This window comes from Schistocerca gregaria, chromosome 6 (genome assembly GCF_023897955.1).
Source record: "Schistocerca gregaria isolate iqSchGreg1 chromosome 6, iqSchGreg1.2, whole genome shotgun sequence".
NCBI lineage: Eukaryota > Metazoa > Arthropoda > Insecta > Orthoptera > Acrididae > Schistocerca > Schistocerca gregaria.
In genome coordinates this window covers 172,346,483-172,634,840 of record NC_064925.1, presented here as the reverse complement: position 1 = coordinate 172,634,840, position 288,358 = coordinate 172,346,483, and the positions used below count along the sequence as shown (strand labels likewise).

Genomic DNA, 288,358 nt, shown 5'->3' with positions numbered 1-288,358 from the left:
CGATATCTTCACCCTCAGTGCCGCCCAGGGTGCTGGGGGAACTCGCACAAGTGATGGATCTCTATGGCACGGGCACCAGCTTGCATCTTTGCACCTGTGGTGCTTTTGCCCTGGCTGTGTCTTGTTCAGACGATACAGCAGTGTGTTTCATTACTGTCTTGTACTATGATTACTGACATTTACATTTTTGCCTAATTTACAAATGCTACTTTTAAAAAACACACACTGAAAGAGATATCCAAAGGTGTCAGTCTGCTTTGCATTGTTTGTTACACTCATAGCTGTTTTCTGAGTGAGTAGAACATCCGAGCTAGGCAGACAATCTCCCCGGAATACAATGTAATAATGCATTTTAGTACTGAACTGTGCACAGTACACAGCATCTACAGACTCTTAGCTAATGCAGAATGTAAAGTGCAGTATACTTTGTTGAGCTTACTAATGGTTTTGCTTATGTGTGTTTGCCATTTTATATTGTCCTGCATCTGCTTGCCTAAATATCTTGTTTCTAATGTGGGAAATATATAAAAATCACAACTCCTCATATCACACTCAGTTTTCCTGGTTCTTAAAGGTGCATTTTTGTGTTGATTATCAGGTTATTTGTCAAATCAATAACCTAGCTCACTTATACCGTCTTTCATTGCCTCTGTAAATAATGTACTGACAGTAGCAATGATGTTCAATGGTAAGTTGTTTACGCCTGGAAGGAACAGGACTGATTCAGATATTGAACACTGGATTGCAACTTATGCAATATCACCATAATCGGAGTAGAAAGTTCTGATATACCCTGGATCACTGTTTCATAATGACCACATAGTGACAGAACATTGGGAGCAACACAAAAATCCGATGAGAATTGACCAACTGGTCTGGGTCACTCAGAACAGTTCATCGAAAGTTCTGAGACAAGACAAAACAAGGTCACAGACAAGTGTAGATGGCACGATCGATATTTAAAGACCAATTAGTAACCCCAAGATAGAAAACTAGAAACATAGAGAAACAACGTAAGAACATTGAGAGACAACAGCGAAACAAATGCACATCTGATATCCATGTATGAGTGGTGGTAGGTACTTTTAAGCAGCCATATCAAGTGCTGGTTGCTGGCATTGTCAACTGTGGTGCCATAGCAAGCTAGACTAGTGTTTGATGGCTACTACTACTCTGTCTAGTAGCCCAGTTCCAGAACCATGCCTTCTGGCATGCTTGCAAACTCATATCATACATTTATTGCTACTCTGGTTTCTGTTTGTAAGAAAAGAGCTGAACTAGTTCAAACAGATGTCTTAATGCCATAGCACTGCAGTTTCTGAAATAAAATTTTGTAGTCCATGGCATCAAATGTTTTCGACAAGTCTGGGAAGGTCCCAACTGCTTATAGTATTTTGTGGAGAGCATGTCACCAACATTTTTGCCCCTTTCAATTCAGGAGATGTTCCCATCATCAGAGGAATTTTACATAAAATGGGACAGCTATTCCGTTTATGCAGTTCTTCATGATAAAATCAGGATACTGTAAGTTCTGGATGATAGTTTATTTTTTACTCTCTTTCATTGGCATTGTTTTCCCAAAGAATTTATATGCTATGGGAGACTATTACACTCAATGTGTTATGTAACAGTTTGCTGATGCTTTATAACAACTTCTTTAGAATACTTGCATACTGATTACTGAATACATCTGCAACTCACCTTGTGGCTTTGTGACTCAGTAATTGGGGATCTGAGTAATCTTCTCATTCTCATGTAGTAACGAGTTTTTTTTTCATTTCTTATATCATTCCTTTGTTTTGTTTGCAGATTTTGGCACATAATTGTTATTGGCTATTCACTTGGCTTGTGCTATAACTTTTTAGTGAATTCTGACATATTGCTGAATTTACCTCTCTTGGTAGGAGGTGTCATTGTTATTTTTAAGCGCTTCATCCGAAACCTTTTCCTTTTACAGGAAATCTTTTTGTCATTTTTGCTCTGATACGAAATACTGTTGTATGAATGATGAGAACAATATGTTGCTGATGTAGGAAGTGACTGGGGTTGCCAAGGCAGTTTGGCACATACAAAAATGTATTTACTTTTAAAAAGTGAAATGGTATCTTACATACTTTTCTTGTTTCTTAGACAAAAATATGATTTTGGTGTGGGACGGCAAGGCCTTTAGTACCCATTTTACGATACGATAAGACAAGTGTGGTTAAAATTGTTTAAAAGTTAGTAAAAATTGTAAGACCCAATTAAAAAGGGGTTGGGAGATTATGGCAGAGATTTTTGGTTCGGTGAACACTAGATAAAAATAAAGGTGCACTGCCACGCCATCCACAGTTGCAAGGCCTTTTGAATCGGCAAGATGACAGCCTATATGGGAATGTTATGTAGAATCACAGATATCCCTAGAGACCACCTTGGCAGCTCCATCTGCTAGCTCATTTCCTCAAATACCTACTTGCCCTAGTACCCAGGAAAATAATAACTGCTACCCCTGATGTTGTACTGTATTAATTCTATCATTCTCTCTGCTGGGTACATTTGCTGTAATGCTTGTAGCGTATTAAGGGTATAGTAGTAGATGAGAAACTTTCTGCTGTGATGATGACTCATCTGCTCCAGTGCCTTCAGGATATCTCACACAGGTCAGCAGTAACAACTGAACTGATCATGGTGTTGATATCTGAAGACAATGTCTGAGCAGGGAAATGTATCCCCTTGTTTCCAGCTATCAGAAAAATAGTGATGCCTAACAAAAATGTTATAAAAAATAGACTTAAAAGTTACATCTGAAGTTTCTTCTCTCTAGAACAAAGTCAATTCTAAAACAACTCTGGGATTTAAGCAAAAGTTTCTTGTTCCTTCAACCTTGGAGCAAAAGACATCAATATCTGTCACACCCATGTCTAAGAGAAACTCCTTTGCATGTAAGAAAGAGGCCTCATTGCTTGCTGATGGTGTTTAAAGTGTTGTTAGAAATGCGTACTAGCAACGGAGTAGTATGCTGTTGTATGTGGATATGAATCCAAGTCGTATGCCAGTTGCAACATAGGGATTTCTGTCTGATGTCAAATGGCAGCACACTGGCCTGGACATGGAGGCTGGGAATAGTGTTAGCCCTGAATGCCCCAAAGGCTTTTCTAACTAGTCTTATTCCTTTGTGTTGGACAGTATATCTTATTTTTTCACTTATAATACTTTAGCCATGTCATATCAGGGTCAGCCAGAGCATGCCAAACTACACCTAAACAAGATGTGCAGCACCTGTGTGGGCCGAGGCTTGACCTGTCTCAGCTTTGCTTGGTCTTTCTCAGAAGTACTTTGTGAAGCATGATATTTCATTTAACAGTACAGTGTGGCATTTTTCAGTTGGCACGACATTCTTTAGTTTGGCAGAATTGCAAATGTTCCTAAGCAGCAGCTATGCACATTCACACAGCATTTATTCCTGTCATTGTTTTGTCTTTATTTCACAGTAAATTTATATTTTTTTTAGTTTGATATGGCTTATTGTTTTATTCCCTGATTCCTTTCTATCTACTCCTACAAATGTTCGCAGATATTTCCTTGAAATGGTGTCATCTGTCTAGCCAACTTATGACTGCAACAATGTTCCAGACGTACCTCAAAAAGCTATCCACCGTCTCCTAAACCACCTCGCAGTGGTACTTCCCTCCCTACCCCTCTGCAGCTCCTCTAACAGCCACACCATCAACCACCACTCCTCTCCTACAAACCAAGCTTGGCCAGTATCCTTCAACATCCCACAGCCTTAACCACTGCCTCCCAGACCAATAACTCATAATTACAAAAACCAGTCACAACAATGCAGTGTTCAAAACCTCTCATTTAAAGCACTCTTCCCTTGTGCATTATCTGTATTATCCAACAGTTTCATTTTCAGCCCTTTTAATCATGCTGTTTTTGTGAAGGACCTTCTTCTCTTTAAATGTAATTTGAACTGGAAACCTGACATTGAACCCTGCCTTGAGCAGCTCCGACCACAATTCTAACTTGATCCAGCACCACTACCTCAAAATTATCCCTTCCAATAATTCCTCACATCCAACATTGATTTACAACCCTTCCTCAAGTCCCTACAACATGACCCTAACCTGTCCTGTGGAGAACTCCAGGCTCTATGTTCCCTAAAAGCTGATGACTCCATCATTATCCTCCCAGCAGACAAAGACAAAGGATCTACTAGTGTGGTACTTGACCCACAGGAGTACGTTAGTGAAGGTCTATGCCAGCTGTCTGACACCTCTACATACATCATCTGCCATGCAGATCCCCTCCGGTTTTCAAACTGACCTGCAGTCCCTTCTAAAAACCTCAGGCCTCTTACAAGGACTTACACCTCAATCCACAGAGCTACTTAACCCAGTCAAATCTTGCACTCCCACCCCACCTTTTACCTTCTTCCTAAGATCTACAGACCCAATCATACCAGCCTTCTTTTAGTTGGTGGCTTCAAAGCACCCACTGAACATTTACCTGCCTTAGTTGATCACCACCTTCAATCCCCAATACAGAGACTTCCCTCCTGTTTCAAAGATACCAACCGTTTCCAACATTGCATGAAATCTGTGCCCATCCCACTCCCATAATACACCTTGCTTGTCACCATTGATGCCATCTCCCTCTATATCAACATTCCCCACATACATGGTCATTCTGCTGTTGAACATTTCCTCAATCAGTGCCCACCTGATTCCAAACCTATGACAGCCTTCCTGATTACCTTTATCAACTTTATACTTACCAACAATTACTTTAGCTTTGAGAGAGACATACAAAGAGGTCAGGGGTACGGTCGTGGGAACCATGATGGCTCCTTTTCTTGGGTCACTTTGAGGGGGCTTTCCTGGGGCCCACAGCTTCAGCCCCTGGTTTAGTTTACATTGATGACATCTTTACCATATTGACTTAAGGTGAGGTCGACCTGCTAAAATTTCTGGAATCTCTTAATACCTTCTTCCAATTAAAATTCACATGGTCCTACTCCAAATCCTGTGCCACTCTTCTTTCCTCACCAAAGGCCAGCTACACACTTCTCTCCACATTAAACCTACTAACAAACAACAGTACACATTTTGATTAGAAGACACTTGTGAGAAACAGTGTCGAAAGCGTCCTGGAAATCTAAAAATACAGAGTCAATTTGACAACCCCTGTTGACAGCACTCATTACTTGTGAGAAGAGAGAGCTAGTTGTTTTTCACAAGAATGATTTTTCCTGAATCATGCGGACTATGAGGTTTTTTTTTTTTTAGATAATTCATTACGTTTGAACACAGAATATGTTCCAAAAACCTACTGCAAACTGACGTTAGGGATATGGGTATGTAATTCAGTGGATTACTCCAGTTTCCTGTGACTTGCACAACTTTCCAATCTTTTGGTACAAATATTTCAATAAACGAGCAGTTGTACGTCATTGTTAGATATGAAGCTACTGTATCAACACACTCTGAAATGAATCTGACTGGTAAACTATCTGGTCCAGAAGTCTTGCCTTTTTAAGTGATTTAAGCTGCTTCACTACACAGAGGATACTACTACTAAGTTTACTCATGTTGGCAGTTGTTCTACACTCAAATTCTGGAATATTTACTTCATCCTCTTTGGTGAACAAGTTTCAGAAAACTGTGTTTAATACCTCTGCTTTAGTAGCACTGTCATAAGTGACATAACCATTGTTATCGCACAGTGAAGGTGTTGATTGCATCCCGCCGCTGGTGTACTTTATATATGACCAAAATCTCTCTGGGTTTTCTACCAAGTTTTCTACCGTTAAAATAACATGTTGAGTTGCGGACAAGCACAACGAAAAGGCACTTATACATTAGCCTTAGCCTCTTTTAGAAAAGGAAACACCCACTTATTTTCATTCACTCAGGCAAGCACACCTCACACACACGACTGCCAACTCTGGCAGCTCGGACCTGAATGCAATTGTCATGTAGAATGGAAGCAGCAATCTGGAGGGGTGGGGAAGGAGATAGCAAGATATGGGCAGCGTGGGGGAGAAAGAGAGACAGACAGAGAGAGAGAGAGAGAGAGAGAGAGAGAGAGAGAGAGAGAGAGAGAGAAGAGCAATGTCTGGCGGAGCGTGCAGGGGATAGACTGTCAACAGGAAGGAAGCTGTGGAACAGGGAGGAGAGGAGGGGGAGGGAAACAGGGAACAAGATAGGAGAGGAGCAGGGAAGGGGAAAGACAGGTGGGTATGTTGGCTGAGGGCAGCAAACAGAGTGTGAAAGATGAGAAGATGATAGGACAGAGGGTGGTGGAAACTGTCTGGTGGAGGGTGGGGGGGACAGTATGTTACCATAGGTTGATGCCAGAACAATAACAGGAGTGGAGAATGTGTTGAAACAGTAACTCCCATCAGCACAGTTCAGAAAAGCTGGTGGTGAAGGACAGGAGCCAGATAGCTTGGTAGTGAAGCAGCCGTTGAAACCAACTATGTTATGTTCAACTGCATGTTGTGCCACAGGGTGGTCTACTTTGCTTTTCTCCACAGTTTGGCAGTCGCTATAAGTCGTGGTGGATAGCTGGTTGGCAGACATATCAATACAAAAAGTTGTGCAATGACTGCAACAGAGCTGGTATTAACATGCTTTCACAGGTGGCTCTGTCTCTGATGGGGTAGGATAACCTTGTGACAGGACTGGAATAGGAATTGCTGAGTGTGTGGAATGGGCAGGTCTTTCACCTGGGCCTTCCACACAGACAAGATCCCTGTGGCTAGGGGTTGGGATTGGTAGCAGCACAGGGATTCACTAGGATGTTATGGAGGTTGGGTGGGTGATAGAACACCACTTTAGGAGGGATGGGCATGATCCTGGATACGGTGTCCCTCATTTCAGGGCATGAAGATAGGTAATCAAGGCTCTGACAAAGAATGTGGTTCAGTTGTTCCAGTCCAGAAGTCGTATTGGGTGACAGAGGGGACACTCCCTCGTAGCTGGTTTTTGGGGATGGTGGGAGGTTTGGCGATGTGAGGGGAAACAGCATGGGAGATCTTTTTGCGAACTAGGTCTGTTGTCTTCAATCCTGAGACTGGTTTGATGCAGCTCTCCATGCTACCCTATCCTGTGCAAGCTTCTTCATCTCCCAGTACTTACTGCAACCTAAATCCTTCTGAATCTGCTTAGTGTATTCATCTCTTGGTCTCCCTCTACGATTTTTACCCTCCACGCTGCCCTCAACACTAAACTGGTGATCCCTTGATGCCTCAGAAAATGTCCTACCAACCGATCCCTTCTTCTAGTCAAGTTGTGCCACAAACTTCTCTTCTCCCCAATCCTATTCAATACTCCCTCATTAGTTATATGATCTACCTCTCTAATCTTCAGCATTCTTCTGTAGCAGCACATTTCGAAAGCTTCTATTCTTTTCTTGGCCAAACTATTTGTCGTCCATGTTTCACTTCCATACATGGCTACACTCCATACAAATATTTTCAGAAACAACTTCCTGACACTTAAATCTATACTCAGTGTTAACATATTTCTGTTCTTCAGAAACGCTTCCCTTGCCATTGCCAATTTACATTTTATATCCTCTCTACTTCGACCATCATCAGTTATTTTGCTCCCCAAATAGCAAAACTCCTTTACTACTTCAAGTGTCTTATTTCCTAATCTAATTCCCTCAGCATCACCCGACTTAATTCAACTACATTCCATTATCCTTGTTTTGCTTTTGTTGATGTTCATCTTATAGCTTCCTTTCAAGACACTGTCCATTCCGTTCAACTGCTCTTCCAAGTCCTTTGCTATCACAATGCATCGGCGAACCTCAAAGTTTTTATTTCTTCTCCATGGATTTCATACCTACTCCGAATTTTTCTTTTGTTTCCTTTACTGCTTGCTCAATATACAGATTGAATAGCATCAGGGAGAGGCTACAACCCTGTCTCAGTCCCTTCCCAACCACTGCTTCCCTTTCATGTCCCTCGACTCTTATAACTGCCACCTGGTTTCTGTACAAATTGTAAATAGCCTTTCGTTCCCTGTATTTTACCCCTGCCACCTTCAGAATTTGAAAGGAGTATTCCAGTCAACATTGTCAAAAGCTTTCTATAAGTCTACAAATGCTAGAAACGTAGGTTTGCCTTTCCTTAATCTTTCTTCTAAGATAAGTCGTAAGGTCAGTATTGCCTCACGTGTTCCAATATTTCTACAGAATCCAAACTGATCTTCCCTGAGGCAAGCTTCTACCAGTCCTCCCATTTGTCTGTAAAGAATTCGTGTTAGTGTTTTGCAGTTGTAACTTATTAAACTGATATTTCGGTTATTTTCACATCTGTCAACACCTGCTTTCTTTGGGATTGGAATTGTTATATTCTTCTTGAAGTCTGAGGGAATTTTGCCTGTCTTATACATCTTGCTCACCAGATGTAGAGTTTTGCCAGGACTTGCTCTCCCAAGGCTGTCAGTAGTTCTAATGGAATGCTATCTACTCCCAGGGCCTTGTTTGAACTCAGGTCTTTCAGTGCTCTGTCTAACTCATCACGCAGTATTGTATCCCCCATTTCATCTTCATCTACATCCTCTTCCATTTCCATAATATGGTCCTCAAGTACATCGCCTTTGTATAGCCCCTCTATGTACTCCTTCCACCTTTCTGCTTTCCCTTCTTCGCTCAGAACTGGGTTTCCATCTGAGCGCTTGATATTCATACAAGCGGTTCTCTTCTCTCCAAAGGTCTCTCTAATTTTCCTGCAGGAAGTATCTATCTTACCCCTAGCGAGATAAGCCTCTACAGCCTTACATTTGTCCTCTAGCCATCTCTGCTTAGCCATTTTGCACTTACTGTCGATCTCATTTATGAGACGTTTGTATTTCTTTTTGCCTGCTTCATTTACTGCATTTTTATATTTTCTTCTTTCATCAATTAAATTCAATATTTCCTCTGTTACCCAAGGATTTCCACTAGCCCTTGTCTTTTTACCTACTTGATCCTCTGCTGCCTTCACTACTTCATCCCTCAGAGCTACCCATTCTTCTTCTACTTTAGTTCTTTCCCCCATACCTGTCAATTGTTCCCTTATGCTCTCCCTGAAACTATGTACAACCTCTGGTTCTTTCCGTTTATCCAGGTCCCATCTCCTTAAATTCCCACCTTTTTGCAGTTTCTTCAGTTTTAATCTACAGTTCATAACCAGATTGTGGTCAGAGTCCACATCTGCCCCTGGAAATGTCTTACAATTTAAAACCTGATTCCTAAATCTCTATCTTACCATTATATAAATTATCTGATACCTTCTAGTATCCCCAGGATTCTTCCATGTATACAACCTTCTTTTAAAATTCTTGAACCAAGTGTGTTAGCTATGATTAAGTTATGCTCTGTGCAAAACTCTACCAGGCGGCTTCCTCTTTCATTTCTTAGCCCCAATCCATATTCACCTACTATGTTTCCTTCTCTCCCTTTTCCTACTAGCGAATTCCAGTCACCCGTGACTATTAAATTTTGGTCTCCCTTCCCTACGTGAATAATTTCTTTTATCTCATCATATATTTCATCAATTTCTTCATCATCTGCAGAGCTATTCGGCATATAAACTTTTACTACTGTAGTAGACGTGGGCTTCGTGTCTATCTTGGCCCAATAATGCATTCACTATGCTGTTTTTAGTAGCTTACCTGCACTCCTATTTTTTTATTCTCATTATTAAACCTACACCTGCATTACCCCTATTTGATTTTGTATTTATAACCCTCTATTCACCTGACCAAAAGTCTTGTTCCTCCTGCCACCGAACTTCACTAATTCCCACTATATTTAATTTTAACCTATCCATTTCCGTTTTTAAATTTTCTAACCTACCTGCCCGATTAAGGGATCTGACATTCCACGTTCCGATCCGTAGAATGCCAGTTTTCTTTTTCCTGATAACGTCGTCGTCTTGAGTAGTCCCCACCCGGAGATCCGAATGGGGGACTATTTCACCTCCGGAATATTTTACCCAGACTGTTACCCCTGCAACTGCTGAAAAGGCTGCTGCCCCTCTTCAGGGACCACATGTTTGTCTCGCCTCTCAACTGATACCCCTCCGTTGCAATTGCACCAATGGTACGGCCATCTGTATCGCTGAGGCACACAAGCCTCCCCACCAACGGCAAGGTCCATGGCTCATGGGGTGAGAATTGAAAAATGATGCCCTCACTTTTCTACTAACGTCAATCTTCCAATATCCATCCCCCTTCCACCACCACCACCACCACCACCACCACCACCACCAATGCAAATGTCCTAATATATTTTTAATCATTAAATTAAGGTGACCAGATGTCATTTTCTGGTGACTGACAGTTTTCATGCTCTGCCCTTAATTTGTTTAAAACTGATTGTCAACAACAAATGTCTTTAATTTATTATTTTTTTCCTTTCAATTTATGAAATCATGAATGTTGTTAATAATATCAATTTCAATGTTCAAAATTATGAATGCTTCTAAGAGTTCTTGTCATAAAAGTGCACAAAGCCTAGTCTCTATATGCTTTAAAGCACAAAATGTTCTTTAGCACGTTACTGATGAAAATGTAACTGCCAGCAAAGTTCAATATGCAACACACAGAATGCAATACACACTAATGTGTATAAATTATACTGAGACAATAGCTTGCAAGCACAAGGCACACTATTTCTACAGTTATGTCCTACCGATACACAAGCCATGACACTCTCTTCCCGGTTGGTATTTGTATATACATCAAATTTTAAGAACACAACAGCTAATTTGTTTGCTAAAAGACAATGTAGTTCTTTTCTCATGCTGCAAGTTTGAGACTCAGGCAAACTTACAGACAGATACCTATTCATTTCTCCTATGGATCTGATGAAATGCATTTATGTTTTACTCATTTAGGATATTCTGAAAGACAACTACAAAACCCAGCTTGTGAAAACGTGATCGGATTATCCACAGGAAATAATAGAGGAACTAAAAACATCAACAGAACCTCTCATTAACAACTTACGTTTGAGAAATGATCTCCAGAGAGAAAAACTAAAATAGGGAGTGAGGGAGGTACGGTGTTAAGTCAAAATATGCATCACAAAACAGGACACATGCCCCGACCCAGCGCTTGACAAACTTGAATCAAGTTCATGTTTGTTTCAGTTTCGTACTCAGTAGTTGCTTTAGTTTTAAGATTGCCTGTCTGTGAAGCCCTTGGTGAGGTGCCCAGTGTTCTGGGCAAGGGAGTTCTTATCATTGCATACACGCCATCACTGTGTGGCCAGCATGTATGGGAGGGATATTTTGGTGCCGAAGGAGATGAGGAGGCCAACATCCAGGTAGGTGGCATGCTGGTTTGTGTAGGACCAGGTAAAGCGGATGGGATCCAAGTGCTGATGTTGTGAAAAAATGAAGATAGGCTGTCTTGGCTCTGAGTCCAGATCATGAAGATATCATCAATTAACCTGAACCATCCTGGGGGTTTGGCATTTTGGGAGGCTAGGTAGGTCTATTGTAGGTTGCCCATGAACAGGATGGCACAGGAGGATGCCATGTGAATGCTCATGGCTGTGTTGCATATTTGTTTGCGTATCTTCCCTTCAGAGGTGAAGTAGTTGTGAGATGCGCGTCTTTTTGTTGTGCCTGTCCGCAACTTAATGTGTTACGTTTACGGTGAGTAGTAATCTATCTATTCCTTATGTTGTTAGAATTAATATCAATATTTTAACAGGTTTGCCACCTGGGACCCCTCTCACATCAAAAGGAAAATTTTCTTTAGAAGTTTTTACGCTATAAGGAGACAGTATGGCTGGCTCTAGGAGGCAAATTTTCAAGTATTGCTGATACACACATTTAAAAGTAGGAAAAAAATCATTCCTACTAGATTTCATAACTGTCAATCTCATCCTGAAGGAGGAAGGGAGAGCGATAGGCTGCTGTATGTTAGAAAGGAGTAGCAGATCACTTGTACCTCAAGCTGAGAGGAACCTATCTGAAGACTTTGTTATAACTACTGTAATCTGAAATTACATTTCCATTTTCCTTAATTTAATAACATAATAACGGTTTTTTTTTTTTTAATTTTCAAACTTGCCTTTTGGTCACTGCTAGTCCTCTTGGTATATGAAGCCTCTCCATAGCACACCATGCAAACTGCTGTTAGCTTGATAACACTTTCTGCCAGAGGTACGAGACTGAGTACTTCACCAAATGGAAGGCGTTGGTATGTTCCGTCAAGAGCAGCCACAATCACTATCTTCCCTTTATTGGCCATATCTTCACTGAATCGCACTATGTCTGGGAACTAGTAAAGTTTTTACATTTCAGTTGGTGTAATAAGAACCATTTAACTCAAGAACAGTACAAAACATCAATGAGAAAACAGTACTTACAAATTGCCCTTCATCAATTCCAATGATATCATATCCACATGGATCAACTTCACACAGTCGGACAGCAGCAACAGCAGAACAAGTCTGACGATCATGAGTGAAAATCCCTTCACTGCCAAAACGATCATCAAATTTGTACTTAATAACAAGACATTTGTAATTTGCAATTTGATATCGTTTAAGTCTTCGCATCAGTTCAGTGGTTTTCCCAGAAAACATAGGTCCAAGTATCACCTAATTCATGAAAATAAATACCGATTTAAAATCTCTTTTTTCAAGACGAGGTAAAATAAAGTAAGTCGGTAATTAATATGAACATTACAGAAAACATTATAGGGCATCAAACTGGTTGTGATGAAATGGTTACAGTTTGATGTGATACAACTGTCAACAATGAATATAAAATATATTTTGACATAAAATATTTAACACACCTAAACCAAAACAAAGTAAACTACACTGAGATGACAAAGTTCATGGGATAGTGATAAGTACATACAGATGACAGTAGTATCGCTTACACAAGGTATAGACAGCAGTGCTTTGCCGGAACTGTCATTTGTACTCAGGCGATTCATGTCAAAAGGTTTCCAACATGATTGTGGCCACATTGAGAATTAACAGACTTTGAATACAGAGTGGTAGCTGGAGCTAGATACGCAGGTCGTTCCATTTTGTAAATCATTAGGGAATCCAATATTCCAAGATCCACAGTGTGGAGAGAGTGTCAAGAATACCACATTTCAAGCATTACCTCTTACTGCAAACAACTTAGTGATTGACGGCTTTCACTTAATGATCGAGAGCAGCAATGTTTGCTTCGGGTTGTGCTAACATGCAAACAACACTTGTTCTAATAACATCAGAAATCAATGTGGGACAAACAACAAACTTATCTGTTGTGACAGAAATTGGCATTAATGGGCTACCTCAGCAGATGATCAATGCAAGCACCTTCGCTAACAGCACCACATCGCCTGCAGTCTCTTTCCTGGGTTCGTCACCTTATTGGTTGGACCCTAGATGACTAGAAAACCATTGCCTGCACAACTGATCATTGACTGGAAGTGGTTATGTTTGGCTAACTGGAAATCATTTGCAGCCAGTCATGAACGTCACGCTCCCAAACACAGGTGGAATTTTTATGGATGTAAATGTGCCATGTCAGAACATGCTGGCCAATTCGAATGAATGATTTGACCACCAAGATCACCCACCATGAATCCCATCAAACACTTATGAGATGTAATGGAGATGCCCGTTGGTGCACAGACTCCTGCACTGGTAACACTTTCGAAATTATGGATGGCTATAGAGGCAGCATGGCTCAATATTTCACCAGGGGGCATCCAACAACCTTTTGAATGCATGTTATGGCAAGCTCCTGCACTATGCCAGACAACAGGTCCAACAAGATATAACGAGGTGTCCAATGACTTGTCACCTCAGTGTTTGTTAGTGGAAGACTTTATTTACCTTTTCGCACACTCTTCTTTTACAACATTCATTCATATCAAAATTCAAGCTAGTTAATACAAGCTCCACACTAAACAACGCATTTAAAACTGCAGAACCAGTAAAAGTGCTCGAAATAAAAAATATAATCATCAGTATAAGAATTTGATTGCTTATCATGATAAAACTGCACAATAACCATCCTGTAGTGTGTGCAGACTAGGTTAACGTTTTAGAATACCATTTATTGTTCATTATCCCTGTGGTAAAATGAGTGACAGTGGATTTCATGCACTACACAGAACTGTTCTTTAACATAGGAATCTCATCATTTACAGTAGAAACTACTGTCATTGATACTCAGCTTGAAGCATAGAGAGAGTGTGTGTGTGTTTGTTTTTGTTTTTTGGTTTGATAGATGAGGAAGCCAACATCGTGTGGTAATTTTAGTAAAATTAATCGGTTGTTGTTTTTGTTCAGGAATGGATATGACGGATAAAATTAACAGTGCGCAGGTCAAGGGAAGTGTTCGATCCCATGTGTGGCTGTGTATGTTGATATTGGTATCGGGAGATGTTTTTGAGCTATATAGGCCAAGGGAAGTGTTGGACCCTAATTTATGGGATTGGGAGGTGCTGTTGAGCTATATAGGCATAGGAAGTGTCAGATTCCATATGATATTGTGTTTAGTGGTATTTGGGGAGTTTTGTGATGTCAGTTTTTTTTTGTCATTTTGTCTGGTTTTTTTTGGGGGAGGTGGGTGTCTGCATTTGTTTATATTTAGTTTGCCCCTACCCATAACACCCCATTTCCCGGGCTTGTCCAGTTAGTGTCATTAGGCTTTTTGTGGAAAGTGTGTGTGTTTCTCAATGTATTTTGGTCCTCATAATGTGTACATACCGACTCTGTATGTGCCATATTGGAATCGTGGTTTATGGTCGTTTCAGCCATATTTGTGACGTCATGAGTCAAAGCAGACGGGCGGGATCGGACGCATCCGTATTCCCGAAGGCAGTAATAGTGTCTGTGCTGAGAAGTCTTATTCATCTGCCCACCATTAAGTACTTTACAACAACTATGTGAACTTGCACTTTTTTAAAGTTGTTGTGCAATAAATGCAGATCCTACATATTATGCTCAAATACACTAGGCAAGTCATTTGTCTATAATGTAATACAGCTTTTTGAATTTACCTTCCAGTGTAAGTTATTTACAAGAAAAAAATGTGGAAAACATGGAGTGGACATGACCTCAAGTTACACTACAGGTCTATTATTATTGCATTCTTTATTATGTAGTTACGTTCCCTGGCTTTGCCAACGCACAAGCAAATCATCTTCCAACCTAGGCCTTCGTGTGTGTGCCAACCCGACCAAGATTTCAAGGGAAGTGGCCCTACCACACGCAAGTAAATTTGCATTTTAATTTTTTCTATTGGAGATTAAGATGCACTCACAGATATGGATGCACTCACAGATATCCTAAGCTTGACCTGAGTCTCCTTAATTCCACCAAATACGTATGTCTCACTTTGTTCCAGATATATGATCACAAGAAGAAAATTCAGTCATTGTCCTGTGTGTGTTGTTTAATTCTACTAAGTCTTGCTGTCAGCAATCTTTGTTACATGGCATGTGTCACTCTTCCTAAGGCGAGTGCTATAAAGAAGCAGCTTTGTGATTTGTGAAGTGAAGGCAATCATCTTGATTTTTTTTTTTTTAATTGACGTGTGACTTAATCCATAAAGAGAACTTGCTTTTTGTGGTTCCCCGTAGGTTGGATGTCACAAATGCTTAGAATCCCATGGCCCCACTAGGTGTTTTATTTTTAGGTTCCACTTAGGGATTTGTGTCAGGTGGTGCATCCGTGATCCACATCACTCTCTCTCATGAGCAGAATGTTCTATCATACCGAATTATGTTGCTTCCTGAGCTATGCTCTGCTGTTACTGTAATAAAGTATTGGCAGTGCATACTATCCTAAACCTATCAGCTGTCTGGCAAACTACAGTTCTCAAACCTAAACACAGCTATAAACAGGATTTACATAGGCTATAAGACATTAAAGAACTGGAAAGTTCCAATGTTTGTAGACTCTTTGTGAAGATGTACGAGGTATTTATCCTGCAGCCTCTGTATCTTAGATTGCTTGTTACTTGACAAAAAAGGACCAGTTTCTGCTCCACAATAAATGGCCGCTAAATCATTTTAATCGAACTTTAAAAGATAAACAATACCTGCCTTAACAACTCAAATACAAGACATGATGACAAGGAGAATACTTTAAGCATCTCAATGAGTTTGGCACATTGGGTATTATTGTAACACACAATTTCCACAATAACAGTGTATTACGCATTACTCAAACAGATGGGTCCTAACATATCAAAGTCTGTTCATATTATTCATGACTACTGTATCCCCCTAGCAGCTCTGTAGTAGCCACGTTCCTTAGGTCTCAGCAGGTTACAATACCTCTGGTATTTGGGCTAGTCTGACTTTGGATCTACCTTCCTCCACGCTCCCTGAAATCTTGGTTGTGGAGACAGACTGATCTAGATTACATTGGAAGATCTTAATGTGGTTGTGAAGTGGGAAAGCCAACAAATGTCAACACCAAATAATGTTTATGGCAAGAAATTGATGTGTAGTGTTCATGCCGTATTTAATGCACCTTTCGCCATTAAAACAAATCTGCATAGTAAATTTGGAAAACCTGTATTAGATAATGGCCACACCTCAAGAGTATTTTGATGCATGTTATGTACATACGTAACACTGAAAACTGCAAGGCAAGTCCACTATGTAATTTTTAGCACTATTTGTACTGGCACTGTGTAGCTAGTACCAAAGAAACTGAGAAGGGAGGGGGGGGAGGGGAGTTCTAGAGCTCTTACTTAGATGGTAGAAACTTTCCAGCATATCTACAAGCTACCGAGATCTATTTTTTCCAATAGGTGTTAGTTCATTTCAATTCCGCAAATAGTCAGTGGAGAAACTATCTTGCCAGAACTCTGTACAGCACAGCTTGTGGGTGAATTGATACATCTATGTGGCAGTGTAGGGTGCAAATTCAGTTATGAATACTCTCTTTGGTACACACATCCTTACTACAGCACTCAACACTGCACACCACAAAGCATGAGTAGGATTCGTGTGTTGCTGCAACGGCAGCACTTCCGTATTAATTCAGAATTGGGAGGTCCAGCATTAAGACTGGAAGATAATAGTCCCATATCAAAATATACACCTTTACTTGTAGCATAAATGTTACAATGCTCAAAGATCACAACACACACACAGAGAGAGAGAGAGAGAGAGAGAGAGAGAGAGAGAGAGAGAGAGAGAGAGAGAGAGAGAGAGAGAGAGGGGGGGGGGGGGGGGGGGGAGGAAGGGCGGCACAGACAAACACTTCTGTAACAAACGTCATATCTAAGATATTGAAAAACTGTACATCAATCTTCAATTTTCCTGATACGGGCACTTACCGATAGAATGTACCAACTACAATGTTTTAAACTGGCAATTTATAATACGCATGAGATTTGTACATATATTTCCCTGCCAGGTATTTGCTTTAAGTTTCATGTGAAAAACTCAGCGAATTTAAGGCATACAACTGGAAGCTTTTAGAACCGTGTCACTAAGATAGACGTGAATTGCCCCGACAAGTCTATTAACAAAAGTTCTAGTAACCGGCTTTAAATGATGACCCTAATATATACTACAATCCCCTACGTATCCCTCACACAGGGATCGTGAGGATGAGTTTAGAATAATTACTGCACGCACAGCGGCAATCGAACAATCAATTTACCTACGCTCCGTATGTGAATGGAACGGGAAGAAACCCCAATAATGAGAACAATGGAACGTACGATGTGCCCTCTGCCATACATCTCATGGTGGTTTGCAGAGTATAAATGTTGATGAAGAACCGCTTAAAAATTTCTCAAGGAGAATAGCATACATCTCGGTAGCCTAGCATCATCCCGCTTTAACTATTATGTGACACACAAATTGCAACAGGTGTATCAGTATAATCGTTCTGCCACAACTCAGTATGTAACTACTTTACTTCACTCATATAAAAGTTTGTGCTCGCATTTCAGCGTCATTATACCGCAGCCAAAACAGTCTAATTTCTACCCTTTACGCTTATAACGACTACGGATATTAAAAGTAAATAACCTGAATATGGCCCTTCATTTCTTCTTTTCAACTCTATGGGCGAGCAAACTATTGACACTCACAGCTACATATATCAAAACGCATACACACGCCACACACACCAAGTGTAAACAGATTTCCCGCTTAAATTCTCCAATTGTACATCTTTGGCTACATTGCATGAAACCTACCGACAGAAAATCTGACATGTAAGATAAAGTAAATAGGTTCCCCAATCTTATAAGTCGAACACATCTTTCAGTTTTCTCTGTAGAGGACGTATTCAAATGATTTATCAAAAACTTCAATCAAGATAGCTTCAAATTACAATATGAAACTGTTTTGTATTGATAAATAGTGACTTAAGAACTCTGGACACATTCGATTATACTTGAATTGAATTGAATTTTATTTGATCCTGTACGATTACATTGTGTACAGTAAATGTACGCGTAATATAGGACATGTCAAAGTGTTAACATTTCTTATCACTTATTTTTCTACACCTTTAGCTTACATTTTTACATTACTGGTAAGGAGTAACAATATATACAAATTTAATGGCATAAGTATTCTGCAACACTGTAAAACTCTTTTTCACTGAGATAGTCTTTAAGTATCTTTGGAAAGTCATTGTGAAGTACACTATCTTTCAGGGTTTTGGGCAGACTTCTTAGTAGTCTGATACCAAAGTATTGGGGTCCCTTCTCTAGCATTGCCAGTCGGTGGGGTATGCTCAGTACTTCATTCTTCTTTCTTGTATTGTGGGTGTGTACACTAGCATTTGTAATCCAGTCCTCACTACCTTTTGTGATGTACATTATTGTTTTGTATATATACAACGATGAAAAAGTTAAGATACTTAAATTCTTGAAACAGTTTCTGCATGTTTCAGAGGTCTTTCTTCTTAAAATGGTCTTAATTGCTTTTTTTGTAATGTGAACACTCGTTTTGTCTCTTGTTTGTTTGAATTTCCCCACACAGTCACTCCATACTGTAAGTATGGTTGGAAAAGTCCATGATACACTGTACACAGAAGGTTCTTGTCTGAATACTGTGATAGCTGCATCATTAAGAATCTGACAGAGCTCATTTTCTTACAGACATTATTAGTATGTTTTTTTCCATTTCAGTTCATTATCCACAAGAATTGCCTAAGAATCTAGCAAATTCTACTTCTTCCAGTCTTGTTCCATCAACATCTAAATCCATGTCTACAGCCTTTTCCTTGTTTTTAAACACTGCATACATAGTCTTTTTTTAGATTTATAACCAGTTCATTTTCCAACAGCCATTGAGCTGTGACATTTGCAGATATGTATGCTCTTCTCTCAAGCTTTTCCATATTTTGGTCACTATATAGTATTGTCATGTCATCAGCATACAATATTTTCTTTTCTTCCTCCTCAACACCTATATCATTAACAAATACATTAAATAACAATGGCCCCATTACCGAACCCTGCAGCACTCCATATTTGATACATTTGATTTCTGATTGGTACGAGTTTCCTAATGATACATACTGCTTGCGGTTGCACAAGTATGATTTTATCCATTCACCTGGTTGCCCCTGAATGCCATAGTTGCTTAATTTTTGTATCAGCATTTCATGGTCAATGGTGTCAAATGCCTTTGAAAGATCCAGAAACATTGCAGAGACAACCTTTTTCTCATCCAAGGACTGTAAAATGTATTCTGTTAGACTGACAATTGCTGATTCTGTAGATTTACCCTTTCTGAAACCATGTTGTGTAGGCATGAGAATGTTATGTTTGTCCAAATAGTTAACTAATCTGGTATACATAAGCATTTCTAGGATTTTTGAGAAACCTGATATCAGTGAAACTGGTCTGTAGTTGTTGAGATCATCCCTACACCCTTTCTTGTACACTGGCACTACCTTCATTATCTTCAGTTTTTCAGGAAAAATTGCATATCTGAAAGAACAGTTTGCTATGTTCTTCAGTGTTGTTATTATCTCCTCGCATACCACCTTTATTACATGATTTGATATTTCATCATCACCAGCTGATTTCTTGGACTTCAGTTTCTGTATAGTTTTCCGTAATTCATCTTCTGTGACTGGTCTTAAGAACATAGTACTGCATGATCTTTTTGGTACCTTAATATCCTTCTGTTTTCGACTATTTCTTTCCAATTTTAGGTTTTCTACTACACTGATATAGTTATTATTTAGTATGTTTGCTATTTCCATACCATCTGTGACCACTGTGTTGTCTATTTTAATTGACCTAATACCTTCTTCTTTGTTTGACCCATCTTTTTTCTTTCTTTCGGCATTGATTGCATTCCAAGTTGCCTTTGCCTTGTTTTTTGAGTTCGCTATAGTGGTGTCAGTTGCTCTTGCTTTCGCTTCTCTTATTGTTTTTCTATACTTCTTTTTTAACATTTTATAGTTTTCAGCTTCGCCCATCCGTCTCACGTCCTGAAGCTTCCTTCGCTGTTCTAGTATTTCACTGGTAATCCACTGTGTTTGATCTTGCTGCCTTTCTTGTCTCTTTACTTTGGGAAATGCTACATTAAATGGTACTTAATTGTTGAAATAAATGCATCATATTTTTCATTTACACTCTGGGCCTGTAGGGTTTCACTCCAGGTTTCCTTACTTAACATTGTTCTAAAGATGTTGCTATTTTGTTCACTGATGATCCTAATTTCTTTGGTTTTTTTGTTTTGGTTCTGATACTGAGTCATTACTTCTGCAAAAGCTGATTAGTTGTCCATGATGATCAGATATTTCTGTCTGAACTACATGTGACTCATAGTTACACATATTAGTAATTATGTTGTCAATAATTGTCTCACTTTGTGAAGTCACTCTTGTTGGTGCAGTTATTGTCACTTTCATGTTATGCTGTATTAACAATTCTTCAAAGTCCTGTCTTATTTTTGTGTCTTTTCCCATGTCAATGTTGAAGTCTCCACATATAATAAGATTTCTCTTCGTGTTCATTCTCAATAAGCTAGCAATTTTTTTTAGAAATATGCTAATACTGCCACATGGTGACCTGTACACACAAAACACACTAAAATCCTCTGCCACTATACCAGTAACTTCAAAGTCTTTTTCTCTAGCTATGGGAAATGAAGCAGCTTCACTGTTTACATTCTTTGATAGAGTACCTGTTTTAATATGACTCTAGCCAGAGTCATTGTTATTATCATCATGATAATAGTTGTTGTAATTAGTTCTATTTATATCCTCCAGCTGTTCGCCAATAACGTAATCACATGATTATATAAATTTATTTACAATTTTTCAGCATGTTCCCACCAACACAAGAGGCGTTCAGTTTTCAAAGTAGAGAAACCGTCTCGTAATGACTAGATTTAGCACAGACAACGTCTTGTAAGAAGGCCGAGTGCAGTTCTAAGCACTAGAACACGATTCCGAAGACGAATGCGTTGTCCCTCTTCACAGCAGATTCTTCTCACGACCTTTCTTCATTATGCTTGATATGGATGCATTCTTGAGAAGTCTTCTCATCTTATACCTCTATATCTACATCTGCATCCATATTTTGTAAACCGCTGTTAATTGCATGGTAGGGGGCAAATCCCATGGTACCATGTATCCCGTTCCGTTCACGTCTGACTCGCAGGAAGAATGATCGTTTCAATGCCTCTATTCATGCTGGAATTAATCTAATTTTATCCTCACAGTCCCCATGGGTGGGATGCGTATGGGGTTGTAGTACTTTTCTAGAATCATCACTTAAATCTGGTTCTTGAACCTTTACAAAAAGTTTACGTTTCTCTCAGAGAGTTTGACAGTACAGTTTCTTCAGTATTTCTGTGACACTCTTCCACGGGTCAAACAAACCCATGACCATTCGTGCACCCCCTCTTTGCATACGTTCAATATCCCTTATTGTATCTGGTATGGGTCCTGCAGATTCGAACAACATTCTAGGGTGGACCGCACAAACGATTTGTAAGCAATTTCCTTTGTAGATTGCGTTTCCTATTACTCTCCCAATGAACTGAAGTCTGCTACCCGTTTTACGCACGACTGAGCGTGTGTAATCGTTCCATTCCATGCCACTAGAAAGTGTTACACTCAGGTATTTGACTGATTCCAATTATTACTCACTAATACTATAGTCACAGGATACTACCGTTTTTTCGTTTTGTAAAGTATACAATTTTACATTTCTGAACATTTAAAGAAAATTGCCAATCTTTACACCAATTTGAAATCTTATTAAGCTCTGATTGAATATCTCTGGCTTCTTTCAGAGTGAACTTAATTATGAATAACCACACCAACTGCGAAAAGTATGAGGTAACTATTCATATCAGATCAGTAATATATACAGCATTAACAGCAAGGGATCCAACGCACTTCCCTGGCCGACAGTTGAAGTTACTTCCACATTTGTCGACGATTCTCCATCGAAGATAACTTTCTGCATCGTCCCTACAATAAAAAAAAATCAATTTGACCCTCTTAAGCTATGACTTTCGGTATGTCGTGTGCGAAAAGTGTGAGTCGGGACTCTGTGGGATTTCAGAATCTATGCCTCCCTGGTGTGTGAATATCTTTTGTATTGCTACGACAACTAAGGACTCTATGATTTGTTTTATTCCGTGTATTGAGCTCATTATGTGTGTAATTCATGTAGCTTCTTTAATGCATTAATAAATTATTCCAATCAGAAATTACTCTACTAACAGGTTGTGCCCAGGATTATAAATCGGCATAATGTTCTAAAAAAATTACGAGATCACCGGCTCGGAAAAATTAGCAGCAGTGCTTGGTAATTTGGCACGATGTAATCGCTAGCAAATACCAGTTCATTGCCTAAGATCGAAAAACTGATGGGAAGAGAAAACTACAGTACCTGGCAGTTCCCTAAGTGAACATATTTAGAATAGGAACAATTGTGGGGATGCGTCAGTGGCGAAGTACGGGATGCAACTAAAGTTCACACAGCAAGAGCCAAAATTATACTCTCAGTCCATTGTTCGTCAGTAGTGGAATATGTATCAAAGATAATTTCTACGTAAAAAAAAATTAAATGGATTGAATATTGAATTCAAAGAAGAATGGACTGGGTGTATTCTGCTTCCAGGATTACCAGACGAATATGAGCCTATGGTTATGAGCTTAGAAAATTCAAACGTGCCGATCACAGGAGACTCCATAAAAAATAAATTACTGTAAGAAATAAACGCTGAAGCTTGTAATAAACAATCGATTAGTGATGCTGCTCTGTGAGTCAACAAAAAAAAGAGCGATGTAATATTAAAAAAGGGACTCAAGTGCTAAAACTGCAACAAGTACGGGCATCTGGCTAAAAACAGAATAAAAGAAGATTGGTTGTCGTTTTTGGGGAAGGAGACCAGACAGCGTGGTCATCGGTCTCATCGGACTAGGGAAGGATGGGGAAGGAAGTCGGCCGTGCCCCTTCAGAGGCACCATCCGGGCATTTGCCTGGAGTGATTTAGGGAAATCACGGAAAACCTAAATCAGGATGGTCGGACGCGGGATTGAGCCGTTGGCCTACCGAAAGCGAGTCCAGTGTCTAACCACTGCGCCACCTCGCTCGGTAGAAAAGAAGAAAAACGAGGAAAAACTTCGGCAAAGACAGCCAGCTACCAGACGTTTCTCACAACAGCAGCTGCAGGTAAAGATACATGGACAGATTGGTACGTAGACTCCGGCGCATCAGGCTATAACGATATGTTTGCGTAATGTGTATACATAAACATACGTTATAAACGTCCCCGTTCGAAGTCGCTAATTATAACAATGTTTCTTTTGTGCTGCAACATATAGCTATAATCAGCGGTGGAAATATATTTGAGAACGCCGACCGTGTGCGCCTGCCTCTTGTTGGATCGTCTGATCAGTCGGAAGTTGCATTGCAGAGGAGAGTAAATGCCTATTCAAAATATAATTACTTTTGGATAGCTCAACCTGAATTTCCTAAGGGACCGTAGTTTATCATGCATTTACTAGTAGAATGAGGCGCGGAGAAAATATTTCGCCGCATACAACTTCCGTCCGATTTCGACGAAAGAATTCGTGACAGTGAACTCTCTATTTGGCAGAAACATAAAGAAAATTTAATAACTTCATGAAGGAGTGAGACACAGATTCTACACTAAATAAATAGTCCATACACCAATTCCATTAAAATCTGAATTTATGGCAATTAATAGATGAACTTACACTACAATGAAGAATTTTAACATGGATGCCGTTTTGACTGGCACTTCTCTTCTCGTAATGACAATAATTCCTTTGACATTTTCACATACACGTCGCACAATAAATTTACTGCTATGCAGTATTGCACTTTTACTTTACACTAAAATAATATTATTTTTAACAATAATAAAACGGCGGCAAGACATGCGCGTCCGACACAAGTTACAAGAGACAAGTGAAGAATGAGTAACTGTTCATCGAGAATATCTCGTAAATAAAAAAAAGAAAATGTGTAAAAGTGTTCTTCTTCTGTCCGTTTTTCGCGCCGCGGTTTTCAAAGTCAATAACTCACTGCATCTCTGACGGCGCTTCGACAATAAACAAGTTACGTCACAGGTCGTTCACCTTTTACATTCTCGCAACATTATTTGCTAACTGTAGCTGTTGCCGAGCGACTGCTCGATTTGTGAATGATTTAAAATGATAAGGCAATCACATATTGTTACAAGACACATGTCTAAATGTCCTTGTAATGAAAGTAGTGTTGAATCATTGACAGGCTCGCAAGTTTTAATAGTAAATAATGACAACTTACCCATAAAAGGTATAGGATCTTCATTTGTAGATGTTCTAACTGGCAACAAGAAAGCTAGAATCAAAGTAGAGGATATTCTGTATGTGCCTTAGCTAAGCACAAATCTACTGTCTGTTAGTAAAATAGTAGAAAAAGGTCATTCGGTTTTATTTGACAAACAAGGTTGTCGTATTTACAACATATGAAAAATATGTTTGCTAGTGCGTCATTAGCAAACGGAATGTACCGACCAGACCAACCATATATTCGAAATTTTGAAGCAAAATCCGTATTGCAGGCAAATAGTGCAGACTAGTGGCATAAAAGACTAGGTCATCTGCATTCTGAAGCTATGGATGCACTTTGTAATGGACTGGCTAGTGGAATATCATATAAGGGAACAATAAATACTCCCTGTGCAATTTGCTTAGAGGGAAAACAAACAAGGCTTCCTTTTCTACGATCTAGCTCAACGGCAACAGAAATTCTCAAGCTAGTTCACTCAGATTTGTGTGGGCCAATGGAAACTAGACGTACTGGAGGAGCCAAATACTTCCTGACTCTAACTAATGACTATTCCAGGAAAGTATTTGTATATTTCCTCAGAAATAAACATCAAGTAGCACAACTTACATGAGACTTTAAAAATCTAGTAGAAAGGCAAACTGGAAAAAGGATCTGCAGTCTACACACCAATAATGGCACAGATTATATTAATGATAATCTGATAACAATTTTCAGAAAGGAAGGAATCCGACATCAGACTACAGCGCCATTATACACCAGAACAAAATGGAATGGCTGAGCGTCACAACTGTACAATAGTAGAAAAAGCAAGATGCCTGTTCTTTGAAGCATATTTGCCAAATAAATTCTGGTCAGAAGCAGTCTCCACTGCAGGTCCCTGACTAATGCACTAAAGAACAAGACCCGAGAGGAAGCTTGGACAAACAAGAACAAATTCTCAACAGATTTAATATGTAACCCAATATGTACACCAATGGACAGCAATCAGATGCTTACTCATGATATGTGTCTGAAAATAGAACAAGAGCAAGAAGCTATTAAGAACATACCCTATCATAAAGCAATAGGTAGTTTAATTTATGTTCAATTAGGAAGAAGGCCAGACCTAGCCTTTCCAATAGGAATTGTTAGCCCTTTTTGTAATAATCCAGGCATACCGCACTGGCAAGCAGTCAAAAGAATGTTCAGATATCTAAAAGGTACTAAGGATATGAAACTTTTGTGTTGTAAATCAGAGGACTGCCCCATATTAGGTTACTGTGATGCAGATTGGGCCGGAGATTCTGAAGACAGAAAGTCAACAACTGGATATCTCTTTAAATCTCAAGGCGCATTGATATCTTGGCAGAGTAAGAAACAGCCAACAATGGACTGAGGCAGAATATATGGTTCTGACCTCGGCATGTCAGGAGGCTCTATGACTTCAAAGGCTAACCAATGGAATATCACCAAACCCCAAAAAAGACCCTATCAAACTATTATGTGACAACAAGGCAGCAATTGACCTGTCTAAGACTAGCCGTTGTAAGAGTCAAACCAAACATATAGATACAAGACACCACTTCATAAGGGAAAAAATAGAGACAGTTCAAATTACTGTGGAGCACATACCTTCAGACCAAATACTGGCAGATATGATGACAAAATCTCTGATGAAGGGCGCCATCATCTGCTGCTGCAAGATTTTGGACTGAGAAAGTAGTTTTTTATTGTGTGTGTGTATCTTTTTTGCTGGCATAAACATAATGGGGGTGCGGGATATTAGAATCTATGTCTCCCTTGTGTGTGACTATCTTTTGTGTTGCTACGGGCAACTGCAGATGCTATGATTTGTTTTATTCTGTGTGTTGAGCTCTTTATGTATGTAATTCATGTAGTTTGTTTAATGTATTAATAAATTGTTCCAGTCAGAAACTGCCCGTAAATTACTCTGAAAACAGTTTCAAATGATAGACCTTTTCGAAATCCACTCTGGTTGGCATGTAAAAGGTCGTTCTGTTCGAGATACCTCATTATTTTTGAACTCGGAAAATGTTCGAAGAATCTACAACAAATATATGCTAAGGATGTCAGATGATATCCCTTTACGCCCCTAACCCCACGATTGTGATGGTCTGGTACGACTTCATAATTTTTGTCCCCTGGAGCTAGAATGTAATTGCAGCAAGAAACGAACAATCGTGAGGGTACTTTGGTTCATATAGTACCGCCGAACGCCACCAGATCGATGCGGTTTTGGCGTGTCGTTGCGTAACGTGTAGGTGCTTTGTCTTGTCTGTAGCAGTTGTGTTTGCGTGTGATTCTGAGGAATTGTTTGGATTCAGTCTGTTTCTAGACATCTCAAACAATTTGTATATTATCGAAATATCCATTTTGCGTAATTATTGTGGTGCTCGAAAGTGTTTCCACCATCACAATCGTGAGGGTTAGACGTTGCTGCAGTTATTGAGGTTAGTTTTACTCAACTACTTTTTTTCCATTCTTGCATGCTGATTAATGCAATGTGTATGGTGTAATGTATTGGAACATTTTTAGATAATAAAGGGACTCACTGAGGAAGATATTTTGAAGTTGCTTGCTGCATCAGACTTAGAAGTCAGTGATGAAGACGATTCTGAAGATTTGTTTGTGCCAGAAAATATTGGTGCATCGAGTTCTGATTCTGATACAGATGAAATAACAGTTCAAACTGCATCAGAATCGTCAAGGAATAATAATCAAGTGAAAGCACACACTCTCAGTTCTCCACAAGTTATAAAGAAGAAAAACCTTTCAGGCGGAAAATATCTGTGGAAGAAGAAATTATTTAAAGCTAAGCATCACCCAGGACCATTGGACTTTTCTAGAATGCATGTGAAATATACGTCTTCTCTCTGGGTTACTGTAATATATTTTGTCTTGTAAATGAAAATTTGGTCCATTGTAAGGTGTTTGTTCTGTTTTCAAATCAATTTCCTTTTCAGTTTCCAGATCCATTGTGTACTCCTCTCCAGTATTTTACCACATATTTTATAGATGAATTCTTTAACATTGCTGAAGAACATATGAATACTGTGTGGAAACATGGAAAAATTAAAACAGATGCAACAGAACTTAAGAAAGTTATAGCTGTCAACCTGATTATGGGCTGTATCAAACTTCCTTGAAGGAGATTATTCTGGAGCACTGAGTATGGCTATACGCAAGTTTCGAGCATCATGTCAAGAGACAGGGTTCTGGCACTCAGAGATGCTTTTCACGTGGTTGATGCTTCCTCTGCCCCAGATAATAATATTAAAGTGTGGAAAGTACATCCAGTTCTTAATGCAGTAAGAAATGTGTGCCTCAGTCTTCCACAGGATCATGTTACTTATTCAGTTGACGAACAAATGATACAATTTACGGGTCACTGCCCACTGAGGCAGTTTGTAAAAAACATACCTCGACCAGTTGGGTTAAAGAACTTTGTGCTTACTACATCAGCTGGTCTTGTATTACACTTTGAAGTATATCAAGGTGATTCAACTCCTCTACAGACTAAGGAGTTTGGATTAGGCCCTTCTGTGATATTAAGATTGGCTCAAACTTTACCTCAAGAAAGCTTCATCTACCTTGATAAATATTTTACATCATTGCCTTTACTGGAGAAATTGACTGAAATGGAGCTCTATGGAAGTGGAACAATAATGGCCAACAGACTAAAGGGCTTGCCTCTCACTGACACAAGCAAGATGGTTCATGGACAGAGTATAGAACATGTTGCTGAAAACTGTGATTTAGTAGTTGTAGAGTGGAAAGACAGCAACAAAGTAATCATGGCTTCAAACTGCTGTGGCTCCACACCGACTGAGGCTGTGCAACATTGGTCCAAAATTGATAACAAACACATTGAAGTCGATTGTCCTTCTGTGGTGCGCAAAATATAATCAAAACATGGGTGGAGTTGACGTTTGTGAAGCCGAGCAGGATTAGCCAAGTGGTCTTAGGCGCTGCAATCATGGAGTGCATGGGTGTGTGTGTTTCTCCTTAGGATAATTCAGGTTAAGTAGTGTGTAAGCTTAGGAACTGATGACCTTAGCTGTTAAGTCCCATAAGATTTCACACACATTTGAACATTTTTGACGCAGATGCAGATGGAATGCTACAGAGCCTGGTTCAGAAGTATGAAATGGACATGGAAAGTAATTTTGCACTTTGTGGACCTTGCTGTGGTAAATGCATGGAACCAATACATGAGAAGCATCAAAGGGAATAATATTCCAAGAAAAGAACAGAAAGATTTGCTACACTTCAAATTAGAAGTAATGGATAATTTGCAATACCACATTATTTTATGTTTACATTAATGTTATTTGATATTGTGTTATTAGATATAGATATTTGAAATTATGTTATTTGATATTATTATATGTTTCTAGGTGCAGAAGGACTGCTTGCAGTTCCAACTGAGGATAGAAGGGTATCAAGTGACAGTGAGAGTGAACAAGAAGGAGATGCACTTCCTGCAGCCAAAAGGTCTAAATTCTTAAATAAACCTGCAAAGCTTCCATGCAGTGACAACTGCAATGATGGATATGAAGATTTTCCAATTTCTGATGATATTCCAGCACCACACACTTGCAGATATGAGCCATGCAAAAGTCGCAGCAAAATGTGGTGCAAAAGGCGTAATGTATACTTGTGCCTGTCGAAGGGCAAGACATGTTTTAAGGACTTTCAAGTTCCTCACAAATAGAAACAAAGAAGACAAACATTCATTTAAAACAGCTACAACAAGAGTTTTGTACATTTTTGTATAGTTTTACAAGCACATTAAATGTTGCGTTCTCTGAAGTATTTTGTATTAGTATTTACCTGACCCTCACGATCGTGACAGTACCACCCCCCCTCAAATTTTGAACTCCAGAATTCTTTCCTTATTTTTCTAGTAACATTTAAAGCTAAACAAATATGGAGAAGCAGTGGGAAATGAAATCACTTTTTAACAAATCTTCAGGTCGTAAAGAGATATAATCCATTCGTCATAAGAATAAACCTGATGTAAACATTGCACTATGTATTCATATGCATTTGCTGGAACCTCATTGGATTTCTGTATCATGTGGGACTGCAGCCAACCTGTCTTGAGTAGTGTCAAGTACGATAATAATGGTACGTTTAGTGCTGTGCGTTAAGCGTACATCGACTTAACAATAGCATGGGGCAACAGCTTTACTGGCATATTTAACTTGGGCATCATTGGCTGAACAGCTGTTACAGCTACCCTGCAGTGACGTGGCCAGCTGCAGTCACATGTAAAAAGAGAAGCAATGCTGCTTCAAATGCCATTTAATTTTTAAGTAAAATGAAATAATTCGCTGTAAATCTCCCATAATACGCTCCTTAGACGAAAACCGGAACACATTGTCGTTTTTACCTAATGTACTATTGTAACTAACAACAAGCATGATGAAAATTCCTTACTTAACCACAGAGTATTTTTCTGCATAAGCTGTGTGTAATGTAAGAGCGTATTGAAGGATTTCACTGTATAGTTAAATATTGAAGCCACTGATGGTATTAATTACAGTCACGCGTCTGGTAATTCTTAGCACCTTCCTTAACCGAATCCGATAAATACATTTCAGTTCTCGAAGTGTCACCTGCTACATTGATAACGAGCCTATCAACAACAAAATCCACGAAGCCTACCAGGGACAGCATTTTCTCATCTTCTTTTATGATGAGCCATTCTATATCACATCAGCATTTGGCAGTGGCATATGAAAAAACAGAGTGCATTAGTTCCAGTTTGTCTTGTTATTTCTTGGCCCAAATCCTGCAGCTTGGTTCTAGATCAGTTCTGCTGGGTTCATATTGTAATGGTGCAGTAGCAAATGTGAAAATGCAAGATTTGTATGATGTGCTCGATGCTATGAAAATTGTGTTTGTACGATACTTATCTACCTCTGTGCTATAAAATGATGGACATAGTCCAAATAAAGCGGATTTTTTTATTTTTTCCTTAAAAAAATAAATTGTTACGTTTTCTTAATTTAATCAACCTTTATGAACAGTCTTTCATAAAAATCGATAGTTAAGAATTACTATTTGAAATGGAAACAGGAATTTCGCGTCCATTGTGTAATTAGAAACAAAGCACGCATTATTCATAAAAAAGATGATGAGTTTTATAATTACGACATGTAGGTATTTAAAATAGAACAAGGAAAAATTGATTATGTGGAGACTTGAATCGGCGTATGAATAAACAAACTGTGTTCACATTCCATTACACTGCAGACTACACTCCACATTCAACATGATGTAGTTAACTGACTACATTGTATGCAACGTAGAAAACTTTAAAGCCGATTACCTCCATAAATTAATGAAAAAGAAAATTAAGAAAAACCTATTTCTTGCCACTTTATAACGGTGTGTCACGTGTGTATTCCACTATGGAACTGAAAACAGCCGCAGCCATTTTCATACTACGCATTAACAGTGCAGCAATCAGAGTACAGCGTTACAGAGGCTGTGACTGTTCACGATTTTTGAAATAAAAAAATACTTAGCTAAAGTGTGATTAAGAAAAACGTTGATGACTCTTAATACAATTGAACATTCATTTCATTTAACATAACTTAGTAATACGATATCTAAAACATAAGTAGGACCTACTTCCAAGAGTGTAACAACACCAGTGTATGTGTACTGCAGCTTTTGACCAATCATCACGTTTGTGTTTGTTTACATCTGGTTTATTCTTATGATGAACGGTTTATAGATCACTTCTGCTACTTGCTGTAGATTAGCGTGACCTGTGCTTTCTTCCAATTACTTTTTTGTTCTACTGATGTTTTATTGCAGTAGCAAGTTCTGGTCTAAAACCCATGCGTTAGTAACATACCCACTTTTAGACCATTCATCGAATGCTCAGTTTGAAGCTATGACTTTGAAATCTCTGTCTCATACAGACTGGCTGACGACTCCATTCTTTGATGATGACTTTCGCTAATCGATCCACTGTGTAGTTGTGGATGAGAGCACACGGTCTGTCTGCACCAGGATGGTTCCTTCGATAAGGTCATGGTCGGCTACATATCCTGTTCTCTCCCCATTGAGCTCCTGCATATATTCATATGCCTTTAAAGATGACTTGTTTTTCTTGTATTAAGCTGACTGATCCTATATCACTGTGAAATTGCTCTTGGACAAATGTACACTCCTGGAAATGGAAAAAAGAACACATTGACACCGGTGTGTCAGACCCACCATACTTGCTCCGGACACTGCGAGAGGGCTGTACAAGCAATGATCACACGCACGGCACAGCGGACACACCAGGAACCGCGGTGTTGGTCGTCGAATGGCGCTAGCTGCGCAGCATTTGTGCACCACCGCCGTCAGTGTCAGCCAGTTTGCCGTGGCATACAGAGCTCCATCGCAGTCTTTAACACTGGTAGCATGCCGCGACAGCGTGGACATGAACCGTATGTGCAGTTGACGGACCATGAGCGAGGGCATATAGTGGGCATGCGGGAGGCCGGCTGGACGTACCGCCGAATTGCTCAACACGTGGGGCGTGAGGTCTCCACAGTACATCCATGTTGTCGCCAGTGGTCGGCGGAAGGTGCACGTGCCCGTCGACCTGGGACCGGACCGCAGCGACGCACGGATGCACGCCAAGACCGGAGGATCCTACGCAGTGCCCTAGGGGACCGCACCGCCACTTCCCAGCAAATTAGGGACACTGTTGCTCCTGGGGTATCGGCGAGGACCATTCGCAACCGTCTCCATGAAGCTGGGCTACGGTCCCGCACACCTTTAGGCCGTCTTCCGCTCACGCCCCAACATCGTGCAGCCCGCCTCCAGTGGTGTTGCGACAGGTGTGAATGGAGGGACGAATGGAGACGTGTCGTCTTCAGCGATGAGAGTCGCTTCTGCCTTGGTCCCAATGATGGTCGTATGCGTGTTTGGCGCCGTGCAGGTGAGCGCCACAATCAGGACTGCATACGACCGAGGCACACAGGGCCAACACCCGGCATCATGGTGTGGGGAGCAATCTCCTACACTGGCCGTACACCTGTGGTGATCGTCGAGGGGACACTGAATAGTGCACGGTACATCCAAACCGTCATCGAACCCATCGTTCTACCATTCCTAGACCGGCAAGGGAACTTGCTGTTCCAACAGAACAATGCACTTCCGCATGTATCCCGTGCCACCCAACGTGCTCTAGAAGGTGTAAGTCAACTACCCTGGCCAGCAAGATCTCCGGATCTGTCCCCCATTGAGCATGTTTGGGACTGGATGAAGCTTCGTCTCACGCGGTCTGCACGTCCAGCACGAACGCTGGTCCAACTGAGGCGCCAGGTGGAAATGGCATGGCAAGCCGTTCCACAGGACTACATCCAGCATCTCTACGATCGTCTCCATGGGAGAATAGCAGCCTGCATTGCTGCGTAAGGTGGATATACACTGTACTAGTGCCGACATTGTGCATGCTCTGTTGCCTGTGTCTATGTGCCTGTGGTTCTGTCAGTGTGATCATGTGATGTATCTGACCCCAGGAATGTGTCAATAAAGTTCCCCTTCCTGGGACAATGGATTCACGGTGTTCTTATTTCAATTTCCAGGAGTGTATTAATAAATACTAAATTACTAAACAGTATTGACATTACTGCGACACACCAAGGTAGAGAATATGTGTTTACTACGTTGAAGAGTGCAGTGTAATCTTCTTAATATTAGCGCAGGCTATGACAAACAGTTGCAACACTCTCGCCGTTTTTTTGAAACCGCTACTACAGCGCTGCCGAGCAGCTGGTATTACACATGCAAACAAAGTTGATACTCGGCGCGGTGGCTGTTGGGAGCGACCGTAAAGGTATTTCCCATTTACAGTTACTCCCATCAGCCACTGCTCTGAGTATAAACTTAGTTTGTGCGTGGAATAAGTACACTGTGAAACGATTGCATATTCTACATACGGAGTGTAGAAGTGCATTCAAAATACAAATGAGGTTGTACTTAGGAGTTAATTGTTCTGCTATAAATTGGAGCAGCAAAAAAAAGTCTTCAAGATTGATTAAATCTTCTCGAGTTGACAGCCCAGTCAATGTGTCCTTATCTGGCAAAGTTTCAGCAAGTTTTGTACTTGCCATCTTCAAGCAAGATTCTCCGAGAAAGCCTGCATCCTCATCTGCAAGATTGTAAAAAAAAGTGCCTAGCTTTGAATGTCTTAAAATGGGCATGAAATCCGCAAAAAAAACTTGTGAAACGAAGTAAATCGACGCAAAGCATCAGAATTCAGGAAATATGTGTCAGGAATGCAGATATATTTGTAATCAGTTCCTGTTGAACTTAAACACATCATGTCACAATTATTCATTTCCCACCTTAAGCAATTTTCGATGAAAAAATTACTCTGTTACTGTCAACTGTTCATATTACATTGCACTGAGAGTTTATTTCTTAATCGATGTGTTGATAATCTTTATTGTATAGTTGTGGTCACATTATACACAATTTCCATATATACACATTAGCACACACACACACACACACACACACACACATTTCCATGTCACTAATTATGTATGTCATCTTGTACATATGTATAGACACACATACATCACATGATGTACATAATTAGCAAAATAAAAATAATTATTCTGTGTTAAATTCCCAATCACTAAAAACAGAAAATGTTGACACTAACAGGAGATGGGATACTGCTTTAATTACATTTTCCTTTTTATACTGGAAAACTCACAACTATGTTTGGTGACTGGGAAACATGGAAGCAACACTATTAAAAAAGTAAGTTCTCCGTTTATATGATCCCATTCTTCTATTGCTACATAATAGCTGCTTGGAGCAGTAGTGACACTTCAACTGTTAATACTTTTGTCACCTGAAGCAATGCTAGTGCGCCAAGTGGCTTGTGTGTTGCAACATGACTCAGAAGGTTGCAATTTTTAACCCAATAGATTTTCACGAGTTTTTGTTTCCTGAAATAGAAACAAATGATAGATATAGACAGTCCTTGCAGTCTTATGACTATGCATTGTAACTGACTGCTTATGTTGTGTTGAACACAACTCGAGAGGGTGTCTGCCGTAGCATCCCTAATGAGATAGTGGCGTTTCGCGCAGTCGTTATTGTTAGTCATATCAGAAAAAGCAATCACTTTCTTAGCAGGAGGCAGTGCGAGCCCAGCGGCCAGCCACAGCCACATGCGTTCGAAAACGTACTGAGGACTTCTGGAATCCGTGCTGTGCGAGATCATTCTGTATTGCATTCCAAAGGTATATCATCACAATACTAACCAAATGGTCATGATTTGGCTCATAATTTATGGTAGAGAGTGGTTTGTGCAGATTAGAGAAATGCTGTCTACAATACATTCTCAAATTCTGTATCCAAAAGCCTGGAATGTAAATCAACAGAGATCAAAGTTTTGTCAAGTACTTCAACCCCTGTGTACATAGAATTTACAAAAAAATATTATTTTAGAAATTTCTTATAACTGACTTTTATTATCATACTAAGTAATAAATAATCAGAAGTTGGCAGAAAGTAAACCCTCAATTGTTTTAAGGGGGTTGTTTCACTTTGGAATATAATTTTACAGTTTTTCACAGAATTAACCTTTATTATCATATAAAGCAACTAATATAAGAAGAAATTGGCAAAAAGTAAACCATCAATTATTTTAAGGTGGTAGTTTCACTTTGGAACCATTGGAGTAAATTTTCAACCCCCATCAACCCATCACTTCACGTGATATATTTGAAAGCAAATTCACATTTTCCTAGACACAATCCCACATCACGAATCTTCCATGGACTCATAATGCTTAAAAAATGATAGTCCTAAATAACAAGCAAAAATAGGCATAAAACGTAATAAATTTGTGTCAGAAATACGTATTGCCCTAGTGGTTTCATTTCCAAACCAGTCCCAAAGGCAGTAATACAGACTCAAATTTACTTTTAATTATCTCTTCATAAAGACCACTATAAAAAGTCGCGTGTCACGGTGTCCTTCAATCATGCAGCACAATCTGCAGGCTGACTGTTGCTTTGAATGCCGTAAGTGACTCCTACAGTACACTTTGTTTGCAGAAGTACCTCAGCGTATCACCAAATGTATCGGTATCGCCACAAAATCGGTGGTTTCGTGCTAAAGGCACTGGTATTTAAAAACAAAATTAATAGAATGGTGGTTTCAGGCAGAAACCACTGATACTGACCTCCACATGACCCCACAGCTTGTGCTTGGCCTGAATTTTCTACTGCTGGAACCTATAATCAACTTTGAAGATTTGTTGTGGATGAGTGGCTGGACATATTTCAGTGTAATTTCTATCAGATGTTAGTTCATTTTCTTCTGCATCTACGAGTGACACAAAACATCTTTTTCCATAATTTACGTTCAAGGCCTTTTTCTGAAAGTAAATTACGCACCTACTTTTTACCATTTTGTAGGATAGTAAACTAGAGGCTGGTCATTATCACATTTTAATACAACATAACCTGCTATATTCTCGCTACATTCTGCAAATCATAACTTTCTGTCATAATTAATGAAACAGATTTCATGAAGTTTTCTCCAGAAAATTTCCTTGACAACTGGAAGTAAAAGGAAGTCTTGATACATATTGTCATATTTGGCATGTTGTTAAACTTTCTTACATAGTTTCACCATATTGTTAAATCATGCAACGTAGTATATTTCTTGCAGTAAGGAGCGTTGCTTCATGCAATCACATTCATTGAACACAAGTAACACAATATGTGGAAAATCATAAATATCGACACACTCCTTTAACTTTTAACCAAAAAGTAACTATTACCTTGGATATCCACATCCATGCAGACCTTTAATGGTAAATGTGCTTTGGGAGACTTCCTTCGCATACTCTTTGTAGAATCATACAGATATCCCATCATGTTTAGTCGTCTTTTCTCTGATGATCGATTATAGTTGGTATTCTATTGCATGGTCACTTATCTCGAAATGTCCTTTTGTTGTCCATGCTGTGGCAGAGATTTTATCATTATAAGTTGGCCAGGGAAAATACCAAAAGCCAGAACCAAAGTAGAATTAGGAATTTTACACATAGTTTTTCATCTTCTGAAATAGTCCAGTCGAAAATTACTCATTGTTTTAAGAAAAATCGCAGGAATACTGATTGCCCTTATATTACAACTTATTCATCAGCTTTGTCATTTAAGGTAGGTTGTGTCAATGTTGAAGGTATGTGGAATATATGTGGTTGTGAATGATTTTTCAAATGAGAGTATCCTCAATCCATTATGGCCGAGCATTCACTGGTGAAGGTAAATGAAATTTACTTTTCATGTATTATGTGTTTTTCAGCTAATAGTTTCATCAGAGAGCATTATATTCATAGTGGTGTATCAGTTTATTTCAAGAAAACTTTAATAAATGATAGTTGTGGATTAGATCTATGTTTTTTGTGCACTGAGCTGCACTATGAAGCTATAAGTATAATATTTTGGGCATTTCAAAATTCTTATTGTATCCCAACATAGATCACACAATGGTGGACCACTAATCATTTTAGAAAATCTTGAAATTTACTAAATTTTTTTCCTAGTTCTCATTGGAGGAAGTATAGTGTAATGATTGGTGGTGATATAAATACTGCATTTTTTGATGTAACAGAAGACACACACAATATGAACGAATTGAAAAATCTGTTAAGACAATTTAATTTCACTAACTGTAAACCTAGCAGAGAGACTGCTTGTCTTGACAATACACTTACAAATATTAGCAGCGATTTAATAACTAAGTAAGTAAGCCTAATATGAAGTCCAAAGAGCTCAAAGAGCCAAGACTAATGATGCAGGACAAAATTACTAATTTTATGGTTTCCCTGGAGAATTATAATAGGAAAAATTTTCTACAACAATAATAGTAATTGTTCTGTTAATATAATCTTTGATAGTTTTTTGTCATGCTTTCTTAAATATATATAAAGTCAATCCCAACACAAATAAGCATAGGCATAAGTATGCAAGGTACACATCTCAATTAGCCAGTATGAAAAACAGACTGTAAATGTACTTCAATTTTTGTAGACTCTACAAAACAGATATGGCTGCGCTACGATACTTGAATGCTTGAAAGAATTATAAACAAGCAGTTAATGAGGGTAATAAGCAATGTGACTTGTTTAGTACTGAGTCATCCAAAAATGAATGTAAGAAAGCAGGGAGTGTAATAAACTCAGTGGCCAAAAGTAAACAAAATGAGGCTGTAGCTGTATCACCAGTTGAATTTAATATTTTTGTGTACATTCTGTTAATGAAATGTTTTGAAAGCATTGCTAGGCCTCATGAAGCAGTATCTGATACCATAAAATGCCATAATGTAATCTGTGCTTTGAAAGACAATTTTTTCTCAGTTGTAGCTCCAGATGTTGTTGTAAGTGCTATGAAAAGTTTTATGCCTTCTCGTGGTGTAGATATACAGGGTGTAAGAAATTGTCCCTCTAGTTATCGCCCAGTATCCCTGACACTAGTTTTATCTAAAGTTTTAGAGTCCATCATTTGTTACCAGTTATGTGATTATTGGGAATATAACAACATTCTTTCTGCTGCACAATTTGGTTTTAGTAGGGCAAATCTGTTGTTTGTGTTACTGACACTTTGATTGGCACTTAGTACTTATGAGAAGGAAAAGCTTTGATGAGACTTCTTTTGCAACCTTAACAAGGCTTTTGACTGTGTAGAGCTTTTTTGCTTCTCAACAAATTAATTTATTATGGAATCGTTAACAACAAAGTAGGTAATGTCTTTGAATCATTTCTGAATATTTGTAAACAAATTGTATATATAGAGAAGGAAAGATCAAAGGGACCTGAAATTAAGTGTAGTGCGCCATAAGCTTCAGTTTTAGGACCTTTATCATGTTTAAATCAACACTTGAATAGGTACAGAACACTACCAGTCACTATCTTGGAGCCGTATTATTGCTCTAGAAATAAAACTCTGTTTTGAACTCTAGAGAGGGATTTTTTCCTTTCAGTATTTTAGTAGTGATTTATGCAGTTTAGAGTTAATTAGTTATTATTAACCAAGTATTCAATTAGGGAGTAAATGTATTGACACACAAGCATAAGAATCCGTATGTCCCTGAATCTGCTGATACTATGAGATGTCCCTTCAAACATATCACAGCATTCTGATTGTATTCTTCTGTAGAATAAATACTTTTTATTTTATCTACACTGACGCAAAAAATGATGACGTAGTACATTACCAAGCTATGTGGCGCAATGTTTAGCACACTGGACTCCCACTCTGGAGGACTATGGTTCAAACCCGTCTCCAGCCATCCTGATCTAGGTTTTCGGTGATTTCCCTAAATCGTTTCAGGCAATTGCCAGGATTGTTCATTTGAAAGGGTATGGCTGATTTCCTTCCCAAACTTCCCTAATCTGAGCTTGCACTCCATCTCTAATGGCATTGTTGTTGACAGGATGTTAATCACTAATCTCCTCCTCCTCCATAGTACAGTACTGAGTTAAAGTGTGTTAGCAGCCTCTTATCCAGGACAACATAATGAGAGATTTCTAAACACAAACCAGGCTGTACTAATAATGTTGATTAAGTCTGCAACGACTTTTTTAAATTACAGTGTTCTCTTTGCTATAATGTGAACTGCCCTCATTTTCTATGTTGTAGAACTAGAGAACTCAGAGGCGCTTTGCAGTTTCTAAATATTAATGGGAATTGCATACACGTCCTAATCTCCTTCTTCCCCTTGTGTGTCCTCATCTCCACATCATTAGGAAATATAATTCCAAGCTACTGACTGTTAAATATGATGTGCCACAAGGATTGATAATGGGTCCTATTCTGTTCTTACTGTATGCAAATGATGTAAACATAGGCAATGTGGGCAGCAAAATATTCCAATTCCTTGATGATACAGGCATTCTAAACATAAGAGAAGCCACTGACAGGCTAACAAGTTACTTTGATAAAAATGATTTAATAACAACCACTGGGAAAACTGTAGCTATGGATATACCCACAGCAAAAACAAAAAATCTGATATCACGAAATCTAGAGCTATATGGACAGACAACTGCCAAAACAGCCTGTACATAATTTCTTGGACTTCATCTACCAGACAACTTGAAATGGAAAGCACATATTGAGTAAATGAACAAAAAATTGAGTACTTTGTGTTTTGTGTTGCATACATTAAAAAAATTGTACCAGCTGCAACACTCTTCAGTCTGTATACATATTACGCCATCATACAATCCCATATCTGCTATGGGTTGTGGGAAAATTCTAGAGATGCCATCAAAAAATTGAAAATTCAAAAGAAAAGGGGTAGATAATTGCAAATCATGTAGACCATTGATTCAAAAAAGAATGATTCTGCCTCTTTCTTGTGTGGATATTTATAACAAACTTACACACAAAAAAACCGTTCAACACTCAAAATCACACAATACACAGCTATAATACAAGCCAAAAATTTTTTTAAAGTGCCAACACAAAGTTATTTCAAACCAGTCTTATCCATCCTAGTATCAAACTATACAGTGCATTGCCACATACGTTGAAAATATACATAACATTGGTCACTTCAAATCTAAACTGAAGTCGTGCTTGGTTGATCACTGCTTTTACACAGTAGCCCAATATAGTCTCATACAGATGACCATTTGTATATTATCTCTCTGTATATAGTGTAAAAACATTTATTAAGTATTCATTATTAATTGGTATATTAATGACTGTTATTATGTTCAAAGCTACAATTATATATAAACTGTTAATATTAACATAAAAATCCAGATTTCTCTTGCACATTGTGCAGGTGTAGATGAAAATGGATCAATAAATCAAATCAATAAAGCATCCTCCTCCCTCTCTCAATCTATCACCTCCTCCACATCACTCATTCTTCCTATCTCCTCCTCCTCCCCCCCCTCTCTGTCCATTCCCCCTGTCTATCAACTCTTCACCCTATTTCTGGCCTCCAGCATTGCTTATTGTTATTAGAAACAAAATCTTAACTGGCAACTGAAGTCGCTTAAACGAATAGGTAAACTGGATCAGTGGTATATGTTGTATGACAGAGACATCTCCGGCTGCTCGATCTGTAAGGATAGTGCTTTCAATGACAGTATTTCACACAGTCAAAATCTGCAAAACCATAGGCCTACAAAGTTTGAGACGATTCAGATTCTGTGGTACTGGTAATTCTATAATCATAAACCGATCAGCCATAAATACAGCTTTCCTGTACTCTGTTAAAACTGAATGCGGGGAAGAAAACAAAACAGCACATTGTTGTGTGTACAATTAATGTTTAAAATTTTATGTAAGGAACAAGAACGTATATGGAACAAAAAAATTGTCTAACAGTTTAAATGACCTCCTGTCCTCGCTGAAACTGAATACAAGAAAGAAAACGAAAACGCATATTTTTACAACACAGTGCAGCAGTTTCTTTCATACAATCGGTTTTAGCGGAAAACCTGTACATCGTTGCTTACAAAAATACATACATAGCCTATGTCCATCTGGATGTATATTAGAGTATCGTGTAAAAATTTGCACTCAATTTGTCAAAAACCTTTCGAGGTTTTTGCTGACGATTACTCCATAGTAATTTATGTGTGTTTTTGTATAGGTCCATGCACGACAGTGCAGGGTACCATGTTCCAAAAAGCCTCGTGCGAAAATAATATTTTTCAGACGGTCGTATCTCGGGTTCAATTGATCACAGAGATAGTTTACGAAATATGACAATATATAAGTAATGTTTTACGACAGTGAAAGAAACCTGTGACTATTACAGTCAGTGCCACAAGTTCCTCCAAAAATAGTAACACAACACACACATTTGTCATACTAAACAACAGTAAATTCACCTGATGATAAAGGTTTAAACCTTCTAAACGAGTCGTGGATATAAAAAAAACAGTAGCTGATAACAGTAAACTTGTTGTTTCAATGACGTTAGTAACAGTCACAGTAAAGCATAACCTAAAATGTTCGTATTCAACGTGGGTAAGTGTTTTGCACAGCCTTTGATCTAGCGACCATTTGTATACTTATCGGAAGAAAGGTCATATTGTAGCTATCCTACAGCACAGGGTCAAAATATAAACATTACACACTTTATCCACTGCAGGCAAAGTGACCAAATCGGTTGGTTCTTTTGCATAAGGTGGGATCTAGGGTGGACCTCAGATTGTCTATAAAATATTTGTTCAAGGCGGTTCTTTATTTTTGGGTACCAAAGGCAGCAATTGCAATTGCAATAACCGCATCTATAATTATTATTCATGGCAGATTGTCGAAATTTTTACCATATATTCTGAAAAACGTGTTCTCGGAGAACTTCGAAAATATTTTCGATATCACCATCCATTACCACGATTCAGAAGTTCAAAATTACCGTACTTATAAGGGAAAACAATAAAAACCAGATTGCAACTGATTTTGAACTGTCAGCCACAATTATCTAAATAACTAACCACAGGAAAAGCTTCAAATTTTAACTGTTCTCTCTTTGGACATTTATCTAGAAACCACATCTTACAGCTTTCGAAAATCTTAACGCGTCATCAAGAAACATGCGAAAAACGATGATTTTTTTTGGTACAAAAAGTGCCACTTGTGGGGATGGCTACTTCTACGATTTGTGTTGATACCAAATCGTCGAAATGTCTACCATATGTTCTTAAGATGGTGTTCTTGGGGAACCATGGGACTTTTTTTCTGTACCATTGTCTCTTACCGATATCCAGAGGCAGTGGCGGCTTGTGAGTATACGTTCTGGGTGTTTACAAATTTTTAGATTCAGATAAACTTGAGAGTGTGGAATTGATAGCATGTGCCGTATAACAGTTACGCTTATCACCAAATTTATACAACTATATACACTGCCATTAATAATAACAATAATAACAACAATAATAATAATAATAATAATAATAATAATAATAATAATAATAATAATAATATGCCTAACTTATTTGACAAAAGAACTGTTTTTTGTGGAATTTTATTTTTTTGTTTAGGACAATAACGAAGTAATCTATAAGCTTTTGCAACACTCCATTCCGCATTTTTGTGTAAGTGGGAATTTTGTGCTTTACCAATGTGTCAGACAATTTTATAGGATCTGCAAGAGATACATTAGTTCACGAATTTACTTCTGGGCTGAAAATCAGATATCCTATGCACCCACACAATAGCTTGTGCGTACTATACACTTCCTTGTTAGACGTTCGCTTGTAGACACACTTATTTTATTTCGACTCTCTTTCAATCAAAGAATCTGTTCTAGTAGGCCCTAGTTCCTTTGCGGCTAACTTTTCCTGTTAATTTACTTTTCTGTTCCCAGAATGTGACTTCCACATTGTAGCGGAGTGTGCACTGATATGAAACTTCCTGGCAGATTAAAGCTGTGTGCCAGACTAAGATTCGAAGTCGGGACCTTTGCCTTTCGCTGGCAAGTGCTCTACTAACTGAGCTACCCAAGCACAATTCACGACCCGTCCACACAGCTTTACATTTCTGTTAGCATTTATAACAGATTCAACATAGTTCATGCTTACACTGCACATGGCACCCAATTCCCGATTAGTAATCAACCTGCGCCAAATACAAAAAGCCGTTTGCCGATATGATTAAACTCAAGCAGTAATGTCTACCAACGTCACTTGATTAGAATACAAATGTGGCGATAAGATCCATAAGGGCCTAAAGCATACCATCGTCTATCCCACATTATTAGAGAAATATTTGAGATACCAGTGAAACAGGTTTTCGTGAATTTTCATATATGCAGTGTGGGCCTAACAGCATAGATAATCCTGACCCACAATAAGATCGACAGTTCCAGGAGCATGAATAAATCCCACAACCTCACAATACAATCGACGGTGATGTACTTAGGCTCTTATGGTTCTCTCAAGGGAAACTCACCATCTACTCCCCCCCCCCCCCCCCCCACCTTATCCTCAGATTTAGTGGTAAGACGGCCCAGTGGATAGCCTGTCAAAAACTGAACACAGTTAAATCAAGAAAACAGGAAGCAGGTATACTGGACTGTAAAACAGAAAAAAAAATAGGAACAGTGAAGGGTCCAAGCTTAACAAGTGCAGTATTAAGCACACATCAAGAGGCGCGGCATCATGGTCACGGAGTTGTAGTGCGAAGCGGACGAACGGTGTTCAAAACTATCTCATGCCATTTGATTTTTTTTTTTTCACGACATTATAAACTGTCCATCCGCTCATTGAAATGTTTGTTCTCTTTTTGTAGTCTTGGCAGTTGTCATATTATACATTGGTTGATATGAGTTATATGGTAAGAATGCATTACTGTCACAAGTGAACGTGATTCATCGTGAGAGCAGGCGAGATACCAAATTGACCTCTCACAGAAATGAAAACGACAAATAGCGGGTGTGAACTATGTTACAAAAAAATGGTTCAAATGGCTCTGAGCACTATGGGACTCAACTTCTGAGGTCATCAGTCCCCTAGAGCCTAGAACTACTTAAATCTAACTAACCTAAGGGCATCACATACGTCCATGTCCGAGGCAGGATTAGAACCTGTGACCGTATCGGACGCGCGGTTCCAGACTGTAGCTCGGCCACACCGGCCGGCGAACTGTTACAACGAAGGAATTCAAGAGTCAAAACTTTTAAAACAGAGCGCAACTTCAAAAGCGTTAAAAACGCGTTTTGACAGACCACAGAGATATTGTGTGATTCTGGAACTGTTGTGTTCACTTTTTGCAGCTTATGTGACAGAGTATTATGTTTTCATCATTTCCTTGGGAGTGGGTTCATACGAACACTAATATTGGGCAAGGAACATCTCTCACTCACTTACCAGTGGTAGAAATTAGGTGCATCGATAAGAGTTTCCTGTCATACGGCACACGTACTGTCGCTAATCCCGTGTACGACACATCAGACGTATCTACCGGTCGGTTGATTTGTCGCCTTGTCACCAAATATTTGCCTTTCCCATTCAAAGACCACTCCCTTTCGATTGCTAAGAGAGTACTTGTGCAGAATAAACTATCATTATAGGTCCCTTCCTTACACCTTGCTTTGGAAACGGACGTTACACCACGACACAGGCACAAATTTGAGTACAGTGGAAGAAAAGTTGGCACACGGGAGGCTCGAACAAACATGCCGCCGCCCCGGCTTTATGCCATGTCTTCTTGTGATGTGTAGGCGAGATGTTCATCTCCTTTACTGAATGTATCAAATTTATCTCCTACTACTGGGCGGATCATGGAAGATACTTTGCAATAAGTTCGAAAAGTGCTGGCTGTACTTAGGGTTCTTCACAACAGCACAATGACGTTCGTTTAAATAATTCCAAAAATCGATGAGTTCTATGACACCTCCAAATACATAACGAACCGCGTGACCTCTGATCCTCGTGACAGCGTTCTGTTTCGTCCTCAGGTAATAAACAGCGTCCGAGTAGAGGAGAGCGCGAGAATCGACGTAAGAGGATGACATTTGTGGAAAGAGAGCCAAAATTTGACGCACAAAATACCTGATCTCTTCCGCCGGCCCACAGTGGAGCCAGTGTTCGTCTATATTTTGGACGTTGCAGTTCACGCATAAAGGAGAATCTGCAAGATGCATCCTATGGAGTCTCTCTCGAGTAATTTGTTTACTGTTCACCAGCAAGTAACCAGGTCGATCATACACCTGAATCGAGCGTTATCGTGTTGACATTGCGCCATACCACATTCCGACGCATGGTAGGACTTCTCAGTTCGACATCATTAGGCAACCAGCGGCGAAATATTCTGCGGTAGATGTCACTGGCAGTTGGAAAGCGTGAGACGGGAAGAACGTCCTGCAGGTAGCTATACTCCAGATAAAACTTTCCAAAGTAGGAAAGGGGCATCGGCATCTTAGTAGGCACCACCGGAAGGTCAAAGGAATAGGGTATAGAGAGCCTCCATCAGTAGGCCTGTGACGCTGGCCGGGCATAGTCGCCAAAGCTTGAAGTGCATACTAACGTATAGAGATACTGCTCGATCATGAACACTGACAAGACCATTTCGGCCCCATTCTTTAGGAAGACTGAGGGAGTCGTATCGAACCTTAAATATCATTCCAGCGCTGACAAAGGAATCGAATGCCACCATGACGCTCTGAGCTATATGTTTAGGCATTGGTAGTGTGTTTGCACTACATGCGGAATTCGTGATGCCTTAAAGACTTTAAAACAAATTCGGTCCAGTATTAAATATCCAATGCATGAAGACGATGATCCGCAAGTCCACCACGGATGTGTTGCAAGAGGTTCAGATAATTAAGGGTCGTCATGTGTGAGATATCGTCTGTGAAGTCGAAACCGAGACAGCGGATTTTATCGCACAGTCTGAATGGTGCAACACATGCAGGTGGCATCCCAGTGCCAATATTCAAAGCCATCGATTTATGTACATTTATATGGCTCCCTGAAGCTTCGCCATAAGTGGCCAACCAGTCCAATACTCTGTGCTGTGCACATGATGTTCATCATGAAGAGCTAATATCAGATCATCTGCATATGCAGTGTACCTAAAAACGAAGTCACCAAGAGACAAACCCATGAGGCAGTGTTGCAGCCTGCACAAGAGAGGTTCTAATGCTGAAGCGTACAGTATTGTCGATAATGGGCATCCCTGTCTAACAGAGCAGCGAATTTTCAAGGTGTTCGGCAATCTACCGTTGACAAGCACTTTCGATGGTGCATCAGGTAGGAGATGGTGTACCACCTCAACGAAAGTGCCTGGGTAATGCATATTCTGAAGAACTACAATTAAGTACATATGACTGACACGATCAAATGCTTCACTGAAGTCTATCACAGCCAGAGCTCCTGGTACACGACACGCTTTACCAAGAGCAGTCAGGTGCCTGTAGTGGCATAGGGCAGAGCGGATTTTATTTGTCTCAACCATCAATCCCTGATCCACTCATAGGACACAAGATGTCATATGCCGAATTCGAGCTGCCTGCGGACATGCATGTGAAGATTCTCATATCACAGTTCAACAAAGTTAATGGTCGGCAGTCGATAATATGTGAACCTCTCTGAGGTTTACAGATTGGGATAATGATACCTTCCACAAATGCAGCCAGAAGTTGCACCTCTGGTGTCATGAGCTTTTGATGTATAGTAGTCCAATAGGGCACTAACAGTGTCTGGAACTTCCTATAAAACTCCAGGGGTAATCTATCCAGTCCTGGTACTTATTGGATGTATTTTCCTGTGGCATCCAACACTTCTTCTTCAGTCACCGGTTCTAGCAGTTCCTGTTGGAGTCGCGGAGTAACCGTTGCATGCATCAAACCAGCAGCAGCAGTAATGATTTCTTGGTCAGATCTCTTCTCCATGTACAGGTGAGAATAATAGGTATATTATGCATTGCTTATGTCTCTTTGTGTGACGTGACGGACGCCATCCTCTGTCGTCACCTCATGGATCAATGTCCTGTGTCTGAGCTTTCTTTTTGTGGCTATATGGTACATGGAGGGCCATGTGTTGGTGATTCCAACCATTTGTTGTGTACGAATGTGGTCCCTTCCAAGAGTTGATGCATCAAACTCAAAATCTTCGGGTTTTTTCCAGTTGACAGTCATCTGGCAGTCCAGTGATGTGGGCATAACGGTACACTCCCTGAGGATGATGTAGTAGAACTCTGTAGTGCTGTGCCTCCATGAAGCAGCTTCCCTACTATATGTCTTCAAGGTACATCGAAGGCTCGGCTTGCACAGTCCAACTACCACTGTAAAGCAGATGTATACGCTCCACTTCATTGTAGGCACAGCATCCATGTGTCTCTCACTGCCAGTTGACATTCTGGTGAAGCCAGGTGAACAGTGTTAAAGTTCCAAGGGCAGAGACTGAACCACACTTGCTGGACTCAAAGCACGATGGTACAGATGTAAGCAGTGTGGTCTATAAATGCTGCTGGCCACAGCTCAGCTGCCGTGACTGCATCCCTGAGAGAGCGGGAGGTATAGAACCCATCGATTCTGCTAGATGAATGTTCCATAAAATGCGTGAAGCCCTATCAGCATAAATGATGTTCCAAGTGTCTACCAAACCGAGCAAGAATGACAATGCCAAGTGCTGGGCTTGGTGAATGCAGAGGAATTTGGTCCTTGGGAGATTGTGTACAATTAAAATCGCCCTTATTACCATATCATCTAGCCTACCTTGGCATAATTGTGTTAATTCCTCAGTAAAGAACAGCAAACGTTCACGCCTCTTGCTGGTACTGGACGGAGTGTAAACATTGGAGAGGTGTATCCCTTGGATCATAAGCGCAATGCCCCTGGCATTTGGTAGGTAATGTATATTGGTGGCTATTAACCCTGCTTTGAGAAGTATTGCGCTGCTGCTGCCCATATCCAACACATGTGATATGCATGTTGTGTATCCGGTGATGATGTGGAAGCTAAGAACATATACCTCCTGCAATAAGATCACTTCAATATCGGCCACATACAGTGTGTTGCGTAGCAATGACAGCTTTTCTCGTGACCGGATGGTATTGACGTTAGTCATCGCGAATCAGTATGACTGCCATTCACCCTCCAAGACAGTGGCAGTCAAAAGTGTATGTAGTGGCGATGGATTTGGTCACTCCCACTCTGCCCTGTCATCTCTATTATTATGCTGTCCGCAGGAGATGGGGTGGATTGTGTCATCTTCCACATTGTCTGCTCACGAGTTGCAGGAAAGAGGCTGTCAGTGTGGTTCATTGGCTGCCAAAGAGGGCCTTGTTGTGATTCCTTGCAGTTGTGATGGTGTTCCATCACTCTCTCCATATCTGCACGGGTGTCCAGGAGAAGAAAAGTCCATCATCTCTGTTTTCCTAAAGAGTGAGCAGTGCTGGTCGACACCTTCGGAGCACAGGCATCCACAACAGTGTCAAAATCAGTACGATCATTTGTATCTGTCCCTAAGAGACAGCTTTCAGATGGTGTCCATTGGTGTTTCTTGTGCTTGGGGGGCGAACACTTCTTCTGGACATGCATCTCCATGTCAGAATGTGAATGTAGATCTGACTCCTCTGCACTTTCAGAGAGGAAAGCTTGGGTCGGAATGACTTGTGTGTCAACATCCATTCGTTTGTTGTGCGGTGGCTGCTGCTGTTCAGGCTTATCTGGTGACTCTGTCTGCATAGAGCGGATGGTATGTGCCTCATCAATAATTTGTCTGTTTATCTGCAGTAGTAAACTATTCTGACCCCACAGCCCAACATGGCAGATGCCACCACTTGTGTGCCAGACATCATAGGTGCTGTCACTTGTGCATAAGTAATTGGTAGAATCGATGGAGGAACATATTGTCCCACTTCTCCTGATGGAATTTGGGTGATCCACTGCTGCAAACAATCAGAGTGAACATGAGCCTCTGTCAATGTCCTGAGTATATGTGCACTTGTCCATCGCACATGATAATTGCACAACAACCGGCAATGTTTAAGTATGAAGGAACATGCTTCGTCAGTGAGAGTTTGACCTGTCTTACTCCGTTGAGTTTGGGTTATGTTTTAAAAGTCTGCCACTTCTCAGCCATGTGGCTGATGACAGTCCTATATGGCTTAACAGTGGAGATAACGGACTCGGCAGGTAACTGAAAAGGTGGCTCGAATACCCGAAGGGTTCTCATGCCTAGACCTGCATGTTCAACGGTAACAGCGCCAATATATCAATTTGAGTGACTAAACTGTGGTTTGCTGGCAGTGCTGGTGACCACCTTCATGCACGCTTCTTCGTTAATCATCTTAACATTGACTACACTGGTCGTGATCAAAAACTGAATACCAGTTATGTCCTGTGGGTCTAGATGTAGTTCATCATACAAGAAGTTTTCTATTTCATATGCTCACAGCCTTGGATATTCAGCTTGGAACATATTCTTAATAGTGTGCTTCCTAAAGGAGTTTGCCATGTTACTGCAGTCAGCTCATGTATGCCACTAGACCTGCAGGGTGGCAAGCACACATCCTTGTGCTGACAGCCAGCTGTTAATCATGGTGCCATCACTCATTTAACTTGCTCTATATTGCACTTCTTTTACTTGGACCATTCACTGTTTATATTTTTCTTTTTTTTTCACAGTTCAGTACACCTTCTTCCTGTTTTCATGCTTGATCTGTGTTCAGGCTTTGACAGACTGTCCACTGGACCCTCTTACCATAAATCAGAGGGTGCTATTGCTGACCAGATGGTAACTCATTGTTTTATGTGGATGGTGCCACAGTATATTGTAAACTTGGCAAATAGATCCGATTCAAACTGTTTTCTGCGATCTGTCAGGGCATGGAGTGAGCAACTGAATCATGACACCCAGTCGAGCACGAAAGAGTAAGCCAAAGTTTCCGCCAGATGTTCTCTACAGGTGTTGCTTCTGGCCATTGCATGAAACGGTCAGTCATGGTTAGCAAGTAACATCGACCATTTGAAGGAAGCAGAGGTCCCACAACGTCTATGTCGAGATGTGTGAAATAAACATTAGTGTCTAGGAAGTCAACAACTGGCGTTTGAACATGACAGCCAACCTTGTTGAGCTGGAAGCGGATGCTGCATTTTGTCCACTTGTGGCAAACTTTCTTCACTCACAGCCACATGAAGCTATCTGAGATTAGGTCAACTGTTGATCATCTGCCAGGATAACACAGGTTTTACAATTTCACATTATAGTTTCATGTCAGTTCCTGGAACATTAATCGATCATAGAGCCAATGAAGACATTGCTTATTGCAACAGATCTTGTAATTCTCAGTCCATCAGTTGTGCTTCGGCAAGCTCAGCACAGTCAGTGGCAGAAACATTGCTAACATGGGAGAGGCTGTTGGTGTCTATGTTCTCGATCCCAGATACACACATCAAAAAAAGTTTTGCATTGCCCTGGTTCCCAAAACTCCTGAAGATAGACGTTGACTGTATCACAGACACATTAACTTTGGCTGTTCAGAGATGTCACTAAACCAGCCCAAAGATGTAAACAACCACGCATAAGCAGTGCTTATTAGACAGAGGGTGTTCAACAGCAGTTCAGTTCCAGTCATTCTACCAGGAAGGTGGTACACGGCTCATGTTGTCTATAGTTGAACCATACCTAGATGGTCAATACCACAATTTGATCGTGTCCACATTGTTACTTTGTGCCAGGAAGGGCTCTCAACAAGGGAAGTGTCCAGTCGTTGAAATATGCTCAATATTTTTATATACTTAATTTAGCATATTTCTGACAGTACTCACTTTTCCATGAAATGTTTATAAGATGATATTTGACTTTTCTGTGTTGGCTTCAGCCATCTAGTGAAAGTAGGATTCCACAATGCTGTTTCGTCGGCTGCAGAAATGACCTGGTTCAATGCGTTTGCCTCATGCTTTAAATACCATTTCTTCGAATGTGGTTCCTTCTTGATGTTTATATAAAAAAGTAGGTACATAATTCATTTTTCCTGTTCACTTGTAAATTATTATAACGGCGACCTGCACATTGTTCCACCATCACACACACCGAGAGTTCACTGCCGACTGACTACGGTCAAAGACGACTCCAGTGTCACACAACACACAAGCTTCCACTTGTAACCTGTCTCTTTGATATTCATCACATCTACTAATATTAATCAATATGCTGTCACTCTCAAACTTATAAGCAAATTAGCATAAAATAAGGCAAATTACAATTCACAAAAAGTCTCCCTCTTTAGATGTGGTATCGACAAATCCAGTAGAAAATAACACATCTCCCAGGTCCATTACAGCGTCTCCGAGTGAACCAAAGCAATGTTGTTCAGACATGGAGGAGATACAGAGAGATAGGAATTGTTGATGACGTGCCTCGCTGAGGCCGCCCAGGGGCTACTACTGCAGTGAATGACTGCTACATATGGATTATGGCTCAGAGGAACCCTGACAGCAACACCACCATGTTGAACAATGCTTTTCATGCAGCCATAGGATGTCATATTACAACTCAAACTGTGTGCAATAGGCTGCCTGATGTGCAACTTCACTCCCGACATTCATGGCGAGGTCCATCATTGCAATCATGACACCATGCAGCTGGACCCAATAACATGCCAAATGAACAACTCAGGATTGGCATCATGTTGAAGCAGCTTGCACAGGATAGAGTAGTAGGGAGAGCTGCATCAAAAGCAAACCAGTCTCAGGACTGAAGACCACAGCAACAACGTGGTATGTGCTTGCACACTGCATGGTTACCACACTGATAAGCATCAGAGATATAGCATCATGTTCTTTATCCGCCAGGTCCACCACCACATCCAAAGACATATCCGACTGGGGTGCTTGATGGTGGGCAGCATTGGCTACTCCAAATAGTCTGTAGCAGGCTGCCTGGAACCATACCAGCATTGATCTTACTTCACAGGTGCTTAACTACTGTGATGATTTAAGGTCCCTCGCATCCTCTTGTGTTAAAACCTGATGGAGGTGTTCTTCTTCTGAAGCAAGCACTCTTCTGAATAACTCTGCATTCAGTCAGTTGATTGAATAATAGGGTGTAAGAACTAATTTCTGGGACCCGTGAAGGTGAATCTAGGGTTGTCCGTTCTGTAGACTCTGCAAACATCTTCATTCTCTGGCCCCCTGGTGAAGCATTTCCAAGGCAAGAATGCTCGGGCTGGGGTGGAGGGTGGGATGGGTAATTTGTCTCCGGGGTGTCATCTTCTCTTCTTTGGTTCTGACATTCCTAGTTCTCTCTTTTCCTATACCCTGTTTGGTTAGTGAATATTAACACTGTGATCAATTGTATATAAGAAGTAATACCTCGAAAGACTATTTCAAATGAGAAGGTATAAAGCATATTACTGTTTCTAAGGACTATCTGAAATTAAACCCATCCGAACATATAATAAAGGAGACTGGGAGGTTGTGTCATACCTATTGTTCTACAAGACATACTACCTGGTCTCCAATGATATCAGAATTTCAAGAAATACTAAATGAGTTACCTCACCCAGTCCACACCACACACTGTTATGCCCCCAGGGCTCCTCTCGTGATGTTAAACAGCCCTCAAATTACAGTATCATGCATACAGCCGACCAGCTTCACTGTTTCTGAGTTGCTCATTCTTAGTTGCTCTGCTCTTTGTGAAGGCCATTTATGCCAGTGAATTACCCCATCTGTGGCCCATATAGTTACTAGAATGATTTCCCATCCACTTGCTCTGCTTATACAGGGTGTCCCAGGAAGATTGGTATATATTCAGGGATCAGACAGGAATGATCGTTCAAAGCAAAAAAGTCTAAACACGACCTCTAAAATGCATACCTGAAGAGCTATGAGCACTCACATTAGCAAAAATGAACAAGTGCTCATAGCTCTTGTTGTTGTTGTTGTTGCTGTTGTTATCTTCAGTCCTGAGACTGGTTTGATGCAGCTCTCCAAGCTACTCTATCCTGTGCAAGCTTCTTCATCTCCCAGTACTTACTGCAACCTACATCCTTCTGAATCTGCTTAGTGTATTCATCTCCCTCTACAATTTTTACCCTCCACACTGCCCTCCAATGCTAAATTTGTGATCCCTTGATGCCTCAGAACATGTGCTACCAACTGGTCTCTTCTTCTTGTCAAGTTGTGCCACAAACTCCTCTTCTCCCCAATTCTATTCATAGCTCTTAAGGTAAGCACTTTAGAGACCATGTTTACTAGACAGTTTTGTCTTGTTTTGGTCCATACTACCTTGTTCGAAAATATGGAAAGCTTAGAGTTTGCAGCGGAAGAGATTTGCTTCACAGTATCAAAGATGAAGGAATACTCTTAGATCTTAAGGCACAGATTTGAGAGTCTTGACTCTTTGCTATGAATGATCATTCCTGTTATATCCCTAGCTATTGACCATTTCTCTTGGGACACTCTGTATACTTTCCTTACCATGTTACAAGTCCACAACACTCCCAGGCAGCATTCAGTCTCCTGGTGGGCAAAACTCATTAATCGTTTGCCTTGGTGACACCCAGAATCCAGTTGTCAAACATTCTGATGTCCACATCAAAACTGGTATGAGTGACTGTGATGCAGTGGTGGCAACAATAATTACCGAAGTACAAAAGACAACTAAAACAGGTAGAGACGTAAATATGTTCAGTAAACCAGATAAAAAGTTAGCGGTGTCATGTCCCAGTGAGAGACTTGAAATTTTCAGCACAGGGCAGGAGCATGAAGAGAAACTATTCCTCAAGTTTAAAATAATAGCTTACCATGCACTGGATAGATATGTGCTCAATAGAATGGTTCATAATGGGAAGGACCCTTCTTGGTATATAGTCACTCTAAACAAACTCCTGCATAATAGGTGCAATACAGAGCATGGGGCTGCAGATAGAAAGATGGTGAATGAAACACATTTGACCATCAAGGGAGCTATGTTTAAAGCCTTCAATAACCACCACAGCAGAATATTGTCAAATGATCTTTTAAAAAACCCAAAGAAATTCTGGTCATATGTAAAGGCTGTTAGTGGCCCTTAAGTTGGTGTCCAGTCTCTTGCGAATGAGACAGGAACTGAAGTTGAGGGTAGCATCACAAAATCTGAAACCCTTAACTGTTTTTGAATGTTCCTTTACAAAGGAAAACCCAGGAGTATTGCCTCAATTTAATTGTTGTACCACTGAAAAGGTAACTGAAATAAATATTAGCATCAATGGCGTTGAGAAACAGCTGAAATAGTTAAAAAAGAACAAAGTTTCAGAGCATGATAGAATTCCTATCAGATTCTATACTGAATTTGCGGCTGAGTTGCCCCTCTTCTACCGATAATCTATTGCAGATCCCTTGAACAACAAGCTGTGACCAGTTCTAGCAAAAAAGCGCAGGTCACACATCTACAAGAAGGGTTGCAGAAGTGCTCCACAAAACTACCTCCCAATATCCTTGACATCGATGTGTTTTAGAATCTTAGAGCATACTCTGAGCTCAAACATAATGAGGTATCTTTAACACAATGACCTCCTCAATGCCAACAGCATCGATTCCAAAAACATTGATCATGTGAAACCCAACTTGCACTTTTCTCGCATGATGTACTGAAAGTTTTGGATCAAGGTAGTCAGGTAGATGCAGTATTTCTTGATTCTCAAAAAGCATTTGACTCAGTACCATACGTACACTTATTGTCAAAAGTGTGATCACATGGGTATCACGAGAAACTTGTGACTGGATGGGCGACTTTTTGATAGGGAGTACACAGTATGTTATCTAGGATGGAGAGTCGTCAGACATAGAAGTAACTTCAAGTGTTCCCCAGAGAAGTGTGTTGAGACCTTTGCTGTTCATGTTATATATTAATGACCTTGCAGACAATATTATTAGTAACCTCAGACTTTTTCCAGATGAAGCAGTTACCTACAATGAAGTACTGTCTGGAAGAAGATGATCAGTGAGATCTTGATAAGATTTCAAAATGGTTGGCAACTTCCTTTAAATGTTCAAAAATGTAAGATTGTGAACTTCACGAAAAGAAAAAAAAGTGGTATCCTATGACCATAATATCAATGAGTCACCATTGGAATGAGCCAACTCCTACAAATACTTGGGGTGTAACACTTTGTAAGGATATGAAAAGAAATGATCATGTAGGTTCAGTTGTGGGTAAAGCAGGTGATACACTTCTGTTCTACAAAGGAGAGTGCTTACAAATTACTTATGTGACCAGTTGGTCAAGTGTGTGGAACCCCTACCTCATAGGATTTGCAGGGGCATTGAATGTATACAGAGAAGGACAGCACGAATGATCACAGGTTTGTTTGATTCATGGGACAGTGTTGCTGAGATACTGAAGAAAGTGAACTGGCAGACTTTTGAAGATAGATGTAAACTACGCTGAGAAAGTCTGCTGATAAAATTTTAAAAACCGGCTTTTACTGATGACCTTAGGAATATACTACAACTGCCTACATATCATTCACCTAGGAATCATGAGGTTGAGATTAGAATAATTATAGCATGCACAGAGGCATTCAAACAACCATTCTTCCCACAATACATACATGAATGGGATGAAAATAAACCCTAATAACCGGTACAAGGGAATTTGCTTTTCTGCAAATCCTTGAATCTCAATATTCTCCTGGACTTTGCCACCAAAACAGATCCCCCCATCCTCTCCATTTTCATTATCACCATCTTTTCATTATACTATGTATATATTTCTTTAATTTCACTGTTTTCTTTATTTCTTTCTACTTGTACTGTTTCATCTTCCTTCCAGTTCCCTCTCCCCCCTCCCTTTCCCTTTCAATCTTAACTGCACTATGCACAATTTATTTCTCTTTATCTTAATACATTTTTCACTCATCATCTCTGAACTGAAGCTGACACAAAGTTAACAAAAGTACTGTCTTTGACTACCGACACACTATGATGCCTACCCCCCCCCCCCTTTCCTTTCAACTTTTTTGTCCCCATGTCCCCGCAATAGGTAAAAGTTATGAGTAAGATGGCGCTGGTAGAATAGAGTAGCAACACTTCAGTCTCAGCTAAAAAACGAAGTTTCGTAACAACTAAATGCATAAAGAATGCAGAAAACGTGTGGTTAAAGGAATCTTCTGTGTGAAATGTAACTTCTGGTTACACGAAAAGTGTGTGAATCTTAATTTCAAGTTCATAAATGATGATATTAGGTGGTCATGTCATAACTGTGTTAGTGACAAACATGTAGATTTTCTCAATGTGATAAAATCAAAAGACGAAATTATCAAGTTACTGAATAGTGACATGGAGACTCTTAGAAAAGAAATTGTAATCTTGAAGCAAGAAAACACAAAATTATTAAATGAAAAACGTTTATTGATCCATGGCAACAGTGAATCAATGAAGAAAAATGGTAAAAAGAACAGTCAAACTGGAAGTGTTAAAAACGATATACAAACAGAAAAAAGTGATGATAATGGCAAAAATTGCGTAGAAAGAAATACAAATATCTTGAACCTGGAAATAAATATAACTGGGTTTCAGTAACTCAAAAAAATAAAAAGGAAGGAAGCATCAAGAACGTGGCAAACAGGGCACTGGAAATGACTTCTTAATAATTGGTGATTCACTAATTAAAAATGTTGCAGTACCGAATACTAGAATTGATGTCTGCCCAGGGATAGGTATACATCAATTAAATAATCACCTCAAGTACATGCAGACAATGAAACAAAATGCATTCCTGCCAGTACATCACAATGAAAACTACAAAGGTGTATTCATCCACATGGTGACAAACTCACTGCAAAACAGTAGTGAGGAAGAGGTGGTAAATGAAGCAAGAAATCTAATCTGGTCAGCAAAAAATGTGTACCCAGCATCAAAGTTAATTATCAGTAGTATCTTGCACAGAAGATCAGTAAGTGATAAATACAGAGACAGGATAAACAATCACATCAGAGAGCAGTACAACAGACTTGGTGTAGTTTTCGTGGATTTGAATAAATTTATCAGTGAAAAACGTATAGAACAAGATGGATTGCATCTACACAGGTTATGGTTGGCAACATTCAATAATATGTATAGTGATATATGTGAAGATCATACTTAGTAAGGGTAACTAGTATGCAGCGATGGGGATGTAAAAATTGATAACGAAGTTGAAACGAAAATACACAAACAGTGTTTCAAAACAGATGCCATTAAGAATATTCAAAAAAGTAACAATATGCTCATAATGCCCTTGAACATAAATCGGTTATGTTCAAACTACACAAGTCGCAGAGAAACAAAACTTAATGACTTGCAATTCATTTTGTCAGAAATACCAAATATCAAAGTTGTATGCTTGAATGAACCTTGACTTATAAAGGATAGTATCAAAATCTTATATAACCTTGATAATTTTTATGTTGCGAGCAGCTTTTGTAGGAGTAATTTAACTCAAAGAGGAGCATGCATTCATGCATACTTGTGGAAAGATCAGTGGAATATTGAGCAAGACTTGACTTCGATTCCCTTAATGAAGAATGTATATTTGAAAGGTGCTGCACAGAGTTACAGCAAAATATTGTAATTTTATTTGTGTATATAATTCCAGGTGCAGAAACAATGAAATATTTTTTGTTGAAATTCCAGTGTTCACTGCAAAAAACTTCAAAAAGAAACCAAGAAAAGAGTCATAATGACTGCTGATTTAAATATAGATCTAGCCTGTGAAGCCCATAACTCAACAAAATTCATTGATATGATTCAAATATCGGGTTTCAGCACAAATTTCACTGCTATTACTCGAGTAAATGAAATGTCTGCCACATGTATAGATAATATTTTAACCAATTACACTTATAATGTGGCAAATAAGTTTTGTTTAGATTTAGGACTTTCTGATCATTGTGCTCTGTTTATGGAGTTACCAAAAACAATAGAACCTTGCTTGAAAAAGACCTACACCAAACGTCAGTTCAGCAAAGAAAATATGAACTTATTCTACCACAGATTAAATATGGTGGAGTGGGCTATAGATCATAGTATTTCATGCTCTGAAAATTTTGCTACTTTCTTGAAAACTTCCTACATGTTTTTAATGATACTTTCCCCCTTACTGTACATCATAAAAATGTAGGAAATAAAGTAAAGTGGATTACTGAAGGAATAAAAATCTTGAGTGCAAGAAAAAGATAGCAACATAGGGAACTAAACCATAACAAAAGTCCTGATTTTGTTGGCTATGTAAAAAAAAAAAAATATTTTTAAAATGGTTGTAAAGGCAGCCAAAGAACTGGCAAATATAGATTTCTATTGGATAGTGAAAACAAATCAAAAGCATTATGGTCAGTGATCAAAGCTGAAACAGGTGCCACAGGCAGAGGCCATGATATTTCTGAAATCAAGACAGAGGATAAAACTATTGTAAATCCTGCTCAAATTTCTGAATTATTTAATGAATTCTTTACAGATGTAAACAAATCTAATGTCAATGTAGCAAGAGTACCCAGACAAGGTAAATTTCTTCAACAGTGAGCAATTTGATTGTACATTTTTCAGTACATTTACCAAAACTACTGTAAAAGATATAGAAAATGTGGTACTATCATAAAAAAGTAAAACATCATTAGGATGGGATGTTCTACCAACAAAAGTGTTAAAAACAGTCTCTAAAATAATTGCACAGCCACTAATTACAATAATTAACCATTCCCTTGAAGAAGGTTATTTTCCAAACACTGAAGCCACTATCTAAAAAAGGCACAAAAGAACATATGGGAAACTATCACCCAGTCTCTCTTCTTCCACCACTATCAAAAAAAATTTGAAAAGGTAGTCACCATACAAACTCAAAATTTCATAGAAAAAATTAAAATAATCTCAACAAATCAGTATGGATTTCAAAAATGCAAAACCACAGTATCTGTTGGGTTCAAATTAATGATGATGTAAATAAAATAGAAAGAAACTTCCACATGGGAAAAATATATTAAAAACAAAGATTCTAAGACTTACCAAGCCTTGCCTCTCAATCTTCCTTGAAAAACCTTAATCCTACTCCCAACAGCACCACAGCCGAAGCCCAGGCTATCCGCGATCTGAAAGCTGACTGATCCATCATCATTCTTCCGGCTGACAAGCGTTCCACGACCATGGTACTTGATCGTCTGGAGCATGTGGCTGAGGAACTGCATCAGCTTTCCGATGACTCTACATACAAAGTTTGCCAAGGTAATCCCATTCCTGATGTCCAGGCGGAGCTTCAAGGAATCCTCAGAACCTTAGGCCCCCTACAAAACCTTTCACCTGACTCCATCAAACTCCTGACCCCACCGACACCTTGCACTCCTACCTTCTACCTACTTCCTAAAATTGACAAACCCAAACATCCTGGCCGCCCCAATGTAGCTGGTTACCAAGTCCCCACAGAACGTATCTCTGCTTACGTAGATCAACACCTTGAACCCATTACATGCAGTCTCCCATCCTTCATCAAGGACACCAACCAGTGTCTCGAACGCCTGGCATCCTTACCCAATCTGTTACCCCCGGAAACCATCCTTGTAACCATTGATGCCACTTCACTATACACAAATATCCCGCACGTCCAGGGCGTCGCTGCATTGGAGCACTTCCTTTCATGCCGATCACCTGCCACCCTACCTAAAACCTCTTTCCTCATTACCTTAGCCAGCTTCATCCTGACCCACAACTTCTTCACTTTTGAAGGCCAGACATACCAACAATTAAAGGGAACAGCCATGGGTACCAGGATGGCCCCTTCGTATGCCAACCTATTCCTGGGTCGCTTAGAGGAAGCCTTCTTCGTTACCCAGGCCTGCCAACCCAAAGTTTGGTACAGATTTATTGATGACATCTTCATGATCTGGACTCACAGTGAAGAACAACTCCAGAATTTCCTCTCCAACCTCAACTCCTTTGGTTCCATCAGATTCACCTGGTCCTGCTCCAAAACGCATGCCACTTTCCTTGACGTTGACCTCCATTTGTCCAATGGCCAGCTTCACACGTCCGTCCACATCAAACCCACCAACAAGCAACAGTACCTCCATTATGACAGCTGCCACCCATTCCATATCAAACGGTCCCTTCCCTACAGCCTAGGCCTTCGTGGCAAATGAATCTGCTCCAGTCCTGAATCCCTGGACCATTACACCAACAACCTGAAAACAGCTTTCGCATCCCGCAACTACCCTCCCGACCTGGTACAGAAGCAGATAACCAGAGCCACTTCCTCATCCCCTCGAACCCAGAACCTCTCACAGAAGAACCCCAATTGTGACAGGATACTTCCCGGCACTGGATCAGACTCTGAATGTGGCTCTCCAGCAGGGATACGACTTCCTAAAATCCTGCCCCGAAATGAGATCCATCCTTCATGAAATCCTCCCCACACTACCAAGAGTGTCTTTCCACCATCCACCTAACCTTCGTAACCTATTGGTTCATCCCAATGAAATCCCCGAACCACCTTCCCTACCCTCTGGCTCCTACCCTTGCAACCGCCCCCGGTGTAAAACCTGTCCTATGCACCCTCCCACCACCACCTACTCCAGTCCTGTAACCCGGAAGGTGTACACGATCAAAGGCAGAGCCACGTGTGAAAGCACCCACGTGATTTACCAACTGACCTGCCTACACTGTGACGCTTTCTATGTGGGAATGACCAGCAACAAACTGTCCATTCGCATGAATGGACACAGGCAGACAGTGTTTGTTGGTAAATAGGATCATCCTGTGGCTAAACATGCCTTGGTGCACGGCCAACACATCTTGGCACAGTGTTACACCGGGATACTTCCCACCAACACCAACCTATCCGAACTCCGGAGATGGGAAGTTGCCCTTCAATATATCCTCTCTTCTCGTTATCCACCAGGCGTCAATCTCCGCTAATTTCAAGTTGCCGCCGCTCATACCTCACCTATCTTTCAACAACATCTTTGCCTCCACACTTGCGCCTTGACTTACATCTCTGCTCTTACTCTTTGCCTTTAAATATGTCTGCTTGTGTCTGTGTATGTATGGATGGATATGTGTGTGTGTGTGTGTGCGCGCGAGTATATACCTATCCTTTTTTCCCCCTAAGGTAAGTCTTTCCGCTCCCGGGATTGGAATGACTCCTTACCCTCTCCCTTAAAACCCACATCCTTTCATCTTTCCTTTTCCTTCCCTCTTTCCTGACGAAGCAGCCGCCGGTTGCGAAAGCTCGAAATTCTGTGTGTGTGTTTGTGTGTGTTATTCATTGTGCCTATCTACCGGCGCTTTCCCGCTTGGTAAGTCTTGGAATCTTTGTTTTTAATAAACCACAGTATCTGCTATAAATAACTCTGTTGACAAAATTAGCTCATCTCTAGACAACTAACTGCATGCCACATGCATTTTTTGTGACCTATCAAAGGCCTTTGATAGTGTGAATCACTCCTTGCTACTCTGTAAACTGGGAAAGTATGGCATTAGGGACACAGTATTACAATGGTTTATCCAACCAACCAACCAAAGACAAAGAGTGGCAATAACATCAGAGAGAGAAACTTATGCTTCCAAATCGAAAACCATTTCAAATGGTGTACCCCAAGGTTCTGTCTTAGGTCTCATTCTGTTTTTGTTTTACATAAATGATCGGCCACTTAATATTGGGTGTCACTCAGTTTTATTTGCAGATGACACCTTCAGTCATCGAAAGCAACAGTACTGATCAAATTCCACAAACTGTGTTAAATACTTAAGAAAAATTAGATACGTGGTTTGATTTAAACGGATTAAAATTAAAAATGGAAAAGACTCAGTTAATGCAATTTAAAACAAAATAAGCAAAATTAAATGATATTCAGGTCAATCACAGAAACTAGGATTTGCAGGAAGTTAGCTGTGTGAAATTCCTAGGAATGCAACTAGATAAAAATTTATCATGGGGATAACATATACAGTACCTTGCAAATAAATTAAATAGCCTACCATTTGCAATGAGAATACTGTACAATGCTACCAGTATGGCCATAAGAAAAGTATTATATCACAGCTACTTTGAGTCAGTAATAAGGTATGGAATTATATTTTGGAGCAACTCAAACCGTATTTGTCAAATACTAAAACTTCAGAAAACCATCATTAGAAATATGCTCAGTGTAGGGTGAAGAAAATCATGTCTCCTACTCCTAAAAATAATCTAAGTATATTAAGTGATCCCTCACTATACATAAATGAGCTGATTACCTTTGCACACAGTAACCCTGATTTATTTGTAGCAAGTCATTTCAACATAATTACAACACCAGAAATCAAAATAATTTTATGATGCCCACCCACTATTTGAAACTTTATGCTCAAATTCCAGATTATATGGGTACGAAAATTTATAATAAAGTGAAAGGAAGAGAGCTGCTCAGCATAAATTTAGAAACACTGAAAAAAATCCTTAAATGAGAAACTAGTGCAGAAATGTTACAATTCAGTAGAAGAATTCATAAATGACAACCTGAAAATTTGAGCAGGAGAGAGCAAGTACTTAGGACTGTTAATCTTAAAAGTCTGTTCCTTTTGAATAAAAATGATTAATTCCTTAATTAAGTAATTATTCAGTACTGTATATTATATTACTGGTATTATAAGGAAAATTGTAAACCAGTTTTTGTGTTTTGACGAGTCTCCTGTACTTTAAGTCAATGGCTTGAAATGGTATGCTACAAGACAATAAACTTCTACTTCTACTCTCTCATACTGGGGTATGAATGACCTGCCATTCCTTTTTAACCTTTTCCAATACAACTCTCTCTCCTCACTGAAAAAGGAATTGTTAATTCTGAAAATTAGGATTGGGCTCTAACATTTACTTTTCTTTGCATCTATTGGCAGTATTAACATATTGCCTCCCGAAGAGTGAGTATTTGCAAGTGTGCTCACCGTAACTCCCCCCTTCCCTGCAAACAGACACATTTTAATAAGAGAGAATACACCCCTGTCTGACTGTAGTAGCAAGAAACAGCCATTGTTTGTTGTTCAAAGATATAAAACATTGTTATCTGAATAACAAATTATGTCACGCTGTCAAACATGAAAACGTAATGTAGGTATGTGAATTAAGAAAGGATACAGCACAAAATACTGGGTCATCTCACACAAAATAAAAATAAGAAAAAAATACCAAGAATATATGTTTGTATTTTTTCTACAAGAATATAAAATGTGTTATTAAAATAACTATTTATACAAATTTTTGCAGGAAAGACACCAATCACAAAAGTGGAGGCCCAAAAACTCTGTCCAGCATATCTCGAGACTTCCCTGACAGAGCTTCTGACATTTTACCCAGTGCCGTGAGTATTGAAATATCAGTATCTCTGATGGTATGGATACTCTGGATGTTTGGCTCGTCTGGAATAGGATAAAAATAGGGTGAAAACAAAAGCAATATTACTTACACCTATTAAATGAAACTATGAGGATACCAGAAAATTCAAGGCCATTTGCTTATACACTCCTGGAAATTGAAATAAGAACACCATGAATTCATTGTCCCAGGAAGGGGAAACTTTATTGACACATTCCTGGAGTCAGATACATCACATGATCACACTGACAGAACCACATGCACATAGACACAGGCAACACAGCATGCACAATGTCGGCACTAGTACAGTGTATATCCACCTTTCGCAGCAATGCAGGCTGCTATTCTCCCATGGAGACGATCGTAGAGATGCTGGATGTAGTCCTGTGGAACGGCTTGCCATGCCATTTCCACCTGGCGCCTCAGTTGGACCAGCGTTCGTGCTGGACATGCAGACCGCGTGAGACGACGCTTCATCCAGTCCCAAACATGCTCAATGGGGAACAGATCCGGAGATCTTGCTGGCCAGGGTAGTTGACTTACACCTTCTAGAGCATGTTGGGTGGCACGGGATACATGCGGAAGTGCATTTTCCTGTTGGAACAGCAAGTTCCCTTGCCGGTCTAGGAATGGTAGAACGATGGGTTCGATGATGGTTTGGATGTACCGTGCACTATTCAGTGTCCCCTCGACGATCACCAGAGGTGTAAGGCCAGTGTAGGAGATCGCTCCCCACACCATGATGCCGGGTGTTGGCCCTGTGTGCCTCGGTCGTATGCAGTCCTGATTGTGGCGCTCACTTGCACGGCGCCAAACACGCATACGACCACCATTGGCACCAAGGCAGAAGTGACTCTCATCGCTGAAGACGACACGTCTCCATTCGTCCCTCCATTCACGCCTGTCGCGACACCGCTGCACGATGTTGGGGCATGAGCGGAAGACGGCCTAACGGTGTGCGGGACCGTAGCCCAGCTTCATGGAGACGGTTGCGAATGGTCCTCGCCGATACCCCAGGAGCAACAGTGTCCCTAATTTGCTGGGAAGTGGCGGTGCGGTCCCCTACGGCACTGCGTAGGATCCTACGGTCTTGGCATGCATCCGTGCGTCGCTGTGGTCCGGTCCCAGGTCGACGGGCATGTGCACCTTCCGCCGACCACTGGCGACAACATCGATGTACTGTGGAGACCTCACGCCCCACGTGTTGAGCAATTCGGCGGTACGTCCACCCGGCCTCCCGCATGCCCACTATACGCCCTCGCTCCAAGTCCGTCAACTGCACATACGGTTCACGTCCACGCTGTTGCGGCATGCTACCAGTGTTAAATACTGCGATGGAGCTCCGTATGCCACGGCAAACTGGCTGACACTGACGGCGGCGGTGCACAAATGCTGCGCAGCTAGCGCCATTCGACGGCCAACACCGCGGTTCCTGGTGTGTCCGCTGTGCCGTGCGTGTGATCATCGCTTGTACAGCCCTCTCGCAGTGTCTGGAGCAAGTATGGTGGGTCTGACACACCGGTGTCAATGTGTTCTTTTTTCCATTTCCAGGAGTGTATTTAAAGGTGTGACATCTGAACAATGTCACACCACAGCAGCACCATTTACTGATTATTTATGAAGCCGCAAAAGTCATTATTTTGAATCAGTATAAAACATACCAACATATGATCATTACGATAAGAATGGAATCAAGTGTTGACCTCAGGTGTCAGGATGCCACATTTACAGGCTGATGCAAATTTTGTAACATTATTATTTCATTAATCTGATCATTTAGAAGATCAATTTATCATACTTAGACAGCTACTAAAAGATACTTGAACATAAAACATAAACAATTCTCATTCTGTAACTCAAGAATACCTTTCACAAGAAGTGACGCTAGCTTTTTGTTAGTATTTATGTAATGAGCACATGTACATGTTAGGAACATTTTCCATCAAATAATCTTCATGATATAGGCAACATTATTATAAAGCATTGCTGACAAACTTATTTTATGACTTTCAATACTAAAAGCTAAAGGCCACGTAAAACTTGATGTTGCTATGTGAGAGGAATGAATTCATACATAATTCAGTCTGTATACACCAGCAAGTTTTTGACTGTAATCCATAAATTTTCTGTTTGTAATAGTGGACTATTAAAACAATATATAAGCAGTGGCGAATTAGTCATCAGGGTCTCAGTTTTCCTACAGTTTTTGTGAGCCAGTTTTGATACAGATTTGTAACCATATTATGCAATACATGTGTAATTCTGAAAGAGAAACCTGATGTCAATATGAATTTCTTGAAATTTCTCTTGGCTGTACCAAATCATTATTTACACTGTCAAGATCTCAGTTTGTTGCAACAAATTTTGGTGGAGCAGACACAAATTCATTTACAGCCACTGCAGTATTGAAGACTGCCCAGAAATGAAGCCGAGTACTCGCTATCAACTGTTATGCCCAGTTGCATTTCAAGTAGAATAATGGAAAAATTAGTAGAAGCTAAGCTTTAGAAACTTTAGTTTGTGTTCCACAGATACATGGTCCAGTCACATTAATGTATCACCACCTACAATAACCATTCTCACATGACAGATGGCAGCACTAGCAGTGGAGGTACATAAGACTGAATTATGTATGAATTTATTCCTCTCACATTGCAACATAAAGTTTTACATGGCTTTGAGCAGTGGAGGGGATGCAGAAAACAGTGCAGTCTTTTGTGCAAAGCAGAAACGGAGTTATTTATCTGATGTCCAAAAGAGCATGATCATTGACTTTTGGGCCAAAGCTAATGGCTCTGAGCACTATGGGACTCAACTGCTGTGATTATCAGTCCTCTAGAACTTAGAACTACTTAAACCTAACTAACCTAAGGACAGCACACACATCCATGTCCAAGGCAGGATTCGAACCTGCGACCGTAGCAGTTGCATGGTTCTGGACTGCGCGCCTAGAACCGCGAGACCACCGGGGCCGGCGGGCCAAAGCTAGAAGCATTTCCAAGATGGCTAAATCTGTAAACTGTCTGCATGTCACATTGGTTCAAGTACACAGGGCATGGCAAAATGGCACTATCTTAAGCCCACGCTGAAGCAGTTTTGGTACACCATGAGCCATTGATGACAAGGGTGAAAGATGGCTATAGAGATGTGTACAGGCAAATAGATGCGCAACTGTTTAGCAAGTGACCACCCAGATGAACCAAGGGGCTGCCAACCATGTATCATCAACTACTGTTCAGCTTATGTTGCTATGTATGGGGCCCTTCAGCAGGCGCCTGGTTCATGCACCCAGGCTGACTGCTGTTCATCGGCAACAAAGGCTGAATTCACACACCAATACTGCAACTGGATGTCCATTGAGTGGTGGCAAGTGGCCTTTCCAGATGAATCATATTTCATGCTCCACTGGACACATGGCCAATGGCATGCATGGCATGAAATATTTGCAAGCAAACATCCTGCAATAGTTTTTGGAAAGGTCCAGGTTGTAGGTACCATGGGTCAACACAAGTACACTTGTATCCTTGGGGACCATGTTCACATCTATATGCAGTTTGTTTTTCCTCGGCATAATGGCATCTACCAGTAGGACAATGCAACATGTCTGCTGTGGTTGGCAGGAGAGCCAACACCGTTACTACAGGCCGAAATGCACGCGTTTTAGCTCACGCAGGCTGGTGTGAGGTCTGGAACATGACAAGCTAATTAGAACTGAGAAAAACAGGCGTACCTGGTGGAATCGCTCTTGACGGTACATGATTTATAATATCAATAAAAACTGATCATGGCGCCTTGCTAGGTGGTAGCAAATAACGTGGCTGAAGGCTATGCTAACTATCGTCTCGGCAAATGAGAGCGTAATTTGTCAGTGAACCATCGCTAGCAAAGTCGGCTGTACAACTGGGCGAGTGCTAGGAAGTCTCTCTAGACCTGCCGTGTGGCGGCGCTCGGTCTGCAATCACTGATAGTGGCGACACACGGGTCCGACGTATACTACCGGACCGCGGCCGATTTAAAGGCTACCACCTAGCAAGTGTGGTGTCTGGTGGTGATACCACAATGTCACTCAGCTTGCAGTGTTTTGCGTTGTTCAAAGAGCACCAGGATGAGTTTACCATTCTCCTCTGTCCACCAGATTCCATGGATTTAAACCCAACTGATAATCTGTGGCACCACGTCAGACTGTTCGTGCCATGGATTCTCAACTGAGCCATTCTCAGCTGGCCATGATACTAGATTCGGCATGGCTCCATATTCCTATTGGTACCTTCCAGAACCTCATTGACTCTCTTCACACAAACCTCACAGTGGTCTGCATTGCAAAAGATGGTTATTCAGGCTTTTGGCAGGTGATCACATTAATGTGACTGGACGGCGTATGTAGGATCATGTGAGGCAATACTGATCCTTGCTTATCTTGAAAGCAAATGAAACCACATGGCTATAGAGACCTTTTCAAGTCTCAAACATCTACAATGTATATATGCAGACTGAAGTGACTATTGAAAGTTTATACCAAGGCCAGGGTTCGAATCTGAGCCTTCTGCTTGCTAGGCAGATGTCTGGAATAGCACCTCAGCATTGAATGTAATGGGGGATGCTGCCTGAAAATCAGGCACAGTTTAGTGTCTCAATACAAAGCGGGCTCCATACGAAGCAGGCTGAGGCATTAATGGGAATTTGGGTCGAGGAAGAAGGCATGCAAGGGTACTCTCTACAGTTGTGCATTTACGAACCAGTGCATCTGCCTGGTGAACAGGAGACCAATTTGTCACTACAGTCTGCATATACAGGGCGTTACAAAATGGTATGGCCAAACTTTCAGGAAACATTCCTCACACAAATAAAGAAAAAATGTTATGTGGACATGTGTCCGGAAACGCTTAATTTCCATGTTAGAGCTCATTTTTGTTTCGTCAGTATGTACTGTACTTCATCGAGTCACCACCAGTTGGCCCAATTGAAGGAAGGTAATGTTGACTTCGGTGCTTGTGTTGACATGCGACTCATTGCTCTACAGTACTAGCATCAAGCATATCAGCATATCAGTATCTAGCATCAACAGGTTAGTGTTTATCACGAACGTGGTTTTGCAGTCAGTGCAATGTTTACAAATGCGGAGTTGGCAGATGCCCATTTGATGTATGGATTAGCATGGGGCAATAGCTGTGGCGCGGTACGTTTGTATCAAGACAGATTTCCAGAATGAAGGTGTTCCGACAGGAAGACATTTGAAGCACTTGATCTGCATCTTAGGGAGCACAGAACATTCCAGCCTATGACTCGCGACTGGGGAAGACCTAGAACGACGAGGACAGCTGCAATGGATGAGGCAATTCTTCGTGCAGTTGACGATAACCCTAATGTCAGCATCAGAGAAGTTGCTGCTGTAAAAGGTAACATTGACCACGTCACTGTATGGAGAGTGCTACGGGAGAACCAGTTTTTTCTGTGCCATGTACAGTGTGTGCAGGCACTATCAGCAGCTGATTGGCCTCCACGGGTACACTTCTGCGAATGGTTCATCCAACAATGTGTGAATCCTCATTTCAGTGTAAATGTTCTATTTACGGATGAGGCTTCATTCTAACATGATAAAATTGTTAATTTTCACAATCAACATGTGTGGGCTGACGAGAATCTGCACGCAATTGTGCAATCACGTCTCCAACACAGATTTTCTGTGAACATTTGGGCAGGCATTGTTGGTGATGTCTTGATTGGACACCATGTTCTTCCACCTATGCTCAATGGAGCATGTTATCATGATTTCATATGGGATACTCTACCTGTGCTGCTAGAACATCTGCCTTTACAGGTACGACACAACATGTGGTTCATGCATGATGGAGCTCCTGCACATTTCAGTTGAAGTGTTCGTATGCTTATCAACAACAGATTTGGTGACCGATGGATTGGTAGAGGCGGACCAACTCCATGGCCTCCATGCTCTCCTGACCTCAATCCTCTTGACTTTCATTTATGCAGGCATTTGAATGCTCTTGTCTACGCAACTCCGGTACCAAATGTAGAGGCTCTTTGTGCTCGTATTGTGGGCGGCTGTGATACAATATGCCATTCTTCAGGACTGCATCAGCGCATCAGGGATTCCATGCGACGGAGGGTGGATGCATGTATCTTTGCTAACGGAGGACATTTTGAACATTTCCTGTAACAAGTGTGTGAAGTCACGCTGGTATGTTCTGTTGCTGTGTGTTTCCATTCCATGATTAATGTGATTTGAAGAGAAGTAATAAAATGAGCTCTAACGTGGAAAGTAAGCATTTCTGTACACATGTCCACATAACATATTTGCTTTCTTTGTGTGTGAGGAATGTTTCCTGAAAGTTTGGCCATACCTTTTTGTAACACCCTGTATACAACGTAGATCTTTGAGGTTTTAAAAGGTCTCTGAACCATGTGGTTCCATTTGATTAAGGCACCTATGACTGAGTTTCAGGCAGGATCCACCATTTTATTTCAAGGAGAAGAAATAAAAACTTCAAAAATTTACAGGCAGAGTTATAATTCTGTCAGTGACACCAAAAGATCTGAAAGCACAGTTGACAAGAATGGATAGTTTCTGGAAAATAAATTAATAGCTACACATCAACAACAGTAAAACAAGGCTAACGGAATGAAGCTGAAATAAATCAGGTGATACTGAAGAGAATCAAATTAGAAATTGAGACACTGACAGGTTGGCAGTAGCAAGAAAAGAATTTATGAATAAGAGAAATTTGTTAACATTGAAAATAAATTTTGATGAAAGGAAGTCGTCATTGTAGGTATTTGTCTAAAGTGTGGTGTTGTACAGAAATATAACATGGACAATAAACAGTTGAAACAAGAAGCGAATAGCAAAATTTTGAATGTGCTACAGGAGAATGTTGAAAATTAGGTGGGTAGACTGAAAAACTAATGAGGAGGTATGGAACTGAATTGGAGAAAAAGAAGGTTATGATACAACTTGATTAAAAGGGGTTGGTTAGCAGGAAACATCATGAAGTACCATGGAACAATCAGTTTGGTAACGAACGGAAGAGTGTGTGGGCTGCAGCAGAGATGAAGAGGCTTATGAAAGACAGAGCAGCATGAAGAACTGCATCAAATGAGTCTTTGAACTGAATACCACAGCAACAGTCATTTGGTTGTGGGTGAAAGCAAGAAAGAATGGCTTCAATTGTTGTTCCCATCAGATGTGAAGTTTGTGCTGTATTTCAACTTTCTGTTGCAAAAGGATCTCCAGATGCTTAAATTAATCCTGAGTTGTGCCTAATTTATGGGCTTACAGTAATGAGTGAAAGAAGAGTTAGACAATGGTGTTAAGACTTTAAAAGTGGCCGTGAAGCTCTGCAAGATGAAGAGCAGAGTGACAGGCCGAGTATCTAGACTGATGGAATAGTGCAATAGGTGGAGAAGTTAACAAAAAACTGTGTTCTGACTGACAAGTTCTGATTCATGATCTGACCAATGAATTTTCTCTTGTTGGATGCACCATTATTTACACAATTATGAGGAAAATCTCAAATGCAGCAAACTGTGTGCAAGATGGTTACTGAAAATGATTAACAACCAACGCAATGTCATGGTACAGATGGAATAGTGTGATGCAGATGAAATACAGGACACAGTGATGCCTGAAGGCATATGGCTGATGACACAACCAACCTGTTAACTGCTACCACTGCCGGTGGATAGCACTACCACTGCCGGTGGATAGCAAATGAACTTGGTGTGGACACACTTCAAATAGGTAGACTCAATGGTCTACCAGCAGTGAAAAGTATGGTGACAGAGTGCAGCGAATGCTGTATATCAAGTCCTCCATCAGGCAACTGCTGGCCATGATCATCTAGGTCCAAGGTTAACACTGCAAGACAGCCCACCAAAGCTAGTGAAGACTTCACATAGTCAAGACTAGCTTTAGTAATAGCAGTCATTCCAGCCTGCAAGGATGCAGCAACAACACCAGCTGATCACTACTGCAGTACTTGTCAGAGGGCAGCCCCATGGCAGGGTATGTTGCTTTCTGGCGTGACTGCTTCGAGTGCCGAAATACAAAGACACATTGGATCAACACCAGGCTGCATCCACCAGCCTAGGGCACGCACCTCTATTCGCTCCATCTTGGTGATTATATAGAGTTTTCACTATAATTTGTCAGTCTTGCTTCAGGTGACATGGAATCCTGACCCTCACTCGCTGAGTAAACATGAAATGCCTGAGCGGAAGCAGCTACGCCATCCTGACAAACTGCAAACTGAAGCAACTCCCCCCCCCTCTCTCTCTCTCTCTCTCTCTCTCTCTCTCTCTCTCTCTCTCTCTCTCTCTCTCTCTACTCCAAATGACAGACTGTGGTATCTGTCCATTATAAAAAAAGTTTGAAGAATGTCTCAATATTACGAAAGGAAAGTCGCTACTCACCATATAGCAGAGATGCTAAGTCACAGATAGGCACAACAATGTGGCAATGTGGTTTCAGCTGCCTGAGACTGCAGTCGTGTGTGCAATTTGTGTTTGCGTGTGGTGACAAAAGCCAATGGCTGAAAGCGTTAATGGTGAGAGTCTTTTTTTTTTTCCTGCCTATCTGCGACTTAGCATTTCAGCTATATGGTGAGTAGAAACTTTCCTTTTAATAATATTGTTACATTTCATTCTGGATTTTCCATTGTCTGAATGTCCAGTGGATGATCACTGTTAGACCATTATTGACAAGATGGATAGGATTCACTTTGTCACATTGCACTGGCGATAAGATTTGGAGATATCCTACACCAACAAGCATCGAAAGAACAGTCAATGAAATGGTAACATTTAACTTTGGAAAGAAAAAATAACCGAGCATCCTCCTTATTTGAGTTGAAAAATTATGGCTACCACTTTTTGGAATGAGAATGGCATTCATTTGCTTGATTTCATGGAATTTGTGTCAACAATTACAGCTAACACACACCAAGAAATGTACACCAAACTGATATGTACCATCCAACATTGATTGTGTGGAAGCTGATGTCTAGGATAATAGTACTCCGTGACAAAGTTCATCCACACAGTTGTCCAAACAAAGGAAAAGGGCCATCATTTCTGGGTTGGGAACCTCTCAACCATCCGCCTCACTATTCTCACTTCACAAGTATTATTTTTACTTGTAAAAATTTAGTACTACATTACAAAAAATGCTTAGAAGACAACAGCAATTATAATAGTAACAGTAACAACAGTAAAATAGGTTTGTAAGAAGTCAGAACCACCAATAAAAGTTTTTTTCTATTGGGGATTTTATGTATTTTATTTCTATGACTGAATGTTGCTCATGTTTTGAATTAGCCACATACTAGTATATAAATATAGGAAACCTACTTACCAGGCTATCACAGACTCATACATAATAATATACTAAGTAACCAATAAAGCAATGACTGAGGGGAGAATACTTACTCTGGTGCAATAACTTCATTAAATATTCGGCACTTTGGCCCTTTGTCAAGTGCATCTAGTTCATCCATATCTTCTTCTGTCAGTTCAAAATCAAAAACCTGAAAAATTCCTGAGTGGTAATTTTATTGTGTCATAACTAAGTGACAAAATGTGGGAAATTAAGGAGATGGGACCTGGGTAAACTGAAAGAACCAGAGGTTGTACAGAGTTTCAGAGAGAGCATAAGGGAACAATTGACTGGAATAGGGGAAAGAAGTACAGTAGAAGAAGAATGGGTAGCTCTGAGGGATGAAGTAGTGAAGGCAGCAGAGGATAAAGTAGGTACAAAGACGAGGGCTGCTAGAAATCCTTGGGTAACAGAAGAAATATTGAATTTAATTGATGAAAGGAGAAAATATAAAAATGCAGTAAATGAAGCAGGCAAAAAGGAATACAAACGTCTCAAAAATGCGATCGACAGGAAGTGCAAAGTGGCTAAACAGGGATGGCTAGAGGACAAATGTAAGGATGTAGAAGCTTATCTCACTAGGGGTAAGATAGATACTGCCTACAGGAAAATTAAAGAGACCTTTGGAGAGAAGAGAACCATGTGTATGAATATCAAGAGCTCAGATGGCAGCCCAGTTCTAAGCAAAGAAGGGAAGGCAGAAAGGTGGAAGGAGTATATAGAAGGTTTATACAAGGGCGATGTACTTGAGGACAATATTATGGAAATAGAAGAGGATGTAGATGAAGACGAAATGGGAGATACGATACTGCGTGAAGAGTTTGACAGAGCACTGAAAGACCTGAGTCGAAACAAGGCCCCCGGAGTAGACAACATTCCATTAGAACTACTGACGGCCTTGGGAGAGCCAGTCATGACAAAACTTTACCAGCTGGTGAGCAAGATGTATGAGACAGGCGAAATACCCTCAGACTTCAAGAAGAATATAATAATTCCAATCCCAAAGAAAGCAGGTGCTGACAGATGTGAAAATTACCGAACTGTCAGTTTAATAAGCCACGGCTGCAAGATACTAACGCGAATTCTTTACAGACGAATGGAAAAACTGGTAGATGCAGACCTCGGGGAGGATCAGTTTGGATTCCGTCGAAATGTTGGAACACGTGAGGCAATACTGACCTTACGACTTATCTTAGAAGAAAGATTAAGAAAAGGCAAACCTACGTTTCTAGCATTTGTAGACTTAGAGAAAGCTTTTGACAATGTTGACTGGAATACTCTCTTTCTAAAGGTGGCAGGGGTAAAATACAGGGAGCGAAAGGCTATTTACAATTTGTACAGAAACCAGGTGGCAGTCATAAAAGTCGAGGGGCATGAAAGGGAAGCAGTGGTGGGGAAAGGAGTGAGACAGGGTTGTAGCCTCTCCCCGATGTTATTCAATCTGTATATTGAGCAAGCAGTAAAGGAAACAAAAGAAAAATTTGGAGTAGGTATTAAAGTCCATGGAGACGAAGTAAAAACTTTGAGGTTCGCCGATGACATTGTAATTCTGTCAGAGACGGCAAAGGACTTGGAAGAGCAGTTGAACGGAATGGACGGTGTCTTGAAAGGAGGATATAAGATGAACATTAACAAAAGCAAAACGAGGATAATGGAATGTAGTCAAATTAAATCGGGTGATGCTGAGGGAATTAGATTAGGAAATGAGACACTTAAAGTAGTAAAGGAGTTTTGCTATTTAGGAAGTAAAATAACTGATGATGGTCGAAGTAGAGAGGATATAAAATGTAGACTGGCAATGGCAAGGAAAGCGTTTCTGAAGAAGAGAAATTTGTTAACATCGAATATAGATTTATGTATCAGGAAGTCGTTTCTGAAAGTATTTGTTTGGAGTGTAGCCATGTATGGAAGTGAAACATGGACGATAACTAGTTTGGACAAGAAGAGAATAGAAGCTTTCGAAATGTGGAGCTACAGAAGAATACTGAAGATAAGGTGGATAGATCACGTAACTAATGAGGAGGTATTGAACAGGATTGGGGAGAAGAGAAGTTTGTGGCACAACTTGACTAGAAGAAGGGATCGGTTGGTAGGACATGTTTTGAGGCATCAAGGGATCACAAATTTAGCATTGGAGGGCAGCGTGGAGGGTAAAAATCGTAGAGGGAGACCGAGAGATGAGTACACTAAGCAGATTCAGAAGGATGTAGGTTGCAGTAGGTACTGGGAGATGAAGCAGCTTGCACAGGATAGAGTAGCATGGAGAGCTGCATCAAACCAGTCTCAGGACTGATGACAACAACAACAACAACTAAGTGACGAGTTTTCATTCAAATGATTTCTTAACTTAAAAAAAAAAAGGCTCTTGGAAACTATATATAGAAGTGTGCAGGAGTTTCGAGGTGGAATAGGGGAAGCTATGCCAAAATACAGGTACGCTAGTAAGTATTGCAGTAAAGACACAACTGCAAAACATGGGGAATGTGACGTTTGTTTAGAGCTACACAATAATGTGGAAAGGATGGGAAATTACTAAGATAGAATCTGGATAAGCTGAAACAACCAGAGGTGGTCAAGAATTTCAAAGGGAGTATTAGGCAATGAGTGCCTGCAACAGGAGAAAGATAAGTGGAAAAAGTAAAGCCAAAAATTTATTTATTAGTTTACATGTTCTTCCTATTTAGGCTGCCCACATGTTACACATATGGAGTGAAAAAACCACTCATTGTGTAAAAGTGGTACAGCATTAAACAGGCACTATGAAATGAATATCACATTACTGATCAGATCTGGAATTTGCATTCTTTTATAGAGCACACACATCAGCACACAATCTAAGGAAATTCTAGTTCCCAACATTTTTCTTTCATACAAAAGTATTTTTGAAGTATTAACCCTTGTTATTGGATACAGTATGAAAACTATTGGCATATTAAGATGTTTATATTCTCAGAATGAAATTTTCACTCTGCACCAGAGTGTGCACAGATATGAAACTTTCTGGTAGATTAAAACTGTGTGCCAGACGGAGACCCAAACTCAGGACCTTTGCCTTTCGTGGGCAGATGTTCTAGTGTTTATGTTATGTCATGTGATTATAAACAAAGCAGTAAATTTATATGAACACCAATGAAATGCAACCCCATTCAAGAAAACTGTGGCACTGGACAAAAATTTACATTAAAAATTAATATAAATGAAGTACATTAACAAACAAACAATGTCATTTAATGTGTTATCTGGCCGATGCATTTTCTCGTGTATGGTGCACCATTATTTATGTGAATACCAGGAAAAGAACAGACATAGAAAACTCTGTGCTTGGCGGGTACTGAAAACAGTTACCAACCCACATAATATCATGGTATGGCCATAACATCATAAAGCAGAGAAATTATGGGACACAGTGATACAAATACTCTCTGAAGGTACATGGCTGATGACACAGCTGACCTTCTTGCTGCCCTGGCACTATGAAAACGTGTGCTAAGACTCCTGTAATGAGACACTGATGGATCATTTTGTCAATCAGCCATGTGTGTCACTGCCAGCAGCAGACAGCAAAACAACATAGTGTGGGGATGGTACAAACAGCCAGGTTCAATGGCCTACCTGCAGTGAAGAGTTTGGCGACAGAGCTCATCAGGACCTCTGTGTCAAATCAGACAGGCTCTGCCAGGTACCTGCTGGCTACACTAATGAATAGTATCGTTTGCTGTTCGCTGTGAGCTCTGATGTTACTTCACATGAATGAAATTCTCTTTAGCATTATCTCAACATCAATTTGAGTCCTATCCCCATCTACAGAATATTTATCCCCTTTGTAGAAGTAACTCCCTGTTCAACTACAAACATACACAATGTAGTTAGGCTTGAAAAGATTGAAATATGCTTCAGTTAGCAGAAACTAATGTGAGAATAGAAGATGATGATGTGCATAATGACAGTGTTATTTCTGTGAAGTACATAGTTTTTTTAAGTTGTTTACAGGAATATGTGGTTGGAATTTCAAAAGAATTTTACTTGATTTGAGCTATCGACTTTAAATACTGCAATTTTCATACTGTTGTTGAAACAGGATAAACAGATATCACTTTACATGGATGGGTGGTGTCTGTTCCGTTGGACATGTGTGAAAGAACAGACACCACACAGAATAAACAGCTGTGATACATATTATGTAAACTGAAGGTGGAGAAGGGGAAAGGAAAGGAAAGGGAAGAAACTATTGATGTCAGCTGCATCAGAATTTTATGAGGAATCAGCAGTGATGAGTGAAAATGAGTACTGGACTCACTTTGAATCTGGGATCTCTTGCTTACTAGGCAGTTGTGTTAAGCACTGAAGCACCCAGACAAAGTGTTTATTACAACTGCACAACTATTTCGTCATGTATCCGGTCAACCAACATTCCCAACTACTGCCACCTATCCGCAGTCCCTGCCCATGTCCGCCATGCTCACAATTTTCAGTTTCCTGCAAGAACATAAGTGTGTATCAGCAGAGAATGTGGTGTCTTCATTCCTATTGAGGTGAATCAATTGTACGAATGTGTGGTGTCTGTTCTCTCAGACACATCCATAAAAACAGACACCATGTGGAATTCGCAGCTGTCATACATATTATGTAAACCAAACGTGAGGCGGAGAAAGGAAAGGAAAAGGAAGGAAGGAAATATTGTTGTCAGCTGCATTAGGACTTTACATGGAATCAGTGGTGATGAGTGAAAATGTTTACCAGACTGGGATTTGAACCGGCGATCTCCTGCTTACTAGACAGTTGTGTTAACCTTTGCAGAATCTGTACGTCTCACTTACCTACAAAGGAAATGAGGAGGAGGAGATTAGTGTTTAAAGTGCCCTTTCAAAGGAACCATCCTGGCATTTGCCTGAAGTGATTTAGGGATATAATGGAAAAACTAAATCAGGATGGCTGGACATAGGTTTGAACTGTCGTCCTCCCAAATGTGAGTCCAGTATGATAACCACTGTGTCACCTCACTCAATAAAAAAGTAAATATTACATATAATAGTAACACAACTGTTACTGCGATCTTTTTTTTGGATTTAGCACAATTGTATTACAATAAGACATACTGTCACATAGTAGAAATTGACATTTGATACCAGATGTATTCACATCTTTGAAATGAAATTATGATAAATTTACAGCACCTTGATGCCTATGTGACAGACTACAAACTCAGAGGTCTAGGATTCTATCCTCGCTCACAACTCTGGGATTCTATTCTCAATGGCCACTGTGGCTGAGTGGTTCTAGGCACTTCAGTCCAGAATTGCGCTGCCGCTATGGTTGCAGATTCAAATCCTGCCTCGGGCATGGATGTGTGTGATGTCCTTAGGTTAGTTAGGTTTAAGTAGTTCTAAGTCTAGGGGACTGATGACCTCAGATGTTAAGTCCCATAGTGCTTAGAGCCATTGGAACCATTCTATTCTCAGTCTTGGAAATTTATCCTTGTAGTTAGAGTGATATTCTCCTTTGGCAAAACTCTACAAGAGAAAAATGTTGATCTATTATGGTTTTAATTCCATGTCAAAGGTTTTAATTCCATGTCAAACTGCAGCCCTACTAGCATGACCTGAGTAAGCCATTTCTCATGATGGAGGAAGATCTCAAGTAGGATCATTGTGTGGTGATAAAACTGATCTTAAGATGAATGGTAATTTTTAAATAGCTGATGGCTCTCCATACCATGACATCAGGAGTAATCAACAGTGTCTCTCCATAACAATGGAAGAATGGGACCACTACCCAAGTCACCAGCACACTAACTGATGATGATGGTGATGGGAGGTGGTTTACAAAACATTTGTTCGACCTATGCTTGAGTATTGCTAATCAGTGTGGGATCTGTACAAGGTTGGGTTGACAGAGGAGATGGAGAATATCCAAAGAAGAGCAGTGCATTTCGTCACAGGGTTATTTGGTAAGCGTGATAGCATTACGGAGATGTTTAACAAACTCAAGTGGCAGACTCTGCAAGAGAGGCACTCTGCATCGCGGTGTAGCTTGCTGTCCAGGTTTCAAGAGGGTGTGTTTGTGAATGAGGTATCGAATATATGGCTTCCCCCTACTTATACCTCCTGAGGAGATCATGAATGTAAAATTAGAGAGATTCAAAGGCGCGCGGAGGCTTTCCGTCAGTCGTTCTTCCCGCGAACCATATGCGACTGGAACAGGAAAGAGAGGTAATGACAGTGGCACGTAAAGTGCCCTCCGCCACACACCGTTGGGTGGCTTGCGGAGTATAAATGTAGATGTAGATGGTTATCCACATTAGTGCAGAACCACAATTCTTCATGGAACACAATGTGATGCCATTCATCATCAGTCCGCACCTACCGGTCATGGCAACACTCCAAAAGCAGCCTATGCTTAGGATGGTCCAACAGCTGAAAGTCTCCAACCAAATGTGAGAGATGACATAGAATGTTGCACCGAGTCCATTACTTGTTCTCGAACAGGAGGTGCAGATGTGAAGGGGCTACAAAGTGCTTGGTGCACAATGCGACAGTCTTCACTTGTTGTGGTCAGGCATGCTTGATTAGAACCCTGATGGCAAATATGCAGTCTTACATCAGGCCCCTGCAACATCCGAATATCCCATAAATCAGTATACTGCATGATTTGACCAGCCAGTCAAATGACGATCCACAATGAGACCCCCTTCAACCTCTGTCAGGTGTTGATAATGTCTCGTGTGGGTATTTGGAAACTCCGTGTCCTTCACAGTGATCACTCAACATCCGATGCTCTTAGTGCCCCTTGACATACCCTACCAGACCTGATAACAAAGCTAAACACCATCCCCCCCCCCCCCCCCCCCCCCCTCTCTCTCTCTCTCTCTCTCTCTCTCTCTCTCTCTCTCTCTCTCTCTCTCTCTCTCTCTCTCCCCCCTTCCTTTCCCCCTCCCTCCTTGAATTATGCTGAGTTATGCCATTTTGAGAAAGGTGACTGTTAGAAGCAGGAAAAGTAGCCAGAGTGCCAAGTGAGTAAATGATTACTAAGAATTTTCCATCATAAATACATGTTCAGTGAAATATAAAGTTTTAATTTGTCTGTAGTCTTATATAAGTTTTATAGCTCCGATCATTAAAGTAGTAGTGAGTGACTTGGCACATGATGATTCAGTTCCTGCTCCCCTGCACTGACACCTCAGAGTGGGCAGTTTTTACGAACTATGCAGTCTTCGAGGGCAGCTCTTTACAAGTAGTTTCATCAGCACACATGGCACTTTTACCTCACAGTTTGGACTCTAAATAATTGTGTAGCATTTTGCACTAACTATTTTGAGGACAAGTTAAATGAAGATTATTTTTGTGCACAGTCTGAACTTGGTTTATGTGGCACTCAGTTTTGGTCTTATTAAATTTATGTTGACAGGTTGGACATCAATAATTTTTCAGACAGAATCAAATTCTGTTACTTATATGTCTTCTTCTTTAGTGTTCAACCCTGAGGTTGGTTTGCAGCAGAGCGCCATTCCTCTCTTCTGTCTGCTTTCCTCTTCATTTCCACATATGTGTTACATCCAACGTCATTCATGATCTGTTGCATGTATGATATCCTTGGTCGCCCCCGCCGATTCCTTCCCTCAATAACTCCTTCTGCTATTGTTCCAATGATATTGTTGTGTCGTAGGATGTGCCCTACAAGTTTGTCTCTTCTTGTTTGGATGTGCCTCCACAGAGATCTGGTTTCCTGTACTCTTCTAAGCACCTCTTCATTTGTTACTTTGTCTGTCCAGCTGATCTTCATCATCCTTCTATAGCACCACATCTCCAGGGCCTCTAGCCGCCTTCTCTCTGCTCTTCCAACTGTCCAAGTTTCACATCCATATAGGGCCACACTCCAAACGAAACCTTTCATGATGCGTTTCCTTATTTTCAGACTGATGTTGTTGCTGGTGAGTAAGTTCCTTCTCCGATTAAATGCAATTTTGGCCTTTTGTATTCTGGTCGCAATTTCTTTCCGGCTTCTACCATCCCTTGTGATTTTGCTTCCCAGGTAAGTAAATTCCTGTATCACTTCCAGCTCCTCTCTTCCAATTCTAATTCTCGGAGGTTCATATTCTGCTCCTGTACTGCATACCATCACTTTAGTCTTTTTCTTGTTTATTCTCATTCCATACTGATTGTATAGAATTTTTTCCGTTGTTCTGAGGACTTCCTCTAGATCTTCTTCTGTCTCCGTGACTATAGCAATATCATCTGCATAACGTACCATGTCTATCTTCTGCCCATTAATTTTGATCCCCACCTCAGTAGTTTCTCGAACTTGGTCTATAGCTTCCTGGATGTAAGCATTGAATATAAGAGGAGAGAGAGCACATTCTTGTCTTACCCCTTTTAGCCTGATAATAAGAAGGTTGGAACTTAAATAGTGGCAACTACTTATTCACAAGTGATACAAAAGAGTTACATGTTTGCACCTGTTACTGTCCTTCAACCCGCCATGAACCATGGACCTTGCCGTTGGTGGGGAGGCTTGCGTGCCTCAGCAATAGAGATAGCCGTACCGTAGGTGCAACCACAATAGAGGGGTATCTGATGAGAGGCCAGACAAACGTGTATTTCCTGAAGAGGGGCAGCAGCCTTTTCAGTAGTTGCAAGGGCAACAGTCTGGATGACTGACTGATCTGGCCTTGTAACAATAACCAAAACGGCCTTGCTGTGTTGGTACTGCGAACGGCTGAAAGCAAGGGGAAACTACAGCTGTAATTCTTCCCGAGGGCATGCAGCTTTACTGTATGGATAAATGATGATGGCATCCTCTTGGATAAAATATTCCGGAAGTAAAATAGCCCCCATTTGGATCTCCGGGCGGGGACTACTCAAGAGGATGTCGTTATCAGGAGAAAGAAAGCTGGCGTTCTACGGATCAGAGCGTGGAATGTCAGATCCCTTAATCGGGCAGGTAGGTTAGAAAATTTAAAAAGGGAAAAGGATAGGTTAAAGTTAGATGTAGTGGGAATTAGTGAAGTTCGGTGGCAGGAGGAACAAAACTTCTGGTCAGGTGACTACGGGGTTATAAACACAAAATCAAATAGGGATAATGCAGGAGTAGGTTTAATAATGAATAGGAAAATAGGAATGCGGGTAAGTTACTACAAACAGCATAGTGAATGCATTATTGTGGCCAAGATAGATACGAAGCCCACACCTACTACAGTAGGTTTATATGCCAACTAGCTCTGCAGATGACGAAGAAATTGAAGAAATGTATGATGAAATAAAAGTAATTATTCAGATAGTGAAGGGAGATGAAAATTTAATAGTCATGGGTGACTGGAATTCAAGTGTAGGAAAAGGGAGAGAAGGAAATATAGTAGGTGAATATGGATTGGGGCTAAGAAATGAAAGAGGAAGCCACCTGGTAGAATTTTGCAAAGAGCACAACATAATCATAGCTAACACTTGGTTTAAGAATCATGAAAGAAGGTTGTATACATGGAAGAACCCTGGAGATACTAGAACATATCAGATAGATTATATAATGGTAAGACAGAGATTTAGGAACCAGGTTTTAAATTGTAAGACATTTCCAGGGGCAGATGTGGACTCTGACCACGATCTATTGGTTATGAACTGTAGATTAAAACTGAAGAAGCTGCAAAAAGGTGGGAATTTAAGGAGATGGGACCTGGATAAACTGACTAAACCAGAGGTTGTACAGAGTTTCAGGAAGAGCATAAGGGAACAACTGATAGGAATGGGGGTAAGAAGTACAGTAGAAGAAGAATGGGTAGCTCTGAGGGATGAAGTAGTGAAGGCAGCAGAGGATCAAGTAGATAAAAAGACGAGGGCTAGTAGAAATCCTTGGGTAACAGAAGAAATATTGAATTTAATTGATGAAAGGAGAAAATATAAAAATGCAGTAAATGAAGCAGGCAAAAAGGAATACAAACGACTCAAAAATGAGATCGACAGTAAGTGCAAAATGGCTAAGCAGAGATGGCTTGAGGACAAATGTAAGGCTGTAGAGGCTTATCTCGCTAGGGGTCAGATAGATACTTCCTGCAGGAAAATTAAAGAGACCTTTGGAGAGAAGAGAACCACTCGTATGAATATCAAGAGCTCAGATGGATACCCAGTTCTGAGCAAAGAAGGGAAAGCAGAAAGGTGGAAGGAGTATATAGAGGGTCAATACAAGGGCGATGTACTTGAGGACAATATTATGGAAATGGAAGAGGATGTAGATGAAGATGAAATGGGAGATACGATACTGTGTGAAGAGTTTGACCACACTGAAAGACCTAAGTCGAAACAAGGCCCCCCGGAGTAGATAACATTCCATTGGAACTACTGACAGCATTGGGAGAGCCAGTCCTGACAAAACTCTACCATCTGGTGAGCATGATGTATGAAACAGGCGAACACCCTCAGACTTCAAGAAGAATATAATAATTCCAATCCCAAAGGAAGCAGGTGTTGACAGATGTGAAAATTACCGAACAATAAGTTTAATAAGCCACAGCTGCAAAATACTAACACGAATTCTTTACAGACAAATGGAAAACTAGTAGAAGCCGACCTCGGGAAAGATCAGTTTGGATTCTGTAGAAATATTGGAACACGTGAGGCAATACCGACCTTACGACTTATCTTCGAAGAAAGATTAAGGAAAAGCAAACCTATGTTTCTAGCATTTGAAGACTTAGAGAAAGCTTTTGACAATGTTGACTGGAATACTCTCTTTCAAATTCTAAAGGTGGCAGGGGTAAAATACACAGGGAGCAAAAGGCTATTTACAATTTGTACAGAAACCAGATGGCAGTTATAAGAGTCGAGGGACATAAAAAGGAAGCAGTGGTTGGGAAAGGAGTAGGCCAATGTTGTAGCCTCTCTCCGATGTTTTTCAATATGTATATTGAGCAAGCAGTAAAGGAAACAAAAGAAAAATTCAGAGTAGGTATTAAAATCCATGGAGAAGAAATAAAAACTTTGAGGATCGCCGATGACATTGTAATTCTGTCAGGGACAGCAAAGGACTTGGAAGAGCAGTTGAATGGAATGGACAGTGTCTTGAAAGGAGGATATAAGATGAACATCAACAAAAGCAAAACGAGGATAATGGAATGTAGTCGAATTAAGTCAGGTGATGCTGAGGGAATTAGATTAGGAAATGAGATGCTTAAAGTAGTAAAGGAGTTTTGCTATTTGGGGAGCAAAATAACTGATGATGGTCAAAGTAGAGAGGATATAAAATGTGAACTGGCAATGGCAAGGAAAGTGTTTCTGAAGAAGAGAAATATTTTAACACTGAGTCATTTCTGAGAGTATTTGTATGAAGTGTAGCCATGTATGGAAGTGAAACATGGACGATGAATAGTTTGGACAAGAAGAGAATAGAAGCTTTCGAAATGTGGCGCTACAGAAGAAGTTTGAAGATTAGATGGGTAGATCACATAACTAATGAGGAAGAATTGAATAGGATTGGGGAGAAGAGAAGTTTGTGGCACAACTTGACCAGAAGAAGGGATCGGTTGGTAGGGCATGTTCTGAGGCATCAAGGGATCACCAATTTAGCATTGGAGGGCAGCGTAGAGGGTAAAAATCGTAGAGGGAGACCAAGAGATGAATACACTAAGCAGATTCAGAAGGATGTAGGTTGCAGTAGGTACTGGGAGATGAAGAAGCTTGCACAGGATAGAGTAGCATGGAGAGCTGCATCAAACCAGTCGCACAACTGAAGACAACAACAACAACAACAACAACAACAACAACAACAACATTCCTTCAAAGTAGTCACCAGTGTTGTGTAGAAACTGTTGCCAGTGATGTGGAAGGCGTAGTATATCATTAGCAGAGCCTGTTCTGTTGATGGTTCGAATGGAGCGGTCTATTGCCTGTTGAATCTCTGGGACAGTTCTGAAGCAAATTCTACAAAGTGGTCACAAGGACTTAAGTCACGGAGTATGGTGGATGGTACAGTACTTCCCAGTCCCATCGACCAAACAGAGCAGCCACAGCTTGCACTGTATACGCCCACGTGTTGTCATGCAAAACGATGGGTGGGTTGTGCAGAAAGTGTCGCTATTTCTTCCGCAATGCTGGTCGCAGGTGATGCTCCAAAAACAAACAGTAATACTGTGCATTGACGGTCTGTTGTGGAGGCATGTAATGCATTAGGATAACACCATCACAGTCATACATGAGAATCATCATAACTTTACAGCTCTCCATTCACACTGCCAACAGAACAGGCTCTGCTAATGGAATACTACGCATTCCAAATCACTGGCAACGGGTTCTACACAGTGCTGGTGACTTCTTTGAAGGCAGTAACAGCTGCAGACATGTAACTCTTTTGTGTTGGTTGTGAATAAATAGTTGCCACTATGTAAGTTCCAAACCTTGTATTATCAGACAGTACTCACCAACACTGTAGGAAGGCTTTGAAGAATGCTTTAACACCATACAGAAAGACTATTGTTAGTAAATGAGTGAACATTTCTTGTGTTATCACTACAAAATCTTCTAAAAGTTTTATGGTCCGGATCGTTAAAGTAGTTGTGGGTGACTTGGCACATGAAGATTCAGTTCCTGCTCCCTTGCACTTACACTAGGCTAGGTGGTCTTTATTTACTTATGCATAGCCTGATTATATTATCAGGCAGTAGTCACTAAGATTACGGGTGGGGGAGGGAGGCTTTAAAATGCTGGAACACTGGACAGAAAGATTATTGTTAATAAATGAGAGAACATTTGTTGCTTGTTATCAACTGAAATGTGTTGTATGGATTGATATTAAATTAAATCCAGCAATTCTGAGGGGACTGTTTTAAGGAATGAGAGACTTAAAAGTAGTGGATGACTTTTGCTATTTGGGCAGGCAAAATGACTGGTGATTACTGAACTAAAGAAGATATGAAATGAAGACTGGCATCAGAAGAGAAAAAAAACTGGTCTGTTAGTCTATTCTGTGCAACTCTCTTACACTCTGCATTACTACTGCAACTTACATCCCCTTGAACCTGCTTACCATATTCGAACCTTGGTTTCCCTCTACAACTGTCATCCCCTACATAAAACACTATTTAAAAAATTGCTTGTTTGGGCTTCATCAGAAGGCACATCTACCATAATAGAAAAATATGTATTAGGTTTTATCCCTGTTACTGTAGCTTGGCGAACAAACTCTCCAGCTCTTTAAATAGAATTGTTTGTTCTGAATATTGTGCAATAGATAATTAACTATGCATTTCCTTCCTTGTTGTGACACTTCAACTTTTCTTAAATGCTCTTTCATAACTGGATCAAACACCACCAAAAATTGTACGATGCCCAGAAAACTGTCACAATCACCTCTCAAAGCTAAACCTCTTTCTGCAAGAATACAAATTGCTTTGATTACATGCCTTGGTCTAAATGACTTTCTATGGATGGACTACCGTTTAGTGCAATTTCTAATTTGCACTACTCTACGTATGACTTTTGTGGTCAACACTCCGAATTCATGTTCACTCACTTCCTACACAAGTTTAAAATAACAAAGAGCATGCAGCAGGCTATTCAGCTCAGTGACTTCTGAGCACTAAAATGAAAAGCCACAATACAAAATAAAATACAAGGAAACAAATTCTTGCATACAAATTTCCAGCATGCTGGAGTAACTTGGGTCAGCAACTTCTGCTAATCAATAGAACAAACAACCAGTCCAAGTTGCAAATATTGCAGTCTGGTTTCTGCAAAAGTAGTGAATAACATTTTGGCCTGTATTTTAGCCCTGCTCCCTTCACCATTTCAAAAACTATAGTCCAGTCTTTGTCAAAATCTTTCTCTAAGGTATGTATGCTATAAGTAAAGTTTTACCTTTTTTTCCTCAAGGTATTTGTCTGATGTGTAGCCTCGTATGGAAGGGAAATGTAGATTATAAGCAATTCAGACAAGAAAGCAATAGAAGCTTTTGAAATGTGATGCTATACAAAAATGTTGAAGATTAGATGGGCTGTTCAAATAACAAATAAGGAGGTGGAGGTACTGAACCAAATCGGGGAAAAAAGACATTATGGAACAACTTGACTAAAACAAGGGATCAGCTGATAGGACACATCAAGGAATTATCAAATTGTCAATGGGAGGAAGAGTGGTGGGTAAAAATGGTATAGAAGACAAAGGCTCGAATACAATAGGCAGGTTCAAATGAATATAGGTTGCAGTAGTTATGCAGAGATGAAGAGGCTGCTTATAGTACAGTCAGTGAAAGAAAATCCCTGACAGTTGCAGTGGGCTTGGCACGGCTGCTTCACATGTCTATTGCCGCCAATTCTGTATGTCTCTATGCCAATGCCTCACTGTTGTCACAGCTCTATAGACGATTATAGTTTTTGCCTGCAGACACAAGCACTTTCCAGTTGAAAGCTCATAACAGTACTCTCAGGGATCATCTCTTCAACTACTGTACTATAGCTGTTCAAAATTATATACAGATTAAATAGAAATAACTTACATCAAAGTTCTGTTTGATGCGGTCAGGGTTGACACTTTTTGGGATGACCACAATTCCTCGCTGCATGATGTGCCGCAGCAATACTTGTGCAGCTGTCTTCTTGTACTTCTCTGCAATACGTGACACTACCAGGTCACTCATCGGACTGACACTTACTAATCTGAAAATGGAGGCGTAGGAAAGATATCCAGCCATTAATTTCATTTAACTCTAAAATATCTTCTTTCTTACAGTAAAGCTAATACAGCAGTAAAGTGTTATCAAGGTGTATGGAGGTGGGAGCCGAATGTTCACTGGACACATACAGATATCTCAAAAGGCAGAGAATACTGATGTTCCAGTTACTTAGTTCTTTTTCTCTATCCACCTCTCCCTGACTAAACCACAGCTGGTAAAGTCTTTTTTCAGTTTTTATGAAAACACATCGACAATTTTTTGGAGCCCTGTGTTCCATGCAATGTCATCAATTAGAAAAAAGTAAAAATAAAATTTAACTACAAGTGTGTAACAACACTTTGCAATATTAGTGGCAGTGCTATGTTACAGTTTGTTCCCAAATCTCTTTATTGATTATTATTCTCCAATCAGCTAACCATAATTACTAGATTCATTTAATTTTTTGATTAAGTCAAATAATGATTTATGTGTTCTGTAAGATGTGGATTATGATATGGACAACAAAGATTTTAACTGACAACAATTAATTGCAAACTATAAAAGTATTATTCATTGTTGCAATTCTTCTTTCTCCAAAAAATTTAGGTTTCACCATTCATTTAGAAAAAAAAGCCTATATGCCTCAATAAGTAATGGATTTATTCACACTGAAAGTTGAAGTGTACTGTAAAAATGATGAAAATGTACAAACTGACATAATCTTGATGCAGGTGCAGTATCGTTCCTGTTAATTAAAATGTGCATCTCATCAGGTCTGCATCTTATTAGTGCTACTGATCACCTGTGCCGATTCATGAACAATATTTAATAAAGCATTATTAGCACACAAAGATCATTTTTACTGCTGAATACAGTTTAACCACTTATTGTTGCATGATAATTGGTTCTTCATGTTTCAATATGCAAACACACTGAAGAATATGCTTAAAAATAAGAAAACAATGGTTCAAATGGCTCTCAGCACTTAACTTCTAAGGTCATCAGTCCCCTAGAATATAGAACTGCTTAAAACTTAACTAACCTAAGGACATCACACACATCCAGGCCCAATGCAGAATTCGAACCTGCGGCCATAGCACCCACGCAGTTCCAGACTATAGCGCCTAGAACCGCTCGGCCACCCCGGCCAGCAAAAATAAGAAAAAGCAGTATGTAATATGATATGAGAATAGAGGATGACAGGGGGCAGGCTTCTGTCACAACAATCATGTAGCTGGGCACATCTGCTATGCTCTCTACTTAGCTATTAGCAACACGACTTGTTCCTGGACTTCCAACTCCTGTTGATGCCATTACTGTCTCCATGCGAACTAATAGTCCAATGTGGGACCAAGCAGCTTCAAACCAACCAAGCATAATCATTAACTAGGTGGATCCAATAGTCTATGAGCTGCCTGTTAGTCCTTATGGTTCCTCATCTCGTGCTGGTGCTACCAAGTAGAGACCACATCCAGTATGTGATTTTCTAATGCTCCAAGTGACTCTGAAGGCCCTGGGCTAAGCACAAGGTGTCTTCCAACTGGTCAGTTGTTCAGTGCTGCCTGCAGTTTAACGTAAGCTTCTACATTGCCAGATTGATACATCAGCAAGGCCACTTCAAAGGCTACTGCTGTTTCTCTATGGCAGCATACATCTGCCCCCGTGTACCAAATGTTGCCATAGGCACATGCACACTGCCCATGTGTTGGGCTTTGGTAGCATGCCACTACCTCGATGACTACACTCACTGCCTGGACACAGACCTTGTATTGGAGACCTCTTGTATTGAAGTCATGCTGAATGGTAGAATATTTATACCAAGTGGGCTTTTGTAAGATAGGTGTGGTATTGGTAGAAAAAAATCCCAGTTGCCCTGCGCATTCTGAAGCAAAAGAGGCATTCTTGATTATGACCGGTGTCGGTGTTGACTGCTGGTCAGCCGTGTATTACATTTTGGTGTGTTGTCACTACTTTTTGATTCCGGAAGTGTCTTGGCTGGACCGATACAATTAAATTGTGGTGCCAGAGAGCCGGTACCATCAAGCAACATTGCAGAGGAACAATCTGTAGCGGAACTTCAATGGAAATGGAATTTTTTTCTCCATGTGGTAGGGTTGGAGAAGCAATATATAATCACCCAGGCTGGAGGGGATGGATGGAAAGCTGAAGTTTTGAAAGGGGACTCAGTCAGTGAATTAAATGAGTTTAGATGGCTAACAAGGAAACAGAGGATTGGCTTGTACTCAGTTGTGTGCAGTGAAACCTGTTGCGGCACAATACTCTGTGCAACCAGTCATTCTCTGTGATTTGTTTCAAGTGTATAAGGCCTGGACATTACACCAAGGAATGCTCATGGTTAGCACTCAGGTATAATTATTAGGTCCTGTCTGTGGTAGGAAATGTGGCTGAGATGTTGGTGTTGGTTTCTTTATATTTTCCTTTTCCTTTTATTGCTAACACAGATTTTACAATGGACAAACCAGGATAGAGAAAGTCACCATTGTAGATGTAGATCAGACAATGTTATATCAGATGGTACAAACGCAGGCAGACAATACAGAGTTGCACAAGGAGTTCGATACATTAAGAGAGGATAGGTCCTTGTCCAGTCTGTCAGTACCCACTCTAGATGTTAGTAACACTACCCAAGAATCTCCTTTTACTGAGCGCTAGAAGAGGAAGTGTTAGCATTCATAGATAACTTATTTGCAGCCACTGAATTGAGGTATTGTTCGAAGGAGCAGCTGTTGCATAATTTGGAGTTATGCAGATATTTTTCTAACATGGATCGTGCAAGTGGCTACCATGAGTTAGAAATAGCACCAGAAGATTGGCTGAATACAGCGTTTGCAATCACTTCAGGACACTATCAGTATTCACATATGGCACTCGGGTTGAAAAATAATTAGATACATTTCAGCACATTTGAGGCAGCTTTTTTAAAAGGGTTTAAATCAAGCAATGTATGATGTATTAAGATGACACATTTATCTTTGCAAAGTACATGAAAGAGCATTTGTTAAGACTAAGTGAGGTGTTAAGCAGTTGCAATCAGTGCACCTGACACTCAGTACAGATAAGTGTCACTTTGTGCTAGAAGTAGTACATTATTTAATGACAGCGATTAGTTGAGAGGAAGTCAGGATAGATCCCAGGTTACTAAAAGTCACACAGCATTTTTCGACACCATGTACAAAGGAAAAGTTGCAATCTTTTTAGGTCTAGCAAGTTAGCATCGGAAATTTGTATGAAAATTTGCAAAGATAACACGGTCACTCATTCACCTATTGAAGAAAGGAGTGAAGAAGTTTCACTGGTCATCAGAGTGTGAAGATGTGTCCCATGGATTGAAAGAATTGTTAAAAATGAACAGGTATTGGTTTTCCTGAATTTTGAACAGGAATTTGTGTTGTCATGTGATGCAAGCAGTTGTGCTTGGCTGTGTGTTGTGTCAAGAAATAGATGGAACAGAGCATTCAGTAGCCTATATCACATGTCACTTGAATAGCACTGGAAGGATAATTCTACAATGGAGGAGATGCTGATCTTTATGTGTGGCATAACATACTTTCAGTGTTATTTATTTGAAAGGGAATTTAAATTGATAACAGATGATGCAGCCTTGAAGTGGCTGTAAGTTTAAAAGATCCATCATGCAGGTTAACACATTGGGCACTAAAACTGAGTGAATTTTATTCTGTGGTAACTTATTAACCAGGTAAATCTCATAGGAACATGGATGGCCCGAGTCTGAAGGTTAATCCATTATAACAAGTAGGATCCACTGCTGTAGGGTGGCAGAAGGTGCAAGCAGCCAACAAGAACTGTATTTGGAACACAACCATAATTCATTGTTCTCAATGAAGTCTTGTGTAACCTCATGTTGTGGGACCAGCTACACTGCAGGATGGAGTATTGAAACACACATCACGTGTTAGGAGGCTACTGGGGTTGAAGAACAAGGGAATGGTGCATACCCAAGCAATATTGATAGCAAACATGTGAAAACGATGTAGAACAGTATGCAAAAACCTGTGTACTATGTGCTCAATAAGCTGAATTGAGTCATCAGTGTATTCACCTGCAGAGACTACCCAAGGCCAGGAAGGGATTAGAGATGCTCAAATGGTTGGATGTCTTAGTTGAAATGTCAGTAAGAAATCTATTTACACTAATGATAATAGATCACTTTTAACGTTACCTAGAAGTGATAGCTGCTCCAAATCAGTGAGTGGCTTAATCCAAGGAGAATAATTGGTTATTGAAGTTTGGAGCTTCACAGATGCTGATTTCGGGCCAAGGTACCATCTTCATGTTAGCATCCATGCAGTAATTTTGTTGTTTTTATGAACTTGTAAATTAAGAACAAGCACATTACACTCGCAAGCAAATGAGAGAATGAAAGAGTTCACCAGAGAGTAGGGAAGATGTTGACCCATTATGTCAACAGCCATTTTAATGATTAGGACACACTGCTACCTTATGTTGTGGCAGCATAAAATTTGAAGGTTCATGGCCATGTGGAGTGGCTGCGCAGTCTGAAGTGCCATGTCACATATTGTGCGGCCTCTCTTGCTGGGGGTTAGAGTCCTCCTTCAGGCAAGGGTGTGTGTGTGTGTGTGTGTGTGTGTGTGTGTGTGTGTGTGTGTGTGTGTGTGTGTTGCTCTTAGCATAACTTAGTTTAAGTTAGCTTATGTAGTGTGTAAGTCTAGAGACCGATGACCTCAGCAGTTTGGTTCCTTAGGAATTCACACACATTTGAACATTTTGAAGGTTCATGAGAATACAGGTCCATCACTGTATGTACAGAAGATGCCATCATCATCATCTGAAATAGTGAAGCATAGAGTTGAGAGAAATAGGGAATCAGTACAGAAATTCATTAAACGTTGCAGGCAGTTTGGAATCAAATGTAATACATGAATAAGAAGGATTTGGAATGACAAGAGTGAATGAGGCAACAGAATGCTAAGATACCTAAATATTGTACAGGGCAGTGATTGATGATGAGCCCTTACACCATGAATGGAAAGATGAAAAAATTGTTAGTCATTACGACAGTCCAAACCAAGTGGCTGAGTACCAGAGTCAGTCCGAAAAAAGGGTGGAGGGGATAAGAAAGGAAAGATGGCACAGCAAGTTGAACAAATCACTCCTGTGCAATCTACACTTATGTTGCCAAGTGCATGAAGATCTAGAGTCAGGCCAACACACACACACACACACACACACACACACACACACACACAAAGAGAGATAGATAGATAGATAGATAGATAGAGAGAGAGAGAGAGAGAGAGAGAGAGAGAGAGAGAGAGAGAGAGAGAGAGAAACTAGACAAGGAAGGAAGAAAGAGATTGTGTAATGTGAGTCCAGTATGCTAAGACTGTGCTGCCTCACTTGGTGAGACCTACAGAAATTAGCACTGGGAACAATTGAGACATTCAAGAACAGAGGAGAAATAGAATTAGAGGATGATGTAAGGCTGAATCAATAGATGTGGGATCTGCATCCTTATAGCCAATTGGTGGAAAACATATGTTAATTGTCAGTTACTGAGCAGGGAATAATACGCAGTGAAATTCATTAATTATACTTCCGGGCTGAATTGCCGTGGTCGATACATAAAATTTCTTCTCCTTCCTGATGTTTCGTTGCCGGCTGCCGGCAACAAAACATCACAAAGGGGAAGTAGTTTTATATATGGACCACAGCAATTCAGCCCGGAAGTTTTAATTAATGAAGACGTCGGCCGTGAAACCTTACACGCTATGATTAAGCACTAAAATTCTTGCTTTGCTTATAGCTATCCTGTACTGCCAGTGTAACTAATTCTTGGAAAATTTAGAATGAATTGGCGAGGGGCCCCGAGACAGATGTACCTGCACTTCTACCTGCTATAGGCTTCCTAAAATACATAAACACAACCAACAAGGATGCCTCATCGTGGCTCGATACTGTACCCCACAGACAAAATATCTGCCCTTGTGGATCAACACCTTAAGCCAATTTACCCATAATCTATCCTCCTATACAAAAGACACTAACTATGCTGACTCTCTACAATTCCTGTCACTTTACCAGCAGGTGACCTGCTTGTCACTGTTAATGTCAGCAGAGATGCCCAACTTGCTAGTACCTCGGGCTGCAAGCTACTCACTATGACCACAAAGGGGCCATGGAGGGGGGAGGGATCATGCACACTTACATAATTAGTTCATATTTGTTTCACAAATATTCAGTTTATTCAACAAATATAATTAGAACAATGTATTTTTACATAAATAACAATGTATTTTTATAGAAATGTTATCTACCTTCTGGTAGGGAATAAAAGACAGAAAAAATAATTAAAATGAATGAACAGTGAGGGGTGGGCCACCATAATATCAATGGCAAGCTATGGTGAGCACCCCTGCTCCAAAGTAACATCCGACATGCCAGTGCACTTGCTGCCACTGAACATCACCTCTCCAAATGTTCAGTTGACACCAACCTCCAACTCCCTACCTGATAATCATGACCAACTACATTTTCACCCGCAAATAATTCTCCTTTGAAGCACCTACATACAAATCTGCAATATGGTCCTCTCAAAGGGCATCTACATGAAAACCATTCCATAACTGCAGCTCTGTGGCTGAAACAGAGTACAGTATGGTAACGGGTGATCAATAGTTAAAATAATATGAAATAGCTGAGGCAACAGGTATATCAGAAGAAAGAATACACTATAACATACATTAGAATTAACTGTGATACAGCTTTTGGCAAAGTTGAATGATGAGAAGCAAATATGAAAACTTGTAGTGCCCCCAGAATATTACAAAAGTCTGGAGTCACTTGTGTTCCAGCCGTTTTGAACACGCGTTATTTTAAAGTAGGGCATAAGGATGAGCATGGGATACTGCACCCATTTATTGTTTGTGCATGTGAAACTGGAAGGTAGATAATTCGTCAGCACTGGCGACATGCCAAGAATAAGCAAATTCGGCCCGGGAGCTCTGTGGCCAGCTGCAAAGAGTAATGTAGCATTGTATTGTTAAAAAACAGAGAGACTCGAAATAGTGCCTGTGACTGTGTAATTAACTGATTCTGGGTGCCCGGTAATGTATGGGCTTATGTCATAAAGTTTAGCTGTTTTTTGTACAAAGTGGAAATAAATATGTTCTGGTGCATTGAATGATATTCCAAGAGCAGCGTATTTTTTAAATAAGAAGAGAGAGAACGAGAGTGTGAAAATTTCCCCTTCCTAGCAGTGAAATCTTCGGAGAGGCATCCGGTGCTAGCAGAAGACATCAGCGCTGCAAGAAAGCAGAACCACCATTCCTCAACAAGTAAGTCCACGAAAACGCTTAAGCTGTATAGAGAGAGCTTAACATTACACCCAGCGACCGCAAACTCTCTCCCAGAAATATTTGGACTGCTACAAAAAATCCAACTGATTACATGTCTTGCTGCTCACTAGATGTGAGGCACAGGTCTACCATTTCACACCAGAAATGGAAAAGCGATCCAACTAGTTGCTGGAGGCTGGCAGCTTGCTCTGAAGAATGTAAAGCCTTATATCTGGCAGAAATGTAATGGCCACTGTTTTCTGGGACACCATTCATTTATTCAGTCTGTCATTCACATGTCAATAGAATGATCTGCTCCATGCCAACAAGCAAAAGCATCATGGGAAACCCGACTTGCAAATTTCTCATGGCATCCTGAAAGCCTTGAATTAACACAAGCAGATGCAGAATTTCCTGACTTCAAAAAGCATGTGACTCATTATCATTAGCACATGTATGCTTCTTATCCAAAGTACAATCATTTGGGGTGCAAGGCAAAAGTTATTATTGAATTGGGGATTCCTTGGCAGAGAGAATGCAGAGCATTATCTTGGATGGAGAGTCATGAACAGATGCAGAGGCATCTGGTGTGACTCAGGGAAGTGTGTTGGTACCCTCTCTATTCATGTTGTATATTAGGCATAATCCATACACTTCAGGCAGGGGTTACCTTCATAGTCTCGGACATTATTGAATTTAGCATATGTTAAAATTCAGGAGTAGGTAAGAAACATGTATATTTTTGTTTTCTCAAAAAATAAAAAAATAAAAAAAAAATCCTGCCCAGAGATACAGGCCTCCAAAGGTGACATTGTGAACACCATTTTGCAGATGCAAATTTCGGAAAAAAATTTTAAATGCTGTATCTCTGTAACAGTTCTAGGTATTTTGTTAGAGTTATTTTATTTGAAAGATAATTGCTTTATGACTACAATGGTATCCTGCATTTGGACGTATCTGTCAAAGATCTTTTACTGCTGTTGCCTTTTGAATTTTTTTTATTAATTTTTTTTTTCAAAAGTGCCAATCCAGAAAAGATAGATTTTTTTAAGCTGGACAGGTTTTATTTTAAAAAATCATTTTATAACTTTCAAGGGTAATGCGTGTATTTGCTGAAGTTGTTTCTCACTAATTTCTTTGTTACCTGAACAATGTGAAGCCTCTCATGGTGCAGATGATGCAGATTTTGCATCAATAGAGGAAGACTTAAATACCCTGAATCAGTCAACTACAGAGGTAGGTGTTAGCCCGGTTAAGAAACCACGGTCAGTGAAGTCGAGCCATAAGCTCTATGCATCAAGAAAGCACAGAGAAATTAATAAATCTATGGATGAATACACTACAGCAAAACTGACCACACTCTTCAAAGTAGAAATTCCATCTTCAGAAGAAAATGAACCAAAGCATTCTTGCACTTCTTGCCAGGAATTTTTCACAAATATCAGTTCGGCTGTTGAATATTTTGCATTCTACAGTGAAAAGGTGCAAGTTTTAACTATTATTCCATAGACATTTCCAAAGAAAAGAATTTTGAACCACATTTCATCAGTATCAAAGAACATGGTAGACATATCAAGAAATGTGAGGTCTATAAAAGGAGTCTTTGGAAGACTAGATTGCTATTATGTTCATCCTGTAGAAGCAGCTCAAGTTCAAATAGTGCAGTCATTTTATCTGGAAGATAAATGGAACTGTTTTTGCCAGAGTGCCAACAAAAAAGACATTGTAACTGTAACAGTTGAGGTCTAAAAGTTATGAGAGTGAAGAGGTACATTACTAGCAGTATTAAAGAAACTTTTTCAATTTATAAGAGCAACTATCAACTTCAAATATTGGAATCAAAATTTTATGCATTACGACCTAAGTGGGTAGTTCCACACCCATCCAGAGATGTCTGTTTAAGTGTGTAATGCGTGATTTTTGAACTTTGAGTGGTAACTTTGAAGAACTTACTGCAGAATGTGACATATGACACCTTAGTTGAGCGTGCGAAGTCATTTGGAGTCTGTGATGTAAAGCGAGAGACTTGTTTGTTTCAAGAATGTGGTGACTGCCCTGGAAAGGGAGGACTGTCTTTACAGACACTTGGCCTGGAAGACGTAGCAGATATCTCTGCAGAAATTACACAGGCAACTTGGGAGGAAAATAAATTATGAAAAAAATAAGAAAATAAATTAAGTTAATTTGACAGTTTCATAGATGCACTTGGTAAATGTTAAGTGAAAGCAGTAACACACCAGGATCTGAAGAAATTGCAACAACAACACACTGAAGAAGTGAAAGGGTGTGTACTGGCTAAAGAACTATGTTTAGTGCTTCATTGTGATTTTGCTGAGAACTGGTCTGCAATTCTCCCACAAGAAGTACAAGGGTATCATGGGAGTAATGACCAAGTTTCAATTTTTACAGGAGTGACATATTTTCAAATCAAGACCACAAGTATTGCAGTTATAAGTGATGACACAGGGCATGACTCAACACATGCTTTGTTAGCAATGCGCAAAATTCTTCAACTGCAAACAGGGGCAGAAAAGATCATCATCATTTCTGATAGTGCTCCTTGTCATTTTAAAAATCATTACCAGCTGTTTGAATTGAGTGAGTGGCTTGTGCCAACTGACTGGGTACACAGTGCTATTGGTCAAGGGAAGGGGCTTTGTGATGGTGTAGGAGGCCTGCTGAAGCACCATGTTACAAAACATAATCTTTCCAGGCCAAATACAGCTGCAAGTCAGAATGCTGAGGATTTTATGAGGGTCATGAAATCTTACACATCCACAAACCTCATTACTTTCTCCAAAGAGGAAATTGAAGAATTTTGTGAGCAGAAAAAAGAAGAGTGGTCCAAATAAACTAATACTGTGAAAGAAATTCAGAAGACACATTTTTGCACTCAAAGTGATGGATAAACTCATATTGCACACACTTTAAAGAGGAAGACAAAATTTTGTTTGTTTGGCCAGTACCTCAGAAACAGCAGGTTAATATTCAGATTCACAACCTGAGACGAAACATATTTGTGATGTGTGTGTATGACTGTGACTGGTGGCTTGCAGAGATTATTGACACCAGTTATAAGTTAAACGAAATTGTAGGGAACTTTATGGACCAGCTGCTGGATATAGGTTTCCAGCTGAAGGACAGCAACAATGCCATCAGTGCTCACTTCCTGTTCACAATGTTTTGCAGATTGTAAATGCTCCAGTTCCTATTGGTTCAGCAGGAAGGGATCACTCTACATCAAAGGAAGATACTGAAGCAGTGGAGCACATTTTTAGTTCATTTACTGGCTAATTTCAGTACAAAACAGAGTGCACAGAAGTTGTATAAATTGAAACCTTTAAGTCTCTGGACCTTTCATATACATTTTGGAATCATTTAAAATGCCTGAAAAATAAGTCTCTTACTCATCTTTCAAAACTAAAATGATGTTAAACAACGCTAAGTTTTGATTTTTATGAGCCTGTTATGTAATAATGTGGTAATAAAACAGGTTTTATGTATGGCAAAAATTTCAATTGTTTATAAAACCTGTTGAACCTAAAAGTGGAAGCTCTCCTTTTCAAGGAAAGTAGAATTATATGGTAAAAATCAACATAAAAAATTAAAGTTTTATGGATTGGCATTTTTGATTAAAAAAGTTTTTTCCATAAATTATAAAAAAGTTCAGAATGCTATAGTAAAAGAACTTTGACAGATAAGCCCAAATGGAGGATTTCTTTGTAATCATTAAGCAATTGTCTTTCTAATAAAAAAAGAAGCCCAACAAAATATCTAGAACTGTTCCAAAGATACACAATTTTAAAATTTAGTCCAAAATCCACATCTTCAAAATGGTATACACAGTGTCATCTTTGGAGGGCTGTCTATCAGAGCAGAAATTTTTTTGGAGGAAACAAAAAAAAAAATGTGTGTTCTTCAGTTAGTCTTTCATTTTAACATATGCTAAATTCAATAACATTGGAGGCTATGAAGGTAAGATTTTTTTCCTAGCCCATCTGAATTGATATGGGCTATGCCATTAATGACCTTGCAGACAATATTGGTTTGTTAGATGATGATGTTGTCTTTAATGAAGTACTGTCTGAAAAAAAGCTGCACAATAATTCAGTCAGGTATTGTTAAGTTTCAAAGTGCTACTTATATTGCAACTTGCTTTAGATGTACAGAAATGTAGAACTGTGGACTCCACAAAATGGAAAAAAAAAACATAGTATCATACAATATAAGACAGGTGGCACATCCTAATTCATTGGTAGAATATTGGGGAAATGCTATCAGTCTATAAAGGAGATTGCTTATAAAACACTCATCTGACCCACTCTAAAACACTTGTCTGACTCTAGAAAATAACTCAAATTCCAAACAGAAGTAACAGGGGTCTGCAGCTCGTGGTCCCGTGGTTGCGTTTTTGCTTCCCGAGCGCAGGGTCCTGGGTTCGATTCCCGGCAGGATCAGGGATTTTCACATGCCTCGTGATGACTGGGTGTTTGTGTTGCCTCATCACTTCATGATCATTCATGAAAGTGGCGAGGCTGGACTGAGCAAATATTGGGAATTTGTACAAGTGCTGATAACCGCGCAGCTGAGCGCCCCACAAACCAATCATCATCGTCAATAGAAGTAACAGGGAATATTGAAAGGGCAGTATGAATGGTCACAGATTTGTTTGGCCCATGGGAGAGTATCACAAAGATGCTGAAAACAGCCATATGGCACATGTTTCAAGACAGACTCACTCTGTCTTGTGAAAGCCTACTTAGCTTGAAGAACCAACTTTAAGTGATGAATACAGGAATGCATCACAACCCATTACATATCGCTCCTGTAGTGCTCCTCAAGACATGATTACGCTAATTACAGCCACCACAGAAGGCTATAAGCAATCATTTATCCCTCAATTCATATGTAAATGGAATGAAAAGACTGCCAACAGCTGTTACATATTTTAGAAAGTGCATGACAGGAAGCTGTCTACATTTCATTATTAGTTTCAGTAAACAAACAGAAGTGCAGTGTACTTTCAATAGAAATGTTAAGTTGTATAAACTAATAAAATACAAAAAATAAAACATAAATAAAAAATAAACCAATGAAACAATATAATCAACTTGTGAATGTTTCACTGCTTCTTATTTCTGTGCATGCTAAGAAAATTGGAGAGGAATTCCGCCTCATGCAAGACACCTTTGCAGTTTTGTTTTCACCCACAAATGTTTCAGCACTTTTCGTGCTATCTCCAGTGGATTTGTTTATTTTACTTCTGCAAAATTGTTAAATGTTAACCTTAAAAAACTTTTTGTAAAAAATATTTACATTTGTGAAATGAGCAATTATTGTCAAATGTTTTATACACTGGTTTGTATACTGTACAGAGTTGGGACATATATCACTGAGCTAAGATCCTGTATGCTGTTTACTTACGATATGTCTAAAGTTTCAAGTTTGACTTTGTGTCAATAAAGAGCCAGCTGTGTTTCACAAGAACAACATATTCTTAATCCGTGCTGGTTATTTCATCACATTTAAACGCAATATATGTTCCAAATTCCTACTACAGATTGACACCAATTTTATAGGTCTATGAGCAATGGATTACTTCTGTTTCCTTCCTTGTGTACTGATATGACCTGTGCAACTTTCAGGTCTGTGCACTAATCTTTCATCAAGTGAGTGGTTGCATACATTTGCTTAAAATACAATTATTTCCTCAATATATTCTGTTCAGAAGCTAACTGGCATACAATCTGAACTGTAAAACTTTTCTTAGCAGTTGTTTGTGATTTCAGTTCTGGAATATTTACTGCATCTTCTTTGGTTAAAGAATTTTAGAAAACTGTGTTCATTAACTCTGCTTTAGTAGTGCAGTCATTGGAAACAAAACCATTGCCATCACACAATGAAGATACTGATTATGTCTTGCTACTGGCATACTTTACATATGACCAGAAATTTGAGGATTTTCTTTCAAATTTCAAGACAAAGTTTCATTGTGGAAACTATTAAAAGAATTTCACACTTAAGTCCACACTATGTTTCAAATGTTTGTAAACTGCTGTACCCAAAAACTTTCACTTATGACCACAACTGCCCCCTAAACAGATGTGGTCTGCAAGTTTCTCGTGCTCTGACTCTATAGGAGACACACCCTTCGCAGACCAAGACATCAACAGTACGGCAGGCAGGGCAACTACCACAACAGGCTGGGTTGTGTATAAAACACACCTCGAATATCCGACAAGAATAAGGAAGATGATAACAACAATAAACACAATGAACCTACGGCTCGAGTATCACACACAAACGCTAAAAGTGCATTTGATATAGCCCTTTAATACACTGAACATAGCTCTGCATCTACCCCAATACACATTTTGTGGATTAGGAAATGGCAGAACATCATGGCAAACTCAGAGTTGTTGTCTGCTAAGCAAAAGAACATTACAGACTTTTTTCGTCCAACTTAAGAATAGAACAGGGACGGCCAAGAACGCGGCACCCGTGCCGAGGTTTCACACATGTGCGGATCGCTCCCTTCTGATGTCACACGTCCCCCACTACCACACCAGCTGACTGCGGGCGCATGCGCGGAACTACGAACACGCCGCATGCGACAGTGCATTCGCGTAAAGAACACTGCCCTACTACCATGTAGCTTAGTTTCATATTGTGACATTTGATAATATTAAGCTCTGTACAACACATCATGTTGAGCAATACTGAATCTTTGTTGGCTGTTCGTACATCTACAGAAAAATAACAATAACACTGGGTTTGAAACTGCATTACACCAACAATATTGTGCTTCTCACATCGCCACTCATAAAATTCTTACAACATTTAAGCTGAGATATAGAAACAGAATTGAAAGTAGTCTACAGCATGCAGTATGACGTGGAATAAGTGATTCCAACTACATGTGAAACAAGCAAATTTTATATTCTGGAACTACTGTACAAAATTTGCAATAACTACAATTCTCAATAAAACATATGACAAATACAACAAAATTATCGCCATTAATTTAATTATTTTTGGTTCACTGTAGACATAATAAAGTACATATCAGTTTCTCATATTTTTGTCACTCAGATTGCCACATAATCCTGACTTATTTATTTCCATAATCGAAATAAACCTTTCGCACACATATGTCGATCCAAACACTGATATAACTTTTGCAGCCTCATTGTGGAGACAGGGAAACTCTTCCCGAGGAAAATCTTCATAAAATTCCTGGACAGTTTTTATGTAAAAAAATTTGTCCTTTAAATGGGAATTACACTGCAGATCAGTCACTTCCATTTGCAAATGCACTGGAGTACTTTCAACTGAAACAGCAAAGGGTTTAGAAAATAGTTCAAAAACAGATGTCAGACTGGCAGTGTCCTGAAAACGTTTAGAAAATTGTGCCTGTAGTTCCTCCAACACAGAAACGAATTCGTCAGAAGTTGCCTTCTCTCTGACTTTAGAGAGCATAGGGCAATGGCAGTATTCATTTTCATGAGTTGTTCCTTCCACAATGCGAGTTTCTTACTAAACGCATCCACTTTTTTCATCAGATCAGAAATAAGCTGCTACTCACCTTGCAAAGTCTTATTGAGAGCGTTCAAGTGTGCAGTCAGATCAACTAAAAAGGCGAGGTCTGCAATCCATTTTCAATCTTCTAATTTTGGCTCTGCCTTTCCTTTTTCCTTCAGGAACGCAACAATAGCAAGGTCTTAAATTGAAAAATCTTTCGAGGCATGATCCTCAACTTAACCAACATGTTTCCCAGTGGTAAATAACATCTCCTTACTCTTCGTAAAATGTACAATGGTGACTACCAAACTTCATTACATGCCCCAAATTTGCATACTTAGCACAAAGAGCTTCTTGGTGTACAAAACAATTCATTCCGTACAAATCTTCTGTCGATCATCCTAGTTTTTTACGCAACAATGCTACAACCCATTTTGAGCACCTCAAATTGCTGGCGCTCCATCCGTGGTGACTGAAACTAACATTTTCCAATTCAGGCCAACGGCTTCAGCTGCCTCTTCAACTGCTTTTAGCAAGTCGGTATCCCTCGTTGTGTGTTTCATTGGTACTAAATCTAACAGTTCTTCCATCACGTGCAAATTTGTGTCGACTCCACCAACATAAGTCGCTAGTTGTGCTGTGTCCGAAATGTCGGTCAACTCGTCCAAAGCAATCAAGAATGCAATAAAGTTGCAGGCAGTATCAATTAACTGCCTGTATACATCCGCTGCCATACCAGCTATGCGGCGAGCTATTGTCTGTCTGGAAAGACTAATTTCACTAAACTTCTTTACTTCCAGTGGCGTCAAGAGTTCCGCTGCCTCAACAATACACTCCTTGATGAAATCACCATCACTGAAAGGCTTATTCGCTCTTGCAATTTTGAGCGCTATTTTGTAGCTTGCTCTTAAAGACAGGTTGCTATGTTCGATTGCAGGCTAAAAAAAAGGAAACAAAAATTGAAAGAACTCTAAATTCGAATTCTAACGACAAATTTGCACAAATAAAATACAAACATCAGAAACACAAAGATTTGTAAGTGGTACTCACGTTTGGTCTGTTTGCTGCATAATACTACGTCTTCTTAATTCTGCCAACTTGTTTGATCTATGAACCCAACTAAATCATTAAGTCCTTTGTGTGTGGTGTTATAATGCCGTTATATTGCAAATTTGCGGTGCCCAGCGAGTATGCGACTGCATAATAGACATTGAGAATTTTCATCCTTCTCTTCGAAAAAATATTGCAATTTCCATTCAGCTCTCAAGGCTCGTGACATTGTGTCACTACCCCACCTCTTTGTGAGCGTGTGTTCCATTGCCACAACCACTGTACAGTACTTATAAACTTCCTATGAATCGCTAACAAATAGTGAGGAATAAACATGGCTTCCACTACAAATCAACTAATTCACCCTACGCCGGATGAAAAGATGTCGCATTGCACAGCTACTCTAATGTCGCGCCGTGCCGAGCAGTGCCGCAAAAGACCGAGGAAAGCCAAGTAGTGGCGAAGCACGCATGCAGCACATCTGTACACGTGTACAGTTTGGCACGCCGTGGCCGTCCCTGGAATAGAACATATTTTACCATGAGATTCCTCATGTTTTCAACAGTTCAGTGCAAATCAGTTGTGTGTCAATGCAGTACTTGTGTGTGAAATCTTATGGGACTTAACTACTAAGGTTATCAGTCCCTAAGCTTACACACTACTAAACCTAAATTATCCTAAGGACAAGCACACACACCCATGCCTGAGGGAGGACTCGAACCTCCGCCGGGTACAGATGCACAGTCCATGACTGCAGCGCCTTAGACCTCTCGGCTAATCCTGTGCAGCTCAATGCAGTACTATAAAGAGGTATGTACAGATGTTCAACTTCCACTCACAGTAAAATTATCTTATCATAAAACAAAGATAGGTTTTACAGTACAGGAATCGGATGAGATGCAGTCCCCAACAATCAGTCTTTCCTACTCATTTCCTATGGTGTCTCCCCAGACGTGCGGTTCTGGGTGACTTTACTGAAATCTACTCCTTTTCCTAGACCTCTCTAGTCGTTTTCCTTCACCCTTCTTCCTTCCCCTTCAACCCTTCTGCCTGAAGAAGGAGCCACTGGCTCCAAAAGCTTGCCAGTCATAACAGTCTTATGTGTTTGTTCTGCCACCGCTTGGTGAGCAAATATTTTATCTGTACAATTTACTAATTTTATCAATAATTGATTGTTTTCATTGTAATAATGTACAACAGCTACACTGATGAAAGATCCATACCAGAAGACTAGAAAGTTGCAAAGGTCACACCAGTCCTCAACAAGGGCAATAGAAGTAATCTGCTAAATTGCAGACTCACATCACTAATATCAATTTTCTGTAGGATTTTGGATACTTTAATCACACATTATGAATTAACTGGAAGAAAATGATTTATTGACAAATAGCCAACATGGATTTAGAAAACAATTCTTGTAACGTACAACTAGCTCCTTATTTAAACAAAGTAATGAGTATTATTGACCGAGGATGACCAATCAATTCCATATTTCTAGATTTCCAGGAGGCTTATGAAACCATTCCTCACAAGCAACTTATAATGTCAAAAAAAATGTTCATGTTTACATCTGTAATCGTACCACTAGCAGAATCATGGGTAAACCTTGCCATTAGTATAGTGCTATTTAAATGGCCATTGTTGCACCTGCTACGTATGTCAGAGAAGCAATAGGACGAACTCCATGATGGAGTTGTTAATTTTAAGGATCTGTAAATCGATCTTGGTTCTCTTGAGAGGCATTGGAGAAGTTTAGATAGTTCCACTGAACAGTCTGTTCACAAAAAAATGTATTCATATTCATAAAAAAAGAAAACTGTACTCTTTATATATCAGCAATAAAAATAGATCAAAACTGAGACTGCAATTACATACTGATCTATGAATTAATTGCTTTTTCTCAAAACTTATTGAACCTGCTCATAAGAAGAAGTCCGTGGTAACATTCTATATTGCCACAAAGTAGCAGACAAAGAAGTGAGTTTAGTGTTGAGGAACTTGTATATTTTATTAAAAGTTTTGTTGTTTAGACTTGGGTTTTGTTGCTTAGGTTGTTGCTGCTGAGTGCTAAATAATGTAACATGCTAGATTATCTAGTATCTGTGTTATACACATTTTATTGCATTTGAAAGAAAGGCTCCACCAAAGAGGTGACACTGACGTGATCGTCGCAAATGAAAATATTCTTCACGAGAATGACCGACATGACAGTGCAACAAAGCATGGTGGAAGTCAGAGCAGAACAATCTGTAGCCTAAACTACATCACAACACACAGATACTGACTTCATTCATCAAGATGCATGTTCAGTGTATCATGTGGGGCATGTCAAGTTTCCGGCATCTTGGCTCAGCTATTCAATGATACATGTTGAGAGAGTATTTTTCGACAGCACAGCATACTTTCTAACAATAATAAGGACATCATCATTGTGGCACATTTAGAAACTGTGATACAGGAGACAGAAGATGTCCTACACAATTTTGCTAAATCATATTAAAGAAGCCAGTTAAGCAACAATATACCTTGTTGCCAGAGCTCAGACTAAAAAAGGCTTTTTACAGAGCCCCGTCTCAAGCAAAGTGGGCCATACATGTGTTGGCAGGACCAGATTTGTTGCCTGAATAGACATTGTCCATGCTTTGGCTGCACAAGATGCCTGTGGGCATTCACACAGCAACAGCTGCTTATCAAGGTTTGTCACTACAGGAGCTAGTGGAGAAGGCAGACACCATAGCGAATAGTCTGGCAGAAGTTTCCCTGTGTGCCACCATCATAAACAAGTGTAATAATGATCAAGTATAAGACACACAAAAATGACACAAGTTGTCAACGAGTCATGTGAATCCCACATGGAGGCTCTGACACAAGAACAAAGGATAGAATAGTTGAAGGAACCAATACCACATAGGAATCTACAGTTATCAGCACAACAGTGCAAGGTACAACACAGTTAGAAGTGTGCTCCAAAGAAGAAGACAGCGTGCACGAAAGATGACAGATTCACATCTGAGACTGATACAGATCAGTGTTGCAGTATCGCAGGCATTTTGGGAGAAGCCGCATGCTGCTATACTACAGCGTGCTGTTACACAAACACCTTGAGCGGACATTAAAAGATGCTGACTTCTGACACCAGCAGCTTGTGTGTCCACAGAAGAAGGCGTAAAGGCAGCTGGCAAACACAATGCTAATAGCAGGGTTCAGCCAGGTCTCAGTCCCGAGAATAATTTGCGCACCACACACTTCCTGGAGGGCAGGAAATTCAGGAACTTCATTCTGAACACTCTGAAAATTTACTGCTAATATCTTGATAGCTGAAGTGTCTTTACACTTAGCGCATCCTGATTTCCCTGCCTGCACATCGACTGGGGAGTGTTCATCAGGACACCTCGCACTACTGCCTAGCCTAAAAAATAACCATGTGCACGCCACAAGTACTCTGCCACCCGAGTAGCCGCTTCCTTTGTGTAGTGCACCCCTGACCTATCTAGGGGCATCCTACAATTCCCCAACCAATAGCGCAGGTCTAGAAATCTGCAATCAAGACCATCACAGAGTTGACGAAGCCTCTGGTAGAGACCCTCCAATCGGCTCCAAACCAAAGAACCCCGATACACTCTGGGAACAATGCTGCAAATAGAGAGCTCTGCTTGCACCCCGCGTGTGAGGTCAGCGATCTTCACCAAATCCGCCAGCTGCATGTATGAACTGAGGATCGCCTCAGAACCCAAGCAACATGCGTCACTGGTGCCAACGTGAGCAACTACTTGCAGACGACTGCACCCCGTGTGCTCAATAGCTGCAGGCAAGGCCGCCTCCACATCTTGGTTGAGGCCCCCCCGGCAGACAAACTGAGTGCATGTTGGAATTCTTTCCAGCCCTGTACGCTATTTCCCTAAGGGGCTCCATCAACCGCCTAACGTTGGAGCTCCCAATAACAGGAAGGCTTTGGCCTCGTGTGCCTGCTCAGGCCCTGCTGAAGGAGCGGCCACCTCCCCACTGACAGGATGAACGGGTTAGGCCAGCCGGCCAGCCTCCACATTGACCCTCCGCCTCGAGTGACATGAACGTGTTGCAGTCCGCCACTCACCCTGAGGTGAGGGCAGCCACAACGCGCTGGGTACACTAAGAGGTGTCCGCCTTTACTGCACCTCGAGGCAGAGGCAGCTGACTGTAGCCAACAGCACTGACAACACACACACACACACACACACACACACACACACACACACACACACACACACACACACACACACCTATCCATCCTACTGCTAATAACTGGACATATAGAGTTGTGACAAATAAAACAGCAATATGCAACTGCACAGTTGTGTCACCAGTGCCAGATTGAGCTGCAATATACGAACAATTACTTATGAACTAAGTGATCAAATGACCACGACTATGCCACTATACAGATATTACAGTGCGATCCTACCCCTGTGTTGGTACAAATGACAACCGCCTATGTGATGTTACACTCTACCATTATTAAAATTTGATACTACCCCGTTCTAATTCGAAAGTATGCAAATATCCGAAAAATTTCACCACACAAGCACACAAACACACAAAGTAATTTGAATTAAACCTGTGGAACTAATACGGAAAACTGAATATATGACTAGTTTCTGCTACTGCTGCTCGCACACGTCACTCTGCAAGCACAAATGAAACTGCACTGGCCTCTGTCTGCTGCTAACTGACTCTACGAAATAAACAGAAAGCACTGGCTGTCCAAAACAAACAACTGACTAACGATTCAGCGAATTTATACTTTACAGCTACCAATAAGCAACATTACTCTTCTCAAATACAAGAATATGCAAGGATTTTATGTAATTAAATATGCAAGTGCACAAGCACTCGAAAACAAATTAAGAATCAAGCTACAAAACAAATATGGCAGCTAAATATGCGACTTGCTACTGCACTGCTGATGCACTACCGCTGCACTGATACTTCACCAGCGGCTGCTCAAGGCTCACTGCGCTGTGTCAAAAGTGCACTGGCTGTCCAAAATTCTGTCCCATCTAATCTTCAGCATTCTTCTGTAGCACCACATTTGGAAAGCTTCTATTCTATTCTTGTCCAAACTATTTATCGTCCATGTGTCACTTCCATACATGGCTACACTCGATACAAATACTTTCAGAAAAGACTTTCTGACACTTAAATCTATACTCGATGTTAACAAATTTCTTTCCTTGCCATCGGAAGTCTACATTTTATATCCTCTCTACTTCAACCATCATCAGTTATTTTGCTCCCCAAACAGCAAAACTCATTTACTACTTTAAGCGTCTCTTTTTCCTAATCTAATACCCTCAGCATCACGCGATTTAATTCAACTACACTCCATTATCCTCGTTTTGCTTTTGTTGATGTTCATCTTATATCCTCCTTTCAAGACACTGTCCATTCCATTCAGCTGCTCTTCCAGGTCCTTTGCTGTGTCTGACAGAATTACAATGTCATCGGAACCTCAAAGTTGTTATTTTTACTCCATCGATTTTAATTCCTACTCCAAATTTTTCTTTTGTTTCCTTTACTGCTTGCTCAATATACAGATTGAATAACATCGGGGATAGGCTACAACCCTGTCTCACTCCCTTCCCAACCACTGCTTCCCTTTCATTCCCCTTGACTATTATAACTGCCATCTGGTTTCTGTACAAATTGTAAATAACCTTCCGCTCCCTGTATTTTACCCCTGCCACCTTTAGAATTTGAAAGAGAGTACTCCAGTCAACATTGTCAAAAGCTTTCTCTAAGTCTACAAATGCTAGAAACATAGGTTTGCTTTTCCTTAATCTTTCTTCTAAGATAAGTCGTAAGGTCAGTATTGCCTCACGTGTTCCAATATTTCTACAGAATCCAAACTGATCTTCCCCGAGGTTGGCCTCTACTAGTTTTTCCATTCGTCTGTAAAGAACTCGCGTTAGTATTTTGCAGCTGTCACTTATTAAACTGATAGTTCGGTAATTTTCACATCTGTCAACACCTGCTTTCTTTGGGATTGGAATTATTATATTCTTCTTGAAGTCTGAGGGTATTTTGCCTGTCTCATACATCTTGCTCACCAGATGGTAGAGTTTTGTCAGAGCTGGCTCTTCTTATGGAATGTTGTGTACTCCCAGGGCCTTGTTTCGCCTTAGGTCTTTCAGTGCTCTGTCAAACTCTTCACGCAGTATCATATCTCCCATTTCATCTTCATCTACAGCCTCTTTCACTTCCATAATATTGTCCTCAAGAACATCGCCCTTGTATAGACCCTCTATATACTTCTTCCACCTTTCTGCTTTCCCTTCTTTGCTTAGAACTGGGTTTCCATCTGAGCTCTTGATATTCATGCAAGTGGTTTCCTTTCTCCAAAGGTCTCTTTAATAAGAAGGCATAAGTATTTTAATGGGTATGGACTACTCAAGAAAGAGAGTTCCCTGTTGAATGTGAAATGTAGTTTTATTTTGATATTTTGTCCTGTGAGCAGCCAAAATGACCTCCCAATTTCCTGAGAGAATACCCAGATTATTTTCCAAAATAATTAACAAAAACTATGTTAAACAATACCTAAAGCATAGAACATGAGGTCTTTTGATTACCGTTCTAGCACAGAAAGTTTAAATCTTGAACTAGTATTGTAAAGGAGCACAACAAAATTTGAATAGTTGAAAATGAGTGGAAGGTATATCTTTCTCTTATGAAATGATCAGTGACATAAGATACAAACAGAAATACATATTTTAGTCCATCCATCTGAGAATGCAACACACCCCTTTGGAAGGCTGTTAAGTAAATGAAAGGATATACTTTCTACTCAGGCTCGTTCATAGATGTATCCTGGAGAACTTTCTATGGGAAGTTGACACACCATAAACAACACTGGTGACAGTTCTACATAACATAATATTTTTTAATTGGTGAGGAATCTGCTAGAAGATTATCTATTACAGCTATTAACAAAGATTAATTTGATGAAACACTTGCTAAAGAAATGTTCTTGCTGTACCTGGTATATTTGACAGCACCTCTGAGGGGTATAAACCTATATGTATATAAAGCTAAATAATCAATCTTGTTTGTGAACAGTGTAATCACACTGAAATTGTGATGTAAGCCAAAGTTCCACAATGTTTTGTTAAGTACTGTTACATATGTGAACCGTGCATTGTCAAAATAGTGGATGCTTTCATATGTGAGACAGACTGGAAAAAAAAGAAAAAAATTAAGGAGGAACAAATGCTGCTTGCACAGCAGCAGCAGTTATATTGTTATGAAGGCTGGAGAACTTAGCTGGTTGTACACAGTGTTGCTCATGAGTTACCTGCCTAAACAAATGTATAAATACAGAAGCCTGAATTGATTTTTCAAGTGTACAAGAGTACAATCAGACACTGTAAAAAAGATGGTCAATAGGTAAAAATTTTTACAATAACGTAAATAAGTGCTAGAACATCAGATGAGACTGCCAAGTGATATCATTTATGTGCCAAAAATTGTTGGATCAGTATATTTCAATACAGTTACTATTATAAACAGACTTTCTTACCTGTGATTGTTCAGCTAGTGGGGTGAGTACGGGGTTTATGTAATGTCACAAAATTATTCATGCTTACATTCGTACACTTATTGCTAGCACAATAATGGGTAACGTGTGCCATTAATACACTGTTATTTCAGTTTTTAATTTTATTTCAGAAGATTTTATTAACTGTTGTGTTGGCTTTCACCTTAATAAGTGATGGGACCCAGTGATTTCTTTAATATCTCCAGAAAGATAGAAATGTTTCGCTTTACACCTCATCTAGTGACAGTTTATTTTATTATTTTGACTGCTGAATTTCTCTCTTCACAGGACCGCAAGTTGATGGGTGCACATGTAATATAACCATGACACAAGTGCCTCCATGCCTCAGATGAAGCAATACTTGACAGAGGGCACTAAACTTGGCAGACGGCAGTTATGCAGTGGTAATACCTATGAGCATGTGCCAGTGTGCCAACTTTTGATACAAATGTAGAAATGTGTGAAGAAGTTGCTGTTATCCTGTAAGATGGCCAATATGCTGGTGAGAATTCAGCTACCTTAAAGTTTAAGATGTTGAAGACAAGATTTAGGCTGAGTTTGACCAGTGCAGGCAGCAATGGAAAGGGAGGGGGAAGGGGGGGGGGCTTTGAGGACTGCCTCATGCTTGCCATCAGAGGGACAGCCAGAAGCATGTAAATGGCTGTTTTTCCCATGGAAGCTGGTGGCTAGGGTGAGCTCCTGGCTGGCAGCAAGAAAGGGACAATGTAGGAAAAGTGTATAATGCTAGTTTTCGCCACTCACTGATAAATGTGATAGCCAAATATTCTTAATTCTGCAATCATTCGATGGTTCAGCATAGCACAAATACAAACAAACCAGCACAATCACAGCAATAAGATACATCTATTGCAATATTAATATTGTATTTATCTAAAAAATTACAGGACCTTATTAATAAACAAGGTATGGGATGAAACCCTGGCACAACAGCTATCATTCCCCTATGTCTCACATTTACACCTATTTTATTTATTGAGGCACTATCAATTTTCTACCTTTATTAATGAAATGTATAAGATCATTAAATACATCACAGTTGTACAGTACATGAATACACGAGGGCAAATCTCCTAATGTACTATACATTAGCATTTTCTATTTGTCAGGACTGATAATTAATATTTAATTTATTTAATGAATAGTCACTCTGGCCAGCATTAAGATCAACTGTAATTTAAAGCCAGGAAAGTGTCCGTATCTTGTGAAAATATGAGTAGGTTGAGTATGAGAAGACACTTCAATAGATCAGGCTAAGATCATTTACTTATATATCGTGAATGTTTTTATCATTTTCATTTGTTATAACGCGAATGTGCAAGTTAACTTTACAAATTATTTGTGTATAAGCTTTCATGAATAGTATGTAGTGTTTGGTATCAACAGAATCGTAAAATAATAAGTTGTCACTTAAAACATACATGTATATATAATTTGTACATTAGGTTGATAATCAAATGGCATTTCATTTTCTAGATTTTAAGTAAAACTGTGGAACAACAGTAGGGAAACACACATTTTCACTGATGTGAGCAGTTTCATGCTCAAACGTTCTGACTGGTTCTGGGGAATGAGGTAGGATTATTGGAGCACTTGAAAAGACACACTAGACGCACTGTGGAGAGACTCATTGTGAGTAGACATGGTAAGATTAATAATGTGTCAGATGTAAGTAACGTCTTGAGTTCTGAGTGGCAAGTGGTCACAGATACTTTAACTTTTTCTGGCAATTATAAATTTTTCAGGTGATGTGGGACCTTGTCTCAGGGACTTTGTTTTACAGTCCAACAATGTTTGGTTGGCCAAGGTGATTCTGCTACCTCACTTTAGGCATTTATGCAAATTTTACTGCACTGGAGAGTCATTATTAACTTTGATGCATATTTAAATACTACTCTGTGGGACCAGTTTCAAAGCTTAGTCTGATTGAATAAATCAGTAAATACAGTTTAAAGCTTTGTTGTTGCCTGCATCAATTATTCACTTGAATTCACTACTTTTCATTTATTATTCTTATTTTAACATGTTTCAAACTGAATTACTTAATAATTTGCATCATAAGCCAACGTTTGGATAATTCAACTTCAGCATCACAGACAAACATCTGCCGCATCTGAAGTATCGAATACGAGACTGAAATAGAAGGGAGAACCGATAGAGGTACTCAGGGTACCCTCTGCCACACACCGTCAGGTGGCTTGCGGAGTATGGATGTAGATGTAGATGTAGATGTAGATCACTACCATTTCCATCTTTCACTACATGAGTCTTGGATTGGTTTGATGCAGACAGCTATGAATTCCTCACTTGTGAGAAGCACGTCATCTCAGAGTAATACTTGCACCCAACATCCTTGATTATTTGTTGAAAACATTCAAATCTCTGTCTTTCTCTGCAGTTCTTAGTCTCTACAGATACATCAAGCACCATGGAAGTTATTCCCTGATGCCTTAACACATCTCCTACCATCCCATACCTTCTTCTTGTCCATGTTTTACCTCCTCCTTGTCCATGTTTTCCACATATTCCACTACTCACTGATTTTGTAGAGACCCTCCTCATTTCTCATCTCATCAGTACACTAAATTTTCAATATACTTGTAAAGCATCACATCTCAAATGATTTGATTCTGTCCTTTTACAGTTTTACCACAGTCCATCTTTTGCCACAATACATTGGTGTGCTCCAAACATACATTCTCAGAAAATTATTCCTCACATTAAGACCCATGTTTGACACTATTTGATTTATTTTAGTGAGGAAAGCCCTCTTTGCCTGTGCTAGAGTAATTTTTATGTCCTTGCTTCACCCATCATGTGTTACTTTGGTCCCAAGGTCATAGAATTCCTTCACTTTGTGTACTTTATGGTCACCAATATTGATGTTACGTTTATTGCTAATCTCAATTTTACTACTTGTCATTATCTTTGTCTTTCTTCGTTTTACTCTCAGTCGATAGTGAGAGCTCCTCTGGGACTATTTACTCCATTTAATACATCCTGCAACTTGTCCTCACTTTTGTTGGGGATATTAATGACATCAGAAAATCTCATCATTGATATCCTTTCACCCTGAATTACAGTTCCACTCCCAAAAGTCACACTGGTTACATCTGTAATAAACTACTGTTTAAGCTTACTTGTTAACATCGCCTCCTCTTGCACGTACTACGTTGGACAACTGTGGAGAGCCCAAGGGAGCATATGCACAGACTGTCACATCGAGTGCTTTGCAAAAGGCAGCCAACTCCCTCTGCTGGAAGTAGATGTGCAGCTCCACCTGCAGATTGGCTGGCTTGATGCGGGCAGCCTGCCAGATGCGTTTGATTTGGCTAGAGTTGAAGTTTGACAGCCCGATTGAACGAGCTCTACCGGCATCCACTTGAGCTTCCATTGCCTAGACAATGACAAAAATTAAACAGAAATTAGTGGAACAAAGACTGCTAAAGTAATATGTTTCACTTTCATAATACACTAGTGAACCCAGCAATGCTTCACAATTAGATATATGACCTAATCTTGTGTATCCTTGACAATTGAATTAGGATGCAAATTTCAACATCTCATTCCAGCTTTCCTAGCTACATTGGCTTGAAACTTGAACTTATAATGAATACTACATGATACAAATGAAAAACATCTCAAAAAGTCCTTTAGCGATTTGCTTGAAATTTTTACACAATACTCTAATAAACATTCAGACAAACATAGGCTATACATTTTTTTTTAAAGAACTATTTACAGATTTTCTGTTAAAACCAACAGCGTGACAGAAGATGCTATGCTGTGAAAATGTGCAGTTTTGTTTTCTTTCTTGTAGTCAGTTTTAACTATAATAGCAGGCCATTCAAACCATTAGACAAATTGTTTATCCCATATATGCTGTTTCTCCATATATATAATTTTTTAACAACTGTATGCAGAACAATGTGCTGTTTTGTTTTCTTCCTCACAGTCAGTGTTAACAGAAAACCCATACCATATGAAAGCTGTAACTATGACTTATTGGCTTATAATTACAATGTTGCTGCACAGGCTGAATTGTCTGAAACTTTGTAATGCTCTGTGTTAGCAAATTAAAACTACTTAAAACAATATCACTCAAGCTACTATCCTCAGAGGTCTCCTGCACACCCCAAGTACCAATGAACCCAACTGATTTATCCATTCAATTTGAGGTATCGCAGTTGAAATAGACTGCAATAATGGAAATGAAACCACAGCTTTTGCTTTCTCGTAGTAGGTTTTAAGAGAAAACTTCCACACAGCTTTTGATTACTCACAGTAAGTTTTAACAGAAAACCTCCTCACAGTTGTTTAAAGAAATATATATGACCAAATTTTTGCAAGAGCAGTGTGCAAAAGTTTGAAGTAAATCAGTCAACAACTTAAGGATCTTTTCTGAATATGTTTCCTCTTCATATGTAGCCTACACCCACCTGAATATTTAATATAAAATCATGTAAAACTCTGAAGTAAGGTCAAGGACTTTTTGAAATTTTTGTTAAAAATCTTTCCCATTTATATATATTTAAAGGAGAAAAACAATACATAGGCTATAACATATAGCATTTTTGTGTCTTGTCTCCAAATCAACCTGATTTCTTCTGAGTCAATTTAGTCATGTTCCACAAAGTTCAGTCACAAGTCTTCTATTATTTCTCAGTTGTAAGAAGCTTTTCATTTCATAAATCACAAACAGAATTACTTCCTTTCAATGAGATACATTTCAAACTAGACTGCTATGGTCATGTAAAGTGCTCGACAGCAGGCTGTTCCATGTCAACACTGTGTGCACAACAATACTGGCTAATGTGTAGGCAAATGCCACTGTAAAAGAAAAATTCTATCCAAGTAAAGAAAAATACAAACATTTTATTACATTTGTGGAACGACATATTTTTCTTATTCAGCTATGACAAAACATTTCGGAGAGATGAGGAACATTACATGATAGATTATGTTCTGTTAGATTTTAAAAAGAGAAAACAATGAATCATTCTTCAATTTAAAAAAAATCTATGTAATAACAAAAATGATAAAATTATACCTAAAGGCATATTCTACAAGTGGTTTCTATTTTGTCAGCAATAATGCTGAAGGAAACGCAACAGCATCTAGAGATCAAGGTATTATAAACAAAAGCCGACCACGGTGGCCGAGTGGTTCTAGGCGCTTCAATCCAGAACCGTGCGACTGCTATGGTCACAGGTTCGAACCCTGCCTTGGGCATGGATGTGTGTGATGTCCTTATGTTAGTTAGGTTTAAGTAGTTCTAAGTTCTATGGGAGTGATGACCTCAGATGTTAAGTCCCATAGTGCTCAGAGCCATTTAAACCATAAACAGAACAAAATCCTCTCTTTGTCTCTTCATACATCTGTACTAATAAAAGGAATAGCTACTTTGGCAGATTTCATAGTTGTGTTTACTGGAGTAACATAATATGACTTTTTGAGCAATTCATTAAAAACTTAAGAAATTTTAGTACAGTTTTTAAGTTTTGACAATTGTAATAATGAAAAAGAAAATACAACTCAGGATCCACACACAACAGTAGACTTTATCAGCATGAAATATATACTAGGAAATTTGAAAAAATTTAACACAAGGTTTTGAAGGAATAATTTAAAAATCACCTTCATAAAGACAACATTAAAAAAAAAAAAAAAACTAATGGAGCTTATCCATTACAGGTATTTTAGAACCCATGACTGTTAATTGAATGTAAATACATAAAACTGCAACAAGTCACTTTCTTGAATAGTTATTTACTATTCCATGAAGAGGTTTCCGAACCTTTTCAGGTACATCTTCAGACGGTTTTTGGAAATTACAAAAAAAAAAAAAAAAAAAAAAAAAAAAAAAAGAGAGAGAGAGAGAGAGAGTTCAAATGGCTCTGAGCACTATGGGACTTAACATCTGATGTCATCAGTCCCATAGACTTAGAAATACTTAAACCTAACTAACCTAAGGACAGCACACACATCCATGCCCGAGGCAGAATTCGAATCTGCGACTGTATCAGCAGCGCAGTTCCGGACTGAAATGCCTAGATCCACTGGGCCACAACTGCTGGCTTGGAAGTTACATATCTATTTCTAGCATAATGCTGGGTGCTGGCTTGCAACGGCATGGGCAGCTTTTTTCTATTACTGTCCATCTCTTTGCTTCCATTTTGATGGCTAGCTGGTACATCATGTCGCTCACGTTTACTTAATTGTATGTATTTACACTGTGATAGCGAATCTTTGCCAGCATCCAGGATGTGCTATACACATATGATAGCAAAACTTTGCCAGCATCCAGTATGTGTTCTACACATGTTATACTCATGCTGAATGCTGGCATGCATACAACATGTGTTATACACATTACACACATGCTGGATGCCGGCAAAGTTTTCCTATCACAATGCAAATGTGTATATGCTACAAATAGATGTGTAACTTCTGAAAACCATATGAAGATGAGCCTGAAAAGGTTTGAAAACCGGTTCACTGAATAATAAATAACTATTCAAAAAGTGACTGGTTGCACTTTTATGAAATTTCAAAAATACAACAAATTACTGAAGAAAGAGAACACAAAAAAATTTTAAGGAATTTATGAAGTTTCACACCATGAATATGAGACAAAATATTTAGGTTAGACAGACAGAACTTCCAGAACATTCCTACCCAAGTGATAAAAATGTTTTAAGCAAACATTTTGAAAAGTAGAAACATAATATAGGTTCTATTAAGAATAGATAATGACCTTAAATGTAAAGAAAATAAGTAGACACTTAGACATATTAGACAAAATAGGATTCTATGGGTCAAAGAGGAAGGAAATTGAAAAACTGCTGAAACAGCAGAACAAGTTCTCTATCAAAGCCTATTTCAATATATAAGACTAACTGCTCACCTTACTTTCACCTACCTGGCATCCCACATGCATCTCATTCATTTTTATTAATGAACATAAATGCAACTTATCTTTATTTTCTGCATTTCTTCAGTATACTTGTACACTTAATTATTGCTCCTATGCAACAACTTCCTTGTTTAATGTATCCACATCATCATGCCCTAAACTAAATCTCCCAGGCCCACTGATCTTGAATCCTCATCTAGAAACTTTGTATGAAAATTATATAAGGCCACATGCGAAGAAAATGTAAAATCCCTGAATATGAATTTTTTTACCCTCAAATTCACCTCTCACTGTACTTCATACTTTAATGTTCACCATCAAGCTGAATGTACTGTGTCATGTAAAGCTACAAGTAGTGAGGCTGCATATTCTAAGGGTAAGTCTGTGTAATATTTTTCTTATTTATTATAACAGCAAAAAAGACATTATTTTTCAACATTGTCACCAAGTTGTCAGAACTCATCATTCCTGCAGATGGTTAACCATTGAGTTGCTTTTGATTAGAGATCTGGGCTGTTTCCATTCCATGCTCTGGCATGTGCTCACCATTTCAAAATGTCAATCCATGGATCACTACCAGTGATGATTCAGTTAAAAAACATTTCACTCTTATTGGCATGAAAGTGCTGTAGTTGCTGACCGATTCTCATATGATTGTTCTTCATTGAGTTGGTTTGGCACCCCTCTTGCAGAGAATTCATGACAGCTGAGATTTTATATTCAGGATCACAATTAACATGCATCAACATTCGCTTGTCAGTTATTCAAAATGAGGTCATGAACTTGCTCAATGTTGACATCAGTAGTGAATGTGACTGGAAGTATGCCTTTAGACAATAAAAACAAGAAAAGGACAGAGGGAGAGCCACATTTACTTTGCAAGAGCAAAAAGCAAAGCAATGTGACAACAATGAAACCTACCACGAGACTAAAGACAACTGTGTTATCTAGCTGTTGACAAGCTCCAGGGAAGTCAGTGAGGACCACTATTGACACCTATGTACGTTAATGATCTGACAGATATTGTGAGCAGCTAACTGCATCTGTTTGCCGACGACTCTGTAATGTAGGAGAAAGTCTTCTCTTTAAGTGACTGTAGGAGGCTACAGGAGGACTTGGACAAAATTTGTAATTGGTGCAATTAATGGCAACTTGCTCTAAATATGGATAAAATTAAATTAATTCAGAGGAGTAGGAAAACCAATCCTGTAATGTCTGAACACAATGTTAATAGTGTGTTGCTTGACAGTCATGGAAGGAGTATATAAGATAGGTTGTAGGGACGGTAAATGGTCAATTCCAAATAATTGCGAGAATTCTAGGAATATGCAACTCATCTTAAAAGGAGACTGTGTACAGGACACTTTTGTGACCAATTCTTGAGTACTTCTTGAATTTTTGGGTTCCCCTCTAGGTCAGATTAAAGGGAGACATGAAAGCAATTCACAGGCATGTTACTAGATTTATTATGGGAATCTCTCAAGATAAGAAGTCTTTTCATGTAACATCATGACAAAGTTTAGAGAACCGGAATTTGTGACAGACTGTAGAATGATGTTACTGCTACCAACATACACCTTGCTAGAGGACTTTGAAGACAAGATAAGATTACTCAGGACTTGTATAAAAGCACATAAACAGTCATTTTACCCTTGCTCCATTAGCAAGTGGAACAAGAAAGGGAAATACTAACATTAACAAGAAGTACCCACTGCCATGCATCATATGGTAGCTTGTGAACTATGTATGTACATAGGTGCAGATGTACTTAGATCGTCAACCTCAAGAAATTTAAAATGAAAGTTCAGTTACTTATTGAATTACCCTCTCACACCTCAACATCACATCAAGTACACCATAGGATGAAAGACACCAAAGCAATTAGTCTGCTTAAAGAGCAGGTAAGTGCAGCTATGAGGTGCTCGGAATTTATTTGAAACTAGTGTGAAACATGTTAAAAAATAGTACAAGCTAGGAGAAAGCAACATGTGGCACCACCCTGGAAGCAGTGGGCCAATAAATTCTAGAACAAATGCCAAGTCTGCTGTAAGCAATATAGAAACAGTTCCAGTTGTACCCAAATCAAAATCCACATCCAAAGTGTGGCAATCAATGCTATACAACTACAGGTGCATAATGCTGTGTTTCATGAAACGTAAGCAAACTGGTTTCCCAGTTGGGCATCTCATTATTTAACTGTCTGGCCGCTGCAAATGTTCTTACTACATGATTAGCTGAGCACTGCCTGCAAATGTTCTTACTACATGATTAGCTGAGCACTGTAACATATCAACTAATATGTCTACCTGCACCAAGTAGCCTTTGTCTGGACTTCTACTTCAGCTCAGGCTACCAAGGTGGCCTGCCTCCCCCTGTGCTTTCTGCTTCTGTTGCTCTAAGATTTGTCACAACCAAGGTGAACATTATTGTTGGTGTAAAAATTAGTTTCTGACATTAATGGTTGTTACAAATCTGTAGAAATTTACAGATGGATTTTCCTTTGACAGTTTTTTATGCAATTTTGCTAACCCAATCTGACAGTTGTGTTTTGCTTTCAACACACATCAGTAGTGCAGTGCTTCTTCACAGCACAACTCTGATAATAGCCAACATACTGAATATACAGAGGGAGAGGGAAAAAAATTGGAAAAACTGGAAGTATAACCCATTACCTTGCCATAAATGGTACAGGAAACCTGTTGTCATACAAAAAGGCTTCTAGTCATCTTGGCATGGATAAATACAAGTACAGGTATACTTTGGTTTTCATGGGAATCTTAGACTATTGTCCCTACAAAATAGTGACAACTTCAAGAAAAATTATGGTGATGGGTAGTGATCTTGCACCTTTCTGTCCAAAGTAGACAAGAAATGCTCAATAATATTGAGCTCTGATGACTGTGATGCCCAGGGCAGATGTGAAACATTCATCCTCATGCTCACAAAACCAGCCCTGGACAATGTGAGCTGTATGAACAAGGACAATGTTGTCTTGGAACACAGCATCACCACTGGGGAACAAACACTGTGCCATGGGATGAACCTGACCAGTCAAACCGGCCACATAATCCTTGGGAGTAATACAACCTTGCAGAGTAACTGTGGGATCCCTGGAATACCATGATATTGTTGCCCAAATCATCACTGAATCCCTGCTGTGTTTCACTTTTGGGATGTAAGCTTGGCCAGAATTAGAAACAGTGTGAAACAAGTCTTGTCCTATTGAATGACTTTCACCCATTGCTCCAAAGCCCAGGATTTCTGGCTTCGACACCATTTTCATGTTCTGGGCATTTGCATCAGCTGACCTTGCTATTCACTGCTTATGGAACTCCCTTCCTGTTGTTATGGTGCTGACATGGTCTGCACATGTTCTTTCGGTGGTAATAGGGTTTTCAAGTATGATATACAGTTCTGCATGGACTTTTGCAGCTGTCTTTTTCATAATCCTCTACAATGACCATCTGTCACAATCATTCAACATATATTTTTATATTGTGACTTAGTAGATGAAGCTTTTGTGATCATCCTGTATGCAATATAAAGCTTTGATATGGTGCCTCTTCAAACACAAAGCACTTTGGCTACCATGGTTATGGAACCACTCAACATATGAGCACTAACAATTTTCCCATGTTTAAATTTACTGAGCATTGACGTAATTTCACTCACAATTACACAGAACACTGTTCTAACCACAAATAACAACTGCAATGAGAACACTGCACAGATGCTGTTAATGGTCAAATAGATTAACACAACCTGCAGGCGTGGCTAGCACTTGCATTTAAGTTCAAGCAAATATTTCTTATGCTGTTTCCATATTTTTGTGCAACCTCTTTTGTAGTCAAATGCTTCCTGTTGTTTTGTATGCTGAAATAAAAATACCAGTTACCTGTGACATTGTTCTCATATATTTGATTTCTTTGTGAGCTACATTGACCACTGTTTAATTTCACTGTTATTAAATCACGAGACTAACTGAGTGCATCATCACAGAAGGAGAAGAGATTGCTTGCCTTTAATAAATAGGCCTACTCTATGTGAACAGTACATCCCTGGAACAGTTCTCATCCTGTAGGAAAATTTTGCAATGTGTTTCTTAAATTTCTGATAACTTCTAGCCCAATGTAAATGGACAACATAGTTCTCTGTCATGCCATTACAATATTTCATAATTTTAATGTAACTTTCAAAATCAGGCAGATGTAATCTTAAGTGTTCATCCTGTCCTATGTGTTTTATGGCACAACAATTCATCTATAAACAGCCACACAGACTAAAATGTGTTCTGGGCCTAAACAGGTTATAAGAATGAACAAAAACTGTACATTTTGTGTGCAATAGTGCAATAAAATCTCCAAGGCAATGTAAATCAAGGTGTATGAAAATTTTGTTGATATATGAGTAGTTATATGTCATGTCATAAATACATGATCACCTACTATTTTTATCTGACGCAATGTGTGCTGTATTTTTAGTTTTGTATACTTTACATACAGAATAGACAGCTCAGCAGTTTGATCTGTGTATTTTTCAGCACAGTATCTTCTGTCGAAAATAATATTAAGAATGATAAAATGCTCTGATCATTCCCTAGTTGACAGCTGTGTCCCAAAGTCAAATCATCAAATGCATGACTAAGAGGACAAAAATCTTTTTCTTTATAATCAAATTTGTCATTAAACCATGCTTTCTTTCTTTCTAAGTGTTTCATTATCACCTTTGGATTCTTTGGCTGATGAATAATCAATTCAAAAATAAGTCTCTACTGTTACACCTGCTGACATACATACTTGCCTTCAGAGTCCGTGGAAGAGCTCTCTTGTATATAATAATAATTGCTCATCCTCAGTAGAATAGTTGAAGAGAAAAACATGATGATGCTAATCCTAATCAACAGTAAAATGTAAATTGAAGTTAAATGCAGGAAAAAATGAAACAACAGCAACAGAGGAAGTACCCTAACACAAATTAGCAGCCAGCACTGTGAAAAACTACTGAAATGTGAGTCAAAGTGCTAAAGCAGCTGAGAAAACAAAGGGTTTGCACATCTAAGATTTACCTCCTGGCAGGTTCCACTGGTAAGTGGCTCAATGTCCATTCAGCATCTCCTTTTGAGGTGACTGATAAATTCCACCTCCATATCAACGTCCACCAGTGGGATATCCTCACTGCTATTTGGTGGAGACACAATAGCAAACATCTATGAAAGTAGAATAAAATATTCTCGGACTTCTTGCCATGTCAAATCTTGGTAAAACCTCGAGCTTTCGACGATATTCACCACCATCGTCATCGTCAGGAAACTGACTGGCTAAACAGCAGCTGTGGTGGACCTTATGTAGCCCCAGGACTGCTTGTGATTGGACGGCTCCTGATTGGACGGCGAATACGTCACGGTGTCGCAGATGTTGTCGACGCCTGCACTGGTGGCACCATCGCTCCCGGAGTATCGAAGACCCGCGGCGAATCTCTCTGATGCTTCTCCATATCGAGCGCTCGCTTCCATGCACCACTAAGATTGTAACCATTGTCACAATTAAAATTGTTTTCGCACATTCTAATTTCTACCGCCTCTTTAATTACCGAGTCCCAGTATGTGGAGGCCTGAGACAGAACTTTTGTTTCACCGAACAAAAGTTTGTTTCCTAGTGAGACTATGCTCCACAATTGCCGATTTTTCCAGCTCCCTATTTTTAATGTGACGTTGATGTTCTGTGCAGCGATCGGAGATGGTCCGGACTGACTGACCAATGTAACTACTTCCACATTCACAAGGAATTTTGTAAATACCAGGAATCCTGAGACCGAGGCAGTCCTTCACAGGACGCAACATCCCCTTGATTTTCCTTGGAGGTCGAAAGATCGGTCTTAAACCTCGTCTACGAAGGATCCTGCCTATTTTACTGGAAATAGAACTGAAAAAAGGAAGAAACACGCTAGGTTGTTCATCATGCGAATAATCATTATTTTCACGTTTCTTTCTCTTGGAGAACGCTGACTTTACATCCCGTGAACCATAGCCGTTCCACGAAACACGTATTTAAGGTGATTAATTTCAGAATTTAAATGGTCTTTGTCAGACACAGTTCTTGCTCTATATATCAATGTATTTAGAACGGCTTTCTTCTGAGCTGGATGATGGAAACTCTTTGCATTACCAAGATTTGACGCGGCAAGAAGTCTGAGAATATTTTATTCAACAGTGCCGTCGCGAAAGACTTCGTTCTCATCTATGAAAGTAGTTGAAGGACAATGAAAACACAAACAGAAAACAATGTGTTCAACATACACAAATAATGGAGGTCGGAGGATTTCACACTCTGAAAAGCAGGATAGATTGTGCTCTGTGGCAGATCTGACAACATTGTTCAATGATGGTGCTTGCAAATGCACAATGTTGTACATGGGGCTTCGCAGCATACAATCTCTACATTTTCCCATTTGAACATAATGACATCATCAATTATGATTTCAGTGGCCACGGGATCATAGAGATCAATGGACACACGTTAGCTGGTTGGATGAATCACATTTCTTATTACACCAGGTCAATGGTTGTGTCCAATTACGCCACCATCAAAATGAACAACTGCTTGAAACATGCACAGTCCCATATACAAGCTGGTGGGGCAGCAGTATATTATGGAGGTCATACACTTGGGCTTCCATGGAAGAAGCAGCAGTAATCAAAGGTTAATTTTAATAATCAACAGGCTGTTGATTACTGAAACTAAAATTAATATTCATACAGTTGCTGACAGGGTCGCGAAATGCTGAAGATATTTAAGTACTCAAAGGCACCCTGACTGCTGCAGACTATGTGAAATTTTTGAAATGGTTGAGTATTCAGCTAGGTGGTGTTGTGATATTTTGTCAAACTGTTTGTTGCCATCTTCAGGTGGTCCCGGTGAGTGCTTGATTCCACTGGGTGCTGTCTTATATGCCCTTTCCCCTCCTCCCTGTTGTCAATCATCAGCCCTTGGAGCCTGGGCATGGCTCTGCTGGTCAGGTGGTGGGAGAAGAGCACTGGTTGGATCCAAGCCATGGACCTCAATTTGTAATCGCCATTACTGAGATCACATTGCTGCTGGAATGGAGATGCTCCTACATGGTGTGACCCCAACTCTTCAGTTAATCAGATCTCCACAAATTCCTTTTAAAATGCAGTCCCCAAATCTTTGGCCTGTTTTAAGAACTTTGTGTCACTGTAACTATCAAGAAGGCATACTGAAATATAATGCCTCCAAATTTTTTATTCTGTTCTTAATATTGGCTGAGATATTACATGTCATGCATATTATTGCACAATTTTCCCATTTCGCTGATGCAAGTTGCAATGCTCTGCCACTGGAGGGTTACAAACTATTGCATGTAACATGGCAGCATGTGATGTAACTACGTCAGTACATGAGAAACAGCATGCTGTAATAGAGTTTCCAACTGCAGAAAACATGCCTCCAATTGAAATCCATATAAAAATGAATGCTGTGTACAGTGATGATTGTATCAACAGGTGAATGTGGGACATTGAGTTGTCTGCACTCATAAGGAAGGAAACAGTGATGCTAACCTCAATATGTGTGTGACAGAGCTAAGAGTAGATGACTGCACATGACAACTGACGAGACTATTGGAATCAGGTTGATGAATTCATCAGAGAAAATCATTGATAGCACAGATAGAGCTCTCAAGTAATTGCGGCATATCATGAGAGAGAATACAGCCCATCACTGCAGAACAGCGGTATAGAAAACTATGTGCGTTGTGGGTGCCTGGAAAGCTCACTCCTGACATGAAACAGAGGAGACTGGACATCTGTCAACAATTTCTCTTGCATTTTGAGAGTGAAGATGATGGTTTCCTCAACATTGTGGCAGGTGATGTTGCTCGTTTCACCATTTTGATTTCAAAAACAAGAGAGCATTAACAGTGTTCTGCTACAAACCATCAGCAATGTTGGCAAAAGTTCAAGACCAAGCTACCAGCAAGCAAAATCATGCTCACAGTGTTCTGGGATGTTCAAGGTGTGGTGCATTTGGAATTATACCTAAAGGCAGCACAATAAACTCTGCAAGATCCTGACAGCACAAGTTTGAAGAGTTTGTCCACACATGGAGCACCCTCTCCTTTAGCATGACAATGCCAGACCACGCACAATTACTGTGATGTATGTGACAATCCTACACTTTATGCTCCAGTCGTTAATCATCCATATAGTCCCGACTTGACCCCATCCGATTTTCATCTGTTTCCAAAACTTAAACAACACTTTTGAGGATTTCACTTTGATAGTGATGAATTGATACAAGCAGAGGTGAGGTTGAGGTTCTGTCAACAAAGTGAAACATTCTACAGTTAAAGTATCAACAAACTCATTGGGAGAAATGTGTTCATCACCAGAATGTCTATGTTCAAAAACAATTATATACAATAAAGAATAAAGATGAAGAATGTTAATAAAGTTTATTTTATTTAAAAAGTTTTTAGTGTTTTGCATTAAAAATTCAGAGGCCTAACTTTTCAGCATGTCCTCATATTATGATCTTTGGAGAGGCAGTGCTCTGCGATAGTTACTTTGCTGGTTGTCCTTTATTTGTGAGATGCCTGTGCCCCACACATCTTTCCTACACAGTCCAGGTCATCTGGCCTATGTACATTTTTCCACACCGGAAGGGAATGTGGTAGACTCCTCATTTTCTGAGTCATAAACTGTCAACAGAATTCAAAAGGGCTCTCATTTTGGGTGAGCAAAAAACGCACCTGACATTATATTTCCAGATATTTCTCCCAATTTTTGTTGACATGTTACCAGCATACAAGATAAATGCTGTTGTAGCATGTTTCTCTTCTTTCTCTGCATGTTGTGGCTTGGAATCACTTGTTCGTATGGCATAATGAATAAGGTGGTGGTTGTATCCATTCTTTTATAAAACTGTCTGCTGGTGCAGCAACTCTGCTGTTAAACTGTTTTGATCACAAATTTTGTGATTCCTGTGTGGTTTACAGTAAACACTGTATTCAAGTTCACCATTTGGTCTCTTCTTGACCAGCATGTCGAGGAATGGAAGTTGATTATTTTCTTCTATCTCTACTGTGAATCTGATTTTTTGGTGCAGTGAATTCAGATGATTCAAAATGTCCTCTAGATGATGTCATCCATGTTGGCATATTAACCCTTTAGCTGCTCTGGGCGTGTTGACACGTGCACCTTTGTACTTGTCCCTGTGTGCTCTGAACAAGTTTATGTGCGCCAGAAGTCCTTCTATCTGATACTCTGAACATGTCTATGCATGTAAACATGTTCAGAGCAAACAGGGACAGGTACAAGGGCATGCATGTTAACACGTCCAGAGCAGTTAAAGGGTTAAGAATGTATCATTCACATATCTGAAGAAACACAATGGTTTGTGGACTGCTGAGTCAAGGATGGGTTTCTCCTCCAAATGCCTCAATAAACATGTTGGCTATCAATAGTGATAGCAGTCACCCCATTACCTCTCTGTCTGTCTGATTATAGTAATTACCATCAGACAGACTCGAGAATGATTACAAAGTGTCTCACTATTGATGGTCAAAACTTTTCTCCTATAAGGTTAATTGTGGCTCATAGATGGTACCTTAAAGGAGAGAGAACCCATGTTGAAGGTTACCAAGTCAAAACGTCTGAAGGTACTGAATGAAATGTACTGAGCTGAAGATCATTGTCACGTGTTTTGCCATCTCATACATTGATGCACCGATGCTGCTTATGACGGGATGGAGTGGCCTCCGTTCTTTATGGAGTTTACATAATATGTGAAGTCTAGGGGATGCAGTTACTCATGGACAGTCTTTACGACATTTTAGCTTGTAAAGTATACTGGAGAAGTTTGATGAATTTTCTCTTCATATAGTTTGTTGGATTATCTACAACCATTCTCCAGTAAGCACCATCCTCTAGTAAGTTGTACATCTCCTGGTTGTATACTAAATGTGGTTGCAGACTGCTAGCACTGAGAAAAGAGGTTCTGGTGGAAGTATGGCTGTGAGGATGGGTCAAGAGTCATGATTTAATAGCTCAGTGAGTAGAGCAAGCAGAGCACTTGTCCGTGACAGGCAAAAATCCCCAGTTCAAGTCACAGAGTGGCACACAGTTTTAATCTGCCAGGAATTTTCAAATCAGTGCACTCTCTATTTCAGGATGCAAATTGATTCAGGATCTTTCAGGTTGATCCCTGCACACCTACAGCTACACTCTGCATAACATTATAAAGATCACAATGGATGGTAATTTCACTGAAGCATATAGTGTGTGTTCCACCCACTTCATTCATTGTCACAGATAGAGATCAGCAAGAACAGCAGCTAGTATGACAGAGCAAAGCTGCCCAATTAGTCCAGTTTTATGGGACAAAAATGAATGGACCTACAGGATATTTCTAGATTGCTCATAAAAATGTATTCTTGAATTTTTTTAAATGTACTTTCATTAAACACCTGGTAACTGTCTTCAAATGCACCCAAATTAACGTTTTTTACATTTGCAATGGCCTGTGTGTGTGTGTGTGTGTGTGTGTGTGTGTGTGTGTGTGTGTGTGTGTGGGAAAGGGGGGGGGGGGCAACTTTGGCCCCATTCATGTACACACAAGGGTCAGATTTCAAAATGAAATATGCAAATTCATAACATACACAACTCTTAATTTCTGCTATGTGGTTTGTGTACATCCCTTCATCCTTCTTGCTTATAGTAGCATGGTGACTTACTTCATCCAAAACCCATGTGATCCATCATAATGCAGAGGTCACCTAGATAGGCTGATAACTATACTGAATTTTACATTAAAATATTTTTGTGTATCGTTCAAGTATAATTAATAGTGTGACACAAAGCAAGATCCAAAAACTTTTCAGAAGAGAGAAGTGGAAGGTTGACTTAGAGATGCATAAAGTAAATGTATCAATGAAATTTGAGTTGTATAAAAGTAGGAGGAAAGACAGACAAGTTTGAACAGAAAATAGGCTGAAGGAAGGGAGTATACTAATCCCTCTACTTTTCATCACTGTTATGGATAATACATAACAGGAGTGGCAGTGCTAATGGGAGATGGAAGTATGAAAGCAGTGGAATATGCAGATGATTCGATGGTATGGGGGAAATGGAGGAGGAGGGGCACAAGAGAGGTAAACGTATGGGAGGAAGCAGTGGGACAGTAGGGATTGAAATTTAATACAAAGAAGTAAGTGATAGTGACAATGAGGAATGGGATGAGACAAGCAACAGACTTACAAATTAGAGGGCAAATACTAAAGACAGTGGAAAGTTTTAAATACCCAAGGAGCATGACAGAATACAGCAAGAGGTATGACAACGAGATTAGTGAAAAGCGAAGGCAAGCCCATGGATTTCTGTGGAGTGTAAGAAGCCCAAGGCTAGAGCAAAGATGTACCAACAAAAAATAAGCAAATGTTTCGGTCCAGTACATGTGTAAGCATCAGAAATATGGGTAATGAAGCAAAGGCTGATAAGCAGGATACAAGCTTGCAAGAAAAAATTCAAAGATTTGGATAGGATTTACAAGAATGGATACAGTAAGGAATGAGACAGTAAGAGGTGCAATGAAAGAGAAGCCCATGCAAAAGACTAAAGAAATGGCAAGTTGTTATGGGCATATTGAAAGAATGGAAGTTGGCAGGATATCAAAACAGGCTTATGAAACGCAAAATGAGACAAGAGACCTGCAGGAAGACGGAGACCCAGATTGATTGTAAGAATGAAGCAATGTGTGAAGAAGAGAGGAGCAGCCTGTTAAAGGGCAGAGAAGGAAATTTGGTGGAACAGGAAAAGATGGAGAGGCTTATGTTCCAAACAGACCCATTCAGTTTCAGGAAACTGTAGAAGCAGCTGATGACTATGAAGTACTTGTATAATTCATTGTGGGCTAAGAGAAAAGTCAGGTGGTTGCTTCAGCAGAAGTTGTTTGATCCCATGAAACACGAATTGCTTATAATCTGTTCTCTATGCTCTCACTGTGCTTAGCCAATAAGGACTGTGAGTGAGGAAATGTGTCAATTGCTGGCCATCACCGTAGAGCATTGGGTCCCAGCCACAAGCCCTTGCTCTCTGGTGCCCGTGTCCAGCTACCAAGGACACGCTTCCTTCCTGACTCCTTTGTGTGCTTTAGTTCTCAAATGAAGAAAGGAAAATCCAGGCTAGAATAATGGCAATAGTATGAGAAGGATAGATTGCTATTTACTATACAGCGGAGATGGTGAGTCGCAGACAGGCGCTAAAAGACTACCAAATAAGTAAGCTTTTGGCCAGAAAGCCTTCTTCAGAATTAGACAAAACACACACACACACACATATAAACACGACCACTGTCTCTGGTTGCCAGGTCTAGACCTGCCTGGTCTCGGAAGCCAGAGCCAGTGATCATGTATATGTGAGCTGCATCGTGTGTGTGTGTGTGTGTGTGTGTGTGTGTGTGTGTGTGTGTGTGGTGTGTTGTCTAATTTGGAGGAAGGCCTTATGGCTGAAAGCACACCTGTTCAGTTGTCTTTCTGTTGTGCCTGCCTGTGAATCAACATCACCGCTACACTGTAAGTAGCAATCTATCCCTTTCATAATAATGTCATTAGTTCTGAAATGAGTAACTTACATTTCTAATGGATCACATTTTAAACTCCTTTCATTCATAAAAATCTACTCCTTACAGTTTAACAGCACTGGAAGATGCCCACACCTTGACTATCCTGAATGGGCTCACTCTGCACCTGAACATATAGTGTTTCAATAGCAGCTAGAAAATTGTACATTGAAATGGTACTGCCAATGTCTAGTAATACTGTAGAACACACTACATGACACAAATGTACAGCCTGACACATGTGTACATTAGATATTTATAATTTATGACTTTAGTCTTTGCATTGACTTTTGGTTTTGTATACCTAATTTTAACTTTTGGATAATTTTCAGAGACTTTTCCTTCATTTAAATCTTGTAATTAGTAATTGGATGAACTAATAACAAAACACAAGGCAGTCAATGACCCAAAGATCAGTTTGAAGAGCTCAATGCTTTACTAAACATGGTCCTATTGGAGATGGTATGCTACTTCCTTCCTCTAACTTTCAAACTGACTTAGCCAGCCAGTTTAGGGGGATGGGGAGGACAATCTAATGTGGATTCCAAACCATGGTGCTCAGACATTAACAAAAATTGCAATAGGCAAAACAAGTGATAAGTAACACATAGAAATCCTGGGACAGTTCAGGGATCAAACATGAGACCCCTGCATCTATCATCTGACACCTTACCCTATTGATAACACACATATATGGGGCAGTGCATTGTTCACATCAATTAAATATTACAAATTCCTCAACAAAGAAAAGTTTTTGAGAAACTATATTTACAATAAAAAAACGTGATACTAAAAGTTTGAATTTATTAGGCTAATGAAGAAATGACTGAATTAAAAGAAATCAAATGTGGACATGCAAATGACTATAATATCAACAAAAATAGGAAGTGTTGAAAAAATATCATGATAGCAATTATCAACAAAAATAATCTATCTTTGAACATATAACCTTGCTGGATAAATAGAAAGTCTACTCATCAAGCTGTGGCAGAAGAAAAAACAATGAAAGTTAAGTAAATGTGCAAGCTTTTCAAGCCAAAGACTACTTCTTCTGACAGACACGGTTGAATGGAAATGAAGAGGGATAAAGGAAAAGGACTGGTGAGATTTACAGAAATGTCGCCTGAGACCCCAGGTAAGGTAGATTTATCAGATCATTCTAACACTTCTACATATGGCATCTGCCATCTGAAATCTGTGCGCATCTCACTCCCACCACACACCTTGCCTGTCACCACTGATGTCGCCTTCCTCTATACCAACATTCCCCATGTACATTGTCTGTCTACTGCTGCTAAACATTACCTTAGCCAGTATCCACCTGATTCCAAATCTATGGCAGCCTTCCTGCTCACCCTAATTAACTTTATACTTACAAACCACTTACGACCTACTTTACCTTTGAGGGGCAGACATACATACACATCAGGGGCACTGCCATATGTATCAGAAAGATGCTTTCCTATGCCAACCTTTTCAAGGGTTGGATGGAGGGAGTTTTCCTCGGATCCACAAGCCCTCAGCCCTTGGTTTAGTTTAGATACAATAATAACATCTTTGCTATATGGGCTCATGGTGAAGCTAACCTGTTAAAATTTTTGGAATCTTTAAACACATTCTCTCAATTTAATTTCACATGGTCCTATTCTGAATCCCATGCCACTTTCCCTGATGTTGATATCATCATCACTAAGGTCAGCTACACACTTCTGTTCACTTTAAAACTACTGACAAACAATAGTACTTACAGTTTCATAGTTACCATCCTGTCCATGTCAAATGTTCCCTCCCATACAGCCTTGGTATTCAAGGCAAACATATTTGTTCAGATGCAGACTCTTTACAGCTAAATTTTTTTGTATTTATTTATAGATGTAATCACATTCTTATGACACAGTCATAACCAGTTTTGGCAATACAATGACCATCTGCAGATTCTATAACAATAGAAAGGAAATTTATATTAAAAAACAAAAATAAGTGCAATATTTAACACTTCTACATTTACGATGATCTGTTCACCTGAGTGAATCGTTTCCACTACATACGTGCTTCAGCTCCAGCAATCAAATATTGCACTGTCTAGTGTGGGCCACAGCAGATGTCAACAACCTTTAAGGCAGAGGAGCATACCATCCACCTGCAGCAGAGCATTACACTCATCGTCCTGCCTGTATCATCCTTGTCACACTAATGGACAATGGCATAAACAGGTAATAGCCGGAAATACAGAGCCATCGGGTGCCAGAAATACACTCTACAAGTGTTACTCCTATTTTCATCTATATCAATGTTTACTCCTTGTTCTAAAATGTTATTTCACTGGTTTAACGATATGTTCTGTAACTTTAAATTTTATATACATTTGACCTAAATATTAATAGTAAATTTGTCATATTTTAGGCTTTTGAAAAATAAAGACTATCTTATAAAGGACATGCGCATCTAGTGCAAAGAGAGGGAACAAAATCTAACAAATTTTTATATCTATATAAGACCAGTGTTTTACATTTTATAGATAGTTTGACAATGCATGAACCTGTGTTCAGTGTATGCTGTCTTTAGGTATGAACTATATGTATTTCGATAAATTCAGTTAGGTTACTAATAAGCCTGGTTAAATATTGCACTTATTTTTAGGTTTTAATATAAATTTCCTTTCTATTGTGATAGAATCTGAAGATGGTCATTGTATGGCCAAAACCGGTTATGGCTGTGTCATATGAATGTGATAGCGTCTATAAATAAACAAAAAAAATTTTACAAAATAATCAATCACTCACTCCAAGGACAAATGTCATTCTTTACAGCAATACACCACCATTCTCATTTCAGTCTTCACTGGATGTAATTACCCAACCAGCCTAGTTCAAAAGAAGATTTCCCAGTCCACCACATCCAATATTGGTACTGCTGAACCCTCCAAAAAAACAATTTAGCAGTACACCTATTGTCACTTCAGTACTATTCTGATCCTGAATGCACTAATAAACTACTTCAACAAGGCTATGGTTTCCTAAAAGCATGCACTGAAATTTAGGTCCATTCTGTCCGATATTTTGCCCAGCACACCTAGAACAGTGCAATATCCTGGACAGACTCTATCCTCCTCCTGCACCCATCTCCCTATCCTATGCTACCTACCCCTGTGACTGTCAACACTATAAGACTCGCCCTAAGCACCCCCCCCCCCCCCCCCCCCCGCCCCATGACCACCCATGCCAGATCTGTAACTGGAAAAACAAATACTATCAAAGAGAGAGCTACCTGTGAAACAATACGTCATGTACCAGCCTTTATGTAGACACTGTTTGACCTTCTAAAAGTTATCACTTAAGATGAATGGGTATAAATAGAGGGTGTATACTGACAACACACAGTATCCTGTAGCGGAGAACATTCTACAACATGATAGTCTTGACCTCATCCCTGTTTCATCACACTTGCCATCTGAATCTTCCCCCTCTGACACCAATTTTTCCGAACTCCACAGGTGGTAACTAGCATTATAACGTAGTCCTTAGTTCCTGCCACCAAGCTGGCATAAATTTATGTAAATTTTTTTGGTCTCAGCATTTCTTTTTAATAACTATTCCTTTTCTTTGCTCCCTTTTCGTTTTCTATATCTTTTATTTTCTGACATGACTATTTTTCCCTGTCCCCAACTCACCTGTCTACCATGTAAACAGCACTTATCTTTCTCCTCTTATTAACTCTTGCTCGATGTTTTTTCAGAAACCTTTGTCTTCTTTTTTATCCTGTCTTCTACCTTTGCCCTCTCAGGTTTTCAAATCTCATCCAGAGCAGTCCCCAACAATTAGCCTTTTCTTGTCATTCGGTCTGGTAAGTCTCATAAGTGACCTGGGTTCTGGGCAACTTTTTCATGACACTACCCACTCCTAAACCTCCCCCATCCTTTTCCTTCATCTCTTTTCCTTTCCCATCAACTATTCTGCCAGAAGGAGGGGCCACTGGCTCTGTAAGCTTGAACATTTCCATAACTTTGTATGTGCTTTCTCCAGCTGCTGCTGCTTGGTGAGTAGACTTTTTATCTATCCAATCATACGATAGCAGGATGGAACGCAACAATATTAGGATATTTGCTACTCACCATATAGCAGAGATGCTGAGTCGCAGATAGGCAGAACAAAAAGACTGTTGGAAGGTGAGCTTACAGCCCACAAGGCCTTTGTCAAAAATAGACCAAACACACACATGCGTACATATATTAGCACAAATGCAACTCGCACACAGATGACCACAGACTCTGGAAGTTGGAGCTAGACTGCAAGCAACAGCGCAAGACGGGAAAGGCAACCAGATGGTGGGGGTAAGGAGGAGGGAGAGTATGGTAGGGATGAGGGTCAGTAAAGAGCTGCTTGAGGGAGCATATAGGGATGAGATTAAGAGAGGGTGGGCAGCCAGTCACAGTCAGGAGGGGGAGTGGGGAGACGAGAGGTGAGGGGAGAGGAAGGGAGGGAAGTGGAGGGCAGTGGAAAAGGAGAGAAGTACAAAGACTGTGGTTGTACTGGTGGAACTGAGGACTGTGTAGTGCTGGAAAGGGAACAGGGAAGGGACTAGATGGTGAGGAAAATAACTGACAAAGATTGAGGACAAGATGGTTGCGGGAACATAAGTGATAAGCAATCCCTCCCTAAATATGCCAAAAGTCTCAATGAGCCCTTCATAGATTGCAATTACCCTCCCAACCATGTACAAAAAAACGTATCTCCCTCATCTTTTCTTTCCAGTCACTCACCATCCCCACCACGGGGGAACATTCCCCTTGTGACTTTGTGCCACCCAGGAATGCAGCAATTGAATTATATTCTCCACCAGGATTTTGATTACCTGTTGCCATGCCCTGAAATGAGAAATGTTCTACCCACATCCTTCCCCAGCTCGCACAATGGTATTCTGCTGCCCACTGAACCTTGACAATAAACCTTGTCCATCCCTACACAACCCCTGCTCCGAACCCCTTGCCTCATGGCTCATATCCCATAAGAGAGCTAGATGCAAGACCTGCACATCCTCCCACCACTCCCTACTCCAGTCCAGTCACAAAAATTACCTATCCCACTAAAGGCAGGGCTACCTGTGAAACTACTCATGTGATCTACAAGCTAAGCTACAACCACTGTGCTGTATTCTAATTGGGCATGACAACCAATAAGCTGTCTGTCTGCATGAATGGCCACCAACAAAATGTGGCCAAGAAACAGCTGGATCACCCCATTACAGAGCACGCAATCCAACATGACATTTTTCATTTCAATGGTTGCTTCACTATCTGTGCCATTTGGAACCTTCCCTCCAACACCAGCTTTTTTCTCTCTACCTGGAACATTCCCGATGTTCCCAGAACCCTCCTGGCTTCAACCTTCCTTAGTCAGTGTTCTTGCCCATCTTGCCCCTTCCCTGTGCCCATACCAACACAACCAACACTACACATGCCTCTATTCCACAAACGCACCACTGTCTTTTTACCTCTCTGTTTTCCCTATTACCCCCCCCCCCCCCCCCCCCTCCCGACTGCACCTATCTGCCATGCTATCTCTCCATTCGTCCTTGTAAGCTCCCACAAACAGCACTTTACCTTTCCTAACCCCTACCCTACTATCCCTCACCAACCCTGCTCCAGCCTCCTCCTTACCCCCACCACCCAGTCAGTTGTCTCTCCCATCACATGCTGCTGTTCGCAGTCTGGCTTCAGCTGCCTGAGACTTTGGTCGTGTGTGTGTGTGTGTGTGTGTGTTGTCTATTTTTTTTAAGAAGGCCTTGTTGACTGAAAGCTCCCTTTATGGCAGTCTTTTTGTTGTGCCTCTCTGCGACTCAGTATCTCCGTTGTATTCTGAATAGCAACTAACTTTTTCATAATATTTTTACAATTATATGAAAGTAAACATGTTAGTCAAAAAAGTAAAGTAATTTATCAAAAGGAGTCTGATGTCATGTCATGTTATATGTATATAATCAATTTAATTTTAACTAAAATAGATCACTACTCACCACATAGAGGAGGTGTTGAGCAATGGACACCCGTTTAAAATTAAACTGTTGGATAAGCTATCACCTACAGGTGCTGAGGTCCAGCTGAGGTTAGTAGCAGTCTTGGCCGGATTGTGCAGTGGGGAGATACATAAAAGGCATGGGGAGAGGAAGGAATAGCAGGACAGGGTTGTGGGAAGATGCTGAAGAGCTGTCTGTTGGGGACATATGCAGGGACATGATGGTGGACTGCTAGGTGCTGCAATGGAAGGCTGTGCTGGAGGGTGGAAGAAACAGGAGAGAACCAGAGATGCACGTTTTCTATGGACAGGAGGGGGAGTGAACGTGGGGCGGGAGGGGGGGGGGGGCAGGAGAAATGTGAGGCTGGGTTGGGAGCGGGGAAGGGGATGGAGACAGGTGGAGGACAGGAGGACAGGGGTTACCAAAGGTTGAGGCCTGGAGGTCACAGGAGTGAAGGACCTGCTGTAGGGAGAATTCCCACCTGTGCAGGTCAGAAAAGCTTGACAAACTTAACACTGCAGCAAATGCTAAGACTGAACTGAGACATGCTATTAACCCATCGTGGATTTTCCAGTGTTTAACTGTAAATCACAGCAAAGAACCGAAATGTGTACACATTCAGGAAGTTGTACTAGGTAGCTATAACTAATATGCAGCTACTCACGCAGATCCAGTGTGGATCCAGTATGGTAGATATTCTAATGCATTAATGTGGAACCGATTTACACTTGAAAAGAGTTTGCCAATCAGGTGCAAATCTGGTGCTGTACAGCATCTTATCAATGTCTGTGGTGCTCATACTGAACAGACTGTGTAAGTGGCAGTTAATAATAACACAAACATAATGTCTTTCTCACTTGTTTGACCTTTTCTTCTCGTGTCTCATTCCGAATCCATTACATATGGAAACATTTTTCTTGCATTCACAGCACCTGATTTGCCCCTGTTGGCCAAAAGTGGAACTAATTTTTTTTTTTTTTTTTCCAGTGTAAATTTGTTCCACATTAATGTATTGTAATATCTATCAAGTTTCGATGCCATATGAAAATTACAGACCACAATGAACCTCTTTGAGTAGCTGCACTTTAATTATAACCACTGATAGGTGTTTTATGGAATATCGGGAAGACTGAATACTTTTCACATGGCACAATCAACAGAAAACTGTAACCAGACTTTGTCACTTTCTTTCTTTTTCTGGGGCAGTCATCAACCAACAATCACAGAGATCAGGTAAGTAGTTGAGTAGTCATTTCTAATGTTGCTACTTTCAAGGATAACCTGTAGTAATACTATAAGCATATTTCCCACAAAAATTTCCTTCTTGATAAAATCTATTTATTAGAGTATTTAATATTCTATATTATGCAATGAAGCACAAATTTCTTAGAAAATGCACGCTTTCAAGTTCCACAATACAATTAAATACACAGTAATTATATGACAGGAACACTAGCAGTAATGAAACTTACCTTCCACAGGCTGATGATGTCAGTTTCCATGTCCAAGAGAACATTTCCATCCTTGTCCCTCGGTAAAGTTTGACCACCCACATCCTGGACCCCCACAGGGTGGTGTATCAGGTACAAGTCAACGTAACTCAACTGCAGGGCGTCTAGAGATTTTTTAAGGTACTTTTCTACAGATTCTGCACGATTTCCAGCAGGTGGAAGCTGAAAGACAAGAACTGTAAGGTTAATCTCTCACTGTCTTTAACTTCTCTGATAAGAATAAAATCAGTGCAGTTACAGTGACAAACCCAGGAACTGGAAGATTCCTTCAAGGAAGTATGGAAAATTCCTCATTGTCTATCCTTCTTTTGTCATATTGCCACTAGGCTTTTTTTTTTGGGGGGGGGGGGGTATCATTGGCTGAGGTTTGTTCAATGATTTTTCTGACATTTCACCAGGATGAGTGACTGGCATTCTCAAACATTCACCGATCCATTGCTGGTGGCAGATTGGAGTTGAGCCCTGTCACACCAATGTCTGAGGACATTTTTCTGATCATTATTGCTATGGTTCTCTCACTGTTACCTGCATTGGTCATTTGCTGCAGCAAGTGAATCAATAATACATTTATACTGATGCTTTCTTCTTTCTTAATAATTTTTGATGTACCTTCCTCATGATATGTGATTTCAGAGAGCACACATCCATAAAGTTCACAGGCCTACTTACAGAGGCCACTTGGGTTGGCCTCCCGGCATGCTCTGGTGAGCTGCCAAAGAAACAGCATTATTTAAGTGATCAGAAATGAGTGCTTGGACTATTGTTTACAATGTATTACTGTTGTTCAGTCAATGTGTTCAGTGCTATGCACAACCTGTATCTTATGTGTTGCTCTATAAAGTACTACATCCAATAAATTGTGTTTGTTTTTTCTATTACAATACTACTGCAATGTTTCTAAATTTTATGACATCCCTGAACAAATATGCATGATAGCTCTTCTCCACAGGGAGAACCTGCATTAGAAAATTTTATTACATGATTGGTCTTACACAGCACATGCTCTGCCAGGCAATTTCTCCACCTGCAATACTATTTACACCCGATGGTCCTGGTACTGATAGACTGTCTCGTCAATCCATCATAAGACTTTTCCACATTGTACACTGCATGGGGTGTACTCTGACACTGCGAGTGAATCATTTTGGTGATCTGAGAGCTCTCTGATCATTTTCATCAGCTTTTAGATAGTAAATCATTCTGGTGACCCGAGAACTCTCTGATCATTTTGATCAGTTTGTATATAGGTTTCATACAATGTTTGTGCAATATATGGCCAATTCTGTCCATCACTCTGAGGGTGTGTGGCAGAAAGGCTTAACCTCACATTTCTGCTTCTGACATGTCACGACACCAGATGTTAGGTTTCCTGACATTTTTGATATGACTGGTGTAGTATCTACTGTCCCTCAACACTTAGAAAGTGTTGCATCTCATATTTGAAATGCTGTAGTTCACACATTGGTCTTGTAGAGATATTAGCTTATGAATCATGCCTGTTTTCTGGAGCCATTGAAATTCATAAATATGACAATAACTTTTGATTAGAAAGAACAAAGCATTATGTTAAACAGATCCCGAATTCATATGCTGCAATGGATGACTGTTGAGCTGCAATGGATAACTGTTACAAATAATAATAAAGGACCTACAGCAGTAATGAGCTGGGAAATGCCAGTGTGGCCATCCCCACCCCCAACCCCCCACCCCCTCCCCATCAAATCAGCACGGGAGTTAATATGACATTAAGCCATGGGCTCAATTCTGATCCACCAACACTAATGAGGATGAATCTCTGACAATGCACACCACTCATGTTGGTGAATTGTCAGAAAAATCACTAAACAAATGTCAGCTGAAGATACCAAGAGACAAGCCAATAGGCAATATGTTAACAAGTGATGACAAATCCTCAACACTTGTGTATCCATTTTTTCTCACATCTATCATCCTAATCCAATTGGCAGAATTTACTTTTTTTTTGCATCACAATTTGTTGTCTGTCTAAACTGTCATTTGAAATGCTCTATTTACTATTTATAATGAAAATAAACATTTGTAATGGTTCTGGATCTTGTCTGGAGTGTGGCTAACAACTGTTACAGAAGTAAAGCTTTTGTGTGTATAGTCTTTCCTATGCATGTGAATCCCTGGAATTCTCACTTTTTGCTCCATTCAAGTCATCACATGCCCCCTTACAGGACTTTAATTTGATGCAGAAAGGAGCTAAATATAGGCTATACAACTTTTTGTTATGCTAACACTACACACAAAACATATGGAAGGGTGTGTAATTGTAGGTAAAAGTTTGTTTCCCTTGAAAGTTCTGCCTATAATATAACTGAACATGAATCTTAGCTATTTTGATATATCAAAAGCAGTTACATAACTGTTTACTTTACAGATTTTACCTGTTGTACTTGCACTGTACTTTGGACTTCTTTCACCCATAATCTGATACCTCATTTTATCAAGATTTGTCATATACCACAACTTACCATGACCCATTGCCCCAGTCATTTGTCATCTTGTCTGTCTCTATTTATTGGCAGCCTATGCCCCTCTGCCAAGTAATTCTCTACCTGAAGACAAGATGGAATTTAATTTGCAGTACATATTGTGTTCTATGGCAAATCTACATATAATGAGGCGCCTGATGGTGACTGAAAATCCAAAATGCTGTGCACAGAAATGAAAATAATTATGTGAAAATGTAATGGTCCGCATGTCCCACAATATGGGAGGCAAGCATCTCTTATGATTTCTTATTGTGGAACAATAGTCAATATGAACCCAATAAAGAAATTGTGAAATCAACTCAAATTTCTTGAAGGGAATGAAGTGAATGTTAATTCTGTGAAACACATATTTTCCTATATTTTGCATGTATTCTGAAGGAACCTGAGAACAACATGTGTCTTCCACACTTAGCATACTCAGCATCTATCAGGGGCCCATGCCGAAGTTATTTTGCTTATTGTGGTGTGCCTACAGATGTTGTTGCTGGGACCCACAAAAAAATTCATTGTTCTTCCATGCCTGAACTTGCAACAAAAATGTTGATAGTGAAATAAAAATATTGAGAGAGAGAGACTGGAGATATAAAGATCTGGATTTGGAGGAAACACAGTTTGTTATTTGGTGATATATAATGGAATACTGATGGAAAATGTATTTTTAGAGGTTATCCTAGTTAATGAAATTTTATTTTAAATAAATGAGTGTACTGATTATATATTTACTTTGACTAAGAATTGCAAGAAAAGTCAGGGTTCATGGTCATAAGAAATTTTATGTTGGGAAAAAAATAACAGTCAAAAAATAACTGCAAAAAATAACAGTCAATAACAACACAAATTATTCCAAAATAAAGGTAAAGGAACAGGAACTGTAGAGAGTCAGTGGAGGAAATGGTTGTTGTCTTTTACATAGGAGGGATGGTTATGGATAGTAGGCTGCAAAATAAGCTGCAATGTTCTTTGTGGGCATGAAAACTAACAAGCTATCAGTCCATATGAAAGGACACTGCCAAAATGTGTCCAAGAGACAATGGGCCACCCCGTTGCTAAACATACTGCCCAACATGATGCGCTTCACTTCAATGACTGCTTCACAGCCAGCGCCATATGGATGCTTCCTACCAACACCAGCTTTACTGAACTGTGCAGGTGGAAACCCTCACAACAGCATATTCTTCATTCCTGTAACCTTCCTGGCCTCGACCTCCAGCACTCCCTGTCCTCCTCCTACCTATCCCCTTCCCTGGATTCACTCCATCACAACACATTCCACAAACACACCTGCAGCCAGTCTTTTCCCCCTCCCCACATGTTACTATAATGTCTGTCTGTCAGTATGCCTAATGAGGTCACCACGGTTGCTCAATGAAATATTGTGCCCAATGGACACAGAACAGGCAGCACACACGTGTACTGTACTGCAAACGAACACACGGGAAGAAGCTAAGGAATTGTTTTGATGGCCAGCAGCTCTTTTTTGTTTAGCATTCTGTTGTGGTCTCAGCTGCAGATGGACTTTCACAACCAGCTAAATGATGTATGGACCAGCCAATGACTTAATTCTGTAGTTGGGCGCTGAAGCAGTGCTGGCACAGTACCCTACAATGCAGCATTCTGCTGTCAGTGGTTGACTATGTTGTACTCTGTGTAGCACAGAACAGCATTTTCACAGATGACTATGTGATCAGTGCACGTAATCTGTCATAGCACATTAAGATGGAGAGACATTCCTTTGGTGCCGTGCAGTTGACCAGCCCATTCTCAGTGCCAGTTACTAGTCAAATGTTTGGCTAAGCTTTTCCAGCCTCATCCAGCGGCACATCAATTACACAAAGCAATCAATCTATTGAGCCATCAGCTAGCCCTGATAGTTTTGGGCTCCAAACTGAATCTGCTGAGGTGAGGTCATCATACAGTGGGCACCATCACATGGCACTCCAGCAAGTCTCCGCGGGGTCTGGTTTGATGTGGGGCCTGCACACTTCCTGCCGGCATTACATGGTCGATAGTATTCAACTGCCATCTAGTTTAGCTTTAAGTCACTGTGCTGACAAGGTGACTCACTCCAGCAAGGTCATTGTCTGCCACCAGCAACCACTGTGTCAACATACCACTGGTAATGTCACACACTCCCTTCCACCAGGAACTGCAGTCTCAGCATACCATTGGTAACATCACTCACTGCCAATTAGTCATGAAGCCGTAATCAGCACCTGGATTGTTACCACCACAGTACTGTATGCGAGGTACCAAGTAATGAAGAATTTTGCTCTGGAGCAAGCATTCTTGATCATTAACTGCCATGGTAGTGGAGAACCCCATCCACACCTTCCCACAAACATATCTCTACAGCCAGAATAGGACAGCCTGTAACAATTCTTTCATTCTTCCTTTTTTTGTTTTTCTTCAGACCATTTCACACCTGCTGTCTTGCTGCTTCTATATTAGATATATTAGAATTAATTTCAACCCTTTCATTAAAAAAAAATCTTTTATTTTGGGTATTTCTAAATATTTAACTTCAACAATCCACTTTCATGTAAATTTCTTATTCAAGATTTAAACATCCAAACAAATGTGTGTTCTTTTTCTTCATCTTTGTTATTTTAATATGTGTCATATTCTTCATCAATACTTATTTATTTCCAGACTTCTGTGTTTCTCAAGAAATTGAAGGAAGATTACAGTTAACACCATCAATCAATGACAAGGATATCCTCTGTGCTTCTCATTGTATGTGAAACTTTCTTCATAATTCCTCTTTCTAAAACTTCTAGATTTATAATTCAGAGCCAATCACTCATTTCTGTAGAGATATTTTGGTTCCACTATTAAGTTGTACTGCATTATTTTTGTATTTCTCAAAATGTATCTTGTCCTATCTTTTATGACAAGCAATTTCAACTGCAGAATGATATATATATACTATGTGGGAATGACCAGCAACAAACTGTCCATTCGCATGAATGGACACAGGCAGACAGTGTTTGTTGGTAATGAGGATCACCCTGTGGCTAAACATGCCTTGGTGCACGGCCAGCACATCTTGGCACAGTGTTACACCGTCCGGGTTATCTGGATACTTCCCACCAACACCAACCTATCCGAACTCCGGAGATGCGAACTTGCCCTTCAATATATCCTCTCTTCTCGTTATCCACCAGGCCTCAATCTCCGCTAATTTCAAGTTGCCGCCACTCATACCTCACCTGTCATTCAACATCATCTTTGCCTCTGCACTTCCGCCTCGACTGACATCTCTGCCTAAACTCTTTGCCTTTAAATATGTCTGCTTGTGTCTGTGTGTGTGTGTGTGTGTGTGTGTGTGTGTGTGTGTGTGCGTGCGTGCGCGCGCGAGTATATACCTATCCTTTTTTCCCCCTAAGGTAAGTCTTTCCGCTCCCGGAATTGGATGACTCCTTACCCTCTCCCTTAAAACCCACATCCTTTCATTTTTCCTTTTCCTTCCCTCTTTCCTGACGAAGCAGCTGACGGTTGTGAAAGCTCGCAATTTTGTGTGTGTGTGTTTGTGTGTTATTTTATTGTGCCTGTCTACCGGCGCTTTCCCGCTTCGTACATCTACATCTACATCTACATCCATACTCCGCAAGCCACCTGACGGTGTGTGGCGGAGGGTACCCTGAGTACCTCTATCGGTTCTCCATTCTATTCCAGTCTCGTATTGTACGTGGAAAGAAGGATTGTTGGTATGCTTCTGTGTGGGCTCTAATCTCTCTGATATTATCCTCATGGTCTCTTCGCGAGATATACGTAGGAGGGAGCAATATACTGCTTGACTCTTCGGTGAAGGTATGTTCTCGAAACTTTAACAAAAGCCCGTACCGAGCTACTGAGCGTCTCTCCTGCAGAGTCTTCCACTGGAGTTTATCTATCATCTCCGTAACGCTTTCGCAATTACTAAATGATCCTGTAACGAAGCGCGCTGCTCTGCATTGGATCTTCTCTATCAACCCTACCTGGTGCGGATCCCACACTGCTGAGCAGTATTCAAGCATTGGGCGAACAAGCGTACTGTAACCTACTTCCTTTGTTGTCGGATTGCATTTCCTTAGGATTCTTCCAATGAATCTCAGTCTGGCATCTGCTTTACCGATGATCAACTTTATATGATCATTCCATTTGAAATCACTCCTAATGAGTACTCCCAGATAATTTATGGAATTAACTGCTTCCAGTTGCTGACCTGCTATTTTGTAGCTAAATGATAAGGGACCTATCTATCTATGTATTCGCATCACATTACACTTGTCTATATTGAGATTCAATTGCCATTCCGTGCACCATGCGTCAATTCGCTGCAGATCCTCCTGCATTTCAGTACAATTTTCCATTGTTGCAACCTCTCGATACACCACAGCATCATCTGCAAAAAACCCTCAGTGAACTTTCGATGTCATCCACCAGGTCATTTATGTATATTGTGAACAGCAACGGTCCTATGACACTCCCCTGCGGCACACCTGAAATCACTCTTAATTCGGAAGACTTCTCTCCATTGAGAATGACATGCTGCGTTCTGAAATCTAGGAAATCCTCAATCCAATTACACAATTGATCTGATAGTGCGTATGCTCTTACTTTGTTCATTAAACGACTGTGGGGAACTGTGTCAAACGCCTTGCGGAAGTCAAGAAACACGGCATCTACCTGTGAACCCGTGTCTAAGGCCCTCTGAGTCTCGTGGACGAATAGCGCGAGCTGGGTTTCACACGACCGTCTTTTTCGAAACCCATGCTGATTCCTACAGAGTAGATTTCTAGTCTCCAGAAAAGACATTATACTCGAATATAATACGTGTTCCAAAATTCTACAACTGATCGACGTTAGAGATATAGGTCTATAGTTCTGCACATCTGTTCGACGTCCCTTCTTGAAAACGGGGATGACCTGTGCCCTTTTCCAATCCTTTGGAACGCTTCGCTCTTCTAGAGACCTACGGTACACCGCTGCAAGAAGGGGGGCAAGTTCCTTCGTGTACTCTGTGTAAAATCGAACTGGTATTCCTTCAGGACCAGCGGCCTTTCCTGTTTTGAGCGATTTTAATTGTTTCTCTATCCCTCTGTCGTCTACTTCGATATCTACCATTTTGTCAACTGTGCGAATATCTAGAGAAGGAAGCACAGTGCAGTCTTCCTCTGTGAAACAGCTTTGGAAGAAGACATTTAGTAATTCGGCCTTTAGTCTGTCATCCTCTGTTTCAGTACCATTTTAGTCACAGAGTGTCTGGACATTTTGTTTTGATCCACCTACCGCTTTGACATAGGACCAAAATTTCTTAGGATTTTCTGCCAAGTCAGTACATAGAACTTTACTTTCGAATTCATTGAAAGCCTCTCGCATAGCCCTCCTCACACTGCATTTCGCTTCGCGTAATTTTTGTTTGTCTGCAAGGCTTTGGCTATGTTTATGTTTGCTGTGAAGTTCCCTTTGCTTCCGCAGCAGTTTTCTAACTCGGTTGTTGTACCACGGTGGCTCTTTCCCATCTCTTACGATCTTGCTTGGCACATACTCATGTAACGCATATTGTACCACGGTTTTGAACTTTGTCCACTGGTCCTCAACACTATCTGTACTTGAGACAAAACTTTTGTGTTGAGCCGTCAGGTAATCTGTAATCTGCTTTTTGTAACTTTTGCTAAACAGAAAAATCTTCCTACCTTTTTTAATATTTCTATTTACGGCTGAAATCATCGATGCAGTAACCGCTTTATGATCGCTGATTCCCTGTTCTGCATTAACTGATTCAAATAGTTCGGGTCTGTTTGTCACCAGAAGGTCTAATATGTTATCGCCACGAGTCGGTTTTCTGTTTAACTGCTCAAGGTAGTTTTCAGATAAAGCACTTAAAAATATTTCACTGGATTCTTTGTCCCTGCCACCCGTTATGAACGTTTGAGTCTCCCAGTCTATATCCGGCAAATTAAAATCTCCACCCAGAACTATAACATGGTGGGGAAATCTACTCGAAATATTTTCCAAATTATTCTTCAGGTGCTGAGCCACAACAGCTGCTGAGCCCGGGGGCCTATAGAGACATCCAATTACCATGTCTGAGCCTGCTTTAACCGTGACCTTCACCCAAATCATTTCACAATTCGAATCTCCGTCAATTTCCTTCGATACTATTGCACTTCTTATCGCTATAAACACGCCTCCCCCTTCACTGTCCAGCCTATCTCTGTGGTATACATTCCAATCAGAGTTTAGGATTTCATTACTGTTTACGTCTGGTTTCAGCCAACTTTCTGTTCCTAGTACTATATGGGCGTTGTGACCGTTTATTAATGAGAGCAGTTCTGGGACCTTTCTATAGACACTCCTGCAGTTTACTATTAGCACATTAATATTGTTATTCCTTGTTGCATTTTGCCTACTCCTGCCTTGCCGCGTCTCAGGAGGCGTCTTGTCGGGCCTAGGGAGGGAATTCTCTAACCTAAAAAAACCCCATGTGCACTCCACACGTACTCCGCTACCCTCGTAGCCGCTTCCGGCGTGTAGTGCACGCCTGACCTATTCAGGGGGACCCTACATTTCTCCACCCGATAGCAGAGGTCGAGAAATTTGCACCCCAGCTCTCCGCAGAATCGTCTGAGCCTCTGGTTTAAGCCTTCCACTCGGCTCCAAATCAGAGGACAGCGATCGGTTCTGGGAACGATACTACAAATAGTTAGCTCTGATTGCACCCCGCGAGCGAGGCTTTCCGCCTTCACCAACTCCGCCAACCGCCTGTACGAACTGAGGATGACCTCTGAACCCAGACGGCAGGAGTCATCGGTGCCGACATGAGCAACAATTTGCAGTCGGGTGCACCCAGTGCTCTCTATCGCCGCCGGTAGGGCCTCCTCCACATCTCGGATGAGACCCCCCGGCAAGCAGACAGAGTGAACACTGGCCTTCTTCCCCGACCTTTCCGCTATTTCCCTAAGGGGCTCCATCACCCGCCTAACGTTGGAGCTCCCAATAACTAATAAACCCCTCCCCCCGTGTGCCTGCTCGGACCTTGCTGAAGGAGCGGCCACATGTCCACTCACAGGCAGAGTGGGCGACGCCACACGGCCAGCCTCCACATTGACCCTCCGCCTCGTGCGCCGCGAACGCCGCTGAACCCGCCACTCCCCTTGGGGAGAGGGTGGCCCAACCGCGCCCGGTACCCGCGAAGATGTCTCGACAGCAGGGACAGTGGGTGAAGCATGTAACACCTGGGGTGTACCTTGCGACGCACCAGACTCCCCACTGCCGCTACACTCCAAGGCAGCAGCCTGAAGACGGCTGACCGTGGCCATCAACACGCTCAGCTGTTCGCGAAGAGTGGCCAGCTCCTCCTGCGTCCGTACACAGCAGCCACACATCCTATCCATCCTAAGAAATCAATTTACTATAGAGTGTTAATCAACTTTTAACTAGACTGCTAATTCACTAAAGGCGGTTGATTATTGACTAAACTGTGATTGCTAACCACTTCTTGTAGAAAACAAGGAAAATAGCACTACTTGTCTCTGGACTGTATTGAAAACAAACACTAGCACTACTGGCACTATGGCTGACTAAAGGGACTCTCTCTGACTGTATTCAAAACAAACACGAGATCTATGGAACACTTAATAGCACTCGACTATTAAAGCTTCCTAAAAGCAAAAACACGCAGAAGAAGAAGTGACAAGTAATAAAAATACTGGTAATACTTAAATTAAGGTAGCTCGCTGCACAGCAGACGTGAAGCAGACGGCGGTTAGGGCGACACTGACACTACTGGCACTATGGCTGACTAAAGGGACTCTCTCTGACTGTATTCAAAACAAAACACGGGATCTATGGAGCACTTAATAGCACTCTACTATTAAAGCTTCCTAAAAGCAAAAACACGCAGAAGAAGAAGTGACAAGTAAGAAAAATACAGTTAATACTTAAATTAAGGTAGCTCGCTGCACAGCAGACGTGAAGCAGACGGCGGTTAGGGCGACACTGACACTACTGGCACTATAGCTGACTAAAGGGACTCTCTCTGACTGTATTCAAAACAAACACGAGATCTATGGAGCACTTAATAGCACTCTACTATTAAAGCTTCCTAAAAGCAAAAACACGCAGAAGAAGAAGTGACAAGTAAGAAAAATACAGTTAATACTTAAATTAAGGTAGCTCGCTGCACAGCAGACATTAAGCAGACGGCGGTTAGGGCGACACTGACACTACTGGTAAGTCTTGGAATCTTTGTTTTTAATTTCTAGAAATTGTCAGGATCTGCTCTGTGTCTGTAGGCAACTAGTCAAAACCCATATGTAAGACGACTGCTCAGAATATCAGCAAATGCTGAAAAGTCAAGGTGACAAAATCGTGTATCTCTCAGATTGTATAAAAGTCTAATTCCATCTCAATTAAAACATATGCTATGACAGACAGGAAGATTCAACAAGTACAATAGATGGTTTTTTTATTCAAGACTGTCTTGATCAGTTTGGTGTATTTTGAGTTTTCTGGTTTTGACTAATTAGTAATCACCAAAATTAAAACTCCAGAATACACAAAAATGCAAACCTGTCATTAAATATAACAACATTAGAAATATATCCAGTATCTTGTTGAGAAAGCAACATGTTAAATGGTTATCCAGTGCCTATTGTGGTCACATGAAATTAACTGTTGTACCTTCTCATGTGCCATACGCACAAAAGAGAACTGTTTTATTTGTGCAGGTTGTGTATGCATTATTGATTTATACGTGTGTCTAGCATAATTTAAAAATTATCTACATTTAAAAATTATAAGGTTATCATGCAGCAAAAGGAAGATTTCTCAATGTGGTACTGGAAATAGTGATTTTCAAAACCATCTGGATTGAATCTTAAATGAATGAAATTAACCAAAACTTTTATTTTAAAAATTTTGAAGAGCTGATTTGCTGATATTTTGGGCCCAGTGTGTTCACGAGATCAGTTGATTGTAGTGCCTCTTAAGATCATGGTGGTGGTTGTTTGCTCTCAGTGGTGTACAAGAGTTGATACCACAATTCCCATTCAACTGTACATTCTCTGGTCATGCAGGACATGGCAGATCCATTCCTCTTGGTCCACCCAACTCCAAGTGAAAGGAATAATAAGGAAACATGAACCTGCCTTCTGATCACACAACCTTGTGGCTACACTGAGACATCTGTCATAAAATCGTACTTTTCAAGTTTTTTGGCTCTATTTTCTCAAATTTATTGTGTCCCTTTATCAATTACAGTTTTAATTGTGGTTGTTTCCTTTGCATTTTATAATTCTAAATGCTCTCTATTTACAGCAGTGAATGAACATGCTCATTTCATTTTATCAGACAAGTGGTCCCTGTTTTTCTTGGTTCCTTTAAATACTCTACATCATGGAAAGTAATAATTGCATTAAAGTTTTTTTAAACATAATAATTTGTTCCAGAGCAAAATCATAGTGGGAGAAACCATGGGAGATGTACAGAATTACAGGAATGAGTATCAGCAACATGGGAACAGATGGGATTATAACTGGAATGAGAGAAATAGGAATCAGAATAGATGATCTAAAAGCAGAGGTAAGCTATGGGAGGGGGATAACAGACCAAAAGATAATAGGAGATCAGATATCAAGGGAAATGTAAGCAGAAAGTGTGTTTGGGGTGAGAAATGCAAACTAAAATCAGGTTAATAATTAAAGAAAAAGAATGGTTTAACGGAAGAAGAAATTCAAGAGCTTATGGGCAAAATAAAAGGTGGTGTACCAAATGAAGAGATTATACGAGGTCTGTTCAAAATATTTTGGAACATTCGTAATTTTGCACCAATGGCGGATTGGAGCAAAATTTGGCTGGCATCCCTGCACATGCTTGTATTTAATGTGTAATTGCCAGAATTTTTACTATTGTATGTCTGTTTTGAGTAGAATGTTTGTCGTACAGCTTGCGAATTTCAAAATGGTATTGTTAGAAGAGCAACACATATGCATTAAATTTTGTGTAAAACTCCAGAAGACCTCAACAGACACACAACAAATGATCCACGAAGCCTACTGCAATGAGTGCTTAAGCTAAGCTCAGTGTTGCGAATAGTTCACATGGTTTAAAAATGGCTGGACAGAAGTTGAATATGACCCTCGATCAGGATGCTCTTTGATGCCTACTGATGATGCTCAAATTAGAAACATCAATGAAATTGTGCTTGCCAATTGAAGACTGACTGTCTGAGAGATTTCAATCAGATCATGTCATGAAATACTGACACAGCATCTTGGAATGCATTGTGTTGCTGCCAAGTTCGTCCCACAGTTCATGAGTGAAGACCACAAAGACCTGTGCCTCGCAATCTGAGAAGAGCTTTTGGACCATGCAAATGGCAATGAGAGATTCCTTAAGAGAATTGTAACTGGTGATGAGATGTGGGTCTACACTTATGATGTTTACATCAAGGTTCAGTCTTCACAATGGGTCGGGAAAGGTTCTCCAAGTTCACAAAAAGTTCATCAGATCAGGTCAGCTCGTCAGATCAGATCAAATGTCAAAGCCATGCTGATAGTTTTCTTCAACTTTGAATGATTAGTTTATCATGAATTCGTGCTTCAGAGGCAAACTGTTAATTGATGGTACTATCAGGATGTGTCGTGACACCTGCAAGATAATGTGAGAAGGGAACTCCTGAAATGTGGCAAGAAATTTCAGGGGTCTTGCATCACAACTATGCACCTGCACATTTGTCTCTGTTGGTGTGTGACTATTGTACAAAAAACGAAATCACTATGCTGTCTCATTCTCTGTTCTCTCCAGACCTGGCCCCTGCAGATTTTTTTTTTTTTTTATTTCCAAAGTTGAAAACACAGCTGACAGGATGACAATTTGTGACAATAGACAAGATACAAGAAAACTCTCAGAATACAATTCACATGACCCAGCAAGAGGAAGACCAAGAGTGCTTCCAGAAGTCGAAATGGCATTGGGAGCAGTGTACCAATTGTGGAGGAGAGTAAATCAAAGAAGACCATGCACAATAAGTAAAAGATAAGCATAGAAGAATCTTGTGGACAAATTTCCATAATTTTAAAGCAATGAGTTATAGTGTGACAGATATCAGAAATCCAAAACATATATAATGAAGAGGTGGAGTTGGATGCCAAAGTGATCACAAATTTCTAGTCAGCCCAAAAAATGAAATTTCAAAGGGGCAGAAAATTACAAATAATAAATATGATCAGTTCTGCATAGATAAGTTAAGGGTCATGAGATAATGTAAGTGAGAGTAACTGCACAGATTTTAATGTTGTAATTGGTGACTGATGATTATGAACTTGGGGTGAAAAGATTTTATCATTCAACTGTAATACACTGAAGTGCCAAAGACACTGGTACAGGCATCTGTATTCAAGTACAGAGATATGTAAACAAGCAGACTACAGCACTGCAGTCGGCAACGCTTATGTAAGACAAAAAGTGCCAAGCGCAGTTGTTACATCGGTTACTGCTGCTACAGTGACAGGTTATCAAGATTTAAGTGAGTTTGAATGTAGTGTTATAGTCGGCGCACGAGCGACGGGACACAGCATCTCCGAGGTAAAGAGAAAGTTCAGATTTTCCCATACAACCATTTCATGAATGTACTGTGAATATCAGAAATCCGGTAAAACATCAAATTTCTGGCATCACTGCAGCTGCAAAAAGATCCTGCAAAAATGGGACCAATGACGACTGAAGAGTATCATTCAGTATGACAGAAGTGCAGCCCTTCCACGAATTGCTGCAGATTTCAATGCTGGGCCATCAAAAAGTGCCAGCGTGTGAACCATTCAATGAAACATCATCAACATGGGCTGTTGGAACCGAAGTCCCTCTTGTATACTATTGATGACTGCATGACACACAGCTTTACACATTACCTGGGTCTGTCAACACCAACATTGGACTGTTGATGATTGGAAACATGTTGCCGGTCAGATGAGTCTCGTTTCAAATTGTGTTGAGCGGATAGATATGTACAAGTGTGAAGACAACCTCACGAATCCATGGACACTGCATGTCAGAAGGGGACTGTTCAGGCTGGTAGAGGCTCTATAATACTGTGGGGCGTGTGCAGTTGGAGTGATATGGGACCCCTGATATGTCTAGATATGACTCTGACAGGTGACATGTATGTAAGCATCCTGTCTGATCACATACATCCATTCATGTTCATTGTGCATTATGACTGATGTGGGCAATTCCCAGCAGCAAAATACAACACCCCACACATCCAGAATTGCAACAGAGTGGCTTCAGAAACACTCTTCTGAGTTTAAACACTTCCACTTGTCACCAAACTCCCCAGACACAAACATTATTGGTCATATCTGGGATGCCTTGGAAAGTGCTGTTCAGAAGAGTTCTCCACCCCCTCATACTCTTTCAGATTTATGGACAGCCCTGTAGGATTCATGGTGTCAACTCCCTCCAGCACTACTTCAGACATTAGTTGAGTCCATGCCACGTCTTCCTGCGGCACTTCTGCGTGCTCACTGTGGCCCTACACAATGTTAGGCATGTGTCCCAGTTTCTTTCGCTCTTGAGTGTATTACTGATGATGATGATGATGATGATGATGACAACGATGACGACAATGAAAAGAATGATGGTAACAGTGGTGGTGGCTTATGGTAAGAAAGGGATGCTTTATGCTGAGATTAGAAAAGAAACAGCAAGAGATAAATATGTTCATTAGATCAAATTTTACCAGTCAATATTTGTTAGTTACTAGATTAACAGGGGAAATAAAGAAGAATAGGGGGAAAACATATAGCATGGAATTTTGAGCGTAGCTTGGGATAAATGTAATGGCAATAAGAGAAATAAGGAGCTGAGGACTGAACTAAAAGAAGTTTGTGAGAAGATGCATCCTGATTGGTGGAAAGTAAGTTGGATGATAGAGAGGATAATTCTGCCACTGAAAACTGTGACTACAAAGGGGATCAGATATGGCTATAAATGCATTATATATGGAATGGGAGGCACCCGTAAAAATACAGGACAGAAAATAGGGATTTCAGAGAAACTGAAAATGATCTGTTGTATTAAGGGGATGACAGAAATGAATGCAAGTTACAGGGAAGTCCTTATACCTACGTCCAAACTTCCAAGCTGGTAACCGGAAGGAGGGGAGGAGGGGGGGTGGGGTGGGGGGTCACCTGCTTTGTAACACCGGTAGTCCACGGTAGTCCATTTATGAAAAACTGAGGATCAAAATTAAAAACAGCCCAGATTTTGTTGAAATGTCTGTAATGGGGGTTAAAATACGGGGAGCTACTGGGAGATCTAGTAAGGATGTGAAGAAACAAATACTTTTATCATTTACTATTGGCAATGTAAAACTCTCAAAAGGTTGTCTATTAATACCACACTTGAATGAAAACACTACTTTGAGAACAAATAGGATTGTGACAGCTGAACTGAGATTTAATTGGTTCAATAGAAAACAAGTCTTTACCGATTCTAAAAGAATAATTTCTCTAAGGCTACATTAATTGTTCAGAATAATGTAGTACAAACAGCAACAACCAAACCAGGAAGTTGCTGATGCTAAAGAAAGGGATACTTTGAGAACACTGATGATTATATGGAAGAGAACTGCTTATGAGAAATTATGACATACTCAATGGGGGAAAGTCAGAAACTATGAATGCCAATTAGAGTTAAAACCACATGAATAATTTATTATTAAGCTATATGGTATACCATTTTCAGAAAGTGAAGTTGCAGAAAATGGAAAGTTGGTTATAACATGGAGAGGTTGTAATGAGTACAACAACACTCCTGTTGTTAATTCAAAGAAAGATGAGGGAGAAAGACTATTTATTGATTATAGACATTTAAACACATTTTTGGTGAAGGAATTAATTAATCTGAAAATACTGATGAGGGACTACAAAAGCTTGACAATATTAAATTCATGACTAGCTTGGACATTACTTCTGGATTTCTTAACATATTATCTTATGAATTAAGAGTGGTAACAGTGACAGAGGATTGGTAGCACATTTATTCTAAGAGAAGATTGTAGATGGTAAGTTGGACACAAATCTATAGCTTTTGCCAACAGAAATCTACATAAAAGTGAAACTGTTACAGGAAATGAGCTTGTAAGGCCCAATCAAACAGAGAGCTGGCTTCTCTTGTGGTCGGAATGCAAGGTCCTCCATAATGATTGGCTGTGATCAAACAGAACATGAGCAGGACACTGTGACACAGTTGTCGAATGGTGCTTGTTGTGAGTGAGTCAGCTGGTGTTCAGTTAACAAGAGTAGCAGTTCTAATGATGATTAATTTGCTTTTATTTGCTTCCACTTCAAGGAAGTGAAGAAATTCTGTACATGATATTAACAATAAACAAAAAGATCATGGTTAATTTCACTGTCTTTTCAAGGAACTGTAGTCTTATGAAGACTTGTTCTTCAGTTATTTTTGAATGCCTCACAAACTATTTGAAACTTTACACATACTCGTTCAACGGAAAATCGGAAAAAAATGAAATGAACTAGGGAACTCTCTTGGGTTCAATGCGAAGACTGTATTAAGTAATCACATTATTTATGATGTAAACTAATTCTACCATCACTGTTTGGAAGAATATTATTTATGATATACACCATTTACTATAATTTTACTTTATTGTACAGGCACTTTCAATACCACAGGATTTATATCAATACTTACATATTTTCAAAACTATTAATAGTCATAAAACATGGAACTAGATAAATAAGATATAAATGGAAAAATATTGTCAACACTGGCTACAAACAATAGTGAGCTTTGTCATCTACATTGAAAATCACATTTGCCTCCTTGTACATTTCTCTGGCACTAGAAAAGTCATTGGAATATCCCCCTGGTTCCAAGATTACAATGGTAATATCAAGAGGATGAGAAGGGGGAGGAGGAAAAGGAGAGCCCATTGATAACAAGGTCATTAGAGATGGAGCACAAGCTCGGATTAGGGAAGGGAGGGTAAGGAAATTGGCTGTGCCCTTTTAAAGGAACCACCCTGGCATCTGCCTGAAGCAATTTAGGGAAATCACATTGGCTGGTTGGCTGGACGCAGGTTTGAACTGTTGTCTTCCAGAATACGGGTCCTATGTGCTAACCACTGCACAATCTTGCTCTGTATGGTGACATCATTTGATGATCCAGTATCAGTACTACACTGCGTCACCACTGAGCTGGATGATGGAAGCAATGCAGGGGACAGCTGCAGTGATGTTGCATTGTTTAATACTGCAAGCTCACTACCTCAAAATAACTGAGCCAGTGGATTTTTAAATGAGTTTGTGTGCAAAATGTGAATGGCTTGAATGAGTGTGAACAGCTCAAAAATAAGTCACCTATTTGGTAGAACTCATGCTTCTCTCTTCTTTGGGACTGCAGCTGAAGCTTCCTTAATCTTTTCATTTTGGATTTTTTGCCAAAGGAGCTGACACTGCTGGTTCATTTGATGCTTCTATCTCTCAACCCTCAATGTCAAGTAATGATTATTCTGACTCTTCAACATTTGATGATGTAGGATGTAGTGTGGTGTGTCACAAAAAACTCCAACTTATCTGCCAATGGGCAATTCTGATATTTCTTGGCTGAACCTGTGCCTTCCTTTATGAGTTTTAGATATTTGCTGCAGGAGTCTTGTAGATTCTTCCATTTTGCTCATACAGCTCACCTGTCAATCAAATCACATGCAAATTACTTATTTTACTCTCACAATGCATCTCTTACTAACATGGGTGGTTTCAGTTGCCTGAGACTGCAGCCATGTGTGTGAATTACGTTTGCGGAGTTGACTGGAGGAACTGAATTACATTCTCCGCCAGGGTTTCGATTACCTTTCGTCATGCCCTGAAATGAGAAATGTCCTGCCCACTATCCTCCCCACCCCTTCTACCGTGGTATTCCGCTGTCCACCGAACCTACACAATATACTCCTTTTCTGAATTGCGCAGGTGAGAACTTTCCCTGCAATACATCCTATGTTCCCGTAACCCTCCTGGCCTCAACCATTGTTAGTCACTGTCCTCACACATCCAGCCCCCTCCCTGTTCCCATTCCAGCACTACTCAGCCATCATTTCGCCGCCACACCGAGTCTTTTAATTTCTTTTTATTTCTCTCCTTTCCGCTCCCCCCTCCACACCTTGTCTCCTGCCCTCGGTCTAAACTGTAACACTTCACTGTCCACCACTTCCACCATACTATCCCTCTCTCTCCCCGCCTCAGTCTCCTCCTTACCCCCACCCAGTCGCCACTCCCATCATGCACTGGTGCTGCTGCTCGCAGTGTGGTTTCAGCTCTCTGAGACTGTAGACATGTGTGCAAGTAGTGTTTGCGTGTGTGTGTGTGTGTGTGTGTGTGTGTGTGTGTGTGTGTGTGTGTGTGTACTGCTGACAAAGGCCTTAATGGCCGAAAGCTATAGTTGTGTGAATCTTTTTGTTGTGCCTATTGCGACTCAGCATCTCCGCTATATGGTGAGTAGCAACTTTCCTTCTCTGTTATTGTTACATTCCATCCTGGATTTTCCATTGTTTCATTTTATTTCTGAATATAAACTTTTACAGGGTAGCCATTTAACAATTGCCTAAACCACTTTACCGTCTTGCTTGGTAATTACTTGAGAAGTAAGCTCCCCCAAAGCAACAGAAAGTGATGCTCAACAGCTGATTCTTGCTAAAGATTCTTCTACCATCAACAAACACTGCAAACTCAGAAAACATAAAATAAAAATGCAAGAAGTAGTGATAAATGTGACAGCTTATCAGTTGTGTACTTTGTATTCCACCTTTACATGCACAACCATTAAAGTTCTTGTATCATTCAAGTAGTTACACATTAACAACATTTTTAGAAACAATAAAAATCTGTCTTTTTTCACAGAGTAGTGAAAAGTCCACAGTTAATTAATTTCTTTACCCCTTGTTTACAAAAATGTAACTGTAAAAACTTTACACATAGATGAAAATGCACATGTATGTAAAATTACATGTTACGAGCAATAAATTGAAACTGAAAAGGATCACTATGTGAAACCACATCTTTTATGTTGAATACCTTGCTAATGAGTGCAGTGACAGCGGAACCATGAGGATTACAGGTAGATACTGAACTAAAATATAGACTTTCACGGCCGGAAATGTAATGTCCATTATAATTATCCGGGCTGTTATGCCGTGGTCGGTTGATGAATTGTATGTCAATTCCCAACTGACTGTAGTCAGTAGCAAAGCAGCAGGTGTGTAGGACCTTCCATCGAGCTACAGACCCCCTTGAAGATGTCCTCCGTAGACGGGAACGAAACGTTGGGAATTGACACACAATTCATCAACCGACCATGGCATAACAGCCCGGATAATTATAATGGACAGATACTGAACTCTAGTGTTCACTTCCAAGACGTGGTTGTTGGACAGTAGACATTACTTGTCTGTCCTGCATTTCAGATTACCACTGTAGATCTAGCTTATAATGTGCTCTTCTGTCTGTAAGTCATTTCCTATTTGATGACTATATCATTCAGAGCTCTTCAGGTTCTCTTGATGGTATGTGTTGATATGTCTTTAAAAATATATTCTGCCCATCGGAAAACATTATTGGGCATCGCTTTCATATCAACCAGGATAATAATGTATGACTGAACCACCTCCTCTGTTCCTCACTAATGGAATCATGGATTCTGCATGCTGATCATCTGACCAATAAATGTAATATCAGCTACTGAATGAACTGCAAAGTTATCAGAAAACAGTAAGCTCCAATAATGACAATGATAATGACAATGAAATGGTGGCACTGCACAATAATGTAGTCAATGCCAGCAAAATCTTAAGCAAAGAAACTGCAAAAGACAGAATGAGTTTGAAGGAGTTCAGAGTTGCTGTCATTGCAGGTCGTGTAGAAGCATCACGTTGAAAAGGGCAAATTATGCACCACACCTCAGCATACAAACGGAGGCATACATGCCACAATCTAAACTAATACAAGAAGCTGTAATGCCAACTACTCACCTTAGTTACAATAAAAAGATCTTCACGTTTCAGTTTCCCTGAATCAAGCCATTTCTTTAAAGCTTGCCCTATTTCTGCTTCATTTCCATACATGTAAGCTGTATCAATGTGCCTGTAGCCTGTTTCCAAGGCAATATCAACAGCACGTCCAACTTCACCTTTAGACGACTGTAAAAAATGAACTGGAACCAATATTACTACAATAACAAAGAATTCCAATCTTCTAACAATATAACTGCAAGGGGTGATCAAAAAGTTTCCATTAGAAAGCCCAGTCCACAATTGGTATGCCTATCAGGTAAAATCACTATGAGTATTGTGGCAATCATCCCACCAATACACCAAATTGAAGATACGTGTTTGGTAAAGCTTCATATCCTACTGTGTGAAGAAGTCCGTAAATGCCTACTGCACATTCTCGTCCAACAGGAATGGTTGACTTTCAATGCCTTTTTCCAGAGACCGAAGAGGTTAAAATTGCATGGGGAGAAATTTGGGCTATAAGGCAGGTGCTCAATTGTCTCTCAGTTGAATTGGCAAAATATATGGGTTACACCATTTGTGATATGGGTATGTGCATAATCATGAAGTTGCAGCACCTCTCGTCATAGTTTTTCTGGATGTTTCGCCTTGACTGCACACCATATACGCCCCATACACATTCTTCATTCTACAAAGTATGGGTACGTCTACTGGCAGCCAAGAACAGAATAACAGCATTTATGTCCTGCTTGGAGGCATTTGGTAATAACATTGCCATAGTTCACATCAGGAAGATATAAACGCCACACTAATCCCTTGCCTACACGCCAGTGCTTATGTACCCACATCGTAGTCACACTATGTTGCATAAATGCTCCAAAAACTTTTTGATCACACCTTATAGTGTTTACATACAATAACTCCTCTTTATATTTATTTACTTACTCATTCATTCACTCACTGACTCATTAGTACATCATTTCTGTAGATCTTATAAAGGAGAACATTCTGAGATGTGGAACAAGTCAAAGCATATACTGACAGGAGACAAAGACATCATAGAAAGTTAGTATTTATACTAAGTTAATAATGAACTATCACTATGCAGCTTAATGGTATTCACACTTATGCTGCCTAAATTTAACTGAGTAAATCAGAAAGAAAGATGCTACTTTGAAAACAGCTTCCACCTCCTTAGTTTTATTATATAACTGCTGTTTGTTATATAACTGCTATTATCAGCTTAACATTTACTTAATTGCAATTGTAATTTTCAAAGAACATATTTTTGTATATATAAACACTAGGTCCTATTTATTACTTGTCTTACAGCTTTACAACTACCACAGCCCCTTGTCATGTAGGTAATAGAAATTTACGATCCCTAGAGCTGCACATTTAGATAGTATGTGCGAAGAGCGGCTAACGAGGTATGTTATTAATTTTTCTTTGGACTGATAGAGATTCCCAATTCCTTGTTTTATGTTAGATAGGAACTTGTTGAACACCTTCCCAGCAGAGTCCGTTACTGCATTCTGAACCCTGGCCAACATGCCAAAGTCTACATGAAAATTATTTGTGTCTTGTATTTTGGCAGCAAATCACATTTACTCTGAAACTGATTTTTATTACCATCAACAATAACCATTAAAAAGTAAATGAATAGGGCAGTAAGTGTAAGAATGCCAAGATCTTTAAAAATGCTTCTTCAAGATGTATGATTATCTGATTGGCCCAATATTCTTACTGCTCACTTGTGCTGAATGGACAGTCGATTTATTTTAGATGCAATGTCCCAGAAGATAATTCCATAATACAACAGGGAGTGTTATTTCACAAATAATGATGATAACATTCATATCTTTCATTCCTGAGTTTTGTCACACAGTTTTGTCTGTTTTCTATTTCATGCGAAGCTTAGAAGATAACGGCTTTGAGACAATACACTCCTCTGTTGCTAGTCACCATGATGTTTTAGCTGATGACCAAATCCTGCCACTTTATAATTGAGCCTTTCATTAATGTAATGAAAATGTTTAGTTTCTGTTAAGAGTTGGTTTGACTGCAGGCATAGTCAGTTCACATAAATAACATATTTTACATGGCCATAAAGTAGTTATCAATGCAATAAACATTCAGTACACAGTGTTAAGAGAAAATTTAGAGAAAGAAGGTTAAGATAATTCTGTGTTCTGATATCAAGAACATTAAATAGTTCACATCTTGGATTCATTATTAATTGGAATTACCCTACATGACTATACTTTGCAGCGAGTTTAGCAGACATGTAAGGTCCAATATTATGATTATGTTTGGCCATAATCCTACCTGATTCGTACATCACCCACAGTCCTTAATGTTTAATTTTGTCTCATGAATTGTCAAGTCACAATTCTAACTGAGTTGTACATAACCACAGTCCTCACTGCTTAATATTGTCTCAGGAATTTCACTAAGTAAAAATCATTAGCACCGATAAGTCTCTCTCTCTCTCTCTCTCTCTCTCTCTCTCTCTCTCTCTCTCTCTGTGTGTGTGTGTGTGTGTGTGTGTGTGTGTGTGTGTGTGTGTGCCTGTGCCTGTGTGTGTTTTCCACATCTCTACATAAACCATTGGGTCAATTTCAACCAATCTTGGTACTTCTACCACTCAAACTCTGGAAAAAAGCATTGTGCGCATAAGAACTACCTAAGGAGGGGAGAAGAAGATCAACAGAGATGGGAGAGGAGGATATGGGCAGAGAGGAAGAGGACGAGGAGATGGACAGAGAGGAGGTATAGGAGGAGATGGATCAAGAGAGGAAGGAGGAAATGGACAGAGACAATCTGAAAGAAGAGATGGGTGCAATATATATGGCATACATATATGTGGACCAGGCCATGGATAAAATGCTATTGTATTATAAAAATGAAGGTCCTTCTAAACTACAGGATCAGTTTCAACCAAACTTGGTACACGTATCACTTGCTGTCTGGAAAGTCACATTATGGTGGTAAATACCACTCTTGCCACTGAGGATGATGTGAAGATGGGGTGCCAGAAGAAGGATACGCAGGGGGAAGGAGTTGGACATACAGAGAGATGGAGGGAGGGAGGAGACAGACACAGAGAGAGATGGAGGGAGGAGGAGACAGACACAGAGAGAGATGGAGGGAGGAGGAGACAGACACAGAGAGAGATGGAGGGAGGAGGAGACAGACACAGAGAGAGATGGAGGGAGGAGGAGACAGACACAGAGAGAGATGGAGGGAGGAGGAGACAGACACAGAGAGAGATGGGGGGAGGAGGACACAGACACAGAGATGGAGGGATGAGGAGATAGAGAGATAGATAGATATAGAGAGAGTGAGAGTGAGAGTGAGAGAGAGAGAGAGAGAGAGAGGGGGGGGGGGGGTGGAGAGACCTGACAGAGAGGGGTTTGGAGGAGACTGAGAGGGGGGGGGGGTGTGGAGAGACCTGACAGAGAGGGGTTTGGAGGAGACTGAGAGGGAGGGGTCTGGTGGAAGAGACTGAAAGGGAGCAGGATGGTGGAGAAAACCAACAGGGAGTGGGGTGGAGGAGACTGACAAGGAGGAGGTGTGGATGAGAGTGATAGGGAGTGGGAGGTCATAAGAGACAGACAGGGAGGGAAGGCACAAGACCAACAGGAAGGGGTGTGTGGGAGAGATCGACAGGGAGAAGGGAAAGGGTCAGAAGAGACTGACAGGGAGGGAGATTGGAGGAAACTGACAGGGAGTGGGAATGGACAAGATGGACAAAGGGAGGGGGTGGATGAGATGGACACAGAGAGGGGTGGACAAGACGGACACAGAGAGGGGTGGACGAGATGGACACAGAGAGGGGGTGGATGAGATGGACACAGAGAGGGGTGGACAAGACGGACACAGAGAGGGGTGGACGAGACAGAGACAGAGGGAGGGGGGGGGGTTAGGAGTTCGACAAAGAGGTGGAGTGTAGGAGTCTGGAGAGAGGGGGTGTAGAAGTCTTACAGAGAAGGGATGTAGGAGACCAATAGAGAGAGGGGGTGCAGGAGACATACAAGGGGGGGGGGGGGAGGAGGAGATACACAGAGAGAAAGAGAGAAGCGGGTGGAGGAGAGACAGAGGGAAGGAGGTGGAGGAGAAACAGAGAAAAGGGAATGGGGGGTGACAACCAGAGAGAAGGGGGTGGTGCAGGAGACAGGTGGAAGTTGGAGTAGGGTAGTGGGCAAGTGAAAATGAAAGAGGCTGTGAGTAGACATTTGAAAAAGGGTTTGGGTGTGAGGTGGAAATGGAAGAGGGTGTGAGGAGGCAGGTGGAAGGAGGACAGGTTGTGGGGCAGGAGGAGGACTATGGACAGGTTGTGGGGGTGAAGGTGGAAGGGGGCATCTTATGAGGGCGCAGGTGGAAGCAGGACAGGTTGTGACGAGGCATGTGGATGAGGGACAGTATGTGATGAAACAGTTTGGTTAAATAGTGAGAGAAATGGAGTGAGGGGGGGAGGGGAGAGGTAAATTAGGCAAGAGATTAAAATGTTTCTTGATTATTTTTAGGACAATATTTCAACAAAATTTGGTATATATACAACAAAGTTTTCATATAAAAGTAGTGTGGGCATTAGCAACCCACTAGTCCAAGGGATGGGGATGAGAATGTGTGATATGTAAAACATTTCTACAAAAATATTCTGGTACTTCTTTTCTGTATTTAGTTCAATTGTAATACTTTAAAAGTATGAAACACAATTTGTGTCTTATTTGTGCTGTTCAAAGTGTCAAACAGGTCACAATAATGTGCACTACAGTGAACCAAAGTTTTTTGCACCATGTTTTGGAACCAAGATCATCTCACATGGCTGAACACCACAGATAAATTTAACATCCTCTATATATATGGTGTAACACAGCAGAGATTCATGCATATATGTCTATGCACAATACAAATGACTCAAATAAAATAGAAAGAAACTTCCACATGGGAAAAATATCTTAAAAACAAAGATTCCAAGACTTACCAAGCGGGAAAGCGCCGGTAAATAGGCACAATGAATAAAAAAAAAAACACACACACAGAATTTGAGCTTTCGCAACCGGAGGCTGCTTCTGCTTCGTCAGGAGTGTATGTATTGACAGATATGTGTGTGTGTGTGTGTGTGTGTGTGTGTGTGTGTGTGTGTGTGTGTGTGTGTGTGTCGTGTGTGCGTGCGCGAGTATATACCTATCCTTTTTTCCCCCTAAGGTAAGTCTTTCCGCTTCTTTGGAATGACTCCTTACCCTCTCCCTTAAAACCCACATCCTTTCATCTTTCCTTTTCCTTCCCTCTTTCCTGACGAAGCAGCCGCCGGTTGCGAAAGCTCAAATTCTGTGTGTGTGTTTGCGTGTGTGTCTTTTTCTTTTTTTTTTTTTTATTCATTGTGCCTATCTACCGGCACTTTCCCGCTTGGTAAGTCTTGGAATCTTTGTTTTTAAGGTATACATATGACTCATATATATGTGGGCAAAGGCACAGGTAAATATGTTGAATATATCTATTACATTACCAAACAGTTTTAGATGGTGTTGAGCCTGCAGTCATAATATTTTTTTAAAAAAGTAAACCACCATTTAACTGTGTAATACTATATTTATCTTCCATGTTATTCAGATTTCGGCTTTTATGCCATTCTCAAGTACAATGCTGCAAGTAGTTAGATCTGTTAGGGCATTTCAAAGCTACTTTAGACTGCCTTAATAGATATGAAGAAATAATGGTCCAGAAAATTTTAGCATTGTACTTGAGAATGGCATAAAAGCAAAATCCAGATAGCACAGAAGATAAATATAGTAATCAGTCAAATTACATTTTTTAAGTATTATTCACAGATACTGCTGAACTTCGTGTACATCATCAATGAATGAATGAAATAATTTTGAAATAGTACCCTGTTCTGTACTTAGTATTGTCAGCCACAATTTTACTTTGCACAACCAACATGTTGTGTTACACGCCCATTTTCTAGTACTACAGTTCCAAAAATGCTGTTCTTATATACAGCAAAAATTGCTGAAATAAAAGTGACCTTCTGTTGTGTGGTAAATAATTTATCACCAATATTGGATGGTGAAAAATGGAACAGTTGACCTGTAAACCTGCAGTATATTAGGTAGTACTCCAGCGACATCTCGTTTCATTACTTAATGTCTTCATTGTATGTTACCATATCTTGATGTATGAAGAGTTACAACTTAATTTTTTTATATAGTGGAGATACTGAGTCACAAAGAGGCCTTTCTGCAACTCAAGTGTCCCTGCTACATGGTGAGCACCAATTATTCTTTTTATAATATTGTTACATTCCATCATGAATTGTCTATTGCCGAATTTCATTTCTTTCATGATGATCAAACATTTGTTGTTTCACAGTACACCAAAAGAGTGTAGTATCTTTAAAACAGTGCGATGACACCAGTTCTTTTGTTAAAAAAAATGATTTCATGCACTACGAATTGGTCATTCTTTAAGCTGATAACATTTGATAGATCCGTAAATAAAAATACACCTAATTAGATATCTTCTTCTTTGTCTCTGCAGCATAATAAAAGACTGTTTCTTTGATACTCACAAAATCAATTTGCTTTTCTTCTAAATTTTTGAAGTAATACAATTTAGTGTACCATAATTAATAGTGTAAATTGGCATGGGTGAGAGCATACAATAATATAAACAAAAAAATCCTGCAAATGAGTCTTTTGGAGATAATTATGAATGTGTGGTTATGAACTGCTACTGAATTTAGTCCAAAACATGAGGCACGATCAAAAAATGTAATGGGAATTTTTGAATTTTGTAGGCTTTATGCATCAAATTTTCATTTTTTTGAAATCTTGTTTGTGCACAAGTATGTTTGCATTTTCAGCTGCTTTGAATATATATTTTATTGTTGACAACTGAAAAGGTTTTCGAGTGCTCAGCAAATTTTTACTTTCAAAAAAGATGTCTCAAAGAATGTGCAGCAAATTTTGCTTTGAAAATGGAATAAACTGCAGCATCACATTCCAAATGTTGATGGGACCTTTTGGCAAGTCCACTACGAGTAAGACAAGAGTTTACAAGTGGTATAAACGTTTCAAAGAGGGTCAAGAAGATGCTGAAGATGATGTCCACCCAGGACATCCTAGCACATCAATTACTGATGAAAAAAATTAAAAAGAAAAGGTTCTGGAAAATCCCTGGATCACTGTCAGAGAGATTGCTGATGATACCTGCATGTCCTCTGGCTCATGCAAAGCAATTTTTTGGGGGCATGAAATGTGTAGCAGCAAATTTTGAAAGTTTGCTCTAAAAATGTTCGGTTTTGACCAAACACAACACCATGTAGACGTTGCTCAGGAATTGTAGAATAATGTCGACAATGATCCATAACATCTAAAGGAGGTTATAACAGGTGATGAAAAATGGGATATGACTTCCAAACGAATGCCCAACTGTCCCAATGGCAACTGCCAGCAGGTCAAGGGTAAAAAAACTTCAACAATTTCAATTACATGTGAAGGTTCTTCAGTTTTCTTCCATTATAATGGGATAATGTATCAAGAGTTCCTGTCTAGTGATTGTACAATCAATAAGGAGTACTACCAGGAAGTTATGTGCCATTTGCAGCAATAAATTTGAAGAAAACAATCAGAAATGTGGCAAAACGATTCATGGAAATTGTGTCACAATAAGGCTCCCACTCACACTTCAATGCTTGTTCGTGGCTTTTTAGCAAAAAAACAAAACAGTTATGTTGCCTCAGCTACCCTGTTCACTGGACATGGCTCGCTCCCTGTGACACCTTTTAATTCCCAAGGCTGAAAAGAGTTGCAGGAGAATATGGAATTGGAAATAGGTTTGAGAGATGAGAAAGAGTAATTGGGTTCTGCGATAAATTTCCAAGTACTAATGGTGAACATGCAGTTCAAAATTACAAGAAGGAAAATTCCAGCTGCATTACATCATGGTCAGAGATTACAAAACCAGATACATTGGATTGTAGGGTGTACCAAGGAGCAGATATAGACTTGGATCACAATTCAGTAATAATGAAAAGTAGACTGAAGGTGAAGATAATCATCTACAATAATCAATGTGGAACAATGTGGGATGCTGAAGAATGAGGGTTGCCCAGAAAGTAATGCACTTTTTTCTCAGCCAAAAACAATGCTATGAATGTGAAACATTACATATGTATTATTTGAAGTCTCCTGAGCAAGCGCACCAAGTTTCCATCACTTCCACAGATAGTAAGCTGAAACCTAAAGTGAAATGCTCTGAGATATTTAGTGAGTCATGGAACGAATATTGGAAAACAGATTAGAGGCCACAGGAGGGGAACTTTTCATTGCAGTTGACAAAAATATTCTCTCTCTTGAGGTTGAAGTTGAGTTGACAGTGAAGTCAACTGGTCTCGTAAAACAGGTCTAGGTAAAACCAAGTTAATTGTTGGATGTTTTTACTGGCCACCTGATTCCAATGTGGTAGTTCTAAAGACGTCTGAAGAATGTCTTGAGGTGTTTGTAAGTAATGCTACAGTAGTTGCAGGAGTGAGTGCAGACTGAGATATCTATGGATTTACTGTGGAAAGTACAATCATGTGAAGAACTTTCAACAAATATTCTAAAACCTGTCTTTAGCTGCCAGTTTGGCAGCCCACACACAATGAAAATATCTTAGATGTCGTAGCTACAAATAGGCCTGAACTTATTGACAATATCATTATAGAGACAGGGTTGGTGATTATAATTTTATTATAGCAACTATGAGTATGAAAATTAATAAATCAGTCAAGAAGGCTAGAAGAGTGTTTCTGCTAAAAAGAGCAGATGAGCAGTTGTTAGCACCTCACTCAAGACAAGAAATTGACACCATCTATTTCTAATAAGATGGACATAGAGGAATTATGCATATTGTAAATTGTGGTCAGGAGAATTATGTGCCTTGTAAGTGGATTAAGGACAGAAAGACCTGCCATGGTTTAACAATGAAATATGGAAAATGCTGAGGAAGCAGAGGCTATTGCACTCTTGGTTCAAAAGAGAACACGTGAATAACAACAAGCAAAGGTTAGTGAGATTCATGTGCCTGTGAAAAGATCTATATGCATAACATACTATAACCACCATGGCCATACTTTAGCAAAAGATCTGCCAGAGAACACAAGAAAAATTAAGTGCTATGTAAAATTGCTAAGTGGGTCTCGGGCTTCCCTCCAATCACTCGTTTACCAGTCTGGATGGCAGTTGAAGATAGCAAAATAAATGCCAAAGTTTTATTTTTTATGTTTAACAAATTGTTAACACAGGAGAGTCATGCAAACATACCATCATTTGACCACTGAACAGACACCCATATGGACAACATAGTAACAAGCATAAGTAATAAGCTGAAAACAAGTCAGTTGCCAGATCTGGATGGAATCCCAATATGGTTTTACAAAGAGTACTCTACAGCACTGGCCCCTTACCTAACTTGCATTTACCACAAATCTCTCGCACAGTGCAAACTCCTAAGTGACTGGAAAAAAGTGCAAGTGACTCCTGTGTATAAGAAGGGCAAAAGAATGGACCTCAAAATTACAGATCAATATCCCTAACATCAGCTTGCTGCAGTATGTGAGGAATGTGATAGGGATGGTGAATGGTTGACTTTGGTTTATTGGGAAAGTTTGGGAAGTGTGATTCACCCATAAATCAGACCACATATAGGATGTTAGTGTGACTTACTCTTGAGTACTGCTTGAGTGATGGGAACCATACCTGGTCAGATTAAAGGAAGACATCGAAGCAATTCAGAGACAGACTGCTAAATTTGTTACTGGTAGGTTCAAGCAACATGTAAATGTTACAGACACACTTCAGGAACTCAAATGGGAATCCCTAGAGGTAAGGCAAAGTTCTTGTAGAGGAATACTATTGAAAAAATTTAGAGAAGCAGTATTTGAAGCTGACTGCAGAACAATTCCACTGCTGTCAACGTAAGGACCACACAGATAAGATACGAGAAATTAGGGCTCATATGGAGGTACACAGACAGTCTTTTTCCCCCGCTCTACTTGTGTGTGGAACAGGAAAGGAAATGACTAGTAGTGGTACTGGGTACCCTCTGACAGGTAATACAGCAGCATTTTAAAACAGTTCTGCCAACTGTCAGATTTTTATTTTAGTGGGCAGATTATCAATTGGTTTTATAGTTGAGCACTGCACTCCTTTCCGTGCCCAAGTTAGATACACTAGAAGAAAGAGTAGATAAGTTTCACTTCTAGTTTCACACAGTTGGATATCTCTATTACTGTCAAAATTCAATGAACTGTTGATAATTTTTGTGAGTAAATAACTCTATTGATGCTGTGCTTGAATATACTGTTCAGAAGGGTCACTGTTTATGCTACAACCTATAAAAGCTAGTTCACTCATCATTTCAGAATGAAAGTGAAGAAATCAATATAGCGCTTGCTAAACATAACAATTGAATACTACAACAGATAATTTATTACATGTAATAAGTATCTCAATATTTTGCAAAACTCATTTAGCTTTTTGCTCATAGGTAACTTTACTTCACACTGCATTCAGCCAATAGCTACAGAAACTGGCATCATATCAATTGCATAACAACATTAATTCCACAAAATTTAATCTTATACATAACTAATCTGAAGGAAACCTAAAAATAGTTATAACTAAAATAACCTAAAATAAGCCACAACAAGAATTATGACAAACTTAACCTATCATGTTGCACTTCTTTTACTTACAAGACACAGAAAAATTCTTCTAAATAAGTGTTTTTTAGTATTAAAGAAAAGAGGAGTACATTATCCCTCCATTTGTATTATATTATTTATAGGTAACTGGGATATAATGTATATTTGTAATTGTTCCATAACTTATGGCATGTCATATCTTAACAACTCAAAACAAATACTCTAATTTTCTACAGAGAATAAATCAGAAATAAGGACTGACAAATTTTGGTATACTCGAGTTTCAAACAAACAATTACTGAAATTTTATACCTCAAAGACAACCCATCAAAAAGCTTCTATTTTACTGGAATTTCTCTCTTGCAGCAATGAGTTTCAAAACAAAGTTCAGTCACCTCACCTGAAATGTTCCTAGCCCAACAATAGGCATTTTATGACCATTAAAGAATGTCACATTCTCCAGCTTTGGCGCCATCTTTTATTATATGTCAAATGTGCTGCTCCTAGCAATGCTGGAAAATCTACCTCACCAGCAGCTGGTTGCTGGAGCTTGTGAATAGCCACTGGATTCAGTGCACTGCAAGATAACAGCATATTACATAATTCTTTCAACAACTAGTTCACATGACACAGCGCCTTCACAGTTTATCATGTTTACTGGTGAGGAACTTGTGTTACTCTGCACATTTAAAGGTATGGTAATTGCACAATAAGTGGACACATTTTAGTTCCCTAAAAATGAAGTCAAACTACAGAAAATTTGAGTCTGAGATACAAAAAAAACCTCAAGATTTTTAGCATACAAGGGATAACATGAGAGTTGCAAAATTTCATGTAAGCTCTGTGATATTTTCACCAAAATTTAGTACAACTTAAAACTGCTACTAGTGGGCATCTACAGCAGGTATCTGGATCATATGCACAATATTTTATGCACCATATAAAGTTTAAATTTCAAGGCTATGTTGACCATCATCTCCATGTTGCATGAGATCAAACTGGGGAAAAACCAATAGTGATAATTTTTCAAACTTCATTGACTGCAATAATTTGGCACATGTAGATTAAATTATCTTTTGCAGGTAATTTCACAGTTATCATTTCTAGCAAGCTTTAGTGGTTATCTGTATATATTTGAGAAGAAGAATTTGGATAGGGAAATTAAAAATCAGGGACAAGTTTTAAGATTTGTCAATAACATTGTAATTCTGTCAGAAAGTGCTAAGGACTTTCAAAAACAGTTGAGGAGAATGGATATCATCTTGAAAAGAGGTTATAAGATGAACATTACAAAAGCTAAAAGAAGGGCAATGAATTTAAGTCAAATTAAATCAGGTGATGCCAAGGGAATTATATTCAGTTAATTAAAACACTCAACACTGTAGATGTGAAAATTAGGAATTTGTTAGCATTGAAAATAAATTTAAGTGTCAGAAAGTATTTGTCAGATGTGTAGCCTAGCCTGGATGATAAACAGTACAGACAATGAGAGAACAGCAACATTTGTACTCTGCTCTACACCAGAATACGAGATGTAAAGATGGGTTGGCTGAGCTCACAGAAAATGTACAGGGGTCCACCATCACAGATCCCTGTGGTTATTGTATCAAAAGGGTAACAACATGGGAGCCATGTATGTAAATCCAAATAAGTTCTTAAGCAATAAATGCCTGGGTAAGGATGGTCTTCATTTAAACAGATTAGGATCAAAAATTCTTAAATGTTTGCTGATACTTGAAAAATTCTGAATAATGGGGGAAACTTATAAGGAATGATGGGGATTAGAAACAGTGTTTGGTAACTAAAATGGCAAGACCGAAATGGTAACCCAAGAAAAAAAATACTGCTTGAAATCATAAATAAGAAATAATGTTCCTACATAATGCACTGGAATATAAATGGTCAAGTGCTGAGTCTTGAAAGGAGGGTATAAGATGAACATCAACAAAAGCAAAACGAGGATAATGGAATGTAGTCGAATTAAGTCGGGTGACGCTGAAGGAATTAGATTAGGAAATGACACACTTAAAATAGCAAAGGAGTTTTGCTATTTGGGGAGCAAAATAACTGATTACAGTCGAAGTAGAGAGGATATAAAATGTAGACTGGCAATGGCAAGGAAAGCGTTTCTTAAGAAGAGAAATTTGTTAACATCGAGTATTGATTTAAGTGTCAGGAAGTCGTTTCTCAAAGTATTTGTATGGAGTGTAGCCATGTATGGAAGTGAAACATGGACGGTAAATAGCTGAGACAAGAAGAGAATAGAAGTTTTAGAAATGTGGTGCTACAGAAGAATGCTGAAGATTAGATGGGTTGATCACATAACTAATGAGGAGGTATTGAGTAGAATTGGGGAGAAGAGGAGCTTGTGGCACAACTTGACTAGAAGAAGGGATCGGTTGGTAGGACATGTTCTGAGGCATCAAGGGATCACCAGTTTAGTATTGGAGGGCAGCATGGAGGGTAAAAATCGTAGAGGGAGACCAAGAGATGAATATGCTAAACAGATTCAGAAGGATGTAGGTTGCAGTAGGTACTGGGAGATGAAGAAGCTTGCACAGGATAGAGTAGCATGGAGAGCTGCATCAAACCAGTCTCAGGACTGAAGACCACAACAACAAGTGCTGACTTTCAAAACAAAAGTCATAAAATGGATGAATTACAAATTATTATTTCTTAGTGTAAAAATGTCAAAGTTATTTGCCTCAATGAACATTGACTTTCATCTGATAATATTAAAATTTTTAACAAAATCGAAAATTTTGAAGTAGCAAACAGCTTTTTTAGACGTGAGAAATCACATGGAGGCTCTTGCATACTTACACATTCTGATATAAAATATGTAATAAGAAATAGTTTTAATAATTTGAATGAAGATAGTATATTTGAGAGCTGCTGTATCAAGTTAAGGGACCTAAATATCATAGTACTTTCCATTTACAGAGTACCAGAGAAAGCTACAATTGAAGCTTTTCTGGCCAAATTTCAGTGCCTCCTTGCAAATCTAAACAAGGAAAAGGAAAAATGATTGTAATAACTGCCAACTTCAAACATTAATATCCTAGGTGAAAGCAATGACGAGTCCAAATTCGCTGACACAGTGAAAAGTTTTGGCTTCAAAGTAAACTTTACGCAAGCCACTAGGGTAAATGCATAGTCAGCCACCTGTATTGATAATATCCTAACCAACTATGTGTTTGAAAATGTCCATAAATTTTGCTTAGATCTAGGAATCTCTGACCACTCTACATTATTCACTGAACTACCAAAAATTAACAATGAAATTCCATGTGACAGAAAAAAAGGAACTTCAATGAAAAAATTTAACTGTATTTATAAATAAGTTAAGAGACATTGAATGGCTTTATGACAGCTGTATTTCAAGTAGAAGTAACTTTAACAAATTTTTAAGCAGTTTTCTTAGGGTGTTTAATGAAACTTTACCACACAGTACCATATGCAACAAAATCACTGGTAAATTTAAAAGGATAACTCTGGGTATAAAAATTTCTATTGCTGGGGAGAGGCAACTACATAATGAACTGAAATATAATAAAAACAGGTATTTTACTGAATATGTTAGACATTATAAAGCTACCTTCAAAACAGTCATGAAAGCACCCAAACAATAAGTTCATTTCACAACATAAAAGTAAAACAAAAGCAATATGGTCTGTTGTCAAATCAGAGTTAGGTGTTGGAATTAATAGAAACAAAATATCTAGGATTAAAGTAAATGATAGCCTTATTGTAAATCCAGCTCAAATACTGGAGTGTTTAAATGAATTCTTCATAAAGGGGGCAAAGTCAGATGTTGATATAGTAGAGTAACAGAGTAAAGTTAACTCCTTTGGACTCCAGCAAGGAGCTGAGTATCTCACAGATTTTAAAAAAGTCTCAATATAGCACACAGAAAATATTATATCATCATTAAAAAATAAAAACTCAGCTGGGTGGTATGGGATACCAAATAAAGTGATTAAAGCAGTGTACCACATAATAGCACCTTCACCAACTAAAATAATTAACCAATCTTTTGAACAAGGATGCTTTCCTGATGTGCAGTTAACCAATGAGGGAATGTTGTGATCAGTCTTGTATGGTGGATTTTCTGGGCTTTGCCCATAAATGCAACTTTGAACAGATGAACTGTGTGGTATCATAGGCTGATCCTTTGATCAAAGACATGGCTGCTGCATTACCATCAGACAAGGAGGAGAACTCTAGAGATTTGGAATTGTCAGTCCCTGAATTAAATAAGACTGCAAATATTGGCAAAATGTTTGAGGTGCCTGCACCAGCTCAAAATGCGTTTCATGATAAGTGGCAAATAGCTCAGCACTCCACTGCGAACTGACAAGTTAGCCCACTATGAATCAAGGAAATATTTTTTGCTCCCAAGTAGACTTCAATAGACTTACTACACAGACACAAGCTTGTTGGGCATCTTCATGTAGACCATGTTCTTTAGATAATAAGGAAATTACCTCCACAGCATTGGATTCGCCCCGTTGATGCTCAAGTCTTGTCCAGACCGTTGGATGCACCACAAGCATTGCCTGTGTCCACATTTCTTCAACACGTTGGGCCTTTCACAGGTGAGGGCATTTATCAGGAGTTTACTTGAGCAGGTAAACAGTGCTGTGAGCCAATGTGCCAGTCTTCACCAATACACTGAGGATAACAAAACCTGACCAAATGTAGGTGTTTGCTTTAACTCTAGCTCCAGCAAAACCAGGCCAAACACCTAATAAACTCCTTACTGAGTTGGATATCAACAATACCATGGGTCAATTCCAGGTGGATAGGGCACTGTAGTTTCTCAGATTAATTAGGAATCCTACCAGTATTTGAACTTTCTGTCTGCAGCCATTGCAGCAGTAGGTTATTGCATATATCTGGCAAAAAGTCCCTTTGCAAGGGCAAATGACTGCATGGGCAAATCATTTTGTTGGTCATAAGCTTGCCAAAGCTGTAAATATTTTTGGCTTAGATGCATTTGCAGCATTTGTTTTCCAAGTACTGGATGAGTTGAATCTGGTATTCACTTTGGTACCATTCCTGGATTGTTGTTAGGGAACTATAAGCAGTCATTCCAACCATTGTAGAGTTGGGCCAAAGAGTTTGAAGTGCATATTTCATTCAAGCAGTCCACTGTGACTATATTTTGTCGCATATGGCTGGTTCCATTCACAACACATGATGCAGTGAAGAATGAGTTAAACAAGTTACAGGAATTGGGGGTCATTACAACACTGGTTTGAAGGATGTAAACTTACAGTTACAACAGACATGTACAAAGTCCTGGTACTAAATAAACCTTTTGGAACATACCAATACGAGAGTCATATCAGCAGAGTCAAGTGATTGACCAGAGTGTCTCCCAGGTGGATCAGACCAAGAGTTAGACAATTACTTTGCTTTGAAACATAGGATGAATGTTGTTCAGAGAACAGTATTATGGTATACAGAGGATGCTGAATGTTGCTTGATTGTTCCACCTCCACTCCGTGGCTGCACCGTTCAGATGCTACATACTTCCTGTTGGGTGATGGCGAGGATGAAAGCCTTAGCTAGGCACCACATTTAGTAATCTGGGATAGATGGCGTAACTGGGAAAGCTATCATTTTCACCACAGAAGCGGCCTGGCACACCTTAATATCTGACAAGGGACATCACTTTGTTTCAGCAGAATCTGAGGCATTCTGCCAAAACAATGGCATGCAGCGTCTCACCACTGCCCCTTTCTACTCAGCGTCAAACTCTGAAGAAGAGCACATGGTCAGGCCCTCAAGTCACAATTGGGGAAGACACCGGCATCAGCAGCCACTAACGAGGCTTCACCAGTGTTTCTCGCTACCTATTGCACCACCCTAGTCAACGGATGAAGCCTTCCTGAAGTACTGCATGGGCGCAGGCTGTATGTGTTCCTGGATTTGCTGCAGCTTGTTTCATGGAATACAAAACCTAGTTACCCATCTAACTACCAGCAGGGTGCAGCCAAGTGGGTTTACATTTTCAGCCAGAAGCTGTGTTTGATGTCAGACATTATTCTCGGGCACAAGGGTGTCAAATGTCCCTTGTTGTGATCAGGCAGAGCACCCGATCCATCATGGAAACCAGTTGTGACCACAACATATACAGGAGTCAACTCCATTCTTAGAGCCAGCGCAACGAACTTACAGTCCCATCTCTTTTGGCAGCCATGTTTTCAGGCCATCCCCACAGACTGCCAGTACTCCTTGGTTCTCATCCGAGACACAGTCAGTGTTGTTACAAACTGTGCCCACACCAACATTACCATCAGCACCAGTGTTTGCGTGTGAGTTAATACTGAAAGAGGGCTTCCTTTTAACTATACCTACAAATACATCCCCACTGGAAATTTTTAACTTTTTTTGAGCCGTACGGGTTCCTTTACACAGGATGTTTGTTGTGACTGAAGACACTTAAATTGCTGTAAAACTACATGTTGGATTAAAAAGTTGTAATTCCTATTTGTTCGTCTCGGAGGGGGACATCCAATGACATCACACTCAATCCCACACCCCACCCTGAGTGTGGGTGGTGGGGGATAACTTTGAAGTCTTCAATTGGAAGCCCCGATTTTTACTGTCGATTAATTCTACGTCAAAATCCACATACGTTTTGTCTGAAGCATTTTCTTCATTTTGCCACAGGCGGAGCTTTAATTGGAGTAATACAGTGGGTATACAATAGTAATTTATGACACCTACTCAACGGCCCTTGAATATCAAATGGCATATAGGACCCCACCACCGTGCGTCAAGAGTGAGAAAGGCCAGGATTTTATAACTTCTAATTGGAAACCCCATCCACAACATCGTATTTCTCCAACATATCAAACAGGACACTACTCAGCCCACCACTGTGGCTGTGGTTCGAGGCACATCCTACTCTACTTTTCCAATTAAAGTAAGTGCTCAAATATAGCACCGCCAACTCTAGTACACTTAGTGGTCCGCTTTTCAAATGACAGTACACAGGACAAAAGCTCATCTGCAGGAATATCAGCACAGGCATTTCTCATGCGGTCAAGTATACTTTCACAGCCTTTTGGCACTTGCTGGTACACCTTATCTTTTAAATATCCCCACAGAAGGAAATCTGGCGACATCAAATCTGGCAACCTAGCAAGCCAATTAATAGGGCTACCTCTGCTGATCCATCAAACAATGTAAATGTGGTCTAATACCTCCCATGCTTCATTTGTGTTACATGCTGGGCAACCATCATACTGAAACCACATACAGGGTACGTTCCGAAAGTAATGCAATTGAATTTCCCGCGCCGCTCCTAGTAGTCGGAGTGGGAGCGAGCCACATGGAGTAGGTGGGGGGGACGCTAAGCTTTGCCGCGAAACCGGTTTCAGTGCTCTCCGAGCTGTGGAAGCGGCAGGACGTCTGTTACTGTAAACCTCTGCGCGCCGACCGTGTCACGGAAAAAATGGAATCGACGATCGAGCAACGTTACACGATTAAGTTTTGTGCTAAACTGAACAAATCTTTTGAGGAGACTAACAAAATGATTCGTGAGGCTTACGGGGACTCTGCTCTGTCCTACTCTCAAGTTTCGAGGTGGTTAAAGGCCTTTAAGGAAGGCTGGGAAGAGGTTCACGACGAACAACACTCTGGGCGGCCGTCAACCAGCAAAACCGACAACAATGTGGCTCGTGTGCGACAACTGTTGGACTCTGACCGTCGATTGAGTATCAGGATGGTTGCCAATGAACTGAACTTGTCGTCTACTGTTGTTTTTCGCATTGTTACTGAAGATTTAGTGATGAGGAAAGTGTGCGCCAAGCTCGTGCCCAAGGTGTTGTCAGACGACGAAAAGACCAACCGAGCGGAAATTTCAAGTGAACTTTTGCAACGTGTTGAAATTGAACCTGATTATTTGGACAACGTCATCACTGGTGATGAAACCTGGGTTTTTGATTAAGTCAGCCCTGAAAGGAACCCGTTTTTCGTCCATAGACGAGATCCAATCCGCCGTGACGAAGACCTTGTGAGAGGTCCCAGAAGACGCCTTCCAGGGCGCGTACCGGTCATGGCAGAGTCGCTGGAAAAAATGTGTAGAGGCCCAAGGACAGTACTTTGAAGAATTTTAAGTGTTTGTGCAAATCTGTTCAATAAATTACTTAAAAAAAAAAAAAAAAAAAAAAAAAAAAAAAAAAAAAAAAGCATTACTTTCGGAACGCACCCTGTACATTGTCAAATGTCCAGGGCACCATCCGGCAATAGTGCAGGAAGTTTCTGTTCCAAAAATGTCCAATACTTGCATTCATTCAACATGTTGTCCATAAAATGTGGACCAATGAGTTTGTTCCCCATAATGCCACGCCATACGTAACTGAACAAGGACATTGATCAATTTGCCGTAACCAGTGGGAGTTGCCTACACTCCACTAATGCATATTAAGCTGATTAATGCTACCACAATTTGTGAATGTAGACTCATTGGACAATAGTACCTTGGCAAAGAACGTGGAGATCATTAGCATTTGTTGACATGCCCATTCATAAAACACTACCTGGTTATGGAAACCGGTACCATGAAATTCTTGATGCACTGACACGTGGTATTGATGACACTCATGACATAGGCAATACTGTGACATTCCTACCTACAGCCATACTAGAATCACAGTATATTTGCCAGGCACTTATCCATGGGTTGTGGTGCACTGTCACAAGTACAGCTACTTCCTTAGGTTCTCCTGTAACATGTTTACTTCGATTCCTTTTGCCGGTCTGTATGCTGCCATAATACATAAAGCTGTTCACAACTTTGTAAAAGAACAAATGAGAGTGAACTTTCTCTAGATAATGCTCTGTGTACAATGCAACAGCAGCCTCAATATTTCTCCTACATTCTCCTTAACTCAAGACCTTTTCAATTTTTTCTTCTGTGGTTGCAACATTCATCGTCAACTTGCACATCTGTTCTCCAAATGATAGGTAGGGGTGCAGGCATAAACACTGCAAAAGTATTGTATTGTTTAGAGCTGCTATCTGTTCTACATCTACACGATATGTGAGTCTCGGTCGCAGTGGGCTGCCTGTTATGATAGAGAATAGTTTGCACCGAGGACACAGTGGCGCGTCGGGTAGTCCCCTGTTCGATATGTCTCAGGAATACAAAGTTGCAAATGGTGTTTCCAATTAGAAGTTTTGAAATCCTGGACTGTCCCACCCTCATAGACGGAGTTGGGATGTCACCTGCCACTGAGCAGCATGTCACAAATTACGATTGTGTACTCATTTCTATACCTCTGGAAATACCACCTGTGGAAAACAAAGAAATTGCTTCATACAAAATGTATGTAAGCTTTACCATAGAATGAAAACATGCAAAAAAAGGGGGGAGTGGCAGGGGGGGGGGGTTCCCACTGACAATTTCAAAGTTGCCACCCACGCGCAGGGTGGCGTGGCAGGTCAAGTGTGGTACTGTTGGGCAACTTTTTTTGATCCAATGTATCGTTTTCAAGATATTTCAATGTCTTCAATTACAATGAACACCCTGTATACTACCTTGTCGGACAGTGACATGCAGTTAATAGTATGTGATGACTTCATTGTAGTATTTGTAAAGTATTACGAGAGGAAAAATGATCTGGAAACTTTACCTGAATCTTAAAATCTCTGCTCAGTAACTTATTTTCCCATATGGGTGGATAAAACAGTAGGGGTCAACTGAAATCTGTGGTATCACCCGTCTGCTTTGTTTCATGATGTAACTGTCTTCCAATATGCACATCATGGTGGCACAGCATATTTAGAAGTAATTTTAGTTTGAAGAGAGCATGTTTCAGTATGTGGTGGCACTCTCTAGTGTGGGATGTTTATGTTTCTAAATTGTCTGTGGGAGATATTAGTGATTTATTCGACTCCATGAGTGCTGTTTGTAAGAATAATACTGGAGCGGGTTATTTTGGTATTGGCAGTTTTAGAGTTTGAAATTATTAGAACCAAGTGTTGTTTGTGGCTGGAGATTTAATTTTAGTTTCATTTTTTGTTAGTTATGCATATGACAATGAAGTTCGCAAATAGGTCCTTGCATACCACAGTAGGGGTGCATGTAGAACCACAATTAAATTCAAACAGTTATTCAATTTAATGCACAGTATGTAAGTGTTACATTATACAGAAGCTACCAGATTGACCAAAGTTGTTGCATCCCAGATCACAGATCAGCATGTGGGGCACTGTAGGCAGGATAACTCACAGCATTCTATGTGGAGGGATTCCTGGTTTGAGAACTCTTGGCTGGTCATTCGAGAGACTGTGCTGATGATATATTACTTCTGCTATTGCTAAATTTGTGTGTTGAGTGACTTGTTGGTAGGTTAAGATTCTTTCTTTCTTTCTTTCTTTCTTTCTTTCTTTCTTTGTGTGTGTGTGTGTGTGTGTGTGTGTGTGTGTGTGTGTGTGTGTGTGTGTTTTTTATGTACATAATTGTGTGTTCCATGTAAATCAAAATAGGTGTTAATGCAATTTTTTATGAATTTTTGGGTTGTGTTGCTAATTACTGAAAATTATATTGGCTTATGAAGTCTGTTTTACCAACATTGAAGGGGTTAGCATTTCGAATTTTTTTTCTTTTTGGTTAGTGTAGAATTCATTTCAGCTCTATACATCCAGTGAAGTGTTGGAGACCTGATTTGTCAAGTTGCGTGTGGTTCTGTGTTATAATGGATTTCACTGGAGCTACATAGGTCAAGTGAAATTTCTGGTGTTGAGTTTTGGAACTATTTTGGGTTCATGGTAGCATGGACTTTGTTCAAGTTCTATAGGTCAAGGGAAATTTATGACAGCACGTTCTTCTAGGTTTTCTTTAATTGTTGTTTGGTTGATTGCCGAGTGTTTCATTCACTTGATATTTGTGTTAATATTTGTTTTGGTATGTCTTCACTATTAGGACTGGCATACAATTAGTTCGTCCCCATTGAAAATCACCTAATTCTCGCAACTGCCCCACCAGTTTTATTATGTTACTGCAATTAAATACTTCTCGTATTATTTGAGTCTGTTCACATGTGTAAAGAGTGACATTTTGTATATGCTTTAAATATGAATGTCCACCATCTTGATGACATTATGGGTCAAAGCTGACAATAGGATATTGCAATTCTCGATTTTGCAGATAGCTGACTCCAATATATATTTTTTTTTTTCCTTTGATGAAGCGCAAAGCAAGAAAATAACTATAGGCTCAGTAAAAAGTACTTTCTCTGATCATGTTGCACAGTTAATGCAGATAAATAGGAGAGTGGCTTGTAGTATATTCTCCTCACTGGAAATCAGTTAAACCAATTAATGACTCCTCCACAACAATTTTTTAAAGAACAGTTCACAAGAGATGAACTGCAAATAAAATTTACAGTGAACCAAATGTTGATGTAAAATTTCATCAATACATGATTAATTCATATCATTATTTGAAAAGAGCTTCTATCATAAAGTAATCAGAAAGAACATCAAATGTCCATGTAAAGGAACATATCTCACTAGAGGGATTAAGCATCTTGTGAAAGGAAAAGGGAAATTTATTTGTTGGCAAGAAAAAGTTAACATACTGCAGTAGTTGCACATTATAAAAACTGCTCAAAATTTCTAACAAAAGTTATTAAAAAATCAAAAAACATGCACATTATGTCAGAACTCAGTAATTCTGACATCATCCTTAAGTCTAGTGAAACAAAAGAGGGGACAACAGGCCACAGAACAGGGTAACATCACAACTGATTTATATGGAAGTGTTATAAATAATCAGTCTTAGGTATCATGTAGGTTTAATATTCATTTCTTAAACATAGCAGAAAGTTTAGGGACAAGCACTGCAAGAGAAAAATCAAAGCAATATATTGAAAAAACTTTATATATAGAAAATTCGGTCATATGGATGTCTAATTCACTTCTGAAATTAAACCTCTATGTCCCAGCATCCTATTTAGAGGAAAGTACACACATTTATTTTATGATTCTGTAATTATTATTTTCTCATTATTAGCACTCTACCTCATTTATTGATGCTTTTTAAAATGAATTTATGCTTACTGAAAATTAAAAACAATAAATTCTACCCTTAATTACTTATTGAATACCGAGGGACACATTTTTCATTATTACAAGTATTTACATTATTGATTGTGTGCCCATACCCAGTTTTATATATATATATATATATATATATATATATATATATATATATATAAAACAGAAAGAAACTTCCACATGGGAAAAATATATTAAAAACAAAGATTCCAAGACTTACCAAGCGGGAAAGCGCCGGCAGACAGGCACATGAACAAAACACACAAACACACACACAGAATTACGAGCTTTCGCAACTGGCAGTTGCTTCGTCAGGAAAGAGGGAAGGAGAGGGAAAAATGAAAGGACGTGGGTTTTAAGGTAGAGGGTAAGGAGTCATTCCAATCCCGGGAGCGGAAAGACTTCCCTTAGGGGAAAAAAAGGACAGGTGTACACTCGCGCACACACACACACACACACACACACACACACACACACATATCCATCCGCACATACACAGACACAAGCAGACATATTCAATATGTCTGCTTGTGTCTGTGTATGTGCGGATGGATATGTGTGTGTGTGTGTGTGCGCGAGTGTACACCTGTCCTTTTTTTCCCCTAAGGGAAGTCTTTCCGCTCCCGGGATTGGAATGACTCCTTACCCTCTACCTTAAAACCCACATCCTTTCATTTTTCCCTCTCCTTCCCTCTTTCCTGACGAAGCAACTGCCAGTTGCGAAAGCTCGTAATTCTGTGTGTGTGTTTGTGTGTTTTGTTCATGTGCCTGTCTGCCGGCGCTTTCCCGCTTGGTAAGTCTTGGAATCTTTGTTTTTAATATATATATATATATATATATATATATATATATATATATATATATATATATATATATATATAGTTTTTGAAGAAACTTAGATAGTAAAATGGCCAAGAAACCATTTGTATTATCTAAAGAGGGTTGCTTACATCCTAGCAACCGTAGGGATATAACTCCCTTTCCGCAGAGATTATTAGTGATTTGTCTTTGAATAAGGGGATTTAAAGTGGATTATATAGGTTTAGCTATTATTTACAAATTATAAATATGTTGTCTTTCAGTAAATAATAGAGATCCAGATGGACCGAGGAATTTACACATACCTTTTCCTAAGTTAGTGCAAATTTGTTATAATTTCATTTCACAAAAATTATTTCATTTATGTTATCATGGCCTTCAGATGATATCAATATCCCAATGAAGAAGAAATAGTAAACAGTGATGCACTCTATAACGATTGGATGATCAGGACCTTACTGATATAACCGCATGCCCACCTGAAGTACACTGTTTGGCTGATGAAGAAGAGTGTCCCAATGATGCTGTTGGAACTGTAGAAGTTTCTGAGGTGCCAAGGAGTACTGAATTGTGATGAAATGAGAGTCAGATATTACAGACAATTTGGTTTGAAACTGTTTATCCATGGAACACCTATTGGATTTGGCTATAAGTTGTGGCCTCTTTGTGGAGCAAGAGGGTACTGTTTCAAATTTTATTTGTAGTGTGGAACAGATTCAGCACATACTGTAAGGGATGACCTACTGTTGGAATGGAGAGTAGTCCTAAACATGCTGGATGGAATTCAAAAGCCAAATAACCAATGTGTGTACTTCGATAATTTCGTCAACAGTAAATATCTTCTGATTTAGTTCAGAAATCTGCATTATCATGCAAATGGGACTGTTACAGAGAATTGAGTTGGTGACTGTCCTTTCCACGGTATCAAGGAACTGGAAAAGACAGCTCAAAGTGAATATGACTATCAGTTTGACAGGAATGATGATGTCTTATTCGTTAGATGCATGACAAGTGTGCTATAATTGATACAAATTTTGACAGAGTTGGACATCTGCGAGTAGGTACCAGGTACAGTAGGCAAGTAAAAAGGAGAAAAGCCAGAACAACTACTGCTTTGAAGTTGTATAATGCATACAATGTAGGAGTTTACCACCATGCCTGATTCCCATTACCCAGAGGGAATATACAGAAATCAGAGGATGGGAATATACAGAAATTAGAGAGGAAAACAGTCTTGGGTACTATTTACACATATGCTGGAAATGACCCGGTTAAATTTCTGGCTCCTCTAGAGACCACTACATGGGAAAAATGCACTGAATTTACTGTTTTTTAGACTTGTTATAGCAGTTAAATACCTGAAACTGGATATTGGAAGGAAAAAATTTGGACATCCATTGGAATCTCCAAGTAGTTAGTTGAGAGTGATAATGGACATCAGATCTGATGGAATTGGTCACAAAATTAATCAAAAAAACACACAAAGAAGATGTATAAGAGTTGAACGCAATGGAAACCAAAAACATAATGTGTTAAATGCAATCTGACATTTAGTATAAGGTGTTTTGTGCCGTATCATAACAAACAGTTCAGACTTCAATACAGTTCAGTATGCTACATCGCTACTCTTAGATCCAATTGTCCTATTTAGAGGATGGCTGCAATATGAGTATGTACAAATATTCTTAGGTTATTTTGTACGTACTGTGATTCATACAGTGTAGACATTGGAAAGAATGAATAAAAATTTCAGATTTCAAAAATTAATCACACAGTGCTTAATGGGTTAAGAAAATTAGATATTCTATCAAAAATAAAAGCTCATCTTTATGGTGATTTCAAGAGAATACTAAAAAGATCTGTTCTGATTTAATAAGTGCTGCTGTTTCTTAAAAAACATATAACTCATCACTAACTCGGGGTATTTTTCCAGTTAGAACAAGCAACAATAGTATCCTCAATAAATTACAGTTAGGATTTAAGAAGAGTTGCTTAACTCACAATGCCATTTACATTTTACAAACAAGAAATTACAAAATAGTAACAGCTGGTATTTTTTTGTGAATTATCTGATGCATTTGGCTGTGTAAATTACAATATTCTCACAAATAAACTTTAGTTTTATGGAATTGATAGTGTCGTTGTGTGGTCTTCAGTCCAGAGACTGGTTTGATGCAGCTCTCCATGCTACTCTATCCTGTGCAAGCTTCTTCATCTCCCAGTACTTACTGCAACCTACATCCTTCTGAATCTGCTTAGTGTATTCATTTCTTGGTCTCCCTCTACAATTTTTACCCTTCATGCTGCCCTCCAATACTAAATTGGTGATCCCTTGATGCATCAGAACATGTCCTACCAACCGATCCCTTCTTCTAGTCACGTTATGCCACAAATTTATCTTCTCTCCAATTCTATTCAATATCTCCTCATTAGTTATGTGATCTACCCAACTAATCTTATTCTCTTCTTGTCTAAACTATTTATCGTCCACATTTCACTTCCATACATGGCTACATTTCATACAAATACTTTCAGAAGCAACATCCTGACATTTAAATCTATACTCGATGTTAACAAATTTCTCTTCTTCAAAAACACTTTCCTTGGCATTGCCAGTCTACATTTTATATCCTATCTACTTCGATAATCATCAGTTATTTTGATCCCCAAATAGCAAAACTCATTTACTACTTCATGTGTCTCATTTCCTAATCTAATTCCCTCAGCATCACCCGACTTGATTCGACTACATTCCATTATCCTCATTTTGCTTTTGTTGATGTTCATCTTATATCCCCCTTTCAAGACACTGTCCATTCCGTTCAGCTGCTCTTCCAGGTCCTTTGCTGTCTCTGACAGAGAGTATTCCAGTCAACATTGTCAAAAGCTTTCTTTAAGTCTACAAATGCTAGAAACGTAGGTTTGCCTTTCCTTAATCTATTTTTTAAGATAAGTCAGACAAGACTTTTGGTCAGGCGAATACAGGGTTATAAATACAAAATCAAATAAGGGTAATGCAGGAGTAGGTTTAATAATGAATAGGAAAATAGGAATGTGGGTAAGCTACTACAAACAACATAGTGAACACATTATTGTGGCCAAGATAGATACGAAGCCCAGGCCTACCACAGTAGTACACATTTACATGCCAACTAGCTCTCCAGATGACGAAGAAATTGAAGACATGTATGATGAAATAAAAGAAATTATTCAGATAGTGAAGGGAGACGAGAATTTAATAGTCATGGGAGACTGGAATTCGGTAGTAGGAAAAGGGAGAGAAGGAAACATAGTAGGTGAATATGGATTGGGGGGGGGGGGGGGGGGGGGAGAAATGAAAGAGGAAGCCACCTGTCAGAATTTTGCAAAGAGCACAACTTAATCATAGCTGAAGATACTGACAGGTTTCAGATAGATTATATAATGGTAAGACAGAGATTTAGGAACCAGGTTTTAAATTGTAAGACATTTCCAGGGGCAGATGTGGACTCTGACCACGATCTATTGGTTATGAACTGTAGATTAAAACTGAAGAAGCTGCAAAAAGGTGGGAATTTAAGGAGATGGGACCTGGATAAACTGAAAGAACCAGAGATTGTACAGAGTTTCAAAAGCATAAGGGAACAACTGACAGGAATGGGGGAAAGAAATAGAGTAGAAGAAGAATGGGTAGCTTTGAGGGATGAAGTAGTGAAGGCAGCAGAGGATCAAGTAGGTAAAAAGATGGGGCTGGTAGAAATCCTTGGGTAACAGAAGGAATATTGAACTTAATTAATGAAAGGAGAAAATATAAAAATGCAGTAAATGAAGCAGTCAAAAAGCAATACAAACGTCTCAAAAATGAGATCGACAGGAAGTGCAAAATGGCTAAACAGGGATGGCTAGAGGACAAATGTAAGGATGTAGAGGCTTGTCTCACCAGGGTAAGATAGATACTGCCAACAGGAAAATTAAAGAGACCTTTGGAGATAAGAGAACCACTTGTATGAATATCAAAAGCTCAGATGGAAACCCAGTTCTAAGCAAAGAAGGGAAAGCAGAAAGGTGGAAGGAGTATATAGAGGGTCTATACAAGGGCGATGTATTTGAGGACAATATTATGGAAATAGAAGAGGATGTAGATGGATATGAAATGGGAGATATGATACTGCGTGAAGAGTTTGACAGAGCACTGAAAGACCTGAGTCGAAACAAGGCCCCGGGAGAAGACAACATTCCATTAGAACTAATGACAGCCTTGGGAGAGCCAGTCCTGGCAAAACTCTACCATCTGGTGAGCAAGACATATGAGACAGGCAAAATACCCTCAGACTTCAAGAAGAATATAATAATTCCATTCCCAAAGAAAGCATGTGTTGACAGATATGAAAATTACCGAACTATCAGTTTAATAATCACGGCTGCAAAATACTAACGCAAATTCTTTACAGACGAATGGAAAAACTAGTAGAAGCCAACCTCAGGGAAGATCAGTTTGGATTCCGTAGAAATATTGGAACACGTGAGGCAATACTGACCCTATGACTTATCTTAGAAGTGAGAGTACGGAAAGGCAAACCTATGTTTTTATCATTTGTAGACTTAGAGAAAGCTTCTGACAATGTTGACTGGAATACTCTCTTTCAAATTCTGAAGGTGGCAGGGATAAAAAACAGGTATTAAAATACATGGAGAAGAAATAAAAACTTTGAGGTTTGCCAATGACATTGTAATTCTGTCAGAGACAGCAAAGGACTTGGAAGAGCAGTTGAACGGAATGGATAGTGTCTTGAAAGGAAGCTATAAGATGAACATCAACAAAAACAAAACGAGGATAATGGAATGTAGTCGAATTAAGTAGGGTGACGCTGAGGGAATTAGATTAGGAAATGACACACTTAAAGTAGTAAAGGAGTTTTGCTATTTGGGGAGCAAACTAACTGATGATGGTCGAAGTAGAGAGGATATAAAATGTAAACTGGCAATGGCAAGGAAAGCATTTCTATGGACGATAACTAGTTTGGACAAGAAGAGAATAGAAGCTTTCGAAATGTGGTGCTACAGAAGAATGCTGACAATCATTGCACAGTTTTTTACATTAGTGTGACTACCAACCAGCTGTCCACCAGATGAATGGCCACCACCAAACTACATCCAAGGGCAAAGTACACCACCCTCTGGCACAGCACACAACTACACGTAACACACTTGATTTCAATGGCTGCTTCACTACCCAAGACATATTAATCCTTCCCTCCACTGTACAGATGGGAGTTATCCTCACACCACAACATTCTCCGCTCGCATAACTGTCCCGGCCTCAACCTACCCTAACATGCTGTCCCCACACTCTCCACCCAACAGTTGCCAGCACCTCTCTCCTATAATCTCCTCTTAATTCTTGTCTCCCAAACTCTGCCAATGCACCCACTCATCTTTCCCCATTCCTCTCCTTTTTCACTCCTCCTTTCCCCACTTCCCTCCACAACAACTTCTTGACGATGCACCTGTTGGCATTCTAAAATTGTGCCTGTCTACAACTTGATATATCTTGCTTCCTTACGGTAATTAGCAATCTGTCTTTCATTACACTGTTGATATTCCTTCCTGTATAAATCATTATCTTTTTAAAATCTACAAACAATTCAATAATGATAGAATTGTAATTGTAGATGCAAATAGCTTTGGAAGAAGATTTCATATATGCCATGGACTTCACCTCAAATGTAGATGCAAATAGCTTTGGAAGAAGATTTCATATATGCCATGGACTTCACCTCAAATGATCTTAGAAAAAATTGATTTATGCAGTACAACTTTAGTGAAGGGAAAATTAAACAAGCCAAGACCAGCTGTGTTAATGCTAAGTTGGCCTTCAGATTGTACTTTTTTTTTAATAAAGGAAAGTGCAGAGTGTTAATAATCAAAACTAGACTGTGACTCTCTCCAACAAGCTACTAAGGCAACAGATAACATCCACAGTTGTATGTGCACAAAGTGCAGTGGTAACAAAAACGTTATTAAAACAGTGAATGCTCCAAAACCTGCAAGTCGTAAAGTGAATATTAACAGCCCTCTGTATTTTCTATTAGAATGTACAATCAATAAGAAATAAGCTTTGAGAAATCCAGCTGTACTATTTTAATGAACTCAAAAATGTACATCTAATATGTGTTACAGAATGCTGGCTTAAAGCTGATGAAATAAGAGTATCATAAACCATATTACAAACTATAATACTGGCTCGTATTATTTCAGAACTTCCAAAAGGCGTGGTGGTCACTAGATATCAATAAAAGAAGGTACCAGTTCTGTGAACTCATGAAAAACGTATAAAACATTTCACACTCTCAACATCTGGAAAAAAAAAAAAAAAAAAAAAAAAAAAAACCTTTGTCTGCATTTGCATGACACCAGACAGTATTCTATCAATATTCCGAGAGGAGTTTGAGTGAGTAATGAACCTCTACATTATAAAAGCAAAACAATTATATTATTTAGGGATGATGTAAATAAAATAGAAAGAAACTTCCACATGGGAAAAATATATTAAAAACAAAGATTCCAAGACTTACCAAGCGGGAAAGCACCGGCAGACAGGCACAATGAACAAAACGTACAAACACACACACAGAATTACTAGCTTTCGCAACCAATGGTTGCTTCTTCAGGCATGAGGGAAGGAGAGGGAAAGACGAAAGGATGTGGGTTTTAAGGGAGAGGGTAAGGAGTCATTCCAATCTCGGGAGCGGAAATACTTCCCTTAGGGGGAAAAAAGGACAGGTGTACACACACACACACACACACACACACACACACACACATACACACACACACACACACTCTCTCTCTCTCTCTCTCTCTCTCTCTCTCTCTCTCTCTCTCTCTGCTTGTGTCTGTTATTTTATTTTATTTTAGGTGTTCCACAAATTAAGTAGTTACACAAAGCTGTTTAGATAAATTTACACATCTCTAATCTTGGGTAAAGCTCTAAAAGCTCTGCCTCACCTCAGTATGTACCACAGCCACCCTCCATACCTTTCCCCACTGTGTAGCAAAAATTAGCATTATTACTATTTTTAACTAAAGATGTTCCTCAGTTTGGGAATAAGGGAATGATGAGAGTGAGGTTATTAGAGCACAGCCACGAGTTTCAAATTGCCAAGAATACAGCAAGGATCTGGAATGACTAAAGTGTTCAATGCTACTTCGTCAGGTTAACCAGAGACAGTCTGCTTGTGTGTGTGTGTGTGTGTGTGTGTGTGTGTGTGTGTGTGTGTGTGTGTGTGTGTGTGTGTGCACCTGTCCTTTTTTCTCCCTAAGGTTAAGTCTTTCCGCTCCCAGGACTGTAATGACTCCTTACCCTCTCCATTAAAACCCACATCTTTTCGTCTTTCTCTCTCCTTGACTCTCTCCTGAAGAAGCAACCGCTGGTTGCGAAAGCTTGAATTGTGTGTGTCTATCGACCTGCCAGCGCTTTATATATATAGTTGAACCTACTTTGTGGGGTTAATCAACAACCCATATGTACACTCTTTCGTTGTGGTTTCAGGTATTAAAATGCCATCTTCCTTCTGTTTCTTTACCACTGAAAACCAAAGTTACTGTAGTCTTGATATGAACTGATTGTGTAGTGATACATTATGAAACTGTGTGTTTAGCATCTGGGAGTGGGAAATAAACAAACAAAGTAGTGCAAGCCTTTTAGAATATGAACAACTTCATTGCAATGTTTATTGTACACTAAGGATAAACAATTTTCATCTGGTAATTTTGGTTTTGGTTTCCCTACATTACTGCAGTCACAAGCCTGGACGGATTTTACTATAAAAGTCATCAAGATTATCTGCTTCCCCTTTGTCAAACTAGACCTGTATCTAAATGTCTGAATATATGACTTTTTTTTTAATTGCTCTTAAAGTGTAGTATCATGACATGTCCAATATCCTACGGATGACTAAAATAACTACTACAACAACCACCTCTCATGATCTTCACAGCTGTTTAGTAACAGAATCGGGCACACTTTTAAAATGCTTATTTCAGAGCTGTAACCAGTTTCAGGTATTCATGCCTGTCAAGAGCTCCAGAAATATGTTCTAGTGGACAGAAGGTAAATCTTGTTATGGTCTTTATGCTTTGCCACAGCTGCTGCATTGCTAACAGCACACACATTCTAAACACGATTGTGGCAAGCACGACAGACTATAATGTTCGTAATGATAATTTGACATGACGTGCTTAACATTCAATGTTTTTGTCTACATAGCAAAATCGCCAAAGTAAATGTATTGTGTACTTACCTGAATTCTTCAGGTAGGCCTAATTATTCAGATTTAACCTGGTCCATCTTGCCGGGCCTATAGAATTGAACCAAATTCATGAAGCTATTTTAGAGGAATCTGGCTCTGGCTACATAACTTAGGCTATATTGATTTGAAAATTATTTTCTGATACAGAGAATTACATCATCTCACAAAATTTTCTAGACAGCAAAAGAATAGACGTTACCAATGCACTTTACGAATTGTAAATGAACAATAATTGAAAGCTTTGTAACTGTCATGAGTGCAAAATATGCGTGTTTTTTGTGAGAGCCTTTGTTCATACAACATTCCTCATAACAAATTATTTCCCGGTAGCAACAATATCTTTACCGTCCAATGTTGTTCCTGATCACAGTTATTATCTACATGTATGAACTAGCTCCTGCACTCATAAACTGACTATATCCTTGTGCTGGATTTATTTATCTATTTCAGATGGTGTCCAATATAGTTAAAAACAGATACACAAAAAACTGTATGAAGGAAATTTAACAATCAAACAACAATAACTTGAAAGAACAACATCCTGCTGACAGAGCTGCTGAATAGCTTTTACAGATGTTAAATGTGTGGTGATGATGTTCCCCGATTTTCTTAACAGCTGAAAATCAGGACACACCTAATATCAGAATTGAGTTAAATGTCAAATGGCATGTATTTTGCAGAAATAAAATTTACGTAACTGCCAGCCAATGTGTGGATGTACCGCACTCTGGGTGGTTGCAACTTTAGAAAAACAGCAGGTAGAAAGACTCCACAAATACAAAAAAAAGCAATAAAACTCAACTACGTGTTTTTTCATTACTAAATTTTAATTAACATACAAAATGTTACATAGGCAGACACACAAATTAAAATGCCTGAACCAGTGAGAAAACGTAATGATTGCAGGTCCTAACAAAGATTTAGTTTTGATGTATAAAATTTAATAATATTCACTAAAATCTCAGGTCTTTTCTCTCCTAAATTATTTCTTTACTTTGACCAACCACGCCTGCAGATGGAGAAGATTCTGTCAAGAGAAGCAGTGCTGGCAGAGCAAAAAATGATGCAAGATTAGTACTTGTTACTGTTTATAATAAATTTCCCACAGGAATTTAACTATTTAATCATCGATACGGGAAAATAAAAAAAAAACAATTAAACCATATTTTAGCCACTAATCTCCCTAAGATGCCTGAAAAACTTCTGTAATTTACTTTACCCCACACGACTTAACTTGGCACGAAGCTTAGAATGCTACCACTAAACACCACATTGCAAAATTCGTAGATCGTAAAACAAAACTAAGCAATTTCAGAAAACTAGTTGCCATAGTTTAATCAAAACGGACTATGAAACAAACGCACCAATTATTTTCAATACCACGAAAGTAATGTACACACTTTAGCACCCCAAACTTCTGTTAGAAGTACCAACTAGTATTACGTCATTGAACACCACTTAATTGTTATGATAGTCATTCTTGTTTACACATGCCACATGGGTTCCTCTGCCTCAGCAATCTGTCACCAACGTAATGAACGTGATTTCAAAGGGGTAAAGAAAATTGCTTCAACTGTACAAACAATCGCATTCTGCACAACACGAGTGCCAAGAAACAGAGTGAGTCGAAAAGGACTTTACAGCTTTGGAATGATACAGAGATTTATTAAGCTGACTTACAGATCCTACGTCATTTTGTAAGAAAACACATCAAGTGTCAAGTATTATTTCGGTGCGATGTTCTAGGTATGGGTTCATCTAATACACCGTAGGCAATTGGCACATTTCCATACACATGCATAAAAGAATCGGATTCCTGTTATTCTATGTTCGCACTCGCACTTTCGATGAAAGGCGAAACTCTCATTGAGACATTTGACAGCGCCGTCCAGCAACAAAGGCAAGAGCGAAAAGGGATCGAATTGTTTTCGACCAAACACAAAACATTTGCAAGAGTGTAAAGCTTGCATAAGCAACGTTAATAAATGTGCATATAAAGTAGACTATAAATAAAAATATAATTAAAAATTATTCTCGTAGAATTTATCCGGCTTATAATAAGAATTTTGATTTAAAATGTAGGAAGTGCAGTACTGGTAGCTTTTTATACGGAATAAAATATTAATCGCGCAAACACAGTTGACACTCGGCGCGGTGGCTGATGGGATTGACTGTAAATGGAAAATGCCTTTACAGTTGCTCCCATCAGCCATAGCGCCTAGTCTTAAACTTTGATAGCGCGTGTAGTAAACCGGTACCGAGGTTTTTTTTACTGTAAATTGTGGAGACCCTCCACGCCCACACCAGCATGACAGCCAACACAAAAGGTCTACTGCCATCTCTGCATAGCGGTTAGTGTTCACTAAATGAGGTCTTCAAAGGATGAGGGTACTGCGATGTTTGCGTACGTCTGGCTAAGTTGGATTATTAACGCGCGCTGATCTGGAGAGAGACTGGATCGAAAATTGAGCGGAGGGTAGCGCTTTGAAGGGCAGAGGGGAAAAAATGCCGAGGCAAAGGCCAAGGGAAAAAAACTCTGTATAAGTTGGGTCAGATAGTAAGAGCTGTAGTGGATATCTTGCTGCCTGTGGCAGGTCATTCAAGGATGGGTTATATTAATAGCTGGTACCCTGCAAGCGGATACCGTATCAAGTCCATCTGTTCGTCACAAGAGGTCAGTCTGATTCTGTGTGGCAGCACAGCGTGCTGCTGTGTGAGAGCCCCTGCCACGCTGTGTCACTGGTTACTGGGTGTGGGGGAAGTCCCAGGTCATTCATTGGTGGCTGGTAGATGTGCTTCATAGCCAAACGACCGAAGATGTACAGGATTGTAGTGGCACCACTCCCTCTCCATTGGTCGTGCTGAGGGTCTCAGCGAAGACCACGGCCAAGTATCCCCTATGTACAGATGACGTGGCCGATGTCCTTCAGCGTCTTGATCACCGTAACAGCCCACTTATCGTAGTAGAGCTGCTCAGAGTCGACGGATTTCGGTGTTGTTGATGCAGCATCCCTGTTTTTCTTCAGCATATCTGTTGTGCTGTGTTTCTTCACTGGCTGCTCAATTGGGGGAGCAGTGGCAAGTGTAGTCCCTCCTCCCATGGTGTCCACACGAACGTCGTGTGACAGCTGTAAACGCAATTACCACTGCTGGTTGCATGCCCACTCTGTCTTCTCGCCTCTCAGCTCCATCGCCATTTGGCTGCACTTATGGCGTCGTCGTCGTTTTTTCTTGGTTTGTATGTTGAGTTCAGCGAAGTCATCATAGGCAAAGGCCAGGCAGCCACGCCAGTTGGCCACATGTGGCCTTCCACAGTGAGCACAAGTTAGTGCCTCGACTCCTTGTCTGTCACAGGCACTGGTGTTGTGCGCGCCAGTGCACTTGACATACAGCGGTGACTTGCAGCAGTATTTGGCCACATGACCCTCTACTTGACACCTAAAGCACTGGTTTGAGGTCCATACTGAGAGCGAGATCTTTGGCGACCACCAAAAAGTTTCCTTAGCCTGAAGATGTCGCTGCCATCCGCCGTAGTTCACACGGCAATGATGTATAACGTCCATCGTTTCTTGTTCGTCAGGTTGTGCAGCTTTGCAGTTGCACCCCCGAATCAGGCACATAACAGCCCCTCTTGGGTCTTCTTCTCGTCGCAGATTCAAGGCAGCCCCCAGAAGAGAGTCTTGGTCGTCTTCTCGTGGTAGGTGGATCAACGACGTGGGTGGCCAAAGCATTCGAGTGCACGGAGGTTTACCACATTCACTGCCTGCAGCTAGACGATGGCGTCTGAGTTGAGAGACTCTATGCCAACTTCTTCTCTGCAACAGTCAGCTATAACATCATACAGCTCTGTCCACGGCCCTCTGCTCCACTGAAGGTGCAGAGAGGGGACAGGTACTAGAGCATCTTCATGCTTTCATTCCGCATTCCTTGGGGGTTGCAGTGTCTAAAGTTTCTTATCAGCGCCTGTTTTGTATTTCTGGACGTTTCTGCCCATACTGCGGTGTGCGAACACGACAGTTTTTCTGTGTCATAATGACAATGCATGACAATTAGCCTTGTGTTATGCCACAGGTCAAGCAAAGCGTCGAATCTCATGGCAAAGCTCATGTGTCAAGCAGCACCAATGATGCGAACGCCTCCTCTGCTCAAGCAGCAACAATGTGCCATTATTTGTATATACATCAAGAGTGGTACTGTTCAGGCAAACTAAGTTGACTCTTGGCGCGGTGGCTGGTGGAAGCGACCTTAAATAGAAAATGCCATAGATGTGCAAATTTCAAATATATACTTTGGCTTTCTCGAAGGCATCGACAGAGGTCTCTGATGTCAAAATACCGTCGTGACAGTGGCAGCCAGCCTGATAGACAAGTTAAAGCAGAACGACTTTATATGTTCAGCTGGTTCATTTACAGAAACCTGGAAACTATTGCTGTGTTTCCCCTCTCTGAAAGTGAGAACCTGCCTGGCTGGTTAGGAATGATAAGTGGCAATATGGCAGTAACTCGTTTATTTATTTGTCAAGTGTGGTTTTGTTTCGTTACACTTTGCCCACTATAAGTAAGAAATTTACATTAGAATTTATAGTTATCCAAGGACCATGGACTACCCTGAGAAGTTAAGTGGAAACTGGAGTTGCCATTTATATTAAAAGTACTACAAAATATACACTCCAATTTTTCATTGATTCTCATTTGTGAAGACTGTGCTATAGAAGTAGATATTGATGGGAAGTTTATAATAGTATTTGCAATACAGTAGGCCCCATCGTAAGAATTTCGGTTGTTTATGAAATGATTATACACATTATTAAAGTTTTTAACTTCTAAACAGAATAACTTGCATACCTACTGTAATGTTAAGAGGACATCTTCATTTAAATGTTCAGGGCAAATCTACTATATAGTGGTACTCAGGCCTCTTGTCATTTCATATAATTTGATTCTAATTGATACAATTTATGACAAGAGTTATAGCAAACAACATTGCTGCTATTGGCGAATCTATAGACACACCGAGTGAACGGCATAAATACATGCAGTTAAACTATACAATTAATGGATAAAGAGGAATTGAGAACTAATAAATGTAAAATGGATTGTATTGGAACACTGGAAATACATACACAACCCATCTGGCACCCATCTGGAATGTATTCTGTAAAGTAACCTCCACTTCCTAAGCAAAGCGTTTCAAAGAAGTTTACTGAATTATGATTCTCATTTATTTTAAATTCATGTTTTGCACATATTCATGGGATACAGAAATCATCTGCAGCTGCTGCGAAGCATAGCAACCCATTTTCCATAGCAGCACTTCTCAATAGGGAACGCTCTTAATAAGGACAGAAATTGCTTGTCAAATCACTCATTTGTGGTGTGTCGAGGTGAACAACCAGGCAGATCACTGTAATACTCATCCAGAGGTAGTTGAATGTAAATTGAAGCAGACTATTAGCTGAAAGAAAAAAGACAGACCAGGATCAAATCAGAATACGAAAAGAGGGATAGCAGTCTTCGAAGGAGTGTAGGCCAGCAGCCTCAGGAGTAATTAGGTCCATTGTACCAGGTCACAGGTTTTGTGAAAACAAGTGCTAGCCTAGCCAGGTGACAAAAAACTTAGGTCAGCTAGGCAGGGACTTTCAGAAGGAAGATCTGACTATTATTATAGTTGGGGGAGCAGGAAACAGCCTGGCTATGAATCCGAGATATAGTATTAGGAGTGACCTGGATAAAATAGGAGCAGTAACAAGGCACACAAAGGTGGGATTTGTGGAGGTCTTTCAGCGCTTTGACCCTGGGTTAACACCTCTGTAAGTCATGTTAACACGGACCTTACAAAGTGTTGTTCCAGTTGATGCTACTAGTAGGTGGGGTTACCCGACACATGGCCTTCACTCAAGTAGGAAGGGGAAAGATAAGTTAACTTCTCTATTAGCAGGTACAGTAAAGGAGCCACAGTCACACAAGGGATGATCCCTGTGGTTAATGGGACCAGGCAGACAGGTTGTTGACGTTAAAGCCAAAGTCCAGAGAGACAACAATCATGAAAAATAGAATTAAAGAAGCTTCATGTACAGTAAGTAGGGGTAAAGCTAAGGGAAGTATCAACTTACCTCATCAAAACATTGAGAAAATAAAAAAGTAGATGATCTGTTAGTGTATTTAAACGATTTAAAAATAAGAATGAGACTGATATACTTCGTTTGTCTGAACACCATGTAACCTTGTGGCTGGAAAGTGTCTGTATAAATGGATATAATTTAGCATCTTACACTTGCATATCTAGTATGGATAAAGGAGGAATTGCAATTTGCACAAAACAAGGGTATAAATACAAAACTGCAGAAGTAAGAAAGTTTTGTGTTGATCAGCACTTTGAAAATGTGAACTACAGCTAGAGGTTGGGGATTATTCATAAAAAAGTTTGACTCCCTAACATGCTGTTTGTCAGACAAAAAGAAGAATTTATTATTCTGCAGTGATTTCTGTGTAAACTTTCTAAGCAATTCTGATAGAAAAGTGAACTAGAAGTGTTATTAATGACATGTAACTTAGAATCAGTGATCCATTTTCCTAGAGTATAGCTCAATACAGTAGCACTCTAATAGATCATGTATTTGTACAGCAAGAGTATGTAAAACTAACACATGCTATCTGTGTGATAAAAGGATTATCAGCCCTTGATGCACAACTGATTAACTTTCAAAACCTAGAATGGAGCACAGTTCAGAAACCATTAAGTAAAAGTGTAAGATTGCTTAACCTGGTATCTACACAGCACCTCAGAAAAGTTTGAGAAATTTTCATTGGGAGGGTTGCATATAATGAGCCAACTGCTAAAGATAAATGCAACATATTTCTTGTTAATTTATATCCCTTTCTGAGCATTGTTGCCCAAAAAAGTTACTAAACGTAACACCAAACAGTTTTCAAAGTACTACAGGTATTAAATTGTCTTCAGAAAGAAACAGAAAGCTGCGTGAGACACCAAGAATTAGTAACAGCCGAACAGTAATTTTACACTATAAAAATTATAGTAGCATACTGAGAAAAGTTGTCAGAAAATCAAGGAATATATATGTTAGAGATGAAATTAACAACTCAGGGAATTAAATCAAATCAATATGGAATGTTGTTAAAAGAGAGACAGGAAATGACTGGCATAGGTAGTATTACTATTAAAGAGAATGAGACCATCTTAACCAACAGAACGCCAAGCAGTGAATGTATTTAACAACCATTTCTTAAGTGTAGGTGAAAAAATTAGTGAGAATAGTTCAAAAGAAAAAGCTAAGCAGCACATGGAAGACTCATTTCTGTGAAATCTTAGGTTCATTTTCAGTTACCAACCCAATGTGGAGCAGTTACAGCAGATATTCTAAGTCACATATGTCGTCACTAACTCAAGGTATTTTCCCAGACACATTACAGTATAGAATTTTCAAGCCTTTCTACAAAAAAAAGGGACACCACAGATGTCAATAATTACCGGCTAGTATCCTTGCTCACAGCATTGTAAAAAATCGGAGAGAAAGTAATGTACTCAAGAATGGTTAGCCATCTCAACAGTAATGGGATACTTAGTAAATCCCAGTTTGGATATCACAAATGCTTTTCCACTGAGAAAGCAATATACAATTTCACTGCCACATAACTGAGTCTTTAAATAGTAAAATGTCACCAATATGAATTTTCTGTGGCTTATACAAAGCATTTGGATGTGTGAACCATGAGATTATCTTACATAAATTACTACTCTATGTTATAAATGAACAGCATGTCAGTGGTTCAAGTCATATCTACAGACAAGGAATCAAAACGTTTCTTTATATGGTGTAAGTGATTTAAAGAAGTTTGGACAAGGAATCAAAACGTTTCTTTATATGGTTTAAGTGATTTAAAGAAGTTTGCCACTTCATCTAAATTGGGTGAATTTGCATCAGGTGTTTCACAGGGTTTAGTCATGTGTCGCCTTCTTTCCTTGATCTATGTGAATGACCTACCTTCTTATCTGAAACAATACACTGAACTGAAACTGTTTGCTGATGATACAAGGATCATTATTAATGCAGTAAAAGAAACTCTACTAGAAAATGATACAAAAATTTATTGGTTTTCTGCGAATAGGTTTCCTCTGAACTTTGAAAAAACACATTACATCCAATGTTCTGCTGCAAGGAGTACAGCTTCTTCAATAAACATAGTACACAAAATGAAGTCAGCAACAAGGGTAGAGCATACTAAGTTTTTGGGCATATGTATAGATGAGAATCTTAATTGGAAAATTCATATTTTGGATCTCCTAAAATGACTACGTTCAGCAACTTTTGCAATGAGAATAATTGCTGATTTTGAGGATATAGAAATTAGTAAACTAACACAATTTGTAGACTTTCACTCTCTCATGTTATATGGAATAATATTTTTGTGTATCTCAACATTTAGGCAAAAAGTATTCACTACTCAAAAGAAAGTGGTTAGAATAATGTGTGGGGCTCATAGTTGCACATCTTGTAGGCATCTGTTCAGAAGTTTAGAAATTCTTACAACAGCCTCACAGTACATTTACTCAGTAATGAAATTTGCTCTCAACAACATGGACCAGTTTAAAGACAGCAGTGACATTCATGATTATAGTACCAAAGGAAAGAAAGACTTACAATATCTTATACTTAATCTATCTTTGACACAGAAAGGAAAAAAATATGCTGTTGTAAAACTTATCGATAAATTAGCAGATGAAATAAAATGTCTGACAGAGAGTAGTAATAGTTTCAAAAATAAATTGAAATCATACCTCCTTGACAACTCCTTCCATACCATAGATGGATTCTTGAATAGGAATAAATAAACCTACAGGTATATTATGTGCATTTATGCCACTTAAGGGAATGGGGTAAGTAATAAAAATGTTATGCTTTAAAAATCCTTGAATCATGTGTGCATTTCTTATGCAATTGACACATTCCACATCATAACAGTTACCATGAGATTGATCAATGGAACATGTAACTAAGTAACTAACTATCCGTTTGTATTGTATGGGGCCATTGAGTGACTCAACCACTGAACAAACGGTAGAAGTCACTATGCTCAAACTACCACGATCCTTTGCATGTGCAGGGTGCCTATTTACTCATGTTCAGTCTATCATATCAACAGCGGCAGTAGTAATATACAATGAAGATGTTTTTTATTCCACATCACAAATGCCTCAGATACAATTGTTTATTTTCTCAATAACAGTTCAACCATGGACTACGATACACAATTGTAGTAATGAGACTGCGAATTGTGACATTCTCATCACATTATTGTATTTGAATCTTAGATACTTACTCTGTTGTAATTAAGCTGTGGCATGCGCTAATAGAATCCTGACATTAGTTTCTAGCCAATAGCATCTTTTGGTTATAGATTTTGGCAAATAGGTATGTAAAATAGCCGGAAGTCTTGGTTTGACTAAAAGGAGACAGTTTGAGGGTAAGTTGGCGAAATCAAAGAATGTGTTGTCATGAGAATAACTATACTTATTGTTAAGGTTACACATGTTACCTTCGTAGAATCATTTATGTCTACTATTTTGATAATGGATGTATCCAATGCTTCAGTGAATATCGCTAAATTATGAGTATTTAATCTATGAAAATCAGTATGACATGACTATTCAAACTGCATGTGTAAGGTATCAAATGCAGAATACAACGCTGTAATCAAAACAAATTTCTCAAGAGGAAGAGTATTTAACACTGCAGTATACTGACTCCAGTTACATGTGATTTTAAAATAAGTGTGTGCATAGGAAACGTAACAGAGACGTTTGGATTAGAATGAATCTAAATTATTTAACAAATCCCCACGCACAAATCTTAAGACTTTCTGAAAACATGCTCCTTATTACAAACTGCAGAATACGTGAATATTTCTATATACATTACGTTCTTGCTCTACATTTCCGTTTAAGGTAAAAGTCATAACGTAGAACGCCACCCCCTTTCATTCTTCGTAGATTACGTATATGCATCAAAATATTCACCTGAAACATATCCATGATCTAACTTAATTCTCTGAATTTAACTTGCAATTTCAGTTTTTACGACGAAAGGTTCGTCAAATGTGGCAAAACGAGTTATGTATACCACAAACATAAACATTAGTTAACGCAACAGGTCAATTTGTTACCACAACCTTTATTTAACATTCACATTTGTTGACTTCGCCGACCCACAACCAAAAAGTATCACCTCCCAGCCTACCTTATAATTCGGTCTAGGTTGCACATCAGTCTGTCACTACAACCAAAACCTCATTAGGGTGTCTAATATGCCATGCTGGCCCCTTTTAATTCACCAAACTTTCCTTGAAATCGGGGAAACCTGATTTTGTTCATGTCGCATTCAAAAATCTTCCTTTCAGCAATAGCATTCATTTGGTGTTGCGTTCTTTTCGAATAAATTTACAAATTGAATGTATTTATATTCTGCAGAAAAAGACACATTTCAAAAATCTGAATGGTGTAAGCTGTTTCTTAAACTGTGCTTTAATTAATTTTTACGAGCACATGGTAGAACTTTACTACTGCCTGCTGCTCAGGCAGTGATATCGATATCTTAGTGAGAACTGATAAGCAGTTGCTACACTGCCACAAATATATTCCTTACATAGTTGCTACGTTGCTGTGAATATATTCCTTACACATTTCTTAAATTCCTTCAGCTCTAGACTCGCAACTGAGTGTAAAATTTATTACATAACATTAAGGATATGAGTCCAAAGCTGTTTAGAGTCCTACAATAGACTGAAATATGCCATTGTAAAACCATTGCATAAAAATGGGGATACGTTGGATATCAACAACAATCGCCCAATCTCTCTTCTGACAGCTCTATCAAAAAATTTTGAGGAAGTGATGTATTCAAGACTAGCATCCCATATTTGTAAAAATAAAGTACTAACAAAATGTCAGGTTGGTTTTCAGAAACGGTTTTCAACAGAAAATGTTACATACGCTTTCACTGATGAAATATTAAATACTCTGAATAACCAGACCTCACCCATTGGTATTTTTTGTGATCTCTCAAAGGCCTTTGATTGTGTAAATCATGGAATTCTTTTAGATAAGCTAAATCATTATGGTTTGAGGCGGCAGTGCACAAATGGTTTAATTCATACTTAACTGGAAGAAAGCAGAAAGTTGAAATAAGTGGTTCATGTAATGTTAAAACAACAGCTGATTCCTCAAACTGGGGGGCTATCAAGTACAGGGTCCCACAGGGTTCAGTCTTAGGTCCTTTAATGTTCTTGATTACATTAATGACTTACCATTCCACATTTATGAAGATGCAAAGTTAGTTATTTTTGCTGATGATACAAGTACAGTAATAACATCCAAAAACCAAGAACTAAGTGATGTAATTGTAAATGATGTTTTTCACAAAATTATTAAGTGGTTCTCAGCAAACGGACTCTCTTTAGATTTTGATAAAACACAGTATATACAGTTCCGTACAGTAAATGGCACAACTCCAGTAGTAAATATAGACTTTGAACAGAAGTCTGTAGCTAAGGTAGAATTTTCAAAATTTTTAGGTGTGTCCATTGATGAGAGGTTAAACTGGAAGCAAGACATTGATGGTCTGCTGAAACATCTGAGTTCAGCTACGTATGCTATTAGGGTTATTGCAAATTTTGGAGATAAGAATCTCAGTAAATAAGCTTACTATGCCTACTTTCATTCACTGCTTCCGTATGGCATCATATTCTGGGGTAATTCATCATTGAGTAGAAAAGTATTCATTGCCCAAAAACGTGTAATCAGAATTATTGCTGGAGCCCACCCACGGTCATCCTGCAGACATCTATTTAAGGATCTAGGGATCCTCAAAGTAACCTTACAGTATATATATTCACTTATGAAATTTGTTGTTAATAATCCAACCCAGTTCAAAAGTAATAGCAGTGTGCATAGCTATAGCACTAGGAGAAAGGATGATCTTCACTATGCAGGGTTAAATCTGACTTTGGCACAGAAAGGGGTAAATTATGCTGCCACAGAAGTCTTTGGTCACCTACCAAATAGCATCAAAAGCCTGACAGATAGTCAACCAACATTTAAAAATAAATTAAAAGAATTTCTAGATGACAACTCCTTCTATTCATTGGGTGAATGTTTAGATATAAATTAAGGGAGGGGAAGGAAAAAAATAAATAAGAAAAAACTAAATTAAACATTAATGTCATGCAATATTTTGTGTAATGTAATATCTTGTACAGACATCTTTTATTAACCTGACATGTTCCACATCATTACGAAGTGTCGTATTCATGATCTATGGAACAAGTATTAATCTAATCTAATCTAACCTACAATAAATTAGGAGTATTTCTTTACATTTTTAGAATGTTGTGTACTAAAGCTATGAACATCAGACTTTAGTAACATTTGACAAGTTTTTCTTAATATATAAGAGACACTGCAAAATGTATAAAAATTGTAAGGGATATTAACCCTAATAAATAAATCAGTGAGTTCTAGCTGATTGGACTGACCGCTTTTTCTGAACTATAAAAAAGCATTTAGGATAGCAGTTACTTCTCCAAAAGACCCTGCTATATGTCAGATAAGAATCAATATTGGCATAATAGATAGAAAGCTTTTAACTTTCTTATCAACTGTTGCTTGTCATTTTCGGATTCATAAAGACACCCTTTCTTGTACCTGAAAAACTTAATTGTTTTGCAATAGAGAATTAAGAAATTTTAGATGTATGTGTGCGTCTAAGGTGAACCAATAATTATAGAGAAATTTAATTCTTGCGGTTTTTATATGTTAATAGATGGGCCATTAGCTTTATATCAGCCAGAAAGTGTATCGACTTTGATATAGAAGCGTTTATTACATCATTATGAGGATTAGTAACACTTGAACCGGTACTATCTATGTACAAATAACACTTTGAAGAATCTTTTATTATATTGCTTGGTAAGTAATTCATATACCTACTGACGAAAAAAAAAATCACAAACAAAGAAGGAGTCATGTGACATAAATGAATGTTAGTAGACTCGTTTCTAGATTTTAAAGATGATGTCTATTAACATTTCTGGCCAGTCACGTAAGAGTCGCTCTAGTTGTGCCACTAAGAGGATGCAAACCAGGTTTGCTTTAAATATACGCAGTAACATATGTGAGCATTAGTTACCTTTGAGATTGGACTAGTTGAGTTAATGTCAGTCAAGAATGCCTTTAAGGCGACAAAGACACCATTATCCATATATCACTGAGTTTGAACAAGGTTTTGCTAGAGGGCTAGGAAAAGCTGGATATTCCTTCTCCCATAGTGCAGAAAGACTTGGCATCAATAAAGCCACTGTACATAACTGCTGACTGTAGTGATAACGAGAATGTAGAATCACAAGAAGATCAGGCTTCTTACGACCATGTGGCACTGCTAACAGGGAAAACCATTGTGTTTGGTGTATGGTTCTTGCACATTTAATTGCACCAGCAGCAACAATTTGAGCAGCAACTGGCACACAGTGACACAACGAACTTTTCCAAAGCGGTACTTCAACGACAGCTCCGAGTCAGATGTCCTGTAGGGTGCGTTCCACTGACCCCAAACCACCACTTTTTGTGGCTTCTGTGGTGCCAAGCGAGAGCTCATTGGAGGCCAAGATGAAAGTCTGTTCTGTTTTTTGTTGAAAGCTGGTTCTCCCTCAATGCTAGAGGTGGCTGTGAGTTTCAGCATTCCAGGAGGTGTTTTGCAACAGTATGACGCTCGACCACATACCTCTGTTGTAACCCAACATGCTCTACAGAGTGCCGACATGTTTCCTTGTCTGCTCAACAACCAGATCTGTCTCCACTCGAGCACTTATGGGAAGTATCAGACCACAGCTGCAGTGTCATTCGCAAACAGCATTAACTGATCGTGTAATGACCGACCAAGTGCAAAAGGCATGGAATTCAGTCCCACAAACTGGCATCTGGTACTTATACATTCCAATGGACACGCGTTTGCAAGCTTGCACTGAACATTCTGGTAGTTTCACTGGTTATTAATGTACCTGTATTTCACATTTGCAATGGCTTATCTCACTCTTACATTGACCTGTGATCTTGCAATGTTAATCACTTATGTATGCTACCTAGACAAGCGTATTTCCGAAATTTCATTACTGTACATGTATTACCTTCTGGTGTTGTGTTTTTTTTTTTTTTTTTCGTCAGTGTGCTAAGAAGAAAATTGGGTCCAAGATTGACTCTTGAGGAACAATGTAGTTGAAAGGTAAGAAACTAGAGTACTGGATGTTGAATTGAATTAATTGACTTACGTTACTTAAGTGTGGTTTGATAACTTTTTTGCTTTGAGCATCAGACTATTGTGGCACACAGTGTCAAGCACCATTGATAAATCAAACAACTTTGTGCTTACAATGAATTTTCCTTCCTTCGTTTAAAGATAATTATTTTTTAGTTCATAACAACGTCACATGTCGATAATTTTTTCCTAAACCCAAATTGGCTATTCAAAAGTAACTGCTTAAATTCTATGACATAGATTATTTGAATTGCATTAGTTTTCAATATCCCAAGATGAAATTGGTACAAAAGAATGTAGACTACCACGGCTAGCAAAATTATTGTCAACTTTTTTGTGACTTGGGATTATCTTTGCTAGTGCCTATTTCTCAGGTAAAGAACCTAGATCAGAGCAGTAATTTACAATGTGACAAAGAACCTCTGTTACATACTATAACTACCAAGTTTCAATATGCTAGAGTTAACAGTGCATATAGTTAGTGAGCCACTTTTGCTAAGAGAATGAATGACTAAGTGTAAGTCTTTTACACAAAAATGTTTAAAGTGAATTATATCTCGTGTAGCATTCTGGTTTTTACAGGCAATATTTAAATGATAGCGTAATTCATACTGAATAATGACTACACTATTAACCAGACTAGCTACATCGTTTACAAAATAATTATTAATACTGTTGCCACTATTCTTGTTTCTAGACACAAATTATTTGCTACCTGATGCTAAATTCCCTTTCATAATTTACTACATTTATTTTCGTTTATTAACAATATGTGCAACCAGTTTATAATTACATTCTAATTTAACTTTCTTAATGTGCATTTTGGGTTGATGTTGGTGATTGTATCTCACTTTGGCTAGCAGACAACAGGAGTAATGTGCCAGATCCATCACTTACTGTTTTTAGTACTGAGGATCCTATTCATATCAATGAATTTGTTCTTTAGTGGTAAGCTGAGAATATTACCAACACAAAAAATTCAAGAAATCTGTAGAAGTGCTTTTAGTGTACATTATTACCATAAAGCCACAAAACAATAAAGATCTACCAGACAATTATAAAGGCAGGTACATTATAATCACCAATGCTACACTGTGTCTTGTATTTGACATAAGGCTTGAAATTACTAGAAATGACTGCACCCACATTTACATGTACAATAGTCCCATGATGATAAAAAAGTGTCAATAACATTTTCATAACAATATTGTCTATACAGTTACCAACATTTCTGTTAACAGGCCTGCTGATTACATTTCTTAGCATATTATTTGTCCCATAAATTTTTAGTGAATATTAAAATCAGGTGTTACATTATATCAACATTAATTCAAAATAATGTATTAAATAGGAAGTCAAACCTCTCAAAAAATTCCTGTTATTTTCTAATGTTGGTTCATGAAAATATAGATAAATGCTGCTTCATAAAGCACAGTGTAACAAACAGATACTAAAAAAAATTCCTCCATAGCTGACTCTAAATTTTTGTAATTTGACTAGTAACATGCTTTCATACACCCCAAAGCAGTACAGTTAACAGTGACAAATTAGCAACATCCAGTTTAACAACATGCAGTTTAACAACACGCAGTTGCAAGGTGGACAATCATGTTGCTTTTCGTGTGTAATGGTGTATGCCATTACCGAACTGAATACAACCTATACTGTGGTCGATCAGCAGTGGTGTTAATATTTTGTGTCAAACAGCGTCATTTATTAAAAAACGTTTCATTGCAATTCATCAATTCTTTGTCTATGGTGAAAACTGCAAAAATGAAGTATTTCAGAAACATATTTTAGTACCTCACCTTCGGATGGAGAAACCAATGAGGTAAAAATGAATGTAATGAACGTAAATGTGGAAGTTATCAATGCTGCTGTGAGCGAAAACAATGTCCAAGCTGAAGGTGATATTACATCACGAAGTGCCACCATCCACTAGTAAAAAACACATCAAAGTGTAATGGGTCTACCTACAGCTGACGTTTTATTCTCGACAGCATAAGCTTTTACCGGACTAAATATGGAACAAATGGGCACAAAATATGTGATCTCCAGTCTTAGCACTGGAGTGTCCACTCTAAAAACTAACATGACTATTAAAACTGATGTGGTCATTTTCATAAATTAAATAAAATCTGAAATTGATTCAATGGCATCAGCTGAACTGACCACAACATTCAAGAAGCAACACAAAATATCATCACCCAACTTTCATAACTCTCAGCGACTTCAGCAAACCTGCAGACACAATTTGATAACATTTCACTAAATGCAGGACACATATCAGAAGAAAATATAAATTTGAAACAATAGCAAGAGACATTAACTAACAATTTGGTAATATCAAATTTTTGTAAAAATTTGTCTACGAATGTAGACTAGCTCGTGACTGAAAGCTCCACATCCAGTGAAATGGTACAAACACTTCAAACCAAAATACAGCATTTCACAGCAGAGCAAGCATGCAGCCTAAAGCTACAATTTGTTGGTTAGATGGATATCTTTAGCAGTAATTATTCGAAATGGATTGACAACAAAGACAAACACATTGATAAGTGTATTAATGAAGACTTACTGCAAATGTGCAACAGTTGATTAACAGGTACTTTGCAAACAATGAGGTTGCAAAACCTGGACAGATTTGAGAATTGAAACTTCATAGGTAAAGCTTTGACAAATATCTCTCGGTTTGGCAACGAAATGTATCTTCCCAGTTGTTCTTTCTAGAAAGAAATTAAAAGAAATAAAAGGAATTGTGACACATTCCTTATGCACTGTTGCACCAATGCCTGAAAACTCTGGTCACGTACAGTCAGTGCAAAATTATGCTAATGAAAATATGTATGATGCCTAGCCTAGTTCTTCACGAAAGATTTGTTGTATAATCTGAATTGCACTACCTCACTTGTCGACTGTACTAGTTGATGAGAGTTTATTCCAACACTATTAGTTTCGGGCATATATCCCAGAAAAAACACTGTCTAAAGTATTGTACACTCATCCAAAACAGTTTTCCCACGACGTGGACCACTCGACAAAAGATCCATTCCCTACACAGTACATACAAGCTAAGGCTGCAGTGTGGGCAAACGATACAGCAGATAAATATATTGACTATAAACAGTTTGAACGCACTGTCCTGAACAAATTTTGGTCAACATCGGTTCAGGAGAGACTGAGAAAATTTTTCAAACCAGTGTCAAGGCAGTTTAAGACTATCCTGATAAGCACCTCAATACGATGCACCATTGGGACGATTCTGGCTTAAAGCGCTATGTATTTCGGGTACTGAAAACAAAATTACTGGTTGAAACACGCGAAAAATTTATTCAAGTTTCCAAGGCAACATAGTTTACTTTATGTCTGTACTCGATTCATTGTATTTAATATAGAAAGACCTGCGTGGTCCACGACGTTACAGTAGTACGGGTTGGGGCAAATAAAAGTGGCCCGGACAAGTGGATGTGAGTTGACTGAAAGTGTGCAAATAACCACACCCCATCACGCACACACCACATGCATGCCCACCATGTGATCCACACTGGTGCAGAGCATGGTGTGGACTATGTCAGTGTGAGTGGACGAGTGCAAAGTGGACGAAGGTACTCACAGTGTAGCAGTGGGTGCGCATTAGAGAAAGTTATGTGACAACAAAGTCATGGAAACGGTGTGCCCAGTTGTTTGCTGTGAAGTTTAATGGTTCAAAGTGGCAGCAAGAGTGCTATGCGATGCTTGGTCCGAAAATGGCGTCAGACTGAATCTATTCTGAACAAGTAAAAAAAAATATTGAAAGGTGAGGCCAAACCAGAAATTATGTCTGCAGTTCATCAGAAAATATTTGACAATCCTAGCAATCAACCCGTTGCCTATAGCAAGAGACCGGCATATCACGTCAATCATGTGGACAAGTACTCCACCTCGACCAGCACATGCCTCCCTACTGAGTCTCTGCTGTTCATGCACCAAAACTAGCAGATGCCCCTTAGCGCCTCCTGTTTTGTTAGTGGGTGTTAGCTGAGACAACAATGAATGGCTTGGACATGGATCTGTTCCTTTTGTCTGATGAAGCCTGGTTTCACTTGAGTGGTTATGTAATCTCACAGAAACGTAGGTTGTGGGCAGGAAAGAATCCACATGACTTCCACAAAACACCATTGCATATTCAGAAGGTTGGGGTGTGGTTCGCAGAATCAGCACGCCACATTATTCGTCCCATCTTCTTTCATAAGACGCTGACTTCAATGCATTACATTGACAAAATTTTGAAACTATTTGTGGCAGCATTAATAGAGGTGGAGGAGGAAAAGATGTAAACTTACTTTGAACAGGGCAGAGCACTTGCCCATATGTCGCTGACTGTAAAGTAGACAGAATGTAAGTTTGCAAGGAATACAAATAATAACCAAGAACTTGTTTGATTCCTATTGTCAATAATATTACATGTTTCCTCATTAACTGTTTTCATTCAGACTTATTTGTAAACCAAGATTCTTTATTTGTAAAACACTAGAATGTCTCTTCCAGTATGTTTTTCTCGCGGACTTTGACGTTAAAAAGTAGTTTCTTGAAAGAAGCTTTTCTTGGAAATAGTGTTATGTCAGTTGGTATGTAGTGCTAGCTGTTTTCGAGGCAGTGGTAGCATAGTTTCGTAATTGTTTTCCTTAGTGCTATAGATAACAACAAAAATCTGCAACTGAAAAATAACATCTTAGCCCTTTCTTTACTGCCAGTTTACAATTAGATCACATGTGCAGAAAGCACTCACTTGTCTCTGATGTCGACGATGGGATGATGCATGTGCAAGTTTTCTTGAAACACGGTTTAATTTCAGATATTAACACACGACAGCACTGTTCCTACCACCAACATCGAAGTCAATAATTTCTTTCTTAGGAAGCTAGATGTTTATGTCCCTTCCCATTCTGTTGACAGCCTGTGTGAAGAGCAGCATATGAATTATGTTGTGGATTGTCTGGCATCCCCTTCCATATCATTATGTGCAAATCGACCTTTGGCTGTAATATCGTGTCACAGTACTGACGAATAAATTTACAGACACCATTTATGTAAAGCAACTGATTTTTGGAAAACCAGTTTTGTCGTCGTACTACCAAATTTGATTCAGTGAAGCACAAGGACTAAATTTACAATGTGTGTTGGTGACATGGAAAGTGAAGTGCTTTTACGACCATGTTTGTGAAAATATGTGTTAAATTTACGTGTGCTTCGCAACACCTCATCAGAATACTGAGAAAAAAGGGCTTCACACAAAAACATGCCAAGCTACTTATAATAAATAATACACAAGTGGTCCTTGAAAATGCATGCAAACCGAGTGTAAATAATAAATAAAACAGAAACCCACTAAGGATGGCACAGAGGTGTTGAAACATATTTGGGAACTGGCGGACCTTACATCCAACAATTTTAACCGCAAACACAAGGAGCTGTAAAGCCAAATGATGAAAATTCACCCTGTTTACCCAAGCCTTCCAAAACCGAATTTCGTAAACCTATTTCCTAATCCCGCTTCTGGGTGATCATATAAACACTTCAAAATCGATTCTCGAAATCCGCTTCTAGTTACCAGATTTCCAATTCCGCAATCGATTTTCGCTTCCATGTAAACGCAATCGGTTTTGAAAAGTGCTTTGGCTGTCAGGTTTCGTTTTGTTTTAAAAAATTTCAGCTAATATAGACGGAGAGGCTTTTTGTACAGTGAATGATACGTAGAAATATTAGCCTGAAGCTGTTTGCATCTCTTCTTATTGAAGAGGTGAAGAGATTGTGGTGACTTTATCATAAACTTTAACAGCTATTCTCTGGAAGCCATATTTAACTGGGATAGCAAAATCTCTAAGACCTTAACATGTAAACACAACTGAGAGAACCGGTTTTCGAAATTCGGTTTTCGCCATTCGGAAGATGTGTCGCATGGAAACGTAGTGGTTGTCTTCTGAAGTTAAGATTTGTCGTCGGCAAAGTGTCTATGTAGGATCTCACAGATGTTCTGGCTGAGTGTGTGCTTTGGTTCGCGCCATGAACAGAACGAGGGTTCTGATTGGCTGAACCCCCCCTACTACAGGAAGCCCAAGTGTTAAGGAAGTGAACTGAACGTTGTATGTACTCTTTCTCATGTGAAGCGTGGTTGTAGGTGGTGGTGAATCCTGGTTCAGCGCTGGTCAATTTTTGGAACGAATTGATTATCTCGACCAGGTGATCTATTAACTGCAGAAATGGTATGTGTTCTTCATATATCCAGTTACTGTAATTTAAATCCTCGGTATCTGATAATTTGTGATTAATTCTGTACCACGTGGTTTTAACAGGCTTTCAATAAGGACCCGGACAAGCCAGGAGCGGAAGCCCCAACAATTCATCGTATCAGAATAACTCTCACGTCAAGGAATGTAAGAAGTTTAGAGAAAGGTATACTAAAATTCACTTTGAAGTCTTCAGTTGTAACTCGATTTTCATGTGATTGTGTACCGCTCAAGGATTTTTTCAAACTCAAATTGCTCATTGTTTCTTCCTTTTTGTTACTGTATTCATGCATGAGAATTTATCTAACATATTTTCTAATGTGGCCAGTATGGAACTTGAGTATTCTTATCTTTAGCACTGCCAATGAGTATTTGAGTTCGTAAAAGTTGTACGTACTACGCAACAGACGAGCGTCTAAGGACGCTTAACACATGCAACCAAAGTGATCACGATTTTTGTTTTACACTTAGTGTTATAAAGCTGGCGCATTGGTACTGTTAATGTGAAGTTCCTAGTTAATTTTAGAAATATAAACTTTGGTATTATGGTTTCACTTCAGTTGCTTTGAAAAGGAATTGCTTTTCATAACTTGTGTTCGGTTTGTTCTGCGGGGAGAGCTCTCTGGGATATCGTAAGCATAATCTTGCATGTCGAAATTTAGTTGATTGTTTCGTTTAGTCCATCACCTTGCTTTTTACATCAGCAAGTTAGCTTGTCAGGCACTCATAGGATTTCTTGGTTGCATGTGATTGATATTGTAGCCTGCAGCCATAAGGGGTAGCTATTACTTGCATTAAAATGTTGTAGAGGCAGTCTATATTGTAAATTTTGACTGTATTGTATGATGCTATCATAAAAATCTTAATGATAATGGCTGATTATCTAAGGAACCTCTGATTATAATGCGCATCTTTCTTCTCGTATAATGTAGTTTACGCTGCTTGTTAATTTTATCCCATCTTTTCAGTTTGCAGTGACCTAATATTTGGGGCTAAGAAGCAGAAGCTACGTGTGAAGGGTCCTGTTCGAATGCCCACTAAGATACTGAGGATTACTACTCGTAAGACCCCCTGTGGTGAAGGGTCAAAGACTTGGGACAGATTTCAAATGAGGATTCACAAGAGAGTAATTGATCTCTTTAGTCCTTCGGAAGTTGTGAAGCAGATTGTATCCTTTATCAAACTTAATTCATATATATGATATAAGGTTGCATGTTAAGATTGTGTTTATCTTGCTATGATGTGATATCTTAGGACACCTTATGAGATTCATGATTACATTAGAACCTCTGAGCAAGATGTGACACTTGAATATTAGTAGTTAGTGATACAGGCGTCATAATTGAGCAGAAATAATCACTTGTTGATACTACAACATGCACAAACACTCTAAGCTTTCAAAGCCACTGGCCCTCTCTGGCATAAGTTAAGGGGAAGGAAGAGAGGTGAAGGAAAATGACAGGAGAGGACTATTAAAAGGGATATAATTCGGAAGTCACCTGGAGCCCTTGGTCAGAGGAGACTATTGGATGGCATGAGAAGGAAATGTTGCTTCCTGGTCTACCCTTCTCATCCTGTCTGTTAGCACACAGGGCTCCTGGGTGCCTTGTTTTGAACTGTGGCACTTTTTAAAACCTTGAGCCCTTTTTCTTCTTTCCTGTTCCTTACCCTTCATCTTGTCTGCCAGGAGTCACTCGCTCAAAGAGCTTGTAAAGGTTACTTTTTTGTGTTCTGCTGCTGCTTGCTGAGTAGGTTTCTTGAGACTTCATAATATATTTATACTGCAGAACTGGGTTATATCTTCAGTTCAGCCTTTAGATTACCATTAGTGGTAATTAGTGACATGCAACAGCTTTTATTATGGCATTTGTGATTGTGAATTCACAAAGTTGGAATTGAGTACTATGTCTGATGAGAAATGTTGTTTAAGCTAAAAAAAAATTGCAAGGGGTCTATAAATGACTGAAGAACTGGTAGGCCTATATGAGGGAATTGCACACTTTCTTGTGGAACTGTTGGGGAGCTTATAGAAAGAGAATGTTTGTACTGCACCACATGTTAACTGGTGAGGGAAGTGCCCTGTGTAACTGCAGTGTGGGCATCAGTCTGATACTTGGCTGTCTCATTGTTCCTAATTGTGTGGTAAAAAGTGGGTCTGTGTTCAGTTATGGCTGCAGAACTCTCCTTAAAAGTGATATCACTATTGTATGCAGATAGTATGTTGATTATATAACATGCACTGAGGCAATCTGAAGGACATTGTTTGAATCCTGTTGAACTAGTAAATGTGTGGTGTTTGAATTCAGTTGTTGTGGCGGTGTATGAATGCAGACAGCAAACACTTATTGTGTGCATAGACTGACTTTCCCAGTGTTAGCACTATAAGTAATTGCAAATTCGTTGTTCATGTTATTACCTTTCAATCTAAGGTAGATGTTGGGTGATGTCACAGTGCAGCATGTTAAAACGGAGTTTAAAAGTTGTGGTGTAACAAAACAGAATTTTCATATCTGGACAGTTAGCTCGGTTAAGCTTAAAACATGAGGTGGTGTGGAATGTTGGTGGCAATTCATATCCACATCAATAAATTTTAGCCTGTTTCATCCTGCTAAAATTTTCAGATCTTTCATAAAGTTCAGTACACAGTTGCATTGCCTCTTAAAAACATGTGGATTTCCAGTTTAGTTTCATCCTGTCCTTCCCACCTTTGATGGCCTGGCTAGTTCTTAAAATTTTTTCAGATTGTTTGACTGGGGAAGCTGTGGTTTGTGGGGGGTAACCTTTTCATCTGTTTTGTCTGCTGATTGCTGTGAGACAATGCTTCTAGATTTTGTATTTAATTTTTATGTAATGTAATAATTTGTATTATAAATTCCTTAATGGTTTTGTAGACATCAATCAGCATAGAGCCTGGTGTGGAAGTTGAAGTTACTATAGCTGATGAAGGAAAAGATTAATTGTACCTGTTCAAATGTGAAACTTTAATAAAGAATTTGAAAGTAAGTTTGTTTCTGTGTCAATTTACTGAGCCCTGTAAGATTTGCCTATTCCTCAAATGGGAAAATTTTGGTGCTGATCTTTCATTTGTCCAATTAAGAAATCCAAAATTGATGCCTCAAATTGGTGGTGCTTATTTTTGTTGGGAGCTATATGTATTGGATACAAAAGGGCAGCCAGAAAACAGAACAAAACATAAAATACTTGGTGAATCTCTGAATATTAAGATTTTGGGCTTAGTTGAATGATAGCAGAGTTTATCAAATTTTGTCATTCTGATCTTAATGTGGAGTCTAATAGTGCAGGACTTCCAAATTTTTTGGGTGGTAAGTCTTTCAGAGCTGTAAATGAATTGTTATGGTTGGTTCAATTCTTAGTAGTCTTTATTTTCCCTGATATGAGGAGAAAATTTAGTTGAAATGTTGAAGACAATCATAAACGGTATTAACTTATTGGAGTTTGAATTTGTAAGTTTTATCAGTGGCTGCTATTGAGTGTGCAAATGTGCCAGTAGCTATCAAGTTAAAACATGACCCTGTGTACAATGACAAAAGCTAGTGCTGTTTAAATATAATGGGATTGCAGTCACTCTATCTAAAAGTTTGTGTGGTTGCTCAGTTAGTGCAAATGCTTGTGTGGCAGAGCTGTTTTCCTAAAATAGCTTGCAGCCAATAAAGTAAAAGGCATGGTATGTTCAGGATTGAAGTGAGTGAAGCATTAAGCATAGATTTATGAGTAAACTTATCTTGAAAGTTAGTTTTACTGGAATGAATGGCATCTAAATTAGTGGATTATGTGCAGATTAGGTTAAATTCCTTTTGGTGTTATATATTGGTCTGACAGTATACATGCAAAACTGGTAAAAGGAGTATAAGGTCTTCTAAAAATTTCTTGTAAATTAGAAATGTTGCCAGGAGACCTTGGTCTTGGAAACAAGCTATACTGCTTGTTACACCACTTTGGCTCAGAACTACACTTAACAAATACTGGTTTCTAATTCACTCACACACTGCCTGTGTTTTCAAATCTGCACATTTAACCAATTTGTTCCACATTAATACCAAGTGCCAGCTGCTTTTCCTTGTTTATAATTTTCATTTCATGTTGTGTGGTTGCATTTTATATAAGATGAGTATTATTTTTAAGTCCAAATTCAATGGGTCACAATAAATCAGGGCTAATGTGTGGCTTGTATGGATTGTGAATCTGTTGGCTGAAGTGCCAGCTTGAAGTTGCCAAAGGTAGGACAGGCAGATACAATATTTGGCTTTGTGTAGTACACTGATCAGTTTTTCTGAGTAACAATGTTTGGTTTTAAATGAAGTCTAATTTGTAAAAGATAATGGAAGAGTGAGGCACCAAGACAAAAAAATTAGGAAGTGCTCTGAAAATAGTAACGTTTTAACTATGTAAGATATAATTATGATATGCTACGGGACAGGCCTAGCTGTTTCCACTCTTGGTGCATGCCTGCACCCAAGCAACAGTGGGCTAATTTGGGAGTGTGAGGGATGACTTACTGAAACTTGTCGAGTGGAAGACTGGCATTGATGGGATTACAATTAAGAACTATTACTGATCAGTTTTATTAAGTTTTTATTTTTATTGTGGAAGGTTTGTAAATTACTCAAATCATGGTGGTGACATGAACAGATTCAAATATTAAACAATAACCGTTGTCACTTAATTCAGTTTATACACATTTATGGTGATATACATGCAATAACATGACTTAAGGTTGATGGAACATTTTAGAATACACCAAGAAGAAAGTTTGTGTGTACAAGTTGCACAAATGAGTGAACCTCTTGCCTGATGTAGTGTGGCCACACTGCCAGGTCAGTTTTATGTAGGTGGGGCTATTTCTTCAGAGAATTTGTCTAAATTTTGGAACTGAACATGATATAATTTTCAGCTGGATATCAAATTGTGGGTCTCAGGTCCAGCTGAAAGTGATTACATGGTATCCAAAAGAGAAAAAAATGCAAAAAATCTTGCTTTGAGGCATACTAACTTTTGTCACCTGCTTGAAAACTTCAGGCATTGTTACTGAACTGTAGTTGGTCGCATGTCACCAGTCCCAAGTCTGGAATTTGCTATGTTCTGAAAATGAAGTTGGTTTTTCCTTAGATTGGTGAGACAGGACTGCCAGGTTAATGTAACGGATAAACACGTTGCCACAAGGCTGAAGTAGTCACAGAACTTTGCACCTAATGGAGTGTGCCCGGCCATGGCCACACTGCTAGGCCAACTATGTTTACAAAATGTTACGAAATCCTATTAAATATTTTACTCCAGCTATTCTTAACATGACCCTTGTGGGTCAATTAAAAGAAGTCTAGAGTGTCAAGTCTGTAATGTGTGAACACAGGATGCTGACTGCTTCAGGTAACTTATGAGAATTGAGGACCACTTTGTGTACAAATGGTAAACTATAAACAAGAAAGAAAACTTGTGCTAAATGTCCAGTAGGTAAGGAGAACTGAGCTGCAGTTATCACTACACAGTACACCTGGTGAATATGGGCTGAACTGTTTGTTTGCAGAATGTGACTGCCTTCACTCTGCTGCAGTTTCACACATTGCATGAGTTTCAGGACTTGAGTAACACTCCTGGAATTATGTCCATTATAATTATCCACACTTTTATGCCGTGGTCGGTTGATGAATTCTGTGTCAAACCCCCCAACGTTTCGTCCCCGCCTGCAGAGGACATCTTCAAGGGGGTCTGTAGCTCAATGTAAGTCAAACACACCCACTGGCTCGCTACTGACTGCCCCCAAATTCCGTGTCCACAGGCTCCTGCTTCGGCTGACGAATATCTGTTCTTCGTTAGTGCATTGTGGAGATGTTCCATCTCAGTGTCGAGCAACTGAGGTTCACAAATATTAAGTATGGAGTCGTCAAACAACACTTAAACAGTTCTGAAATATTGGCAAGAAAAATTCGAACCAGCTATTCCAATATATCATTATGTGGAACTATGATAAACAGCGATACCACATCGAAGGTGACCAATATGTCCTCTGGCTGGACCACTGTGCCATTCAGTCTGCTGATGAAATGTGTCAAATTCTTTATATAAGAGCCCGAAATGGCCCTCATGTGGTTTTAACAGCGTAGTCAAAAACTTGGCTAACGAGGAGGTGGGCGAACCAATGGCTCTTAGAATCGGTGTTGACGGCACATTTTCTTTCTGAATTTTTGCAATCCATAAAGCCTTGGGGTAGGAGGGCATGAAATTAAATAGTAAATGAATGCCAGTGTTGAAGAAGTGTATCACCCGTCCACCACTGGGTGAATGCAACGGCAATCGACGGCAGCGGACAATTGCACTGACATTTTCAAGACACGCGACATCATGCCTCGGCGCGGGACCCTGTGGACACGGAATTTGGCGGCAGTCAGTAGTGAGCCAGTGGGTGTGTTGGACCTTCCATCGAGCTACAGACCACCTTGAAGATGTCCTCCGCAGACAGGGACGAAACGTTGGGAATTGGCACAGAATTCGTCAACCGACCACGGTGTAACAGCCCTTATAATTATAACGGACATGACATTTCCGGCCGTGAAAGTCTACATTTTAGTATTCCTGGAATCCTTTCAACAATTGTCATCTTTTAACTTGTGTAACTGCCTGGTAGTGGCCTTTTTATTTCCACGTAATGGACCATGAGATTGCACCTCATTTCATTTATATTAGTGTCTGCACCATCATGAAGTACAAAATAATGCACTGAACTGCTAGAAATCTACAGCAAGAACTGTAATAAGCCACAACTATGACCAACATTAAACTGAAAATACACTGTCAATCCAAGGTCTCATTTATAGGCAATGTTCATCCAGTGTTAACTAAACTGCATGTGACTGTTGTGGACATGCTATCCAGAGTTATACTTTATTAGAATTCTGCTTGAGGCAGCCTCGTGCAGCTACAATCTCTTAGACATGCAAAAATGGATATGTTGTGTGTCTTTAAAATTGGTAATGAGACCATGCCTAGAAAACATGTCAATGACACCGTTGAGAACACTGTTTGCCATCTCTTCTGTTGTTATATTTATGCTTGGTTTGATTACAATACTAGTGTTATCGGCGAAAAGAACTAATTATGCTTGTATATTATATAGAAGATTGTTGTTGCATGAGGAACAATGATGGACCTAAGACTGAGTCTCGGAAACCCCATATTTGATTTCTTCCCTGTCAGCTCTCTCTCTCTCTCTCTCTCTCTCTCTCTCTCTCTCTCTCTCTCTCTCTCTCTCTCTCTCCATTGGCTGGCAGTACCATCAGTTACATAAAAGCCTATTTGTTTAGGAAGACATTGTGATGCACACAGCCTTAGGTAGGTCACAGAAAATGCATAATGGCCCTATTTTGTTATTTAATTCTTGTAAAATTTGGTGAGTGTCTTGAAAATGGCATTCTCAGTAGAGCAACTCCTCTTTAAATCTAAACTGTGGTTTACTGAAGATAGAATTGTTTCTCAGATAGAAACAATTCTAGAATACATCATCATTTCAAATATTTCGGAAAATTTCAGTAGTGAAACTAGTTGATAATTGTTGACATTTCTCCTATTGCCTTTATCAAGTAGCTGTTAATAACATATTCCAATCTCTTAGGAAACTTGCTGCGGGAATGCAGTGCAGTGACATAGGTGTTTCACAGGTCAATGCACATCACAGCTGTTGAGTGAGGGAACTTATGGATTACAGGAGGAGGTGGGAAGCAATATGGGATGTGTGTTCCAGTGAAGCAATGAAAAGGTGTGGTGACCAGTTTCCCATAACACAAGCAATTTATTAGGCCAGACAAGCTACTACATACTATTAAAACAAGAATGTATGAAGAAGAAAATATCTGTGCACAAACTTGAGACATTGTTTGCATAGCTGATGTACTTAGTTCATTGGCTCCAGCACAGGAAAAAAAAAACAGGTTTAATTTATACGGGAAACAGCGAATAAAAGTAAAAGAAGTGCAGTGACTGGGCACCATCGCTTGTTAAGGAAGGTTCAGAACCATGTGAGAATTAAATGGTATGGTCCATGTGGATGCTTGGCACTGCACATGGAATTAAGAGACTTCATAATTGGAAGGTGGGCACTCCAAAGCTAGGGGAATGATAAAGAATATGCGACGCACAAACAAAAACTGTGGGAAAGCAACAGGTCCAGCTTGGAAAGCTGTGGTCCTCACTGAATCTACCTTACCATATAATTAGTCTTTACTTCTTGCCTATGTTCATTCAATAAAACATGAAAAAAATTAAGAACTACTATTCACAAAAAATTTTTGATGCTAGTACCGAAGGGAACTCTTTATTTGATATATTGGAACACTACTGTAAAGAGAAAGGTCATTCCTCTGGATAACACTGTGTCTGATGCTACCAATAGTGTTCTGGCAATGGTTGTGCAGTGTTGTGGATTGATTTCATATTTCAAAAAGGCAGATCCAAATGTAGTTCCCAAGCTCTGTATAATGCACCTACAGCATTTGGTTGCAAAAATCCTTATTGGTTGCCTTCACTACTCACTGCAGTATTTGATAACAGCAGTTAACAAGATCAGAGGTAATGCTCTAAATGATAAAACTGTTTTGTGATGAAAATTATAAAGATACAATCATTTACTGTCACACACACAAATTTATAGGCTGTCAAAGGGTAGCTGCCAAAAAAAAGTTTCATGACTTCATTGACTCAGCTATCACATTTGTTGAGCACAAAGATGAGTCTTGTTGCTACAAATAGCATGCAGTTTGCTTGTCTGTGTGTTGAATGCATGTACTCTTACTAGAAAAAAAAAAAAAAAAAAAAAAAAAAACAAGGGCTCAAGCTCGAAAGCTACTGCTAACTGTTTTTGCCAAAACTTGCCTTGTTCAAGCAAAATTTATGTTGTAAAACTAATTGTAATTTCCTGTGTGGGAAGAAATGATAATGCCATTTCGAAGCACTTAAAAGCACTTTCTCAAGTGCACAAACATCAGCATTATTACTTCAGGAGAAAATGATAGAATTGTTAACAAATGAAGAGCTAAAATTAAAAGAATTTTTGCTTCAATTAAAAATTAATGGTATTATATCCAACTTCATTGGCTGCAGCAAGTAAGTTTTACACTGCATTGCCATCATTTTATTTAGGAGAAAGAGGGTATAAGGTAGTCAGTAATTTACTGACAAAGAAAGGAAACAGATTTTCGGTATTGGAACTTGGTGATTTAAGATTGGTAATGACTAATTTGACATCAAATATGAAAAATATTGCGTTACTGCATGAAGTGCAGACCTCTCACTACTAATGTTATATTATTTTTTAATAATACATATTTGTTAATCATGTTGGGGTAAAACAAGACAATGTTGTTAACATATTTTAAATAAGTAATATTAAAAATCTGCCCTTTGTTTCTCTTCACTCAGAGGAATACCATCAAATCATGTCACAAAACTATGAGTTACCTTATCTCATTGATTTCAAGAAAAGCAGTCTGTGTATTTTTTTTCTGAGAAGGGGATGGTGAGTATTCTGAGCCCCCCCCCCCCCCCCAAAAAAAAAGAAGGGTGCAGCTGACAAGGAAAGGTTGTGAACCTGCACTGTATATTGTCAACACCTCCAGTAATAAGTACGTCATGGCAACTCATAGGCATAGTGACTCATATTGCCGGGGCTTTCAGCAATTTATGGTGGCCTGCCCAGTACAAAAGAACTAAAGAGATGTTCAGCCCCCAAGATTATTGCACAAAGAGGTGAAACTGTACTGTCTTCTTGAAGAAAATAGTGAAAAACACCACTGAAAGTTATTAAGGCGATCTATTTGCAGTTTAGAGTTCTAGGATGTTGGCATAGAAGAAATATGGAACCAGCTTCATGATATGCACCAGAGGCTGCCCTGATGATCCTCTAGTCATAGTGATTGGCAACATAAAATCTTGCGACATCCTTCACACTTGTACACTGAATAATACCAAAACCATTGGCTTGTGACAGTGGACTAGGTGATCCTTCCAGCTTTTTACAGAACAAAATGACCCCTTGTGTTGAGACACTTTCTTGCTGTGTCCCCTAGCTGTAGGTGATGCTGACGGACATCACCAGCAGCTATCACACTGCGCGTCAGTGGTTCCATCTCACTGTGCATGCTCTGTACACGGCTGTTCAAAAGGTATCTGACTTTTCACTGATGAGTGGCCATCTTTGAAGTGGTTTTTATCCCATTGCTTCATTTTCAAACACTTTCCAAATGTTGCATATTATTTCAACTTAAAAATTGTCAGGCTTAAAAAAAATTGTTGGAACAATATTGTTTTACCCACAACACAAAAAATCAGTCTTAACTCAGATAAAATTGTGTGAAACTAATCACCTTCAAAGTATTCCCTTCACCTTCTGCACACTGTTCCGAATGGTACTGCCACTACTGGAAGCATTGCTTGCAAGCCTTTGCACAGCCGTTCCATCGAATTCTGCATGATGTCTTCTCTGTTTTGAAATTTGGTCTCTTTCAGAGTCTCTCTCAGTTTAGGGAAAAGACAGCAGGCACTCAGTGCTATGTCAGGAGAATAGGGAGGCTGACAAATCAAAATACTCTGAATTAACTGGAAATGGTGAGTGGGTGTATTACAGTGGTGAAGGTGCCAACTGCCTGGTGCCCACAAGTCCGGCTGTCTGCATCTCACTACTTCATGAAGATGACGCAGAGCCTATTGGTAGTACGCCTTATTGACACTATTAGCGTCTGGGATGTGTTCATGGTGGACCACACCACTGAAGTCAAAAAAGACAGTCAGCATGAGTTTCACTTTGCTGCAGATCTGTCTTGCTTTTGTTTTGGTTCTTGGAGATGATCGATGCTTCCAATGCGATGGCAGGAACTTTGTTACTGGGTCATACCCATAAACCCAGGACTCACCACCAGTGATCACTCTGTCAAGAAAGTTGGGACTGCTGTTCACAATATCCAGGACGTCCTGTATGATCACCAAGCGAGGCGGCGCAGTGGCTAGCACACTGGACTCGCATTCGGGTGGACGATGGTTCAATCCCGCTTCCAGCCGTCCTGATTTAGGTTTTCCGTGATTTTCCTAAATTGCTCCAGGCAAATGCCGGGATGGTTCCCCTGAAAGGGCACGGCCGACTTCCTTCCCCGTCCTTCCCTAATCCGATGATACCGATGACCTCGCTGTCTGGTCTCCTCCCCCAAAACAACCCAACCCATCTCCTGTATGATCTCTGATAAAAGTTGTTTACGTCAGTTGTTAGCAACTTTGGCACAAATTTTGCTGATATCCTCCTGAGGTCCATACATTCCATTAAAATAGAATGAATTGACCCAGTACCAATTTTAACCTCGTCTGCAGATTCTGAACTAAGGTCCTCGTGTGAGCAATAACCATGTCATTTGTGGATCTTGTGTGGGCCTAAATGAATGAGCTTCACTCTTCACTGATGAGTGGCCATCTTTGAAGCGGTTTTTATACCATTGCTGCATTTCCAAACACTTGCCAAATGTTGCAGATTGTTTAAACCTGGAAATTGTCAGGCTTAAAACAAAATTTGTTGGAATGATATTGTTTTACCCACAACACAAAATCTGACAGCTATTACTTCCATGTGTTCACTTGTTAACTGCTAGCCAGTGACCAGTTGTCTCTGCAGTCATGAAAAACTTCAGGTATGCACACTACATACATCTACAAACATGGAGAGCATGCACACCCTGATACCATTTTAGATTTCAATCCCTTGTACATTGAGATACAGATGCAATTGTTTCCTTTCAAGTACTCCTGATATGCACCATCTTTGTTTTCTAGATGCAGTACCGGAGTACAACCTCTGTCCATATGGACTCTCCTTGCTATATTCCTATTTTTCTCATAAACTTTGACTTCAGTCACTAAATTTTGATGCATTATTGTTTTGTGGTCATCTTCATCTAAACTGATTTTGGAAATCTGACTTTGAAAGTAACCTACAGTTTCTATTAGCAATTTACAATTTGATAGCAATGATAAATTTCCATTTGGGTTGCACAAAATATAACCTGACTCCGTAAACTGAAGAGTGAGCACCATACGAGTGTAGAGCAGCACAAGTTTCCCACCTAACAGTGTAGTGCAGAATGTGGTAGTTTGTGTCAATTCTGATTATGTATGTTTATTACCTTATTTGTATTAGTGTTAATGCACATGATGGAAAATACAGACTCCCTGGACATATCTGTGCACTGCATTGCCACTGATTAAAGATGCATTGCAAAAGGGTCTCTATAACTTTGGGAAACAGCATGTAGGTGTTTGTTGTAACATAGCTGCTCATTTTTCAATTTGTCAACTGACTGTAGTTGTATACTGATAAATAATGTATTCATAAAACAAGCAGAATTTACGTACACATATGCTTATTGTGTGGCAAGTGGATTGTTAAATCATAATGCACAGTTAGTTACATTACATAACTTAGGCACATGTAGAGTCAAGGAACACTCAAAGAAAACATGAGGCCAATTAATGACAAAACAATGTAAAATTGGTGGGGAAAGCTTACAAAATGTTGACAGGGCAAAGGTTTAGAATGAGCCTAATGCCACGAAGCAGGGTAAATATATATTTTTTGAACTGTTTGAAAAAAAAAGTTGAAAGGCCATAAACAAGTCACTTGGTAGTGTTCAAAGAAACCTTAAATCACTGCAGGTATCAAGAGTACCTTGAGAACAAAAGAGAGAAATGCATAAAATAGTCAGAAAAATTGAGAATCCTGAAGTACTTTGATATTACAAACAGTTGTTTAATATTTTAAGACAATTAGAAAAAAAAATCAGGAGTAAAATGCAAAGTTCCACTGCAGTCCCTAAGTAAAGACACCATTTCCTACTGATGCCGGTGGTAGTCACTGGTGGCTTCACATTGCGCCAGCAACTGGCAGTATGTTGTGTAATCGTATTGCTGGGGATAATAATTGTCCAATAAAAGTGAATCAAAGTAAATGTTTTCAAGAATGTAAATCTTGAAGTTAGATGGGTGTTGTAGTAACACGATTCACGAGTTCTGTCACACTTCACATAGTGTAGACCGGGAACTGTCCGCTAGGCATGCCCGATGTAAAACTGACTGGGGCACGGCCTGTGCTGCCTGAGTTGTTGTTGTTCTGCTGACAGAGAGCGCGGCCGAATTCTCACGTGCCCTCTGGTGAAAGGGACTTTACTTGCGGCAACTACTGTCCGTGACACCCCGTGCTGATGAGTGCCTCCCGCGATCTTTCTGATGGCTACTGCACTCCTCCTTCGGGGGGGGGGGGGGGGGGGGGGGGTGAAGCCACTGTGATCCACTACGTCAGAAGGTGGAGCGTTGTGCATTAGCGATGACTTCCACATCCATTGCAAGGCTCGAGTCGGGGGGGATCTGCCAACCCTCGAGCCAGAACCTTTTAATACGGTTGGAAGTAACCCACCGGGCCTGCAAGGGTGGCCGTCTCTCGCCAGGGCCTCTCAAACGAGGGCGGTGCCGGTGCTGGAGCTACTGGAGGCCGCCCAGGCTGAGAACCGTTGCAGTGTGGCGGAGTCACAGGGGGAGGGCCTGTAGTGTCCCCTGAGAAAACAACACGGGTGCTGGCAATGGGGAAGCCAGCATCTGACGGGTCGGAGGGTGGGTGCCCAAATGTGGACATAGCTGATTTTGGTGACGATGCACCTCCCAGTCCCCCACCTGCAAGGTATAGAGCCGGCGGCCATTGCGGCGCAGGACCACCACCGGTATCCAACGTGGATTGCGACCAAACCCACGTGCCCAGACCGACATACCCAGTGGAAAGCCGGGTAACCCGTTTTGTGAAGACTGGCGAGGACCAGGCCGGAGGAGGTGCAGCCGAGTTAAATGTAACTGTCCCGAGGGTTTCCTGACAATAACGAGGGGCGAAGCCCACTCACTACAAGAAATGGGAAGAATGACCCCAAGGGCTGTCAGCCGATCTAGCTCTGCTTTTACCCGAAGGCGGAGAGCCAAGGGGATCTGCCTTGCGCGCAGAAAACGCGGGCGAGCTGACACCTTCAACATTAAGTGAACTTCAAAGTCTGAAACACGCCCCAGGCCCTCTTCAAAGATATCCTTAAAGTCCGAGGTCAAAGATTCCAATGCCGTGCCGTGCCCGTATCTACTTGCAGTTGTAGTCGGCACAACCGAACCGACCTCTCGACAAAGAGGTAGTGTGCCAATGGGTCAGGAGCCGTGCCCGATGAAAATTCCTGAATGACAATGTCCATTTCCTTTCTACCTGCTTCCTTCTATTTGTTTGAGGCTGAGTGGCAAACTTTAGCAATGTGTCCTTTTTTATTACATTTGCGACAAACGGCCCAACACTGGGGATGCTCTGACCGATCATGATGTATATAGCATGACACACAGGACGGTAATAGGGGTCGGCGGCCGGAACTCTGTTTACAGACCATGTGGGAGCGACCATAATGGCCGGATTGTACCCCTCACAGAGTGGACACGGCCGCCTCGCCCTGCACCACTGCAACGTCGCACCACGCTTCCAGCTGTTGACCTGCGGCGTGAGAAACTTCATACGACTGAGCAATGGACAGGACTTCCTCAAGGGAAGGGTCTTCCAACTGCAGGGCCCATTGTTGGAGCTCCCTATCAGGGGCCTACCGAACAGTGACGTCGCGCACCATAACATGGGCATACGACTCTCGCGACTGCTCCGTGACTAAATGACCATGCAGGGTAGCAGCCCACACCCGGTAAGACTGATGGGGCTGTTTCTTGCATTGATAGAACTCGACCCTAGCCGCCACAACATGTGTGCGGCGGCAATAATATGAAGACAGCAAGGAACACAATCCATCAAAAGACAAGGACAAGGGTTCCTACAACGGTGCTAGCTGCCGCAAAACTTGATACAGCGACGGAGATATCCAAGACAAGAAAAGAGCACAACATACCTCCGCATTGGCAACATGAAATGCCTGGAAATGCTGCCAAAGGTGATGTTCATATGCATCCTCATCCTCCGCATTCTCGTCATACAGGGGAAAGGGAGGAGAGAACGGTGCTGCAGCAGATCGCGTGGAGAGCAAAGCTGGAAGCGCTTGTGTTATGGTTGCCATGAGCTCCTTCTGCTGCTCAACCAAAGCCCCCACTAAATCCTCCATGCCGTAGATAAGCCGTAAAACAGAAACGACGCAACATGCGAAAGCATGATCCTACTCGTCACCAATTTTGTAGTAACATAATTCACAAGGTCCGTCGCACGGAGTTGTTGTTGCTCCGCCGGCAGAGGACGCGGCCGAATTCTTGCGTGCCCTCTGGTGGATGGGACTTTACTTGCGGCAACTACTGTCCATGATGCACCGTGCCGATGTGCGCCTCCCACAATCTTTCTGGTGGCCACTACAGGTGTAACTCAGATTGTTTAAAAAAATATCAATGTGAACTTAACTCTTTTTTGTTGCTCCACTGCTGTTGATTCTTCCTGTAAATTTCTTAAGTGATAGCGGCCAGAGAACACCATGATACTCTAATAATATGAAAAGTCAAAGGAAATTTCAAGTGTACACAAATTTATTTGACAATATAGCACAGAGTTTGGCTCAAAATCTCACATGTACTGGGTCTCTTGCACAGATTCTCATGGCTCTTATTTACTCTCACTAACAATTCAAACATTATTGACTATAATAACTTCATTAATTACAATCACTGAAGTCGTTCAGAATTAAAGAAAATGTTATCATTCACAAATTACAACTGAAGTATTTGAAATAGGTTACAAGATCAAATGCATATTCATTGTTTTCACGGGAAAATAAGTGAAATTATTCAGATGAACATTGCTGATTACATCTTTCTTAATTGCACTGAAACTGCATTATCCCAAGTATTCCTACCATGTTTCCTGCTTCACATATGAATATATTATTTTTCAGTTTATATGGAATTTCAACATATACTCCAGTATCTTGATAAAACACTTTGTTTACATTCTCATTTACTTCTGCATTGTGAATTACAGTAATAATGAAGTAATTAGATGCTGTTACATTAGACAACAACATAGCAAATTTACAGTAAGACAAACAGAGTTAGTTCTGATTGATCCACCACTACTGTGGATGGGGACTGCCTCAGATGACAAAGAACTGAACTGGCCTGATACACCTTGGTGCTGACCTAAATACCCCAACAGTGCCAGGGTACCGCTGGATCTATTTCTGGCCATGTGACTCCATGGAAACAAGCAGGGTCACCAGGCTCTGGTGGTGTTCACAATGCCGCCTTGGGGCTCAGTGTTGTGCAACGTCTTCTGGGTGTTATCTGCAGTGGGTTCACTGTGTAGGCTGCTTGAATATTGCTCATGTGAGAGAGGTTGCCAGTGGAGAGAGAAAATGGACCATACACAGCACACATTTGTGAGGAATTGATAGATTAGTCACTAAAATAAAGTCAATATGGAATATTGTTGGCACCGTGACAGGAAAAAAGCCTTGTGAGTCTATTTCTGTTCAAGGGAAAGGCAGCACTGTTAAAAGGCAGTTCATGTACAGAAGATAGTTTTAATAACTTCTTTGTAAATTAAGTAAAAAAACTGGCAAGAAATTAAGAAAACAGTTCCTTGAAAAAGAAATGAAGGTTTCTCAAACATTGTTGTTTGAAATAAGGAGTATCAACATGATTCTCAGATGTAATAGTTTTCATGGAGTTATCTCCAATAAGACACAAAAACATTGTGAGTCTATAATATGTAATATTTCAGACACTTGTTTAATGCATCATTTATTCAGGGTATTTTCCTAGGTGCTTTAAAATATGTTAGACGTCTCCATAAAGGTGATTTCAGTCATAAATAATGGAAGGTTGTCCCCTACCTGTGCAGTAAATTTGAATACTTAGTCAATTATAGTTTGGATATCAAACGAACTGCTCTACTGAGACAGCTATTTATACTCTTACTGAGGACAGTGTGAGAAATGACGTTTTCATATGATACACGGTTCAGCTTATGCTAGTTTAGTTCCTATTTTAGGAACAGTACAGTAAAAGTTACACCAACATTGCTAAGATGTTTGCCTAATACAAACAGGCACCCCACATCATTAGCATGGGAAGAACTCATAGTGGCCATTCCACAGTCTCCATTCATGGATGCATTACTATTCTTGGCTCTGTGTTAACTGTGGGAATTGCACAAAAATAAAAATATCACTGGCTCTCAACGGAGACACATGCAAGTAGTCTCTGATAGTTCAGGTGATGTACCTTTACTGTATCACAATACTGTGTGTGCTTATTTAGATACGGGTTGTGTTATTATACATAGTACATCCCTTGTATAGTGTGGCCTATGATGATCATGTTTATGTTCAATTCGAGATGTATACAGTTACTACACAGCTGCAATGCTGCTGTCATGTCCCCATAGTGCTGCACCTTCCACACGTCTGGACAGCAGTTATCATGCTGTGATACCTGGGGTTATGGATAACACCCTCAAGCATTTCAAGGTATCACGACAATGCTCTGACAGTGAACAATGGTGCTGAGAAGTGGACTGCTCTGGCTAACCTGCTCTGCAATTACACAATGGACTCTGTTCCACTCATAAACCAGGTTACTTCAATGCCACATCAATCTGAGTGGTCAGATTCACATTTGCTCTCTTTGGCTGAAAGGTCATCTGCGGAGCACGTGAATTCAAACACTCCAGGCCTCATACAGCTAGCTGCATTGTGTACCGGCTTCCTTACTATGGATCAAGACATGACATGTATGGAGCTTAATTGCACCATTATTCTTCCTCTACAGATGTCACAGTGGCAACCTACTGGACTGGAGACTCATCTAAAGCTGACATCTTTTTAGCTGGATCAATGACGTCTATGGTTCACCATTGTGGAAAGCATTTTTACTTTGAGCAACATCATCAGTGACTGCATGAGATTGGCTGCACTGTGCAGTCACGTGGGTGAACATGTGGGTACATCCAGCAATATCATCTTAGCCTCACCCTTGGACAAAGACTGTGAAAACAGCACTCACCTGTCACCTCACCCACTCCCTGGAAGAATAGTTACACTGCATCATGTACAATAAACAGTTAAAAGGACAAGACTCAGTCACAACTATGATGTCAGTTATGCACTCACATTGATTTGCATCTTGTTTCCAATCACGTACTATGGACTTTATTGGTCATCAGTCTTCTCCCCGCAACTTCAACTGCTCACAGTCACCTATGAGCAAGAGCCATTAGATGCACACTGCATTCTTAAAGGTAGAATATTTTCCATCCTTCAATATCAATAATGTAATAAGAACACAGACAACAATGACACTGTATGTTACTTGTAACCACAGTGGGAGCACAACCAACCTCCCACATACCATAAGCTGAGCCGATATCACCTGGCCTTTGCTGACCCTGATGTCACCACTGCTGTGCCACACCCACATCTTTGCTGATCCACTTCTGCTAGTATCACACATGATTCAGTGACTCTTCTTGGTACTGTCATCTGCCATGCGACTTCCCAAACTCTATAAATGATTCACAGGAGGTGCACTGAACTGTGCAGGATATCTGAGCTACCTAGACACTTAGAACTCCGATGATGAATCTCTCCTGCCTCATTCTCATCATGACAACAGACTCTTCATTCTCAATCCCATCAGCGGCCAACACTTCCTTGTTGACTCCAGTTCGAAAACCAGTACTTCTCTGTCCTCCTCTCCATCCCTGATACCCAACAGCTCAGTTGCCCAGCTTCACACAGCAAGTGGCTCAATAATCTGAGTCTATAGTTTGCGGACCTGTGTGGTGGACTTGGGTTTGGATGACATTTCCAAATTGACATTTGTTGTTGCTGTTGTTAGTGAGCCAGTACTTGATGTAGGCTTCCTTCAAAACTTCTGTTTGTTTCCTGATCTGCTTGGCTATGTTTTGACTCACTCTGTTAGTGGCCACACTGTCGCAGGTGTCATCGAGCATACCCCTTTGGTGGCAGAGGTGGGACTGCCCAATTTATGTAACAGCTCCTGCCACTTACCAGAACACCCTATGGCCACCGATCAGTACCTTCAGAACTGCCTTCATGCCATCGATCACATTAAGAAATGAGAGCAACAGTATTTCAGCATGTACATGATGCACATCCAGCTTCAACATGAAAATGATGCCACCCACTGCAGAATTCACGAAGTTGTGGAGGAACCCCACATGGCTTGGTGCTGTCTTGACCAGCTTTATTGGCTGCCTCCATCCAGTTCTGATGTACCCTCTGTCTCTCCACATTGATCTGACCCGCAAGTTCTTTTGCCATCTGTGAATACACCTGGTACATCTACAGCATCATCAACATGTAGCATTACTTTTCCTCAACAGTAGTTATCGATACTAGTATCATTTTTTGAATTTTGGACAGGTTAATATTATCTCAGTTGCTTTTCTGAAAAATTACATATAATTTTGTACACTGCATGTTATATTTCAAGCTAGAACTTATGAAAAGGAATTACTTTATAAAATATTTTAGTTTCAATGTTATAATCAGTAAGTACTATTTCTGAATGTACAGTTAAAATTATTTTTTTCTAGAAACATTTGAAATTATGAATTGTTTGCATACTTAAAATTTCTATTATTAAGTACACAATCCTTTTTTTTACATTTACTATGTTTATTTCTGGATTCATTTACAAAATAATAACCAAAATTATTAGTGTAATGAAAACTAGTAGGAATTTCTTTTGTTAAGAAAAATTGTAAACCCTTTGCAATATTGTTATTTTTGCAGAGTGAGAGAGCCATGTGCTTGTCTCTGATGTGATCAGACATATTTTTGTACAATAGTGTGAACAATGTAATTTCGGCTTTGTTAGTGTGAAAATCAAAGTACTGTAAGATATACTAAAATGTGAGAAGATCAGTGGCAAATATATTTATGTAAAAAAATGCTGGAATAACAATCTTCAGATTTATTTAGTTCAAACCAACCATGATGGTCTCATGTCAGATTTTCAGCTTCAAGAATCAGATCCCTAGACAAGAAGAACTTGAGCCATCTCAACATGACAAGCTAAGTAAACTTGAAAGTTTATTGTAATCTTCACTTCTCTCAAATCTTCATAAAAAAACTTTGGTTATTGATTACTTGGACTGGGCATTGTTTAATGTGGACAGTAGATGGAAGAAGGGGGGAGATTACAAGTGTGGGTGTCATCCGTGATTAATTACTGAAGTTTTCTCTGTTGCAGAAATTATTTTATTTTGTTGATTTGTAAAATTTATGTACGAATAATTTTTTGATGACATGGAGCAAAACTGAATACTGTGCAACAAAGGATCTTTATACTAACAGTGATGATACACTGAAAATAATGATGGACCGGATCTAACAAAAGTGAGGAGGACTTTGCAACTGCAACCAGGGACATCAAAAAGGAAAGATAAGTACAAACTATTTGTGAAGTTAATTTGTTTGTGGACTTACATGCTTGTTGACAAAATGAATAGGGAGGAAAGTAAAGTTGAGTTAGAAATGGAAGCTACAGGATCCAGTGAGGGCACGTTTGAACAAAGTGAAATCATAGACAGTAAAGAAGCAGTAAAGACTGATGTTTTGCTGTTAATTTTAGCAAAACTAGAGGAAATGAAGACAGATAACAATAGCACATTTAGTACAGCTAATGATCAGTTAATTGAAACAAGAACAGGTAATGATAGTAAATTTACTTCACTACAAGGGCAATTAAATGACTAGAAAACTGAAAACAATAGTAATATATTAAAAAAAGATGCTGTGACTTACCAAATGGGAAAGCGCTGGTAGATAGACACAATAAAACACACACAAATATCAAGCTTTCACAACCCACGGTTGCTTGATCAGGAAAGAGGGAAGGAGAGGGAAAGACGAAAGGATGTGAGTTTTAGGGGAGAGAGTAAGGAGTCATTCCAGTACCAGGAGTGGAAAGACTTACCTTAGGGGGAAAAAGGGACAAGTATACACTCGCACACAAACACATATCCATCTGCACATATACAGACACAAGTAGACATATGTAAAGGCAAAGAGTTTGGGCAGAGATATCAGTCTAGGCGGAAGTACAGAGGCAAAGATGTTTTTGAGTGACAATTGACATACGAGGGGCGGCAACTTGAAATTAGCAGAGGTTGAGGTCAGGTGGGTAACGGGAAGAGAGGATATATTGAAGGGCAAGTTCCCATGTCCGGAGTTCTGATAGGTTGGTGTCAGTGGGAGGTATCCAGATAACCCGGATGGTGTAACACTGTGCCAAGATGTGCTGGCCGTGCACCAAGGCATGTTTAGCCACAGGGTGATCCTCATTACCAACAAACACTGTCTGCCTGTGCCCATTCATGCGAATGGACAGTTTGTTGCTGGTCATTCCCACATAGAAGACTTCACAGCGTAGGCAGGTCAGTTGGTAAATCACGTGGGTGCTTTCACACATGGCTGTGCCTTTGATCGTGTACACCTTCCGGGTTACAGGACTGGAGTAGGTGGTGGTGGGAGGGTGCAAGGGACAAGTTTTACACCGGGGGCAGTTACAAGGGTAGGAGCCAGAGGGTAGGGGAGGTGGTTTGGGGATTTCATAGGGATGAACCACACCAACCTATCAGAGCTCTGGAGATGGGAACTTGACCTTCAATATATCCTCTCTTCCCATTACTCACCTGGCCTCAACCTCCGCTAATTTCAAGTTGCCGCCCCTCATACATCACTTGTCACTCAACAACATCTTTGCCTCTGTACTTCTGCTTTGACTGACATCTCTGCCCGAACTCTTTGCCTTTACACATGTCTGCTTGTGTCTGTATGTGTGCGGATGGATATGTGTGTGCGTGTGCGCGAGTGTATACCTGTCCCTTTTTCCCCCTAAGGTAAGTCTTTCCGCTCCTGGGATTGGAATGACTCCTTACCTTCTCCCTTAAAACCCACATCCTTTCGTCTTTCCCTCTCCTTCCCTCTTTCCTGATGAAGCAACCGTGGGTTGCGAAAGCTTGATATTTGTGTGTGTGTTTGTGTTTTTTTATTGTGTCTATCTACCAGCGCTTTCCCATTTAGGAAGTCACAGCATCTTTTTTTAATATATTTTTCCCATGTCAAATGTTTCTTTCTTTTTTATTCACATCAAAAACAATAGTAAAATAGACAGGGTGCAAGATCAGACAGATCAACTCAGTAGTCAAGTTTCAGCGTTAAAAATTGAGTTGTCAGAGGGGTCAAAAAGTGTGAATGAAAAAGTTGATGTTTTACAAAATAAATTTATTGTTTTAGAAAATGAGTTTGTAGCTGAGTCAGCAAAACAATTAAAGAATGTTGTTGACCTCTGAATTGAACAGGAGGCTGTAGTGGAAAAACTGTGAGTTGAGAGTTACCACTCAACAAAATGTTGCCAATTTAAACCAAAAAATTTTAAATGTACAAAACAATATGCAAACTAATGTAAGTGTTTTAAATATAAAATTTTCAGCAGCTCAGAAAAGTTGTATTAATAATTTCCATGCAGTGGATTTTCTGCAACACTGCAGAGATACCTATGTGTCAGCCATGAATGACAATCAAAAAATTAAATTTGTTAAAAGTTTTCTTGGAGGAAAAACTCTGTCACAGGTAAATTTAAATTTAAGTTAGTGGGAAACATATCAGGGTTTCCAGAAAAATAAATTTTGGTCAGAAGCAGAAGAGGAGAGAATCAAAACTGAATTTTTGTATTGTCCTAATTATGGGAACAGGAACAGCACTTTGAAAGAGTTTTGTGAGAACCAACTTAAAAAGTTATCACATCTTGACAAACCATTGGACAAAATGATCTTGATTGATACACTTAAAAGGAGATTATCGGAAAGATTGCTGTGGGATTTGGTATACTTGGTGATTGTCTTGAACAGTTTTTATGATATGTTCACAGGCAGGGTAGGGCAGTATGAAGAGATGTGTATCATAATAATAGGAATGATAGAAATCATCATGGGAGTAATCACAGGAACAGAGGTAATGGTAACTTCCATAAGGAGCAAAGTGACAATAGAGAGAAAAATTCTGCACAGCAGCAGGATAGGAATTATGGGAATAACCATGGGCATTTAAATAGAAGAAACAATCACAGAAGTAACTGCTCGGTAAACAGCAGTTAAATCCAATGGAGGCCCACAGTTTTGGGTAGGGGAAGATAACATGCACAGGACCCCTAAATTACACTTGCAATTAGGCAATAACAGCAGTGTCATGATATGGCAGATGTATCTGAAATTGAACAGAAGAAATAACAGATTTCTCATTTATGTTTTGATCAAAAGTTTTGGGATATAATATTTAATTATGGTGGTGTAAGTGCTAATCACAAACCAAAATGTGAGACTAGTGAGAATTTTGGTGTACTATGTGCTAATGATTTCTTCTCTTGGGTGGAAAACAGTGCTGTTGATGTATTTAAATCAGGTAATGACTGTGTTGGATCTGAACTAGGTGGTATTTCTGATGTAGATGTGAATGAGAGCTATGAAGTAACTAAGGCTGGTAAGTCTGAGACTAGTGACTTATTGCAAATGAATGTGGGTTAGGTAAATGGCTTTGATGGAGATGAGACTTGTATTGTCAGTGATGTTATTGGTGAAGTAATTTTGGAGTAGTATGGTGATGGTGATCAGTATCAGGTAATTGTGGAGTTCAAGAGTAATGAAGTTTCAGAGTTATTTGTAACTGATGTTGACAATGCAGGTAATGTAAGTGATGTTGTAAGTAAGGGTCATTGAAGACTAGTCCAGTCAGACAGTTTTTCGTTAATGTCATGAGGAGTAATGATCCAAACAATGAAGGTGAGGTATCTGTGAGCCTGGAGAATAAAGGTGAAAACTTTTGAAGCTTGTTTGGGACCATGTTGGTGATAACTTAGGTAAAAGTACATTCTGAAATACGTTAGCTGTGGTTAGTCAGCATTTGTATCCCAATTAGTGGAATGAAGTGAAAGAGGATATAAGCAGGAAATGTAATTTTGACAGTAATGTGTTTTGTGAACCTTCTGTAACAAGTGATGTTAGTTGTGCCATGGAATCTATTCATTTTGTTCAACCTTTATCTGACAACATGAGTAATCAAAGTAATTTTATGATATCAGTCAAGTGAAGACAGTTTGGATGGAGTAGTTGATGAAACTGAAAGTGAGTGCATGAAGTGTCGAACAACAGAGTGGATGATTCAGATTTTGGGTGTTCTCACATTAAAATTAAGATTGATCAGTGGGAAGACAACTATTTGATTGATACAGGCAGCCATGTTTGTGATATATCTTAACAATTTAGAGGCAAGATCAAGTATAATAAAAATTTTGTGGAAATGCCCTTTCTAGATGTAAAGATAAGAGGAGCTACAAGTAAGCAAAGAAAATTGGTAAAATCTCAGGGACTTTTAACTTTTAGTATAGAGGACAAGACCTTTGAACTTGGATGCTTAGTGATCCCTAGTCTGGAAGAAAATATAATTCTTGGTGTGGATTGGATAGTGAAAGCTGAGGCTTGTTTTGGATGGAGTGCTAAAGAATTGTTTATTTTGGAGTGTAAAAGTAATACTTGTGTGAAAACTAATTTCTGTATTTGACACTGTGGGAAATGTTGTAACTATTTGCAAAACATTGTGATCCAAGGTGAGTACCAGATGCTTTATGATGATATAATTTTTGATGAGACTGCGGATCAGTAATTTGAAAGTGTAGTAAATCCGAAAGTGCGGGAAGCTAAAACTCTTAATGACCAGAAAAAGGAAGAACTTAGGAATTTGTTATTGGAGTTTAAAAATGCGTTAAATGAAAGACTAGGGAAAGCGAAAGGCTATCAATGTATGTTTTACCTTAGAGATCATCAACCTTCTTTCTCAAGCCATATAGTATGTATGCAGTTTTCAGAAAGGAAAGATGTGGAGAAGGAAATTCAGAAGATGGAAACATGGGGAGAAATTGAGAGAAACAGGAGTGCTAACAATAAACCTTTGGTTATGATAAGTAAGAGAAATGGTGGAGTGAGAACTGTTTTGGACTCTAGACATCATAATAAATTTCTTGTCAGAGAGAATGACCATCCTGAGAATATGTACAAAGTGTTACACAAATGTGATTATATAAAATACATGAGTAGCTTGTAATTCACCTCTGAATTTCATCAGATGCCACTTGAAATTAATTCTAGAATGTATATTGCATTTTTGTATGGAGGTAAGTGTTTACAATACTGTGTTGTGCCATTTAGCTGAACTCATAAGAACTCTGGATTCTGTTTTGGGAAGAGAAGTGAGTTCAGAATTAATTGTGTATGTTAATGACATGTTGCTCACTGAAAAGACTTGGAACAACATTTGGATTGTTAAGAAATGTGTTTTCAAAATTGGGATCAGGAGGTATGACTCTGAAAATCGAAAAGTGTAAATTTGGTATGGAAGAAGTAAAATTTTTATGACATGTTATATCTGAGAAAAGGAACTTCACCTGGTAAAGAGAAACTTGATGCTATTGCTAATTTTTCTGCTCCTCGCAACAAAAAACAGCTTAAATAATTTTTTGGGTTGACTGGATTCTACATAAAATTTTCTAGCAGCCCAAACTTTGAGTGCTTCATGCCTGTGTGAACTTTTGAAGAAGAATACTGTTTGGGATTGGAATCAGGAATATCAGGATGTATTCAATGAGATCAAAGGACAGTTGTGTCAAAGTCAGATATCATTCAGACTAGATTTGTCTCTTCCTTTCTGTATTATGACAGACAGTAGTGATGTTGGTTTGGATGCTCATTTATTTCAGGAGGTTGAAGTTGAAGGTGTTATTGAACTTAGACCTTTTGCATTTACTAGAAGAGTATTGCAGAAGCATGAAAAGTCATATACTGTAACTGAGAAAGAACTTTTGGCTGTACATTGGGTGTTCAACAAGTTTAAAAATTATTTATTAGGTCACAAAGTCATCATCTATACTGATCACAAAGCATTATGTTATCTCCAGGAGTGTAAGCTATATAATAATAGAATTACTCATTGGGCCCTGTTTTTACAGTAGTTCAGTTATGAAATCAGGTACATTAATGGCACAGAAAATGTAGCTGCTGATGTTATGTCTAGGCTACCTGTAGGGAGTGACTCAGCTAACAACTTTGGAGAAGGAGAGAAAGAGTTTAAAATTATGTACTTGAGAGGTGTGGAAGAGGAGAAAGAGAACTTGAAAATTTGCAAAGACATACACAGGTATCAAAATCATTATCAAAATTGGAAATTGGTTAAGAGCATGTTGGGTAAGAGAGGAGGGGAAACGACTGAACAGTATTATAAGATACGCAAGGGTATTTTAGTCGGGAGACATAAGACTGACCCAGATGATTGGAAACCATGTTGGTTGGAACAATGTATTGATGCTTTAATTACTTATACACATGAGAGTTTTGGTCATTGTGGATCAAGCTCATGGTCTTGAGGCTAGCGTTGCTGCCTCTGGATCACAGGGTCCCGGGTTTGATTCCTGGTTGGTTTGGGGATTTTCTCTGCTGGGGGCTGGGTGTTTGTGTTTCCCTCATCATTTCATCATCATTTGTGAATGTGGCAAGATTGTACTGCATTAAGCTTGGGATATTGTACGAGCATTGATAACCACACAGTTGAGTGCCCCACAAACCAAACATCATTGTGGATCGACCAAAGGCACACAATTATTCAGAAAAACATCTATTTTTATAACATAGGAAGGAGAGTTAAGAAGAAGAACACCAGCTGTGACAGAGATCAAAGAATGAAGGTAAGTAACCAAACAAGTAGAGGTGAATTGCAAAACGTACTGCCTAATTGCAACCTAGACGTAGTCTCTGTGGATGGCTATGGACCTTTGCCTAAGTCTAAGAATGGATTCTGTTATGTTTTCTTGAAGTTCATAAGGCTGTTTCCTCTTAAGAAAGCTACCAGTAAGCAAATCATTTCCAAGTCTGAAAACACATATTTTCACCAGGTGGGTATTCCTAAAACAATTTTATCTGACAATGGTTCTCAGTTTACATTACAAGCTTGGAAAAACTTTGTTGATCATACAAAAATAAGGCATATTCTAACCTCCATGTACCACCCATTGAGTAATCCTGCAAAAAGATACATGAGAGAAATTGGAAGACTGTTTAGAACATATTGTAGTAAGAATCATACCAGTTGGACAGATTATGTCAGTGATTTTGAAGATATTATGAACAGCTTACAACATTTTCTACAAGTTTTTCACCATCTGAAATCATGTTTAATCTCAGACCAGCTAACTTTATTTCTGAGAATGTTAAGTTTCCACCATTGTAAAATTCTGTCAGGTAGATGATGTAAAAGCAAGATGATAGGAGAAAGAAGAGACATGATGGTAAAGATAGATTTTCTATGTTTGAGGTAGGAGATCTCGTGTTGGTGAAAGTCAAGGAGAAATCTAAAGAGTTAACATCTGAGATAAAGAAATTCTTTGATATTTATACAGGACTATTTGAAATTCTTGAAAATTCGCATCCTAATACATACAGACTTGTGCACCCTAAATCCAAGAAGTTGTTTGGATTATGGAATATCACTGAATCGAAGCTTATAGATATGATCCATAAGTATCTATTTCTTTCTCCTTTGTCAGCAATGTAGTATCTAAGAAGATGTGATTTTTAAAGTTCTGTCTTATGTATTGACTGAGTTTAAGACTATGCCATACTATATTTGCTGGTTCATACAACTGTATAATTTTGTTATGTAATAGATCTGTGCTTTACATTGTGATACATATATGTCAAGTGACTAAATGGGTAGATCCTTTCACAATTTTGAATGTGACAGTGCCATTAAATATGTAGTGATAGATTTCTGATTTTAGGATGCTATTAAAACTAAACAAAACTAAGCAAAACTAAACTAAACTATGTCTGAACAGGCCAAGATGGCCCAACGGTACTGACCAGCTGCCATCTCATCCTCGGCCCACACGCATCACTGGATGCACATACGGAGAGGCACGTGGTCAGCACACTGCTCTCCTGGGTGTATGTCAGTTTATGGGACGGAACCGCTACTTCTCAATCGAGTAGCTCCTCAGTTTGCCTCACAAGGGCTGAGTGCACCCCGCTTGCCAACAGCCCGACAGTGCTGAACTTCGGTGATCTGACGGAATCAGGTGTTACCACTGCGGCAGGGCCATTGGCTGGAATGCAGTTAGTGTTAAATATTATTATTAGTGTTGTGTACTCTGCAGAAAGTGATTTAATTTAATTGTCAGGAACTCTTTTGGGTAAAGCCATTGTTGTTGTGGTAAACTAAGTGAAGACTCATTTTATTCGTGTGTACTGTAAATATTGGGAATATTTTCTTGAAATTGCATATGTGCAAACCAAACACATGTGTATGTTAAGCACAGAATTCTTATGTCAGTTCATCATGGTCTATGGCCCATACCTCATTTTGTAGGTATTTGTCGGATGCTGTGTCAGTGCAATACAACTTGTCTTTCTTGTGTGTATAATTTCCTTTAATCTGCTAATTGCCAAGTGAATGTTACTTTGAGATATCTTTAAGATGTATATGTTTATATTACCTTACTAGATCATTTTTTCATTGCATTCAGCTCTGTTTTTTAATGTACCATATGTGTGAACACTTATTAATCCATTCTGATGTAAATCCTGAACACTTATTTTTTCAATATAGATAGGCAAAAACATATGCTGTGTGATGTGAGGGACGTATTGAACAGCATACTTAGTACATAAAACAATGTTTCAGGATTCAATGTAAAAGCTAGACAGGAAGTTACTGTTGGAGCGTGTGATGAGAAATTTGGGAAAGAAACTGAAACATGTGGGTGGACTCACTTCCACACTCATGTATGGCTGCACCCTTGTTAGTCCAGGCAACTTTCAAGAGGTCATAGGTGCTGGGTAATGTACTCAAGCATCTGTCAACTACAGCAGTCTTGTGACTGAAATCTGTAAATTGTTGGCCAAGAAATTATCCTATACGCAAAATTCTTGTATATGATGTAAATAAAATAGAAAGAAACTTCCACATGGGAAAATTATATTAAAAACAAAGATTCTAAGACTTACCAAGCGGGAAAGCGCCGGCAGACAGGCACAATGAACAAAACACACAAACACACTCACAGAATTACTAGCTTTCGCAACCGATGGTTGCTTCTTCAGGAAGGAGAGGGAAAGACGAAAGGATGTGGGTTTTAAGGGAGAGGGTAAGGAGTCATTCCAATCCTGGGAGCGGAAAGACTTCCCTTAGGGGAAAAAAAGGACAGGTGTACACTTGCACGCACACACACACACACACACACACACACACACACACACACACACATATCCATCCGCACATACGCAGACACAAGCAGACATATTTAAAGGCCAAGACCTCCCTTAGGGGAAAAAAAGGTCAGGTGTACACTTGCACGCACACACACACACACACACACATATCCATCCGCACATACACAGACACAAGCAGACATATTTAAAGGCCAACGCCTTTAAATATGTCTGCTTGTGTCTGTGTATGTGCGGATGGATATGTGTGTGTGTGTGTGTGCGTGCGAGTGTACACCTGTCCTTTTTTTCCCCTAAGGGAAGTCTTTCCGCTCCCGGGATTGGAATGACTCCTTACCCTCTCCCTTAAAACCCACATCCTTTCGTCTTTCCCTCTCCTTCCTGAAAAAGCAACCATCGGTTGCGAAAGCTAGTAATTCTGTGTGTGTGTTTTGCATCCTTTCATTTTTCCCTCTCCTTCCCTCTTTCCTGACGAAGCAACTGCCAGTTGCGAGTGCTGGGTAATGTACTCAAGCATCTGTCAACTACAGCAGTCTTGTGACTGAAATCTGTAAATTGTTGGCAAAGAAATTATTCTATACGCAAAATTCTTGTATATATAGATAAATTTCAAGGAACTATTTGTTTAGAAAAGAAGTCACTCCTGTAGACAGCATTATTCCACATAAATGTCTGTTTTTTCCAAGTGGGTGGATTAACATCCCAATACAGCATGTAACTTTAAATCTTGTTTGACTGGGGTATAATGTTGTGGAAGGTTGATGTTCTATGACATGATTTGCTATGTTCAACACAGAAATGTGAATACTTAGTATGTCCTGTGAACCATGTTGCAGATAATTATCAGAATCTGATAAAATTAGGCACTGTTAGATTAGCAGTCATACATTTCAATGAATTTTCTTATTTTTTTATATATTTATTTACATTTTCTTTGCATGGAGCCATCATAATGGTGACTTTTGCAAACGTCTGACTTAATACAATGGTTATATTTACACTTATAAAATACACTATATTCTGTAGCTGTTGTTCCGTATGTCTGTTTTTTACATTTATCACATTTCAAATGATGTGCTAATGCCTCATGTTACAATCACTGTCATAAAATTTGTTGAAAAAATATATACATTTTTCTATTAGAAAAGATTTTAATTTTGTTTTAAAAACATTTCCCTATGTGCCAGCCGGGGTGGCTGAGCAGTTCTAGGCACTACAGTCAGGAACTGCATGACCACTACAGTTGCAGGTTCGAATCCTGCCTCGGGCATGGATGCGTGTGTTGTCCTTAGGTTAGTTAGGTTTAAGTAGTTCTAAGTTCTAGGGGACTGATGACATAAGATGTTAAGTCCCATAGTGCTCAGAGCCATTTGAACCCTGTCTCTGGCACTGAGCCGGCCGCGGTGGTCTCGCAGTTCTAGGTGTGCAGTCCGGAACCGTGTGACTGCTACGGCCGCAGGTTCGAATCCTGCCTCGGGCATGGATGTGTGTGATGTCCTTAGGTTAGTTAGGTTTAAGTAGTTCTAAGTTGTAGGGGACTGATGACATCAGACGTTAAGTCCCATCGTGCTCAGAGCCATTTGAACCATTTCCCATGTGCGTTCTTAGAGCGCTTGGTAGCTTGTTATACCAAATCAAACCACTGATATATGGACTTCTATCAGTCATTTTTAACTTTGTTCTGTTACAGAAATAGTTATACTTTGTTCTAGTGTTGTGATCATGTACATCACTGCCCCTGTCAGCTTCTGTCAGTTGACTTGTAAAAAATACAACTATTTTGAAGGTGTACAGAGAATATATTGTCAGATATTTGTGCTGCAAAAACACCTCACGACATTAATCTCTATGTCCCATCTCATGTATATGTCTTATTGCTTTTTTCTGTAGTAGTAGTATTCTTTCTATCTCAACACTCAGTATGTATTTTTTTTATCAATTGTAAATGCGTCTTCTAGGTTTCTATGCACATAGGTTAGTTTGTATGAACAATTAGCAAATTGTGTGGAAGACATTTACGTTTGTGATCATAAATTGTGTACATACTGTATAACAAGTTGCATACATTTCTGATTTCACACACTGATATTGGTACTCGTGCTACTCGATTCTGTCATCATTCCAAGCTATTAATGACTCTGATTACCTGTATTTATCCTGAGTACTACATCCCATCGGAACATGAGTTGTGTGCAGAATCATGCTTAACTCTGTTTTGGGTAACCCTAGTCAGTGCAGCTGTGTGTGTGTACTCATGGAGAGTGTGCAACTATTGATTAGGCTAGATGTTTCCTCTAATTATGCTTTACATGTAATTGAACTTATTTATATATGATTATGAAGTATGAATGTAGACAAGTGTAATGTGCTGTGAATACATAGAAAGAAAGATCCCTTATCATTTAGCTACAATATATCAGGTCAGCAACTGGAAGCAGTTAATTCCATAAATTATCTGGGAGTACGCATTAGGAGTGATTTAAAATGGAATGATCATATAAAGTTGATCGTCGGTAAAGCAGATGCCAGACTGAGATTCATTGGAAGAATCCTAAGGAAATGCAATCTGAAAACAAAGGAAGTAGGTTACAGTACACTCGTTCGCCCACTGCTTGAATACTGCTCAGCAGTGTGGGATCCGTACCAGATAGGGTTGATAGAAGAGATAGAGAAGATCCAACTGAGAGCAGCGCACTTCATTACAGGATCATTTAGTAATCACGAAAGCATTACGGAGATGATAGCTAAACTCCAGTGGAAGACTCTGCAGGAGAGACGCTCAGTAGCTCGGTACGGGCTTTTGTTGAAGTTTCGAGAACATACCTTCACCGAGGAGTCAAGCAGTATATTGCTCCCTCCTATGTATAACTTGCGAAGAGACCATGAGGATAAAATCAGAGAGATTAGAGCCCACACAGAGACATACCAACAATCCTTCTTTCCACGAACAATATGAGACTGGAATAGAAGGGAGAACCAATAGAGGTACTCAAGGTACCCTCCGCCACATACCGTCAGGTGGCTTGCGGAGCGTGGATGTAGATGTAGATGTAGATGAACTTAATTAATTTGTTGTGACGAAACATTTCTGCTTTTGTGTACCTGGTGTGGTTTGGATTCATGGCTTGGTCCCCACATCTTAATCCTAGGCCCTAATAATTTTTCGTTATTTTTCTTTTCATGAGTCAAAATATCCTTATATACTCTGGTTTATATAGCTGATTGATTTTGTGCTATACTCCTACTTGTGACTGAGTATATTCTTCTGGTCAGTACCCGTTGTTGTGAATTTTTCAAGTCGGCTCACTCGTCATACACTTAGACTCTAAATTTTTTCTTCTTTTTTGATGATTTTGAAGGTGTGACTTTATAGATGTAAACTTTCAATTTATAATTCTAGTACTTTACATTGCCTCTGCACATATTTCTATAGTTTAGCGTCATAATGTTGTAGTTTTGACCTTGTATCATTTGTCTTGCGACAGAATGTTCCACAGATCTGAAAATTTTAATGACATGTTCTCATATATGTTTAGATTATGACTTGTATAGTAGATATTTTTCTTATGTTTTCTGTAATATGTTGAAATTTTGGTTTAGGGATAATTCTAATTATGTTCTGTAACACATTAATTTAAAGCTATATTGCACTAAAATTGTACATGCTTCTTAAGTTGCTGATTTGAACAGTGTTTCTGACGTAACTTCATTCTTAATTAACAGCCTGTTACTCACACTCACAGAGATAATTTAGCCTTAAGAATATTGCTTAATGAGTGCTATAAACTGGTGTAATCAATATTCTTGTATTTAAAATGTTATGTATCAGATACTTATATACATCTGAATTCTGCTTTATGATGGTTAATATGCTTACACTTGTGGTATTTACTATGTTTGTAGGAACAATGTTTCGTTTTTGTATGATATTCATTTAGATTAGGTTATTATGGTAACATTTTTTATAATATTTTAGCACACATTTTTACATAACATTGACAGACGCTTAAACCTCATTTATTGCAATGCTGAAAAGATTACACTAGATTAGACCATTCTGTATGAAGCTAGTATGTTAGACCAAATTCATGTGAATTTTGTCCATAATTTAGGAAATTGTTACCATATGTTAATATTGCTATTTTACTACTCATGTTTCATAGTTATTTGGGCTATAGACAAATTGTAAGCAAGAAGAACTCTGTTGTAATTAGAAATTTGTCAGATGCTATGTATTTCCTTCTATACCTTTTGCAGGCAAAGAGTAGTTACAGTGAAGAAATGCTGCGATGGAAGAAATTAACTAAATTAAGGTCATGTGGGCGGCGAGAACCAAGGACATGTTGTAGTGCTAGTTCCCAACTGCAGAGATCTGAGAAACTGGTGTTTGGGGGAAGAATCCAGATGGTGCACGTGACGAAAAATGTGCCAATGTTACAAATGTCATGTTGTAGAGTGTGGTCTGCAACAGAATATCACAAGTTGCCAGATACACACTCTGCCTATGCCTGTTCATCCTAATTGATAATTTGGTGGTAGTCATGCCAATGCAGAAGGCCAACCAGCAATGTTTACACAACAGCTGATGTATGATGTGTCGTTTCGCAGGTGGCTCTCACTTTGACGGTATATGTTTTGCCAGTTACAGGGCTATTATAGGTGTTGATGGGAGGGTGCATAGGACAAGTCTTGCAGTGGGGATGGTCACAGGGGTAGGAGCCACTGGGTAGGGAGATGGGTACAGAAGGAGCCTAGGGTCTGACAAGAATATTGTGGGGATTGATAGGGTGATGGAGTGCTGTTCTAGGTGTGTTGGGAAAAATTTCAGACAGAATGGATCTCATTTCAGTGCATGATTTTAGGAAGACAGGGCCCTGTTGAAGTAGCTGATTAACACACTCCAGACTAGGATAATACGGAATCACCAATGATGTGCTCTGAAGTTGTTTTGTGAAGGGTCAGCAGTACCAGGATTGGATGTGATGGTCCAGGAAATCTGCTTTTTAACTAGGCTGGTGTGGTAATTAACGTGCAGTGAAGGCTGAGGTGAGAATGGTGGTGTATTACTGTAAAGATTCTGCATCCGAGCAAATATGTTTGCCTTGGATGCCAAGGCTGTATGGGAGGGAACATTTGACCTGGGAAGGATGGCAATTGTCAAAATGTAAGTACTGTTGTTTGTTGGTAAGTTTAATGTGGATGGAAGTGTGTAGCTGGCCTTCAGTAAGGACGAGATCAACATCAAGGAAAGTGGCATGGGATTCAGAATAGGACCATGTGAAATTTAATTGGGAGAAGGTATTCAGAGATTCCAGGAATTTTAGGAGGTCAGCCTCACCATGAGTCCATTTGGTAAAGATGTCATCAATTTATCTAAATTGGTTTGGAATCAGGTGGGTTAGCACCATCTCACTCCACAACATGACGTTTGTGCCACCGGCACCTGTTTTGCCACACACGCCATCTGGATTCTTCCCCCAGACACCAGTTTCTCAGCCAATTTATCTAAATTAGCTGAAGACTTATGATCCCAGGAAAGCCCCCTCCAAACGATCTATGAAAGGATTGGCATAGGAAGGAGCCATCCTGGTTCTGGTGGCCACACCCCTTATCTGTTTGTATGTCTGCCCCTCAAAGGTGAAGTAGTTCTTGGCAAATATAAAGTTGATTAAGGTGAGTACGAAGTCATGAGTATGGAATCAGGTGGCTCAGTGCCTGTTTTACCACATGCACCATCTGCATTCTTCCCCCAGACACCAGTTTCTTAGAACTTGGCAGGTGGGAACTAGCACTACATCATGTCCTTGGTTCTTGCCACCCACCTGGCCTTAATTTACGTTAATTTCTCCCATCTCAGCATTTCTTCACTGTAACTACTATTTGCTTCACTCCATTTTAGTTTTCTACATCTTTCATTGTCTTTCCTGCCTATTTTTCACCACCCCATCCTACCTCTGTTACGTACAATGCACTTAGCTTTTCACTCATATTAACTCGTGCATGATGTTTTAGTAATAATATCTGTCATGCATATTACCCTGTCTTCCATCTGTAAGCTCTCAGGTTTCCAAATTTTATCCAATGCAGTCCCCAACAATCAGTCTTTCCTTCTCATCCTGTACGGTAAGTCTCCCCTGACCCGCATTTCAGTGTGACTTTTCCAAAATCTAACCCTTTTTCCTAGACCTCTCCAGTCCTTTTTCTTCACCCTTCTTCCTTCCCCTTCAACCCTTCTGCCTGGAGAAGGAGTCACTGGCTCCAAAAGCTTGCCGATTACAATGGTCTTTTGTGTGTGTGTTCTGCTGACGTTTTGTGAGTAGATTTTTTATATATCCAATTAAATAATTTTGTCAATGATTGATTGTTTTCATTTTTATACACAGTATGCTATATATTAAGCTAAAATTTATGAAAAGGAATTTCTTTATAAAATATTTTAGTTTCAATATTATAATCGACAAGTACTAGTTCTGAATGCACAGTTAAAATTATTTTTTTGGAAACATTTGAAATTATGAATTATTTGCACACTTAAATTTTCTATTATTAATTACACAATTCTTTTTTTTTACATTTACTCTGTTTATCCTTGGATTTCTTTATGAAATAATAATTGAAATTAATAAAGTAATGAAAACTAGTAGGAATTCATTTGTTAAGAAAAATTGTGAATCCTTTGGAATATTATTTCCACAAAGTGGGAGAGTCTTAAACTTGCCTCTGATGTGATTGGACATATTGTTGTCTAATAGGTGCAAACAATGTAATTTCGGCTTTGTTAGTATGAAAAATCAAAATACTTTAAGATATAGTAAAATGTGAGATAATCAGTGGAAAACATATTTACGTAAAAAATACTGCAACAACAATTTTTAAATGTTAGATTTTCAGCTTCAAGAATCAGACCCCTTGACAAGAAGAACTGGAGCCTTCTCAACATGACAAGCTAGGTAAACTTGAAAGTTTATTGTAATCTTTGCTCCCCCCAAATCTTCATAAAAGACTTTGCTTATTAATTACTTGCACTGGACATTATTTAATGTAGACAATAGATGGAAGAAGGAAGGAGGGGGGAGATCACAACCACCAGCTGAAACAGAGGTCAGTACTGCACTTTTCACACATCCTTCAGTTGTCGGGTCTTCATGCTCTTCCCCCAAGACCACTTTGTGAAGTGCTTCATTAAAAACAGAATGGTTCTTAGAATCAACACCATGCCTGGCCTTCCAGTGTGCCGTAGTCCCCATAGGCTACTGCCATATCTCCAAACTTTCACTACGGCAATGATAGATGAACTCCAACAGGCTGGTATAATATGGTCCTCAGGAAGTTTCTGGGCTTTGCCCAACATATTAGTGATGCATCTGTCAGGTTGTGTGGTGATTACAGGGTTCTCAATGCTTATGCTATACTGGAGTGCTACGCAGGCTTTAACATCTAGGATCTCACTCATATCTGTGAACAACTCTGTCTTTTATGTCATTAACTGCAAAAAGAATATCTGCAAATCCCTATTAGTCCAGATAATGTCCACAAAGCAGTTACTGTCATGCATTTAGACTTGTTTGAATGTATTTTATGCCATACAGGGTTAAGAACACCACTCAAACCTGGCAGCACTTTACTGACTGCGTACTATTCAAGTTCATATCCTGTTATGCTTTCCTTGAGAATATCATTATTTCCTTGTGGGATGGGAAGATTCCCATAAAATGCATTTGACAAGATCTTGTTGTGCTTTCTGACAATGAAGTTGTGATCCATGAAGAAAAATGCCAACTCAAAACAACTGCCACAACTGCAGCATTCTACCATAAACTACTATGATTTTTAGACACAGTAAATTGTTACTTCTCCCATCCCCTACAACCAGTTTCTCTTCAAGCACCACTCATATAAGCTCTCAATGGCAAGAACACTACATCATTCGAACTATTACTTTATTTCCACCCCTCTTTGACACCCAGGTCATCACAAGGGTGGATGCAAGTGACTCCACAATTGGCACTGTCCTGCAGCAAGGGGTGGAGGGGGGCATTCAACAGCCTTCACAATGCAAGAGCTAACAGCAGTTTGCAAAGCAGTACGTTATAGCCAGCAAGATGTTAAAGGGTGGCATATTATTATTTACATGGACTGACATCCAACTACATACTGTATATAAAACCCAACCAAGGACACCTGCCACCAGCAATTTTGGCCTTGCATTATGTTGTACAGTTGACAACCAATGTCTGTAATATGAAAACCTAGGGAAACGTAATGGCAAATCACCTCTCACACATCAACATCATGTAATCCCACTTTTACTGTAACCATTTCACAGAAGAACAGTTAAAAGCTCTTCTTCCCTTATTCTCTGTGAACCTGTGGATCGAACTTTGGGCTATTCTGGACACGATTCACCAGAACCTCTGTGACATCACCCAAAATCGGACACACCCTCTTGTTTCTTAACCATTTCACTATGTCATCTTTGACAAGTTACATAACTTGGCACACCTGTTGTATGTCCAACTACATACCTGTTGATGAACCATTTTGTATGGCCTATTGTGGAGAAGATTATAAACTCTGGACTCATGTGTGCATTCCATGTTAAAGGAGTGCAAGGTATCATACCATGCTATCACCCTTGGGTCCCAAAAGGTCATTGTCAGCATGCGCACATTGAACTCTTGGGAAAACTACCCACCTTTGATGGCTACCAGTACATCCTTTTCGCAGTCGACCATGTCACTTAATGGGTAGAAACTGTATCACTGAAGGACATTATGACCAAATCCACCTCCAAAGCCTTTATTGACACTTGGATTTCATGCTTCAGTCTTCCCACACCCGTAACTACTGACCAAGGTGAGAAGTACAATGTGGTTGAGACCTGTTGATTTAAAATGAGAGCACATCATCACAGAACAATGGGCTCATAGAGTGATGGCATCGTATCTTAAAGGCAGCTCTCATGTGTCACAGCAGACTCTAGACAGATGAACTACTGTGTGTACTCCTGGGAGTGTGCACTGCCCACAAATGCAACCTTGGAGTTTTGCTCGCTGAAATTTTGTACTGCAAAGTGCTCTCCCTGCTTGATGACTTTGTGTTCTAACAATGGTTGACTACATCTCCTGACCCACTTGACCTGGTTTGTGAGTAAAATGCCACCTTGCCTATCTCCATGTACCCCCCCCCCCCACCTCCCCCTCCCCGCTTCCCATTCCCTCGCCACTGCCTCACTCTGCTCCTAAGGTATTCTTCCACAATGCTCAGAAGGTTGTGAGTTTGTGATGTTGTGTGATTGCACAGTCTGACCAGCCTTGCAACCTCTATACCCTGGTCTCCACAAGGTACTTCAAATGGACAACTGTACCTTCAACATATTGTTACATGGGAAACATGTTTATGTGTCCTGACTGATTTTGTTGCTTCAGGCACAATCAGTTCCAACGACACCGTTGGTGAGTTGCTGGAGGGACCACATTGTGTGGTGAGGAAAAGGATCTCAATCAGCAAGTGACAAAAGGCAGAAGTTGGACAGACTTTTTCAGTAACAGTTTCATGAATTAGTGATCGTGAGATTGGTGGAACTTCCATAGCAAGGGCACTAAGTGTAAACTTACAGTCGTGCTTAATATCCTCTTCAATTGTATGAACCACTTCACCAGTAACCACAGACGGGCATCCACTTTGTTCTTCATCGTGCACTTTATCACGTCCTTCATTGAACAGTTGTGCAAATTTATATATATAGAAATATATACAATTAAACAGATTAATCTATAATATTGACATATTTGATTTTTATGAATTTTGCAGCGAATAAATTGTCTTTAACTTTTGAGCCAGTAGTGGCGTGAACTTACATTTGTTATATTCGTCTTCTTCCACCATAAGTATTTATCATTCTTCGCCGTGTGTATAATATTAGTTCTTAATAGGACTTCCTCTTCTGATGACATTGAGATAATGCATGGAAGAAAAGAAACTTTCATGGTCTTGCACAAAAACGAACTTTCAGATTTAATATTTTCATAGGATTATTATTCAGACAACACATTGATTCATGAGAACTAAAGACAGAGCCTCTCTAATGATTGACAGAAAAGTTGAATGGAGTTTTTATCATTTGTCATTTGCCTTCGGCGTAGCAAAATATATCTTTATCGACGCTTACAGCAGCCGCGCTAATGATCATTACCATTGATTTTAATTTTTTGTCATAGCTTGTTGGGGATTTTCCTTATGTACCCATATATACACAGTTTGATCCATCTTCTAACCATTGAATCACTTATAGAATTTTGTCTGTAAACCTCGCAGATTTGCCAATGAATTTCCTTTGGTTTAACTTTCTTTGCATTTGGAAAGTGAGTCACAGATCTGATTTCACACGCGACAGCATTCTCAATTATGGCTGACATTATAAAGAAGCACTACAAAGCACATGTCAGAAGCGGTGATCTGAAAATGGCGTACATGTCTTCTCCTTGAGTTAGAGCAACTGCCGTGCATGCTTGGAAGTGCGATCATAGTGCTGCCGCAGATAGAAACAAAAACGGAACTTGCTTTGTGGACGACCCTTGTGTATATTCCACATCCCATCTGTAGTGGAGCCCTACATAACAATCTACTATTTTATGTGGATTAAGAGGTAGAGTTAGTTCTTTTCAAAGTTGATAAAAGCGCCATTGTCAAATAAATCAGGTAGAAAGTTGTAAATTCTTGGGTGTACATATTGTTGAAAACCTTAACTATAAAAACCTTATAATAGAACAAGCTAAAATGTTTAGATTAAGCTACTTTTGTCATAGCAATAGTTGCCAACTCTGAGGACAGGGAAACCAGTAAGTTAACATATTTATAGATATTTTCATTGTTGTCCTACAAGATAATATTCTGTGTAACTCCTCACTTAAGCAGAAAGTATTCATTGCACAAAAGTAAGCAACTGTCATTATGTGTGATGTTTACACACACCTATCTTGCAGGCATTGTTACAACACTTGGAAATATTAACTAGACCCACATAGAGTAATAAAATGTGCAACTAAAGAACAGGCCAATAAATAAAAAATGTTTTAAATGAAAATGGCTTATTCTTAACAATTTTATGTGCTCAATCCTTATACAATAATGAAAAAGCCATATCACTCATGATATTTTACAATTAACAATAATATTTAAAAATGAATTGTCTAGTAACTTGAATGATCTGTTTCATATTATACTGCCCTAATCAGATAATTAATATTAAGCCTGAGCACCTTGTAGCAAACTAATTGCTGTTATAGTACATTAATAAAAATTTGCAGTGTACATCATAATAAAGGTTACTGTAGGATACATATCTGTTTTAGGAGATATTCAGGTCGTGGGACCTTTGTGCATCAATGTGGACACAAATAAGAATACTTTTTGCTTCTCATAAATCTTGGCATTTATTGCAAAGGAAGTAGATAAAACTCACTCTTTCAGCTATACTAATACAAAAAAACTGAAAAATTAAATAGCTTATTACTCACTTAACAAAGAATGAACCAAAAGAAACATGTGTAACTAACTGGGAGTTTTGGTTGTAGCTGCCATCATATCTATACAGTCTTTTAACAATTAATCTGTTTTAGTTCTAATATTAATTTTTTTATACAGAAATCATTTCTCAGCAAAAAAAAGTGAAGATTGAGTCTACACTTTTTGTTAACCTGAGGAATAACAACTTGCTGTTTTGTGTATGGTGTTTTAGTAGATATATTTGGTTTTTTTACAAACAAATCATTGTGTAATTAATTTTTGCACACGTTAATTTTTATTAACTTCCTCCATGTATATAACAGTCATCAGTCACATAAAAAATTCAAACTCTTTTTTTATCTAAACAAACCTTTTTTGTATGCCAAAAAGAGTAATCACATGTCATAAAACATTCTTAATTGTAAATTACATATGAACTGACATTTCAAGTCAAGAATAAACAAATATTAAATTATTAATCAAAAGTGTTGAATGCCAGGGAAAAATTGCCAAAGCTCAGAAATGACAAGGTACAGATAGAAAAATATGGGTGTATTGGGTTTGTTACTAAATGATTAAATTGATAAGTATTCTAAACAAATTATACATAGCATGGCATTTGGAAAGGCAAGTCAATGACGACAGCAGTGCTTGACTTATTTACAAATATAAGACAGGGTTTTTAAGGCAGAGTCTATCATACTGGTAGTTCGTGGCCTTAGAAAGGAATTTGACTGTCACACATAAGAACTTTTTCAGCAAACTAAAATATTTGGTATTGGAGGTACTGGTTCAACAAGTTCTCATATCTTACCTGAATAACAGATGACATATTGTACCAGTGCAAGGAGCAGATTCAAGTTGCAGTAACAGTGTGTTGTCACAGGGATCCAAAATAGAGCCTCTGTTGCTTCTGATTTTTGTTAATGACGTAGACTCCAATGCACATACTTTGCTTTCATAGGTAATACAACTTTGTACAAAAAAGGGTTTTTGCTTTACAGTGAGGTGAAAGCCTGGTTCATCATGAACAAACTGAAAATTAATGAAATGAAAACAGGAGACAATATATGGCTTAAGTGATTACTGCTGCACTGGGCGACACAACAGCCATCAAAGTTCTAGCCTTTCTCAGTGATGCCAAGGTAACATGGCAACAGCAGACTAAAGATGTATGTTCCAATCTTTCATGGGTCCTGAAGAGCCTATCTCTTAAGCAAACTGAAAAGTATAACACTAGAACAATACCTATTAACAATGCACTATGCCTTGTTACATAGTCACCTGAGCTATGGGTCGTTGCTACAGGGCCATTCTGCAGGCTGCAAAATGTGATTTTGTTGCAAAAGAAAGCAATGAGGATCATTACCTCAAGCAAAAAAATAAATAATTAAATAAATACTGATAATTGTAAATCATCTTTCAGATTATGAGTTAATCTATATTCATCTGCCTTGCTCATGCAAAGGTAAATCTCAAAACCTACAGAAAGAGATATGGTCATCAACACAGCACTCACAATAAAGACAGTATAGACAGGCCAAAATGTTGATTAACAAAGACACAAAACAGCTTCCCTATGGTGGTTGTGAAATTATTTAATGTGCTGTGTAAACATGTTATGTCATTATCAATAGCACAATTATGAACTAAAGATTTGTGTAACTTAGAAGTATTGAAGAATTTTTCTCTAGTGCACTGATTGAACAGTATTTAGCTGAGCTGCAACTCATGCCATGACTACAACAGCAACTCTGCTGTTTAATTACACTATTTTCCAGTATAGTTGTGTTATTTTTGTAAAGTATATTATACAATAATCTAGTTCTTAACCTTACACTGTTTCATAGTAATTATTTTAGCATCACAATTTAAACTGAAATTTTGTGCTCATTTCATTGTGGTAATTTTTGTAGCAGCCCCTTATTGATAGAGGGCCCACAGAACCGACATGCAAGATGGGTTGCCGACCTCCTTTCAGGAGTGTGGAGAAAAACATTGCCAGCTGATAGAACCAATAGCAGACTTTCCAAATAAACACGGAATGCCAGACAACATGTGACAGTGTCCCACTAATTGGAACTCATATGACTGATGTAGCACTCCGCTGACCTGGCTTTATAAGTACGCCTAGACCGTCAGACCACCAGTGTTTACCAACCGCTAGGAACAGCTCCTGCCATACTTACACTGACCTTAGCATTGTATTCACTCGCTATAGCCTTGCAGTAGCACGTTGTATTCTGTAGAGTAGTTTTGGTCAGTATTTTCTTCCATTGTCTTGTTTCCTTATCTGTTTTGCCACTACAGTGCTGTGGTTTTTTCTTCTGTTTGTTCTGTGTTTAAAACTTAGTGTATGCCAAGAAGGCAATTTTTCTTTATTGATAATAAAGTGTGTTCAAATTGACTGTTAGTTTTTTCCTGCTGACTGCAGGACACTACAGTAATTATATTGTAATCTTGATGCTGCCTGTCCAGCCATGGATGGTGACTGACATAGAATTGGTAATAAATTCTAAAGCTGTTATATTACAATATACTGTTTCAGTTAATAACATAATTAACTTATGGGTAGCAGTACAAGAGAACATAATTAGTACAGAATAAGCTGGCCTGCTAGAAAATCATGAAGTCTGGAGAGAAGAGAACCTTAGTTTATACTGCAAAATTCAACTAATTTTTATTCTGAGAGGGTCATCCCAAAAGTAAAGAATGATGTGTACCTCACACCCAGTGCTAATACCCCACCAACATGTTTGGAGACATGCCTTTTATCACCTTCCTCCACTTCATTCTTTTTTTCTGTGGTCTTTTGATATACTAGCACCCCCCCAAAAATCTCACGAAAGGCAAAGCTAGTAGTGTGACTCATTTTCTGAATGCACAAAATGTTCAGTCTATCAGAATTTATAGACGAATAAACAATGTTCATGGCGACAGTTGTAACAAATCTAGACCTTTGAGATATCTGTTCAGTAGTACATGACAATACAGCTGTGTTGAATGGATCTCTCAGTACCACTCTTTTTCTGAGTTTGTTCTTCTGAAAATTGCATAACTTATTTTCGATATGAATGTTTTCAGACTGTTGTGACATTTGGAAATTATCAATTGAAATTTCATTTATCATGTTATATTTTTTCACATTATATTTTGAAAATCCTTTTCAATTAATGTGTGTGTGTGTGTGTGTGTGTGTGTGTGTGTGTGTGTGTGTGTGTGTGTGTGTGTGTGTGTGTGTGTTTTCTCCCTTAATCCTAAAAATATTTCTGCTAGAAAAAGATTTTTACAGTCTAGATGAATTTGTATATAAATAAATTGTAAAATCTTAATGTTATATAATACAAGATGCCATAGTGCCACTAAGAATGTTATTTAACTTGAGCTATGTATCTCTGTGTGCTCTGTACCTGTTTTTCCGGAGTGCTTTAATGATTCTAGGAAAATAAGTGTCATCTTTTTTCTGTATTGCTGCTCAAAGACTTTACTGTATATATTTTTATACAATTATGTACTCAAATGTCTGTATATGCTGTAAGATTATCACACTGTATTTGTATAAAAACTGACTCGTTCCACATCCTTGTGAACCCAACACAGTTGGACCTATGGAACACGAAATAAAATAAAATCAAAACAAAAGAAATCAGCATAAGTCTACAGCAAACCTAAGCAGTTGGAACAATGAACGATGATGGCAGACAATTGATACTTTCTGGTACTGGAAGGAATTCGCAGGCTTTACAATGAAACAGAAAGCTTGCAGCTACGTCTTTTGGAAGCTATGAACTTCAAGCATACGCCAAACCAAATTAATGATGTTGGTTCAACAATGCCAGCACAGCCCAGTAAGGCAACATAATCAGAAATGGTGATGATTGTTATAGCATGACCGCTGTCAGAAACATCAATGAATCTACCCACTGGTTTCAGCAATTCATCCACTCAATTGTTGCAATTACAAGCACCTTCATTCATGCTTTCTGAGGCACATACGAGGTTGGTCCCATAAGTACCCAACCCAACAATAAAAACACAAAAATTTTGGAAAAAATGTATTTATTTTTCAACACAATCTCCTTTCAGCTCTATACACTTTTCCCAGCGATGTTCAATAAGTTCGATACCCTTTTTATAACGAGAACTGTTTATCCCCTCAAAATAGCCATTAACTTACGACATCACGTCTTCATTTGTTGAAAATCTTCGACCACTGAACCATTTTTTTAAGTTTGGGAACAAAAAATAATTTGAGGGGGTTAAATCTGGCGAATAGGGTGCGTAAGGTAGCAATTCAAACTTTAATTCATTAATTTTGGCGATTGCAATAGCGGACTTTTGAGCTGGTGCATTGTCCTGAAGAAACACTTTCTTCTTGGCCAAATGGGGCCGTTTTTGCTTGATTTCTTCGCCCAAACATTGCAATAAGTTTGCATAATACTCGCTGTAGATAGTTTTTCCTTTTTCAAGATAGAGTCAATGAAAATTGTTCCACGTGCATCCCAAAAAACCGACGCCATGACCTTGCCTGCAGATGGAACGGTCTTTGCCTTCTTTGGAGTCTGTTCTCCAAATTGTGTCCATTGTTTTGATTGTTCTTTTGTGTTGGGAGTGAAGTGGTGGATCCATGTTTCATCCATGGTTACGAAACAGCGCAAAAAATCAGCTTTGTTGCTACGAAACTTCGCTAAACACTCAACTGAAACATCTTCACAACGCTGCTTTTGCTCGAGTGTGAGTAAACGCGGCACAAACGTTGCACACAGTTTTCTTATGCAAAATTTTCAGATAATATGCGATGTTCCGCATTTTTTGAAATGCCTGCTATGTCTACTAGCTCGCGCACTTCCAGCCGATGATCAGCCAGTACCGCTTTGTGGATTTTCTTCACCATTTCTGGAGTCGTCACCTCATTCAGTCAACCACTACGATGTTCATCTTGGCAGCTCGTACGGCCTCGTTTGAATTCAGCTATCCAATATTTTACTGTTGTCAACGAAGGAGCAGACTCTCCCAAAGTAGAATCTAGCTTAGCTTTGATGTTGGGCACGCTGAAGCCTTTCAAAAAATATATATTGAATCAGATAATGATGACCAATTTCCTCCATTCACACAAGTTCACTCCCAACATTCATTATTGATGGCTGCCAAACAAATACTGAACAGTCTGGCGTCTTCAGACTTGAAACATATCCTTCATAGATCGCATACTTTCTAATCCAGAGATATTTTTCAACAACGACTCCCATCTCTCAGTCAGGATGGGTACTTATGGGACCACCCTAGTACACAGTTTGCAGTAATGGAAAATATATTTCACCAACAGAGATTAATCAACGATCATGAGAAGTTCCTTTTGGTGATAAGTAACCTGGACCACCAGACCTCAAAATAAATATTGGACATTATGGTGAACCCTCCTACATAGGGAACATATGGTGGACTGAGAGAAGTACTAATAACTCAGTGTGTGAAGACAGTCGACACCAGTAGCAGGCATGTATTCTACCAAGAAAAGTGGGAACATAGGACCCCTCAGAATATTGGCGACATTTACGCAGCCTGGTAGATAGTTCGACAGTCTCTGACTGGTTGCTCTTACGTGTATGGCAACACTAGCGTCCAGCACAAATAAGCACTGTGCTAGCCGTCTATGAGAAGACAAACTACTACTAACTGTAGATAGAATCTACGAAAAACATGAGCCAACTGCAAAGATGTCAACATATTCCACGTACAACAACCACCATGATCAGCAAGATGAAACCGGAGCTGCAACTATAAACTGCAGCACACTCACACCACATCACATAACAAGCATTTCATATGAGATCAAAGATTTAAAAGCTATAACAGAGGACCTGAGACTGCAACTGCTCATATACTAGTGTCTACAAATTAACATCAATGATGCGAGAAATCAGGCTAGATTTGAAATGTGAATCCAACAAGAGGATGTACATAAAGTGTGCTGGAACCATATACATTTTGGGAGAGATGTTGCAAGATGCACATCACCATGCTCCTGCTCGAAGAGCTAATGTATATAAGGCAACAGTGTAGCATTTTCATGTCAGCAACAGCAACCATCATTATATACATATCTTTCTGCTTCAAAGTGATTGTATGTATTAGATAGGCACTCGGGTACAAGTTTTTTGGTGGATACCAGGTCAGATATGGGCTCGCTTCCTGTCAACAGCGCACCATACAATGAACAGGACATTCAACCAAGTTTGATAACAGTGAATAATTTTCATATTAACACCACAGAACTACAGAAACGCATTAACAAATCTGTATTTGCAATTCGAGTGTTAGCAGACATAAGCGACATAAAAATGACAAAGCTTGCATACTTTGCCTACTTTCATTCCATAATGTCATATGGTGTAATATTTTGGGTTAACTCTTCAAGTCAAACAAAAGTTTTCAGAGACCAAAAGCGTGTAATACGTATTATTCGTGAAGTAAATTCACGGGAGTTCTGTAGAAACCTCTTCAAAGAACTGGGTATACTAACTACTGCCTCTCAGTATATTTACTCCTTAATTAAATTTGTCCTATATAATATATCTCTTTTTCCAACAAACAGCTCAGTTCATACATACAATACCAGGAACAAAAATGATCTGCACAAGGACTTACTTTAGTTCAAAAAGGGGTCCACTACTCAGGAACACTCATCTTCAATAATTTGCCAGCAAACATAAAAAATTTAGTTACAAATAAGGATCAGTTTAAAAGAGGCTTGAAAGACTTACTAGTGGCCAACTCTTTCTACTCTATTGACGAATTTTTTAATAGAAACAAATGACGCATTGTATTAATTCATACTATTAGTATTGTTATTTCAGCTTTAAAAAAAATTGACATGTTCTACATCCACGAGGATCTTCTCAGCACGGATCTATGGAATCAAAAACTAATCTAATCTAATCTAACTTATGGGCATAAAGTGAGCAAGACTGATGTGGGTTTCTTCAAACAGTTTACACGGTCTCTTGTGAAAGCTGATCTATCAGAAACTATACTGGGCACTAGCTTTTTAGCGTATTTCAAGTTGGCGGTCAAATAACAGAGCGAACGTTTGTTAAATTTGACAGACAACAGTAAAATATCAGGCACTGAAGGGCATAAAACGTGCGAGAAATTTCAGATGATGGGCAACTCCATATTTGGGAAGCTCTGTAATGAAGAGGAAAACCAGAAACTTTCGGATGACTAGGCAATAGGAACAACAGATGAGTCAACTAAACACGCACACCGCAAAGCAATTACACACAGAACGGCACATTATATCCATACCATGCTGGGACAACCAGTTTCACATCGAGTAGAAAAAATAAAAGCGTTATTTGAAAAATCCGTTGGTCAGATAGGCCGTGGCGTTCGCCCCTACATTTAACAATAAGAAGGGCGCTCATGGAGGCTGTATGGCACTATTAGACATTAAACTTGAGAACCATCCCAGACAAATAGCCACTACCTAAGATAAAGTGCTCCACATGTGCTCTGGTACAAAAATTTTTAGTGTTCTCGACTGCTAGAAACTGTACAACCATGTACAACTAGCTCCTAGAGACGTTCCAAAAGCTATGCCATCCATGTTATCTGTGTTTTTATTTATGCCTTTTAGCTTTAAGAAAACAGCAAGACTCGGCTGCATTTTATCGACGAAGTGATAAAGGGACTGGCACTTTATTTTCCTAATCTTTATGACTTTTGGTGTTCTTATTGGATAATCAATGCTTCAACAGCATCTGTGTCAAGCTGTCAGGTGACTCTTTGAACGTGGAGGACCGTTAAATGAAAACAAATGCATCATGCACGACAACCAAGTCACTTTTCTTGGAGATACTGTGTCGCCAAAGAAGCCAGAGAAGTTCATGGTGCTACAGTCTCTGCGAAAGCCGGCGAATTACGAAGAACTGAGGCGATATATGGTAGTAATAATTTTTTATCAGCATCATTTGCCAGCGACGTCTATGGTGTAAGCATCACTCACTGATGCATTCAACGGACACAGTGCCAAGCATCGGCGACCTGTTAGGTGGACACCGGAAATGGGGAAAGCAATTAGTGATCTACAAGCAAGCCTCAGCTAGGCAGTATCGTTCGCTCACCCAGTTCACTGTGCGCGGTTGGCTATTGTTGTAGATAACATGGCCAGTCCAATATATTCTGGGAACAGGTTATATGGAAGCAACTGATTTCTGATTGTAATTTGTGGTATATAGCCAGCATGTCTGTTTTTCAGATGGAAGATGGAAGATTCAGTTTCGTTTTCATTTATTTTGAGTCGCCATACGTTGATAAATGCATCTAGAGTTCGCACATACTGAGTGAGAATCGTTTCTGAAGTTGTAAACGCATTAGACTGCATCACCAAGGCTATGTCATCAGAATAGATAAATGTTCTTGCTTCACAACATAAAAACTGAAAAGTAATGGGGCCAGTAGGAATCCTTATCGTATTCTGTCATTTCAGTTGTACCCCTTGCTTACTTGACCATTTAGGTAAGTTTGGAATTTCCTGTTGGACAGCATGTTGTTGAGTAGTTGTGCAGTTATTTTACATGTAAGTTTTCTTAAGAAATTTAGAAGCATGCCTTTCAGCCACATTGTATCATTCATTAATATTAAGTCAATAAACATGGCCACTTTTTTCTTCTGATTTTCGAAGCCCTTCTCTATGTAAGTTGACTTGATCCTGGAGCTACGGTCTGGTCTAAGGCTAGCCTGTTCAAAAGGAATGTGTTTCAAGATAGTTGGTGCTATGCTATTGTTGATTACTCTCTCCAAAAGTTTACAGCAGACAGAAGAGCAACAGGTTTATAATCTTCGGGACTGTTACCAGATTTTCAGGATGCCAAATATCTCCATTTTCTTAAAAAGATTTGACAGTCTGCTTGTTACGTGGATTTCGTTAAACAGTGCATCTAGCCATTGCACTACACCTGGACCAGCCTGTATAATGAACTCAGAATATAAGACATCAAAACTAACTACTTCACCAGGTTTTGAGGTGTCTATGGCTGAAACAATTTCAGTTGTAAAGACTTTTTGTGTAAATCCAGAAGGCTGTACTTGATACGTTTTAGACTTTAGCTCGTGTTTCATTCCTTTGACTTTCTATTTGTTTGTTTGTTTCTTGGAGTTCTTATTAGAATGACAATCGTAGCTGCTATTTAGTTAGGATTTATTTTGTCTGGAAGGTGGTGTTAGTTTTTATGACACTAGCTAACTTTCTTAGTAGAGTCTATGCTTTCTTGCTTGGGCGCTGGAAAGATGTGTTTTCGATTAGATCCCTTCATTTCTTCTGCCTAGCTGAGTCTAGAGCCGAGATCAGCTCATCTGCTACCTCAGTGTCTTCGTTCAAATGGCTCTGAGCAGTATGGGACTTAACTTCTGAGGTCATCAGTCTCCTAGAACTTAGAACTACTTAAACCTAACTAACCTAAGGATATCACACACATCTATGCCCGAGGCAGGATTCGAACCTGCGACCATAGCGATCGCGCGGTTCCGGACTGTAGCGCCTAGAACCGCTCAGCCACTCTGGCCGGCCTTCAGTGTCTTGAGTCACTTTAAATTCTTCATACAATTCCTGGTATCTAGCACTATGTCCAGAGATGTAGATGTCCCTATAACATCTAGTAATATGTTTTCTAGTAATGGAATGAATTAATCTGACAAAGGGGTCATAATGCCTGAATGTAGGTGAAATAAGCTGGGTAATACAGTCAACCTCTTCAGAGAACTTTTTCCAGCTGGCTTTGGTATGGACTTCACTATTGGGGTTTGGTGTGCTGGCTTCTACGGAAATCACTGAGCAAATTCCTGCTGCTCTGCAAGGGTAAGATAACAGATCAGGACATTGGCGAAGCCACTCCAACGGTGCAGATAAATGGACAGAACCATGTTCAATCCATTTATCAGGAAATACCCCACTGAGATATTTTCTCTAATGGGAATAGCAAATAGGCCGCCGCCCGCTTCATCATCCTAGAAACATACACGACCAAGTAGTCCCCAGTCTTACTGAAGTGGAATAAACTGCTCATGTAACATGATGAGATACACCAGGGGTTCTCTGACTTTCTCTATCACATACCCCTATGGAAACATAAATTACTTTGCCTCTCCCTCTGTGCCCCATGCCACCTATTTTTCTGTCTTTCCTGAGCACTTCTTATACTTGGCAGAAAAACGGTTCACAATATCTATTTACTTCTGTCTAATTGTTGGAACTATCAGTTACAATGGTAATAATAATAATAATTAGCGAAAGTAATTCGAGGGCATCAGAGTTAAACTTTCTTTAAAATTATCATCCATTTGTCTATTCAAAGGTGATGAAAGTTAACAATTACAACTAATTCATAACCAGGGCTGCATGTGTTCTTATTGGGACTGAGCAACTATGTGTATTCCACTACATATTTTTTTAAAAATGTGTCCCCAAGTTAAAGTTTATCTGTTTCTATCTACAATGCTTTTAATTCATTTGAAATGTTCTAATATTTGAAAGATTATAACACAAAAATGAATAGGACAATATCCAACATTTAAATGTCAATTTAAATACTGTTACAATCAAACAGATTATCCAAATAGGAAATAAACAAGAGTAAAAATGTACCCAGTACAAAATTCGGAATTTTTCTAACATTAGCACATTTAGTGCAATGTGTTTTTTTCTTGAAGTTGCGAAGAAAGTAGTTTCAATTTTAGTTGGAGTTTTGAAACAGCAACTCGCAGATCCCCTTCTAGCTGCGGTCGAGATGTATGTTCCGTCTTGATTAATGCCTTTAGCTCCTCTCCGTCTGTTACGATCGTATCGAACCAATTGCGGATCCATACTCAGATGAATGTTCTGGAAATTTGTCTTCAAACTGTCGGCGAAGATTTTCGAGGTATGTGGCGCTAGTTCTACTAACTTTACCTACATCCAACTCATTTTTCTTCACTAAATCATTCACACAAGAAAACACCTCGTGGGTAGCCTTCACCACCTATGTTTTCCAGAGTTCAAGTTTTCTCTTAAACGTGAGCAATTTCTCGCTTAGAAATACGGTGTTACTATTTCAACCTTAACGTGATCGTGATAAGCTAAGATCATTCAGTTTTTCAAAATCGTCGGCCTAGTAGCACAATATTAGAAGCCGTTGTTCATCCAGAAAAAGAGCGAGATTGTAGGACTATTATTCAGTTGGAAAAGACGAAATTCATCGTTCAGCTTCACGAAGCAGCGAAGAACTTTATCACGAGGTAACCAGCATACATATGTATGCGATAAAAGGTAATCATGAGTAGAACTCATCTCCTTACAAAGAATGGAAAATAGCTTACTGTTTAAAACTCGAGCTTTCACAAAATGTACAACAGTGACTGCATCGTTTATCTGTTTATTTACTTTCGGTTGCGCTAGTTTAGAAACTAATGTCCCCTTGTGTATCATGCAATGTGTGAATTTTGCAGAAAGAGCAACAGTACACGTACTTGCCATGAACCGGTTTTTAGTTCCGGTAAATGCACCATCGGTTCATATACCTACACAATTTGTCCATGACAGAGTGTTATGAATAGAAATGGAATTCTCAAGAAAGAAGATATCTTCGCCTGTCATGAAGATTCCATGAAGATTCGATAGCAACTGATTTTTTTTATGTCAGTGACTATTGCATAGAAACGACGAGCCACGATACAGTCTGGGAGTGCTATCGACTTCAAACTCTCGCCAGACCTTTCTCCATGCATAATTGCGCACGTTTTGGCAGTTACGGGAAGAAAAATACCTCACCAATAATATATGATTATATGGATTTTGTAGTTAAGTATGGTACCTCTAGGGATGCTTATAAGGCTTTCTTCGGAAATGATAACCGTTTTTTGAAGAATCTGAAATTTCCTTTAATTGTTGCTCTTCATGCTTAAAAAATTCAATGGATTTATTCACACTGTCTGGATGTTTTGTCTGCAGGTGTCTCCCTAGTTTTATTGGCTTCAAGCTGTCGTTAGCTAAAACCTCTCAACAAAAAACACATTGTGATATAATGTAAGACAATCAACTTAGCACGGTTTTGCGTTTATAACTAACTTTGCTGATAGGAACAGAGGAAGATAAGAAAGACGAATGTACTTTGATTGAATCCAAAGCTTCACTGTCTGTTTTTATATAATTATTTTTACAAAACCATTTCCTTTACTTACTGATGTTTGGTTACTTACTTAGAGATACAACAGTATCTCAATAACGCCTACTGTCAACTGAATGGCGATGCAAGTAAGGGGAGGACAGATCGCTCCATCCACTGACTGCAAAGACCCAGTAGCACCTGAAGCTATACTGAACAACATCTTTAGCCGATGTTCTACTGGGTGTGGAGGATGATGTGGATGCCGAGACGCAGGAATCATATGTTCAATGGTTTGCGGCACGTGGCATGGCACGTTCTTAAATGGTGAACCGTTGCTCGATCTGGAAGATGATGACAATGACGGTGATACAGTTGTTGATTCTTGAAATTATGATAAGATGTTGTTTTGAAATCAGCAATGCATATATTTTCTGTTATTTTCAAGTTTATTGGGCATTAAACATTAATTTTACACCATTAAAACACTTTTTTTTTTAACTATGGCTTTTACATCCCCTGTAGCGCGGAAACTTTTAGTCCTAGAGAAAATGTTAAAAGGAGATTTTTTGTAGGAAATTCAACGTACTTTAATTTTGTACAGGGAAATAGTTTCACTAGAAGCCATCGTTTTCGAGTTATTGTAAGGAAACGAGAAAATGTGCCCTTTAAACGCCCTCCCTCCCCAACGCTCACACCTTACAGGTCAGGATTTTTAGTATGTTGGTCATGACACTTCGCCCTACCATTGTACAAAAATTTGCGGCTACACGAATTTTTTCGTCAAATTTTCCTCCGGTGACTGGGCTAAATCTTCAAACTTATTTAGGTCAGTTTAACCGTTGTTGTTGTTGTCTTCAGTCCTGAGACTGGTTTGATGCAGCTCTCCATGCTACTCTGTCCTGTGCAAGCTGCTTCATCTCCCAGTACCTACTGCAACCTACATCCTTCTGAATCTGCTTAGTGTACTCATCTCTCGGTCTCCCTCTACGATTTTTACCCTCCACGCTGCCCTCCAATGCTAAATTTGTGATCCCTTGATGCCTCAAAACATGTCCTACCAACCGATCCCTTCTTCTAGTCAAGTTGTGCCACAAACTTCTCTTCTCCCCAATCCCGAGGACCTAAAATGAGAGAATTTCAGCTTAAAGAATCAGACCCCTAGAAAAGAAGAACTGGAGCCAATTATACAAGAAAAAATAAGTAACCTAAAAAGTTTATTGTAATCTCACTCCTCTCAAATCTTCAGAAGAGACTTCGCTTATTGTGAACAATAGCTGCAACTAGGAAGGAGGGGGTAGATTACACACTAAACATGTACTACAATTCAACTTATAGCTAACTCGCTGCCTTTGAACAGACTCCGGAAGCCTGGCTGAAACCTAAGGGGTCAGTCACAACGGTTGTGATTAACAATTTATTCTAGTAGCCAGTGTTCGAAGGAAGTGGTGGTCACATTGTTCGAATGTGTGAATTCCTAAGGGACCAAACTGCTGAGGTCATCGGTTCCCTATACTTGAACACTATTTAAACCAACTTATGCTCAGAACAACATACACACCCAAGCTCGAGGGAGGACTCCGGCAGGAATGGCCGCGCAATCCGTGACATGGCGCCTCAAACCACGCGGCCACTGCGCGCAGCTGCTGGTCACGTTGTCAAGCACATTATTTGTCAATAGTGGTTGTTAATGTTTGGTAAGCAGCTAACTATTCAGGTGATCAGCGACAGGGCCTGTGTGATTAAACATTACTCGTAACTTCCAGTATTCCTGCTGATTGAATCTACTGGTTAGTGCGTGTGGAGCCAGGTAGCAAGTTAACGATGAGGGAGCTTCCTGACTTGGTCCACAGAGGTGAGAATCTGACGCTAGCAACATTCGTATACCGGAAGTCTTTTTCTTACATAATGTGAAATATAAATATTTCAATGAAAGACGGCGATCTTTTCTATTACTCTATGGGCCCTTCCTCTCTCCCCCTAGATCCGCGCCATGGGAGCGCGCCACCAGTTTGGAAACGGCTTCGATATGCTATGTGATTCACAGCACCGTCAAAGAAATACAGACCTACCAAGTGGGTTGCAGACAATGCAGCCCAGATCACGACATGCGGTGGGTTTTGTTCAAGTTATTCATAAAAATCTGCGATTTTTTGTACTCCAGAAAGAAATGTTTCTCGCATTTGCGCTGCAATATACTGCACACTCATCCGAGAAGACTCTCACTCCCATGAAGGAAGATTTGTAAAGACATCGAGCCTTACCCCACAAACTTGGTGTCGTTTTCACTTGTCATTATCACTCAACTCGTTTACAGACGAAGTTTTAAATGCCTTCAGCTTCAAAATATTCTTCACATCTTATGTAGTGTCGAGTACGGAACTCCCGGTTCTGCGGCCACTTAAGAATGAACTTTTATGGTAAAAATGAAATGAAATGATCGTATGGCATTGCTGGCTGGGAGGTACAATCGGGGGAAGTTCGGCCGCCGAGTGAAAGTCTTCTTTCAGTCGACGCCGCATTGGGCGACTCGAACGTCGGTGATGAGGATTAAATCATGATGAAGACAACAAAACATCCAGTTCACGAGTAGAAAAAAATCTCCAACCCGGCCGGGAATCGTACCCGGGCCCGCTGCATGGGAGACGAGCACGTTACCACCCAGCTTTTTTTTTTTAAAAAAAAAAATCTCATTTTGTTGCATATTGTTCGTTGAATTTGTTTGTGGTGCACGTCCGACGACACCCGTGCAGGTTGCTCGTTGATCCGTTCACTCAGTTTTATTATTGTAGAGGGTAGCGAAACCCTCTGACCGAACGCGCTGAGCTACCGCGCCGGCTTGCAAGCAGGCGGACAACTTCAACGGTCAACCGACGCTGGAGCCCCCACACACGTTTCAAGTCGTGTTGCTGGTCGTCCTGAGCGGGATTTCATCTTTTATACACCAGCTGCAAAGGGCTTTTTCTCCCATCGTAAAATTGTTGCTTTTGGTGGGGAAGGTTTTTGAATCGTTGCAGTGAAATCACTATGGATATCTCTCACTGATTTTCCCGTATGGAGTCGTTTGTGTGCCCACTTGCTTATTACCATCCGCTCCTCCATGCTGGACTCATTACCCTTGATTTCGATGTATATCAGCACCTCTGCCAATAAGGAACAGCATTTCATTAGCATCTATGTAAGCATAGGGGGTGATGGGACTTTGTGATCACCCTGTACAGAAACGTCGCGTGCGTACAGTACAATCGATCGCAGCGAAATGAGGACTACACGGGTCACTGCCACAGGAAGGACTATTTAATATTGCTGCCAAAGAGTTTTACTTGCGTGTTATTTCGCATCATTGGTGGTGAAACCTCACAAAATTAATTTCATTATGTCTGTTCGTCGTCTTTGTTGTGGCCATCGTAATGAAAGTAGTTACTAGCCGAGAAAATAGAGCAATTATACAGAAAAAGAGAGACAAAAATCAGATCTCTGGTCTTATTAGGATCGAACGCTCGCTCTTCGCGTGTTAGCTTGTAACCTTACACACTATGACATCGCGATGTTCCGCAGTCCACCGTCTTTTTTTTTGTGGATGGTACGTAAATTAATCTCATCCTCCTTCCGAAAACGATAGCTCTTGAATGTAGCCTCTCCAGAGTGAGGTGAGCTACCTGCCTCCTTAAACCATATCACCATTCAGTTCGTTAACTGACCCCTATCCTAGATCCCACGCCCTACTCTTGACATCCTTTGCCAGCTTTGAAGTCAACTTCTGTATGACAGAAGCTCTGAAATTCTCACTAATTTATTGTTTCTTTGTACTGAAAATCTGCCTAATAACACATTCATCCATTTATGAATTGCATATTTATTATGTGTACTTTCCTGCATTTACTCTGGAATAAATACTTCAGTTGCACTAATATCAGCCCCGCATCCCTCCTGTTGAAATCTGCGGACCATCGACTTGCACGATTTTAACATTTCCTTTGTATGTTTTGTGCTTTTTTTTCGCCTGCGCTGTTACTGCTTTCTCCTTCCCATTGCTAATACGTACAAAGACTACTTTTACTGGGATACAATGGTGCCCAGCCATGCAACCAAATTAGTTTTACCTTGCTGTTTAATTCCTCAGTCATAATAGCATAGGTTGCCTGTCTCGTGCTAGGAAACCGGTAGGCCTAGATACCAGAGTAAATTACAGTCGGTTAAGTACACTGTAAATTTTGAATGAGCGGCGCGGTGGCTGATGGGAGCGACTGCAGAGGCATTTCCCATTTACAACCGCTCCCAACAGCCAGCGCGCCGAGTGTCAACTTTGGTTGCGCATTTCATACGAGACGATTACAGTTCCCTGCGTATTATCTCTCATTTATGAGCTTAACTCATAAATGATGGGTCAAAAATAATCTTAGTTGTGTGATCTGTCAGTTAGCTTCTGGATTATCTCTGTTTCTTAAAAAATAGTGTGTTGTTACGTGAAAAACAAGTAAGGACTGCAGATGATTATACACTGGAGACTGAAATCAGCCTTACATTCATGACCTCCATCAGTTAGTATGCAATAATTCCCTCATAACTCCACTTGTAATCGCAACGTTTCATGTATTACAGTAAAAGAATCTGGCTTGATAATCGAGAAGTATTTCAGACTTTTCCGAATTCTTGAGATATAACATTATCTACGAGCACGCTTGAGAAATATTTCTTGGAATAATGATAACGAATAAGCTGATGCCTTTCTTAAAACCTGGAAAATTTCCTGTAGGGAATTCCGGGAGTTATCTAGAAGTCTCTTAACATGAATGTGCTTCATCGGATTATTGGAATAGTGCAGAGGTCGTAAGCTTCAGGCACAATAAAATACCATGACGAATTGAGAATCTAAATGTAGGATAACCGTAAGACGGGAAAGGAAGCTCAGAATCATTACGAAATTCACTTGCCAGAATTTTCATCGCGAGTGAATGGTTTTGAGTCCTTTTCATTTCTAAAAATAACCTTTTGGAACGGTAAAAATTTCGTAAAACGTCTATCTTTGACGAAGTATGTGACAATTCTCTTCAAGAAATGCTACACGAATACTTGTTCCGCGTTAACGGACTCGAGCCTCACACACACAAACACACAAACACACACAAACACACACACACACACACACACACACACACAGAGAGAGAGAGAGAGAGAGAGAGAGAGAGAGAGAACCTCAACTTCACTGACAAAGTTTTGGATGTTGTTCAAAAATATTATTTTTTGAGTATTTTGTTATAAGGCAACCGTGGTGTCTCTGATTGGTCGCTACAGAGAAATAATGTAATTCTGATTTATTTTGTTTGATACTGTACTTACCTTCGCTTCTGTGCACAATCATGTTCTCAGCCTGTAATATACTATCACCAAAAGTCAAAACGTACTTAGGTGCGTGAACAGTTGCTGGTGAAAGTATCCGCCAGCCACACACCACGAAATAATCCACATTAATCGCACCTCTCTTACAGCGCCAGTGCCTTAATAACCATCATAAGAGCAAAGTTGGCATTACTAGCCCGGCCTCTGTGGTCGAGCGGTTCTAGGCTCTTCAGTACGGAACCACGCGGCTGCTACGGTCGCAGGTTCGAATCCTGCCTCGGGCATGGATGTGTGTGATGTCCTTAGGTTAGTTAGGTTTAAGTCGTTCTAAGTCTAGGGGACTGATGACCTCAGATGTTAAGTCCCATAGTGCTTAGAGCCATTTGAATTTGGATCTGAATTTGGCATTACTGGTTCTGTTGTCAACAGCTAGAACCGTGTGTGGATAGGTTCTTGCCAAACCAGACACATAGCGCTTATGGTCAACATATGCACTGTTGTGCAGATATTTTCAGTGCAATACACATACAAACATACAGGTGGTAATAAGACAAGTAAAGAAGAAAAGTCATTACCAATCCAGAGGTCGATTTGAACACCGCAGTATTGGCACAGACATAGTGGTACGCCATTGCGTTCCTCCGATTCAGCAGAGTGCAGATTTACACAGCCAGTCATTGACAGGCCTACAGCTCAATGCTGGTTCCGAAACACTGTGCATCTCGGCATTTTTCACATTAACAAACATTACCAGAGAAAAAAAGACTGAAAAATTCTCGATAAAAATCGTAGGACTTCCAACCGGCTTGAAATAAGCTTCGTTTTCATACTTGTTTTCGCTTTCTGGCGACAGAGGTGCCAACATGCACGACTTACAGGCCACTCGCGGTTGTTTTCGACCGAGTCCCGAGCAGAGTGACTTCAGCCTCCAAGTTCAGAAAACTAAAATAAAATAAATATCCGCCGTCGCAATATGCAACCTGCGGTATGTATGGTACATGCCTACATTAGTTTAATAACAAAACATGGAGCCTGATTAATAACGAGATAACGGTAACTGAAAATCGCACAATATACGAGACGGGCGCTTTCTGTCGCTAATTTCGTTTGAGAATAACTAAATAATTGTCAGTAGTCGCAATATGCCACTTGCAGTTTGCATAGATACGACTACTTTAGTTTAATAACAAAACATACAGGCAGATTCGCAGCCCGATTAGGCCATCGCGACAACCGAATATCGCAGAAAATAAGGGTGGTCACAATTTGTTGCTAATTTCGAAGGTCAATAAATAAATAAATATCGGGCGTCGCAATATACCAAATGCACTATGCATAGATCACGCTGTCTTTACTTTATGACAAAGAATACGCGCATGCCCACATCAGCTGCTTTTTTTTGGAGATCAATAACTCGATAAATATTCGCCGTCGCAACAACCCGCTTGCAGCATCCACAGAACACTCCATTTTAGTTCAGTAACAAAACATGAAGCCTGATTAACAGTCTAATTAGGACATATGAGCAACTGATTATGGCAGAAAATACTCCCTTGGCGATTTCGGTTGCTAGATTTGGATTTCAACTACTCAGTAAATATTCGCTGTTGCAATTACCCCCTTCCAGTATCCAGATAACACTCCTTCTTTAGATCACTAAGAAAACATGAAGGCAGATTAACCGTCCGATAACGAGATATGGGCAGCTGAATATAGCAGAAAATATCCACTTGACGCCGTTAACTTCGGATATCAATAACTGAACAAATATTCGTCGTCGTAACTACTTGCAGTATCCACAGAACACTGAAACGTTTCTTTTTATGTGTAAATAAATTTAAGCCCCAAAACTAAAATAATTTATGCAGACCTACGTAAGAAACACTGTATTTTTGTATTAATTCCGTGTATTGTCTTTAAATTGGCTTATAATGTATAATTGTAATTAATTCTTAAATGTGAGAGAGCATATACGGGGTGTTACAAAAAGGTACGGCCAAACTTTCAGTTAACATTCCTCACACACAAATAAATAAAAGATGTTATGTGGACATGTGTCCGGTAACGCTTAATTTCCATGTTAGAGCTCATTTTTGTTTCGTCAGTATGTACTGTACTTCCTCGATTCACCGCCAGTTGGCCCAATTGAAGGAAGGTAATGTTGACTTCGGTGCTTGTGTTGACATGCGACACATTGCTCTACAGTACTAGCATCAAGCACATCAGTACGTAGCATCAACAGGTTAGTGTTCATCACGAACGTGGTTTTACAGTCAGTGCAATGTTTACAAATGCAGAGTTGGCAGATGCCCACTTGATGTATGGATTAGCACGGGGCAATAGCCGTCGCGCGGTACGTTTGCATCGAGATAGATTTCAAGAACGAAGGTGTCTCGACAGGAAGACGTTCGAAGCAATTGATCGGCGTCTTAGGGAGCACGGAACATTCCAGCCTATGACTCGCGACTGGGTAGACCTAGAACGACGAGGACACATCCAATGATAACCCTAATGTCAGCGTAAGAGACGTTCCTGCTATACAAGGTAACGTTGGCCACGTGACTGTATGGACAGTGCTACGGGAGAATCAGTTGTTTCCGTACCATGTACAGCGTGTACAGGCACTATCAGCAGCTGATTGGCCTCCACGGGTACACTTCTGCGAATGGTTCATCCAACAATGTGTCAATCCTCATCTCAGTGCAAATGTTTTCTTTAAGATGAGGCTTCATTCCAACGTGATCAAATTGTAAATTTTTACAATCAACATGTGTGGGCTGACGAGAATCCGCACGCAATTGTGCAATCACGTCATCAACACAGATTTTCTGTGAACGTTTGGGCAGGCATTGTTGGTGATGTCTTGATTGGACCCCATGTTCTTCCAAATACTCTCAATGGAGCACGTTATCATGATTTCTTACGGGATACTCTACCTGTGCTGCTAGAACATGTGCATTTACAAGTACGACACAACATGTGGTTCATGCACGATGGAGCTCCTGCACATTTCAGTCGAAGTGTTCGTACGCTTCTCAACAACAGATTCGGTGATAGATAGATTGGTAGATGTGGACCAATTCCATGGCCACCACGCTCTCCTGACCTCAACCCTCTTGACTTTCATTTATGGGGGCATTTGAAAGCTCTTGCCTACGCAACCCTGGTACCAATTGTAGAGACTTCCTGCTCGTATTGTGGACGGCTGTGATACAATACACCATCCATTTTCCAGGGCTGCATCAGAGCATCTGGGATTCCATGCGACGGGGGACATTTTGAACATTTCCTCTAACAAAGTGTTTGAAGTCACGCTGGTACGTTCTGTTTCTGTGTGTTTCTATTCCATGATTAAAATGATTTGTAGAGAAGTAATAAAATGAGCTCTAACACGGAAAGTAAGCGTTTCCGGACACATGTCCACATAACATATTTTCTTTCTTTGTGTCTGAGGAATGTTTCCTGAAAGTTTGGCCGTACGTTTTTGTAACACCCTGTAGATGTTAGAATTAGCGAAAGAGAGCAACTGTATTCTTTAATTGGCAAATAATGTATCAGACGCAGCGCAAACGGCGTCAACAATCAAATTTTATGCGATCAGCCGCGCCGGAAAAGAGTGCAAGAGTGCAGCGAAGTCTCTCGAACATTTTTACACGTAAGAGACCTCCAGAACAGGATGAGACTGAACAAAAATGAGAGAAAGTTGCCTTCTGTTGTTTCGAGCGGTGTCTCTCTCTCTTTCTCTATTGCTTGCTCTCTTAATGATCTCTCTCCCAAATGATTTGGTAACAAACAGTTGTACTTGAAGATATTATCAAGGTGTGTAAAGTATTTATCTATGTAAAAGTATCGTCAATATGTGAATAATTGTTATCGTTAACCAATGTTTCATTTAAATAACATTAACCTTGCCTGCCAACTTTTCTATGTTTCAGCTAAGAGAACTGCAAGACTGCCGACATGTAGTTTGCTGGCCGCTGGAAACGTCATTGATGTTAATGATTTGTAGCACCCATTCATGCGTGCCTGAGAATTGTTAAGCCGATCTATAAGTGCAGTTTCCGGGCAGCCCTTCTGCGCATACTGAGTAATATTGATGATCGCCACACGGCCAACAAACGATGTGGGCCATTAGTCCACTCCACGGTATGAAAGCAGGTTGGACAAAATCTTGGAATTATTAGTTTCTTCCCTCTCATTGGTAAATTTATCTGTGCAATGTGATAAATTAAACTTAATTTTTTTTTACTTGGCTGCTTCTTTTATCTAACGGCACTTCAGTTTATTTCCTCTTAATAAAATTTAGCTTTCAATTACCACTAAAAACTGCCACACAAAATACAGAAAACTTCCTTTTTTAAAATAATAATTCAACTGGCGTCCAACTGGCGAACTAAAATTCATGAATATAATTTGTTTGTTTTATTTTTCATGAACCAACTGCGCCGATGGAGTACTGAGGAAGTAGACGTTCAAGAGGAAAATAGATTCCTGTCGTAGACGATGAGTTTCACCTCCACTCCACGCAGCAGTTCTGCACAAAAGGTACGGTCGCTTGCATGTTGCCATCGCAGTACATTGCAATAGTTTTGCCCTGCATAGTAGCATAATTTCGTGGTCAGTAGAATCATTTTATAGCGCTTTCAGCGTAGAATAGTGTAGCTATTGTTGCAGTAAGGCGTAAGAGAAGAGCTATCGCTAAGCCGAGCGCCAGCTGCAAGCAAATTTTCCAATGTTATGTTAAAGTTATCTTGTTATTCTGGCAGTTAGTTAGTTTCATAGTAGTGTCTATAAAGTTTCATTTAGTTATTCAGGTTAGATCGAAGGAGGGCTCCATCTCTATGCATAGTTGCTTGTGAAATGACCAAAATTGGTAAATTCGCAAACATGGACCCTGTACAAGAAACTACTAACGATGATGTTACCGATGTTAGCCATTTTGCAGGTGAGTCGGTAGCAATTGAAACCGAGCCAGATAAAAATGCAGTTGGTGTAACTGAACAGTCTCAGTCTGCAAGGGGTGCCAAACAAAGCTCTGCACCCGCTGCAGACCCTTTTGCAGCTTTATTAGACAGAATCGCGCACTTGATGAACGAACGTGATGAAGCGCAAGCTGCAAAAGAAAGAGAACGTGAGAAAGGACAAGGTGCTAGGGAAAGCAAACACGATAAAGTGCTCACAAAGCAAATCGCAGAACAGAACAGGGAACGCGATGAAATGCAAGCTCCGAGAGAAAGAGAACGCGATGAAGGCCTAGCAGCGAAACTGAATGCCGGCGTCAAAAGCATTATGAAAGACGTCTCAGAAATGCAAAAGGTCGCTAAATACCTGGCTAAAAGAAGACAGAAGAGTCCGTTGCGCACTTAGCAAAGGTGGTAAATAATTTATCTCTCGAACCAGATCCAGCTGCTACGGTTAAAATAGATGAGCAAAGTGAGACTATAAACAAAGAATTCCACGAATGGTTGAGAGAAAATGCCAAAATCATAGGTGATCGGATTAAATCCGAAGTAAATAGCGCGATAGCGGCGACGAAGCCGCAGAATTAAATAAAACTAAGAAAATAATAGCCACCGAGTGAGAGCAGCTTAAGCAGGTTGCGACGAACGAAGTACCAACGTGGCGCGAAGAAAGCCAGAACGTTCATCGCGTTGTGGAAACATAACCGCAACAATCACTTTGTGACCTACACAAGCGTGATGGGTATGAATCAGATCCGTAAGTGCAGGGTCACACAAGCGTGATGGGTATGAATCAGATCCAGAAGTGCAGGGTCAGTATATGAAGAGTATCAGAGAGAGCATCCCCCACATACAATTGCCTAGAAAGATGGGGGCAGACAACGCTTTGATGGGTATTTTAATGGATGAGAACCTATTAAAATACCGGCAGTTTCAAGTATTCATACCATTTTTAGGAGCGTGCTTCCTATAGCATGGATCGAACGAAAACGTATACAGTTCGTGGCGTCCCACATCCAAGGCGATGGAGCCTTGTGGCGGCAGAAGCTATCGAGAATTATGAAACATATAATCAATTTGGAAAGGAATTCCTGTCTAAATACTGGTCGGCATGAGTACAAGACAGATTACGAAAAAAGCTCTTTTCGCTCGAACAGTACAACCCTAAACTAGGAGGGTTACGCCGGTATATCGAGAAATACGTCAGTCTCACTCGGTATTGGATTTCCAGGAAGCTTACTAGCAGTAGAAATCTAATTGGAAGCGATATCTGGGTTCTCAAGGCACCTATTTTGAGCCGGGCGATGTGGCCGAGCGGTTCTAGGCGCTTCAGTCCGGAACCGCGTCGCTGCTGCGGTTGCAGGTTCGAATCCTGTGTCGGGCATGGATGTCTGTGATGTCCTTACGATAGTTAGGTTTAAGTAGTTCTAAGTATAGGGGACTGATGACCTCAGACGTTAACGTCCATAGTGCTTATAGCCATTTGAATCATTTTGAACCTATTTTGAAGAATTTTAATCCGATGTATGAAAGTATTCAATAAATTTTGTGTTCCGAGACCAGCCTTGAAACTTTATATAGGTGCGGCCAAACCCTCAGGAAACATTCCTCACACACAAAGAGAGAAAATTTGTTATGTGGACATGTGTCCGGAAACGCTACCTTCCATGTTCGAGCTCATTTTATTACTTCTCTTCAAATCACATAAATCATGGATTAATCATGGAATGGAAGCACACAGCAACAGAACGTACCAGCGTGACTTCAAACACTTTATGTCCTCCATTAGCGAGGATACATGCATCCACCCTCCGTCGCATGGAATCCCTGATGCGCTGATGCAGCCCTGGAGAATGGCGTATTGTATCACAGCCGTCTACAATACGAGCACGAAGTCTCTACATTTGGTACCGGGGTTGCGTAGACAAGAGGTTTCAAATGCCCCCATAAATGAAAGTCAAGAGGGTTGAAGTCAGGAGAGCGTGGAGGCCATGGAATTGGTCCGCCTCTACCAATCCATCGGTCACCGAATCTGTTGTAAAGGCACATGTTCTAGCAGCACAGGTAGAGTATTCCGTATGAAATCACGATAACGTGCTCCATTGAGCGTTGGTGGCAGAACATGGGGCCCAATCAAGTCATCACCAACAATGCCTGCCCAAACGTTCACAGAAAATCTGTGTTGATAACGTGATTGCACAATTGCGTGCGTATTCTCGTCAGCCCACACATGTTGATTGTGAAAATTAACAACTTTATCACGTTGGAATGAAGCCTCATCCGTAAAGAGAACATTTGCACTGAAATGAGGATTGACACATTGTTGGATGAACCATTCGTAGAAGTGTACCCGTGGAGGCCAATCAGCTGCTGATAGTGCCTGCACACGCTGTACATGGTACGGAAACAACTGGTTCTCCCGTAGCACTCTCCATACAGTCACGTGGCGTTACCTTGTACAGCAGCAACTTCTCTGACGCTGACATTAGGGTTATTGTCAACTGCACGAAGAATTGCCTCGTCAATTGCAGGTGTCTTCGTCGTTCTAGGTCTTCTCCAGTCGCGAGTCATAGGCTGGAATGTTCCGTGCTCCCTAAGAGGCCGATCAATTGCTTCGAACGTCTTCCTGTCGGGACACCTTCGTTCTGGAAATCTGTCTCGACAGAAACGTACCGCGCGACGACTATTGCCCCGTGCTAATCCATACATCAAATGGGCATCTGCCAACTCCGCATTTGTAAACATTGCACTGACTGCAAAACCACGTTCGTGATGAACACCAACCTGTTGATGCTACGTACTGATGTGCTTGAAGCTAGTACTGTAGAGCAATGAGTCGCATGTCAACACAAGCACAGAAGTCAACATTACCTTCCTTCAATTGGGCCAACTGGCGGTGAATCGAGGAGGTACAGTACATACTGACGAAACTAAAATGGGCTCTAACATGGAAATTAAGCGTTTCAGGACACATGTCCACCTAACATCTTTTCTTTATTTGTGTGTGAGGAATGTTTTCTGAAAGTTTGGCCGTACCTTTTTTCCCTCTAATGTTTGGTGATATGTCAGAACATAAGCCACGGTATCTTTACATTCAAGCAGCAGCATAACATTTCTATCAATTACAGGTGTATCAAACAAATTATAATACTTCCACACTCGCACCAGCTGAGTGTTGTTCTCACACTGCCCAGTAGTAAAAACGCCTCCCGCTATCACATATTTGTCGATGAATAAACGATGTAATTACAATTTTAAAAAGCCCTAGCTTCTTTTGGTTTTATTGATTTTACCACTTCCACGAAACCTTTTAATATTTTCGATCCTTGTAATTCCATCCAACACACAGTGACGCCTTTTATGTATTCAGACCGCCAAGTCGGGGTTTGTGTCAGTGTGTTCCATACATAACTACCACCATCCAGATCACACAAATTTCCCGTGACTAAGAAATCATTGTGAGTGAAATATATACTAAAGTAGGCTCCATTCGCAGTTAATTTCCATGGCGCCAGCAGATGGGTGGAGAAACCGCAAAATTGTTCTATATCGAGTCTAAACAGATTTTTAAGTTCCCACTGCGAAGCACCGCACCTGTTTAACATTTTGGAGCACCAAGAGCATCACCGCGAGGCGGATCTGTTGTCGCAGCTGGCAAAATTGTTTGTTGCGAAACAAAGAGCCTGTTAGAGCTTCATACAAAGATTTTGTTGTTACATGTGAGAGAAACGCTGACTTAATGATACAGACCTGTTTAGATCTTATAACACGTGTGTGAAGGAGCTGAATTTTCAATAAGGAATACCAAGTCATGGAGAAACCTCCTATAAACCTGATTGCAAAGGAAGCTTTATTACAAGCGTACAATAGACTTCTGTTTGTCCCGTTCAGTGCACCAGCTGTATGTAACTGAATAATCACTATGAATCCATCGCCACTCAGTTATCCAGTTTCAAGTGTGTGCAGTATGTCTACAATAAGGTAATGCCATAATTCTATAGTGAATTTGAGGAGTGGTGGTGAGTGTATTGTGCGAAGTGTGGTCATGCTTTAGTTATCTTTATTAAAGGGGGTAGTGACTTTGAAACTCTGCTTGTTCAACAACAGAGCTGTAGTTACACGTTAGAAAAGATGTTCTAGAGATCTTACTTTCTCAGTTAGTCACGACCAGTAACTTTGAAGACGGAGGATTCGCCGGGAAAAGAGAGTGTTATTGCTTACAGCGAATTTGAACGAGTGAAATCAAGAAATGTGTGTAATGTGCTTTCGGATATTTGTATGAAACTGATGAAGAGTCGTCACCACGTGAACGCTTTTGATTACTACATGTTCCCTACACAACTGTGCCGTTACTATGTGATACTCGTATATATTTTATTTGCAACTGATGTATATAAAAGTATGGACCAAGCTTTAAGCACTATGACTCAAATGTGTGATGCCACACTGATGGACCGCCATGAATTAAAATGTACTGTATTGGATGTATAACTGAAAAGATCAATAATAATAATAATGTCTGTTCTTTAGCCAAATAATATGCTATTACTTTTATAATGACAGTTCATGTTTAAAGATGTTGCATTCGCAGCATACACAGAAGATGCAGGAATAATAGAGACATTCTCAGCAAACACTGCATCACTGAGGTCTTTCGAGGATGTGAATTGCACTAAGACACAGAAGAGTGTAAAGTGGTTAACACATTTCTACCACGGAATTCACTGGGATGATCCTGGCATACTCTATAAAGATATGGTTCTTCGATTATGCGACAATCATGTACATGGGGAAGGAAAAGATCTCATGGATACGTCGAATCTTCAAGTTTGCTGCTATTCAAGACCTGGAATTCTACAGGTTTCCTCCTCTCCATCGACTCAAGAAGAAGAATATGTGTGAAAATAGTATTGCTGTGTCTGCTTATGAAAAAGTAAATTACTTTTAAGTTGGACCAGAAATAAATGAATTTTTACCTCACAATCTCTGTGTGTGTTTTTCAATCCTACTCGCGCTTTAATAGAGTATTATGTCTGTGGTTTCCTTCAAGCACAGGAGGTATAATTTTATATATGTTTCCTATATGTATTTGAAAACGGACGCGATCACGTGCCTCCTGCTCCCATAACCCAATTCATACTGCACCACAGGCTTAATTCCATGCAACCATTCTACACTCCTGGAAATTGAAATAAGAACACCATGAATTCATTGTCCCAGGAAGGGGAAACTTTATTGACACATTCCTGGGGTCAGATACATCACATGATCACACTGACAGAACCACAGGCACATAGACACAGGCAACAGAGCATGCACAATGTCGGCACTAGTACAGTGTATATCCACCTTTCGCAGCAATGCAGGCTGCTAATCTCCCATGGAGACGATCGTAGAGATGCTGGATGTAGTCCTGTGGAATGGCTTGCCATGCCATTTCCACCTGGCGCCTCAGTTGGACCAGCGTTCGTGCTGGACGTGCAGACCGCGTGAGACGACGCTTTATCCAGTCCCAAACATGCTCAATGGGGGACAGTTCCGGAGATCTTGCTGGCCAGGGTAGTTGACTTGCACCTTCTAGAGCACGTTGGGTGGCACGGGATACATGCCGACGTGCATTGTCCTGTTGGAACAGCAAGTTCCCTTGCCGGTCTAGGAATGGTAGAACGATGGGTTCGATGACGGTTTGGATGTACCGTGCACTATTCAGTGTCCCCTCGACGATCACCAGAGGTGTACGGCCAGTGTAGGATATCGCTCCCCACACCATGATGCCGGGTGTTGGCCCTGTGTGCCTCGGTCGTATGCAGACCTGATTGTGGCGCTCACCTGCACGGCGCCAAACACGCATACGACCATCATTGGCACCAAGGCAGAAGCGACTCTCATCGCTCAAGACGACACGTCTCCATTCGTCCCTCCTTTCACACCTGTCGCGACACCACTGGAGGCGGGCTGCACGATGTTGGGGCGTGAGCGGAAGACGGCCTAACGGTGTGCGGGACCGTAGCCCAGCTTCATGGAGACGGTTGCGAATGGTCCTCGCCGATACCCCAGGAGCAACAGTGTCCCTAATTTGCTGGGAAGTGGCGGTGCGGTCCCCTACGGCACTGCGTAGGATCCTACGGTCTTGGCGTGCATCCGTGCGTCGCTGCGGTCCGGTCCCAGGTCGACGGGCACGTGCACCTTCCGCCGACCACTGGCGACAGCATCGATGTGCTGTGGAGACCTCACGCCCCACGTGTTGAGAAATTCGGCGGTACGTCCACCCGACCTCCCGCATGCCCACTATACGCCCTCGCTCAAAGTCCGTCAACTGCACATACGGTTCACGTCCACGCTGTCGCGGCATGCTACCAGAGTTAAAGACTGCGATGGAGCTCCGTATGCCACGGCAAACTGGCTGACACTGACGGCGGCGGTGCACAAATGCTGCGCAGCCAGCGCCATTCGACGGCCAACACCGCGGTTCCTGGTGTGTCCGCTGTGCCGTGCGTGTGATCATTGCTTGTACAGCCCTCTCGCAGTGTCCGGAGCAAGTATGGTGGGTCTGACACACCGGTGTCAATGTGTTCTTTTTTCCATTTCCAGGAGTGTATATATTTTGTTATTCCCGGTCTTAAACCTCACCTCGGTTGGGTCACTTCAGAGATACGAAGGTCAACTTTGTTTCTTTAAATGGGATGCTATTCTTTGGTAATTGTATTCTGATAGCGGCTATCGAGACGAATCCATTGATGTGTAACAATAAGGTCTTTGCAGGTCAACGAAGGTCACAAAGGTGGCATTTACAGAAGATGTTCGAAGTGATGATCATTGGTGTCAATGCAGTGCTACAATATTCTTATCATGGATTGAGTGATATTCCTTATCACTTTGGCACTCATCGAAGCACATTCTGTGACAATTCTCTCTCGTATATCGTACGAACAGTAAATATTCTCCGAATACGGCGTATCAGTCTAATGTGCTATTGACACATAAACATCATTCGACGTTTTCGCAATACAACATTAACAGGAACGATAAGAGTAGTAATGATCAGATCAACCGAATTTGAATGATATGCTTCTCATTTACAGAAAATGCCAACGAAATGAATTGAGAGCTAGAGACTTATACGCTGAAAGATATCCTCAACGTACTCTACACATCGTACATTTTAATACGTGCATCATAAATTGGGAACAACTGGATCTTTAACGCGTCGGAAACATAGCCGGCAAAGGAAAGTTAGTGAGGAAAAGGAAATTGGTACTCTTGCCACTGTGGTTCGAGGTCCTTGTGTTAGTTTGCGTCAAATCGCAAGGGAATCTGGCATGAACCAGAGTATTGTTGTTCGTGTTCTGCATCGCCATAAATATCATCCTTACCACATCAATGTCCACCAAGAATTAACTGGTACGGATTGTATGCAGCGCATTGAATTCTGCCGATGGGCTCAACTTCAGGGATGACACATTTATTAATTATATATATTACGGGTGTCTAGTCATAAGGGAATGGAGAATTGTGTTTTCAACGCATTGAGGAGTATACCCGAACTTATGGGGAGATAGGTTCATTTCTTAAAAAGCTGCACATTATAGCAATGAAAGGACTCAACTGGACCTTCTATAGTGTAAAAACAGGATGGGCAATACGGCTGTAACAAAACGTCCCCTCATCAACACCCCTAAGCGTATCCTCGCGTTTTCCTTCTTGCACTGTCGATACGCGTTTTCCTTCTTGCACTGTCGACATTTATGTTGATACAGTACAACAGCCCATATCCATGATGTCTTTCCAACCCTTTCGTCTCGGGACTCTTTTTACATTATCACATAGTATCGGACGCCTGTGTTCTATAACACTTCTTTGAGAGTCTTGGCAGGATGCAGCACCTTCCGGAAGTGCTAACTGGAAAACTTTAATGTCAAATAATATCCTCGAACTGAAGAGAATCGAGACACGTAGCTGGTGTGAGTGTGGGCATACCCTAATTTTTTCGGGTGCTGTTTTTTTTTTTTACATTGAAAATTATGTGCACTGTAGATATTGAGGTTCGTTCTAGAACCACAGCCGTCAAGAGGAGACATTTGCGGTACATCGCACGGCGTCAGACTGCAGCAGCAGTCCTAATATTTAATTGTAGTTACAGTGATAAATAAGTACCTGGTTCCCAACATTCTTGTGAGTCTGGAGATAGCCATACAAAGCATAGCAGCAAACAAGCAGGTCGAGGCCGGAAACAATATCTCAGCGAACACCTTTGTTCCGGGCTGGGGCTTGTTCATCCTTTGTAAAGGGTTAGCATTCATCTCACTCTAGCTGAGGAGAGCCCTACGTCATAGTGACGTAGCCACTCGTCATCATGAGTTGTCTTATCGACTGTTTGTGCATGCTGTATATATCGACTGTTGTGTGCGTCTTGAATCTGCATTGTTACTTTTTTATGTGCTTTCATTGTCCTATTGTCCGGTGTTGCTAGCGTGTATTTCGTTCTGAACACAGGCTCTAACGGAGATGAGAGAACTTTCGAGCACATTCATGAAGACAGCCCGAAAGATTTCACTATCTTTCTTAGTCGATTTACAACACGAAGGCAAAATTAAATGGAACTAGATGGTTTAATGTTTCTAGCAACATTCGGAATTATCTTCAGAATCACTTCAATTTCTCAGTTTAACGTTTCTGCCCACAGAATTATGTGCAATTCATTGGATTTTATAAAAATGCGAAATACTTTAATTTCTTCCTATTTCACGTTTTTATCCACATGATTTATTCGATATTAATCGGATTGAAAACATGACTAGACACTTTTTTAACTTACGTTATGGTTGTGATTCTTTCATCCAGATATTCGTTACGTTCATGAAACACACAATAACATCCCACATTCTTTGGATTGCAGCTTAATAATTAATTACTTCACTTTTCTGTCCACACGATTTATGCACGATTCGTCGGATTTAAAAAGAATGACAAGATTTTTTTTATTTCGTTATGGCACCTTCGCTCAGACATTAATTATGTTCAAAAATACACAATAGCATCGCAAATTGTAGGGATTACATTTAACAATTCATTCAGCTGGGATGTGCATGTCACACAACTCCTGCCACTTCGTTTGTACACATGTATTTACATTTAGCTTTGATGTTATCGGTACAACTGCAAAGATCGATATACGTACCCATTTAGTCGATTTAGGTTATTTACGTCACGATGACGTAGCGTTACGTCATTATGACGTAGGATTCTCCTCAGCTAGTGTTAGATGAATGCTACCCCTTTGTAAAGCAGCTTATAGAGTCCAGCTCAGGAAAGCTTCCGTCTTACGGCAATTTGGCTCGTGGCTCCCCCTGGATGGGTCAATAGTGAACTAATACCCAGTTTGCTTAGAGTCACCTTCGGGACCGCGTGTGACACGTTTATTCTCTGCCTATAGCTGAGAAGACTCAATGAGTGCAGTGCGCAGAGATTTCTGGTAGCGTTGGAACTCCTACCACCTAGGTCCTCCTGGCGTGGGGGGTTGTCCACGGTCGGCTGGCCTCTCTCTGGCTGACACGCGCTTCCGTTGCTACGGTGCTGAACCGCGTTTGCGGCGGCACTTTCCTCCATCGGCGCTGCTGTGAGACACAGTGCGTACGTGGGTTGCCCTTTAAGTGGAGCAAACACATAGAAGTCCGAGGGCGCCAGGTCTGTCTACAGGCTGGACGAGGCAATGATGTGGAACCGAATACGGTGATATGTTCACAGGTTCTGCGACTTGGGCGTGGGCGTGTATTGTCGTGTTAGAGCAATAATATTCTTCTCAGGTCGGAAATGGTTCTTGAGTTTGTTCGGAGTCTTCACATATGCCTCTGATTTAATGCTGTACCCCTTTGGCAACACATCCACGAGAATGAAACCAGCACTATCCCAAAAAACTGTGATCGTGACTTTGCCAGCAGAGGTTGCTGCATTGAATTCCTTCTTATTTTGTGATTTCGTGTGGTGCCACTCTAATAACTACCGGATCTTTTTTGTTTCCATGAAACGGCTTTTCTTTGAGTCTTGTGGTCTGTTGCGAACATTCGTGGAACCCGTATTGAACACACTTCTGAATATCCAAGAATCTTAACAGTAACTGCACAGCGAATGTCGATTTGTGGTACACCGGTCTCCACGAATAATGGCATCCACACACTCCATCAGGTCGGGAATAGTTGCTGTGACAGGATGTCTCGGACCTGCCCGATAACAGATCTCAGTCGCTGCACTTTCTGACACTTTAATACTTTTTTACCAACGCCCGATAGTACTTCCGTCAACTGCATCATTACCACACACTGTCCACAGACGTTTGTGTATGCACGTTATTTGTAACAACCGCCTTGCGGAGACGTCTCTGCCATATGTCGGATTTTTTCCAATGTTCGCATACTTGCAGAAAAAGTATCAAATTTGAAGCATGTAACTCGCTGTTTTACTCTGTACATTAACGCTTGTAAAAAAAGGATATTACCTATTGAACGGACTTAATACTAGTAGGAAAAGAAGAATGAAAACCATTAAGACAGTAACGACGATATTCACGTATTACAAATGGTCTTTAAAAAGAGAGTAGTACAATGTTCGACCAGCTCCTTATAAATCACACATTGCTGGAGCCAGTGCTAAGCGACGGACAGTGAATGACTGGAAACGAGTGATTTGCAATGATGAATAACGCTATTCATTGCCGCGACTCAATGGAAAGGTTTGGGTATGGCGAACATTACTTATGAATAGTGCAAAGAGCGAAGTTCAGAGAAGGTGGTTTTCCGATATGGGTGTAGTTATCACCGGGTGTTCATATACAGGAAGACCGTGTTAGGCAACAATTTGCAACTCAATGCTGCCTCTTCTAGCTACAATACGACCATGCAGTTATGCTTAGAGACAATCACCGGGATGCTGGTTGGCACGTTGGGCGATTTGAGTTCTGACAATATGGAAAAAATATTATTTGAAAATTTTTCATAACATTAACCTTTATCAGCATAATAAGCAAGGAATACAAGGAGAAATTGGTAAAAAATAACAATCAGTTTTTTAAGGAGGTGGTTTCACTTTAGAATCACTGGGACATAACAGTTTCCAACCACCCATCATTTCGTATGATATATTTGAAAGAAAATTCAAGTCACAGTCTCTTGCAATCACGGTAATCTGTGTGGTGACTGTTGCTTTCAACGCTGTAACTGTATAAGACTCCTACAATGCACTAATTCATAGAAGAAGCTCAGTGTACCTCCCGATATCTGTTTTGCAATGGCATCCGCGGTTTCTTGCGAAAGGCACTGGCACTTCAAAAAATAATTAATAAAATAGTGCTTCCAGGCAAGAACTAGTGGTACTAAAAGGGTTAACGAATGTTACCAGTATCGCACACTGGATCGAACGCTGTCTCGCTGGGGTGCCACAAGGTTCGATCTTGGGTCCTCTGCTGTTCTTAATATATGTTAATGACTTGCCATTCTGTATTCACGAAGATGCAAAGCTGGTACTTTTTGCCGATGATACAAGTATAGCTATCACAACCAACAGACAAGAATTAACTGATGAAATTGTAAATGATGTTTTTCAGAAAATCATTAACTGGTTCTCTGCAAATGGGCTCTCATTAAACTTTGACAAAACACAGTATATACAGTTCCACACAGTAAATGGACTGACACCATTTATAAATATAGACTTCGATCAGAAATCGGTAGCTGAGGTAAGCTGTTCAAAATTTCTAGGTGTATGCATTGATGAGCGGTTGAACTGAAAAAAAAAAAAAACACACACACACTGAAGAGCTGCTGGAACTTTTGAGTTCAGCTACTTATGCTATTAGGGTCATTGCAAATTTTGGCGATGTACATCTGAGGAAATTAGCTTACCACGCCTATTTTCATTCTCTGCTTTCGTATGGCATCATATTCTGGGTTAAGTCATCACTGATTAAAAGAGTGTTCATTGCACAAAAGCGTGTAATCAGAATAGCTGCTGGAGCTCATCCAAGATCACCCTGCAGACACTTATTTAAAGAGCTGTGGATCTTCACTGTAGCCTCGCAATATATATATTCACTTATGAAATTTGTTATTAACAATCCGAACGAATTCAAAAGTAATAGCAGTGTACACGGCTACAACACTAGAAGAAAGGATCATCTTCATTACTCAAGGTTAAATCTAACTTTGGCCCAGAAGATGGTAAATTATGCTGCCATAAAAGTCTTTGGGCACTTACCTAATAGCATCAAAAGTCTGACGGATAGCCATATAGCATTTAAAAGGAGATTAAAAGAATTTCTGAATGGCAACTCCTTCTACTCATTAGATGAATTTTTGGATATAGTAAGTGGGTAATTTCCCCACCCCCCACCCCCAAAAAATTAAAATATTAAGTGTCATGTAATATTTTGTGTAATGTAATATCTTGCATAGACACATTTTATTAACCTGACACGTTCCACATCCTTACGAAGTGTCGTATTCATGATCTATGGAACAAGTACTAATCTAATCTAATCGACGTGGCCCAGACGTTCTAGGCTAGAACAGATCTAGCGGGGTTGCTGGTCCAGGTGGTTGACAAACACGTGGAGAACGTGACACGTTCGTGTGGTCATTTCTTTACCAAAGGAGCACATGTTCTTCACGTTTAAGAGCGGCGGAATGGGTAGGATAACATCCTGGACATACGAGTATCCCGCAGTGATCAGTCTGTTGTTGATGTCAGTCGGAAGATTGTTTTGATGTTGCTGCCCACGCAAGTCAATCTTACGCAAGTCTTTTTGTATCTGCTTAATTACTGTTCCCTACATCTATTTGAAGCAGTTACTGCATTCGAGCTGCAGTTTTTCTCTACAATTTTCACCCCCCTCCGTCCCCCACATTCCCTTTCCTCCATTAGCAAATTAACAATTTCTTCAGCTCATAAGATGTGTGTGTGTGCTGTCAACTTATCCCTTCCTTCAGTCGAGTTGTGCTATAAAGTTCTTTTCTCTTCAGTTAGATTAAGCACCTCTTCAAGGGTCACTCGATCCACTCATCTAATCTTCAGCATTATTCCGCAACACTACATTTCAAAAGCTACTATTCTCCTCTTGTCTGTACTGCATATCGTACACTTTTCACTTCCTTATAACACTACGCTCCAGAAAAATACTTTCAGAAAATCCTTTCTAACACATGAATTTGTACTATTTTTAGGTCTAATTTACCTTTTTCTGGGATATTTTTCTTGCTTTTTCCAGTCTTAATTTTACGTCGTCGTTACTTCTGCCGACGTCAGTTGTTTTGCCGCACAAACAGCAAAACTCATCTGCCATCCTCTCATTTTCTGGCCCATTTCCCTCAGCATCGTCTGGATCATGTCGGTTACATCCCATTACTGACGTTTAACTGTTATTTGTGTCTGTCTTTCGAGGTTTTTCAAATCGCTCAATTCCAGTCAACTTCGTTTCCACGTTTTTTTGCATCTCTGACATAATTACAGTATCATTCCCAAACCTCGAAATTTTTATTTCTTTTCCCCGAAATTTAATTCATCTCCAGTTTCTTTTGTACGAGTTCAGATTACTAGCAACGCATCCCATGGGAGAGTATTCGAGATGCCTGACAAACGACCAGTCCGGTGGGAGCGAGGTAACTTCACAGCTCACCCTGACTGCTCTTTTCTGGGCTATACATATCCTTTGAGAATATACAGCTGCCGAAAAATATGACACCGTATGTGATAAAAAAGAGAAAGTAAGCACAGTAAACAAATTTTCACCTTTCAGTACCAGAGGTAGAGATTACTCTTACAAGGTGTTAAGGAAGAATCATGTAGTTTCTGTGCAATGTAATTTTTCGACGAGAGCTTTTCCTCTATTTTCATCTGCATCTGCATCTA

The 288,358-nt window shown here is 39.7% G+C and overlaps 4 protein-coding genes across 9 annotated transcripts in view; 2 read left to right on the top strand and 2 right to left on the bottom strand.

Moving 5' to 3' along the window:
• Window positions 1-18,151, bottom strand: part of LOC126279052 (thymidine kinase, cytosolic-like) — a 19,945-nt gene extending 1,794 nt beyond the window's left edge. The window contains exons 1-3 of the mRNA XM_049979468.1: window positions 18,006-18,151; window positions 12,361-12,594; window positions 12,063-12,272 (exon numbers count right to left, since the gene is read on the bottom strand). Of these exons, the coding sequence (XP_049835425.1) occupies window positions 12,063-12,272; window positions 12,361-12,594; window positions 18,006-18,023 (462 nt within the window). The 5' untranslated portion in view covers window positions 18,024-18,151. The remainder of the gene's footprint in view (window positions 1-12,062; window positions 12,273-12,360; window positions 12,595-18,005) is intronic.
• Window positions 18,152-27,963: 9,812 nt separating this feature from the next.
• On the top strand, window positions 27,964-28,671 carry LOC126278784 (piggyBac transposable element-derived protein 3-like). Its single transcript, XM_049979061.1, has one exon. The coding sequence runs from the start codon at window positions 27,964-27,966 to the stop codon at window positions 28,669-28,671; it is 708 nt and encodes a 235-aa protein (XP_049835018.1).
• Window positions 28,672-63,398: 34,727 nt separating this feature from the next.
• LOC126278359 (1,5-anhydro-D-fructose reductase-like) lies at window positions 63,399-192,699 on the bottom strand. 6 transcript variants are annotated; one of them, XM_049978420.1, is made up of 9 exons: window positions 192,681-192,699; window positions 190,578-190,634; window positions 169,799-169,975; window positions 158,721-158,888; window positions 138,132-138,332; window positions 114,240-114,496; window positions 87,448-87,607; window positions 73,029-73,126; window positions 63,399-63,631 (listed from the first exon to the last, which is right to left on the bottom strand). In XM_049978420.1, exons 3-9 carry the CDS (start codon window positions 169,871-169,873, stop codon window positions 63,589-63,591), a joined length of 1,002 nt encoding a protein of 333 aa, XP_049834377.1. In that variant the 5' UTR covers window positions 169,874-169,975; window positions 190,578-190,634; window positions 192,681-192,699; the 3' UTR covers window positions 63,399-63,588. The 6 variants fall into 6 exon arrangements, 5 of the variants coding, with proteins under 5 accessions (XP_049834377.1, XP_049834376.1, XP_049834374.1 ...); XM_049978419.1 differs by lacking the exon at window positions 192,681-192,699 and adding an exon at window positions 191,951-192,544; XM_049978417.1 differs by lacking the exon at window positions 192,681-192,699 and adding an exon at window positions 192,267-192,544.
• A 17,885-nt stretch (window positions 192,700-210,584) lies between these two features.
• Window positions 210,585-214,178, top strand: LOC126278405 (40S ribosomal protein S20). Its single transcript, XM_049978508.1, has 4 exons — window positions 210,585-211,151; window positions 211,242-211,341; window positions 212,144-212,343; window positions 214,067-214,178. The coding sequence occupies exons 1-4, from the start codon at window positions 211,149-211,151 to the stop codon at window positions 214,130-214,132; spliced, it is 369 nt and encodes a 122-aa protein (XP_049834465.1). The 5' UTR covers window positions 210,585-211,148; the 3' UTR covers window positions 214,133-214,178.
• The last annotated feature ends 74,180 nt before the right edge of the window (window positions 214,179-288,358 follow it).

Coding starts and splice junctions, on each gene's coding strand:
- LOC126278784 (XM_049979061.1), top strand. CDS start 27,964: ATGTCAAGAGACAGGGTTCTGGCACTCAGAGATGCTTTTCACGTGGTT.
- LOC126278359 (XM_049978420.1), bottom strand. CDS start 169,873: ATGGCGCCAAAGCTGGAGAATGTGACATTCTTTAATGGTCATAAAATG. Junction 114,497..138,131: donor ACATCATCAGCCTGTGGAAG/GTAAGTTTCATT, acceptor GTCATTGTCTAG/GCAATGGAAGCTCAAGTGGA. Junction 73,127..87,447: donor GCATCAAACAGAACTTTGAT/GTAAGTTATTTC, acceptor GGAATTTTTCAG/GTTTTTGATTTTGAACTGAC.
- LOC126278405 (XM_049978508.1), top strand. Junction 211,342..212,143: donor TGTAAGAAGTTTAGAGAAAG/GTATACTAAAAT, acceptor CCATCTTTTCAG/TTTGCAGTGACCTAATATTT. Junction 212,344..214,066: donor CGGAAGTTGTGAAGCAGATT/GTATCCTTTATC, acceptor ATGGTTTTGTAG/ACATCAATCAGCATAGAGCC.